This window comes from Poecilia reticulata, chromosome 7 (genome assembly GCF_904066995.2).
Source record: "Poecilia reticulata chromosome 7, P_reticulata-male-v2, whole genome shotgun sequence".
Lineage (NCBI taxonomy): Eukaryota > Metazoa > Chordata > Actinopteri > Cyprinodontiformes > Poeciliidae > Poecilia > Poecilia reticulata.
Genome location: NC_088836.1, coordinates 19,918,311 through 20,153,434, shown reverse-complemented (window position 1 = coordinate 20,153,434; position 235,124 = coordinate 19,918,311). Strand labels below are relative to the sequence as shown.

The 235,124-nt window shown below is 38.3% G+C and overlaps 5 protein-coding genes and 3 long non-coding RNA genes across 11 annotated transcripts; 5 read left to right on the top strand and 3 right to left on the bottom strand.

Annotated features, from left to right (window-relative positions):
- The first annotated feature begins 17,251 nt into the window (after positions 1-17,251).
- Positions 17,252-28,832, top strand: prpf6 (PRP6 pre-mRNA processing factor 6 homolog (S. cerevisiae)). Its single transcript, XM_008413905.3, has 21 exons — positions 17,252-17,489; positions 18,517-18,679; positions 18,818-18,936; positions 19,027-19,105; positions 19,879-20,055; positions 20,455-20,583; positions 20,685-20,779; positions 20,873-21,029; positions 21,262-21,424; positions 22,562-22,680; positions 22,962-23,180; positions 24,221-24,343; positions 25,297-25,418; positions 25,548-25,686; positions 25,788-25,907; positions 26,560-26,736; positions 26,838-26,971; positions 27,208-27,299; positions 27,779-27,893; positions 28,031-28,157; positions 28,333-28,832. Exons 1-21 carry the CDS (start codon positions 17,302-17,304, stop codon positions 28,483-28,485), a joined length of 2,910 nt encoding a protein of 969 aa, XP_008412127.1. The 5' UTR covers positions 17,252-17,301; the 3' UTR covers positions 28,486-28,832.
- Positions 28,833-29,825: 993 nt separating this feature from the next.
- Positions 29,826-33,616, top strand: LOC145552252 (uncharacterized). The gene is made up of 5 exons (XR_014088231.1): positions 29,826-30,764; positions 30,994-31,128; positions 31,356-31,412; positions 32,856-32,993; positions 33,100-33,616. It is a non-coding gene; the product is annotated as an uncharacterized LOC145552252 (long non-coding RNA).
- A 1,657-nt stretch (positions 33,617-35,273) lies between these two features.
- On the top strand, positions 35,274-38,869 carry aar2 (AAR2 splicing factor). Its single transcript, XM_008413904.3, has 3 exons — positions 35,274-36,333; positions 36,424-36,653; positions 37,684-38,869. Exons 1-3 carry the CDS (start codon positions 35,568-35,570, stop codon positions 37,849-37,851), a joined length of 1,164 nt encoding a protein of 387 aa, XP_008412126.2. The 5' UTR covers positions 35,274-35,567; the 3' UTR covers positions 37,852-38,869.
- Positions 38,870-96,376: 57,507 nt separating this feature from the next.
- LOC108166413 (uncharacterized) lies at positions 96,377-109,731 on the bottom strand. Its single transcript, XR_001776763.2, has 2 exons — positions 109,552-109,731; positions 96,377-96,559 (listed from the first exon to the last, which is right to left on the bottom strand). It is a non-coding gene; the product is annotated as an uncharacterized LOC108166413 (long non-coding RNA).
- emilin3b (elastin microfibril interfacer 3b) lies at positions 101,730-117,932 on the top strand. The gene is made up of 6 exons (XM_008413903.3): positions 101,730-102,885; positions 113,911-114,033; positions 114,876-115,126; positions 115,216-115,529; positions 115,639-115,989; positions 116,085-117,932. Exons 1-6 carry the CDS (start codon positions 102,701-102,703, stop codon positions 117,228-117,230), a joined length of 2,370 nt encoding a protein of 789 aa, XP_008412125.1. The 5' UTR covers positions 101,730-102,700; the 3' UTR covers positions 117,231-117,932.
- A 6,196-nt stretch (positions 117,933-124,128) lies between these two features.
- b4galt5 (UDP-Gal:betaGlcNAc beta 1,4- galactosyltransferase, polypeptide 5) lies at positions 124,129-168,297 on the bottom strand. Its single transcript, XM_081609078.1, has 9 exons — positions 167,752-168,297; positions 135,276-135,395; positions 134,533-134,646; positions 134,155-134,282; positions 132,350-132,466; positions 131,997-132,184; positions 131,776-131,898; positions 131,206-131,307; positions 124,129-129,808 (listed from the first exon to the last, which is right to left on the bottom strand). Exons 1-9 carry the CDS (start codon positions 167,858-167,860, stop codon positions 129,661-129,663), a joined length of 1,149 nt encoding a protein of 382 aa, XP_081465204.1. The 5' UTR covers positions 167,861-168,297; the 3' UTR covers positions 124,129-129,660.
- Positions 168,298-168,365: 68 nt separating this feature from the next.
- On the top strand, positions 168,366-202,390 carry slc9a8 (solute carrier family 9 member 8). Of its 4 annotated transcripts, none has more exons than XM_008413901.3 (17): positions 168,366-168,483; positions 171,365-171,555; positions 171,886-172,070; positions 174,182-174,262; positions 177,389-177,447; positions 185,983-186,066; positions 187,807-187,908; positions 188,121-188,155; positions 188,994-189,137; positions 194,702-194,843; positions 194,936-195,041; positions 195,108-195,254; positions 195,342-195,424; positions 195,514-195,625; positions 196,599-196,819; positions 197,422-197,568; positions 201,112-202,390. In XM_008413901.3, the coding sequence occupies exons 1-17, from the start codon at positions 168,466-168,468 to the stop codon at positions 201,223-201,225; spliced, it is 1,971 nt and encodes a 656-aa protein (XP_008412123.2). In that variant the 5' UTR covers positions 168,366-168,465; the 3' UTR covers positions 201,226-202,390. The 4 variants fall into 4 exon arrangements, with proteins under 4 accessions (XP_008412123.2, XP_081465203.1, XP_008412121.2 ...); XM_081609077.1 differs by lacking the exon at positions 168,366-168,483 and adding an exon at positions 168,746-169,095; XM_008413899.3 differs by lacking the exon at positions 168,366-168,483 and having other exon boundaries at positions 170,990-171,555.
- A 15,947-nt stretch (positions 202,391-218,337) lies between these two features.
- On the bottom strand, positions 218,338-220,732 carry LOC145552251 (uncharacterized). Its single transcript, XR_014088230.1, has 2 exons — positions 220,126-220,732; positions 218,338-219,084 (listed from the first exon to the last, which is right to left on the bottom strand). It is a non-coding gene; the product is annotated as an uncharacterized LOC145552251 (long non-coding RNA).
- Between the last annotated feature and the right edge of the window lie 14,392 nt (positions 220,733-235,124).

The window sequence follows — 235,124 nt, the reverse complement described above, 5'->3', positions numbered from 1 at the left end:
TTCAAATTCCTGCGACCAGCTGTCTACAGAATAATCAAATAACTGGTTTCTTTTTCTTCTTTCCCCTCAAGAGAAACTGAATATAAACTGTCATGATTCCTTGTTTCCTGCTATGGTTTATTCTGGTCCTCTGCTTACAGTCTCTCCTTTACCTGCTGTCGCTGATCAGCTTATTGCTCTTGCCTGCCCTGCGCCTTTGTTCCTCCTCCTCCTGAGTGCTGGCTCTCACCTGTGCTGCTGGCTATGAAAACTCCTGCTCTGCTCTCCTGATTTTGTACCTGACCTGTTTTCTGCCTCCTGACCACTGCCTCTGCTTCACCGAGTTACTCTGATTTTGGCTCTAAGCCTCGATTTAAGTACTTGGATCTTGATTACTGCTTCTGGATCTGTTTCGCTTTTGCGCCCAACCCCATTCCTGCTTGCACGTTCATAGAATTTCTGTGAATAAAATCTGTTCGGCTCTTTGTGTAATGTGGTTTGTGTTTTGGGTCCAGACCTACTGAAGCCATTGCAACATACAATACAAGCTGGCAAATGTATCAGATGTAGACATTCAAACAACTTTCTACAATTTGAACTTTAACGGCCATTTTAAGCTGTTTCGTTGCCTATGCTTGGTCTGAAAAACATTTTCAGGAAACTATTTTAAATCAATGAACAACCTTTTTTTTTATAGTTGCTTGTAAATCGTATGAAATCTGATGTTCTTTTTTCTGTGAGAATTGTTATTTTTTATGCAGATCGACAATCTCACCCAACTACAGCATCCGTGCGCCTAGGAATGGATCTGATTGAGCTGCAAACCAGAGTGATGCATGACCTTGTTTTGTTATTGCATTTTTGCTTGTGTGCAGAAAATGAAGGCATCCACTACTATACATCTAAATCGCTGAAAATTTCAGCCTGAAATTTTGTTTTAACTCCTTTAACGTCCAAAACACCGGTGGTTCTTTGAAATACATTTTTGAGAAATTGTTGTAGACACTTCTGGTTTACAGAAATTCAGCACATATATCTACCTCCACACTCTTTCCATTATTGGATGATGGATTTAACAGAGCTCTGAGATGTTCATGTTCTCTATAACCAAACAATGCATTAAACATTTAGGAGGTTAGTGTGTTAGTTTAGTGAGTTTCGTCAGGTCTTCAGGTTTCTGTTTGTTAAATAATGTACTCTAACAAGTGTCTGAGGTTTTTACAGAACAGTCGTATATATACTGGGAGTAAATTACACAGAGGTGAACTCCATTTACTGTTTGGGTGACTTCTGCAAACACTTGGTTCCACTGCGGTCTCTCACATAAAATCCAAACAAAAAAATTGTTTGTGGATTTAATTTAAAAAAATGTATCTTTTACAATAATTTGCAACATAGACTTCCATGGAAAAATAATAACAGCAATAATAAAAACCCAGAGATTACTTTTGAAACATCATATAGACTTTGTATTTCTACCTTTGGGACTAAAGTTAAGGCAGGTGCTTTATGCAACCAAAATGTACTTTCTATGAAAGACTGAGGGATTTGTTTTAGTGATTATGGAAAACGATGAGCGCCACCTAATGGATCAATGTGACTCTAAGTCAATGTGATTTAGTGATTTTTTTTTTCTTTACATTTTTAAAAGTAAAAATAAAGACTCAGAGGAAATCCACTAGCAGATAAACCTAAAAAAATTAGCCGTGTCTCAATGGAAACTCAAGACAGCTGCTATTTGCCCATCAAAAGGCCTGGCTTCACATCAAAGAAAAGACTGCCATAGAGCTGTGAATGTGGCTTTGTCAGAATAATCTCAAATCATCGCAGCTAATTCAGTATGCATTTGCACGGTTGGATGTATCCTCCTCTGCACCGATGGTTTCCTTCTTCTTCTTCTTTTTTTTTTTTTTTTTGCAGAACACCGAAGCGACTCTGAAGGACTACGTAAAAAGATGCGCACCCTCCCCAAAGCCCTGGAACTTGATCATCAAAGGGGAACAAAGCACCGGCTGGTCTATCAGGGCTTCACTAGAGAGCCTGCTGATTGGGAGGAAAGAGGACTGCGTACTCACAAGTGCACACTCATACACATTTATACATGACGTTAAAAATGCACATGTTAAGACCGGCACACATTTGCATGCCCTCCCTTGTCGTCACAGACAAAGCTTAATTTAGAAGTCTGATTCTGGGTGCCTGTAAAGACATTTTGTCGTGTAAAAAATTGAGGAGCAAAAGCCTGAATCTTTAATTTAGACGGTGGTCACTGTGGTGAATAATGAATAGACTGGGACCTGTAGAGATAAAGGGACTTGCCAAGCTCTGGCTTATAGTTTCAAGTTACACAGAAGTGGCGGTCTTAGTACAAGCAAGTCCTGTGAAAAGAAATGTACAATGGTGTATTTTGCTAAAGATAAAAAATAAATGGATCGTGGAGAACAGGGCATGAAAAATGTTACTGTTGCACTCATTATTTGCTAGAGAAATATTTATTTCTGCTGTAAGTTTTCATTGTATGATAAGCATAATGGATGAAGAGTATTACACATTGTTGATCTCTAGCCACATTACATTTTGTATAAAGTTTTCAATTAAAAACATTGTTAGAATTAATTAACAAACTTGGTCTGTTGCCATAGGGTTAGTAAATAGCCATAAAATAAAAAGGTGCAAAACAATTAAGATAATGATGAATAGAAAATCTAGTTCACAATAACATCTTGCAATCCTCTCAGAATCTGATTTAAGACATGAAATGCTGATCCAGAGAAGGTCCTATGGGCTCGCCCCATCCTCCTCGAGTCTATGGATCGTAGATTTGTAAGACTCAGACTCCACCATGGTGTCTGTCCATTCCTTCGTGTTCAGGGGGCAGAGCTGATTTCTACCATTTTAAATTAATCCTGGAAACTGGAATAAGACTGACCATAATAAGAAGTGTTCTTTTGTATATATTCATCATTTGGGCTCTGCGCTGTAAGAAACATGTGCCCGATGAGCAACTCAAGAAATTTACGTTTTGTCTTTAATAGGAATATGAAAATATCTGAGCATGATGTTGTGTAAACCCCCCTTTTGCATTTCTAACATGTTTTCCATTGTGCCAAGATCCCCAGCCCCGTTTGTTGTCTACTTAGTCTTTTCTCCATAACATTACATTTTTTAAATATCTTCATTTGAACTGGTTTACATACATTCAACATACATTTTGCCCTCAGTGGAGTTTGAATAAGTTCCTTTTTTTCCCCCTTCAACCATATCTCTGATCAGTCATTACATGGACAAAAAGCAGGCTCTCTAGTCCCCTTAGGTGTCTAATAATTGGATTTTTGCAGTAAAACTATTTAACGTGACTACTCTTCTCCTGAAAACTTGGTGACATGAATTTTGTCATCTGTACTTGCGTCTTAAGCTCTGCTAGGAAAAACCTCCACATTGGCTGTGTGCACCTGCAGGGATAATGGTAGTCCCAGTCAGTGGGTGGGCAGCACCAAATTTTGCCAGAGCAGAAGAAAAAGGGAAACTCCAAACTGTTTTTTGTTTATATAAAATACAGTTAGCAGAGCTCTGTTTTCATCTCAGTGACAATAATGTATCTCTCGGGTGAAACATATTTGCAAAAACTGCATTGGATTGCTTATTGTTCCCATGTCTCTTTTTTTTTTCTTCTGAGTAAATGTAAACGCCCTGAAGAAGGGGAATATTTTAATAAAAGAGCCGGACACGGCGCTTCTGCTCCAGAGTATATTATCATCTTAGTTAGCTTACAAACATACACACAGTGATATCAACGTTGAAAAAAGCAGTATGTTAGCAAGGACGCTAACAATGGACCTAACAACGGAATTTGTTAACATTCGGAGCTCAAAAAAACTCACAAGCTTTCTGAAAGTTAATAAACTCATTTACAACTTACAGGTGTCTTTATATATAAGAAGGGGAATATTTTAATAAAAGAGCCAGGCACAGTGCTTCTGCTCCAGTGTATATTATTATTTAAGGAGGACGTTCCGGTGCTCTACAATATACGTAGCTAGCGCAAGCGCTAGACTCCCACTGCTGGTTACATCTGACCATTACATCAGCCAGACATTAACATCTTCAGCCCAAACTGCTGGTACAGCATTACAACTTCTTAACATCAAAAGAATAAATGTATCTCTGAAATATCCAAATTTCAGTCCATCACACAAATATCTTAGAAATCTGAGCAACATCACCTGCCAACAGACTTTAGTAGAAATGGATATCTCTGAGTGAGACACAGTGGTTCAGCTGACCATAAAATAGAATGAATGGAGCCACAAATTCGTCCCTGAAGTCCAGCCATTTTCCAAACGTCACACATACAGACACAGATCTTTTTGATATTGTTTTCCTGTTGCTTTGTATTTATGCATTTTCTTGTTAGACTTTTTGCCACGTAACACGTTTCTCTCTGCTTTTACAGAAAAGACACACCTGAGCCAGCTGGTCTACATTTATCTGTGTCTCTCTTGTTTAGAAAGAGTCAATGATGGAGCTAATGCTGCTGTTAACTTTTTGTACTCTCTTTCTTTTTTTTTCACATAGAAAGTATCCCTGGCTCAGTGATTCTGTGTTTAGTCATTTCCTCAATGAATCTAGAGATGAAGCTTCCGCTGTCATTAACTGCGTTCTCTGTTCATTGCTCTTTCTCACAGAATATACTGCTGGCTCATTACATCATCGTACAATTGTGCCACACTCCTAAATGGAAAAAATTAAAAGAGCTGTTGCTGCTCTCAGTATTTTTTTCCTCAAAATGTTTTTTTAGAATAGAAAGTACTTGGCTATGCTTCTGTGTTTATTTAGCTATTTATTACAGGGTGGTATTATTTATTTTCAAGGCACAGAGAGCAAAGTCAATGTAACTATTCTACCCTCTGTTGTTATAAGAATGCTGTATGTGTCATTAAAAGAAATTTTGCTTTGTAATTTGACGCCTTGAAACTAGGCTCTTCTAGAAGCTCCTGCTCTTTTCATCACTTTGCCTTCAGCATGTCCTCACAACAATGCTTCTCATTCAAACATGCATGAAAGAATCAAAGAAACACTCCAAATATCTTTTTGAAGACAGAATAACATTATAATATGAATTAATTTTCAAAAAAGTCCATTTTCCATAATACTGACCCCTTTCCCCCCCCCTGCCTTTAATTGTGTGTAGTCCTAGAAACCTCCCTAAACTTACAGTTTCTGTGTTTAGCTTTGTCTCTAAAACAAAAAAATAGGTTCTCTTTTTATCCTTGAGATAGTAAGTAGTCCGATTTATAAAACTGGCAGATCCATCATAACCTCATATTATGGTGGAATCCATGTGACTAGACTAGAGACTAGAGACACCTACTGGAAAGGTGGGGATCGTCACACATGTGTCACCACTCACTCACATTTACTTAAGTGGTTTTGTTGGAGGAAAAATACAGACCAATGAAAAGGTATATTTGTGGTGTTCAACAGACTGGAAGAGGCTGCAAACATGGTGAAAAAACTTGGGCTCCCATCAAAGCTCTCTTCAAAGGGAAAGGAGGAAAAAGAGCTCTTCCTTGAGATAAACAGAGAATGTATTGATTCTTAAGTGGAAAGTACCATCAGCTGTGCCAAAGCTGGCTTCTTTTGGTGAATGGCTGTCCTTGAATTGACACTGAGAAAGTACGCTTTCAAACAGAATGGAAAATAGCGAAACACAGAAATGGTTGAGGAAGGAGCGAATAAAGCTTTTGGAGCATCAAAATGTTCAGCTAAGGTTCATTGAGGCTGTATTTCAATAAAACATAAGAGTAGCCCTCTGCCTGTCCTAATCTGATCTGAAAGGGAATGCTCCTTCGGGTGGAAGTGAAAGCAATCTAATGAATTCCCAGAGGAAGCCTTTTACTCCAAAGAGATGAGTGCAAATGATAGAGAGGAACCCATTTCATAGTGATAAGTTGTCTCCCTGAGCCTTTTTCCTAATGAGAGACCCCAAGGAGTTTTTTGGCAATTCTGTGAGCATATTGTTAAATCGAAGCCCCTATTGGAAAACCTGGATTTAGATTCAGAGCATGTTTGAGAGATATTTTCCCTTTACTACTCGCCGATTGTCTCCTCTTGTCTTCGGCTGTGCAATGTGCCCGTGCGCATGTGTTATGTGCAAATGTGTGTGCACAGAGGAAGAGACAAGACAGCAACGTAATTGTCATTCCACTCAGTCTATGATGGTGACCTCACTCTTATGCAAATGAGCAGAGTGCAAACTGAGCAGCTGAGCAGCAGAAACACACACACAGCTCCATCCATCCATCCATCCATCCATCCATCCATCCATCCATCCATCCATCCATCCATCCATCCATCCATCCATCCATCCATCCATCCATCCATCCATCCATCCATCCATCCATCCATCCATCCATGCATGCATGCATGCATGCATGCATGCATACATACATACATACATACATACATACATACATACATACATACATACATACATACATACATACATACATACGAATGCTATTTTTTCTACTTGCAAAGCAGTTAAAAACAGGATCCTCTGGCTGATCCTCAATGTCAGTGATTCCTTTGATATTTATGGAAATAAAATCTATTTCACTGGAACATTTAGAGAGACAAATAGAACAAAGACAGATCTCACCAAAAGACTACAGAGAATTAAATAAAATGCATGTGATACAGCTAATAATCTGTATCACAGTTTATTAACAGTTAACAGTGTGATACAGTTAATTGTATGACAGTTCAACAGCATTCTTGTCTGTGAAGCAGTAGGTTTGGTTTGGCTATTAATAACTCTAAATAATAACTTAGGGCAATTATTTTGCTAATAATTCAAATTATTTTGCACCAGAACATTCTGTGGATTAACCACCCAGCAACACCAAAAATATGTAGGAATAAAACATGAAATAACTTGTAGAATGATAAATACAAATATCACAGTCCAGTATGAATATGTATATTTAAATACCAAGATTAACACTGAAAAGTTTTGGTGGGGAGGCCAAATTAGTTAGAAGGTTAGAGAGCTCTAAATAATTTAGAATTAGTTAGACTAATTGACAAATTGTCGGTATTATAACATTTTTTTTATTGATATGATGTAATATTTAAATTTTAAATGTAATATTTTTATATTTTCTATAAGTGGAAAATCATCACAACTAACAGAAATAAAGACGTTTAAAAATCCATCTCTATGTTGTTAATCTATATAAAGTGCTCCATAAAGTTACACAAATAAAAAGGCTTTTCAGTAATATTAAATTTTTCAAATGGGTCTGTAACTAAATATTTCTCACAAATATCCAGACAAGTGAAGAACAGACTAAAAATCAGACATATTGAGGTTCTTAAGGATTCAGTGCAAAATGAAAACCAATAAATAACCAAAAATGTCTCAAAAGGACAAAGCAGTTTTATCAACCTTTCTTAAAGAAATAAAAGTACAAGGTGCCACATTTACTAAAAAGGAACAATATTATAGCTTTTAAATGATTTATGATCCAAAACCTCCACTAATATTCTTAAAATACATGGAGGACTTTCACACAGGATTCATTTTGCATAAGGATGAACTATTTCAACTTTTTCACTTATGAAGTAGAAATATGTATGCCTTTAACTGAGGGATATAGATTCGGCTTCAACATAATCAATTTGGGTGCACAGTCGATTGTAAACATCTCAAAAAGCAGCAGAAGAAAGCAAAGAAGATGCTGCAAAAATGCTATCCTCATTTGAAATGCTAAATATTTGGTTATTTTATATATTTATCTTTTGGGATTTGTTCAGGTTGTTCCAAAGCTTGATTTTAATCTGACTCTAAACAATTATAAATTAAACTTTAGTGCTCATATGCTGAGTATAAACTGTGTCATTAAGGTTTTCAGTTTTACTGTTATATAATTTTTCTTAGAAAATCCAGCAGTGGTTAATTTATGTCCTTAATTTAGTTGCTAAAACTGTAGGAAATTATATTTAGTAATAGAATGCAAATTACTGAGTCAGATTTTCTGTTGTTAAATAAATATACTTGTGTTGTTTATGCTAAGGCATTTTCTGATAGTATCGTCTCAGATTATTCAAACTTCGTACTTCCGAGAAATGGCTTGGTGCGTTTTTATTTTCTGCTTATCTCACCCTGTCTCTTTGAGTTTTTGTAAACAGCGTTTTTGAGTTCATACCTGTCAAAACCCAGGAAACATCAGAGTCTGCTCTCTTCTCATCTCGGCTGTGGAAAGACGGGGTCATGGAAAACAGAAAGCAGCATAATTTGATTTACTCTGCCCAAATAACACACAGCTGTCTTAGTCTCAATACAGGTCAGGGAAACAGCTTCAGTCAATAATCTCATTTATCTAGTCTCCCACCAGAGGAATAAATCAGCTCTGCTTTGGATTACACTAGGCGACATGCTTTTCCTAAGGACAAACAGAAAAACAAAATCATGTATGAAACCAAGATTTGTGAAAACCTCAAGCTTCTTTTATTCTCTTAAATTGAGCAAACTATAAAAACATATTTAGCACAGTAAGAGAGAGGTGCCATGAACGCAGGTGGAAACACTGCAGCGGAAGAGAGAGCTTTATTATGGCTGTTTTGAGGTATATTTTGAAACACACTATTGCTTTGGACAAGACAAAACAAAAGACAAGATAAAATCTATTTCTTGAAGCAGCTTCAACAGAAATCTAACAAACACTTAATACAGACCTGCAGACTCCTTTTACCTCACAACGAGAATTTTATATAATTAAACTTAATAGGCATCTAAATTACCTTTAAAAGTGTCTATTTACAAAGGAGATTTGGACAACTAAAAGACAATCAAAATATGGATGAGAAAGGGTTATTTTTGATGATTTGTTTAAAGAGACCAGTCATATTTCAAAACGTACTAACACACTTAGAATGTCAAAACTCTGCCTTTTGCTCTAGTTTACCTTTTCTACCTTGCTCTTCATGTTTACTCTTCTTCTGTTGACAGAAAATCTAGCACAGTGTGCCACTTTAAGTTTCATGTGCTGCACTTCTAAGCCATCTCCTCACAGGCTCCACCTTAGTACATGCAGCATTCACCTGGGAGGATTGCATTTACTCAGTACTTCTAACAGAGTTTGAAAAAAACACAACTGACAGATTATGACAACTGCTTCAACCATTTTGCATGTTTTAACTTTGGGGTGGGGCGATGGGGGAGCACAGGAAGACAGCTCAGCTGAAGATCGGTGTAATGCTGTTTGATCAAACATGACAGAAAATCTTAATGATGTATGAAACAGCAGACTATTTTTCATCACAGGATAAAAAAACATTCTGCGGAGCATTAGTAAGTCATTCCCATACAGTTGTTTTTAAAAGTCATTTCGAGAAGAAGAAATATTTTTTTCACTCCGGAGTTAACCTCGTGCAGAAAGTGATCCAAAAAATGGAAGATGGAAACCACTGACGGATTTTCAGTATTGATTTAATGCAAGTCAGCCCAAGGCATAAGAAAACTAAGACGTTGCCCGTAGGCCAGTGTTTCTCAGTCCTGGTCCTTGGGGAATACTGTCCTGCATGTTTTCAGCGTTTCCCTTCTGACACACACCTGACCTGAATAAATAGGTGATTAACAGGCTTCTCCAGCACTTGGTGGAATTCAGAAGCTAATGCTATGATTTGAATCAAGTGTGCTGGAGCAGAGAATCATCTGAAATATGCGGGACAGTGGTCCCTGAGGAGCAGGATTGAGAAACACTGCTTTAGACCCAAGAACGGCAGGAGATCCACACACGTGCTTTAGATTTCAAAACTCCAGATTTACATTTATTAGAAATGAACAACATATCTTTACTTTTACTCTAAAGCAGTGGTTCTTAACCTTTTAATAGCGTTTTTGAGTTCATAACCTTTCGCATTCACCGAACCCTTCTTATTCCAACAGAATAAGAAGGGTATTCTGATTTAGTAATGTAATTATATTAGCTGTGTTACCACCCCCACGCCGCTAGAGGCAGTAACAACCCCGAAAAGATGCGACTAAGGAGCAGATTTGGACTACAGAATTTGGTAAAAACTGAGCTTTGCTGAAGTAAATAAAGACACAAGTTCAAATCCATGCTGAGAGTCGAACTCCTTAAATCAGGGCTCCTCCGCAGCACTGATTGGCTAAGCAATGTAACGTGATCCTCTGATTGGCTAAGCAATGGAACGTGATCCCTGATTGGCTAAACAATGTAACGTGATCCTCTGCAGGAAGTGATGGCAAAGCGGCGCGTCATCACGACTTTACACAAGTGTGTCTTTACCTCTGTGGCAGAGGCTCCACCGAACCCCTGAGACCGACTCACCGAACCCCTGGGGTTCGATCGAACCCAGGTTAAGAACCACTGATCTAAAGACTTCAAAATATCACATTCCGTTTTTTTTATTTTTTTTATTTAAAAACATAAATCTATTTAGAATGAAAAAAATGACAGTGTTATGACCCACTTGTGTCTGCATTTTCTTTTGGATTTGCTTTATGTTTTTTCTGGGTTGTTATTGCTTGTATAATCTTTCCATATTAGTTCATTCCATAGCACTGAGTCTCTTTGTTAATTCTTGAGTTCTGCTTTCTTTGCATTTTGATTTATTCTCTTAGATCAGTCGTTTTCCCTTTCCCCTTGGTTTGGACATCCTTTTGTGTACATCTGATTTACATTTGTATCCATTACCACCCCATTAAAATGAACTTGTCGATTCCTATAATAATGGGAAGTAATCACTGTGAGGCTTTGTTGTCTCCCCCAGCTTTCTGGGTGGCTTTCTAGTCCCCTTGAATATCTGCAACTCAAAATAAATCTGGATGGGCACTACTAATGGACGGTCCGAATGGCAATTAACTGTTATCTTTGCACAAGGACACTTCTCTTTCAATAAGAACATAACAGCCTGTAATCAGCACTAACTTAATCATTAATTCTCCCAGGACTGTGGTGTGTGTATGAAGTCAGGCATTCAGCAAGAAGACTGCTTTCATTCAAGGGCTATAATTGAGTTTAGCATGGGTGTGTAATTAAAAAATAAAAACAACAAAAAAACTATGTCCCTGTCCTATTTTCTGCCCTTATACCCACGCTGTATTGTTTAATGTAATCACCTCCCGATTCAGCGTGAACTGCATGAAAGTTTGTATTTCTTTGTGTTTGTAGGTGAATGTTGTGGGCAGCTTTCTCTCAGAAGCTGTCCACAACTTCTGAGCTTACTCTCAGAAAGCTGACAGACAACAGGACACAACGCTTCTTACTGGCATGTAGAATAAATGGGATATGTGTCTCTTTCCAATTGACATCTGCAGCAGCGGCTCGTCCACTGGTGCTCCCCTCTGACCACTGTCACAGCCCCTATGCAGTCACGCAAAGCTCCACACACATGAATGGACATGCACCCACACTCAGTACAGGTCCTTCTCAAAAAATTAGCATATTGTGATAAGGTACATTATTTTCCATAATGTAATGATAAAAATTAAACTGTCATACATTTTAGATTCATTGCACACCAACTGAAATATTTCAGGTCTTTTATTGTTTTAATAATGATGATTTTGGCATACAGCTCATGAAAACCCAAAATCCCTGTCTAAAAAAATTAGCATATCATGAAAAGGTTCTCTGAACGAGCAGTTAACCTGATCATCTGAATCAACAAAGTAACTCTAAACACCTGCAAAAGATTCCTGAGGCTTTTAAAAACTCCCAGCCTGGTTCATTACTCAAAACCGCAATCATGGGTAAGACTGCGGACCTGACTGCTGTCCAGAAGGCCATCATTGACGCCCTCAAGCAAGAGGTGAGACACAGAAATAAATTTATGAACAAATAGACTGTTCCCAGAGTGTTGTATCAAGGCACCTCAGTGGGAAGTCTGTGGGAAGGAAAAAGTGTGGCAGAAAACGCTGCACAACGAGAAGAGGTGAGCGGACCCTAAAGAAGATTGTGGAGAAGGGCCGATTGCAGACCTTGGGGGACCTACGGAAGCAGTGGACTGAGTCTGGAGTAGAAACATCCAGAGACACCGTGCACAGGCGTGTGCAGGAAATGGGCTATAGGTGCCGCATTCCCCAGGTCAAAGGTCAAGCCACTTTTGAACCAGAAACAGCGGCAGAAGCGCCTGACCTGGGCTACAGAGAAGCAGCACTGGACTGTTGCTCAGTGGTCCAAAGTACTTTTTTCGGATGAAAGCAAATTTTGCATGTCATTCGGAAACCAAGGTGCCAGAGACTGGGGAGAAGGAAATGCCAAAATGCCAGAAGTCCAGTGTCAAGTACCCACAGTCAGTGATGGTCTGGGGAGCCATGTCAGCTGCTGGCGTTGGTCCACTGTGTTTTATCAAGGGCAGGGTCAATGCAGCAGCTATCAGGAGGTTTTGGAGCACTTCATGCTTCCATCTGCTGAAAAGCTTTATGGAGATGAAGATTTCATTTTTCAGCACAACATGGCACCTGCTCACAGGGCCAAAATCACTGGTATTACTGACCATGGTATTACTGTGCTCAGTTGGTCTGCCAACTCTACTGACCTGAACCCCATAGAGAATCTGTGGGATATTGTGAAGAGAAAGTTAAGAGATGCAAGACCCAAAACTCTGGATGAGCTTAAGGCCGCCATCGAAGCATCCTGGGCCTCCATAACACCTCAGCAGTGCCACAGGATGATTACCTCCATGCCACGCCACCTTGAAGGCTGCAAAAGGATTCCTGACCAAGAACTGAGTGCATAACTGAACATAATTATTTGAAGGTTGACTTTTTTGGTATTAAAACACATTTCTTTTATTGGTCGGATGAAATATGCAAATTTTTTGAGACAGGGATTTTGGGTTTTCATGAGCTGTATGCCAAAATCATCAGTATTAAAACAATAAAAGACCTGAAATATTTCAGTTGGTGTGTAATGAATCTAAAATATAAGACAGTTTAATTTTTATCATTACATTATGGAAAATAATGAACTTTATCACAATATGCAAATTTTTTGAGAAGGACCTGTATTGTCTTACATTCAATCAGATATGTCATTAGCTGTGACGTTGCTATAGTATTATTTTATGTACCCATTTACACAGCTTCTCATGCATCAACACATGATTCTAGCACAAATTAAAAGAGATTTTTATCAATTCAGAGGTGTCATTGTGTAAGTCTTGATCATCTGAAATGCTTTTCTGTACAATTTAACGGATTGGCTTTGTTAAAAAAATAAAGTAGGTCAGGCCACTTAACGACTGTCGTCTGCTTTTTTGCATGGATAAATCACACTAATTGCTCGCTCTGACGATGAGTTTACTCTCTGGTATGTACCAAGAACCAGACTACATGAAAATTAGACAATTTTCCTCCATATGCTATTTAATCTCATTATAATCCAGCTGTGCTGTGAAGAGCTCAGATCTTTGTTGGAGAGCAGTATTAAAAACAATATTATCTCAAAGACACAGGAACACACAGTCAGGTTGTGCCTTAAGGTAAGGTGGAAGGTACAGCAGTGTAAAGAAAATATCCCAATATTTGAAGGTGTTTTAGAGCCCTGTTTAGTCTATTATCTAAGAATGAAAGAGAGTATGGCACAACTGCAAAATCACGAATACACTGTAAACTAACAAGACAGAAATGGAGAGCATTAATACAGAAGCAGCAATACGTCCTTTGTAACTCTTGAGAAGCTACAGAGATCCTCACCTGAAGTGGAGAATTTCACAGCAGCTATTTATTGTGCAGTCCGCATATCTAGCCTTAATGGAAAACTGGCACCAAGACAGCCCTTGATGAAAGAAATCCATCAAAATCCCATTTAAGGTTTGAGTCATGCAGGGGACACAGTAAACACATGGATGAACTTTTTCTGGTAAAATACAAGTAAGTCAAAATTAAAGCTTGTGGCCTACATGCAAACTGCTAAGTGTGGAGCAAAAACTCACCAAACAGTCCCCTCTGAACAAACTAAAGCAATTTACTGGAAGCATCTTTGGGGAAGTTTTTCTTTAGTACGAACAGGAAAGCTGGTCTGATCAAGTCATCCTGGAATAAAACCTGTAAGATTCTGCAAAACAATTGAGCTTGTTGCCTCAACATCGCCAGAAAAACAATGGAGTAGTGAGGCCAGATTAAAATAACCTTTTAAAAACAACAACCTTTAAACAGCTATGAAACATATTTTTCATTAGTTAAACATTTCTCTTTTAAAAAAATAGTTTTCGTTTTTTCCCCTCTACTTCATTATTATGTACTACTTTGTGATGGTCTATTTACATAAGATCCAATCGGAAAATACATTGAGATTTGTGGCTGTAATGCAGAAACGGGTGTGAGTTTTGGTCGAGAGCATTGTAAACCAAATATCCATGCCAACTAGATTCAGAGGTCACATTAGTGTATTTTATTCATCTTTTTGGATTATGGCAAACAGCGAGCCAAAAAAAAAAAGTTTATTTTTTTCCAAGGTTTATTAACTCCAGACAATTTCCAGCTCACTGCTACATTTTCCAGAAGCACTGCCAAATGTTTTATGGTAGCGCGTTGGCGGAAACGATGATAGTATGATATCTGGCAAAGACTACCATAATTCAGAACGACTTCACATCCATAGCTGACGTCTGCTTTCTTCTGCTGCCATAGAAATTCAATCTGGAAAAAAAGGCAGATGAATGTGTGTGAAAGAGAGACTGTGTGTGCTGGAGGCTGCATGCTCCTGGTGCCCATGGAAACACATTTGTTACCAAAACACTGCCCCACTTGTGCAAAACACCTATTAGGAACCACCTGACTGTTTTATAGCAAGGTAGACATGAGAATGATTGTTATTGAGCAAATTAATTATTATATGTGGTCGAAAACCTGTGCTTGAAAAACCGTTATTTTTATTTACAATCTGGTCTTTTAACCTCAGGGAAATATATGTAACTACAGTATGGTGAAAGCCCAACTTGGGTTAACCTTCATGTTAAATAAATCAATCCATGGCTGTGTGAACTATACATCATCTGATCCACGTGACAATTCTCTGAAATCATAACTTCTCCTCCCTCTGGTAAAATATAGTCGGCTCTTCAGCCCATGCAAATTAAGAAAAATGTGCAGGCCAGAGACCAGGTTAGGACTGTGGGTGGGTGAAGGTAATGTGACAAAAACTAATTGATGTATGGCTACACTTCATCTCATGGGATAGGAGCCAGAAATGTCATGTTAAATTGTAATTACTTTGTGCAATCTCATGTCTACTGTTTTACTATGGCACAAATCATTTGGATAAGCTTACTTCAAAACGTTAATTCAGTAGCTGTAATGCACTGATGTATATCTTATAGGACCGTATTGACTGGGAATGTAAGACTATCCATGGTCTGAGGTCAGCATGCGATGACAAGATAAAGCTTACCAAAAGAGAGGGCATTTACCATGTATATATCTATATCTATATCTATACACATATATGGCATGTTTTGAAAAATTCCAGCAAAGTGGGCGGAGCCAAGAGACATGCCAAATGTAGGTGTTACAGATTTTGATGTAAAAGCTGCAGTGATGAAGTTGTGCCAAGCTGTACTGCTGCAACAAATAGAAAAATTAAACTATTTAAGAACCGTTTGACCGAAGAGGCTAGTAGTGAAATGGTTTAAGGCAAAATAATGCAAAACTAAAAAAATTGCACAAAAATGCCAAACTTTCCACCATAAATATAGAACCTCAAATAACCCATTTAGACAGTTTATCAAGAAAAAAAAAAAAAAAAATGAGGAAGCAGAAATTAGCATGGTACTGGCGCATTTAACAAAGGAGCTTGATTCCAAAAGCTAATACAATTTCTGTTTTTTAATAAGCTGTCCATTAAATTCTGTCTAAGTTATCTACAATTCAATCCTCTTGAAAATCATTTTCAGGTGAAAACAGTTAGCTGTGATTTGGAAAGCCATTTGTTGAACATGACAGCTTATTGTTTGGGCTCACTTTGGACGTCATTCAAGCAATATTTAAAAGCTGTGACAGGGTTTTCTTATCCATTTGTATTCCACTTATTTTATCAGTTTATTAAAAGAAATACATTTATTCTTTGAGAAAAGATTGTGGTCTGTAATTTCACTAAAATTACAGACCACATTATAGTCACATAAATTCAAACTAGGCTTTTCCTAGGAAAAAATAAAAATTGGGTGCTGCATATGTCTAAAGGACTCTATGTGACATGTCACTTCCAATAATAGTTACCCATTTGATGTGCTCTAATGCATCCATATAGCACTGTAGGTGCTCGCTCTTGGTCTTTGTACTCTTGAAAGACGGGATGAATGGACCACATCTTATTCAGACAAAGTGGGAAGTGTGTGTGGATTCCACTCGCTACCATTTTTTTATTAATCAGGATACAGAAATTTCTTTTATTTTCTGTCACTGCATCTTGAATGAGCAGAGGACCAGAAGATAACATTCTACGCTGTACAAATTCTATTTCTTCTTAAAGTTACATTTTGAGCAATAGTGATCAATGTCTTTAGCTGAGAACTGGGTTTTCTGCCTTTCAAAGCAGAAATTTCTCAAAACCCGCCCCCCCAAAAATACATGACTGATACTAATACAACATAGCGCTCGCTGGAGAACCCATTTCAATTCCCAATCATTTTCTTGTTGTGTCAGTCGGTTTACATACAATTTCCTGATGTCATATATGATATCGAATTCATAATAATTTATTTACAATTCTTAATATATTCAACTTTTGCCAATGTTCTCTTTAAAAAAAAGCAGTGGCCTCTTTATTCCTCAATGACTCAAGTGCAACTTTTTAAGTTATGTAAGAAAACTCTCCTATATTATAAGTGAAAAAAATGGAACATGCATGTATAAAAAAAAAATGTTTTCTTTCACTTTGTTCTTCCTTTCTTCCTTACTTTCTTTCCTTTCTTTATTTTTGTGACTAACACATTGACTAAAGTATAAGTAAAGTACATCCTTTTTGCTTTATGGATGTGGCGCCCTTTTGTGGCCACTTTAAAACACGGTTGACGTACATGTGTGAATAAATTGTTTTACAGTCTAAAATCAGTCAGTCACCGAACCACAGAACCAAGTTTGTAGAAAATTACACACATTTTTCACGCTTAAAGTTTTAAGGACGAGATAACGTAGATTGAATTAAAATGAGATACAATCAGCTTGACCTGTTGGGGCGCTGTTTTAACTTAGACAGTCTTCTAGAAGGGCAGACTCGTTGCCGTTTCTTTGGAGCGGAAGTTAAGCTGTTGTTCATCCGCCAGTGGAGGTTCGTCGTTAGAGGAACGATGGCTAGCAATGCTGCAAAGCAAGGCACTAAAATTGTCTCCAAAACAGCAGCAGCGGGCACTGCCGCTGCGGGGGCCAGCGGAGGAACCCCCATAATGCCCCTTGCCTCTCCGCTCATGGGGAAAAAGAAGAAACCATTTTTGGGGATGCCTGCTCCGCTGGGCTACGTTCCCGGTCTAGGCAGAGGGTAAGCTAAATTAATGCTAAGGAGCTAGCCTAGCTACAAGACCAATGTTGTTGTTATATGAAATAAAACGTTTAAGATTATGTTTGAGTCATGCAAGTGCACTTGTAATCTAAGCTTGCTCATCATAAAAAAGCGAACTTGCTTTAATTTAATAATATGTAATACAATTGTCAACCGTTATTTTGACATCCCAATTTCTTCTCAATGAGGTCAAAAGTTTATTTCGAACTTAAAGTCAAAAGCTCTCGAGCTCATCGTGCTTACTTATCTTATTTTCTTTAAAACGCGCTAATTTACGACAAAAGTCTTCTCAAGACACTTTACAAGACAAACAGACCTAGTTTATATTTAGCTTTATATATGACCTAGTTATGTATAAATTCTAATTATTTACAATCCAACTCGACCCAAATTATAATCCAAAACAAATTGATCATTCAAAACTATTTGCGGAAAAGTCATTACAAGTTACATGGTTATAAGTTGTAATTTGGCAAACAATTTAAGAACAGTAGATTTCTAATGGTAGATATTTAATGTAAAGGACAGAAAATCACCGTTTTTTCCAATCACCTACGGTGAATCAATTCCAATCACCGTAGGTTTCAGGTATTTTTTACCTTCAGTCAAGTTTAACCTAAGTTTAACAAGGGTTTAGCTAAGTGTTAGGTCACCAAAAAATAATAATGATAGCCCTTTTATTCAGGGAAAGATCATGTTATTTTTTTAATTTATTGTGAAATAAAAAACTTTCTGCTTACATAGTCTTTAAAGTAACCATTTTGTTACTTAAGTGAAAATTATGTATTTTAGGGATACACCACGGTCGTGTAAAACACGACCGAAAAATAAGGCAGGGGTTAAACAGGCAGCTAGGATCTTAATACTTCCATGTACTAAATATATGGCTCCAAACAGAACAGCCAACTTGTTAAAGACAAAATGTTCTCAACACTCATCTTATTTTAGTCTTGATTCTCAAGCCACCATAGTTTCTGTGATCTGAAGGACAGTGTTTGTGTCGTAGCGCTACTGGTTTCACCACACGGTCGGATATCGGTCCTGCTCGTGATGCCAACGATCCCGTGGATGACCGTCACGCGCCTCCGGGGAAAAGGACGGTTGGGGACCAGATGAAAAAGAATCAGGACGATGATGATGAAGACCTGAATGACACCAACTACGATGAGGTTTCTACGAATAAATTATTTAACATTTAGACTTCATGGTTCAGTTCAAATTTTTAAATTGTTCACTCAAAAATGTAAGGTGACAAAACTGTGGCAAACTATTCCCCTAACAGTTTTTTGTCTCATTCATCCCTAAAGTTTAATGGGTATGCAGGGAGCTTGTTCTCCAGCGGGCCTTATGAGAAAGATGACGAAGAAGCAGACGCTATATATGCAGCTCTGGACAAGAGGATGGACGAAAGACGCAAAGAAAGAAGGTCACTAGAGGAACTTGGAAATAAAATACTCGCCTTTAGGTAAGGTGCTGCATGTGTCTCTAACATTGATTGCTTGACGTGCTTTTATAGGGAACTGAGAGAAAAGGAAGAAATTGAAAAATATCGTATGGAGCGACCAAAGATCCAGCAGCAGTTCTCAGATCTGAAGGTGGGACATTTTCTTATGTTTTCTTATGTCTCTAAACTTTTGACATGCTGTACTTCTGTTGTATTTTACATAAAAAATATCAACCACCTTGTAGTTTGTATTAATTCAACTGTTTCAATGTGCAAAATGACAGATGACACAGTAGATTGGTGCATTTATTTTTGCTGTATTTGTCTAACTGCTTTGCAAAATTGTGAAATACACAAGCTAGCAAAAACTTTATTAAGAAAGTTATTCTGATTCTTGTCGAAAATAAAACTTCTGAAACTTATGATTGGTCATTATGGAGCCCATTTACTCTAAAATTGACAGCCTTTGCATTATTGTTTGGAATGTCATAATAAACTTGAGGTGTTTGACTACAAGTTTGTTTAAAGAAAAAAATGACTCAACCAAAACAGAGATTTATCCTTTCAAACCTGAATTTTCACAAGTTAGATTTATAAATCCAAATTTAGTTTGCCTCCTTTGTTACTTTAGGATTGTTTATATTCCTTTGTGACAACATGTCTCTGGATATTTGCTTTGTCTTGGGTCACAGAAAAAATATTTTCTCAGCTTTGATGTTTTTCCTGTTATTATTTTCTTTATTCTTGCAGCAAGAAAGTTGTTGTTTTTTTTTTTACTTCATTGGTTACATTTCAGTGTTAGTTTGAAAAAAAAATATCAGCTGATCTACTGTTGTAGTTGTTTGGGTGATTTTTTTTCCTTCAGTGACAGAGAAGATGAGTTTCCAGGAGGCACCTTTATTAATTCTTCCTAATCATTTATAGAGGAAGCTGGCAGAGGTGTCAGAGGAGGAGTGGCTGAGCATCCCTGAAGTCGGAGATGCACGGAACAAGCGTCAGAGGAATCCCCGGCATGAGAAGCTGACCCCCGTCCCTGACAGCTTCTTCTCTAAACACCTGCAGAGCGGAGAGAATCACACCTCTGTTGATCCGTTGCAGGGGGTCAGTATTTATGCAAATATGCATAAGTTGTAATAAAAGCCTGGCACTGAACATTATATGTTGTAGTTACAATCAGCTCCAGCAGGAGTCAGGATGTCTCAGTGAGAGCTGCACTCAGTGTTGTCTGCCTTATGTTCTCTTGACGAGGGATAACTGCAGAAGGTATCGACAGTCACATAAGCCGTAGTAGAAATTTTTAATAAAACATAAAAAGGCAATTTGCTTATACACCATGGATGTGCATGTTGCAGAATAGTCTACCATAAAGAACTGCAAACATAGTTTATTCAGTAAAAACTTTCTGCAATACATTATTTTAACATTGAAATCTATGTTTTATAGATATTGGTATGCTAAAATGCTGCATTTTATTCTATTATTGCTTCCCGTCTTTGCTAGCTGGGAGGCCTGAACACACCGTATCCAGGAAGCATGACCCCGGGTCTGATGACTCCTGGGACAGGAGAGCTGGATATGAGGAAGATTGGCCAGGCCAGGAACACGCTTATGGATATGAGGCTCAGTCAGGTGACCTTTAATCCATTCTGAAATATGGAACGTCAGTTCACGCCATGTTGGCTTTAGATCTAAAGTGTCATTTTTATTTTCTCTCCTTGTTTACCTTCCAGGTTTCTGATTCAGTCAGTGGACAGACTGTTGTTGATCCCAAGGGTTACCTTACAGACCTCAACTCCATGATTCCCACCTATGGAGGAGACATCAGGTAGGAACAAGCTTCTCTTAAAGATAACGAAGAAGATGCAACCCTTTGTTTTCATCTTCTTGTTTGATGATTACTTTTTGGCTGTCTGTCCAGCGACATTAAAAAGGCTCGGCTGCTGCTGAAGTCAGTGAGAGAGACCAACCCCCACCATCCACCTGCTTGGATTGCTTCTGCCAGGCTAGAGGAGGTGACAGGCAAGCTGCAGGTGGCTAGAAACCTGATCATGAAAGGCACAGAGATGTGTCCAAAGGTAAAGACAACAAATAGATTGAAAACAAACTCCGTTTAGGCTTTAAAAGGTTTCACACGTATGGTATAGTATAGTCAAAATAAATTATATTTCACTGGTTGCATCATTTTAGTTCTCAGTGACTAATCGAGACAAGTTAAAACTTGATATTCTTGCTGGAGAAAAATACATTTGGTGAAAGAGTCTCTACATTTCTGCCGAGAAGAACATTTCTGATCTGATTTTCATCCAGAGCGAAGACGTGTGGCTGGAGGCTGCAAGGCTCCAACCCGGTGACACAGCTAAAGCCGTGGTTGCTCAGGCTGTCCGCCACCTACCGCAGTCTGTCCGCATCTACATCAGAGCAGCTGAGCTCGAGACAGACATCAGAGCCAAGAAACGAGTCCTCAGGAAGGGTAAGGTCTTAGTTCTGAAGAAAAAAAACAAAACAACATCAACAAACTCGTGTTTATTGTGCTTTTCCTCTTTTTGCACTCGCCGTCTAATGAAGCAGTTGTTTTGGAAATAGACGTTGCTGTGAGCTTCGTGTGCCTTGAGTTTGGCTCTGCTGCCAAAAGGAAGACGCTAATTTCTGTCAGACTAGAATTCAAGGCCAGTCCCAATCTGTTGATTGTCTCATAAAAGAGCCCACACAAAGCTATCAGAGTAACATTTGGCAGCTGTGCTGCTGGCTTGTCTTCAAGGCCGGGCCCTGCATTTAACCATGGTGTCAATGCCCCAACACACATGCACGCACAGGCACACATGCGCCAGTGTTTCCCAGCAGCATACTCCACTGACAGAGATGGATGGAAGCAGTCTCTAAGGAGGATCTTTCTCCGCCTCTACATGTTTGAACGTCTCTGCTTTGCCTTCCCTGACTACGTACATAATACTTCTTTTTCTGCTTCCCACCCAACTCGACTACGAATGCGCTACTTGAACCGCTTTCACACATGAAGTGATTTCCATGGTAATTTGACAGCTAATCAGTGTGTCAGTTTCATGTCTGATGTCTTTTCATGAAAAGACATCAGGTATACATTAGTACAACTTTAGTACAACTTTAAGTCTCACTTGAATGCAGGCACAACTCCACATCTAAAAAAAGATTTGATTTATAGGTTCTCACATCAGACTTGTTCCTGTTTTTCAACTTTTGGGTCAAGTTGCATTCACTTAATAAGCCGTGTGTCTGAATCAAAGCACATAAAAACATTTGTAGTAAAACTGTTAAAGGAAACAAACGCATACTGTTTTTATTGCATTCGGTGAATGACCACAAGTAACGGCTTACTTTGTTTAGCTGTGTTGCTGTGCTGAATTGGCAGACCCATTGCTCTGATTCATTTTCCGCATTTTCAGCTTCCAGGTCTGCATTCCAACCCGGCTTAGTGTTTGGTCCAGGTTGAGAGCTTTCTAGTGGCCTTTCTCCAAAAATGGCTCTTATCTGGCTGCCTGAATGTTTGTCTCTTTAACAGAGTGATTAAGCCATTACATTTGTGAAATGTTTTACATGCTGCCATCACATAGTGTGTATTTATCTTCTTCAGCTTTGGAGAACGTGTCAAAGTCAGTTCGACTGTGGAAGGCAGCTGTTGAGCTTGAGGAGCCAGAAGATGCCAGGATTATGCTCAGCAGAGCTGTTGAGTGTTGCCCTACAAGCGTAGAGGTAAGCTTCAAACATCCTCGCATTCACATGATGCTTGGTTTCAAATAATCAGAGAATATATATATGGTGGGGGTCCACTATATATATAGAAGTTCTTATTTCTTTTTATGTTACAAACAAATCATTGTCAACAGGCCAAAGCTCTACCAAAACTGGAAATTGTTTGCAGAATTCTGATCACTGCACCCCTAATATTAACATTTCATTTTGAACTAGATTTTGTGCAGCAGTTAGGCACACAGGAAGGTTTTTGCAAAGGTTAACATTTTGGTTTTCATCAGCTGTGGCTGGCTCTGGCCCGACTAGAAACCTATGAGAACGCCCGCCGTGTCTTGAATAAAGCCAGAGAGAATATCCCCACCGATCGCCACATCTGGATCACTGCTGCCAAGCTGGAAGAGGCCAACGGCAACACTCAGATGGTGGAAAAGATCATTGACAGAGCCATCACTTCTCTGCGGGCCAACGGTGTGGAAATCAACAGAGAGCAATGGATACAGGTCTGTCGGTCGTTATAGAGCAAATAAAAATCAGATTTCAAATGACTTGGTAGATTCAAAATGCCTGAGTCTGCAGAGTCAGTGGGATTTTTATGCTGTAAAAATCCCGCTGACTTTGCAGATTTTTTATTTTTTTTTATTGTTTACATGTTTTTATATTCCCAACTTTTACAAACTTGACCTTGTTTAGGATGTTTTCATTTATTTGGTCCATACCAAAATAACTAGTGTGGACCAAACAAACAGACCAAAAGACTTTCCTGGTGTGAATTTGCTCTCAGACAGAGCACACATCAGGTTTAAACGGCCTCAATAAACTTTTGTTCTGTTCTAATGCATTAACATCGCATGTACAAAAAACATCCTTGTTGATCTTTTCCATTTTTCTTTTCCTTCTGAATCACAGACTACCATATCAAAATAAGGTGGAAAATATGACTGCACCTTTAAACTGTGGCATGCTTGGATTCATTCTGATTTGACAGAATGCCAGGATATTGGCTAAGTGCTCCAGTGTTACTTCAACTGAATGAAACTAAACATGCCAGCACACTGACTGACATTTATGTCTAGTGTTCAGTTATTTTGCAATAACCGACCGTCGAATAATTTTTCTTTTCCTTATGCTACCTATGCTTTGAGTTAAGTGTAAATGATGGAAAAAAACACCCATTATAGCTTGCAAGAAAGTTTAAGGTTTTAGGTTAATCAGTGCCTTACCTCATGTTATCCTCAGGTAGTCGGCTTTCCTTAGAGCAGAATGCTCTCTGTAAAAGACAGTTTATGTACATATAAAACTGTAAGTCATCTACATGGATGTTAATCAGTAACCAGGGTTTATCCAAGGATCTCCGGTATCTGTCGTGAAACACTTTTTCCTCTAACACCAGGTGTGTAAATACTCCCTTCTACGTTTCCTCATAATCCCAGTCTGATTGCTAGACTAAAATGGGTGCAAACAGTTCATGCCTTCAGTACTTTTGCATTCTTCCTCTTCGCCCAGAGACGTTTCTGTCTAAATGTTTCTGTTTGTCACGCAGGATGCAGAGGAGTGTGACAAAGCAGGCAGTGTGGCCACCTGCCAAGCGGTGATCAGGGCTGTCATAGGGATTGGCATCGAGGAGGAGGACCGCAAGCATACTTGGATGGAGGATGCAGACAGTGTGGGTTTCAGAGAAACATATGTTTTAGCATTTTCTTTACACCGGTCGTCTCTTAGAACGATGACACAACACCAACTCATCATCAGTATTAAGCACGAGTTTTTAATGATGCGTCGGGTGTGATTATTCAACAAATAGCTTGGATTTATTGTTGGTTTTCTTTGATTCTCACAGGCTCAAAATTATTCATACAGGCGTCTGGACCCCACAAATAATCACGTGCTTTTTGTAGCCATCATTAATCCTGGGTTTAAGTTTAACCACCCAGCTTTTCAGACTTGGCAGAGCTCCTTTAAATCATAGACTTTCAATTGTACACCATACTCTTCAGCAGGGTTGAGGTCATTGCCAGTCCAGAAACTTGATTTCTTTCTTTATCTAAAAAACAGTTTCAATATGTGGTTGGGATCATTAACCAATTTTCAAACATCTTGTTTGAAAGTTAAAGAGCATGCTATCACCACCATTCTTGACACGTAGGGTTAAGTTTGAAAGCCTCACTTTGACTCCTCCAGACATATAAACACACATCAAAACTATGATTAAACTAAAATGCCGGGCATCTGACAGGAAAGCCACCAGTTTAACTGTGCTCTTCCATTCCTGATAAAAGCAATGGTCAAATATCCTGGCAGAATAATGCCAGAACCTTATTGATGTTTACAAAATGTGGGCTGTTTGTCTGTACCTGGCTGAGGGACTGAGGGATCATATATCTGAGTCTGTGTATCATTTTGAATGTGTACTGCTGCGTTAAATTCAAGCTTGTGCCTTAACACATTTAACTTATTCGTATTGTCAGTCCACTTTGGAAAAATTGTTCAAATGCATCATTAAAACTGTCAATAATTATCCCGTGATGAATGTTAGTGAACTCCGGACTTGTGCAGCAGATGTTTTTTTTGTACACGAGTTTCCTGTTGGAAGTGTAACAGCTGCTCTTTGTGTTTCAGTGTGTGGCCCACGGAGCATTGGAGTGTGCCAGGGCCATTTATGCCCACGCCCTGCAAGTGTTTCCCAGTAAGAAAAGCGTTTGGCTACGAGCCGCCTACTTTGAGAAGAACCACGGCACCAGGTGAGCAGCTTTATTTACTACTCTTCTTTTCTTCTGTTGACTGATTGCCAGTGTCTAATTTTCTCTTGCTTTTTTTCCTCATGGATCACATCAACTGCGTCTGTTCCTCCTTCCGTCCGTCCGTCTCAGGGAGTCTTTGGAAGCCCTTCTGCAGAGAGCAGTAGCTCACTGTCCCAAAGCGGAGGTGCTGTGGCTTATGGGCGCCAAGTCCAAGTGGCTGGCCAATGACGTTCCAGCTGCAAGAAGTATCCTTGCTCTTGCTTTTCAGGTGAAAACAAAAATCATGCAGAAGTTGACTCGTCACACTTTGTTGCTTGTCCTGTGCTACACTCAGCCCCTCTCTGTGTTGCTCGTTACTGTTTATTCCAGGCGAATCCCAACAGCGAAGAGATCTGGCTGGCTGCCGTCAAACTGGAGTCTGAAAACAATGAATACGAAAGAGCCCGTCGACTGCTGGCCAAGGCTCGCAGCAGCGCACCAACAGCCCGGGTGGGTGAAAAGGGGGTGGTGAAATTACTAAAAGATGTTGGGAGGATTTTTTTTTTTTTTTAACAAGCCTTATGATTTGTTTTTTTTATCTGAAAGATAAAAGGTTTTTTAAGAGGGTTCCCTGTTTCACCATAACCGCTCCTGTATGACCCCCGTGTGTTGCCATCAGTAGAGCTTTTCAGTGACCCTTGGTTCACCATTGTAATCTAATTGTAATGATCTCTTTTGTAGAAAGCCGTGTTTAAAAGCAAGTTATTAGTGATTCATCTTTCATCTGGCCTCTTCAAACATTCTGGTCTCTTCAGGTTCAGGCTTGCAGTTCTTCTTCACCTACAAACAGGAACACTCAGTCTGACAGATGCTGCTAGTTGAGCTCATTAACGATCACATCTGTTTAACCTGGCTACTTTCCCTTTTCATCCCTGCATTATAGGCTCACAGAGCCTTACTTTTAATGTCTGATGAGACACATTTATGGGGTAATGACTCAGTTAAGCTCCTAGCAAGGATGCCAGATTATTTTACAATGTGTGTGTGTGTGTTTTTTTTTTTTTTTCTATTTTATGTCTTTGTTGATGGGAGGGCAGTCCATTGGAATTCATTCGTCCTCGTTTTCTGACCGAGGCAAATCTTTTCTCCGTCATGTTCACAGGTATTCATGAAATCAGTGAAACTAGAATGGGTGTTGGGAAACATAGAAGCTGCGCAGGAGTTGTGCACCGAAGCTCTGAAACATTATGAAGATTTCCCCAAGCTGTGGATGATGCGAGGCCAGATAGAGGAGCAGTGTGAAAACATGGACAAGGCCAGAGAGGCTTATAATCAAGGGGTAAGGCAGAGTAAAAGATATGCTTACGATTGGTACTTCTCAAGGTGTGTGTCCGAATAAGTGGAACGAGTTGTTTGTTTATGTTTATTTTGCTGCTGCAGTTGAAAAAATGTCCCCACTCGGTGCCTCTGTGGCTGCTGCTGTCTCGTCTCGAGGAAAGAGTCGGCCAGCTGACCAGAGCCAGAGCGATCCTGGAGAAAGCACGGCTGAAGAACCCGCAGTCCCCTGACCTGTGGTGAGAAAACACAAGTGAACGTATTTTATCTGAGGTCAAGGTTCAAAGGATGTCCTTTGACATTTTTTTACATTATGTTTTATAATTTTTGGACCAAGTATTGCATTATATCAGTTATTGGATTTTCTCCATAATGCGCAATATTTTCACTGTAACACTGAAAGACAAATTTAGCCAAATATGAACACATGTTTACCCAGGAATTTTTTGAAATAATTGAAGCGTTTGTTTACCAGGCTTGAGTCTGTCAGGTTGGAGTACAGGGCTGGATTGAAAAACATATCCAACACATTAATGGCCAAAGCCCTGCAGGAGTGCCCAAATTCAGGTAAGAATACATATATATATATATATAAAACAGCCTTTTATTCAATAAATAAATGTTTTTTTCCTTATATATCTGAAGAACATTGGTAATTCTTCATTGGTGAATAAAGATAATAAAATTATTTAAACTAGTTTGGGTTTTGAGCTAATTTTTGTCCAAAAGCCATAAGAAAAATTCAATCACACACTAATTTTGAGCTTTTATTTCCTTGGTCAAAAACCACATTGGATCTTTAAGTGAGTTGAAAAAGAAAATGAACAAATCTAAACTAGATGTTAAAAAAAACTACATTTTTAAATGTTTCCACTGAAATAAAACTAAACTAAAATAATCACAATGTATTCTATGCTTTTGGCAGCACTTTCAAATTTTTTCCACTTTTTATTTATTCTTGACAACAGAATAGGCTTATACATTGCAGCTCACTTTTTGTACATTTTTAGAAAGTCACTTTTTCTTTCCCAACTGTTCTTTGTTAGGCATCCTGTGGGCTGAGGCCGTGTTCTTGGAAGCCAGACCCCAGAGGAAGACAAAGAGTGTGGACGCTTTGAAGAAGTGTGAACATGATCCCCATGTCTTGCTCGCTGTGGCAAAGTATGGCTACAACATTTTACTGCTCTGTCCTTTTGTCACAAATAACATGCCTTTAATAATCAAATGACTAAAATTAGATTTTTGTTAATGTTTTTTTATATATATATTTTTTTTAATTTAAACTCATGCATTATTAGGTTGTTCTGGAGTGAGCGTAAAATCACCAAATCCAGAGAGTGGTTCCTCAGGACAGTAAAGATTGAGCCCGACCTGGGAGACGCTTGGGCTCTCTTCTACAAGTTTGAGCTGCAGCACGGCACAGAGGTACTGATCTCCAACTTATTTTTGTGCTACCTCGTGAATCATTAACTCTACATTTCAGTTTCTCTTTTTAGCGCCATACAGTTTAAAGTATTATGAGCGTTTTTCTCAAAAGCTTCGTGACTTCTTCCTGCGTTTTTAATCGTAAGCATTAACGCTAATGGTCTGCATCCATCAGGAGCAACAGGAAGAGGTGCGGAAACGGTGTGAGAATGCAGAGCCCCGCCATGGAGAGCTGTGGTGTGCCGAGTCCAAACACGTCCTGAACTGGCAGAGGAAGACGGGAGAGATTTTAGCACTGGTCGCCAGCAAGATTAAGAATACATTCTGAAACTTTCAAGAATTCCCTGCAGGACTCTGGCAGTCACCAGGAGCAGCTATGGACACACTTATTCTCTACCTGGACTTTCCCAGCTCACACAAAGTACATTTTTTTTAGGTTTATCATTTTACAAACATGGATTTTTTTTGCAGAAAATAATGACGATCTAAAAGTGACAAATGTTATGCTGTTAGCCATATGGATATGACTGTAGTAACAACATTCAGTAAAACCAGCAGTTTTTGTGAACTAGCCATTGGGTGACTCAGCAGCGCCACATGGAATAAGGTTGTTAATTTTTAGGCTTTTCTCATGTTTGTTTGTCTTGTTGCAAAGTAAACCCCCTCTGCAATGTACTTAACAGAATAATGATGTTCTCTGTTTCTTTTTTTCTTCTTCAGTTATTTAATTATCTTCCTGGAAAACACTTCAAGGTTCGATCCACATCATAATGCTCCTACCTATTTTATATAGTGATATTTTATATATCGGAATTCAAAAAAGATTTTTAAATGGTGGGGCATTGTTTATATATTTTAAAATCTAACCACTTATCGATAAATGACTTTTTCTAATCAGTCTCAATCTACCCGATCACTTCCGATTAAATAAATCCTTTTACTTAAATCTTCCTCTTTCCGTAGATATTTTATGGAAAGGAATATAATCTATGTTACAAAGATAGATTCCAAAATTACAATATTTCCGCTTCGGTCAAAATAGATTTCATTGGTCTTGGTCAGAAAACCAATAACTAACAATCACCCCTGTATCTTAACTAGGTAAAGGAGCAAACACAAAATCTCATGAAGATTTGACTTTATCAAAGCATAATCAACGTCTCCAAGTTGAATTTAAAAGTCTTGATGTTTAACCTAAATATCTAAATATCTGTCTTAACTTGAAGGAAAGCTTTGGAGTGTAAACGGGAATAAATTCCCAAATGAGACACCATGATCCTTCACAATTCCCCGGCTTCTGTCGAATCCATAACCATAAGAAATAAAAATAGACATTAACCACAGGAATGTGTAACAAAATGAAGAAAGTCTGATTTAACAGTAACATTGTGCAACTTCAGAGAAGGACATAAGCACGTGTTTTTCAGGTGTCATTGTTTCTGTTTGCTTTGACGACGTGCTCACTTTTCACCTATTTAAACAGCAAGCAGGTGAGTCAAGTCATGAACAGCTTCAGGCAGTTTTGACTGCTGAACTGACATTTTTACGTCACCATAAATATTTGGGGTTTTCATTAAAATCAATGAACTGATATTTAAATTACTTTCTATTAAATGCAAATAGAAACGCTTAAATTCACAGTAAGGTCTGCTTTTCTTGCACTTAGTATCTAACTTAATTTTAAATCTCTAAAATGTAAATGAGGGAAAGATAAATGGACATATTTTACAGATTTAGGTGATGAACCAGGTGTTTTTCAATGTTCCGTGTATTTCTCTAGCCATCTCGCACACGTGGATGATTTATATTGCTTTTTAAAATTCGTTTTTCTCTGTGGTCTTGTACCTTGCATTTTCCAATGAAAACAAAAAAGTATTGTGGTAAAGGCAGTTCTTTCCAAACAAATTCTATTACTTGATATTTGTTGAGATTTAAATGTCAAATTGTGTTTGAGAGAGCACAATGGCTTTATTGAGTAGAAATCTTTCCCAGACCTTTTGAATCCATGTCTAACTCCCCCCATGCAGTTCCCAGACTTGTTCTTTGTTGTCACACTGGATATTTTTGATTTGGCTGAAAGTCTGATTCATTATGTGACGTTTATTTTATCATAGGCATATACAAAAGGAAATCATTTCCAGAGGAGAAGTGCTCCATCAAACTTTAAAACAAACCTCTATATTTAGTTAAACGCGGTACCAAATCAACCCTTATTTTGGGGTCAAATCTTTCAAACGAAACTGAAAGGATAAATCCGAGTGATTTATTGCAAAAGTTTTCCTCGACTTGATCGGACAGGAGTTTGGTGCAACCCAAAGCCCATCGGCAACCATCCATGACGGGGAAGGAAATAGGAGCAGCTGTTACGTTGGTGATGTTGGAAACCACGGAGCACCGCGCTGAACCGCTCACAGCGACAACATTAACCTCTGCATTGGAGGAAGTACAAAAGAACTGAAGAAGAGGAAGGAGAGAGAGAGAGAAAAAAAAGAAGCAGGTTTGGTTACAATGAGCCCTGCAGAATCCAAAGAAATTCTTCGGATCTCCCAGCCACCAACAGAGATGGGTTTGCTCGTCTGAGGATCCTGCAGAAAATCATGATAAATGGTAAGTGCGTTGGCGCGTATTTACGCAGCGCTAAGGCGAGATGTTTGAAGGTCGCCCCGTTCGTGGTGAAGTTTTATTTTTTTTTTTTTTGCGGAACTATTTGTCTTTAGTCACATTAATAAAGCACAAGGAGCAAGATGAGCTGTGAATATTTATTTCTACTCTGATCTAAAGAACATATATATCGTTTGAATTGTCTCTTTTTCACACGCTTCTCTCTTTCTTTCAGTGTCTGACCGGATCTTTGCTCCGTAGTGTCCTGGTGGTTCTTATTTTGGCCAACTGTTGCGGTAAACGTGGATGTAACTATAAAGAAATACTGGACTCCTACCGAGAGGTCATCTTTGTTGAGCTGCAAAATTTGGTAGGATCAAATAGCACATCGCGAGGTTTTGCTTGTTTGAAACTATTTTATCAGCTTTTTGTCAACGTTTAGCTGTCATGTACAACAGATCATGATTGATTTTTAATGATACGCTGCCCTCCAGTGATCTTCAAGTAGAACTTGGGGATCTGTTTTCTTTTCTTTTAAGACGGAACAAATGCACAGTAATTACTTTAGGAAAACACTAATTGTGATTCTTCCTTCAGAATTTGACTGGCTCAGCCACTACATTCAAGGAGAGAGACCCTTGTCCCTCAGGAAAAGTAAGTGGCATCACACCAAGAAAACTAGAGAAGCAAGTGTATGGGAAATAATCAATTTGGACTGAGTTGATTTTAAAATGCTTTTACTTATTTGCGAAGCATTTAACCCTTTATAGCCTCATACAGGAAATTGTATAGATGCTTATGGTAAAATATCTACATTTAGCGAGTGTTTCGTAATCACTTACAGCAGACAAAATAAAGTTTTAATTAAAGTATTTGTATTGGATTGGTTCTAAATATAATACATATTTTTTTTGTTTTTGAGATAAACTGTTCAAATAACCATAACGTTTACTCACAGGCTGTGCCAAAAACTGGGTTTTGAAAAATGGGGATTTTTGTTTTTTAATCAATAGATGCACCACAAACATTGTAATTTGTACATTTTTTGTGTGGGTATAGTCAACATGTAACTATTTGGAAACGATAATGTCAGGGGTTCTATTCTCAGCAACCCACTGACCCCAGGCATTCTAGCTGTAGGCTTACAGCAGCTGATCTCAAGCAATCTTTTGGTGAGCAACACCCAAAGATTGGTTGAAATTTCTAATAAAAGTTAAAATAAAGATGAAAAAAATTAGTTATCATAAAATCTTAGAGGTAAAAACACATTTGTTTTGTTCTTTCTAAAATTATGTTTTCAACATCCAGCAAACATGAACGTGATACTTTTTTAAAAAATGTTTTCAAAGTTAAAAGGCAAAAATTCATACTTATCCATTACATCATGTTTACATTGATGTACTTAAGATCAAGTGAACATCTATTTTATATTTTCATATAAAATTTTTTTTGTTTGGGTTAAATTTCAGCAATAAAATGCAGACAGTCCACCAGACCCACAAACAGTAACCAAAATATGAACATCTTACAAGATTTAGGTCAGCATTTAGCTGAATTATGTGCATTTACTTATGTATATGTGCATTTAGAATTATTTGTATTTATAATGTATTTTGATTTTTTTTTTATTTGTCACCCAATGATTTTATTCTTTCCTATCATTTGATATTGTTTCAGTACAAATTTTTTAACATCATATTTAAATATAAAATTTTTTATTTCCAACTTTTTGTTTCCTCCTCTGCAGCTTACTTCCTGTTTGAAATGATTGATCCAATACATGTTTAGTAAAATGAATAATTTGAGTCCTTCTTCACTTTCATGTTAATAATATATCCTGCAAAACTGTCCATCATAAGATGTTCTGATTTCTTCAGTTTTGTTGTGTTTGCAACTTAGTCATTCCTAGTTGCTTTCAGCACCATGGACAGGGTAAATAATCTACCACATTTTGTCTCATAATTCTCATGTTGGCCAATGTTGAGAAATATTTTTCTGAAAATCTCCTACAGTTTGACTATAATCTGTCAGGCGTGATAAACTAATTCAAACATTGTCCCTGTGTTGTTTCATTTTTGGGATGTTGTGTCTCGACAGGAACGCCGCATCCTGATGTCCATCTATGGTATGACGCAGCAGATACTGTGTCAGAGGAGTGGCAAGCAGTCTGACCTGGAAAAGCCAGTCGGGAGCATGGAGCGACTCATCATTCAAAACTGCAGTCCTAATTACATGGTAAAAAAAAAACTACAACAAAAAACATCTTTAAAGTTATCACCAATATTCACTGAGTTAAATATAATTCAAATAAATCTGCTGTATTTTCTTGTTCTTTGTACAGGAAAAGAAAACCTCATGTTCAGCTGTCAAAAAAATACAAGGAAAAAAAAGGAGGAGACTGAGGTTGATCAGAGTTATAAAGCTGATGATCACTTGTTGGAAGAAACTTCAGAGCGTCCATGTTCTCTCCAAGTAGGACAAACTGTGCCACCTTTTCATGAAGATACCAGATGACCTGCAAGAATGTTCACAGCACCGCTACAGAACTCAATGACCTATTTTTTTTATGCACAGCTCTCTTTCTAATGCAATATAACAAATGATTGCTGCTGTTAAGTTCTCAGTGTTTTGTGTATAAAATCTGCCTGTCTTTTGTATCTCACCACTGCGCCTCGTTATATGTTTCATCATAACCACAGATAAGCTAAGAGTATCATAAGTGCATGCAAATACTTTAATAATATGCACGTTGTCAAGGTCTCTCCTGATGTAACATTTATGTATCATGTTTGTAAGCCACATGTCACTATAACCATAAAATACTCATACCACATAATAAAAATGCAAAAGACTTGCCACTAGAAGTTCTCTTTGATTGTCAAATTTGACAATTTAATTAAGTCTGTGGGAGACAGTTGCTTTTGACACAAAAAGCAGCTTTAGGGTAATAAACAATAAACTTTGCACATTTTAAAAAGCACTATTTTGTCCACCAACTTAGGAAGAGTATACCACACTATTCAACAGTTAGCTATTCAACACTAGCTCTATCACAAAATATTCCCCAAAACCTTTGAAGTTAATCGCAAAGTGAAAAAATCTTAGACAGTACATTCACCTAACCTTCCAAAATGTCTCTTAATCACTTTGGTTGAAATGACAGTCATCTAATGTTTTTATAAATTGTGATACAGATTAGCATCTTTTATGGAATAATTGAATTATCATAATAGATTGACACTAAAAATACCTGTATTATTTCTCAATGGATTTTTCTTGTCATTAGGTTGAAACTATGTGGTTTTTTTTTTCTTTTTACACTATTTTTCTCAGTTGTCAACATCTCAGATAACATACCTCAGTGATTCTTGAGAATAGAGATAAAATGGGTTTCCCTTTTTTTATTATTATTATTTCTCAACCTTATGTATACAAATATGACAAATAATGTTTTGGAAATGTAAAGATGCTAAGGTACAGGCTCCCAGTTGCAACATTTTTCAAAAAATTACATTTTTAATCGACCTGACCCAGAACTTTGTCATCACCATCTGACAAAAATAAATATAAAATGATTCTTAAAATACCCTATTAGTGATATTTTTATCATTTTCATTTTACAGACAAATGCTTCTCAAGAAACAAAATAAATATTATTTAAAATAAAAAACAACAAAAAGTCCATCTGACAGAGTTGACAGTTCATGATGGAGTTGACACAGAGCTGAAGGTGGTGACAAACTAGTGAGTAAAATGAAAAACTTGATACATGTGAAGTAATGCAATTTATGTAAAATACATTAAAATGAATAAATTGCACATTTAAGTGAGATTTGACAACAATTTCACTGAAAGAGTCACAAAAACTCTGATGGAGTTGACATCTGACGGAGTTGACAAAAAGCCAAACTACCTCAATTTATATGATGTTACTCTGAAGGAGGCCATATTGTAGCTCATCAGATCTGTCAAATATTTACATTGAACCAAAATTAAGCTTTTATTTCACAAAATTTCATCAGAGTTTTGTAAATTGTCAGTTATGGTGTTGACACATCATGGTTGTGACAAACAACTTAGGAATAAAAAGAAGAAAAAAACTAAATAATAACATAAGCTAACCAGAGCTAACTAGCCCTCCTAACAAAGGAAGAGAAAGGAAGAGGTCATGGGGTCCTCAGAAGTTCTGGTGTCCCCCAATAATGCCAGATTTTTTTTACATTCTTTTCATGTCTGACGGTGTTGACAAAAACTAGGGACAATGGAGTTGGAAAATATATAAAAATTAAAAATCCCTATTCTCAAGAATCACTGACCTATATCCTTTCTCATATAGAAATTAGCTGGTAGTTTGGATCAGTAAAGTCCCTTACAAACGTGAAAATCCTTACAGAATGTGAAAAAATGGAAACTTTTGTTTGTTTGTTTTTCAACTATTACAATGTTTTTTTCTTAACTTTAATTCTACGACACTAGATGAGCGGAACTCTTCAACAACGACGCAGTTTCCGCCCGGACCAATGAAAATGTGACACAAGTGTTACCGCAAACGAATTCCCAACGTTTGGGGGAAAAACGGCCAACTTTAAGGTGGTTTATGGATAACATAAAAGTTGTTATGAAAATATTTCTTTTAGAGTACATGAGTGAACAGCTATTTTTCTAACTGTGTAGCTGAACAGCATCGGTGTGTGTTTTCATATTTAGAGGCGAAGCGCTCCGGACATGAACAGCTCATTTAACAGGTGAGAACACACCTCAGTTTTTTGAGTTGTCCTGCTGGACCCGGCGTGCAGTTCTCAGTCAAACATGGCGGGCAGCAGTTGTGTGGACATGGATCCAGATGTTGCTCTGAGATTGTTTGAGGAAGGAGCCACCCTGGTCTTGCTGGGTGTTCCTCAGGGCACTGAACTGGGGATAGACTGCAAGAGCTGGCAGGTGGGTCCTCGCTTTAGAGGAGTGAAGATGATCCCTCCGGGTCTCCACTTCCTCCATTTCTGCTCCGTTAACTCTCCAAGCTGTGGTGGAGAAATTGGTCCTAAATCAGGCCTCTTCCTCACTCTTAAACCCAGAGAGATTCTGTTGGCTCACTGGGACCCCAAAGAAGAGGATCTGGACTTCTCGGCCTCAAAGAATGATGAGGAGGTGAACCGAATCCGGAGCACATTGCGAGAGCTGGATCCCTACTTGGGTCCCTATCCATATGAGGTGATGAGGAAGTGGGTTTCCCTCACTGACCAGATCAGTCAGGAGCTAGCTGTTAACCTGCAGCCTCTCTCAGGTCGAGTGTGTGCTTTCAGTGATATCATCCCTGAGCTGCAGTTCAGACACACGAAAGACCGGGCAGAGCAGCCAAGGAATGACACAGCCTGTCAAAGCATGAGGGAGGGACTGGATAGGCTTCCAAAGATGAAGCAGAGGGAGGGCACAGAGTTGCGCTTCTCAGATATTCCCAAGAAGTCCTACCCTCCTGGAGCTTCACCCGCAGAGATCACCCGATGCAGCATGGACCTGAGTTACTCCCTGGAGACTGTGCTGGAGCAGAACTACCCGGACCAACCCCTCAACCTGCTTGGTAGCCTAAGTGTTTAATTCTTAGTCATAGCCATTCTGTTACATTTCTTTTGGGAAAAAAAAATAAACTCCTTCATCTGACCCTTTCTAGGTGAGCTGCAGTTTGCCTTTGTGTGTTTCCTGGTCGGAAACGTGTACGAGGGCTTCGAGCACTGGAAGAGTCTGCTGGCTCTGCTGTGCCGCTCAGAGGACGCCATGAGGAAGCGGAAGGAACTCTATCTGGGCCTCATCACTGTGCTCTACCACCAGCTTGGAGAAGTACCCCCGGACTTCTTCGTTGACATCGTTTCGCAGAATAATTTCCTCACCAGCACACTCCAGGTAAAGGGGCAGCGCTTAGAAAAGTTTCTAAATCTGAAACCTCAGGAGGTGAATGGTATACTAGCTTTGTTTTCTGAGTAATGATTGTCAAAAAACTGCATTACCATTTCCTGGAGCATCAAAAGTCAAATTTATTAACTCACTGAAACACATTGTAGCTTTAATTTTGCACTCACGGTTTCACTATGAATCTTATCTGAACTTAATTTTTTTGTTAACCAATAAAATATTTGTATTTCTACTGAAGACTTCAATCCAGTTTCAGGTTAATTTATACAGCATCCAATTAACAACATGTAATAGATAAAAGCCAGGCAAAAATTTATTTCATTACACGTTAATCATACAGTCAGATACAAATACAATCAACACAATCAAGAACCAGCAGGTCTCCTGCAGACTCCAGGCGGCCTGGAGGGCATTCAATCTATTTGAACTACTTTTACTCTGAAAATGCTTACGTGTTATCCAATGGGCTAAAACTGGAGTATGTAACTGTTACAAAAATTTGTGACTGTATGGTATGAGACAAATATCTGTGAAAATATCAGCTCCTCCACCTCTTCACAGTGCTACTGTTGCTGTCTACAAAAATGTCCCACTCCCAGTCAAAGCAACCAATCAGAACCAGGAGAAAGGTCTCAGTGCTGTCAATCAACCTCGTGTACAATGTGCTAATGTTGGAGAAACGGCTTACAACAACAGCATTCTTGGCAGGCTCTGTTGTGGTAAATTAGCCGTTTAGCAGCAGAGAAAAAGGGGGAGGGTGTGAGTAGCACATTCACCAGTGTTATTGACAGCAGTAAGACCCTCCTCCTGGCTCTGATTGGTTGTTTCTGACTGAACGGCATATTTCTGTAGATGACAGCAGGACCGTAGGAGAAGGCAGAGTTTTTTTAGCAGGTTTCACAGTATACTAGTACAACATGGTGATAGTGTCAATAAGTATATACAAAATTTTTTATATATTTAAAAGTTACATACTGCAGCTTTAATGACAAACTCCAATACTGTTGGACTTATTTTGCAGGACTTTTTCCAGTTTGCCACCGGACCTGGTGTGGACAGCACTCTGCGAAAGAAAGCAGAGAAGTTCAAAGCCCACCTGACCAAGAAGTTTTGTTGGGATTTTGATGCAGACTTGGATGACTGTGCTCCGGTGGTGGTGGAGCTACCTGAAGGTGTCACAGTGGACTGAAACAGCTCTGTCTCAAACATTCATCATATCATTGGTATTTTTTTTAGTATGATGTGTGGTGTGTACAAAAAAAAAGTACAATGTGACTACCTAATGTAAAAAAAGTAATTAAACCACCTGTATGGTTACAGTCTTGTTATAGGTAAAAGAAGATGCCTTCTGAACATGTTTATCAGTACTTTGAAGATTGCAAGTTGAATACAGGAATTCAAAACAAATGTTATATTTTATGAATATTAAAAATAAAGACTTTTAGATGAATAGTTACAGAAAAAAATAATTTCAGTAACCAATATATAGGTTCATCACTGACAGGATTTGATCATCCTTATGGTTATAGCTTACAACTAAAAATAACCTAAAATTCAGTTTGTCTGAGAATTAAATTACATCAGATCAACAAAATTATTCTATGGTTGATGCAATCATGGGAGATTTCACAGTAGAAAGTTGCAGACACCTGACACAAGAGGTCATTGCTAATGGGTTTTTCAAACAAGGCTGTATCAGAACCTTATTGGAAGGACAAATGGTTGAAAAAGGCACACTAGCAACAGGGATTACAAAAGCCTTGAAGATTGCGAATCATTGACCATTCAAGTATTTGGAGGAAATTCAGAAAGTTTGAACTGTGCTCCGGTGGAGTCAGAGCTCCAGGGAAAAACACCCAGACGTGTCTGGGAAAAAGGTTAAAACATTCCTAGTGTTAAGCAATCCTGAACCAAGGATGTCCTAAGCTTCTAATAAGAATCTAGGCTGTTGTCTTTTTTTTTTTTTTTCTCCAGATGAAAGTAAGTTTTGCAACTTATTTGGAAATCAAGGTTCCAGTGTCTTGAGGAAAAGTGGAATCCAAGCTATTTAAGCTCTTTTTGAGGTTTCCAAAGTCGGCGATGATTTTATGATGCCACCTGCTGGTGTTGATGTAGTGTCATATCTTAGTTATCTGGCAAACTGTGCTTGAATGTTTTTAACCTATAAAATGGTGAAAATAAACAGAATAAACAGTTCAAATATTTCACTCTCCTAATTAATCTCTACAAAACTTGCTTTTTGAATTCAATTTCTGAAATAAATCCTATTTCTAATAATACTGTAATTTTATGCACCGGCATATGATTAATTTCATTTCATTACAAAGCACTTTCATGGACTAATTATATTTAGTAAACATCTGTTTACGTTGGCGATTACGGGGTGTTATTACTTTCCTGTCCACTAGATGGCGACCCTCGCCACAGAACGCGGGTTTCTATGGCTCCTTGTTGTCGATGCTCAGCTATCTTCTCAAGTCCTGGAGAGACCTTGCAGTTATTTAACAACTTTTACCTGTTTCAGATGGTAAGAGGCATTAGGTCATTGCAATTAAATTGGATTATTTTGTAATTTTCTCAGATTTAAGCCACAAACAAACAATAAAAACACATGTGGAGCGCACCGACAACATCTTGGTGATAAACATAATAATGTGGCGTTAATGAGGTGTGTGTGCATCTGTGCACGTTTCCCTTCAGTGGCCATGATTGATGGGGCAGATATTGTATTTTCCTGTTGGCTCGTTAAGCTCGTGAAACATTAATTCTGTTCATAATGAACCACTTTCTTCCACAGCTGGACCTCTCCTCTTTGACACACAACCCCAGGAGCAACATTTATAGTTGTAAAGCTGCCACAAACAGGACAAAAAGAAGAAATATAATCGCTTAATGCAATTATGTGAATTAATAGACTCTGTGGCTGTTGATGAATATCCAAAATGTCAATACAACGAACGCATTCTCTTCCCTGAAGACAGATGGTATTGTGACATAGATGGTAATGCTAGGCTTGGTGAATAAAATCCCTCCCCCCCTGGAAATTTATGCCCAACTTAAAAGAAGATCAGTGGAGTATTTGTGGTCTACTGTGGGCCCACTGAACCCCTTTGCTGGTTGTAATTTTTCCTTTTGAAAACAATTAGATGGAGAAAACAGCTTGGAACACATGGCGGATTGATATAAGCACAACACAGAGGGGAATGCAAGCCAAGCATTTGTACATAGATTTTCCTCTCTGAGGATGAAATTATGTACATTGCACAATGAGGCAGTCACACAAACGACTCTGTTGGGATGTCCGTGGCATTCCGGTCCCTCCATTAGTGTAGGAATTACATACAGTCAGCAGACAACTAAAGTGTCCCACTTTTCTGTGCTGCGTGCACCCACTGACCTTCAGAGGACAGGCATATTCCTGGTAGGGCAGCGTCTTCCCTGCTGATCGCTCAGATATGTTTTGCTTGGTGAGGCTGGGAAGTAAAGCAGGCTGGAAAACATGCTGCGTTGATTGTGCTGAACCTCAAAGCCTCACTGACCCCTTCAGTCACGGTGGAGCTTTTTTTTATTTTCTTTTTCCAAACTAGATGCGAGTTTGCCATTCCCATGGAGCCTTCTGGCTGCTCATCCCGCCAGCGTCAACACGTGTCTCTGTTTACTCCCTCAGTAACTGGACTGATCTCCTCTTTGCTATCTGCGGGAAGAGAAGGTGGTTACTCCTTGCTGCTTTCAGTCCAACTCGCAGAAGAAATTCATATTTTATCACGTCATTCATGCTGTAATTTCTTGATTTTGATTCAAAGTGTGTTTGGAATCTGACAAATCTTGGTGTCTAAACACTTCTCCCTCAAGTTTTTCCTCACTCGATTGCAACATGTACATCCATCCATCTCTCCATCAACTCTGACTATCTTTTCAGTGCTGAAGAAAAGCATCATCGCAGCATGACCCTGTTAAAACTATGGGCAGAGTATTTCATTGGTGATTGGCTACAGCTTGTCCTTTTCGATGTTGGCTGAAAAAGTTCAATTTTGGTCTAATTGGATCTGAGCAAACTATGTGACATCTAAACAAACAAACTCTGCAGCCCCTACATAGTTGTCATGGTCTTGGCTGCTTCTCTGTGGTTTTCTGATTTTTATTTGTAAGAACTATTTCTAAACAATGCAATATTTTCCATCCATTTTCCAATTATTCTCAACTCAATGAAGGTCTGTCTGTCATATGATAATAATAATCATTTACTGTATTTGTCATGCACTCTACTTTTTAAAATGTCAGTGGTACATTTTCATGTAAAACCATCATGATTAAAAGTATATTTAAATTTTGTAGATATGAATGTTTTTAGTTCTTTCTTAATGTGTTCAGTGGTGTGTGGCAACCTCAGATCGTTGGGAAGAGAGTACTATAGCCATGGTACCTCAGAGCAGAAGGCCCTGTCACCAATGATGTGTAGTTTAGTCTGGGGGGAAGGAAGATTGAACATGTTTGTAGAGCAATTAAATCCCATTATTACAGATTTTAGCTGTGACATCACAGTTATGAAACTGCTTAAGGTGTATGAACACTTTTGTGAGGCACTGTGCTGTAGAGTCTTTTATTAAAAGGTTATGTTTATTCTTGAGTCTTTGATTCCAGTGAAATCTGGACACCAAGTGAAAAGCAAAGTTTTGAATCGTTTCTCTTTCAGATATTCTGGTTTTTATTTGTTTCTGTCACTGAGATAATCATCAGGTTGCATTACACAGATTATCCGACCGAGTGGGTTACAGCCCGAGAAGGTCGCCAGTCAATCAAAGGGCCAATACAAAGACACAAACACACATGCTACTTCTCACATTTGAGGCCAGTTTTACAATCAACACTTAACCAAACATGTATTCTTCTTGGCTATGAGAGGAAACAGGCCTACTCCAAAGGCCTATCGGCCTCCGCAGCTGAGATTTAAACCAAAGGCCTCTTTGATGTCAGACAACTGTACAAACCACCACCATGTAACCTTGGACAAAAGTTGTATTGCCACAAATCAAGACAGAATGTGTGCTGCCATGTTGGGGTCAAAAACGTCTTTCTCCTGCCAACTCCTCCAAACCAGCCATACTCGGCCTTTTGATTTTATTCTAACTCCAGCCTGTAGAGTCTGCACTTTCTTCACTGAACGTTCAAACTTTGAGAGGGACGTACTGGGGATATTACCTTTGTGCTCCTTTTTGGACTGTAGAATGATGGACTCCATATTGTTTGGGGATTGTCTTATGACTCCTCAAAGATTGATGGACTTTATAAATTCCTTCTCTTTGATCCTTGATGATCTCACTTCTCCTTGGCATTGACTGAAATGCTCCAGACTTTCGCTTTAGTAGAAGTGCTTACGTTGACTGATTCATCTGGTGATCAGACTCATGTAATTAGCAACATCATTGTGCTACTTCCTTCTCTTAATTTGTTTTTATTTATTTAGCTTTTCTTTTCTTTTCTTTTTTTTTTTACCATTGTGAGCTGTTTTCTTGATTTTATCTTATATGAGTAACAATGTTCAATTCCAGATGAGGGCTAAAAGATCTGCCCTCTCAACGTAAATATTATGTCACAAGAGTTTGTGCCTGCACATCTGCACTGTGAATTCTGCGTGCTACACACACACACAAGCACACGTGCACACACACACTTAGTCCTTTCCAGCTGCTGGTTTCTCCCACATTGCTATTGTGAAACAGTTTGTCTCCTAAAAACTTTGCATTGATGACCAGGGTGTGAATATTCTGTAATCCCTCCTCTGCACTAGTAATGGCAGGACTTCACATGTTTGACTCTCATGACCTTAATGTGAGTCAGGCACGTGTGGTTTTCTCCCAGGATGCACGGAGTGACTCTGGTGCCCAGACATGTGGAAGTGGGGGTGATGTAGGCGGGTGCCGAAGGCTTGAGGCAGGGGGGGAGGATGGATGGGGTCAAAAATTCCTCCTGGAAACTGTGGAAAGCGAGCACAAAGTGAGTGCACACACAGTATGTTCTGCTATGGTGATCTGCTGAAGGGATTAAAGCCTGCTGCTAAAAACAAGGCGGCAGACCTTTGAGGTGGCGGCAGGCAGGCATGTGTGTCTTTCGGATCATGTACTACATGCGCACACAACAGCTGGTCGGTCATTTTCTGAGCGCAAGCTGCTAAATTTGTGGAGGTGAAACAAGTGCGGACTTTGATTAGCAGGCACAGATCCTGCTGAGCAACAGAGGCACAGATCACCTTTTGTGTTGATTGTAGTTCGAGAGTTCATAAAAGTGTTTACATCTGCGTTGGAGGAGTCAAGGGAAGCAATGGATGTTCACTTTAATTCAGGACCGGTTTGAATTACAAAAGGGAAAATGTTTCACGATCCAATTTATCGTGTTTGGCTCATCGGATAGAGTCCCTTTCAAATGTATTCACCCTCCTTAGAGTTACCAAATTTTGTCACATGACAGCCACAAAAGTTTTGTATATTTGACACAAATAAGTGCAGAGTCGTGCTAAAACAGTGAACTGTAGCTCTGGCTGCATGCTTAGTAGGGTCTTTGTCTTTCTATTTTCAGATGATGGATTGAGCTGTGACAAAAATCCCAGTAAAATACGTTCAAGTTTATGGAGGGAATATTGCAAAATATGGAAAAAGTCTTTTTCAAGGCACGTATAAAAGTAAAACTATTCCTTGGTACTTATTCCCCAAACTCAGCACATCCGATATCTTTCATCCTCCACCAACTGACCATCAAATGACTGATCTCTGACTTCCTTTTTTAGGGAAGCCATGTTGTCTTTGGCTGTGGCACTCAGAGCCAAAACACTGGCAGAGGTTGTCAAAGCACATTTTAAATACCCATGCACCCTGAGCACGCACGCACGCACGCACGCACGCACGCACGCACGCACCTTCTCTATTTTTTTATGTTAGTGTGTCAGAGGACTCACTGGTTGAAAATCACCCCTTCTAGTAGCCCCACACCTATGGGAGAGAACACCCCTCTTTGGTGTGAGCTATAGGAAAGGAAGGGCAAGAGGAAAGCCCTGCAGCGGTGCAGCGCTTTCAGAAAATGAACACATTCATTACCTTTTGTTTTCCACTGGGTATTAAAAGAAATCCATGCTTTCTTCTCTTTTTATGCTTCGTCTCAACTTTCAGTGCTTTCCCTTTGCCTTGCTCCTCTTCACCTTCTGCCGGCTGCACTCTACCCTGTGAATAATTCACGAATTTCTGATGAATTATTGAAACTTTTTTTTTTTGTCTGCTTTGAATTTGTAGCCATCAGAGTTGAGACGTAGAAAGATGTTTTCTTTGTAGCTTTCGTGGATTTCTCCCTCTGCATTTCCACCAAATATGGAACGTGTGACATTGATTGGGATGAATATTTTCAGCATTGATCAAAAAAAAAGAAAAAAAACGGAAAATATTTATAAGGGCATTTCACTAAATTGTAAAAGTCTAATCTTTTTAAAAAGCAAGGTTCTACATTTTTTCTCTTCTTACAACAACGAAATGCTATGTGGTTAAATGGGAATTTATTTGATTGATTGATTGATTGATTGATTGATTGATTGATTGATTGATTGATTGATTGATTGATTGATTGATTGATTGATTGATTGATTGATTGATTGACACAAAATAAATTCAAAGGAAACTGATATGATTTAAGGGTGGGGGGATTTTATATAGGACTGACTTTTTTGAGCTTTACATCATGGTATAATCTCATTCCCTCATCAAACACATTCTTAAAGTGTTGTTTTGATTCTTTCATACATGTTTGAGAAATCCTGGAATCTCCCATGGCAACCATTCGAGGTGGCTTAACACTTTCTCCCACAAAGTACCACCTAATTCCACTAAGCTCCTTGTTGGAGCTGCAGTTTCACAGAGCATCCCTCTCCCACACCTTCTCCAAAGAGCTCCTCCAGACTAGCAGCAGCAATTAGCAAACACCTGGTGGAACTGTGCATCTGTTGAGCTGATTACGTGAGTTACTTCGCAGTTCAACATTCCAAAGAGCAATTGTTGATGGCATAACGAGAAACATTGTTGTGACGACGTGCTGAAGGCGAAGTCTCGGGAAGAGTGCAAGCATCTTAAGGAGACAGAGGCCAATTTCAAGGTGTTAAATAACGAAGCCAGACAAGAAGCCCTTAATAACTCTGGAGGAGCTCCAGACATCCATAGCTCAAGTGGGAGAATGTGTTTGGATGACAGCTATTAGTTATGCACTGTGCAAATCAGGATTTGTGTAAGAGTGGGAAGAATAAAGAGTTTGTTGAAAGAATGTCCTGACATTTGCAGTCTGTGTCAAATCATGTTTGAGATACGGCAACAGTGTGGGAGAAGCACTATGCACGATAGGAAACTAACATTGCACGTAGCCATAAACAGGCCATCTGCACTGTTGAAGCACGGGGCTGACAGCATCATGCAATAGGAATGCTTCTCTTCAGCAGGGAGAGGCTAGTCAGAGTTGATGGGAAGATTGAGGGAGCTAAATACAGGGCGATCCTGAAAAAACAAACATAAAAGCAAAAACTCGTTTGAGGCAATGAAACGGTTTAGGTTGGAGTAAAGGTTTCCTGTTCATGCCAATAAGAATATAGAGCGAGAGTTACAATGAAGTGGTTTGGATCAAAGCACATTCATGTCTTAAAACCTCTCAGTCAAAGCCCCAACCATAAACCAATGAAGAATCTGTAGCAGCACTTGAAAATGTATGTTCCTGGTGGCTCTTTAGTTGATCTGAGTGACCTTGAGCCAGTTGGCAAAACAATAACAGAAAAAAAATGTATTCTCTAGATGTATAAACTTGAGTCAAACTTTTCAGATTGTTTGTAAAACATATTAAAATCCATGAGTAATTTTCCTTCCATTCAGAAACATGGGACTACTTTGTTTTGCCTTTTAATCCTAATAAACTCACTGAACTTTGCAAAATGTAAAAAGAAAAGCTGTAGTTGTATAAATACTTTTGCATAGTGCTGAGTGGCTGAATGATATTTTTCTTTACTGTACATGGGAATGTGGAATGATTCATCATTTCAAACTGTTAGTTTTGTGATAAAATGTCTTATTTTAAATCTTAAAATATACCTTGAAACACATTAAACTCTCAAAAAGCTAACTCTGCACGATAAAGTTAATATGCAACCAAGGAGACCCTTACTATGGCTTTTCCAGTTATTATATGTGACAAGATTTACAGAAATTATGGTCAAGAAATAGAAGGGTTTGGAAAGCAACATTCTGCATTCCTTCATTAATCCACATTTTACGACATGGAACTTCGTTTGTTATCCAGAGTTTTTCTTTTAAAGACAGCATAATAAAATCCCCAGATCCCTTCATTCACTTATCACATCTTCTTTGTCTCCTTTGCAAGCTTTTTTCCCCTGCTACTCTTTCCATACTACTTTCCATTTCACCACCCCCCACCCCAACGGACCTCTCAGCCACCACCACCACCACCACCCTTTTCCTCTCAGTGTTCAAATTGAGAGTAATCGAGCAAGAAGTGGAAGACAACGGAGTGCACAGTTCGACTTTTTTAAAAAGTTGGCTTTAGAAAATATCCTCTTCCCAAAATGTACTCCTAATCAATCACAGATCAAACAGAAACTTCACCTCTCATCAGTATGTTTGTTAAATAAATAAATAATTCACAATAAACATCCTCTTTAAAGCCTTTCCATTTGTCTCTCCAGCTCTGACTCTCCTTCGGTTTTACTGGCCGTGATCCTAGACCCATCTCGGCTCATTGTCCCTAATCTTAGCTCCGACTGTCTCCTGTCAGATCCAGTTGCTGTCACCGCTATTATTAAGTCTGTCTGATTGAACCAAGTTCTCTTTCAGTGTGTGAATGTGTGTGTGTCCATGCTGTGGCTAGGCTCGCCGGAGCCAGGTGGCCACATGTTTGGCTTGAGCTCAGGAGACTTTTATTCTATCCGTGTTAAACCACAAGCAATTCACAGTGCCATCTGATGAGCGCAGAGAGCGAGAAACGATATCAAGTCAAAGACTCGGCAATACATGAATGGGGAGACATTGGATCTAACTGGTGGGAATGAGATGTTTGGACAAAACTTTTAAGTTTGGCAGTTGTGACTCGAGTTGTTTGAACGCTCTCCAAATGGTAATGTAACTGAAAAAAAAAAAAAATGCGTGTGGCTCTAATTTGTTTTGCACAGCAACTAAAGCATTGATAGGTCATCGAGGAGAATTCGATGGATCCACAAATATCAGGTTGGGACTTGAAAAATTTGAGATTACAAACAAATCTGCAAGAAATGTTGAAACAAAGCTCCTTTTAGTCGATCGACAGCCCAGCAATGTTTTAGGTGTGGTATAATTGCGGTATGTCAGCTAATTAGGCAGCTTTGGTTACTCAACCCATGCTGCAAACAACTTGCAGAAGCTGCTGCATTGCCATGATGTCATTTAAAGCTGCAGGGCAGATTTTTGTCTTTTGCACATCACAACATCAAGACTTCTTTTACACAGCGGATTACTTTGTCTGCTGCTGGTGTTTAGTTCTTTGACCCTTGCTGCTTGACCGATAAACACCTACTGGCAGTGAACATACTCTGGACCAGCTCCTAGTTTTTTGCTCTGGGCCGTCTCCGTGTCCCAGTTACTATTGATCAACAGCTGGCTAATGAAAGTCAGGCCCCTAATTCCCGCTCACAGAGTAAAATGTCATAAGAGGATCTGGTTTTGTGCATTCATACAAAAAAGTCCAGTAAATTATGTATAATTTGTTTTCTGTTTTATTGGAGTGATTTGGCTTCAGACCAGTTTCAGTATTACGTGGTCAGCATGAAGTGCTTTATTGTATGTTCTAATTTTATATGCATGGGTGTACAGACTCATGCAAGAAGGAAAGAGAGTTCATCCTGTATAGTCTAAAAAACACTGGAAAAGTGCAAAATTTGATTTAAGTATTAAACAGATTCGTAAAAAGGAAAATGGAAAATGTTTGAATTTGTAAACTTTTTGATTAGTCTCATTTTCCTAATGTTTTATCCATCCATCCATTTATTATCTGCTTGTCTAAGGTTGGTGTAAGGTGATGAGTAAATGCTTGTGTCATCCATAAAAATATTGTAAGAGATCAAAATGGTTAAGTTTCAATTTCTTTTTGACTTCAGTGATTAATTATGGAGAAATGAAGCAATAATAAACCATCTCCGGATGCTTTATGCTTACATTTATAGTTACAATTCAATGGGAAACCAGGGGCATTCCTCACTCCATGGACAGTTTCCAAACCATTAATTCCAGTAATTTCATAAAAACAAAAGTGAAACTGATCGATTATGCTGATTAAAGCTGAGTAACGACTTTAATTAGTGTGATGCCACTCATTACACAAATTAAGCTATGTCGAGCTTTTGATGGTTTCAGCTTTGAGCTAATAAAAATTCACAATTATTTTTTGCAACACCGTGTAAGAGTGTTAATAATCTAAATAATATATATAATTTTGTAATACCCAATGTATGTTGTGGTTACACAATCATTTTGTAGACTGATGACTAGGGATGCGATGATATAAAAATTTGAGTTCTATATTAGCGGTTCTCAATGTGGGCGGTACCACCCCCCTGAGGGGCGTTCAGAGGACGGCAGGGGGCGCTGGCGGAAATTTTTACAAAAGTGGGGCGCTGGGATTCCTCTGGGGGGCGTTTGGTCGAAGGTAAACTTTACACCTAATATGCACAACAATATCAGTTTAGACTTTGAGCAACTTGGTAAAACTGTATTGTGTAACATTAAATCATGCTTGGCTGCAACAGTATTGATGGCAGCTCTCCTTCTATTCAGTGTTTGTTAGCTTCTTGGCGCAGCTTCATTCTACTTGTAGCTTCACCGCATCAGTTCAGCGTTACACCGGCTGATGACGTTGCTGTGATTCACTTTGTCTGGTATTTTTGTACATATGTTTTGGCAGTTCTGTGATCATGTCAAAGCAGCAACTTATATTAAAAGGTGTTTTATTTCCGTTTGAAGGCTGAACACTTCCATGGAAGGCTAACAGAAAATTGCTGTTATAAACATGTAATTACTAAAATGACGGTACCCTCACTATTTGTGTCCCCCTGAAAAATGAACCCATTTAAATAAAGAAATCCCTCCAAGGGTGATACCACCAGAGAGCGTTCATTTTATAGCGTTAACACCGGGGCTGTAAGTGGTCCGGTATGAAACGGGTGTGATGGAACAACGGTACCACAGCACTTTTATATTTCAATAATTGGAATACCGCAATTGTTTCCGTTGTTTTAAAAGGTTTATGTGAGTCTGCCTTTCCCCCGTCGATACAACCTGCACCATAGGGGGTTAAAAAGGAAAAAAACAAGGCGCAAATTGCGCAAAACTCTGAAACAGGAGAAGTGGGACATAAAACGGAGTGACAAACTAGATGTGAATTATGGCATAAAAACAGAGAATAGTAAAAAATTAACACATGATGTGAAACACATGACGATTAGGCGGCGCAGCAGGTGATGAGTGACGATTACTGATGGTCAATAAACGATCAAATAAATCTAGCAACAGGAAAGAAACTAAAGTGGACCTAGCAATAAACCAAGAGAGGATAATACTAATCAAAGGAAACTAAATGGAAATGAAAGAAGAAGAAAATGCAAGAATAAACTAAGAAACTAAAGTAAATACAGAGGAATAAACTGGCATGCAAAACCTTTTGAGCAATACTTAATACAGAGGACTGTATGGCAAGAATAAACACACTATTTCCAGATAAAAGGCAAAATAATATTGTTGAAGTGCCATGGGTTTGTTGAGACCACATCTAATACTGAGAATAAATATATCTTACAGACCATAACAGTAAAAAACTGATCACTTATTTGTGTTTTTAATTAGATTTGATATATTTATTTCTTCAATATTATTTTTCATGTCAATGTTATTGTCATGAGGCTCCATGACACTTTCAGTTTGACTCATTAGGATTTGATTAAGAACCAGATTCTTTGTTCTTTGTAATTTCTGTCCAGTAAAACTATTAATCTATAAATCAATAGAGAAGTCTATATAAAGATATAATCCATGTTTCTGTCTCATATTTGTATGGCATTAAAAGGACCTGGAACTTTAGTTTTTCCACTGAAAGCTCTGGTTTGCACATTAAATGCCATGTGGGTGAAATTTTATGGATGATACTCTGATGTCCCATTCTCCTGAAGGCAGCACAGAGCTGCACCACCAACAAACACTGAAGAGAAGAAAAGTTATGATTAATGTAGTTACAGTTCTATCCATGTTTTAATGTTGCAGAGCTCAGTCGTTTGCAAATAGATCAAAGTTTAAACTGACATGTTTTAAATCTTTTATCTGGTCGTTTTGTGGAATATTTAACAACTAGAAAATGGAAAAGAATAAGAATATTTTTTCCACTCTGATTGGCTGCTGTTAGGCCTACCAATTTTAACTTGAATGTTCATTGCATTTTTCTTAGACACCTGTGCAAATAATTTCTATTCCTATGGCTTTTTTGTTTTCTGGGAAGTTATTTTTGATGATAAATACAGAAACAAGCATAAAAATCAAAACATCTACAATAGTGATAGTAATATTAATAATAAAATAATACTCAGTGCAAAGTAGCCTACAAATTATTTGGTGGGGGGCGGTGAGGGACCTGGATAAAGGCTAGGTGGGTGCTGGCCCATAAAAGGTTGAGAAACACTGATCTATATCAATATCCAATACTAATATTAGAGCTTTGGCCAATAACAAATATTTACCAATATTATGCATATCATATATTGGAGGGGTGGCTTATGCATTCAAAACAAAACAAAAATAGAAGTAAACAAAAGAAAGCAAATATCATAAGAGTATTTGTGCGGAAAACAATTTAGACAAATGATTCGATGTGTAGAGGTGAATTAATTGGATCCCTTTCTTGATAGCTTGGTTTTAATTAAATAAAAAAAACTTGCACATTTTCACACAGCCTTTGCCACCTCTAAAGAAAACCTTTCCAGGATGTCAGAATAAAATCTGTCGTGACTCTCTTTCAGTCCCTGCACATGCATGTGTTTGTTTCTTTGCTCTGTCGTGAAAAGCAAGCTCCCCACTCCCCCTTCCCTTTCTGACGGTCTTGTCATTCTCTTGAAAGCAATGAAATGATTGGCAAATCAGTGGCCGTCACACCCAAACCATTTAGAGTCCAGCTTTTCACACAGTTATTTCACACGCCCGGGAGGGACCTTGAGGCTCAGACAAGGAGATTGAAAATGGGTTTGTTTTAAGGGTAAGAAGAAAAGAACAACACTATGATGAGTCAAAGGGGCTGGTGACTGGGATTTGTATGCCGTGGGGAAATACATTAACATAATACCATACAAAGTAATTCAGTCGGAGTGAGGCCTGCATGCTTTTGTCACAACGAAGATTTATCTTTAAGGTTTAAGGTTGACTGGTTTCAGAAGGAATTCTTTTGCTACAACTCTGGCTGTGCCTTTTTACAATAAGACTGAGTAGCCATGTAACTAATTATGCTGGTGGTGGTGACACTGATTAACTATAAACCATGCATAACCAATTATTAACAGAACTTATGTGCACTGGTAACAACCCAGAGCTCAGTTTTACCCTAATTGTCATGTCTTAAATAAATAACGCCCCACTGATGGTTTATACAGCATTTGATGTTTCATTAGTTTAATAGCTCTATGTGAGTGATTTACTAACTAATTTTATTCTTGTGTCTTGCTAAGTGAAGAACCACACAAATACACACCTTTACAAATTTGTTTAACCTGGTTTTGTTGCATTAGGTGTCCCTCTCTACCTGTCTATTAAAATGTGATCTGTTGAGATCTAAGCACATTGGATTAAATCCATTCTGTAAATTGTTGGAAAAATCATCCCCCAGGCAAGGAAAGTGTTTCTTGTCAAGAATGAATCAGTAACCCAAAACAAATACCTGTAATTAAAATCCTCTGTGTGTCTGAGATTAATTGAAAAAGAAACAGGATGTTCTTACTTTTTCCTCTGAACACAAAATCAAATACTTTGGCTTGAAATATGTTTGGCTCTGGGATTAATTTGACAAAACAGCATGAGGAAAAATCTGAACGGAATTAAATGAAAAAGGAAAATTATCAGAAAAAAAAAAGCTTGGTCCTCCTCTGGTGTGAAGACTTTCCTATGATTAATGTGCTGGTTAGCTACAGGGAGTTTGGGGTTATGAGGTCAGGGCTAAGGTCAAGGACACAGCCATGGGAATTAAGCGGTTTCTGCATTTAGTTTGTAGTGAACTGCTCTGTTTTTTAACAATTGTTGATGCAAAAATTGCATTCTGGTTGACAAAGTTCTGTGTCCCAACATTTTTAGCCAACACATTGTATTTTTGTAGTATTTTAGTGGACATGTCAACTGATGATGCAAACATAATACCAAAATAAACTACTTCCTACTTTGACAGAATTATTATCTGAAAGGTGTTTTTTTATCCCTCTTCTAACCAAATGCAAAAGTAAGGAAAGAAGAGTTGAACTACCAAAGAAATCCATCAAAATCCCAGAGGAAAGTTATTGAAAATGCTCGTGAGTTGAACTTGAATCACATTTTGACAAGCATAATATTCAAAATAATTTGCCAGCTACTATATGTATTTTCTGCATAAAGAAAAATGCCAGCATTTTCAAATTAATGAACACCAAGCACAGCAGAATGTTGCATTTATTTAAAACAAATAAATCTATGATATTCAAATTTTATATTACATCCAGAGAAAATGGGAAACTGATGTTACAGATGTCAGTGCATGAAAATAGATAGAAGCAACTATTTCCAGACAGATGTCACCAGTTGCGTCACAGCAAATGAGCTTATTATACAGAATCACCAGCTGAAATTCCTGTAATGTAACAAGCCCACAAACATGCAGATTATTTCTCAATCTTGAACACAGCAAACCTTTTTGATCATCATTTTTGTCTGTTTTTATGCTGCTACGTGCCATGAAATATGACTTTGTTTGCCCTTTTTATGGAGTTTTAGACCACAGTCTGTTTTCTCTGTGTTTCAAATTACTTTGCCTTCCTGTTGACGTTCTCTTCGTCACTGAGGTTATCATGTTTTTGTCTTTCTTTTGAGTTATTTCTTTTTGAGTTATCATAGCAAATTGGTATTCATGATGTAATTTTTTTCAGCCAAACGGGTGCTAATCGATCTTTTTTTAAATCATTTTAGTAAACATTTAATCTTGTTAAATGTTACTCAACATTGATAATATCAGTTAGAAATCTTTTAAATTTCCAGAAAATGCAAGGCTTGCTATTAAGAATAGAATGATTCACAAAATAAAGTTCTCTTTGTTTTTCAAAGAGACCTAGCCAGCTACTTTTTTCCAAAGAGACCTTTGAAAAACAAGTTCTTCAATTCAGTGCTTTCTATAATACACCTCAAATCATCCTTCTGTATGGCCACTGTGTTTCAGACATACAGTATTTACTCTCACACCACATAGTCTTATATCCTGCTTTATTTCAATGGGTCCAAAAATAATACAAATAAAATCTGGAAATTGTTTAACATGCTAAAACAATTAAATGAGGTGTGCTAAAGAAGGGAAATATCTAAAACACACAGGAAATAACAAACATGATAACAGGGAGAATTTTCTATAAATCTAGTCCAAAGCATATGGGAGGTTCTGAAGGCAAAAGGTGGCCAACCCTGCCCTCGTACTTTCTGCTGAATATTTGTGCAAATGCCTAAATAACCAATGCTAACTTCCCTCACGAAATGTCACTAGAAATATTCTGTCTACTTCAAATCAATACAGCAGGTTTTCACGCCCCCAGGGAAAAAAACAATGTACACTAATTCCTCCAGACAGCTGAAAAAATGTCCAACTTGTTCACTGTGTAGGAGAATTCCTGTCTTTATTAAAATGAGATTTGTTTGGCTTATGCTCTGCCATGAGGAGGATTACCATGTCAGACAGGAGAGTCAGTCTAAAAACCTCTCTGGGCCTGTCTTGTAGCTCCTCTAGCTAACACGCCTCAGCTCGCAACGCTTAATCCGAACAGTTCAATATTGATTTATTGACACTGAGCCACCAATCAAGTATAATTACATTCCAAACTGTATTATGGCAACAGTCTCTCTCTGCTGTGTGTGAAACCCAAGAGTGAGACTTGTGGGCTCCGCTGAAAGTAATATACGCACAGAGATGCGTGCTTTGGATTTTTCAAGGCTTTGATAAAGTGCAGTACAATGGGGTGAGTGGAGCGGAGGGACCAGCAGCAGCTGCTGTGTGTTTGGTATGTGTACTATCCATTACAATAGTTTGTATAGATTTTACTGTACCATTTCAACAATCTTTCTGGAGCGACAACAGGAGGTTAAACTGTATAATTATTCAATCTGTACTTTTATGAACACAGCAACAATCACATTCCGATTGGTTTACGTGTAATCAGTGTTGTCAAGTTTTCAAACAAACTTGTGATTCCTACAAATTGGCTAGCACAAAGGTATACTTCAGTGAGAAGATTTGATTTTCATATTTCTGACTGAACCTTAATGAGGAACTGACCCACATACAAAGGCACATTTGCCAGCTGTTGTGTTAGCTATCGTTTCACATGTACAGTTTGATTAATAACTCGCAGTTGGCCTGTGCTAAATAGAAAGAACATAATAAATATTCTTGATAAAATTTCAAATCTCTACCATTAAAGAGTTTTCAGACTTATCTCTATTAATTGCTCCAGGTTCCAGGTTAAAACAGTCTGGACATGTGTTGTCCTTAATCTAAACCCAAACAGAAAGTACTGGATATGTCATGAACAAGAGAGACAAATCAACACCTAAGTCCCTTTGCTACCTTACTGGTCCCAGTGTTAAACTGGTGCTAGGGCTTGCTTAGCACCAGTTCTTTGTGTTTCCACCTTTGTAAGCTGTGGTTCTGGCCTGGACAACTTGACTCTTTTTAGTGTTATTTTGAAACTGGGCCCGAGGAAAGAACTGCGTAGGGAGTGACGTGTTCAAAATGCTGATAGTGCCATGTTTTAATTTTGTTTTTGATCTGCATAATTTAAGGCAGAAAACAGTAAAGAAACTGGACTTTATCACCATAAAAAAAAGGTCAAATTAGCATTAAAATAACCCAAGCTGGTCTCTAATCTTCCCACTGTTTGTTTTAATATCACATTATGGAATACGTTAAGCAGGATTGGGATATTTAGATAAGATTCATTACATGGAATAATTTAAATAAAATTATTACTCCACTTTCATTCTTAGATCCCTGTAGGGCGTTTGCCAAATACCTTTACAACCCATCGATTCGCATTAACACACACAGACTGACTTTATGGTTTTGACTGTTTTTGACAATCTCATTCCAGTGAGAGCTACATTTCTCATAACCTAAGCAGCACAGAGACTCTTATCACACATGGACACACACAGCGGCATGTGACTTAGATCTGCCCATGCTTCTCCTGTGTTCTGACTCGGTGCCAGACGCCGTGAAATTAGATTATTATCTGTGAAATGATAAGCCCTCTTCCTTCTCCTTGTGATCCAGACAGGAAAGATTTGGGTCAAATGCAGACGCTGAGAAAGTGCTGGAGGCCAAAGCGGCACCTCTAAGGGGGGGAAACTAAAGTCTTCAACCTCATTAGGTAAATCTTTATTTGTTTCCTGAAGCCTGCGTCTGAGATGGAGAGCAGTGAACCCAGGGATCCCTCTTCCTGCTTGAAATACTTTCATAAATGATCCCAGGCTAAACAAACATTCAGGGTGTGAATTGTCATCTTTGCCCCCTGGCTGCTGATTTCTCTTGCTCTGAGCACTCAGCAGCAGATGCCTGGCTGTGCTAATGGTGGGATTCCCTGCATACTTTTGCTCTCAACAGTTGAGGTGCATGCAGAGGTCACAGGGACACACCAGGAACGTAATGTACGCCTGTTCCTGAAAATCATAAACACTAATACATCTCAAACAGTTGGAATATTGTGTAAAAGTGCAACATTTCTTGCTGGTTAACTCAGAAAGTCAAATTTGTATCTTTATTGGAATCATCACAAGTAGATTCCAAGCCTTTGTTTCTTGTAATTTTGAAGATTATGGCTTACAGATAATGAAAACTCTAAATTCAGTGTCTCAGAATATTAGGATTCTTTGAAACAAAAGTTATTATTGGAAACTTATGGAGTTTTGACGAAAGTCCAGTCTGGAAGACTCTAGTCGCACCTGCCTCATCAATCTCCCTCTCTGCAACCTGCACCTAACAGTGCCGGTCCAAGCCTCGCTCCAGCCAATCATCCTTTGGGCTCCAGTTCAAAAGGACCTTCACCCATGGCCTCCTCTGCTCACCAGCTGCGATTGACCCACATCTGCCCCATCTCCACCTTCTGCTCCAGGTGCTCAGGCCTCATCCTCCTCCGACCGCCGCCACCAGTACAGGCCCCGGGGGGTCTACATTCCTATGCTGCTTCAGGAATGTTCATCGAGCTTATCAAAGTCCAGCTCAACATCCCCGGCCGAGGCCTGAACGCCAAAGGACTTTTATTTTCATGTTAATTTTGTCATTCAACTCTTTTAATTGCTTTTTTTCTCCATTTGAGTCTCTCCAGATTGAAATGGGGTTACACACTAATCAGCTAATTAACTCTAAACACCTGCCAAGGTTTAAACGGTCTCTCGCTCTGTAGTCTGTGGCCTACACAATCATGTGGAAGAGCATATGAACAGAAAATTAAGTTGAAGGAAAACGTGCAGAAGGAAAAGGTGTTAAAAACAACAGTGAAAACGTTGAGAGGATCGTCAAATAAAATCTATTCAGAAGAGCCACTGCACACAGATGAATGCTACATGTGAGGTACAAACATTGCAATCCCTGCGATCCACTTTGCTTGAAGTCCAGTGTGAAGTTTGGGGTGCCATGTCATCCGCTGGTGAGGTTTCACTGTGTTTTCTGAATCTCAGTCAGCCGTTTAACATTGAAATCTGGAGCTCTTTATGCTTCTCTCGGCTGCATAGATGTATAAGTGATGATTTTATTTTGCAGCAGGACTTGGCACCTGCCCACATTGTCAAAGAAACCAGAAGCTGGTTCAGTGATCGTGATGTTCCTTTTCTTGATTGACCAGGAAACTCACCTGACCTGAACCCCACAGAAAACCTATGAGCTCTTCTCAAGAGGAAGATGAGAGACACCAGAACCAACAAGGCAGCTACCAAAGAAATCTGGGCTTCCATTACACATCAGCAAAACGACAGGGTGATCACCCCCATGGCACTGAAGCAGTGATTCATGCAAGAGGAGGCCCGACCAGGTATCGAGTGCAAAGAAATGTAGATGCTGTACTATTCAGGCGCCTCATTTGGTTTTTCTAATTGTCATATTAAATTTTTCTGACACACTGAAGTTTGGGTTTTCTTTGCAAGCCGCAATCATTAAAACTGCAAACAGAAGCATGAAATATTTTACTTAGTGTAACTTAATCTCTATAAAATGATCATTTTTATTTCTGAATTAAGAGGCAAGAAATACTGCACAATATTCTCAATTTTTTGAGATGTACTAGTAACAGTACTTTGCCTGTTTGTACTGGTAGGGTAATCTTTTGTGGGTGAGATTGATAAGGTGACTATGTGCAACAAAGTGGACCAAAGGTTCTTTGTCCTTATTTGTTTCAACCCTGGTCAGATGTGACCTCTGGGCACCCTCTTCTTGGATCTTGAAGTGAGCTCAGTGGAGGTGGGGGGCATGCATTCATTAGCGTGAACAATAGCACACAATTGGTTACAGTTAAATTAGCTGAAACTCTTCTAATAAAGCAGGGAAGGCACCAAGTGGCTCAGTGAAGCGCTCAGTTTGGGTAATGATACACATGCTTTGATGTTTAATGAAAGGCATCTCTGGCTGTTCAGTCTGCTCAGTTCACTGCCTGCTTGATGGCCGTACGCGTAACACATAATGATAGACATGGGCAAGGCGTGCGCATAGAAAACAAGCACAAATATTACACAAATTATATAAAATAGGCCACAACACGAAAATTAATCTTAAATTAAATTGTCTTGTATATTAGCAGAACAGAGTCAAAGTAGATCAACGCAATCTCATAAACACTAATTTGGGATATTTTAATGCTTTTTACGAAACAGATATCAGCATGGCTGGAAGACCCAGAACAACAACAATAACAAGAGACCCCCTTTCTCGTCGCTTCATTCAGTACAGGAACTATCTTTCCCCAAAATCCCTGTAAAAAAATGTTGATCTTCTTTTGGATGTATTTTTGTCTCTACAATAATCTGCACCATATTATAGTTTACCAACTTCGTGCACTGTTGCCTCACTCAATGTTTCCTTTTGGACACAGTCAAACAGCTCAGCGGCACCCGTTTAAGTAGTGACCTAGATGCAATGGGGATGTGATCACATTGAATCTGGCCTGACAATCATTTCCACTCAACCCTCTGAGGCTGTTTGGTCGGGTGTACTCCCTGAAGTGCTGATTGATTGCAGCTCTGTCTGTATTTACTGTTGCGGAGCTGATTCCAGCATTATTAAAAGAAGCAAACGGTCTCCAGGCCTCTGCACAGCAGCCTCCAGTGAGCACTTATTTTGTTGCTGCTCTCAGCTCCTCGGCATTTTCCAACCGGCTCAGTCTTCTTTCCATTAGGTTTCTATTCTCTTTTTTACTCAATCCATTAGATACAAGATGAAATGTCTGAACAGAAAGCACTCGGTTGCATTAAGCTGTTTTATATTACCGTTTATGTGTTTCTAAAAGTTGTTCTCGCCTCTGAATGCAGGACATGCTAACAATAAAACAAAGTACCTCGTCTTGGCAAAGTTTGTTGGCGCTAACCTAATGGCTCAGCCCCCCGCAGCCCTATGTCTGAGGGGCTCGGTTAGACTTTGCTTTCCAGTACTTCTTTGAATTCCTTAGACTCAGAGATTATGGCAATTGCATTAGAGCTTTTCTCATTTACAAGTTAAATCATTTCCTCTGTTAAGTGAGGCATTTTAATGCTCAAATACTGCATGCGCGCTGGAATTTTGTGTGGTGCAAGACAAAGGCAAGTCAAAGACAAAAGTCTCACTCACAACAAAAATAGTCAACCAGGAATTTCTATCTTATTTCAGCAGCAATCTTCAATTAGAACAAGGGTGTCAGGGGAGGACTGGCCTCTATGACTTCTGATTGGTGAAGTTGAAATGATTTCCATTCCTGACACATCTGTTTGTGGTTACAGTGCCTGGCACCAAAACTATTTTCTACCCTCGGTTATTCTTTTACTTTGGTGCTGAAGGGGCTTTGTTATAAAATGGGCTGTAAAACAGCATTCAGTATTGTAAGCAACTATTGCTTTATGAGTCAACGAGTCAATAGCAAGCAAACTGAGTCTGAGCGTGTATTTATAACCTACAATGACCTGCACCATATTCACAGTATATGACCAGAATCAGATTCAGAAACGCTGCACATTCTTATCAGTGGTTAGGATGTTTACCATGTCGGGGTTTAAAACTGTACAAATTACACATTTAAACATTCAACCTATCTTGTAAATCATGTTTATAATATTAGGAATATTTTTAACAACCTTACCTCATTATGGGGAAATATGAGTGAAGTTTGTTAGAGGGAGGGGGGGGGCTGCTGAATGTTAGTGTGCTTGGCTGAGTAATGAAAGAACATAAAGTTGTTCAGCTGTTTGGAAAAATAGAAACACTTTTTAAAAGTGAAATCTAGAAGCAGCATATTTTAGACAGTAAACGTTTGACTCGGTTCTGCTTCTGCAGATATGACAACACTATAAAGGTGCAAAGCTCATTAAGAAAACAATTTGTGGAACAGGGTCTTTTTCTCCTTAAAGCTTTTGTTTTTGAACTGAGTACAATGGCTATTTGTGAAGCTCTTCTTATAGAGCATTTGGTCTAAATTTATAGAAAAATGGGTAATTATAATCGCAGGTCGTGTACCTGTAACTGCATCAATGGGTCATTGATGCTGGTCAATTTGTCCCTTTGCCAATTCCTACTGACATTTTGTTTTACCCATAATCAATTTGTTCTCTTTAAATGTAGTTCTTCATTATGTAATATGTCAAATCTTGGGATCCGGAAACAACGAATGTGTGTAGCATTAAGTTTTTTTCCATTTTAGATCAGTAAGTAGAACCACATTTCTTCATAGTCAGAATTTACCTCCACAGACTTTTCACAATAGTTTAAAAATGTTAGTCCATTCTTCCTAACAAGTTGCTTTTCCAACTGGCTCACAAATGCTTTCAGCTCTGCCTGCAAAATTTCTTCAGTATTGAAGAAAGAACTTTGCTGTCTTTCTGATCTGATTTAATCTGATTTGATGCTAGAAAAAGGCTTTGTCTTTTTTTTCTTTGTGAACGTGGCCCTCTGAAGCACTTTGCATCTGGACATATTGTGTTGCTTTCTTCCTAATGAAGATGCTTACTGAAGAAGAAAATAAACTGTTTATGAGCTTAATATTGTTTGTGCAATGACAAGTTAGTTTTTTTTTTCCTCTCAGGAAAATTCACATGATAAAACATTTTATATGTTGCTTTCGGAAGTTCCTTATTCCATTAAAACATCATATGGGTGCTTATCTCTCCTAACATATTGAAAGAAAGAGGAAAACATTGTGTTTGGTCAGTGGTCTGTGTAAGGTGGAGTTTTTGTACATCTGAAAACAAGACCAGAGAGACTTTTATAAAATTTTGTTCCAAATATGTGCTTGTGAAGTTTATGTAACGGCCTGGCCAGCAGATGTACTTAGATCAGCATAAGCAGGGCAGCAATGTCCAAGGAGTTGCAAGCACAGCTGAAGTCACACAGCCCACAACAAATTATGGCCTTACACAGACTAAATGGTGCTTGACAGCTTTTTAGGATCATACTATTAAGAGGGGGATTCTTTCATTGGGCTTCCTTGTACATCAGATGAGCCAAGAGACTCACAATGCAGGAATCATGTGTTGGTTGTGATGGTGGTGATGATCTGATCGAGGTTGTTCTGAACTAAACACGCAGATGTGAAGTAAATTATCTGGAAATCCTTGGCATAGACATTGAGTGAGGTTAAGAAATGATGTGGGAAGAAAAAAAAATCGTCAGAAAAGCATGTGACTAAAGTTTGACCACAAGTTAGCCACTGTCTCCGACTTCAACCATGGCCATTTATCTATTCAAAAACTGAACTTTCAAATGCGATCTGCTACAGTGCTCAGTTATGTAAGTTAAACAACTTAATGCCCAGAGATAATTGAGCAAAAGCAAAATTGAACCAAACTGCATTTGTTCAGTGGCCATAATTGCCCAGTATCAAGCTCTGTTATGTACTTCTGATCATGCATTTCACTTTTAACCAATGACACCAACATCCTGACTATGTAATGTTGTTTACACAGACTCGCAGACTTTTATGTTGTTCATTTCTCTATTTAATTAAATAATGAATCTGTTGCTTTATTAGTCTTATATTTATTTCATTTAATTGGCTGTTGTTCCAGCTTCTGCTAGCTATTTAGGTTGCGTATGTCTTCAGTTTTTATTTTTTTTATTTTTTTTATGCCACACAGAAATTGGTAAAAGCAAAACATGTGATCGGAAGGATAACATTCTGATATACGCTGGAGCCCTCGCTTTATGTCTCTTCTCTTGTACCATAGGCCAAAGTTTTACATCCAAGAAATAATGATAATTTTTTCATTAACATATCACTTCATGATATGTCGAGTCCACATGAACTCATATTTAAGTGCTGGAGCTGTGCTGTAAATTTCATCTGTGACGGTTTTGTGATGAGACAATGGGTGGTGGCTTTGTCACATACGTACACGCCCTGTTAAGACATCTACACTATGAGGGATTGTTTCGACACACAAAGGCCTAGTGTTTTAACCTCTGGACAGAGTGAAGTTCAACCAAAATGCAGTCCCTTGGAGAGCGGGGCTGGTTGCCAACAAAACTAAGGTCATGTCACCTCTCCTCTAAAACATAACAGAGCACATCTCAGTTTATTTGAACTTTGCTTCAAGCAATGCTACCAATGGAAATTCATCATTCTATGTGGAATCTATAGGGCCTAGCATAATATGAATTTATAGCTGTGAATAGATGAAGCCTCCCCACATTTTTAAGATGTCCCTTATTGCAGTTTTATCTTTAATAGGTCATTCACAGGTCATTGTAGTGAAGAAAGTTATAGTATTTGCTGGCAGAAACTAGACTTTAATATCTTACTTGAATATTTTGATATGGTTCAATTTTACTGAAGAAATGTAAAGGTGTCTTAAAGGAAAATTTCGAGATGACTCCGTGACTACCTTCCTTCTGTGATTTTGGTCCATCTACTTTTGCTCTTCATTTAAAACTGCATTATTTGGGAAACTTTTTCAACAAAAAGTATACTGATGTTATCCAGCATTAAACAAGATCCACAATTTAGAGTTACTCTGAGTCCCTCCTGGATGGCTGAGCTTCTCACCCAATCTCTAAAGGAGAACCCAAACACCTTGAGCAGAAAACTCATTTTGGCCACGTGTATTCGTGATCTTGCTCTTTGTGTCATTCCCCAAAGCCTGTTGCCAAAGACATTTTACGCCAATTGCCCAGACTATCAGCTCTCTTTTTACCACGACAGATCCATACAGTGCCCGCTCCACTGCAGACGCAGCGCCAATCCGCCTGTCAATCACCAGCTCCATTTTTCTGTAATTCGTAAGCAAAACCCCAAGACATTTAAGCTCCTCTACTTGGCGCAGGACCTCTTCCCCGACCCGAACAAGGCATGCTACCCTTTCTCTGGCTCAAGACCGTACTGCAGTCTTGGATTTGGAGACGTTGATCCTCATCCGGGCTGCTCCGCACCACGCTGGAAACTGCATGTTTGAAGGGAGCAACTGTGTTGGTTTATGACACCAAGAGACCTTGACAAAACATCGGAATGTGTTCATACTTACGGTGCTTCCGCACTTAGATATTTCCTCACATTGAGAAGCCTTGCTAGAGTGCAGAAAGTGCATTTTTATATGTTGTATCATGGGTTTGTGCAAACCCAGGAAGTTAATACTCCTTCAAAGCATTATGGAAACCAAAAGCCCTTGTAATTGTTGCCTTTTTTGTTATAGATGCTGGTTTATTTAAATCCCAAAGCGGAAAAAAAAAACAAGTAAATCAAGCAAAACAATAAAATACTAATTTTAGACATGTATTGAAACCTGCAGGTGTGAACCAAAGAAAGGCTAAACTCACACAAAACAATTAGGCCAGAAGTCAAACTGACTTTGGAAACTTGGTGGTCCAGCAGGCAGGCTGGGAGTTTCTCATGTCTTAAAGGTCAGCTCTATTTGCTTAGGAATCCAACTTGCCAAATTGCATTTGTGGGTCATAGAAAATGGTTTTATATGTGCACAATTAAAAAAACAAACAAACACCTGAGCATGTCATAGGTTGTTTGTGAGTCACTGAGTTGTGTGTCTTTGAGACTAACAACAGCCCCACAGGACACATCTTAACATGTGACTTTGATATTTCAGCAACGATGAATTGGATGCCGTCAAGAAGAGTCATCTGACCTATGACACACAAAGTCAAGAGCAGAGTGAAAACACTGGAAGCAAAAGGAACCCATTTGGAATTCCTGCATTCCAGGATTCCTGGGCTCCCTGCAGTGACTGCGAAGTTGCAGGAAACAGATTGGCTCAAAGTGACCGGATGGAGCAAAGTTGACTTCCTCAGAGGATGTGCATCTATGCAAATGAGGGAGCGTGAAATCTTTCTGAAAAGTTCAATGAATAAGTTCCACAATTCGCAGTTATGCTAGGGTCAACTGAGAACATATTTGTTGAAAATTGTTTCGGTTTTAAACATCTGCTTGGGTGTTTCCCATGGCAGCAGTTCAGTTCTTGGGAGCTTTTCCTGGCAAAACTTAGAAATAACTGCGTAACCATTGGAGATGAATATGTATGTTAAGCACTCAGATCAAAACAAATACCAATAACACATTTTTGTAACATGAAAAATGAATGCTTAGCAGAATTACAAAATACATGTGAGTTTAGGTGTTTGTCTCTTTTACCCTTTATATCTAAACAAAGTTTGAAGTTTTGTTTCAGTCACTCCATCTTCTTTTAGAGGCACTCACTTTATGCTGTTGTGATAGTATTGTACACAAAGTGTCATTATTCAGCCGCCCCTGATGTAACTCCACCCTGGGTGGTGAACCACTCCCATGTCTCCCTTGTTAAAACTGCACTAGACTTTAATCACAAAACAAATCATCAGGCATAAAACAATAGTCTGCTAACAGACTAACAGCACAGTCTGTTTAGCAAATTTCAGAGGTTGCCCTACAGCTTTAATTGTGCTGATATTTCCTTTTATTTGAGGAATCTACCAAGCATATGGGGGCATTATGTGAGTAAAGGTATTTCTGAGTGTTGGCGAGACATGAAACGCAGTACAGTATGAGGGATGAAATGAGAAACACTAAACTAGCTGTAAATTCAGAGCAGGGATTGAATCCAACATGAAAGATCACGGAGTTTAGCACAGTCACGTTTGTCTGGGATTACTGTGTCATCTTTCATACACCCTAGAAGGGTGCACTTTGAAAAATTACATTTGTGAAATATTGCGTTTGAAATTAAGTGTGAAAAATGTTTAGTAAATAGCAGAAATCTGTTCCAGTTAGGGAGAGGTTGTCCTTTCTAGCGAGCATTAAGATCACAAGTTTTTGAATCATCACTCCTGGGTGGATCCCGATAACATTGTTACTGCAAAAGCACTGAAAATCATTAAACACATTTCTTACTGCCTTTATTTCCTCAAAATATTATTGTAAGGGTTGCTGATGTCTCAGAAAGTTTTTTCAGAATCATTATAATTATGTTAACCTTTGTGTTCAGACATGTGTTGTAACAATCACCAATTTTAGCCAAGGGGAAGATGTCTCTCCAAACCTAAATAAAAACTTGCCAATTTTTTTTTCTCTCACTAATTTAATTTTTCATCTAAAAAGGTCACTCAAAAAGGGCTAAAAAGGGCACAGACATGTCCAAATACCACCATCATCACTTGAGGCTCCAGGTGTCAGGCCATGTTAGTGTCAGCGACCTGCACTGCACACATCTGTCCCCTTGCATTAGGCTCCACAGCTAACCCAGGGCTTCCCAGGCCTCAGACAGGCCACACCTGGTTTAACCTGTCCACAGATGTTGAGTCTGTTTGGGTGAAGCTTGGGAGGAAAGCTGCTGGGATTAGACTAATTGACTGGCTGAATTCCAATGTTTAATTTTCACAGTCTAGTATCCTTCAGCTGATTGCTGAGAGAATTAACACACTTTTATCACCCCTCCTCTCCCCCCCTATAAAAAGAGAAAGAAAACCATGCCTTTAATATAACTACCTCTGGTCTTTTAATAATGTTGCCTGTGCATTTATGAATAAAACCGTTTTTTATGCTGAAAAATGAAATGAATCCTTCTCTTTGTATGTAAGTCTAAGACAAATGGGACTGAATGTTTCTAAATGAACAGGGACGTGCAAGAGTGTTTAAATCCCGTCTAGCTTTTTTAGCATTTTGTCACATTACATCCACACGTTTTGATATGTTTTATTGGAGTTTAACGTATTAACAAGCACAGGGCAGTGCAAAAGGGCAAAGTATAACATTTTTAATTTTGCATCTAGTCATCTTCAGAGGTCTCTTATATTACTGAGAAGGTTAAATGAAGGCCTCAGATTATCGGAGAGCATTAATCAACAAGCAGCATCCAAAAAACCAAGAACCTGAGCAGACAGGTCAGGCATAAAGTGGAAAAGTTCGAAGCAGGAAATATGGACAAGATCTGATGGATTTGGAAAACTTTTCCAAGGTAAATACAGACTGAATAATCAAACTAACAGCACAAAGATCGTTACACCAGAGCCTCATAATCATAAGGAGAATGGTTGGTAGTTTGGTGTGAGCGTCTAACATGGTGGGATGAAGCTTTCAGCTTGCAGGACAACTACGCTGTGATAGTTTCAACCATAGCCAAGTCAGAATGTGGGAGTGAATGCTAAAATTAACATGCTTCAGTAAAGTATTAGTTTAAGGGTGTGTAAACTTATGAAAGTATGTTACACCCCCTACCCACCCCCCATTTTTTCATTTGAACTGAACAGGATAACGAGAAACGTTTTGAAGCATTTTATCATCGGATTTTAACAGAGGAGGTGAACACTTTTGAGGTCCCCTGTACGGTTAGATGAAGTTCTCTGCCTCTTCGCCGCGACCCCTCATTACCTGCTCTTCGCTGTACAGATTAGCGTGGAGCTCAGGACAGGTCAGACATCATCCAAACAGAGCAGATCTGTTGATCTCCCTGGCTCTAATGGGTTCCAGCTGCCCCTTCCCTCATTTTCTCACGAGAGCTACACATCCCAGATGTCTCACGCTGGCTGGCCAGGCAAGCTCTCAGCTGGCTTAAAGCAAAGGACGAGAGAGTAGTGAAAAAAAAAGAAGAAAAAAGAATGGAGCTGAAATAAAAGCGGAGGTGCCAGTAAAACTTTATGCGTTCTGCCGGTCTGTCACACAATAGAGATCTGGTTGATCCGCTTCAACTGGGAACAAATTAAACACAGAACACGCAAATACAGCAAATAAGCTGTATTTGTTACAATATCTGCCAAGCGTCTTTTAGAAATGGAGAACATATTGCAGTGCACACACTGTGTTTACATAACTGTACAGTGTTTTTGAGACAGCGCTTTGCACTGGTCATTACCAAATGGTTCCATCTAATTCTGCAATAACCACAAACCAGCTATTGTTCCTTCACCTGTCCAAGTCGTATTCTTTCCTGTTTCTGCAAACTACCTTTGCAGTCATTTTCTATTTGCTATTGGCAGAAAGTAGAGCTTGAAAGTCTTTTGATGTTTGCTGTGTTTTATCGGGTACTGTAGCCACAGCGTCTGTAGCAGCCCCAGAGAAAACGAGACCACCTGCCGACACGACTCCCCTCCCTCACTGTCACTCCTCCTTATCCAGATCTCCCCTCTGAGGTGCAAAACTCCTGCAAACACGCTGACATACACACACAGGCAACCTCTGTCCCAAGTGCCTTTGTCTGGAACCATATATCACGACGCTGAACACACCTTCACATTGTTCCTTTGGGGATGATTTCTAATGCACATTTCATTAAATGTTTTGACATGATGTTATTTTATTTCTTACTGCTGTCCTACAAAAGTCCCTGTCTGACAGCTTTTTTCCATCAGAGTAGCACACATGTAGGTCCTGAAGGCGAAAGAAGTGCGTGATGTCAAAAAGCATTGACGTAGTTGTAAAGCATTCCCGTTTTGTCCGTTTATTTTTATTTTTTTAAAGCTCCGCTGTTGTAAATAACTGCTCACAAAGGATCGGGAGGCACGACTTTTCCTGGCATGCAAAAAGACGCCGTGGAAAGGAAAAGATTAATAAGAGATGTCTTCTTTACCTAGATTTCTTCTGTTTTTACAAAAAAGAAGAACTTGAGTTTCCAACGGAACTGAGATTGGATGGGTGACAAAGTTGCAGGGCTTGTTTATACTGTGATACTTTCTTGCCAAAGGAAACAGCAAAAGAATACCTGCTTATTGCAATTTATGCTATGGCTTTTAAGTTTCCTCTGTGGATTTTCTGATCGGTGCAATTTTACAGCAATGCATACCTCACCCCCTGAATCATGGCGTTGGCTCCAGTCAGCTATGACTGTATTCATGTCAGTTTGGCCATGATAGTTTTCCCTGGGAATTTTTGAGGCCTTTAAACATGAGAAATTGTCTTAGTCCTTTACAAACCAGATGGCCCTGCTATTACTTTTCACGTTTCAGCTTCAGACCCAGAGAGGGCAACACAGGCGAGCTGCTAATGACATGCGAATGTACATCTGAAAAGGGAGGAATGCATGTTTTCCGCCATTATTTATATGTAAAGCAGACCTGTTTAAAGCCACATCCTCTAGTGTTTCCGTAACTTCTGGCTTAGTAAGTATGTTTTGCTTCAGTTTTTAATATGAGATGACACAAAGCTAAATGTGTTTGAATGTATTAGACACTGAGATAAACATGTGCAACCTGCTGACGCTTCATTCTGTTCCAACAGCTTAAAACTTGTAAAACTTAAAACCATCAGTGTGCATGGCAAGTTGTGACACAAGAGTATTTCAGTCATTTTATTTACATTTGAAGAATAAGAAGAACTAATGTTATAGGATGAAGTAAAAGTCAATGTACTGAAAGACATCGACATTTCTTTGCACTGAAATAAACCCAAAGTTGTAGTTCTTTGCCAAATCGGGGTCAGGAATCAGCCTTTGTCCTTATTGACAGTTGAATGGCTGTTTAATGGTGATTGATGAAAGTATGTGAATAATAATTAAATTAGTATCTTAACAGTAGCTAGTTTTATGCAATGCTTTTTAGTGCTCCATAAATTGAGTGTGTTTTAAGTAATGCTTAAAGTTTTTTTATTATTTTAATGTTTGCCTTTGATTTTCTGTAAACCACTTTAGATTTCCTTCGGTATGAATAGCTGCTTTGCTCTTAACCAGTTAGTGTTTACTCACTATTATTTTTGTTATTAGATGTTTTAATGTCTTTTAATATTTTAATGGTGATATTTAATTAGTCATTCTCTGTAAAGGAATTAGTAGAACTTTGTTCTTACATTTTCTTTTTCGATTTGAAAAGCTTACAGTCAGTTCAGCCATTTGAACGTACTCTGGAAAGATGATGATGATGATGATGATGATGATGATGATGATGTGGCATTTCCTGATACATTTGCACTCATTTCTGCCTCTGCTAGTTTTCAGCAGCCACTTGTGAGGCGCAGCTGCAGCTGCTGGGTCTGGAAGTGGCAGGTGAAGATGTGAATTGATGTGGTGAATGTGCAAACTTTAGCTGCTGCCTTGCTTTCAGCCTGAGCTGCCATGTCCAGCTGTTATTATTTGAACCTGTTGTGCTTCTGTAAAACACTTTTTTTGGCTGCAGACCTCAAATGCTTGGAATAAAGTAGCTCCGGTTCAGTTAGCCAACACAGCTGACTGTATAGTCAGAGCTGCACACACTGATAGGTTCACTACATAAATACCTAATGGGAAAAATCCAGAGCTGCAAGGACAAAACGGTGGAATCAAGATATTAATACTTATTAAAGGCAAAATCAACAAACGCTATATTGCCAGAGTTATTCACTCACCTCTAAAATCATTAAAATCAGGCATTCCAATCACTTCCGTGACCACAGATGTATAAAGTCCAACACCCCAGTGTGTGGACTGCTTTTACCAAACATTTGTTTCTCTCAGCAAATTCCAGCTTGCCGCCATGATAAGAGGCCATCTGTGCAATTAGTCCAGTCATAAAACGTCATCACTACTAAAATATTTCACAATCAACTTTTAGTTGTTTTAAAACAAAATAGAAGAAACATTTGAAGTGGTAAGTCATGTAAAATCACAGAGCATGGTCAGCAGATGTTTGCTTTGTGCACAGAGGTCGTCTACTTCCTGATGAGTCAATAGCTACAGACCACCAAGCCTTATGTGACCTTCAGGTTAGCTGAAGATCAGTGCACAGACAGTTTAATGCAACTGGTCTCCATGACCGAGCAGCTGCGTCCAAGCCTTACATTACAAGTGTGGAAAGCAGCTTTGTGAAGCATGTCACCACTGGACATTTGAGCAGTACTGATGTGTTTTCTGGGGAGATTAATAATGCTTCTCTGTCTGACAATCCAGCGGATAGCTCTGGGCTTCGCAGTTGCCAGCAGACAGACGCTTGCCTAGCTGCTGCATCTTGTCAACTGTTTGGTGCAGAATGGATTGCAGTGCAGGTCTGTTTGTCAGGAGTTGGTTTCATCTCTGGCAGCATTGGCATTTCGACAGTTCAATGCTCCCATCTTTGTAGGAACACAGTGTGGAGACAACCCCTTCAGGTCAAACACGGCTGTGCATCGGTGCACAATGCGTGGTCCATGGCAACATTGATGACCAAATTTTGTGTAGAACAACTTTGCTTTCAGTACTGAGTTGTGATCTGAACCTGACAGAATACCTTTGGAATGAATTGGAGACTGGAAGGGCAGGTTGTTTAGTCCAAACTCAGTGTCTGAAGTCACAAATTTGGCTCTGGAAAAATGTTTAAGCTAAATTTTGTTCAATCAGTTCCCAGAAGAGGTAAAGCGAATATAGTCAACTTTTCTAACTCTGCCTTTTTTTCCTAAAGGGTTAGACAATGCACACTTGCAAATTGTTTAAAAAAACAGACAATAGGTAATAATAAAGCTCTCCTTGTGTTCATCATATTGATTTCAAAGCCAGTTTTCAGTTTTAAATTTGCTTAACGTGTCACAACCTTTTCATGCGATTTTTGTCATGCAGCTGGTGGAGAACTTTCAAACCCTAAGAGACCACTAATATTTTTTAAACATTTGTATCTTACTGAATATCTTAAATAAGCAAAGGTAATCCTCATTGTGTTTAAAGCACAATAAAGTAACACTGGCTTGATTGTGGGTTTTCTGTCTGAAAATTCCTCGCTGGAATATTCCCGTTGAGAAGAAAATTAAACAATCACATATTTTATGAGGTCTCTGGGCAGAATCCCCCCACCCAGGCCATTAAAATACCTTGTAAAAAATTCCCCACACTCTATATAATGTATGATAGAGTAAGGGTTGAAAGTTTAAAGCATGTTGCAGCGTGCATACTGCTTGCTGTAGTTACAATCTGCTGTTAAAAATAAATACATACCTTTATTTTTGTTAAAAATAAATACATACCTTTATTTTTAGCAGACTTAGGTGTGTATGCTATAGAGCTGAATGTTTATGGATAAACGATAAAAGAATTGGAAGCAGCGTCCAATTCTTTTGAATGGATTTGATCTGAATTATTTTGGAAATGGATGACTTGAGAACTAATAATACTTATATAAGTAAAATACAAATGTAAAATAACAATCTTATAAAGTTGTTGACTTTATTTCAACATAGTGACGACGAACTGAGCTATAGCTTGCAGAATGTTTGACGCTTGTAATTTGACTGAAATTATTTCATTCTTAAAGTTGCCGTAAATTATATTATATATCAATTTGTACCTTTTAGTGCATTTTTAAGGTTCTTTAAAGACTAAACCTTTACAATTGACTGTAATTTTATCATTCTGTTTGAGTTGTAGCAAATTTTAATACACCACAATGTTTGTTTGGGGTGCTGTGGTGGCGTAGGGGCAAAGCACCACCCACACATTGAGGCCTTAGTCCCCGGGGCGGTGGTCACAGGTTTGATTCCTGGCCTGGTGACATTTGCTGCATGTCTTCCCCCTCTCTCATTAACTCTTTCCTGTCTAACTACTTTCAAATAAAGACCACAAGAGCCAACAAAACCTTTAAAAAAATGCAATGTTTGTTTGTGCAGATTTGCAGCAAGATGTGCCGATTGTGGAAAATGTGTTTTCTAGCATAAATCTAAACATCTTAAAGTGTTGGTTTCCATCAGAAACTTTAGCTAGATAAAGTAGTTTATTATGAAATTGTTTAATAATGTAGTACAGATCAGACTTCAATAGTTTTGATGATGGTACCTTGGTAAAAGATGTGTAAATGTTTGCTACTTTGCTTCTGGACTGCCAGAGTATTCAGTGTCATAGTTACAAGGACCAGATAACATGTGGTTTGGAGATTTGACAAATTAATTCTTTACAGTCCACCCTAAATTCCAAAGTATTTTTTTTTTCTTTTTTGGAAACACAAAGCCTGTCGCTCTACACTGTAAGCCATACAGTTTTCTTTTGCTCTTTTCTCTTCAGTTATTTGGCCTCCTGCAATCACCTTAAAAGTCTTGGGAGTTGTTTTAAACTGGTTAACAATGTAAAATATGTCTGTCGCAGAATCCTGACAACAGGTTTTGAGTCCATGCATGTCACTGAAACTACCAGGTTTCTCATGCATTATTATTCGAGAGCAAAGGAAGCCGAGAGGTGGCAGTCAGAGAAAGTTTTGTGATGTAAGGATTCCTGAGATCACATGGAGCTGTAATCAGGAGTTACATGTGTGAAAGAGCTCTTTGTCTGGACTCCAGGTTCTTGGGTTCAGCATATCAAATGGATTGGAGACGGCTTTGAAAATCCGCCCATTGGAACCAGGCCGTCCGCACAAAAACAAACACGCTGCAGTGATTGCAGCTGTCCACTTTAAAGATGGTGTCTGTTTGTGTTTTTGCCTGTTCTGATGTGGGTCTGCATACCAGCCCGCTGGACAGTCAAATGCTTGCTCCCTGGTTCCAGAGTGAGAGCCACGGTTGTGGTTCTGCACACCTCAGGTGTTGATTAGCGGCTGTATGATTAGTTCTCACGAGAAAGAAGGCAGGACTCTCTGACAATCACGTTGGGATGCTCTTTCTTTGACCCAACAGAGCGGTGTGTGTGGTCCTCATTCAATTTCTTACACTCTTTTAGAGGAAGGACCTAATGCTATCATCTCTCTGTGATTTAAATGGCACTACTTTGTTTTGTGATGTCAAACCCAATCAGATAGATAACTGTGCAACTTAATACGTTTCAGATTGCTTTTTGAGAAATCCCACCCCTTTTCATTGAACACTTACCAAAGACCACAACAGCAAGACAACTTTAGTCTTGTGAGTTTTTTGAGTGCGTGTGTATGTGTGTGTGTGTGTGTGTGTGTGTGTGTGTGTGTGTGTGTGCGTGCGTGCGTGTGTGTGATAACATAGTTATCACAAAGTTTTGTTTTGTGAGAGCAATGCAAAGTGCAATAAGATATGACTTGCTGCATGTGCACGTTTTTATTGCTAGTAAATGTAGTTTTTCAATAGAAAACTTAAATTTGTGGAAAACCTATTTTGAAGTGTAAGCATTCCGACATGAACTCTTTGCTAATGCCAATAGCTTTGGTTGAAGTATAAGTCTAACTACTTTAGCCATATTCAGGATCTTTTTCCTTTGCATTTTGCTGCAGATGATGCTGGCATAATGGCCACCTGCTGGTGTACAAGAGATATTACAAGGCTTTTGACTGCAGATTCAGAGGGGTCAAGTAGACACCATTTTAAAAAATGGAGTTGGACATAAAGTTGTGTCATTATTTCAGTAACATTTTCAAAATGTACTTTTGAGGGGGAAAAAAGCTTTTGAAAAGATAAGGTAACAATTTTGGACAGTAATCTATATTCTTTTTGGTTACCACGTAAAATTTTAGTGCTGTGCATTTTTTTTTTTTTTTTGGGCAGTAACTTGATCACAGAGAATATAAAATGTTGTAATTTGGAGACCCAGCAAAGATCTACAAGCAGTCTATGGTGTGTACATAATACCAGCTATTCCCCACAGTGGGGAATGTCCACTTGGGACAAAAACTATGATTCATAACACTAAAGATCTGGCAGCACTGAGACAGATGTGATAATTTCTGCTCCATTTCGGATCAGCATTTTATATTCTGATGCACACAGGCATGCCTCCACACATTCCTTTCAGCAAATGTTACTAGAATAGTTGACTTTATTCTGGTGAGCCATACAGTGGTCGGGTTTTACTCGTGATAGTTTAATTGCACCACAGTGAAACTGTAAAAACATTATTATGAGGACGGGATGTATCCCAGCCAGCACAAAGAGGTTTACAGAAATGTTGAGCTTAACAGGAAACTTATCAAAGAATATTTTTAAAGTGTTACGTTTGGGCACTTTAAATTTTTCACTTCATTTTCTGATGCAAAAGTTCAGATTCAGAAAACAGGCCACTGAATTCTGCTGGCATTTTGTGAAACCTTGTAAGGGTTAGGATCAGAGTATGACAGGAGTGGACCTGAGGCTTATCTGTGAGGATACAGATTCTTTTGTACCGCTCCTGATCCCCCGGAATGATTACTCTGCTCTTCCAAGAACTGTGAAACCCTAGGACTTTCCATTTGATCTGAGCCTTGTTAATGTGAAATTGTGTTTGTATTTTCCTCGAACTGACTTGAGAAATTTTTACTAAATGTTTGTTTAGGGGAAGAAAAGGTCAAGCAGAGCGGGACTCAGCTTACATTTGTCTTTCAGTCATGGAATGACAGATGTCTTTCTGCTGCTGCAGTAAACGTTTGTGCCTTTAACAGAAACAGACCTCGTCCATCATATTCGATTTCACATGAATTTGATCACTATATAAAGCTAACGGAGCACAAGAGGCAGAGAGTTTAGAAAAAGAAAAAACATTTTTTTCAACCAAAAAATTTGACAGTTTTATACAATGGCTGGGAATTACTCGGACACAAATCCCTGAATCAAAAACCAATGCCAAGCTAGTAATGAAGCTAAACAGATTTGACAAAAATAAAGGCAAAAACACAAAAGAGTGAGCAAAGTATTAGCAGTGTGATGATTTAATAGAATTAGGTCATCATCAGTGCTGTTTTTGGAAGTTTTTTTTTTTTTTAATTATAAGAGAAACCAACTGGTGCCTGTAATTAAACTCCGTGTTGTTGCTGAATTTTTTTCATCTGACTCGACATCGGTGTTTTTACCATGTTTATTTCAATTACCAGAGTGTGATAATGAATCCCAGTAGATAGAACAAGATAACAGTTTACACATGTGTGTTCCTCCTTTTAAGTTCTTCCTCAGTATCTTCACTGGGTTAGGAAATGTAAACGTGTCTGCCTCCCTTTCTTTGTGATATCATTTTTTAGTTTTTTTTTTCTTTTTTTTGCTGGTCTCTGGTCTACAGATGTGGACATTTATTTTTGAGTGTTGACAACAATATCAAAGCCAACTGTCTTCAAATTGGACACAAGACTACTTTCTATTTTATTACCATGTAAATCTACTGAGACCTTGTTACCTTTATTGAACCCTCGTTGGCAACTTGGTGCATCAGAAGTCGACAGTGCAGCCAAATCATTTTGACACCTCGCTTCATACTTTGCAGATGTACCCACAAAAGCACATTGTTAAGTATCACCCATATTATATGAACAGTGTTCTAAGTGATAATATTGAAAATTTCAGGCTCTTGCATTTCTAATTTAATTGTAAGACATTCTACCTAAATGCTCTTAAAAATATAATAAATCACCAACCTCCCCTCTGCTTTAAATCCCAGAAATACCTCAGCTTTGATTGCTTTGACGATAACGGTGATGTAAAGTTTATTTGGACTTCTGTGGCTTAGATCTATTTCAGATAAATCATGTTTTTATTTTTTTCAAAGACAGAAAGATGTACGATTTGAGGGCCTTTTGCATTCCAAATAGGGACAGTGAGGTGCCGGCGTTGGATCCAGTCTTGAAGACCTGGATTTGACTTCAAAGTGATTCGTGATTCATCAGAGGACCTGTCGCGATGGAGTACGTTCACTTTGTATCCACCGTGACTTCATTTGAGTCACACATTCGCCTCATTTTCCCTTCTCCTTCATTTCACACATTTTCCCCCTCTCTGCACAAAAAGTACAGCGCCAAAGTCTTCGATCACAATGGGCTTTGTCCTTGGCTACTTCTATCAAAGATTTTCCTAATCCAGCAGATGTTCTGAAACATGACGCTTTTGTCACATATTAGGCCAGTTGCGCCAGAAGCTCTGCTCTCCGACCGCTTGGCTCAGATGTCTTTTGTCCCATCGGCTCCAAGGGCTCAGCAGCATCCAGCTGGCATCGCTGAAAGAGAGCGAACCGCTGGGATCCTTGACCGCCTGGATACCACCTAACCATCAGCAGCAGCATAAGTGAATTAGATGTTGAAATCTCTCTAGTTTGATATTGACATGCTGACCTTTTCTTAAAAACGTGATAAAAAAAAAACAACTTTATATTTTTCTCAGGTTTTGAGTTTCGGTAATAATTATCACACTCCCATTATCACACACTCTGGTGGTGCAAAACTGAGCTTTCCTATAACCCAAATATCAGTTTAGCTGAAGCATATTTATATTTTATTAATCCAAAGCACTATCTAACTTTACACTACTGAATGTTGTTTCTCAACTGTGCACTGGTTAGTTAAGCTTTTTTTTAGTGAAAAAATGAAAAGTAAACTAACTGTCTTCACTCAGTAACGTGAGCAATCTCTATTTTGACGAGGTGCGTCGTTTGAAGAACTTTTCCAACTCAAACTATCATCTTTTCTAAATGGCCGTAATTTATCTGTCTTCAGCTATTTTACAAATGCTGCTGACATAAGACAGTGGAGCTAAAAAAGCAGAAGAAAACCTGAATGGAAGCCAAGAAGTCCAACCAGGCAGTTGGGGGAAGGAATGTATTTCATTTAGGGATGAGGAGTTCAGCGTGTCATGCCACGATACGAAAAACATAAGTGGCTGAGTGTTTAGATGGTATAATTTAGTCCGACTGCTTTTCTGCCTCATTTACTGCTGAATATGAGCACAGCCAAGCTCTTATCAACAGACTCTTTTGTTGAATTTTGATAAGGCATCATTGTATAAACACCTATTTTATTATTATCATTAATAATATTGGAGCTTTCCATTAACAAACTGGAAAAAAGTGGGTGGGGTTTTAAAGCAGTGTCTACATTTGTTCTACAGCCCCCAAGAAGCAAGCATGCCTGGTCCATAATTTGAAATAAAATTAGGAGTTACTACCAGAGATGAAGAAAATGTAGAACTTTTAGCAGAGAAGATTTGTCTCAAAGAGAAAATCAATGTTTAGTGATTCAGACCTCCATCTACGCCACTCGTGATGCTCTGCAAACATTACGTCTTTTCCAGCTTTAGTAAATATCTGTAAAAAGCTTTAACATACAATGAAGCTTTTAAGTCAATACTAAAAAAAAAATAATGTATGAAAAAATAACTTTTGGTGAAGAAATCAATGGGAGTGCAATTCTTTGCGCCCTCAGTAATAACTTTAAAATAATATAATACAGTTAACGTTTCTAAGATGATCTCAAAAACCTCTGAATGGAATGACATAATGTTTTTAGCCTGAACTCATATTTATCTTGCCAACAGTGTGGAAGATTATAGGAGAGAGGGGGAAATTAAAGTTCAGCTGCAGTGCAGCATCTTGGGATCATCAAGACTCCGTAACAACCACTAGACTCTGTCTGCATGCATAAAACTGTTTCTTAAGATGAGAATTTTTTTTTTATATTAATGTTCTTAAATTAAAGGTTGGGCTTCAATTGGACTGGGGGAAAAAGTGTGAAATTATACTGCAGTAACATATAAATATGCCAACAAATGTTTGTTCATTACTCAACAAAGACATGTAAATGTGGGAGCAGTGACAAGTTCAAGGACATCTTTTGAAATGATAAAATTCTAACACAGATATTAGAAAAAAAAAACAACAACAAAAAACATACTTAAATCAAAAGTCAATCTGCACCAGAAACCCTTTGGATTTAAAATATTTTTTAAAATGATAATTAAAAATCTGGAATTTCAGTTACCCTTCATTCATCGCTACATTTCTGTTTCCATGCGACATGTAGGATGATTATTAAATGTGGACCTTTGCCCACTTTTGTCCTGCTCGTCACACATGGCCAGAGGGCAGATTAATTGACCCCAGGGCCCCAGTTTGGCATTGCTTTGCAACCTCCATGTGCAGACTAGCAGACTCCTGGTTTTGTTGTGCGTTCTGCTGTGAGAAAAGTCTCACAGTCGGGGTCTGAATGTTGACCCTCTACGCTAATAGTAAACACCAACCAAATGCCCTAACAAGTAAAAGAAAAATAAGCAGAGAGCATCCATCTGTCTTTGTAATGAGCCTCTTTTACTCTCTCTTCCTTCTTTACTTCCCCTTCTTGCATTCTCCTCTGGAAAACTTCAATGGTTAGTGTAATAATTTAACATCGGAACATGAAGCAGAAGGCCAGGACGAGCAGCAGCTCAGAGTTCATTCAAATGTTTGGTGGAAACTTAGCTCAGGATTGATCGTAGTCATTCAGTCAGCCACAGGGCTAAAAAAAAAACACAAGATTTTTTTGTCCACGTTGCGGATTGCTTCCACTTTCATTTGCTGTATTTGTGAATTTGAGCCCAAGCATTTTCTTTTTTTTTTCTCCCCCCACCCCTGCATGCTCTCCGATATATAGAGTCAGAACCAAATAAATAGGAGGGTCATTTAAAGCAGCCAAAGCACTAATACAGCTGCTTTGGCTCGGCCTTGTATCCATTTTCTTTTTCTCTCTTATGCATGCATGCAAACACAGAATTAGCCAAGTGCCAGCGTTACTAAGCCAAAGCCCGGTTATGAGGTAGTGCATGGCAGCGCTCCACTAGCCCTGGTCCAAACAGAGCCACTGCATTTTCAGCTCCGACCGCTACCGGTGACTCACCAGCCTCTGGATCTGTTAGCAGATTAATGCCTTGTGGACTTGCACTGATTGACTAGAGTAACCACACTCTCTCCGCATTCCAGAGTTCGCTTGTAACCGAGACTAATCCTGTAAACCCTAATAGATATTATCACTTCACTCTGAAACCCACATGCTGTTTAATTAAACCCGGCTGCTCTTGTTCGTAGCCAGGCAGTGGTGGGGTTTTCGACAGCGCTGCCAGTCAGATTCCATTGACCAATCAGCACTTGTTTACTATTCAGTGTTTCATAATCAACGCAGCCTAAAAACCAATCCCTCTCAATATTTGCCCATAATGTTAGTATTCCCTGATTTTTATTATTATTTTTCTTCTTCTTGCAGTATTTATTTTTGGGTGACTATGCCTGTTGTTTCAGAGGTCTGCTTTTCATTGAGTTTATGAGAGCAACTGTAAATTCCTGAGTGCATTGTGTCTCTCAGTGGTCTACAGTCTTTTTATTTTTTCTCTTTTATTCCTTAGAATTGGACCTCCTTTGGTTTAACTGACTGCCAAACACTTGCCTTGGCACTTCCTTTACACTTTGGAGAAACCTCGTCAGACCTCTGAGCAACAATAAAAGGTGATAATTATCAGCTGCAGCTGATGGTGGCTCTGAAGGTTGCGGGTGCCATTACCGTCGAAGGTTTCTACCTCGATGGTCACAAGCGAGTTTAACTTGTTCAACAGATGCAATGAAGAGACAAAAACCTCACTGTAGACTTTATGCATTTTTTCTTTTCTTGTGCTTTCATTCCCTGTTATTTTCAGTTAATAGATAAAATATTTCCCCTAATAAAGTGCTTTAAAAAGGCTAGAAACAAGAGAGTAGTTACACAGTGCCTTTCATGCTTCTTGAACGTTTCCACATTTTGTCCTGTTACACACACAAACCTCATTAACACTGAGATTACATGCAACAAGTAGTGTATGATTTAGAAACAAAACAGAAACTTTTTTGATTTTTACAAATATCTTAAAAGTGTGGCATGTATATGTATTTGTAGTCTCCTTTACTCTGACAACCCAAAATAAAATCTAGTGCAATCTCTTGATGTTAGTCTGTGGTGATGGGATTTCACAATAGATAAAGAAAGTGAAGGAATGGTTTGACCCAAGTTCGAAACACAATGAACCCTGATACTGGCAGAATGTGTGTAAACTTCTGAATTTGAAGAAAATTACAAATTCTCTAAGAAAAAAGTTCTCAATAGGGTTTCTAACATTCAGCAAATTTAGATAATCTTAGTAATTCTGACTAATGTAAAACAAGAGATGTTTGGTCTGATTTAACTTCAGAAAGTGAGAAAAAAAAGTGTAAATGTCTTTTTACTTGCACTTCTATCTTCAAATGTACCCCCAAAAGGCTTGTGGGAGTTTATGGTTCTTCAAGGTTTTGTCTTGAAGGGAGGAATAAAAAAAAAACATAAAACACAACACTCTCCAGATTTTTATTTGTAAAACAAAAACAAACATGTTCTGACATTCCTTCAGCTCTACAAAACGTGAAACGAATGCTTCTTCAATACACTGTATGTGCTTATAGTAAATATTGCTTTGAAAAAGGATGAATCTCTAACAGAAGCAAGAACCAGATGACAGTAGTAAGAATAAATGAGTGAGCAAGTTTCCTTCTAAAGCTCATGTTTTTTGTTTTTTTTTTCTCGTGTGTGCAGGTTTGTGGCCTGCAGTCTTCAGCACATGAGCGGAGAGGAATGGCAGGGCATGAGGACTACGGAAACTACATCATATTATGAGGTAGAGTGTGTGCCTGTGATAAATTGGCTGAAGAACCCTTTTTAGACATCTGTTAATGATTTTGCCAAAGTGTACTGGGGACAGCGATGGGGTAAGTTTCACTGTAACAACAGAAGCTGCATTGTGCTTCACCTAAATTAAGTTCATTATATTCTTTTTTTTTTTTTTGTAAGGCAGGAGAACTTCTGGCTCTTGGAGATGTGTGTATGGTTACCATCACGCAGAGTGAAATGTCAGGGCACCATGTCACCATGTGAGCTAGTGTTCGTGACATTTTCCCTTTTGTGTTGTGAACACACAATTTGAAAGGGAGAAAATACACATTTTACCAGTCATTCCTCATGGAAGAAAAATAGCACTCAAAATAATGTCTGCCCAGCAACAGCTGTCTAAGAGATACAAGTCAAAGGTCGGAGCAGCCCAGAGAGGATATGACATTTGAACTTTAAATCTGTCCTGCAGACACCACGCTTATTGGTTGGACCTTGAAAAGTCGAGTCATATCTATATATCAAGTCTGATTTTAGTTTTTAAAAGGATTTATTATCATTTTTGGAAATAAGATATGCAATATTGCTGATAAACTTACAGATGGAGACGGTTAAACACTAAGTTATGCATCTAAAATGAAAGCTTAGATTTATTTTTGATGTGAATGCAATGGATTGTCAAAGTCCTGAGAGCAAAAGTGAGGAGTTGTGCGTCCAACAGTCGGTCAAAACCGCAAGATGCTTCACAGACTCAATAGCATAAACATCTCAGGGCTACTTATGGATCAGAGTAAGATTTTGGGTTTGCATGAGGCCAGATTTTTGTATTTACAACTGCGACACTTTGCACCATTGAGGAAATGTTAACCAACAAATTATTACCCAAATTATACAGACAAAACAAAGATGATGCTTTCTAAAATGTTTTGATGTACTGAATCAATCAACAGGTTGGGTAATAAATCACTTAGTTTCATGTTAGCCTGTGCATCAAGTTGGAGAAACCTTTCCACAGCATAAGAATTAAAACAAAACCCTGTACAGGCTGCCAAAGATTTACACAGATTAAGAAGCTAAATTAACCTTGGAGATATTTTTGTTTGCTTGTTTTGTTTTCCACAGGCACTCAAGTTCTGCATAGACATTTTCACTTTTACACATAAAGAAAAACTAAACAAAGCTTTTTTAACCCTAACTTGAAGAAAAGGCTATAAATGGCATTCCCTGGAAATCAGTCACTTTCCCTGACATATGATCCAGAGTGGAGGAGAAAGAGAAAGCATGAATGGCAGATTTATTGAAAGAGAGGGGTTGGAGGTGAAAGAAGGTTGAAATAGAGGCAGGAGGGAACATAAGGCTGTGGAGAGCAATGGTATGGAGCAGAATGAGAATTTGGGTCCTGATAGCTTGAAGTGCATCACTAATCTCACCTTTCTCTCAACCCATACAAACTCACTCCTTCATCCTAATTTGCATTAAAAAAAACTTTTCCACTGGAAATCCAAGGCCCCATTAGGAGAAATGGTCCAACCGCTTTCTGAATATTACAGAAAAAAAAAACTTTCATAAAAGAGAAATAATTTCCTTATGCTTTTATTCCCAGCAGATCTAAATCCTAAACATTGTTCCTAAACATTGAAGTCTAAGCTGCAAAGATCAGGTTTAGTAACTATAAGATGTTTGATCTGATAAGCCAAATAATCCAAATAAAAATGCTCAAGAACTCTGATGTATTTTACCTGAGTGTGTTTTGTATTAGTGTGAAACTCTATTGGCATGCAGTGGTTAAATCTGTGCAAGTTTAACATGCTTCAATATTAATTGGTGCACATGATGCTGCTGTGTTTTCTGTGACTTTGAACTTCCTAGAAAAATAACATTTTCTCTGCATAACAGTGGGTAAGATGTATAGGATTGTTTCTGTGTTGATGGTTTGGTTGGTAAAACCAAACACACTGGGATAATTGTGGAATGTAATCGATATCGCAGTTGGGTTCGTTTTGGGGTTAAGATGATATTTAGGCTAGAGCAGGGTAAGACTTTTTCTGGTTCTCAAGGTCTCTACCTGTACATGTTTATATGTATTCCTACTTGAAAACACCAGATTTACAGGGAGGATTGTTTAGCAAACATAGTCAAAGTCTGAGAAGAAAAAAGACCCAACCCTTTAAATCAGGCTTATTGGAACACATACTATACTTGTCAGGCACCCACTGTTGGAAACTGGACTTGGTCATCTCTGGCCTACACTCAGGTTCAGGAATGCAATTTCTTACCTGGTTTTCAAATTTCAAATACCTGGTTTTTGCAAATAAAAATCCAAAAACTCTGACATGTATGTAGCCCCAAAACTTTGATACCTGACTATACAAGTGTAAATATAGCTGGTCTGTAATTGCCTCAGAGGTTCTTTAGAAAATATTAGTGTTCAAAACGCACAATGGAGACCAAGGAGCACATCAGAAAAGGGTCCGTCATGAAGTTGTAAGGAAGTGTAAGCAAAGAGAAGTTAACAAAGAAATATCCAAGCTTTGTACTGAGAGCATGAGTTGTTATCTAAAAATAAGACCCCCATGTAACTGCAAACCCGCAAAGACATAACTGTTCACCTTAAATACTGGGCAAAGAGGGTCCATGTGATTTGTTCTGAACTTGAAACAAATGTTTCAAAAATAGGCTTGGTGAAAGAAAACTATAAGAAACCTCATTTGCAATTTGCAACAATCTAAGTAAGAAATCAAGGAGGAGGGTTCTCTTGTCAGATGAAACCAGAATAAATGTTTTCTGGCCAACATGTAAAATGATGTATGTGGCAGAATTATGCTGTGGGCATGGTTTGCTGGTAAAAGTTGACAAGAAGATGGTTGGAGCCACAAGCAGAAATTCAGTTAGAAAGTAAAGAAAAAAAAAACTTTCACATATGAGAGGATCACCTTCCAGCAGGACAACTCTAAACATGGTAAGAAATAAAATAGTTTGATTTGAAACGTACTGCATCTATGTGCTAGAATGGTTGAGTCAAATCTAGATCTAAGTCCAGCATACAAGACTTGCAAATGCCTGGCCACAAATATTCAAATGTAGGTAAATATATATTTTGATATTATATATCCGTTTCATTCTACAATAACTTCATTCTTCACTAAGAAAAAAAGGAAAATGAAATAGTGAAAGACTTTAAAAACTTTATTTTGCTTTTTTTTTGCATACTGATTGCCCTCAGGAAGAGACGTGGTTTTACATGGATGGAAATTAATACTTTTTTTTGTTTTTTTGTGCTGAATAGTGTAATGATTATGAGATTAGCATGGTTGAACAAGCACAGAGAAAAACTACAACTTCTGAGAAGCCAAGTCAGGAAACGCTCCACAATGATGCAATAAATTAGCCCTTTAATCTACTGTTCAGCTTCATGCTAACATGTTAATGCTCTCCTTCTGTGTGAGGGTTTATGCTGTTTGAGCTGTGACTTACAGCATGCTGCTGTTTGTTTGGAGGTTCAAAACCACAGAAAACATCCCCAGATTGCAGCAGCTATATAGGACTTCTGATTGCAATCTGAAGTTAAACCTGAAACGCTTGTATGCTTCTTCTTGTCCGATGTAAACAGAATCTCTTTCGCTAAAGCCACATACAGTGACATCATTTTAAAAAGAGCCACATTTGAGTCTTTTTTTTTTTGTCATGCTTTTTCATGCTTTCTCTCACCACCCATCTGTAACGAGGCCTCTTTGTGGGAAAGTTTAACATAGCTATGGTTGGAGGCACCAGCCAGCGTGGCCTCAACTGGGTTTCCTGATTTTCTTTTATACCTAATTGCTCACCGCATATGTGACAAATGATGCCAGATGCCACAACGAAGAGAAATCCAGCGCTCTGAGATTTATGAGCTGCAGTTTGCTTTATTTATAGAAGGCTTTTTGCTAGACCTGGCCCCAGGGAGTCAAGAGTGACTGGAGCAAGTTGCAAATTAGACTGTGGCACGTGTGATCCATTAAATACTCTAGGTAGTGTGATGGGAAGGACAGCGCTCTTCAAAGATTCAACTCGCTTGGCTTGGATCTCTTAGAAGAACCGGTCCTCACGGGTCTCAGATGATTTTGCATTAAGTCTCAATTAGAGCCTTTAATTCTACCTTGATTTAACAGTTATATACAGTTTTGTGTTCACTGTAAAAATAGGTTTACTGTTTAACAATTTATTCAGACTTTTAAAACTCAAAATATGCTAAGGTTTAAATCCAGCTTCCTATGTTTAAGTCACTCCATATCATTGGGGTGTACCGCAGACTTTATTTTGATCTGCACATTAAAATTAAGTCCCACCCTTTGCCTGGGTGGATCGCCAACAGCAATATTATTAGGGGCATGCCATAGCAATGCATAGGGAGAGCAGGAGTAACTGACGCTCCTTCCCAGTGTTTTATATAGATTTCTGAATAATTACTGAGCTCAGCGCACACCATATTTCTCTCATCAGTGCAATTACTGTGAATGACCTACAGATATGAATCATGGGACTATCGGAGACGATAAATAGCCCTCTCATATGCTTCAAACGGTTTTTGCATCGGCCTTACGGATCCTGACCGGGAAGGGGTCGTTCGGACTGCTTTTTTCATTAAAACTGACTGGATGTCTCATAAAGTTAGATAAAGTCTCTCACACACAGCAGTTGGCAGAGGCTTAATTGCTATGGTACAGAATACATAGAAAGCAGAGTTGCTGGTTTGGACTACAGAGTCTCTGTAGTTCTAAACATGGCGGAACACTTTAATACAGAGGCCTGAGCAGAAGGTCAGAACTACAACATGGTGGAACACTCCAATTATTACATAGGAGGGCTGACTTGGCAGTTAAGAACTACATAATGGTTGAAGTCTGAGTTACTACAGAAGGAGGGTGAACAGAATGTTATCACTACAGACAGGGCAGAATTTTCTGTACATTATATAGCAGGTTAAACACAACCACTGTTACACATTGGATTAGTGTGGCCAATTAAAATGAAGCTTAATGAAAATTTCAAAATAAAAGCCTTGACATTTTTTACATCAGGTAATTGCTCTTTTGGGCTTTATGTGACGGGTTTAAACAAACCCCAGTTACACATTGAACTAGTAGGCTCATTAAAATAAAGCTTACTAAAACTTTCAAAATAAAAGCCTGCCTATACCTCTTACATCAGTGCAATAATATTTAGCTTTTTTGATGGGGTTTTTCCTCAGGATAATGAACTGCCTTGCACAGGAAGGGAGTTGATTAACATTAGCACAAACATTAGCAATTCACTGCCCTTGACTTAGCATTAGCCTTTTACCTAAAATAACCTATTAGCTAATTTTCACACTTATTAGCGATGTTAAGTATACTAAATGTTGAAAGTCAATGACAGACAACATGCTAGTGATGTCCCACATGCTACCAAGAGCCTTCGCGCCAACATTAGCATATTTGCTAATTTTAGGTTATGCATTAATTTTAACATAATGAATGGTACAAGTACAGCTTAATCAACAGCTTTTCACTGTTTTGCTTTTCACAAAACAGTGAAAAGCATAGCTGCTGGATTGGAGTACAAAGACTGTAGTTCTAAACAAAGCGGAACATTTTAATACAGAGGCCAGAGCAGAAGGTCAGAACTACAATATGGTGGAACACTCAAATATTACAGAGGAGGGCTGAGTTGGCAGTTAAGAACTACATAATGGTGGACGTCTGAGTTACTACAGAAGGAGGGTGAACAGAATGTTATAACTACAGACAGGGCAGAATTTTCTGGGCGTTATATCTGGGCGTTATATAACTGGTTTAACCCATTGGATTAGTGTGGCCATTTAAAATTAAGCTTACTGAAAATTTCAAAATAAAAGCCTTGACATTTTTCACATCAGGTAATTGCTCTTTTGGGCTTTATGTGACTGGTTTAAACAAACTACTGTAACACATTGAATTGGTGTGGTAGTTAAAATGAAGTTTACTGAAAGTTTCAAAATAAAAGTCTGCATATTCCCCTCAGGTTAGTGCACCGCCATGGGCGGTGCAATAATATCAGCATTTTTTATGTTTTTTTTCCTCAGGATAGTGAACATTATTAACATCATTAACATTAGCACAAACGTTAGCATTTCACTGCCCTTGACTAGGGCAGTGAAATGATACCTTGCTATGCAAGGCAGTGCATTAGCACTAGCCTTTTATCTAAATTTAGCTATTAGCTAATTTTCTCATTAATTAGACATGTTTAGTATACTGAATGAAGCAAGTAAAATTAAAACATGGTCCTGTTGCTCCACATGCTACTGCCAGTATTTATGCTAACATTAGCATATTGACTAATTTTAGCTAATGCATTAATTTTAACATAATTACTGGTACAAGTACAGCTTAGTCAACATGCTTCTGCCTCTCTACAGGTTATTGACTACGTTGCAGTTTTCTTTAGCATTAATGCAAATTTTTAGCATCATAACGCTGGGTCAAAGCCCACGGGCGCACTTTGGCATGCCCCTTAAAATTTCTGCAGGAATTTTCTAGTTAGTCTATGTTATTCTTAAAATAGTAGAAAATAGTAGTTTAGATGAGTCTCTATATTGCCTATGAATAGGTATCGGATAGAGCAGTCACAGTTTTGAAAGTGAAAGAGAAATAAACATTTTTGAAAGTATTACTTTTGCATGATGCGTTTTTTTGTTTGCTTGTTAACTAAAAGCCTATAACTGACTAAAAGCCTCTCAGAATATGATGCATTCGAGAGCGAATTTACACTATCTAACAAAAGGGAATAACACACTGCTGTTTGATGTAATTTTGTTCTGCTAGCTCATAACGGGTAGCATGAGAATTGGTCCAAGTGTATTTTGGTATTAATGAATGGAATTCATGAATTCAACTTAGTGACTCTTCTTCAATCTCATACATCAAGAACTTAACATGGAGAAAGGATAATTCTCCACAACGACCAGATTGATCATGTTTTAGATAAAGGTTCATTTGTTAATCATATTAGCTTCCCAGGATTGATTGTAGTACCTAGTTTCTATTTAATTCATGATACTGTCAAATGGTAACATTCTGTTTGATGCTGCAGTTTTCTGCCATTTTTTTTTCTTTACCATTCCTCTTTTCACAAAGGTATTCAGGCCAGAGGTTATTGGCATTCATCGCATTCGACTGCTGCCCAGATGAGTCCTGTAATACTATGTCCGCTCTGCTCAGCTCACAGGAAATTAACTCAAGTTTAAACTCAAAAGCTCTGTTGACTGAGCTCAACTCCAGGTTAAATAATGCTGGAGACGGATATGTGATGAGATATTCACGCTGAAGCCTGAAGTTGACAAGGGAAAAAAAAACACATTAAAAAATATTGGCAGTAAAAACTCTGTCTGCACGTAAAAAGAGATTGATAAAATGTATGAATATTGAAAGCATCATCTAACAAATGCTTGCATGTGTGTGTTTCTGGGGCAAATAACCCAGAACATTTTGTCAATTGAGCCAAACTAATAAAAGCCTTCATCACTGTACTTATAGCAAAATAAAAGGTCCTTCTTGGCGCGCATTTGCTCCCAAAAGCTCCTGTTTTCTTCAGTGATTTTCACCCCAAAGAGCTGTTTATTAATCACAAACTCAACACACGTTCACAAAAAACAATGATTTACAGAGTTGATACAAGAGACCTCCCCTTTAAGTTTTGAAGTAAATCTTTTCATGCATGCATGTTAACAGCTGTAGTGAAAATTGTTTAATACATGTAGTTGTTTCAATGTTTTTGGTTTATTAATCTAAACTTACCGAAAGGTTACAGAACATAGCCAGGGTCTGTTTTATTAATCAGGGTTGTCAGCAACAAAAACCTAATGATAGTGGAAAGGAGAAGAAGAAAACCAGCACAGAAAAATGAGGTTGTGGTTAGGACCCTTAGGTGAATAGTGTGCTATAGGCTTTATTTCCAAGATGCAACTTTCCATCTAAGGTCTTCATAGACCACAAACCTGCATTAAGCAGTTCAGAGAATCCTGAAGCATAAAAATATCCTCTATTGAGCCTCCTCTCTTCCCCTGCAAGGAAATATTACAGGAGCTTCAGCGGCCAGAGGCAGGATGGAGTGTTGGCCGACAATTCCTTGCGAAGGTATTCATACCCTTTCATTCTTTCACATTTTATTTTGTTGCAGTCAAAAAAATCCAGTTGGTAGACCAACACAAAGAAGTGCAAATTATGGAACAGGAGGAACCTGACGGATGGTTTACAAAATGTTTCACAAAAAACTTAAAAATGCTCCCGAGTCAAATGCTGTATAGAAACACCATTTGTTGCTTTTGTAGCTTTGTAGTTTGTAGTTTCTGCAAAATATTTAGAATGACATGTTGTGTCCCCTACACACTTGACAAAATTGACTTGTTTTGGCTTTCTTTTAGTAATAATTTTCCATTTTTCTGAGTTACCACTTCTCCCAAAAAAAAAAAAAAGCCATACTTGTTAGGTGTGTCTTATGCGTTTCCTTTTTCTGCTGACGGATGAACAGTGCTCTATTTGATGCTCGTAGGTTGGGGTATCATTTATTACTTAACCCTGCATCAAACATCTCCTCTGTGGTTCTTGTTCATCACGATGCTGTTTGTTCCTTAATGTTTTCCAGAAAACACCAGAGAGCCTTCACAGGACAGCTGAGTTTACAATGCCTAAAATCTACTCTCTCTACCTACATGAATGTTTTTATTGCTTTTAAACATAAATCATGACCATGAGCAAATGGCAGTTTGTTTGACGTTTCATGACAAAGTGAAGACTGGTTTCTACAAAATAAGGACAATTTAATAAAAACGTATAAAGTAAGTGATTGCATAAATATTCGCCCTCTCCAAGTCAGTATTTCTCAGATGAACTATTGCTGCAAGTCAATGACCCAATGCAATTAAATAAAATTGAATAGAAGCTTTTTAATCTATTTGGAATAAGTAATTGAGTATAACGTGTGCAATGTATTTCTGTTTGTAAAGTAACTTGACTTCTGAAGGCAAATAGTTGCACTTCATTTCTTTAGGTGGGGGTATAAATACAAGTAATTTCCACACTTATATTATTATTGAGGCTATTACTCTTAAAAATAATAATTTAATCCTTCTTTCATTTTCCTTTCATTTCACATCCATGCACTATCTTTGCCTGTGCCCTGAGTTTAAAGGTTATAAATATGAAAGGTTATGTCATATGACAAGAATTCATGTATAAAAAACATGAGCTAATGCTCTCGGGCTCCAATTTCACTCTAAGTTACTTGTATTAGGACATGTGCTGGATATTGACATGACCAGCAGCTACCTACCTTCTGGTCAAAGATACCTGGAATGGTCTCAGATCGTCATGTGAGCTTCAAGTGAGCTAAGGGAAATAGAAAACGACTGACTGAGAGAGTTATTAAATCATTTTAATTTGCAGCAGTTGCTTTCCCTTTAGTTGGTATTGACTTTGGATAGAGGGGAAAATCTCCCACAGAATTTAGGACTGTTTGTGATACTAGGAAAACAGATGATTCACATTACAAATCTATTATGCAAATCTTGCACATGAGCATTGTCAAAACACTAAAAAGGTCAAGACGACAGCTCTCAACAGGCTTCTTTTTTTAACTACATAACAGCATCTGAAATAATATCTCTGACAGGAACAAGTCCAAACTCTTTAAGATCCCGTTCCCTTCATCCATTCGAGAGGAGACCTTTGACAGAAAAACTACAAGTCAAACAGCTGGGCCTCAGTCAGTTTGACCTTCAAATCTAAATTTTGGAGCATTGTAAGCCAAAGTAACATGTATAAAACTTCCTCATTAGTGGGGTGGATAGCTGGATCTACTCACCCAAGCATAAGAAAAAAACAGGACAGATTCAGTACGAACACATAATTGGGAATGATGTAAAACATACAGGAGTTTTGCAAATCACCTGGAAAAGGGGAAAAACAAAAGGTTCATGTAAAGGGGATGAACATACCGAGTCCAACATACATGACTGTGTTTGGTTGTACTTTTGAGTTGGTCAAACTTGTTAAGAAGAATTTAAGATGCTTGAAGGGATTTGTAGATTATTCTTTGGATAATGTGCAGGAAGAACAACAACAGGCAACAATAAAACAGTCAAGATTTATACATTTTTATCATTCAGCCACGAAAAGCTTCTTTTGTTCAGCTAAGATTTCCTCCATATGTCAGATGTTGCTTGCAATGAGTTGCAAAAACAACAAAATATGAGGTATAGGCATTATCTAAGAGACAGAAAAAAACCCCCAGCAAACTTGCGATACACTCAGTGAACCATTGCGAAGCTCTGGTCTGATCAGCTCTCTGGAAGAGCAGAGCAACTAATCACAAACAAACACACACCGGGTGTAAAGTCACTGTGCTTTCTTAAACATATCTGACTAATTACAAAGAAATAATGTGAGGTGGAGAACAGAGGCGGGTAAGAGCTTTCATTATCACACTGTAATGTTTTCAGGTCACCCACCGTCTAAAAGTGATGCATTTTAATGAACAAATCTCTTCTCAGGAGTGGTGTTGTGTAAAACCGGCTGATTTTTTGTATAACCAAGAAAATCGGCCTGGATTTTGAAATAGTTTTATAGTCTCGATCTTCTTCACACTAAATTTAGGTGCAGAGTTAAAACCTGACAGCAGCAATAGCCTGCGGTGGGTCAGTCAAAAGTTAAACTCATGCAGACTCTGCAGGCCCAAAATTGATTACATTTTGTGGCATTTGGAGACTTTTTTTGCCGTTTGCTTTTATGGTGAACTTGAACAGCCATACATGGGAATGTTGGTGATTGTTTTGAATTGGTCTCCACTTGCAGATTCTTTTCCATATGGAACAATATCTGATTAAAGTTTTCTCTCTTTTTTGGTTTGTTTTAATGCTTTTGAGACCTCTGGTATTTATTTTTTTTTAATGTTTGGAGATTGGTTTATTTTCCTGACATTTCTTTCCACAAAAAGATTACAAATCAATCATAACGAAGCCATCTGACAATCTGTTGAAAAGTTCAAAGTTGTTTTCCATCTTTTACTGACTGATTATTAGTTGTGGTTTTTTGGGGGTGATTCCATCTGAACAGCTACTAATGTTACACCAAGTGAGTTAAGCTGAAATCCCATAGCGTCTTTGCTCTTCTGCAAGAAATAAATTCCTGCATTATGATGGGGTGCTGAAGCAAGAAAGGGAGGGGAATCGGCTGGAAAATGTGGAAACAAACAAACTGAAACTCTATATGTATAGAAAGCACTTCAGGACTCAATATTGAGACTGAGCTTTGCTTTACAGACGGATAAGTAATAGTCAGAAAATTTGAAAAATGAAAGGGAGATTTATTATTCTGAGTTTATGGCCCCATTAGGAGTTGACACTATTCAAACATCCCAGTGTGAATTTGGTGAACATACAAAAGCCAGCTGACAAAAGGACAGCACGTATAGTATCTCTACAACTTTTTAAGATAGAGTGGCCCATTACTGTTGTTTTTAACCCCAAACTGCGGGAAAGAGAACCGACAAATCGCGAAGCAGCTTCCACCACCAAAAGGGAAAGGGGAACAGGAAGTGGGGCCAATTTATTTGATTGATTTATTTTAGTGGGACCGTTTAAAGTGATGGACCAACACTAGTCCTCATTCCACACTGTTCCCACTCCAGCACCCCACTCAAACCACAGTAAGAATCCCAAACCCACTGACCCTGAGTGAGAGGAACCTTGTTTAAATAACAGTAATCCTTCCTCATCATCTCTGTTTTGCAGTTGGAAAGATTTCAGAAGGAGCGAGGCGGATAAAAAAAAACAAAAGATAAAGATCGTATCTGACACACATGGAGAAAGTTATGACGGCTCCCATTCATATGCAGTGCCAACACGAGACACACCAGACGGGTGTCGTGGTTCCTCTGTGAAAACACACAACGTGTCCAGCTCATACCAGTGTGAGCTGTGGAAAACGCCTGACTGAGCAGCAATAATATTTGACCACACAATACGCTGACGCTCAACAATTTGCCTCACCGGTTTATTCTTCAGGGACGGAGAATAATAAATACATTCAAATTATATTTAATCTCAGAAAAAAAAAGAAATAAATTTTTATCATAGATTCAAGTTCCAGAACAAAGAACTGATGTTTTTTTTTTTGTTAAATGTCACAAATGATGTGATTCAGAAACCGTCCATCCATTTTTTGTTTTTTTTTTACATTTGACCAATTCATGCTGGACTGCTTGGCGGTCGGTGGTCAATAACCTACAGGCAGGGTACATTCTGTACCCATGACAGGGCAACACAACCAGGAACGCAGTCGTAATTGAGGGCAGTTAATCTAACCAGCATGTTTTTGGACAGAAGCAGGAAGCCAGAGAACCCAAATGAACCAATGCACTCAGGGTTATAAAATGTTATGTTATGCTATGAAAACCTCAAAAAAAGCGTTGTTCAATCTATCATCTGAATACAAAGGGAAAGCTGCAAAATTTTATAAATAAAGAAATACACAATAAAAGGACAAGACGTCACATAAAAAGAAAGCAATGTTGAAGCTCAGGTTGATCTGCATCAAAAAATAATACTTAGCAGCAGTTTCTGCAGAGGTTTCTGTGAGTCTTAGGTTTTCAGGGAGTTAGTTTCAGAGCTGAAGATCTTAGAAACTAGAAGCTGCCTCCGCTTGTTCAGCTCTGAACCCGGGAACACTGAGTGTTTCCAGACGACCCGACGGGTCTGCATGGTTCATAAAGGACCAGCAACCGCAAACTTTATAAGACATGACGATCCACCACCTAAAGCAACAGGATGAGGAAGGAGAGGATTAAGAACACATGAAGCCAAGAGGTCCTTGGTATGTTTGGAGGAGCTGCAGAGATCCACAACTCAGGTGTGAGAACATGTCACAAAGAGAGAAGTTAGCTCTGCAATATGTTGTCTGTGAGAGACAGGCAAAAAAGGAAACCATTAGAAATCTTGTTAGCTGTGTGCAAACAAGATTTCGGTCGTTACATCGAAACACGATGGTGGCAGCATCATACTGTGGGGATGTTTTTGTTAAGGGACAGGGAACTACCCAGAGTTAACTAGAAGATGTATAGGGCAAAATACGGCTCTCAAAAACCTACAAAATGTTTCTACAGGTTTCCAGTAGACACGTATCCAGAGCTGCAGTGAAGCGTACCATGTGTGATTCCCTCCATCAAATTTAACTCACGTCGGGGAATTTCGCAAAGTAGACAGGGAAAACATTTTTATCTCTAGATGTGCATAGCCAAGAGAGACATAAAATTGAAACATAAAATTGCATTAAATTAAATTAAAGTTTATGGTTACAATTTAACAAAATGAGCAAAAGTTCAAGGAGTTCATAAAGTTTCGAAATACACTGGATTCACGCTGTCAAGAGGAAAAAAGTCAGGGCGTTCGGACAGATTGCGGGCTGTGTGATTTTTTTTTTTAAGCGAATAATATATTTAGCACTTTTTAAAATGTTTTTCACTTGCAAATCACGTGTGTTTACATATTCTGGAAAAGTTGTAGAAAACTAACTGAAAGTTCATTATAATTTTTTTATTTGCAAAATAGCCAATACTATCAGCAAACAACTCCAAAGGCTCATTAGGCTTAAATACTTTAACATCTGTGTTTTGCTAAGCCAACATGCTAATGACCGTAAGTTCAACATGATGTTTCTGTCACTCATCTGAATTCATTGTAATGTTGCTGAAGGGAGAACGTCATACAGTGTATCCCTTGTGTTGCTGCTGATGTGAAGTGTTTTCCTTCTGGCAACTCTGGTTGAGAGCTAACCGATGTGTGTGTGTTCACATGTGCACACATGCACACTCCACACACGTGAATGTGCTAGTGTGTGTGTGTGCCATCAGTCAATGTACAGCTGGGCAAACCCGGAGGATTGCGTCACGCGCACGGAGCAAAGAGCAGCCCTTGCCAGTAAACTAGTCTTTAATTGCTTTACAACTGAGAACACATTGCAGTGGAAACAAGGGGCTCATTGTGAGTCTGCGTTCATCTCAACACACCTCATATTTTCTGCAGACCACTGACCCCCGCTACCATTTATAATAAAACACAAAGCCAGCAATTAAAATGTTTGTATGCTCACTCACATGCAGACACCACCGAAACGCCTGCTTGCATCTCCATATGCATCCCCCCCCCCCCCGAACAGTAGAATTGTGTGTTTTTGTTTTCAAGCTATGCAGGGATTACAGTGAATTTTGTTTTGCTTGTTTAGTGATGTACAAATTTATGCTTCTGTGATTTATCCCGAAAGAAAGCTCTGCACGATGCATTTGATGTCGTCATTTGAAAACAGCGATAGAGAAAATTGTGTCGCATGACAGATTCAGGTTCTGGTGGTCTGGCTGTGATGTAAACCAGATGTGGTCTAAATGCAGACTTTCATACCAGCCTGAGGGTAAAAGAACCATGTGTTATATATATATATATATATATATATATATATATATATATATATATATATATATATATATATATATATATATATATATATATATATATATATATATATATAAATAAAATACCAGGCTGGACCTTTTAAAGAAAACATGTAATTGCCATACTCTTTCTGAAAATCTTTCACAATTAACTCATATTTATGTGACGCTTCATTTTCTTCTCTGCCTTATTGCATCTCTGTATGGTTTTCCAGATGCACCATGGCACACAAAAAGGAACTACAGAGGGTTATTAACGCTGCTCAGGAGATCACTGGCCACCCTCTACCCTCCCTCAAGGACCTCTACAGCACCTGCTGTAGGAGGGTACACAGCCTTCAGAGAGACAGGACACATACACACACACACGCACACAGGACATCGTGTGTTTCAGCTGCTGCCCTCTGGTAAACGTTTCAGGGTGCTTAAAACACAAACAGGCTGAGGGACAGTTTTTTCAACAGGTCATGTTGAATGCAGATATTTGGCACTATCAGGTGTTGTTTCAGGGACGGGCCAGGCGCAGCAAATGTTTGATAGGTTTTTTTCTTAGAATATATGTGTAGTGTTGCACCAATGAGATATTTCACACATCTCTGTTTATAGTCCGGTTGTGCCTTCATTTGTATATTACTGCATTGTAAAATTTAATATTTAGTAATTTACCAACTCTTATGAGTTTTAGAATCTCATCTACCAATAAAGCATAAATTATATTATTCAATTTGGATGTATCACACTTGAAATTTAATAGCACACCAAATATTACTTCCAAAAAGTCCTGTAAGATTGCAGTGTTGCATGCATTCATATTCAACCCCTTCGCTCTTTCATTCCAAAATAACAGCAAATGCAAACAACCAGAAGCCACTTAATTAGTTAAACACGTCCACATTTGAGAAATGAAATCTCAGAATTGTTAGAGAGCATTGATCAACAAACCGCAAGCAGAGCCAGGAACACATGAGACAGATCAGAGATTAAGTTGTAAAGAGGTTTGAAGTAAGATGAGTTTATGAAAAAAAATACACATTGGACAAAGCACTGCTAGATTCATCGCTATGTCCAGCTGTACGACACAACTGTCCAGCTAAACCAGAAGGAAGGCAATAAACACAGAAACAGCCGTCAGGGGTCATGGGAACTCTGGGGAACCTGCAGAGATTGACACCTCATGTAGGAAGAAATGTAGACAGGACAGCCATTAACCATTCACACCACAAACATTGCATGGAGAAGAAAACATTTGTGCAAGACAGCCATTAGAAATTCTGTTCATAGCTTGCCACACAGTAGACACAGCAACAAACACGTGGCAAAAGGTCCTGTGGTCAGACGAGATTAAAACTGAACATTTTGGCCAATGTGTAAAATGTTATGTATGGCCCCCATCCATCTCCCTTCCCTCAGCCTAACCAGTGAAATGTGGTGGTAGAAGAACTGTGCTTTGCTATTTGGCAAAGACAAGAAAACTTGTCAAATATAATAGGAAGATGGAAGAAGATCAACTCTGGATTAATGAAAGAAAAGCTGTTAGAGTCCGCAAAAGACTTGAGAGTCGCTGGGCAGAAGTTTGACTCCAGCTAGAACAATATCCCTAAACAATCAGGCAGAGCATCATTATTCTGGTTTAGATAAAATAGTTTTGTGTTATGGTCCATTTAAGTACAGGCTTAAATCCAATGAGGAAGTTCTAGAAGTCCTGGAAAATCAATCTTTGAAGATGTTACCCATCAGACTGACTGACTTGAGCTGTTTTGCAGAGACAAATGACAAAAAATATTTTGCTTTCTAGATGAACCAAGCTGCTGGAGAGGTTACTGGAAAGATGTAACCCAAATAAATGCAGCTAAGTGTGATGCAGCAAAGAACTGACTGATGGAAACTGGGTACAAACACAATTTATTTTCGATTTTGTGTTGGTCTATTATCTAATAAACCTATGTAATACTTTGGCATTTATGGTTATAACATGACATAATTAGTTTAAAGAACAGGTTTTTCCAAGAAAAGGCCACCTGACAAATACCACTAAAAGACCTAATGTCACGAAGAAAAAAAATCCTTCATGACGCAAAAAATTATCTTAATTTAATAAAGCATTTCTGCTTGATTGAGAACACTGCATTCATCTGATGAGCGTTTTTACAGCACAGATATTTTTGTGCACAATGCTCGCTGTGTTTGCAGCAGTCTAGATGCCATTCCTTTCCAAACTGATGTTTCCTCTTCCAGTGAGACTGCAGGAAACTCTGTTGAAGAGAAAGAAAAGAGTCATTCAGGCAGTCAGATGTTTCCATCTGATGAAAACAGGCAAGGATGAAATGAATGAATTGGCATTGCGAGAGTCTGCTCAGTGGATCTGCAGCTCGTACTTTGAGTCGGTGCTCTGATCTCGTTGCTCTCAGCTGCAACGAGCCAACTAAATCTTTCTTATTGAACTAGACATTAAGATGGCTATTTCCTCTTCTAGTGAAGAAGAATTTATACGTACAAATCACCAACCAACTGTTAATTATAAGCTGATGCATCGGGCCTGATGAGGAGCTTTCTGTATTTATATTATGTGTCGCTTTGCTTTATTTGCAAGCCAAAATTCTTGGCCACAGGTACAGTGTTTGAAGAAAAATAATCCCTTGATTTTTGTACGTTAATTTGAAATTAAGCATATGAGAGCTTGATTGCGCAACACAAAGCGATATTGATTGGGCTGCTGCGAGTTACAGTTGTGTTTACGTTGTAATTTTCTGGTGCACAACATTAGTTTATACTGGAAGCGAGAGCAGCAGACCACCCGACATCATTATGTTGAAGCTTACACAGGATCTACTTTGCCAGCTAGCATAAATATTAGTATTCAAATCTCACCACATCATAAATAACAAGCATAGAAATGTTACAATGCATCACGAGGCACTTGTCAAACAAGCTACAGGAGAAAAAAAAGAAGCTTCATCTGCTACCAGAGATTCATTGAAAGTGAAAAATAACCTGGACTTTTGGCAGAAAACTGCAGATTGTCCTACTTTATTTTATTTATTTTTTCTGTAATTATCAGTGAATTACCTTTATTGTAAATTATCTATTTTTAACCAATGCAAAATGTAAGATTGATGGAGGATGAGGGCTTCATCATACAGCAATTAAACTGCTCTGACATTGAGCATGCTGCAGCAATGGGTTGTTAATGAATATGTAATGGAAAAATCAGAAAAAAAAAACTTTGACGCAACATGTCTCTGAATTGTTTTATAAATGAGTGGCGTGCAATAGGTTGCTGAAGTAGTGAGACATTACAGTGGTACCTGTGGGTCCCAAACCTGGTCCTCAAGTCCCTGCACCCTGCATGTTAGACGTGTCTCTGTCCCAGCACATCTGATTCAAATGATTGTATGACTTCCTCTGCAGTCACCAAATGTTAATCACCCATTAAGTTAAGTCAGGATGTTGGAAGCACCTAAAACATGCAGAACCAGGGCACCTGAGGACCACGTTTGGGAACAATTGACCTTTAGCTTTCTGGTAGTAAAAGATGAGCAACAACTGGCTTATTCATCATTTGGTTGAGGACGTTTCAAATTCTGTAATCCAATTTCACTCTGACAAGATTGTTCGTCCGATGCTTATTAACTTCTAACTGGGGTGTTGTTGCTCTTTTTCCAAGAACAGATGGCCTCTTCTTGTTTGAAGACCTTCCCTGGCAGTAAATATCAGTACATACCTAAGAAGAACAAGAGCGGTGACACAGAGGGGGGATAAGTGTGTGTGTGTGTCTGTGCGAACATTGTGAAATGTCGTTCCATTCCCACACCTGCCTCTTTATGACTTCATATCCTCAAGGTCCTATTGTGGAAACAGAAACGGTTTCCATCACAGGAAGACCTGTTTGACCCTGTGAAAACAGTGAAAATGTCCCCTGTATTTGACAATCCGAAATGATTACAGTCATTTAGGGTTGGAATGTCACTATTGGAAGTCGCACTGTAAGGTCTAGGTTACGTTCCCTAGGCTATTTGTTTGTGCTCTTCAGTCTGAACCGCAAACAACCTAAAATGTGCAGTAGCGTGCTCAGTGAAAATAAACATGGGTGATAATGGTAGAGCACGTATTAAAGCTGTTGTCTAACTGGATTCAGCAAATTAGCAACTTAGTCCTCATGATCGTCAGCTACGGTTGTTGCGTTTCTTCCTGTTTTCACGTTTCAGGATGCAGAATAATGCACATCTAGAGACAATTTAGAGAGACCAAATAACTTATCGGTCATGTTTTTGGACTCTAGGATGAGACTGGAGTACCCTCAGAGAAGCCACACATGTATGAGGAAAACAAGCAAGCTCTATGCAGAACCCCAGGTCAGGATTCAAACCCAGGACCTTCTCGCTGCAAGGTGACAGAGCTACCAACTGTATCACTGCAGATATGCTTTGGTTAATTGCCATGTTGCAGGCTCTAGTTCTACTTCAGCTTCCATCTTTTCTTTTTTTTTTTTTTTATACAGATCTTATATTTTCTTCAAGCTCCCTCAGATATATTATTGAATTCATAGTGGATTTTATGATGTTGAGCTGTTCAGCTCCTGCCATGGCAGCTTTGGCTCCATATGTCACAGCTGGTACAAAGTTCTGTTTCTGGGTTGTTGTATTTGATTCATGCCAAGCATGTCCTCTGTTCTAATGTGCAAACAAGATGCTCTTATTTTCATTTACCCAAAGAAAATAGTTCTTGAATTGTAGTCTGCCTACAGGTGTAGCGATGGCAGTGGAGAAAGTGAGCAGAGCCTCTGAGTCCATGTTGGCCACAATTTCAAATATCAAATTGACATGAACAGCTGCCTCTTTCAGCCTGGCACTTCTCTCTTTGCAGTGGAAGATGGCATTTTCAGGTAATCTTCATATTGTCAAACTGGAGCATTACATATATCACAGGCAAACTTTTGCGATTGGGTAAAATTAAAAATTTAAATAGAGTCCACACCTCCAGGAAATAATTGTTTCTCAATAGCTGAGAGAAACGATTGTACACAAAACAAAAAGCGTAGGACAAGAGGCTGGTTTTTAACCGCTCAACCCCTTTCCAGACTCATGAATGCATTTGGACAGATCACATGATTTGAACAGTGTTGAGTTTTAGGCCACATCCCCTTGGTTACAGAATACCTGTTTCAGGTTTAGGTCTGAAAACACACTCTGCTCAACTATTATTTTGCCATTTCAACTTGTATTAAAAGAAGAAAAAAAACTGACAAATATTTAAAGAACAATCACTTTCTGTTTATCATGGAACTATGATCTCAAAGGGTTGAACTGTTCTAGATGAAAGTCTGTTTTATTGTCACTTTTTCTTTAGCATTTTTTTTGTTATAAAAAAGACTGAGAGTGACATTAATTCACAAATATGGCCAAATAGCAGAACAACTTACATTTACTTCACTTAGATTAGTTAAGGTTGGGATTGCTCACCTGAACTGAGTTGGACTCCTTATGAAACAAAGTTGCTTTTCGAGTCTGAACATTGTTTAAAAATCTACCAATTGGTGAGTAAAAACACTAGTTTCCCTTCATATACGTCTTCTTCACCGCTGCTCAAATGTTCTCTATTTGTACAAATCTAACATTTGCGCTGTAAAAGTTGGCAAATGTTGGGAACAGTTCATTTAAAGGCCAGACGAATGAAACTAATTGCGTTGTGTCCTGTTTTGCCAAATTTGACTCATTAAATTTGTCTCTCATCACTGCAGAACTGTGTGCAAAGACTGCAGAACAGGATGCCAGTCTCATTGAGAAACACCGTGCGACAAAGATAATAAAATACCACAACCTGTGACGAATAAAGCACAATCTGTTGTCACTGTTTAACTGATACTCGAATATGTCCTCCATTAACAAATGTTCAAAGCCTCCAGAAAGGTTTGATGCATCTGTTCTGATATTTAAAATCAGGTTATGTAGAGCAGATGAGGATACTTTACTAAAACTACTCACAGATGTCGCACACAGGATACTCATTAGGTACTGGGATACAAAACAAAAAAGAAAACCATTGTTGAAAAAAAAATCCAGATGTATAGTTACCAACTCTGTTTTAGTTCTAAGCTTAACAATTTTGCATGTTCAGAGTACAGGATATTTGCATGCACTTTCAGTTCTGCCAAATAAAGCAATAATCACCTTAATCACCTTTGTATTGATTTAAACTTAAACTAAATGTAACATCTGATAAACAGACACTGCACCTTTAGATAAATTACAGCCTTCTCTCACCCATCTGGACTGTCTGTTTGCTCAGACCTCTGTAAAATACCTTCCCTCCTTTTCTTTGAAAAGCAGTACTTCGGTGCACCACTGCTTGCCAAACCGGCCAGGTTTTGAACAGCTTCCTTTAGAGCTGATAAAAGAAACCAGGACATGATTTCACACTGCAAGGCATGCCTTGGAATAGCACAAAGGAATCTGAAAGGGACTATCAATCAAACCTTCTGTTTGAGGCTCTGATTTCATTTTTATTCGACCTTCTAGCAGTTATGAAACCTGAGTCCTCAATCCCTGGTTCAGTTTGAGTGGCTTTTGTTCAGTGGTCAGGAAGTTGACCACTTGTGTGATGTCTCTTGCAAACTAGAACTGCGGTTTTCTCTTTCACATCAACCTGCAAATGCAGAGTAAATAGACGAAGTTCAATGATGGACAGTCAGCACGAAGGTGAGAAGGATGTCGCCAAGCAGCCGTTTAACGAGAAGATTAGACGGTCGCTTCTTCCATGCCTGTCCTCTCTATATGGCTTTGACTGTATTTTTCATCTGAACATCCTTTCATAATTCAGTTGTGAGAATTAAAATGTTGCTTCACCTCTGATCTGAGTATTAGCTTCTTTGAATGTCTTGAAATTACAACAAAAATCACAAAGTATTGTTTGGGATTGTAAGTGATAGACCGACAAAAAGTATCGAATAATTGTGAAACACAAGGAAAAGGAAATGTATGGATATTAAATTAAGATGGTGTGAATATGGAGGCCACCCTTTCACATTTTCCTTTGTAACAAATTACGGAACCATGTAAAAGACCAGAGCTGTATCGTGAGAAAAAGTGAAACAGTTAAAGGAGATTTCATATTTTTTCAAGGCAGTGTACAGCATTCGGTTTTAAATCCTCTGTTGATTTAAGTTAAAGTTTCAGGTTTAGCTTCAATTTCCGCATCAAAACCCCTCGTCGAGGGATGTAAAGAACCCTTGTCTTTTTTACCACTTTGCTTGGATTGCAGAAATTTTATCCTGGGTCGTTTTTCTAAAATTTATAGAGCAACAAAGCCTCTTTGATCAAACATTAGCACCTAAAATTTAAGAAGTTTCCCCTGAAAACCAAGAGGCACAGAGGGCAGTAAAGCCTGAATTTGAAAATCAAACAGAAAGGCAGTATAGCACAAGCAGGTGGCCGGGTGTGCAAGTTGACCGAAGATCTTGTTAGGATATTTAATGACTGACTGCAGTGAAGCAAGGAGGAAGTCTATTGTGTCCAGCTCTGCAGCGTCTCGGCAACACACATGGTGTTGCACATTGGGATATATTTCATGCACAGCTGCTACTGTAGGAGATGAAGAAGGAGGGGACAAAATGGGCAAAGGCACAAAATCTTTAAGAAATTAAGGAGGGGAAAAATATACAAGAAAGAAAAACAGGGCAACAAAAAAATACAATCAAAATAAAATAAAATCTTTTAATCTGAACTTTCTCTGTGTTGATGAGGGAAAACAAATAATAAAAGCAGTGACCAAATGACGCTGCCACTCTGTTCCCTCAGCACACAGAGTGAGTTAGGGTGGGATATGCAAATACCGGCTGTCTGCCTGCCCCTTTCGAGGCTGCAGAGCAGCACGCTGCTTCTTGTACTCACACACACACCCTCACTCGTGCAGAGAGCCGATTGCCGGGAGGGTCGAGCCATGTTGGCAGGTCTTGAACAATCTTGCACGTGTGTATATGGAGCTTGAACTTTAGATGCTTTCTTCCCTTATCTTCTTCTTTCTTCTGCTCTCCTCTTCCTCCTCTCCCCTCCTCCTGATCACCTTTGGGTTGTTTTCCTTGCCTTTTTTCCCTTCCCTCCCCTCTTCATCCTCTACGCCTTTCTGACTTGCATGTTCGGTGTGCTCAGACCTTCTTTTTGCATTACTTGGAAAATTGAAAGTGCACACGGGACAGGATGCTATAGCAGTTTGGGCTCCATGTCTCCTTCAGGGTCCACTAAAGAAAACAAGACTCCAACTTGTGGCAAGAGATGACTTTAAATACAGTGATGTGGAACTAAAGCTGACACTTTTTTAACCTGTCTGCATCACCAGGCACTTGCTTTTTTGAGACTCTGGGACTGATCAGGCATTTTTTTTTTTTTTAAACCACAACAATGTGGAGCAAACTGTGCCAGCTTTCAGCACATATCTTTCTCTTGGGAGTGATGCTGTCTGTGGTGAACAGCAAAGGGACTTTGTATGGAGGCCACATCAACCCGTTCTATGGAAGCAGATACAACCTCTACAAAGCCGGACTCAACCCTCAGTACTCACCAAACAAGCCTATGACCCGCCACAAGTAAGTGTCCATTACAGCTAATAATGTTTTCCCCTACCAGATGTTTAAACATGAGCCTAGACTACAAGCTGGAGCCAGCCCATGCTGAACATCCACCGACAGAGCCGTGCCACCAGAGAGTTGCAGAAACATTGGCTCCAGTTAGGGTTTAATTGACATTTCTGCGGCTCAAACCTAAACACAATCCGCGGCAGGGGGTAAAAAGCAGCAACATGCTCGCCGTGCCACAGAAACAAAGTCATCATTATGGTCGTTATGATGCAGCAGAGTGAACGATGGGATCCCTTGCAGTGAACAGGAACTGTAAGAGGAAGGCGTCGGTGGCAGAGACTGACAGCGCAGCTGGATGCTTGCTGCCAGAAGGGAGTGGCACAAAGGATTTCCAGTCAATACTAAAACAATAACACTGTGGGCTTATGTTTGTTTCCTCTGATGAATTCTCTCCCTATCCACACAAATACGTGAGGTGCTATTACTCAGTCGTATCTAATGAATAGAAAACAATCTGAATGAACACAGCCGGCTATGAGATGATATTAAATAGACATCACCTGTGAGGTTAATTAAAGTTTGCACATATGTTTGTGTAGATAGAGGTGACTGCCTGACCTGCAGATTTTTTTTTCTAATTTTCTTCTTCCCTTTTTCTCCTCCCCCTTTTCCTTGTGTGCTTGGCTTCCCACCATTACTGTTATGTCTTTGGACAGCTCCCCAGCTACCTGCTGCTCCACTCAAAATGCCCCAGGAGACTGCTGATAGTCCAACCTTAGTTTATTGGCTCTCCTACATTAAATATGCCTCTCCTCATCCTGTACCAGTAAAGGGAAAGCTCAGGATTTTGGAAGCGATCTCCTGTATAAAAGGTCAAAGCAGTTAATATCATACCTGCAGAAGATAACTCTCTTGGGTTTTTCATTTGGTGTAAATCCAGACTGATTGGTCCCCGAGGTTGAAGCCAACAGCTTGATTGAAAAAGAATCAAAACCGAGAAGGACTTAAAACAACTATCTTAAAACCACTTCAGTTTGGTGAGATGCTGTTTCGAAGCTCGCAGTACAGAACTTTGTTGGGATAATAACCTCATAAGCAGCCAAGTTAATGTTGATGTGAACACGGTTGTTCTGTTTTCCTCTTTTGGGATGTGCACTATACAAATGTGCAAAATGAGAAGTGAGCCGAATTTTGATGTTACATAAAAAAATAAATAAAGGGGGACAGTTCAACCTGCATTAAAAGGTTAGTTAAGGATTTTTAAAGGGGTGTTCGGCTTAAAGGTTATAAAGCTCATTAACATTCTTTTAAAATGCATTAGATCATTTTCCTTGTGCCTGCTGCTAGTATAAATCTCCATTAGTTGTTGCTGGGGGCTGAAGCTAACAAGTTCTGTGAGAGAAGCCAAGACCAAAACAAACTTCTACCATCTTAAAACAATTTTTACCCAACCTTACTTTATTGGCTCTCCTACATTAAATATGCCTCTCCTTATATGCAAGTACTATTTTATGAGCCTTGAAACATATCAACACATGTATTGTGTGGTTATTTAGAACCTGGCAACCTGCACCCCACTTTTTGCCCAATGACTGCCAGAGATTGGCACCGGCCGTCACTGCCCCTCCCCCACAACCTCAACCCAACTCCGCTAGATTAAGCACGTACAGACAATGGACGGATGGACGGGCGGAACATGTAAAGCATTTTCAAGCAGTAGTAACTAAATAATATGAATAATCACAGTAAACATACGTAAAGACGGTTTTAAGGTTCACAAAATAGTGTCTCTATGAACTGTTCCTGGAAACACCAACTCTGCTTTGGTTTTGGCCTCTCTCACACAACCCATTAGCTTCAGCTGCCAGCATCGACTAGATTTATACTAATGTACAGAGAATATGATCAACTGCAGGTAAGTTATTGAAACAGAACCTTATTTCGTTGCTCCGTTTATTTTGTCCTTGCAAAAGCAAAACTGGATTAGCTCCTCCCATTAACTTGAAATTTAACGTATATAAAACCCTATAAATTAGTATAATGCATGTTTCAAAAGAACAAAAACATACATCATGTTCGTATTATTATTAATTGGGAAAAGTAAGTGACCACATTGCTGATGGAGTTATCCAAACAAAAGCTCTGTCACGGGAGCTTTTAAACAGCATCACACCAGCATGCTCCAAATTACTAACACGTGCAAGCATTCAGCTTTTTATTTAGGTGGGGACCAACCTTCAGCCCCTCAGCATTGAGTGCATGCTTTTATAAAGTGACAGGGCTCACACAGCTCTGAATATAACCTGTTATTATTAGAGCTGCCAAAGCTCCAGTGACAACTTGCAAAACAGCAAACGGGTAGATTTTTAACAAACGTATAAAGAAAGCAAGATTCTTGCTTCACTCTGACCGTTCTCAGGTCTTTACTGTGAGCTCTGCATCTCGCCTTTCATCAGCTCGTAGGAAGCTGCCATTCAGTACGAGTTTCCAACGTAAATAGCAAGCGCTGAGTTTTGACATTGACTCAATAAAAGCTGAATTGACATTAAAAAATCATTGATTTTTTTTAATTGGTGTTACATCAGCGTTTATTAATCAAAAATTAAAATGTAACAGTCCGTAGAGTTTTGACCCTCAGACCTTTGGGTGTTTTTAGCATCACTCCACACATCTGCAGCATGCCAGTGTCATAAGACAGAAGCATCCATTAAGGAGCTCATCATCATTGTGCCAAATCTATTTCTATCTTGGAAACTATTTCATGCCTGATTCTGCGTATTAACTCATTTACCAGCACTTTGAATTGCCTTGTTGCTGAAAATGTACTATATAAATTAAATTACCTATTTACCTATCACATGCTTGTGTGTTCTGTAGGCAACTCTCTATACATTTTTGAGCATCAGTAGGCATTGTTTCTCAACATTCATGCCCGTGAGTTTAACAATGATGTTTATCGAGAGCTGATGTCCTTGTTGGAGCAACAGTGCCCAAGGACGTGTAAGTGTCCGACAGACACTTGTGTTACGAGAGCTCAGATGTTGTCGACCTGACTGCTCAGTGGCTTAATAATAACACTTGTTCTGCAACTCGTACGCAACATTATCTCCAACTGCGTAAATATTTAATAATGTCTGTAGATTTGAGATGCGTTGAGGAAATCTCCAAGGTCAAACCTTTTCTGTTTCTTGCTGAGCACACAGTCACATTTTACGACACACATTCCTGCTGCTGAAATATTTGGGAGTCCTCAGCTTGGTTTGTCGTCACTTTCAATTATCATCTATGTTTTGGCAGCAAAGCGAGTGATTTGATTTCACAGTCATTTCTTTCATTCAATGCGACCACTTGCTGCTGTGAGACAATTTATGGTCCTGAAAGCCTCTGACAGTGACATCTTAGACGGCTTAGACACTGTATCTCTCCCTGACTCTACAGCAAATGTTAGGATATTCTTCTCCTTCTGTTTTAAAGTTTCGTTTTATTAAAACAGAGACACAATAAAGTAATTGCATGTGAAGATTCTCATCCTCTCTACTGTAAAACAGTGGAAGAATAACTGAATACAGAAGCAACAAACAAGTCATTTGAAAAAAAAAAAAAAAGAAGGGTTTTCCCTATATCATCTCGAATCCTGGCAGTTGTTGGGTGTCACGTGTAACCACCGATCGGATTTGAGTTATATCTGTGGGTTTTTGGGTGATGTATAGGACAGAGATCAAGGGGCAAAGGTCAGGAAGCTGATAGAGGTTAGAGGTTGTGGGTTGCTCTTGTAAGTTTGGGTTGAGTGCCCAGTGGAGGACGGGAATGGAGCCAGTCTCCTGCTAAGAATTACAAAGACTGGGCAGTAAAGTCCCAAGCTCCCTTTAACCAAGTTATTAATCAAACTTCAGGCTTTTTCTGGTGCAACTTAAAGGCTTTCGGCGCACCAAAGAAACGGAGGCAATTTCTAATTCTGTGTTTTACCTCTCAATGAACGTAAGATGATTCAAATGTTCCGGATAGCTTTGATTTTATCACGGAAGAAATAACTCTACTTCCCCTGTTGCTCTAATTGAGGCTTTTGTGTGGTTTCGGCAGCTGCATCTGGTATTTAGTCAGGTTTACACTCAGGAGGTCCCATCTGGATTGCAAGTTTTGTGTAAGAGTTGGTTTTTGATTTTCTGTTATTGCGGCACAACGGATGAAAGGCAGGAAAAAACACGGATGACGCCCATTACCTTTTCTATGACGTATCACATCATATTGCCACATTGAGACCAGTTGTTTAGGACACTTCTGTTTGATGAAGAAAACTGCAGCAGAGAGCCACTCAGAACCAGTTCTTACCTGTCAATAGGAGTCGTTCATTTCAGACGAGGAATCGGAGTAAAGTGAATGCAATTGGCTGGACTTCCTATTGCCATCATTTGATCAACTGGATTTAATTATGTAGCACTATAAAAGGATCAAATTTGAACTACGTTTTAACCTGACAAAGGTGCAAATAATTCAGGTAAGGTGTGATGCTGAATTTGTTTGGAGTTTAGAGGACAGGTACTTTGAGATGAGCTGTTTAGGAATAGAAAGGTGTCCCTCTGTTCAAACAAAAAAATAGTAAATCTCCAAAAAAGTGAACAAATGAATCATGCTATGAATCTTAACATCTTGTTTACTAAACATCCTTCAGGATTTAAACAACTTTATTCTCTAAATTTTTCCGTCCATTTCCCATTCTTGACAGCCCGTTCTTCTTTCCAACGTATAAGCTGCAAATACGCCAAAGGATATTGTTTCTGAAGATTTAGCTGATTATCCTGGATATTAAGATGTAATTATTTTTGGCATCAGGTTGAGGTCTTTGGTTACTGTGAGCACTTCTGCGCACATGGTGTCCACATTAAGTAAATAGCCAGAGGACTACTGTCAAAAACCCAAAGAAATGAGTAAAAATCTGTTTTATAAACAAGGAAAAACTAAATGATTCCCCCCCCCCCCTTTTAAGGGATTGCGTTTTAGTTCTGTTTATCTATTTTAATTACAGCAACAAGAAAACTGAGCTCTGTCTCTTAAAATGTCAAAGTCTGTGCAGAGTTGGTGAATGAAAAGGTAAAAATCAATTGAGATTCACATTGTGCTTTCAATGAAAGGCTCAGTTCTGTCCTACAGCTACGATGTGTACCCTGCTCTTGTTTTCAAGCATTTTTATTCAGTGACTGAGAAGCTTATATCCCACACAGTAGCTGCAGTGAGTCTAACTAATCTAATAATACTGTTTAAACACATTTTTCTTCCACAGACATAAAACGTAAAGCAGATTATGTGCTCTGGGAAATGCCTAGGGATAAAGTGAAGCAGATTTTTTTTTTCTAACTTGGGCATCTTTGCCTCTTCCTGCTCAAAAAAAAAAAACCTGCCTAAAAGAAGTAGAGAAGGACTACGCTGTTCAACAAATCCATGAGCTAATAGATAACATGTAATACCTCTATTAGCAATTACAAAAGTTGGGAATTGAAATAAAAAGCACATATTTTTGAGGTGTAATAATGGAAGGTGACTTGGCTGACATTTTCCTCCGAATGTCAGACGGATCCCCCAAGGTTTTAGAGCTGGGAGTATCTTTGACCTCCATCATTAGCCAGGAGAAGCCTCAGTCAACCAGACCGTAGAGCTTGAAGATACGCCAGCTGGCGTCATTAAAAGCATTTATGAAAAGAGATGGGCCCTGGAGGAGATTTGTTAGCCTATAGACACAGCTGCTGAAGGCCTTATAAAAGATTGCATGGGTTCCTATCAGCCCCCAACCAGTCGTAAATCTGTCCGAGCCGACAGCGGTGGCCCGGGTTCAAACAGTCGGGGACCCCTGCAGGTGAGAGCGTGGAAGATGAGCCACCGAGTGTCACAGTATCAAAACAAACAGAGGCTGATGATGGGGTAACACATGGACGCCAAGCGGAATCTCAATCAGAAAGATAAATAATCCAATATCAGTGACAGAGGCCAGCAAACGACTGATATGCAGTCATGCTTGAACAGTTTTTAGATTTTACAAGGAAAAAGGAAGCAATGTGAAATGGAAGGTTGAACATTGAGTTAGGTTGAGCCTAAGAAGCGTAGAGGTGTAATATTTTTCTGACAGTCTTTGACGGCAATTCTGCTTTTTCCCCTATGATGCTGTAAAACTGTTATTTGCTGGACCTTTTGACTAAGGGAGAAGAAGGGAGGTTAAAAAATTCAGTCAGTCGGCGGAAGTGAAACGAAAATGTGCGGTGTGACAGTGAGAACATTTCTGAAGAATAAAGTCAGGTGAGCAGGTATACAGCAGAGGTTACAGAGTTTGGCTCAGTTGCAGAGGTTACAACTGGGTGGTATGTCAACGGTATACACCCACAGTGGACATCTGTTTTTTCTTACCTTTTGGTTGTGTTTTCTTCCAAATTTCAAGAAGACAGCAAGGGAGTTTCTAATAACACATGCTCTTAAAAACTGCTGGGTTAAAAAACAACCCAAACTGGACTATTATGTCAGTCCAATCTTCGGTCAAACATGAATTATATTGGACCATATTTAACAAAACAGACACCAAACAACATACAGTTGGATTAATGTGTTTAAACAGTTTACTATGTCAGGATTTCTAAAATCTAACCTTAACCTATAAAAGGAACCAAACGTTAGAGCAAAGCGAGTTCTCACCAGAATCTTGCAGTTTTTGTGTCTTATTATCCACAAGAAATCAATTATTCATAGTTGGAAAACAGCAGGTCTCCCCTCGCAGTTTTTAGAGTCATTTAGTTTTTTCTCCTGTTTGTGATCCGTTTATGATCAGTGGAAGACATGGTTTGGACTTCCTCTTTCTCTCTCTGCTCTTTGGTCCTGTTCTGCAAGCATGAAGAAAATCACCTAATTAGTAAACAGTTTCCTCCTGCGTGTAATGTCATTTCAATGTGCGTTGTTCTGTGAACGCATGATGTTTTTTGTTAGAGAACATTAGTGAACAAACAACATCGTGACGCCCAACAAACACAGCAGACAGATCAAGGAAACAGCTCTGAAGAGATTTAAAGTTTAAGTGAGGAATATTCTGACAGGGCAATTACCAAGATAAATAACATTAGTGGTTGCACATTGGGTAAATCTAATTGTTAAAACAGGTCACTAAACTCTAAAGGAAGTGGTAAGAAATTAAGCACAAAATAGGTTCTAGAAATGTTTATAATTAAATATAACAGTATGATACAAATACATGTATACAAGTATGCAGATGTAGGGGCACAGAAAAAAATAGTATGAAAACAAGTGCTGTGGTAAAATGAGAACAAATTTGAACTTTTTTGAATGAAAACTTGACACTGAATATTAACCGGAACACAATCACCCCACCATCAAACAAGCTGGTGTATAGCAACATATTGAGGGGACATTTCTCCTCAGCAAGAATGTCCTTTTTTCCCAAAGTAGATTTGATTAAAATCTTGTTTATGTGCAAAGCTGGCAAAGACATTCCCCTCCAAAACTCACAGATTTTATTTTAGAAAACAGTGAGTCCAGGATTCCACTGCATTAGTCACGTCCAATTCAAATATATGACATCCATGTTTCGAGTTGCAATGAGTGAAAACATGGTAGTTGTACGTTTGAGGGGTTTGAACACCTTTGCTAGGTAATTTATACAAACTCACAATCCACTGCACTTGATCAAGTTGTAACAATTTTGAGACACAATTACCTTTTTTTATTTTTTACCTCTGCTCACCTTGTGTGAACAATATTTTTATAAATTTGTTCCTAAATTCTCCCAACACTTGGATCCAGATGAAGACCCCTCAAAATGGAAAAAAAACATTATAGAGCTTGCTCACAAACGGTGCTTGGTCATGTCTCTTATCCCCTAAAAACACACATGAAAAGGTTAAAGGCAAGGGAGAAACTCTGGGACTATTTTTGTATCTGTTATATTTGATCATGCAGTTGAAGAGGGGTGCTTTATTTTGCAAAATTGTTCTTTCGGGACAATCTAGGAATAGATTTTCTGATCTATGTTTTCACCATTGATCTTCACATACTTCTCAGATCACATGGATCTGAATTTTCTTATTATTTTTTCCAAAGTTCCCAGATTAGGGCTTTTCCCAGCTGCAGAACACACAGAGAGCCAAAACAAATGTCTCCCCACCCTGGAGCAGACATGGCAGAAAAAATAAAGTCTAAAGACAGCTCTCAACTTTTATATCCAGGGCTCATATTTTTGAAATCGGGTTTGTGTAGACTGTGCAGGTTTTAGCATATTATTGTTGTCCTTCAAGTAAGAACCCAAATATTGTTTGATACAACAGAGGAGTTGATCTACTGTGCCCAACACTGCAGTGTGGAACAACAAGATTTTTATTGCAACTGATTTTCTTCTTTTTCTCCCATTTTGTCACATAATAATCTCAAACTTGGATGTATTTCATTCTGAAAATATGGGATAAAAATTACAAAAATTCAATACTTTTTTGAAGTGGAAGAAAAATTAAACATGCTATTAAAACAATTCTTACCCCACACACACACAAAAATGGTGATATGCAAATTTAGAGCTAGAGTTTCACTTATTTTTGTTTCTGGAATATCTCAAGTATGGCCAATCTGGGTGGAGCAAGTCAGTAATTTGTAAGTCCCACCATTGATTCTCAATTTTTTATATTAATGTTGATTTTAATTGGCCCATTGTAATCCAGGAATCAGTTTCATTGTCGCTCTGGCCATACATTTATGATTCTTGTCCTGAAGGAAAGTAAACCGCTGCTTTAGTTTCAGACCTATCACAAATTTTATTCCAGGAGTTCCTGGCACTTAACTCCATCTATCTTTTCATCATTTCTGACCAGCTTCTCTCTTCCTGCTGAAGAAAAGCATCCCCAGATCAGATGCCACCAGCAAGTGTCACCATGGCGACAGAGTGCAGAGCTGGATTTCCGCCATGCACAGCAATCTCAGCCAAACTGTTTCCCAGCACTTTACTCGCCTTGGTGTCATTCTTTGGAGTATTGAGGATTAAATATTATACAGAAATGCATCCAAATGACACTGACAACCTCAAACTGTGAAAACAGAGACAGTGATGAGGAATGTGAGAGTCCAGTTTTTCCCTTTCTTCTTCTGGGCTTATGTCTTCTTTGCTGATTGTCAGTTTCAAGGGCTCTACCCTCCAGATGTGCACCTGACAAACAACTCGGCAAACATGCTCACTTTTCACTTCACTCAGCAGCACTCCATACATGAGTGTAAGAACAGGGTCACACACCTCCTGTGATTTATTTACATTACACTAAGCTGCTTTCTGTCAGCTGCTACAAGTACACATGCAAATTTTGCTCAACATTCACACTCTCAAATACAAACTGCAAATGCTCTAGATAAACCTCAGATGTCAAATCTGATTTAGATTATATAACATTTTGCATCGCTGTAAAACGCCCCGAAGCAAGTAGATAAAGGAAAAGAAGAAAAATGGCTGTGTGTGTGTTTCCTCTGAGGCGTACAGAGCAACAGATGACAGCGGAGGGAGAGATCAGTGTCAAAATTTCTCAGAGATCGTAAAAAAAGAGCCTCCAAGTGTGGTCCTGGGTGAAAACAACATGAAATCAGTCTATTAGCGGTGCAGTCACATTCGTTGTACATGTGTCAAGTTGTTTCTTGGAGGATCTGAAGCGAAACCAAACATGTTATCACATTTGTTGTGCAATTTCCATCCACCATACCTACAGTAAACCCCATCTAATAAATCGTTCCAGCCAAATAAATCTGCCTGATTTCTGTTTGTCTGCAGCAACCAGCTGCAGCTGCACATGCGTGAGTCTGAATGCCGCCATCGTACCACATTGGCGCAGGTTGTCAGGGTCGTATGAAAGGAGCTCTCTCATTCCGGCGCCTGCCCTTTCCCATCTGATCCCATTAGCATATGTCAACACTTTCAGAGTGGTGGCACTGAGAAACATTCTGCCCATGCAGTCAGAAAGATTCCAAACTGGTTCTGCTCCCTGAACCTTCCTCAGATCCTCCCTGCTGCATCCAACATGACTATTTATGCCAAAGCAGCTGGGAGGCGATGTTAAGTACCGCATGTGCTGTTAAATAGTCCCCTCTGAATGCAAAAAAAAAAAAAAAAAACACAATTCTTCACATGTGAGCCTGAAGAGTTTGGATCTTCACTTCCCGAGTTGCAGCGAGTCCAAGTGAAAAATTTAACAGTTGCTATAGCTGCACTGGCTGGAAAGAGAGAGTGAGGGGACAGAGGAGGCCCAACTCCAGCATGATGCAACAAGTAGCTGTAGTCAAGTTATTATGTGTTATGTGGATTCTGAGTCCATCTGAAGGACTCTTATCAACCACTCTTTGATGTGTAACTTAATGCAGTGTTACCAACTCATACAATGTTGTCTTTAAACCACTGCTTTAGTTATGGATGATTACATATACAGACTTACAATTACCCAGTTGAAATATTTACATGAAGCAGAACCCCAGCAGATAATTGGATCTAGAGGAACACAATCAGATTTGTCTTTATCAAATATCTTTTTTCTAGCAGAAACATTTACAGTCCTCTGCTATGGGCAGAGTAAAAGTTTCACATAATGTAAACAAGGATCTATGTGCTTGTTTAAAGTGAAACTGACTATTTTGAGAAAGAAAACATTTTGTATGGTGTCCCTCAGGGCTGTTCAGTATGCCAGCACAGTTTTGTTTTTTTGAGCAGGCCTGGAAAAGACTCAGGCACTATAGATAACGGCTAAAATGAATTCTGATCATTATATTGAATATTCCACAAGGTGAACATCAAAAAACAGTCCCATCTTCTGAACTGGTAGTGAAACACTAATTTGAGAGCTTTTTCAATTAGTGGATTTGCTAAAGTGATTTCAGCTGCCGATGCACCTGAGTCTGGTCTACAATTACAATTTGGAGAACAAAGCTTGTGGGATCTAAGTAAAAGCGATTTACGTCTAACTTGCCTTTGTTCTTCACTACGCCTGATTTCAATCTGACATAATTCTTTTATGCCTGCAGAAACCACTGTGCTTACATGGTCCAGAAGAACATCACCTGCATCCTCCAGGATGGAGTGGAAACCTATGTGAAGGCCGAATACACCACCAAGTGCATCTGGGGTCAGAAATGCCCTGTCGTCATGTATGTCAATCAACCTGATCAACAAAATCCAAGCATTTCAAAATGATCTTAAACTAGTGAATTGCCCATCTTAATTCACAATCCTTGGATGTAATGGTTAAAGTGTGCAATTGTGACTTCATGGTTTTAGAAAAACTGCATTAGACAACTGACAGCTCCCTGATATAACCCATGCAAGTGCTGCCCTCCAGTGACCAAATCACATATTGTTTTACAGCTGGAGGTTTTATGCATCTGTGCCAGTTTTTTTGTTTTTTTTTGTTACTATTTTTGACAGCTTACAGGAAAATGTGGAAAATCAGTCCTTAATTTTCAAATTATTTCCCAGTTAAGATGTGGATTACACATTCCCAAACTATAGATCATGTGTCAGTTAACAGATATAATTGAGCTATAACCAAATGGTTTAGTAACCAATGTTGAAAATGGTACTGTATTCGCTCTGATATTATGCAATATGTATTTAAAACACACTGACAGAAACATTTTACTGAACTCTGTCTTCAAAAATGAAAGTTCAATCTGTGAGTGAGTCCGTTAAAGTAGGAGAGTGAGTTTGACTTTAAACAAGATAATGTTAAAGTTGAGCGTTGACCTGAGCTCAATCCTCTGATGCCACACCATTTACACCACAATTTATCTTAATCTCCTAATCTTCCTTTAATCCACGTTTAATCCTATACGAAACAACTTCCTGCATTTTTTTTTTCTCTGTGCCATCTATCCATCTGGAATCTGTGTTCCAAGTTGAATTATTTAACAAACAAAAGCATATTTATACAGCTGAATCATCTCTATGTGCACTGACAGAAAGCATTCTATTTGTATCTCGATTCATTCAGGTACAGAACATTTCACAGGCCAACATATAAGGTGGGGTATAAGACTGTGACTGAACTCGAATGGAGATGCTGCCCTGGTTACTCTGGTGAAGCTTGCCATGATGGGCCCACATCACTACCTGACATCATAGGTCCCCATCGCCCCGGTATTAAGGGATTTCCTCATGGACCAAGACCTCCAGTGGATCAGAAGCCTGGAGGAGCTCCATTGGATCCAGGCAAATTCTTCCCCGGAGGAAAACCTAACTATGGTAAGAAATTAGCCATGGCTGTCTTGTCCAGATACATCTTGTGTATCAAGCTTTTTCTTGAAATTCCAAGTAACAATGCGACTTTTTAGGAGTGACAGGTGAACGTTTGGACCGCATGGAGCTGGACCTACGTCGCCTCACCCAGGCTCTAGAAACCCTCAATGGTATGGTGACTGGCCTCGAGGAGCGACTTCGAACATCCCTCCGAGAAGAAACCAACAAATTACTGGTGTCCCTGCTGCCCAACCCTCCGAGAACACCGGACTCAACGGTGGGATTCGGGGTGATCCCAGATGGATTGGATGGAGGAGGAACCATAACTGGATTTGGAGACTTAGCAGGAAGAGTGACTGAAGTGAGGGATGAGCTGCGAGCCAAGTCTCACATTTTGGAAGAAATCCAGGTATTCTGTCTTGATATGGTATAAAGATTGCAACTATCACAGTTCTTCTAAGATTTTTATTTTTTAAAAAAATGGTATACCTTTTTTGAATATATATGTATTTCTTTAGGGTATGGTCATAGGTCATGATGGCCAGCTGAAGAAACTGTTGGACGGAGCCACAGGCGAACCCATCCCTGGTCCAGGCTCAACCTCTTATCTGGACGAGATCTTGGATGTTAAGTTAGCTGGTGTGAGAGCTGAGATCCTTGATGGCTTTGAACGCCGTCTTACCGGCATGGAGAACCACTGTGAGGAGAAAATTGGGGAGGTGCAGCGGCAGTGCCAAAGGGAGCACTTGGATGGCCAGGAGCAGATGCAGCAATCTCTGGACGGCAGAGAGACTGGCCTTAGGGAGGAGTTGGGCACCTTGCAAGCTCAGATTCAGGGTCTAACTCTGACTGAGAGCTGTTGTGGACAGGTATGGGTGATTTCAGTAAGGTCCGCAATTTCCCAAATTTTGTAATAATAAAAACCTTGATAATTGATTCTAAAAATATATGTTGATAATTACAGGTGAACAGCTTGTCTGAGCGCATGTTGCGGCTAGAAGAATCTGTAAAAGATATAACCGAATCTCAGAGGCAGCTGCAGACGGCCCTCTCTGAACAAACCATTCACATAGAGACCCTAGTCGAGACGCGCCTGGTGGACATGGAAGGAAGACTCAATGCCACCAATGGTGAACTCGATGGGGTTGAAGGGTTTCACAGTGGTCTGGATGGCTTCAAAACCTTGCTTGAAGACAAGTTGAAGACTCTAGAGGAGAGGCTGTTTGTGGCAGTGGAAGAAATAAGCAATGCTACAACTCCTGCTCTACTGGAGGGTCAGGTGGTTCCCGCACTGGAGACAGAGATTGACTCAGTCAGGAGTAGAGTAGAAGGAGACCTGAGTGGAATTCAGAAACAGCTATTAGACCTGGAGCTCCTTTGCACTTCCAATTGTGCCCAGTCCACCCCACAAGGTGAAGCTATCACAGACACCTTAACAGGTGAGGAATGTAAAGGAATGGATAAGAAGATGACAGACCGTTTGGACTCCCATTCTAACCAGCTGAACCACCTAAACAACACCTTGAATAACCTGCTACTTCGCATTGCTCAGGAGGAATCAGAGGGCTCCGTTCAAGGAGAGATCACCCTGCTAAAGGTCAACATAAACTCTGTGAACCGCACCCTCAAGGGCCTGAAGGACTCCATTAGCTTCATTACAACAGAAGTGGGCCACGCTAACTCGTCGTGGGAGCAGAGGGAGCATCAAATTGTCAACCAAGTGCAAGGAATCACCAAACTCATGGGCCATCAGGCTTCCCTACTTGGAGCAAGTGAGAGGCGATTGGCAGAGCTTCGGGGTGAGCTAGCAGCTCTGAAGAGACAGTTGTCAGGGGGGCTACAAGGCTGCCGCAGCACAGCAATGGAGGTGCAGAAAGAGGTAAAGGTCGTTGACAGCAGAGTAAGCCAGGTGGAGAGCCAGTGTAGCAGCCTCGGGGAACTTGCAGAGAGCCTGGAAAGAATCAGGGCAGAGCTGGAGAAACACTCTGTTGCCATTCTGAGCCAGGTGAACGGTACAATGACCTCTCATTCAGAGCAGCAGGATGATCCGAAAGGTGAAGTCCAAGACTTTGCATCCAAGGATGCCACCAAACAAAACAATGACCAGTAGCATTTAGGCTACAGTTTTTATAAGAAAGACTCACTGTATGTGTGCTTCTGACTAGGCCCAAGTGCCTTATTTTTATTTTTTTGCTCCTGCCTCTCCTGTTCAAATAGCATTTGCACAGATGCAAATTATTGCAAGTGGTGAAGGTTATCTCACATAAGCTTCTTTTATCCAGTGGCTCCAGATCAGCTAAACAAGAAAAACTTCTCTCTGATTCTGTAACAAGGCAAAAAATGTTTCCATAGCTGATATATATATATATTTTTTTTTTTGCAGGGCATTTGTTTGTATTTCTCTTGAGTATTATGATTGTGTATGTGCTATCATTTTAACTTATATGAAGTGACTACATAATAATGATGTTAAACTGTTTTTATGGAGAAATGCTAACAAAAGAGAAAAATGCTGCTACAGGTTTCTGCTGACAAGCATACCTGACACCCTCCATATGGATACTAGCCTTGTCTTTAAAAAAAACAAAAAACAAATACTGTATGTCAACTTGGTGCTATGTACATTTCTTTTCATTTTTGTTTTAAATGTGTTTTAAAATTGCTTGCATACATATCTGCTTAAAGAGTTGTCCACATTTCCAGACCCATTGCTCTAAAGTACAAAGATGTTCCACGATTGACCATAAGGGGACAGTGAGAGCACATTTCATGATATTGAAATCAAAATGAAATAAAATCTGAATGTTCAAGACTGGTGCTTTTAGGGTCACTTTTATTCAAAAGATTATGTCAATACTTGAAGACAGTCTACTACGATGAGCTCAGTGTAATTGTTTGGCCTAAGATAACGCATCCATATTGTTGTGTTTGTTAAGAAAAAAGTAAAGTATATATATATATATATATATATATATATATATATATATATATATAAAATAAAACTCTTGTAAGTGGTGATCTGGTGTGAACTCCAAGTGGCTTTTAATCCTCCATTTGATGCATATTCATTTTAACCACTGAAGCAGCATCATGCAAATATATTTCATGATGGAGGTAGATATGAAATGGAAGAAAAACCAATATAACAAAACAGTTATTCTTTTGACTCAGGCAAACTACGTCAGAGGGAAAATTTCCCTTGGCTTAAAAAAAAGCAAATGGTTTTACTTTCACTGAGAAACTGAACAACACAGAGGGATAAGGATAAACACTTCTTTTAAGATCCTGCAAAGAACAGACAGGAATAAGATACTCTTAGTAAAAAAAAAAAAAAAAAAAAAGTGTTGAGGAATATATCTCTAAGCCAGCCAGGTAGTAAAAGACAGTCAAAGGTTTCCATATGAAATTCCACCCCCAGGTTTTCACCAAAAAATAGTTCAGCGTATGGCTAAACAGCAGTGTCAATTCCTCTCAGTGTCTGTTACCACAGAATTAGGCTGTAAATATGGTGGGAATTACAGCAAAGCCAGTTGTCAGGTTGCACTTACTGCAGGTTTCACATAATATCATTGTACAGTTTGAGAATGCAGCATCTTTTATTAATTAACTGCCTGTCAGAATGTAATATGGACCAGAAATATGTCACTAATATACACTGTACGACATGTGGGCCAGAAGAATCTTAGGAACGGCTGCACAGCTGTCACAGACTTAAATAAATTAAAACACGCAAGAAGCTGTGCTCATTTAATGTTTCTCAAACAGTTAGGGAGCATCTCGCAAAAAAAACCCAACAAACTGTCACCGCATGTCACATCAGGCAGACTCAGCCCAAATAAGGGCATGAGGTGAAAATGTGAGAGGTATTACAATGTGTGCCACATCAACAGTTGAGATTCTATATCAATGAGTGAAGCAAGCAAGGAAGTGAGACATGGAATTTAGTTGCTCTTGCAGGCCAAAAGCTCCGTCAGCAGGTCTTCTGTGGGCCGTCAGCACATAGCTTTAAAAGACAACATTTCACAGAAACCAGAACAGGATAAAGTTATTCAGCATAATGGAAGCCAGAGGCTGTACATAAAAAAAAAAAAAAAAAAAAAGACAGTGCTGGAAGCAAAACACGGAGCGGATGCAGGAGGCTGAGGTCAATGGAAAAAGAAAATATAGATATACAGAAAGGGGACAGAGACCTGTTGTGTGGATAAGCCACAGCACTTCTGTCATGATTTATATATCTCAACATGTGCAGGAATGTTTTCGTCTTCTTACAGGATCTACTTGGATGTTTGTCTTTCAGCAACGTTCCCATGCTGCCTGAAATTAGCATCAGAAGTTTAGGATTTAGCCACATTGAGACGTCAAACTTTCTCTGCATTCACTCTTGTTGGGGCAACATTTATTCAGACTCAGTTGGTCTGGTTAGAGTACTCTGCAACATCTTTCCACTCCTTTAATTTTCAGAATCAAACAAGAACGTATTTTAATGTAAATTTATGTGACAAAGCCAAATAAAAAAAATTCTAACTGAAGGCTAGAGCAAAACATTTGCCTTTATTATTTTTAAGTTGTCGTCAGACGCTACCTAATTTGTTGCTGGAGTCCACCTGTGTATGTAATTTTCCTCTGTGTCAAAAAGCGGAGAGTCTGTTACCTTCAGCAGTCATAATCAAGACTAGATTTGATTTCTGGAATCTGGTTAAGGTTCTAGTCCATTGAGTAAATGTAAATATCCTCTGTTAGTAATTGTGACAGTTGCATCGTCTTCACTTGCTTTAGTCATGCTTGGTTTTCGCCCAGTGGGTTTTTTTTTTCTTTTTTTTTTTTTGCAATATCACAATCACCACTTACTGTGGAAAAAACTGTGCTTCCAAATAAAAGAGAGCCCTTCTGTTAATTGATGCTTTAGCAAGAAAGAATTGCTTTTGAAGTAGTGGAGCACTTTAACAGGGGGTTGAAGACAGAAGATTGTATGTCCTGTAGGAACGCCACGAGGAGATGCAGTCAGAAGGACACAGAACAGAGTGAGCCGGCATGTCACAGTCAGCTGAGAAAGAGGCAAGCTGAGAGAACAAGGCAGACTCACTGACGAGGAATACTCCCGCTGATAGACAGGGATGGGACAAGAGCGGGCCAGACAGGGGAGCCAAAGGACGGACACCAAGACAGAAAGCACAACAGTGTGAAGCACGATGAACGACGTGGGAGGTGGAAGTATAGATGTGTTTACAGCCTCCTCGTTTCTCAGCTGTACGCCTCGTGTCCTGACAGGAGAGCCACAACACAGGCTTCAGGAAAGATAACGCTTTCCCGCTAAAGTCTCAGAAACAAGCGAGCTAAAGCAGGGCTAGCAGCAGCTGTGAGGGTTTAAACCCCCGGGGGCTGAAAGCAGATGGATTCCCTGCCAACCATGGCAAGCGGCATAATGCAAAGGATTGTCCTGTTTGCGACCTGGAGAAGATGCAGCAGGAAGAGGGAGAGGGGGTGATGAAAAGGAAGTGCATATGGGGAAAGGTGGGGGCAGCAGATTTTTTTTTTCTAATGCTAAATAATGATAAATGGTTATGTAATGCCAAACTCATGTGGCTTACACTGGTTTTGTTGCATTCTCTCCTTTCCTGTTTGTGTTTACACACAGAGTGCCACGAGGCATTGTTGCTCTGTGCTAATGAAACGTGATTTAATCCAACATGAGAGCAAGGGTCTTTGAATTTATGTCAGCTGCAACATTCAAGCCCAGCAAATTCTAGATGTTTCCACGTTCTGTGAAAGATAAAATAGTAATGAGACAACAAGACAACCAAAGTTTAATTTTGGGGTTTTGGGGGATTTATTTAGGTGTCTAAAGTAGCTTCCAAATGAAAGTCTTTAAAAAACAAACAAACAAAAAACCATCTCTGTGGGTTTTATTAGAAATGACTTCCTGCAGAGAGCATTTCAGATTTGCAGGCAGATTTCTGAGTTACATTTCATGTTCGGTGCAGAATTATTTAGCTTCCCCCATCTTTATCTCTCCACAACATCAACTTCACATCATGATACATTCACAGCTTCTAAGAAGCAGGAAGTCAAGAGCTTTTTCACTTTTTTTTTTTTGTTTTCGCTTTTTGAATAAAAGTGTATTTTTAATGTACCTTCAGAAAGAAATACATTTCACTGGAGTTGGACCAACCAGAATTCTGGATGCCAGAAAGGCCCTCTAACCTCAGAAACTTGTAGTTTATTGCCAGTGATGAACCAACACACCACCACTGGAAAAGATCATTCCATTAATTATTGAGGCCTTTTGAATTTTGACAAACCATTTTTGTTAAAGATATATTTTTTTAATTGATAAACCTTTTACATTGTTCCTGTTGTTTAAAAGGGTGTGTATTTTGCTTTTATTCTGTTTAAACAATCTTTTATTGGGCTTGGTCATCATAAATAACAGTTCTTGAAGATAGCCTTCTCCTGAGATCTGCAGAAGAGTGGGTGGGTTTAGTGAGTCTTTCAAATCATTCAGAAATAAATTATTTCCTAATTCTTTATGTCATGTTTGACATACATACGTACGCTTTGGTTTTACCAGATAGAAATTCATATGTTCCATTTTGTTTATAAATCTAATTTAGACTTTCCGTCAAGTCTCTCTGAAGAAATAGAGCAGTGAATCAGTGCAATTGTTATGTCTAACCTACCTGCTTGACAACTTTAACAAAAGGTATGCATCATTACTCACGGAAAAAGATTGGGGAATTCCCACGCTCCACGGCTGTTGACCTGTGTGTTTTAGAAAGTCGCCAGTTTTAAAACGCTTGCTTTAAATGGACAGGTCACCAAAACATGCAGGGAATCCCCATGTCAAAGACAAAATTTGCTAACTTTTGATCCAAGTGTGGCGCTTAAGATGATGACTTTAGGAGCCGTGGTGCCGGTCCACTTTGTTTTAGAAAGTTTAAAATCGGCGTCTACCACAATGCTTTATACTTCCTTCTACTGAAGGCTTCATGGAGATGTTGATTTAATTTTGGAACCTGTCCACACTGTAAAAGGTACTAAAAGCTGGTTCAATAGCAACTGCATCGCTCTGCTTTACTGCCTGGTCTGACCACAACCCCATAGAGAACCGACTAGTCACTGTGGGGAGGAAGATGTGAGTCACCAAACATAAACATTCAGATGAGCTGAAAAATCCTAAACGATTAAGTTTAGGGAAACCCTCCTAGGTCCTGCAGAGTACATGTTAACCTGGAGGACCGATGCCGGCTGCTGATCGGCAATATATAATTTTCTTTTCCAGCCAAGCAACCAAATGCTGCATCTTCTACTCAAACTTGAAACTTTATTGCAGATTGTAAACAGAAAGCCTTAAATTGTGGGAAACTCGAAGACGTGTCTGGTTCTTTTTTTTTGTGCGGCCTGTGTTTAGATGAACACAAATACACAAGGGAAGGAGCACAGAGGAAGCGGAGATAAAAGGAGGGATAATTATTCTGCACAACTGAAAGCTACAAATTCTGTAGATCCTGACGCGGATTTCAGTCTGAGACATCCTGTAGGGAGAATTGGACTGAAACAGATACGCAAGCGGTGCACAAAGGCTGAGGCGCCACAGATCATATCAAAGCCTCTGAGTGGCACAACACTCAAGGGATGTGCGTGGATGATTCATAACTGTTATGCATATGTGTGTGTGTGTGCGTGTGTATGCGTGTGCGTGCGTGCGTCCTTGCTTGTTTCTACACACATGCCAAGGAAACTCTTGAGATCTTAAGAGCTGCCCTCTGTGTGTGGCTGACAGCTAAGTGATACTGCTGCAAGCATGCCACAGCCTTATGTTTCCCAGATTCCATTAAGATGTAGCTGCACTGGGCTTCTTCGTCTTCATCAAGTTGGGTTTTTTTTTGTCGTTGTAAATACACCCACGTGTTTCTTAACATGTCTCGTTTATAGATGAGTAGCCTTTTCCATGTTTTAGTTTTAAACTTATCGTGGGGAAGGACGCACAGCTCCTGCAAATATTCTCAAATCCGCATCATTGTGTCCCAATCCCTGCCACACAGCATTTTCTTTTCCAAGAGCATAATTAAATCATTAGCTGTCACTTCCGCTAACCAGCAGAGATGCGCATCTAATGTGCTAAACGCCACAGGGCCGGAGCTGCTCCGATTCAATGAATCTTAAGTGAACTCTAGTGAAAGCATTTCGTTTTGCGTTTTATTTTACTCACTGGGTGACGGGCTGCAGGACAAGAACAAGCGTCACCTCTGTTCCTGGATCCGGATGTGTGTGCCTGGTGAGGGGGTGGTGCCTCTCAGGGGTGTGATGAGGCGACACGGGTGTTGAATAGGACAGTTATAGAGAGTTTGCAAAGTCGAGAGCAATCTGTTCCCAAGAAGGGGGGACATTTTATTATAAAATGGATTAAAAAGAGCTGTGTCTCTGAGCCAAAAGAACAGAGACAAGCAAGCCTTTGTTAGGGCGTCTAAGAGGGGACGTGATGCTGTTTATATCTCTGCTGCGGTGCAAAGCTCCTCAGTGATTGCACTCCTCTTAACTAAGTCAAACGGGGATCCTGACATAGATCATTGTAGTCTATTCAAATTAGCTTTATGTTATGGAACATTTAAGTTTTGCATCTACCCCACCATAATCATCCCCCCCCCATTATCCAACCAGGCTTCAGTGGAGAGCATGGTTCAAATGAGATTTTAATACTCCTATTTTGGCTATTACCGGCAGCTTATGTCCCCCAATTGTGGTCAGTCAACGTTCAGTTCCTCGTTTGAGCAATGAAGTGCAACTAAATGTCACTTTAACAGGAAGCTGCACATATGTGCGTGTGTATATATATATATATGCGAAAACTCTGCACAGTGCAAGTTAAAACCGCATCATTTTTTCACAGCTTTTAGAATAAATGAATCTACACCACAGTGCGAGTTCTAGGGAAGTCTACACACCAACGGACAGCAAGCAAGCAAATGGAAAAACACCCACTCTAAAAAGAAAAATAAGATGTGCAGAAAGACTTTACAAGTTTCCATTTTATTGGTGTACTTCTGACAATAACAATGATGGTATAAAAGAAAATCTCCATCATACAAATTTCAATAATCAAATGATAATATGCCAATACACAAACAGATCCACATAAGGCTGACATCAAGTTTTGACAAGTGGCTTCGAATGGCTTCAATTCAAGGAGACGGGTCTCTCCTTACAATCAAAGAATAAATATTTTGAAGATATTTTAGTTATCTTGTCTCCTTTTCTTCTTAAATAGTTGATACAAAAAAGAAAATATTTGTGATTATTTTTACGTGGTTGTGTCGCTGGTTTGGGTGCCTTTGTTACTTTGCGATGTAAGACTCTTTTTTTTTTATTATTTATTTATTTTTTTGGCTTAAATAAATAAAAAACAAACAAACCATCTTGCAGTGCTTTCCTGTGACCTCCACCTAAACTCAGACGCTGTCACACCCAGAGACGTCCCGCGGACATTCTCGTGCGAGCATCCGTGCCGATTTCCAACACGAAACGCTTCTTTCTCCCGTTTGCCACAGCAAGCTAAGAAGCATGGTGGAGACACTGGAAGTGCAAAACTCTGCGATTATGAGAGGAATTTTAAATCTTATGGAATTTTTTATTTATTTATTTTTCTCAAAGAGAAGAAAAGAAACAGCTTGTGCTTGGAAGCAGTGATGTAAAAACATTGATGTGTAAGCTCCACTAGCACTTAAATGGCACCAGATAAACCCCGAGCCAACCCCCCGTCCCTCCCCCACCCACCTGAAGCCTTGTTCTTTATGCTAGCATCTGTAGTGATTTAAGACCTTAATAGAATTTCTAAAACACTACACACAACAACGATATTTACAATGATCATTTTCTTGATATGCACTTCTTTTTCAATTTAAATATTCTTGCTTATAAAAAAAAAATAAAAACTCAAGTGAAAAAACAAAAACCAGAACAAAAAACAAAACAAAACAAAAAAGAACAACTGCAATAAATTAAAAAGCTTTAAGGCTGCCAGTCTTGTCAGATGCCCAAAGAATGGTCCCTTCATTTAAACTGGCACAAAACGGATTAGGACAGGTGAGATTAAGATATGAAGAAGCCTCTTTGGAGAGAGTCTCTGCCTGCTCTCCTCACACTGGAATCAAATATTTACCATTCCAAACACAAGTCCCTGGTGAGTAAACTAGTGGCCAAAGCTGTTCAGTAGTTTCCAAAGAAAATAAGTGTTGAAAGTGTAGAGCTGATGCGGCTGCTCATCATGTAAGGTGAACATAGAGCCTAATACTGACTCTGAAAACGCAGCGGGCCTCTTTAGATCGAGGGTGTCACTCACAGTCTGAATCTTCACCTGAACACACACACTGAAAACCATTTGGCTTTTGCTATATGTCCATTTAGCTTTTAATTTTAATTTAAAGCAATGAAAGTTTTAGATATACATCTATATATCTATAGATATATAGCTGTGTTTAGAGATAATATACAGCGTATCATGTAAATGTGAGGAACTACACGGAGAACTTGCCAGCTGTTCACTACCAGGAAAAAACAAAACAAAAAACAACTGTTCATATTAGTGCTGGTAAACAAAATCCAAAACATAAAAATACAAAAGAAAAACAAACAAAAAACAACAAAACAAAAGAAAATTTGAAAAGAAGGTTCATATGGAGGATGGTTGCACCTCTGAAAGGTTTAGCCATTTCACTCAAACACACATGGAAAAGAAAACTTAACACAACTGCTTGCTACTGTCCCTGACTTCCACTGGGCACCTCCGTAATCTGGAGTGAGGAGGGTTGCATGATTCGTTTCTGAGAATGAGCCACGGCTCGTTCTAAACACACAGATCGTCTCTGAAGTGTAAACACCACTGTTAGAATTCCAGGCTGCGGTGAATTCAGGAAACAAAACCGATTTTACTTAACTTTGCATCCTTAATTCAATACTTTGATGGAGCATACTTTTGATTCGGTTTCAGCATTCTTTCTTTTTAGGTTCAAATCTGCCATTGGTTATTGTGATTCTGATTTATGTGAAAACAGAGGTCAGACGTCCTGATGGGATTGTTTCACATCTGTGGGATTTAATTTAAAAAGAGCAATGGCTTCTCAATGTCTTGTGAAGAAGTTGGAAAGAACCAAAACTCAGTCAGAAGGAGGGTGAAAGACTTCCAGATTATATGTACTCTCGTGAAAAAAGTCTTCACTGATTGGCGAAAATAAAGGGGCACCATAGACGTAACAAAATCTGGATATTTCTCCAAAACCAAAGACATACAAGATGGTAACTTGTCACTGTGGTTACCAATAACCTGACAGCAACACTGAAGGAGCTGCAGGAATTTCTGTCTGGTACTGCTTGTTTTCCATATGTGCAATGTTTTTTTTTTTTTTTAATGCTAATGTCTCCTAAAATGTTTCATGATTCAAAATTTCGACTGTTGTGCTAAAGCTAAAGATATTTAGAACAACCACAAACTACACACCTTCACACTGAAGCACAGTGTGGCAAGGGTGGATGAAAACATGATTCTGATCCATAGTTTGGGTTGATTTTGTCTGCAATAAAGCAGAAGATGAGGAAAGATTTAATTTTCCCAACAGCGTACTTCAAAACCAATAGGAAAAATACCTTACGAGAAGTTTTTGAATGGCCAAATCCTCAACTACTGTAAGGAGGACAGAAAATATAAGGGATCACCAGAACATGGATAAGAAATGTCCTCACAATCTGACTAATTTATAGATTTGGAGCAAATTAAGATGCGACATCCTCCTCATCCAGACTTTTTTTTTTTTTTTAGTAAAGAAATTTACAATGCCTCATTGTCTTAATCAACAGAAACCTGGTATTTGAACAGCGGTGTAAGCACTACTGAGATCTGCTAGCATAACAATTCACACATGGGTTCGTTTAACGTGGCAGGATGAATAAATTCACTGAATGATACAATAGTATCTAGCCCACATGATGGATAGACTAAATGAAAGAGCCAAGAGTCTCGATAATGTTTTTTTGCCTCACATCACGTCCCGGTAAAATTGGCTCCAGAAAGTATGTCCTCCAAAGGGAGCTGTGGCAGGTCAGTACCATTGATTATCATCAGTGTAATGGAGGTGATCAGTGAAAGAAAGTGGCCACTAGCATTTTATTTAAAATGCTGTCTTGCTCTTCCTGTGGTTATCACACAAAATGGCCTCCTCCAACGCCTCTGCTCAGAAGAGTAATAACACCAAGCTACAGTATGGGTGCCATTCCATTTCATTTCATCTCTTTAGCGACGGCGCAAATGGCGGCGCCGCCATTTGCGCCAAAGAGAAATAAGATCTGTGTCTGAATGAAACGGAATTGCCCCCATTTACACAGAACCGAACCTCAGAATCCCACACTACTACACACAGCTATGATTCAGTGCATCTAACACAGTCTGTCACTTCCTAAGTCATCACGTCAACCCGCAAGAAAAATAAAAACGTAAGAATTAAAAGTAAGTAATTCGTCAAATAAATAGTCAAGAGGACCAGCCCCTTTTAGTTTGTATTTTATCGTTGAAATCCAACTTTTTTTTTTTTTTCTCGATTACGTACATGCCTCCTAGAAGAGACATGTTTAGAAATGTATACAAGGCGATTTGTGTGAAATGATGTAGCTGCATGACAAGAAGACAGTGAGGAATATATGTCTGTGTGATGTCTTAAAAAATGGAACTACATTGGTTTGGGGATGTTTGACCCCAAAAACGAACACTGTTAAACAGAGGAGCTGCTGTGTATCTTGAGAGGACTGTCAGTGTGTGTCATAGCACAGTGTCAGGCAGCATGCCTCTCCAAAATAAAAATAAAAAATCTACATAGGTCAACACTTCAAAGTTTGATTTAGACAAAGAAAAGCTTGGACACGAAGCCAATCAGTAGTAATCACACGACACCGTCATTCAGATCGTCTTTTTTTTTTTCCCCAATCAGATAATCTTTTTTTTTTTTTCTTTCTCCAATGCGAGAAAATAACGGTCAATTTCAGCAAAAAAAAAAAAGGCAGCCGCAAAAGGGTTGCTGAACAGATTAAGATGTTTGCAGCACCCTGTGTGGAGGAAGGCTGGCTACAAACACTAGACAAGCTCGAGATTCTGTAAACACCAGTGATGGTGACACAAGTCAAGTATCTGCAACCTCCAGTTTTATGTTGTAAAAAAAAAAAAAAAATTGAAGGTGAGTAAACATTAAGAACGTAGGGGGTCTAAAAATAAACCTGCACCTATTTCTTTCTGACCTAGATTTACTCGCTGCACGCAGAGTGAGGTCTAAAGTCGGCCAGACAAGAGTTGGGAGACAACGTCTCCTCCTTCCCTGGCGACTAGATGCATGCAGGCCATTTGCATAGCTTGCCCTCACTTGCACACAGATGTAGACACAAGGCAGACGTGAGTTCTGGGAAAAAGAGGGAAAAAAACAAAAAAAAACAAAAAAAAACAAGGGGGCGCCACGTTTTGCTTAAGCAAAGCTGAGCTCAATTTAAGGTTTGCATACGCAGTCACACCTTTTCTTTAGTCCAACGAGGGAATGCTAGCACCCATGCTATTGCATCTGTACAATAAGGAAGTCAGGGCTAAGTTCTGCTGTCTGATATTACAGCTTATTGCTAACAGGATGAGCATTGCACTCCAACATACAGCCACTAGCAGGCAGCCAGAACATTCAATGAAACAATGCAAACACAAACATCACAGTCTTTAAATGGTATGTTCACAAGACGGAATACGAATGATTAAGGAAATAATTGTTTTTTTGTTTTTTTTAAACTTGGAATAAACTATTTCTCGCACAATATATCATCTTCTCTATCTATCTTTACTTGTAGATTTGGCATTCCTATTGCAGAACCAGCTGCATGAATCCACTCAACTGAAGTTGCTGTGTGGCGCTGTAAGGGTTGTGTGCACATGCAAATGTTTTCACAGGCTTACTGCATTTATGAAATCAGAAGAGCAAAACTAAAATCAAAGATCTAAGCTCCAGCGCCCCCCCCCCACTCCCATGTCAGCACATGCAAGTACATAATCCTGTGTGCGTACATGTGTGACCAGTGTGTTTGAGTATGTGTGTGTGCGTGCTTGAATGTGTAACCTAATTCCGTAGTCAAGCACAACAGCTCAGGGCGGAGCTAATCAAAAGAGAAAATAAGGAACAAACTTGACAAATGGGATGCTGAAGGCCAAAATGGTGCAAAAGGCATGTGGAGACTGACGTGTACACAAGCCCAGATGAAGAGTAATGAACTGTGGCACGAATAAGTGCAGCATTTATCCCTACTTCTTTTTTTTTTTTTAGATGATTTATCAAATCTGCTAATTTGAGTCTCCATTTCAGTTTTTTCTGTTTTTGCATACAAACAAACACAAAGCAAAACAAAACAAAAACAACAACAAAAAAAAACAACTAAATAAGTCCTAAGCAGTGCTGCGACTGGTGAGATATGGCTGATGTCCTAAAGGACTTTTGATTCCCAGGTGTTTTTGCAGTCCAGCTCTGCCTACGTCAGTAGTCAGCCACAGGTGCAAGCTTTCTGCTCAAGCTGACTGTGATATTGGTGAAGAGTCGACTTCTTGAAATTAGGGGTGAATAGTTTAGGTTATTAAGACCATCCACTTTCTGTCTCTCCTTTGAGTGACGTAGTAGACTGTACCTGTGAGTAAAAACAAAACAAAAACAGAAGCAAAATAAATTAATCATCTGAACAGCAGAAAACCACAACAGTACATGTACCAATTAGACAGAGGCAATATATGGTGAAATACAACAGAGAACTGGGAAACAGTGTGGAGAAACAAACTGTTATAGATTAGCTGAAATAGTTAAAGATCCAATGTGAGAAAGACCTCAAGGATTTGTTCACATTTTGTCACGCTTCAATTGCAAACTTTAAGGTATTTTAGAGGGATTTAATGTGACAAACCAACGTTGGTCAAGCATAACTGTGAAGGGAAGAACAGAGGACAAACGAGCAGAGATAAGTCTGGAGGAACTACAGGAGAGCTACATTTTTGTCATCTTTGAGGAGGTCAGTGGTCAATCAGTAAGGTGAAAGTGGTTAAGTGGTTAAGGTGAAAACATATTCAAATGCTATATTAGACTAGTCAAGGTCAAAACAACAAATCGTAATGAGAATCTGTTTTAAGACTGGAGAGCGAGAGAGATAGAAATATTCACAGACAATCTCCATCCAGTCTGACTGCAAAGAAGAATAAGAAAAAAGAAATTCACTCTCTAGATGTAAAAAGTGGGACGACATACAATTTTTGTATTCCCGGAGTTAGGAACCACGGTCAGGCCCAAATATAAATCCATGAATACGTGAAACTGCCTCTATAAAAGCTTATTAACTCCCTAATTAAATAGTTAAAACACCAAACGTACCTTAATGTTTATTAATGCATTCAGTGTAAACTGTCTTAGCACTACTGCAGAAGCTAGGTATTGCAACGTTCATTTCCAAGCTGCATATTCTTTTGAATATTGCAGAAAAAAATGCGGAAATAATTATGTCTTATGTTGAACATAAAAATTCACTAGTACTGAGCCTTTAATAGGTGGGGATCCACTGTTCCCCAAAAGGCTGGTGGCTGTAATTGTAGTGAAAGGTGGGTCAGAACACAAATACAAACTGCTGTCATGGATTATGGGTTTTACGTTTTGGAAACCGTGCATCGTTTTAAATATATATATATATATATATATATATATATATATATATATATATATATATATATACATATACATTTTGTTTTCAAAAGAATAAAAATTTGTAATCAACTCTTCTCAAACCTTCTCAAAGCAACAATGTTTCCTCTGCTCGTTTCATGTCACATAGGAATCCAGCCCCACAGATTTCAAACAACGTCACATGAAAAGTCTTTAAGTGAGTTGAAATTCACTCAAAGTCACCACTTTGCCTTCTCATGTGACTGGCTTACATCACATGAGTGTAGTAAGCCTCGCCGGAGTTATCGACTCCTTCTTCAACCAAACGCTGTTTGGTGGGTTGTGCCTTTGGAAATGAGCCATGTGTATTTGAACACCCACCTTCCTAGGAACTGGGCTTCTCCACGATGGTGATGCGGGATAGACATGTAGCGTCCCAGGTCTCCATGCGGTCTGCTTACACTGTAATTGGCAAACTGCACCCTGTGCAAACAAATTTAATGATTTTAAACCAGTAGTGTACACAGTTAAATACAAGCTTTTCAATATTAGCACTCACTGAGACATTTCTATAAACCACTGTGCTATCGTGTTGCAGTTTTCAATAACATGATATTGACGTTTGTTTGTCCAGTCATTGCATGCAAAAGAGGCTCTCTTGACAGGGGAAGAAAAAAAAAGAAAAAAAAGCACAAGTCGATCAGTTGAAGTCAGCAGATTATACTGGAAGCCCAGTACAGCTGCCTGTGTGCTGTGTGGGCGGTGGGAAATGCTGTGCGGCAAAGAGCCACATGGAGGGAAAAAAAAAAACAGCTAACACAAAGGCCTGCTATGACCGACCTACCTAACTTATCTAGTAAGAACGTCCAAAGCTAACAATGCAGCAAGCCTGGTGCTGCAGCAGCATGCAGTAAGCTGGAGTCTGTGTGTTTCATGTACCGTTTTCCCTACCTGTTCCAGAGGTCATCGTCCTCGCCTCCCCAGCCCCAGAACGCATTGGGAAATCCATTAATTCTTTTGAACTGCTTCACCATCAGGCCACTGACACCACCAAAGAACTCATTATATGGAAGCCTTGGGGGAGATAACACCACATATTTGAAAGATTCAGTATAATATATATATTATTTTATTATTTTTTTTTCAAGACAAGGAACAGGGTGGACACTCACATGTAGGAGTACTTGTCAAGTTTGACCGCCAAATGTCGGGGCATGTCCGTGCAGCCGTAGTAGTTCCGGTCGTTCTCCATGAGGTGGTCCACGTCATGGAAGATCAGGCAGTCCCAGTCCAGGTCCTTTATGGCCTCCTTAAAGCCCACGTTGAACAACATGGCTCGGTTAAATGGTTCTGTTCCTCCCTGAAGAAAAAAAAGGGAATAAAAACAAAAAATATTCAGCCATTTCTGACAGAAAAACACAGACGGAATTTTTCCAAGCGTGGTTTTACAGAGACTTCTCTTTATGCATGTGTGTGTGTGTGCGTGTGTGTGTGTGTGTGTGAGAGAGAGAGAGAGTGTGTATACCTGCTCAATGACATATAAGGCAAACTGGAGTCTCTGCTTCTGCAGCACAGGCACCAGGTGTCTCAGTAGGATGGGCAAGTGTTCGTGACGATTCCTGAATGGAACGAGGATTGCCACCTGGGGATGGAAAACAGCAGATAATACAACAGATATCAACTGAGAAAAAAGACAACTAGAGCAAGCTGAATGTAAAAATACACAGGGCTGCTGTATATTTAAATGAGAGAGCCGTTGAGTTTGTTCTACTGAGTTTGTTAAGTTTGTTAGAGCCTGGAAGTCTTGTATCCTAGAAGGAAAATATGAAAGTCTGACAACAAACAGCACAAAAAAAATATTGCAAACATAGAATCTAATCTACACAATTAGATCTGACATTTCTGACTTATAATGAGCACATGCAAGTGGGATTTTTTCCAAATTCAGTGGAATGGTCAAAAATAAAAGGGCTCATAGGTAGTTCATAAAAAAATGACAAAGTGGCTCTTGCCTACTAACAAATTACTGATTGCTTATCTGATAGTTTGCAGAATTACATGCAAAAGGAAGAGGGCATGATTTCTCTGTTGAAAAAAAAATAGCAAAGAAGGCTTGCTTAAAAACAAACAGTAATGTGTGTTTTGCATTTAGAGCCAAGTATAATGGCTTTGCTCGCTTCTTGTATTGTGTGTAAGTTGTTCCTTTTTAATGGCAAACTGATTGGCCACATAATTTTCCATCAAATCATAAACAGCAAAGTGCACAGACCATATAAAAAATGTCGAGCTGGCTAATTAGGCTACTTAATAATTCCAGTGAAACACAGGCTAGATGGATCCTTCTCTGGAAAGATGTAGCTGTGTTGTGCTATCAGAGATTGAAAAAAAAAAAAAAACAACAGGGCAAGTAGAAAACCAAATGCAGTTCAGCAGTTCAACTGATTCACATCCCCTTTACAAAATGCTAATAGTTAAGTTGGAATCTTAAAGCAGAACCATCACATGAGTGTAAGCCTCGCCGGAGTTATCAACTCCTTTAACCAAACGCTGTTTGGTGAGTTTGGTTTTGAAATCTTTTCTTTTCTTTTCAAGCTCTGCTTCTGCCTGTTGGCTCCAGTATACTGCAGAGGAAACAATTCAAGTTCCGATTGTTTTTTTTGTTTTTTTGTATTTAGGATTTTCAGTTTTGTTTTGCACATCTAAAACTTTGAGTATTGGCGTTAGCAACAGCTTAAGGCTAAACAATGCATACAATCAGATCTAGTTAATCAACCAGCCATGATTTTGGTCTGTATAGCATTTATTTGGTGTAATACCCTTACAAAAAATACCACTGTTGTGCACATCTGATAGATTTAATTGCAGTTCTCAACAGGTTATTCTGCAAAATTTCACAGTTTTTACCATTCTGACATGTACACCGACTGAATACAAGCATAACATGTTGATTTTAGTTAGCAAATGGATTGTGCTATCTTCTGTGGTAATTATCCTGAGGTTGGCTGTAGAGACATGCTCCCTATAGCTTGCCCATATTAGGCAACCCGCATACAGGTGATGGGTGGCGTTTACTTTTGACTCATGATGAGAAATATTTCCAAATTGCTTAGGAAGGCAATGGCCGGCCAGCACAGTAAATATTCGATCTGGACCTTCCAGAAAGGATGAACAGCAATTCTGTAACAAGTCCAACAATTTGTAAGATGCTTTTAGTAACCTTTTGTGCCCCAAAAAGGAGCAGTTGTGCATTTGCCAACCCCACTGGCCAGTCGGTTTATGCTCGTCAACCTGCTCTGCTTTTGAGAGTGCCACACACACAAGCACACTTACCTTCCAGCGAGGTAAACAGTCTTTGGGCTTCCAGAAGCCTCCCAGAGCCATGGTGGGCTCTCGCTCCAGCAAGGACCTCTCCACCTCCTCCAGAGATATTTCACTCATGTTCACCTCCAGCCTGCCCTCTGAGAGAGGAAGGAGGAAGGGAAATGAGCAATAAAAGTCAGAGATTATAGGAGGCAAAAAAACGTCATAACAGTTGGAGAAAAGAGGAGAGCACGAAGTCAGCAGAAAGACAAGAAGTGAAAAACGATCAAAGTAACATAATGAAGTTGAGCAATGCTGGACATACGTTTCTAAGTGATTATGTAATAATTGTGTACTCAGTTTGTAAGCAAAAGGAAGTCTAATCCAAAATGTCAACAGTGCGCTTACTCATAGAGGGCAGCTTCTCAGGGCAAACCTGCGAAGGGAGGTATGTGAAACCCTCAGGGAGGTAAGTGGTGGGAGGAGCATCGCTCTCGCTCTCGTTGAAGTCATAGGAATAATCTGGGGCCACAAATGAACAAGTTTCAAAAAGACATCAAAGGAAACCTAGTCTTTCTACTGAATAACTGTTATGTTATCATTCTTCCACACGACTGTGTGAGACATAAGATAACATTTCTGTATTAAACATGGTTTGGTGAAATTAAGCATTCTTATTTTCTGGGACTTGAATTTTGGTTCTTCATTAGCTGTAAGTCACAATAATCCATAAACACCTAAGCATCAAAGATCCACTTATTCAAATGACGTAATAAAATAAAATATATTTTCAATGATGTACAAATGCATCTGTATTCTTGGTTAGTTCAATATCCTTTCACTTTACTAAATATTTACATCTCATATAGATTTTAGTGACAAAAATGCTGAAGCTCAGAGAGGATGTTGAGGAGAAAAAGAGGAAAGTTGAAGCTGTCGATTAACCACAACTGATATCATCATTGCAACACTGAAAAATAATCTTGAAAGTGATCACAATAAAAACGAATAGAAATGAAAACTTGAAATAGGCCACTCTGTGCCTAGTGACTCTTGCAGAGTATCACTGTTTGAAATAAATTATTGATATTGAATAACATTTGATGAAAATCTATCTGCGTTAAGATATTGCTGTATGCGCTTGTATTTACCTGTGCCATTGATGCTGTAGGCCCCTCTCACAACTTGCTCCAGGACCTGAGCCCCTATGTTCCTCACGTTTTCTCTAATCTGGATGCCTCTGGCTTGGACCATGAACACATACTCATTCACTGTAAGCAGGAGAGAGACAATGAAGTCGAGTGAAATTATTACACTCAGACAGGGTCATAATACAAGAAAAATGCTAAACACCCATACCCAGGGGTGAAAGTAAGGGGGTACGGCAGGGTACTGCGTACCCCTAAAAAGATTAGCGGGGGTACGCAGTACCTGCAAGAGAGGGGAGTGGCTGTCTGCTGTAAAACATGAATGGGTTCACTCTGCAGCCGTGAGTGATTAGTTTTTCAAGAACAATCTAAAACAAGACTTAAGCAGTTAATACATAGTTTTTTTCTCATTTCATATTGTTTCTGAACTGTTCGTGCTTTGCTAGAGCAGCGGTGCAATACGTCGATCGCGGAAGGTTTTGAGTCGATCTTGGCTTTAGGTGACAAACTGAACGCCGCCAGGAGGCTGAGACCCGCACGTCCTCCTGACTCTATATCAAAACGTTCGTAACTTTATTAAATAACAACAAAAAATCAATAAAACGTGTTCAAATTAATGACCCAACAACAATACTAATCTCAGTGATTATTGTTTCAACAAGGTGTTGCGCAATTCTGTGCGTTTTGGTTCCATTATCAAAATAACTAGCAGAACAGGAATTTAAAATTAACTAATCAACCACCGCTGTGTTCATAAGAGCACTTATTAATGATCGCAAAATAAATATCAAGCCTGAAAACCTGATATCGTAATGGACTGAATGTTATGTTTTTAACATAATCTCTGGTCAGCTTGAGGAGCACAGGCGGTTGCCATGGCAACGGGTGTGCTTAAATGACAGAGAGAGACGGAGAATAAAAAGGTGCGAGTGGTTTTGAGTTGATCACCTGTTCAGCTTGTTTTGCCTTTGTTTACCTTTGCTGTGGCGCATCACAGCCGCTGTAATTTCTGAACGTTCAATAAACCACAAACTTGGACTAATTACCTTGTTCTTTGTGAGTATTCGTCATTTACAACAAACATCAAACACGGTAAATATGTTTCATTAAGTATTTAACAAACAAATGGCTTCTACTGCGATAATTATGTGACATAGTGAAATTGTCTATAAAAAATTGTTTGGTGCTGTCGGGCTCAGATTCTGAGAGGCTTTTCCTTTATCAAACAATTTTTTTTGTCTCTTATTTAGTGGAAATATTGATGTTGATGAGATTTTCTCCAAAATAATAATCTTTTTTAACCTTTATAGCTCCACTGTTGAAAATGAGGAACTAATATTCACAAATGACAGTGAAATAAAATCCAGTCCAACATCTGGTTTGAGGTGATTCCTCTGGAACCTGTTGGAGGAAAAATATTCCAACTTCAGAAAATGAGCTTTAACCTAACATAGCTCTGTGGTTCCTCCCATCAGTATGAGAGTCAGGATGAGGAGGCGCCATGTTAGGAAGAGAAGTGGAAGCTGCAGGATCTTCAGAACAAACAGGTCAGGATGCTGGGCTACTGATTATCCCTCTGTCTGGACACAGGATCAATAACCAGTTTAGAAGCTAAAATGAATGGTTATATGTCAGACATGGAAAACTGAGATGACTCCATGCCATGATGTTCAGGATTTAGGTCTCATGGCATCTCAAGGTGTCAACATTGCAGCCAGTGGGCTGAATGAAATACAGCTTTATTTAGTAGTAATTCAAGAGCTACCCAGCTTTTTTTGCTTCTCAAAAAAATCATCAGCACAGAAACTTCAAAGCACACAAAGAAGCAATTTATATATATTTATATATATATTTATTTATTTAATTTTATTTTTGTCATAGTACCCCCAAGAATTTAAAACTACTTTCACCCCTGCCTATACCCTTTTTACTATCCTGTGCAAGACCTTCCTCATTTTAGTTAGTCACATACTGTTGAACAATAAAGGCCAATACTCATATTTAAGGAAGATCATGTGTGCTTTGCGCAAGTAAAATGTTATTTATATTAAGCACAAACATGTTGTGTGTAGAGATGATTCAATAATGAGAACTTCCTAAGCATATATCAAGGAGGAAAAGGGAACAACTGAATGGTTAATTTTAAAAAAGGGATAAAGTAGGAATAAAAGAGATTGATTGCTTACTGCTTTCAGTGCTCGATAATAGGAGCGCTTCATCTTATGATGCACCACTTTTTCCATTCAACACTTACTGCACTGTCAATAGTTGAGTATATTTTTACTGGTAATAGGAAAATATAAAAGGGGACAAAAATGATAAGGGCACAAAAAAATTGCAAGTGAAAGAGGCAGAATTAATATGGAAGGCAATAAAAGTTTTTAGGAGTCATTTTCGTATGGTTTTTTTTAAATGATGCCTTTAAAAGCATGTTTAAGCCTCATGTTTCCAGGTTAGAAATTGTCTTTTAGGAGAGCATTTGTCATAGACCATATTTTATCAAAGAAGCAGCTTCAACTTGATGAGAGTGGGCTGACCTACATAACACCACCGCAAAGGTTAGCCTCCAGAAATAAAAAAAAAAAAAAGCAGCAAAGTGGAACACTGGGGGGGTTTGTGGTTTAATGAGTCAACGATTTAACTGAAAATAAAAACACACTGGCAAACCACTTAGACCTTCGCAAACCTTGCATGAAAATATATATGCATAGTGAAATTCTTCAATTTTTGTTCACTTAATCAGTTTGAGGAAGAAAAGCAAAAAAAAAAAAAAAAGCAAAAGAAAAAAACCCACATACATTAAGTTCCTCCATTGACTTATGCAGTTGAGAAGCAGATGTCGAGTGGTGCGCTGCTTAAAAAATGCAGAAAACCAAAGTGCTGCCACACTAAAGAATGCTGGTCCTTTTGAAACTAATTCCAGATGCACAATCACCAGCCAAAAAAACAAACAAAAAAAAACAATTAGCATTCAATGTTAAATCAATCCCAATATGATCTACACGCTTCAGTACAATAGTTGTCCGTGCAAGTGCAGTGTGTGCACACACAAGTGAAGCACTGCTGAGCCAGAAATCCTTGGGATGTGATTTGTCATTAGTAATTGTATTACAGTTTCCATCACATTCATCTTATTTTATACAAACTGCCAGGCTTGCAAGAGTCAAGACTAGTAGCTAAGCGCTCACTAAAATCAATGTTCCTGTTTTACCTCCGCAGCATGCAAAGGCTACAGTGCAGCTAGAGCAAAGAATCTGTGATAGATGGTGATAAAAATAAGGGAACCACACAAACAATCCGGTGCACTGCTCGTTAGAAACCAGTGAGGGGAGAAAAAAAGAACTGCATTTAATAACTCGCAGATAACCTTCTGAGACAGCATATGATGGAAAAACGCTGAGAGACTTCTTCGCCTGGGGCAGGCGCAGACATACTCTGACATGTTTCGTTCTCATGCCTTCCAAGCATATGGAGATTTATATATTAGCCTATCAGGGCAAACCTGACCTACATACATCCTGGACACTCAGATGGAACACATTGCCAAAACGCTTTGACATTTGCAGAGTCAAGTATAACTGAAGCTGTGTGTTTTTTTTTTTTTTGTGTGTGTTTTTTTAAACACTATTAAAAACATCTGAAGGTCAGTGATAGTCTTTTCTGGTGGCAGAATAGTGGGGTAGACTTTCTGAAGTGGTTCTAGACATGTTATCTACACTTGATCTTGTACTCACACTGTGGTACAAGGGTAAATAGAAAGCTACCCAACTGTGTGGTAGTGCCATTAAGCCACAACCAAAAACTACTAATCATTTGTTTCAAATTGAAAATACTCAAAAGATAAGGTCAGAGCAAAACTGTTTCAAGACCTCAAACACTGCAAAACTAAAACGTTTGCTACTTATTCATCACTGCAGTCAGAGTATGGTTGTGGGAATGAGTCCTAAATACCTTAAAGTTAAAACTTTAAGGTGTGCTGATTCCTCCACTAAGTGATAAGCGAACTGCACTGTTAATTTGGATTTTATATAATCAAATTAGAGCTAGGCTAGCTCTAATTTGATTAGAGCTAGCCTAGCTCTAGACTAGCTCTATTATCTCCTTTCACTTAGGCAAAGGAGATAATAGAGTCTCCTTTGCCTAAGTGAAGCAATATTCTATTAAATGGAGAGATGGAGCTCTATTTGTGAAGCTAGGTCAAAGTAAGACAAAGTCTGTAGTGTGTGAGGAATCAATGCTTTGAGACTCTTCATAGATTTTCTAAGACTGGACAAACTGTGAACAAGTAAAGAAAAATATAGTTGACAAAAGCCAACAATTGCTAGCCACATTCTGTTTAGCAAAAGGCATTTGTAATGTTCCTCTGATTATAGATCTCTAGTGTCTCCAGGCAATTAAAATAAACATGCAAAGCCTTTACCCAGTTAATCTGTCTGTATAAGTATATGTCCCCAAAGACAGACGTTCTTCTTTTCAGTAAGTTCAATTTATTGAAGAACTTTTGAGACCATTATGACTCAAAATTAAGATCTACATGAATTATGAAAAATAACTAATATTTAATTTAATTTACAGAATCAAACTCCTGGCATGAATCTCAAACTTTTACATCTATGTTTCCAAACTTATTGATGATGGCTTTAGCTACAGACATCCTGTTATACCCCCCAAAAAAAAGACAGAAAAAGAAGACGGAATGAATAAACAAACAAACAAAGGAGTTCAACAAATGTAAGATAGATCTAAAAGTATTTGAAGACCTAGTAGAGAAACCTTGATCATATTTAAGTCTTCATAACTTACATTAAGATAAAATTGGTAATTTGAAAACTTCATGATGTTTTAAAAACCTAATAGTTCTGTATAAGTATACACATCCTACTGTTATTGGAAAAAATAAAAGACTGACTCCAACAGTACTCATTGGAAACTAATTGCTGGTATAGTTCTTGGAGAGCTTTACAATTTGAAAGTTTTATAGACATACAACCCATCAAAAGTGCAAATAAATACCGTATTTCTGTAGCAAGTGTTACTTTTTTTCCTAAGGAGACACCCATATTAGATTTAAACCAGTTCAATTTCCATTACAAATCAAGGGGAACTGGAGTAACTTCTTTATTCAGAAGTTACTCCTTTAACTTCTGAGTAAAAATGTTAAAGTACATCAATTTAAAAGCAGAAGTTCTGTTTTCTTACCATTTTTAAATGTCAGTGCTTGAAAAGCTAAGTATATGCTTAGATGGCACAAAATAAGACTTCTATAAACAAAACTTGAGAACTGGTGATCTACGCTATTCAAGGCAGTGGGCTTGCAATTTCTCGCACATTAAACATGTTCCCTCCAGACTCTGAAGAAATGGTTCTTGCTGACGTACTAAAGGCAAGAAACTGTGACAGATGCAATGAGACATGGGAGACCTGGACCTTGGAGGAAACTAACATAATAGGCTACAACACAAGGCCATTAGCACTCGACATATAACACACACATACACGCGCAGCACTTTAATGCATTGCAGTCAGCAAAAACAATATGAAGACCTATAGATTGAAAGGACTAGCCAACCGCTAGTGTGTTTTATCCCATCGGGCTCCCACACCCTCTGTAACCCATCAAGCATGGCAGTAGACCTTGAACAACCTTGTCTTCCAACAGCTCACAGAGCGTGGTGTGCACGCATCTCGTTTTGTCGTCTCTCTCTCTACATGACGTCCTCGTACCACTTATCTGTCCATCCCCCCATATCGCTCTTCTTCTCTCAGTGCTGCTTTGTGTCACTTTATGTCAAACTTGGTTGTTCTTATCGCTTAAGTGAATAATCTGAAGAGTGGGTTTGCAGGCTCATGGGGACAACTCTAAGCAAAGACCAAGTCCAAATGCTGTACTACACAGTTAAAAAAGACATAGGAAAAAAAATGTCGGCAAACAATGAAAAAGACAAGATACACAGCATCTTCCTGTTTTTCTCTGCAAGGCAATTAACTCTACATTGATAGCTCAGCAGTGGGAGGTGATCTGTCCCGTTCTGCTGGCGCCCTGATAAGAGCTGAAAGGCAGTTCTTCTTTACTCCAGGCTGAATTGGATTCTGTGGGCACACATGCCACGCTCACTCTCATAGCTTTGAGGGTTTAAAGCTGTCACTCTGAGAGAGGGTCAGTTTAATGCCGCGGCCTATCAGTGACACCCACAGATCCACACATTCGCAGAGATAATAACAGGAGGAGGACTCCATACAGTACAGGCACACGCTCTTCATATTTGAGTGAATCCTGAGAGTACATTATGGCGGTGTAATTAATTCAGCTGTCATCTACACTATCAGAAATGTAAACCACTACATAACCTATCAATGACTAAGCAGGTCAATTTCAGTGCCTCATTGGAAAGTAAACAGGCTATTACTCAAAGCATTAAGAGCAAATCCCTCACAATTAGGTCCTACTGATGCAAGCCGAGTATACTGATCCACCTGTGATGTTGGGATAGGCATATGACGGTTAAAGTTCTTTATTTTTTTTAATAACACAATAAATGTGTTTTAGCTGGGGGAATTATGCATATCATTGCCGCTCTTGATAAACTAAGTGAGGCACAGAAAGCTTGTGTCCTTATTGGTTCAATAATTGCATCCTGCAGCCCCCCTCTGACTCAGTTCTATTAAAAATGCTTTATTATTCCAAGAGGGATATTAAATGTTGTTGCAACTCATATATTACACAATTATCTTCAATGAACTATTGTAGATGCAGAATGATCAGATTCTCAATAAATGCAAAACCATTGCTCTGAGTTTTTAAGTATATATAGAGATGAAATTGTTCCTAGAGGTTACTAAATTTCCCATCATTGGAATTATTGTTTTAAATGAAATTACCATTAAAACATGCATGATTAAAGTGCAATCAAACTTTTTTTTTGTAAGTGTCCATCAAACCCAGCGTCGCCAGAACTTTATTACATTCACAATCAGAAGGTAGTGAAATCACACCAATTACATCGACTCTTTTGGCATTTTATGACTGTATTACATCAAAAGGGAATTATGCTAGTCACCTGCTTTGACCTGCCACTGGTGGTTTAGTGGTAAATGCAAAGGACATAAATCGCATCAGGATTTATGACGTCTTTCAAAAAGTCTTGCTTGTTTATTTAACTTGTTACCGACTTCACAATGGATGGAGTCTGCTTATAATACATCAGATGATCTGAGACATACCTTTCTTTAATCTATAAAATAAAAGCCCCAAATACATATTCAGTTTTTTTTAATTTCAAAAACAAAATGAACTAGAACTTATAAAGCTACATATTTAACATTTGAATATATACACTAGGTCTTCGACTCCTTATTTCCCACAAAAATGTCATTTTGCTCAAATCCTACATCCGATGGTCCCCGGTTTAAAATTTGTTCAAATCTGGAGCATTGACATTTACCTCATATGTGTCATCTTTGTTCAATCTTACAACTAGTAATCACAAGCCCCTTTTTATACAGCCAAGCCAAAACTATGCAACCTTCTAGCCACGGTATGTTTTGAAAGGACGTTATGATGAAAATTCAGACTTCTGTGGAGGAATATTTTACTACGCAGGGTTAGGGTTCTTATAGATCAAAGTTATTTTTGCAACAAACTTCAAATGGTCTTTATCCTTTAGAAAGCAAAATGTTCAACACAAATTTGATGCATAATTTTCTAGATCCAAACCAATAATTTCCAGTCCACGCCTTCTGTAGTTCCACAATGTTGGTTTCAATTATAAAAGCTCAATGGGTCTTCACCATCAAAAACTGACCGTCAACTCAGAATGCCAAAACAATGCTTTGGACTGTCTGATCTTGGGTGGGTTATGTTCAAAATGATAATTATGGGACAGTATCTCTATGGATTGAGTTTTGTTTCAGCAAATGCCATCAAAACACCCCAAGAATGGGAATAGACGACGCGTTATAAAAGGCTGTGTTATAACTCCCTGCAGCGTTCTGAAAAACTTTGTTGTTTAGTTTTTACAGACCCAACTGCTGCCCTGTAGTGGAGGTTGACACATGCAGCATAAATAATTGATTTTTAAAAAGCGGTCTTCATTACTGACCAAAGCAAAATAACAACCTTAGCTTTTTTTAGAAGTAGTACGGGGTACTGCGATTTTTATCCCATCCATCCTGTCAAAATCTTATAGTTCAAAGGTCAAATAAAAACCATGAAGACAGGATGTTTTGTTTGTGCTTCTGGTTGTCCAGTTTCCTGTGACTGGCGGTGTCTACGTCAGTGTGTCCCACAGACAAACACAGAGGTAAGTCTACATCCTGTTTGCCACCTTCAACCATTTGAAGCTACCCTCCTCCCTTTTACAGACAAAGTCACATTTTGCAAAGCCTTTAAGATTCATTTTACGAGATTCACTGTTGACCATCACCAGAGACTCTCTGGGTTCTGTAAGCAATTCTGAGAAGTACAAGGATATGTTTAGCCAAGATATCCTACAGGGTGGAGCCTGCATGAAAACCTTCTGAAAAGCATTCCTAATCCAAGCACAGCCTTTGTGCCAAAAGACATTTACTTCTGCTTGTAGGTTTGTCTGATGGCAGCTCTGGTATTTCTAAATGTTTGACTCCCTGATTAGATGTTGTTTGTACAGTATTATTGGTAACAGTGGTGCTCATATGGTCAGGGGGTAGCTACAGGTTATGTAAACAGGCGTGTGTGGCATCTGTAATTCTTTCCCAAAGGACCATTTGGTGCCATTTGAGAGGCACACATACCGATCCATCACAACACTGAAAACACTAACATGCAATTGTGTTGTAGTGTGGTGCTGTGCAGAAAAACCTTGGGTCTAAGTGTTCTTGGTAGTTACTTTTTTTTAATAGTACCTGCTGTAGGCAACAACCCCCAGATGACACTTCTATTGTTACTGGGCAAGGGAGCACTACTGGTATCAAGAAATATTAAGGTTTTAAAGTTAAGGTAAAAGTTGCAAGAAAAAATATCTTTATGGTTTTAATTATTTTATTGAAATACAAGGAAAAGAGTCTTAGAGACCGTTTTTTTCTGGCTTCTGGAAGAAATCGTAGCAAGACGGTGTCTCCTGTTTCAAACTTCTTTACAGCTTATATGAAGAAGGCTATTACATTCTACCATGGTTATAAGAAGGGGAAATTTATGTGATTAGTAGAAAAGATTTAATATTGCAGTTTGTAGAAAACCTAACACTTCTTCAGAGCAGTAGAAGGCTTAGAGCTAACGTGATGAATCTCTGTTTTAGCTGATTTTAGCAAAGTAAAAAAAAAAAAAAAAAAACACCAAACTAAAACGATATTCATATTCACTGCCCATCTACACTATCACAAGAGACAGTTAATAAGGTTATTTCTATTTTCTTAGCAGAACAACGTCTGTGTTGCTAATTACATGTTATTTTGGCAGAGGTTGCCAGCCGTTTTCAATCCCCCCCTATGCTACATGCTATCTGTCAGTTCTAAGTTCACCAACAGTGGATTTTTGGATTTTGAAATATGTTGTTCTATGTGTAACAGAAATGGTATGTTCTTGTGCTTTTATCCAGCTTCACAATCAGCTGATTAGATGGACTGATGCGAACAGCAGTATCTACCAGCATAACTTCACTTTTGTACGGCAGAAGTTAGAATCAAACTTAAGTCTTGTGAAAGTGTAGAGCTGATTAAAACCAGCAAAACTAGCTCAAACAATGAGTCATACTTGCTGCTAGTTTTTCAATGCTCTGACGATCTTGATTTTCTAGGAACTCAAAGTGATACTATATCCCTATAGATAAGGGACCTAATATTCAAAAGTGTTTTGAATAAACTCCTTCAAAAAATAGATGTTTCTTTAAGTGTATGTAATGACAGCCATAACAACAAATAATGTAGAACATCAAAACTACTATAATCAATATGCTATAAAATGTCAGAGGATATAGGAATATTTGTTGCTAAAAATCAGTTAATATTTTACTTATTTACATTTCTGAGTAAACTCTAAAAATATAAAACAGTGGCCTTTTTACTCAAAGTTCTCACACAGAAAGAATATCAGTTCCATTCCTTATCATTACTGTAAAATGTAGCTAGTGTAACATTGGATTAGCACTGATGTACTGACGGGGCCAGAGGAGATTTATGACAGAGACTTTATGAGCAAATTAGTTTAACCTTGATCCGTTTCCTGAAACCTACACAAATAAAACACAAGCAGTAGCAGCTATGACTGGCAATACAAGTCCTGTGAAAGTTGTGGTCACATGACATTCAGTCATGCGTGAATCATGAGGATTCCTCCAAACCCACCACTTTTCAGCACACACAGGCCGGCTGGCATGCACCCATTTCAGATCCTGTCTGAATTGACTGAAAAGAAAAGCATGTGTGTATGGCTACAACAGCAACTGCAAATAAAGTCATGTCTACATTCATAAGAATCCTCATGTGCATGGCAATCCAAAAAATGTTCTCAGCAAAGCTCCATTACTGAAATGGACAAGATAAGAAAACTGAGTGGCAAGAGATAAAGAGCCAGGACCAATGGCAGTCTGACAAAAGAGACAAGGTTCTGAGAGAGCAGATGTCTTCTTGACATGCAGAGTGCTCATTTATCTCCACAGAAATGACAGAATTATGGCAGACTGCCCACTTCCTGTGCTTTCAAACTAGCACACCAGTTCTCTCACCCTCTTCCTACTTCCTTTTTGGAAACACAATGTTTTTTTTTTTTTGAGTTGCACATCGACATCGACTCAAGTGAGTCAAAAGTCCATCATATTTGTGCTTGCGTGGGGTGAGTCAAGTATGCTTAAATAACCCCATTGAGTCAACTGAGGGGGGAAAACAGCTGAAGCATCCGGGAGAACTGAAGCTACTTCCCTAAATTAGTTTTATATTACACACTGGGAGCTGCCGGTTAACACCACATTGCTTTTAGCTGCCTCCACCCACAAACCTCACAAAGTAAAGCTACGCACAAACACAGTTATAGTACTCGCAGGACTCCATAAATTGTGAACCCAACACTCCCAAAGCCATGTTGCCCAAATACATTTAGTCAGCTACTTTTTTCTCATTTTTAAATTTTTTTTCTACCAGGGTGAGATTGCAGACAGCAATTACATAACCAAGGGTTACATTCTTCCACTATGTCTGCCACCGCAGGTCGACTTAATTCTGCTGAAGTAACAAAGAGGGAAGTCCAATTGTGTGGGCAAGAAAACCCTCAAGTTAAAACACAACATGCCATCAGCAAAAAAAAAAAAAAAACAGCAATCAGAAGCTTTCTTCTGCTCATCTGTAAAAAACATAACTGCATTTTAAAAAGTAAAAAAAAAGAGCATTTCTCTTTCTTATATTGATATTTTTTCTTTCAAAAAAGTATCAACATGATTCATTATGTATCATATACAGTAATTCATCATGATGGAGCACATCAGCTGTGCAAAGTAAATCACGCTTTGCACAGCTAATTTTTAATAACCACTGTGTCTTTACTTGTGCTTGGCTTGCAAAACTGTAAATAATTAACACCACATATGCTGTCAATTATATCCAGAAGTTTAGCTTAAAGTATCATCTCATTTTCACTTTCAGCAGTAAGGTTTACAGAGCGAGGGAGAGAGGAGAAAGAGAGGGAGAGAGTGGGTTTTTGTCCAAGTCATGTGACCTTTTCAGCAGCTGCAACAATACATGTTCCTTTTTTATGATGCTGAAAACAGAGTGATTTTCTGGAACAGAAATATGTTTTGAGCAGAGTAATTAACGAGTCAAAATAAAGACTCAACATCCTAATGTTAGCCTAGCATTGAAGCACATGAACATGAGAAAGACGAGTTAATTGTGGAGTCTGGCTGACCAGAAGATGTAGTTTCATGTTTAAAATCCAATGATCAAACTATTAAATCTTAAGTGATGCTTTGACTGAGAGATATAGAGGCCCTCTTAAATTAGTTGAGAAAAGAAGAAGAATGATGATGAGCTGCAAGAACTCCAGTCAGTAAAAAATACGTCACTGACAAGAAAAGTTGAGGAAGTTGTATTACTGGACAAATGTAGTGAGTATTTTCTTTTGAGCCACTGAAAAGCGGAAGGCACATCAGGAACAGTGGTACATGTCTATTAATAAATGTGCAGCTTTTACTCTTTGGATTTGTCTTGCAGCAAAATAAACCTGATTAGTCTCGAACGATATTAGCAAAAACTGTTTTAATCCAAGACTGTAACAATCTATAGAATGATTAGAAAACCTTGATTTTTAAAATTCCTTGACGCAAATCATCTGCCCCGATAAATTATGTTTTAGTACTTAGCACTCAAATAATCAGCAGATTATTATTTGTGGTGCACAACACTCTTACTTCCGCCAATGAGCTGTTGATGGATGCTAAGTGCTAATTGCTGCTATGGCTTGAGTCGGAAAGAAATGCCACCAAATGTGTAAAAAGTGTGGTATCACTTTAAACTCAGTTTCTAAAATAGTCGTTTACACACAGCCCTAAATATATCATTAGTGGTAACCCTTTACAAATGATAACAGTCCAAAATTGTCTGAAATTCTTTCCAGACAAACTGTGGTGTAGTCAACACAAAGACGCAACTTCCTTTATTGGAAACCTAGAAAATACTAACCAAATTGTTGCAATATTTGATCAAAAAAAATCTCTGTTAGATCCCTTTGAAAAGACATATTACTACAGTCAGTGCAGACTGATTCCATGTGATCAGTGGAATCAGTCAGTGTTCATGTGAAAAATTTTAAAACGTAAAATACAACAAAACCATTAAAAGTAATCTAATTGGTTAGGTTGTAAGAATCATGAAACTAGGGCGCTGCGGTGGGGCAGAGGGTAGAGCACCACCCAAATACCGAGGCCTCAGTCCTCGACGTGGCCATTGTGAGTTCAAGTCCCAGCCTGATGACCTTTGCCACATGTCCTTCCTCTCTCTCACAGCCCGCTTTCCTGTTTGACCACTCTCAAATGAATGCCCCTAAAGCCAATAAGACCTTTTAAAAAAAAAAAAAAAAAGGAGCCTTAAACCTATACCAGAAATAAGCTCACTAGAATAGTGGTTAAATAAACTACTAACTTTACAGTTATTTACTGAGCAAAACACATCTGTGGAGCTTAAATAATTATTTTTGACCATTCCATAAAAAAAATGTCCAGGACTCAATGGACTCATCTCTCTTTGAAAAGGTTTCATTCTTTCTTTGCCTTGGAATTCTTTTAAGGCTGTACTGAATGACTCAGGGTTAATCAGTGACACTATCTGAGTAAGTTTCCATATAAAGAACTCCTAAGCAAATGAATAATTCGTTATATATTAACATCTGGGTGTAACTCAATTGAAGCGTCCATTTCTTCCCACTGATAATGTTGTACGCCAAAGGAAGGACAAACGGATTAGCCTGATAACCTCCAATAATCTGGTATTTCGCAACTTGAAATGTGTCATGGAAAGTTTATAGTAAGGAGGCTCTCATCACTGTTAAATCAGAGCTCCATTCACAATCCACTGCAAGGAAACAAAATCAGAAAATGACACTTTGTTACACTGCAGTCATGTCAAAAAGCATGTTATGTTCTCACAACATAAAAATGCATAAAATGCTTTCTCGCAAACTGAATTAAGAGTTGTGTGAAAAGGGTTACTGCTTTTAAGCCATTTCAGCAACGTTGCATGTGCTAGCTAGCTGTGTCTTCTGCTTTGTTGTGCATTCCTCCAATGACACACATTGAAAGACAGTTTCCCACTATTACATAATGAGACAGGTATGCATTCAGAGACGTAAAAAACAAAAGCGTAGGAATGTAAATGATTTGCATATTAAACAAAAAAAACAACAGTAAAAAGAGGAAAAATAGCAATATGCTTGAATTAACATAAGTAAAATTGAAGAAAAAAAATGAAAGTACATTAAAAAAAAATCACTTTATTTGACATGGTCACTCTTGATCCTATAACTTTCAGACCTCCAAATGTGCACGAGCTTAAAAATATGCCATATTCTCCCCTCCATCTGCCGCTCTGCTGTCCTAAATGTGTGTTTGCTCATATCAGTTTGTGCATGTGTGATGCTCCCATGATGGCCACTGAGCAACTGCATGGCAGAGAAACACAAGGTCCAGACATGGTGAAGAGAATTACATAAATGGCACAGTGGTGCCAGAGCCCCCTGTTTTCACTCTGCTGCAAGCAAATACTGGGAAACAGATCTGAGGGGAAGAAAGTGAAAGATGAAGAGACAGGGACAGAAAGACTGTGGGAACATATGTATGTGTAAGCCTGGGAGAATTGGAAAAAGCTTTCTACTCCTGACAAAAACTATTATCCATTAACATAGCATGGAAAAGACTGCAGAGAGAAATGCGGGGAGTTGTTTGTGTAAATGTTAACTCATTCGTGCCCGTGTTTATGGCAGGTTTGAACCATGGTTGAACAGTAACTTCTTCCACCAAAACATGCAATTCAGATGTGGATAATATTTGAAAAACAAAAAAAGAAGAAAAAAAACTAAAAGAACCGACCATCTCTTAATAAAAGATGCACATGTAAATATGTTGTCAAAGTAGCCTTTTTTTTTTTAGTTCGATTGCCCCAGATTAATGAGCAGCAAATCGGAATTTTAAAAACTTGTTTTTCCCAATCAGCGTGAAGCCCACTAAGTTATATGTATGTGTATAAAATGAAGCCAGAGGAGAAGGAGGTATATAACACAATTTCAAATTAGAAAATCATATTTTCCATGTGACGCAATCAAGACTGCATTTGCTCTGTTTTATCCTTTTGACCTTTAAGCCTCTACCCCTTTTCATATCATAGTTCCACAATAAACTCACAACCAGGAAATTCTCTGATATGTGTCGTGTTGTAATTTCAAATTACACCAATCAATTCACAGAAATCGAGGGCCATGTGTGCTTTAAAATCATGTTGCCGGGATTACTGAACCAAACATGCATGGCTTAGAAGTCTTCATTTGCCATTATGACACAGATTTAACCTCTGTGTCATAATTGTCATCCATACATTTTATGTGCATCAGATTATGTTCAATATATTTTTCATATCAGGTGAAGTGGTGCCTCTCTGCTCTGGTTGCAGCAGATCATTCCTTTGTTTAATATCTCTTAGACACAATTGTTTAGCAATACCGAATTACCCCTTACATTTATGGCTGAGGGTTTGTTACATCCTCCTGAGGTGAATCAGGTGCATACTATAAGTGGGTCGACTTTAACCTACATTCTATGTTGTGAACTTGATTGTGAAATGTAAAAAAAATGTGTGTGTATCACAGAGGTCTTATTATTGCTAGCTATGATATCGGCAAATAAACTGCAAAAAACTGTTCACCATGTGAACTAATCTTGTCTTAAGTTTCAAAATACTGCTCCAAATTCACTACAGTGAGGATTAAAAAATAGTGAGGAAAAAATAAAATAAAATAAAATATTAGTTCTTAAAGAAAAATTGAAATAGCCGAAGTGGGTTTCAGAGGATTGTAGCTTTACATAACCTACCAAGTATTTCAAAAATGTTCTATGCAATTTCTCTCCTAAGCTTCTGTATTGAATACTGACACCTAATTTGAACAATCCACATGTGTAAAAAGGAACTGCTACTTGTATAAAAGTGACTAAAAAAAAATAAAAAATTAATACATAAGGCACTTTTCCACTAGAGTGCCTCTAACCGGTTTGGTTACCTGGATTTATTTGAGTTCCACAGAACTCAAATAAATCTGAGGATTTATTAATTAATTAATAATTAATTAACAAATTAATAATTAATTAACACTCTTAATTGCTGAGTGTTGCAAACATCAGCAGAGTTGACCGCAGCTGCTGCATGTTCACGACCCGCCCACAATAAGAAGGAATAGAGCGTATAATGTAGAAGTTCACTGCATGGAGTAGAACCAAACCACAGATTAACCGGTTAGTGTGGAACTTCTCAGTGGAAAAGCGCTATTGTAGCAATTATATACTGACATTAGGAAAGTGGACGTTACTTGTTCATCTTTTATATTTTTGTATCCAGTAAATGTTTTACTTACTTGCTTGTCTTTTTTATGTGCAATTAGCTTCCTTACTATTTACCTTATTTAAGTCTCATATTTTTGCTCCATTTAATTGATGTCTGGAACTATGATATGCATCCATTACTGAAAAGTGCTCTATAAAAAGGCTGAGGCAGCAGTCCAATTTAATTTCCTTTGTGTAACAGGAAGTTGGCCACTGTTGATCTGGTGGGCCAACTACTGTACTGTTCTGGTTCAAAGTTATTGCTATGAAGCTGTTATTTGTAAACTTTAGGAAACAGATTTTTGTCTTTTAACTACCACAACTTCAAATGTCCCACAGGGACAGCTTTGTGACAAAATCACAGCGACTCTGTAATGAACCAAACAATTTATTTAAGGGATTATTTTGTACCACCCCTCCATAACTGGACATTTATAGAGTGATAAGACTTAATATTCACATTTTACTGCACTGGAAGGACTGACTCCTGGACTCTGCTAGGTAATGTCAGTCAAGTATATTTAAATTTTCACACATATCAAAAACAAAATTGAGAGAATCTAATCAAAACAGGCTGGATAGTTTTCCACAGCCTCACATTTTTCAGCTTCACCTGCATGGTTCCCTCAAATGCAGGTAGAAGGAACTTCCAACAATCAGCAGCAGTATGCTACGACATGTCAATAACTCTACTTATGATTCATACAAACCCTTCGTTAACTTCTTCTGCAGATGTCTCATCTCATCTCAAATTCCCACATCTCTTTTCAAAAATTGTATCTACCAGCCCAGCCCTTTAAACGTTGCTCAGCTTGTTCATTCATTATCTCTATTGCAAAACATGGCCTTAAAACAGTTGGTGAAACCAGTTTGTCCACATGATCTCAAATTGTTTAATAAGTTTCCAAAGCTTCACTGCTTTAAGAAACCCAGGTAACCAGGAAGGTATTAACACCTGGAAATTAGGGGTTGTTTGCACAAATCTTTTCCTGGGTTATGCCGCACCCTTCTGCCCAGTTCTGTCTGATTTTGCATTTGGCTGCACTCCAGGACTTTCTTGTAATATTGCAGCAGCTCAGCCCGCAGAGTGCCAACAGGACATGCGTCAGGTACACTCAAAAGCCACACAAGTCAGACAACTGCCACATGATGAACCACCCCACCCCCCCTTCTTGTACTCGGTTCCTCCCAATCCCATTCCCAACCACACATACCATACTGCCCATTTTCCCCTGGTTCCTTTATATTCCTATCCCCCTGGCAGAAAGATGAGGTCTTTTCACAGCTGGAGGTTACTCCTGCTGACTGAACAAATGGGCCAGAGCAGACAGCTAGTATACCGCACTGCCACAGAAGCTACACTCAGTGGAGCGAGCCCTTCCCAATGGATTATTAAATTTAACCCTTTGCAAAATAACCCTATAGCATCTGTGCCTAAGTGCTTCTGGTCAACTTAATACATCTTGCAAAAAGCAATGTGGTTGAGCCAAACACCTCATCTCTTTGAAATACTATTATATAGTGGAACTGATACCAAGGCAGATCTCCATTTGAATTTGAAATGTCATGAGAGATACCATCAAGTTAAGACTGCATACAGCATGTCTTGTACCAAATATTTTCATTTAATTCCAGGAATCAGTGAAATCCAAACAGGTAAGATAACAGAAGAACGAGGGAGTATGAAGTCACAGAGCAACAAACAATGCAGGATGACTGTCTTTCTAAGGAATGCATCTGTGTTTGCAGTTTCAGCGATTCTCTCATTGCCTTAATTTTTTTTTTAAGGTGAGGAGAGGTGGCTGTTTTTCTCATCACACCCTAGTTCTATATAGTGCAGGTCATTAGCACCAATTCAATCTGTACTGTTGAGTGGTGTTACATCTACTGTTTCCACGGCTACGCTCTGCCCTCCTGAGGTTTAGTCAGAGAAGCCCTCCAATCAAGACCTTACGTAGGTTGTTTTTGTGCAGATTTGTTTGCATTTGTCGCCACAGGAAATTCACAGAGCATTACAGGGCATGTCAGGATCCGGGAAAAGATTGGAAACTAAGATATTGAAGGAAAACTCAAGCAAAACAAGTTTGTCCACATAAAACTGTTATAGTTGAAAGTCTCACAATATTCATAATGAAATATTATGAGATTTTTCACAGTAGGATGAGTAAAATACCACGATATCACAGTATTTAAACACAGGTTTAATATATATTCATCACTTTTATTTAAAACAAAAGTGCAATTAGTCCTGCAGCTACTAAAATAATACCGATTGATTGTTGATAAGATTGATTATTAGAGGTCTGTAACATCTGTATCTGTAAAATGCTTTTTAAATACGGACTTGTGGAAATATTGAATAAACCCACAAATTTTAGCCATAGTATGCAAGTGTGTTTTATGCATAATATTGCACATTTTTGACATTTTGCTCCTAAAACGTAACACAAGTATAATAACTAATGTTAGCTAATTCATTCCCTATCAGATAGCATTTTTCAGTTTCACCTGCTGAAACTTCACCAGCTTCAGCAGGTGAAGCTGCGATGTGCTCCTGCAATGTGCTCCTTAACAGACATGTTGCTCAGATTTCTTTTGTTTGATATTTTCAGGAATCTTGTTTTATAATGTTTTGGTTGTACTGTTATCTCTTCGGTTTATTTAAACGGGTTTCTCTTGGAAATTAGAAAATCTTTCTCAAGGAGAATTACCTGGAAAATAAAAATCATGAGCGTTTGGGTGGTGATCTCAGCATGGGACCAAAAAGCCAAATGTCTCTGTTGGATAGTAGTTTCTTTCAGCTGGTTGACCAACAACATGCAGAACCAGTTGGGGGATGGGAAAGGAGTGCATTACTTAATGCTCCATACAGCCAGAGAAAACACATTTCAGCACTCTCTCAGGCGTCTCAATAAAAGAACTTTACACATAAAAGCGCGATATGACTCTAAATTTGTAGCCGTTTTAAAACAGATATTTTTAAAAACTTGAACCAGTAACCTGCCCATGGCCAGTTAAAGATTCAGTGAAAAAGATTGTTTAGAGAATACGTTAGTAAAAAAACTAGTCTTTCATTTTGACAATTCTAGGTTGGAAAAAAAGCAGAACAATGCAGTGCAAATTCTCATTTTCTAAATCTACTGGGATGCATAAATTCAAAGCGTGTTCTTGCAACTTAGCCATGTACATGAAACACAAAAGGGAGCATAAAGTTATCAAAAACTAAGGCTTGCCTAAACTTGTCTGTCAGACTGCTCAAGCTTCACATTGTTTGTGGACCAGTTTTTATTTCATTTGCCCCATGCTCAGAGAGTAACCCTGGCTATCATTCCAAAGGCATTGATTTCAATTATAAGGAGGAGTGCTGCTTCAATGCAGAGATGAAAAACGCGGATAATGGACAAAGTGTTTGTGTTTTCTTCAAACGAAGTAAACTGCCATTTTTAAAGGAGCTCAAATAGTGCTTCAAAAGTAACCTATACTTTCAGCAGATTTGCAAACATCAGGCTTCCCGTGCTTGTTCAGAGCACAGGAAGCTAAGTAAGGATTAGACAGATTGTTCAGTGAACATTTATTGAGGGCTAGGTGTAAAACCTCACAATAAAGATTCCTGACTGTCAGCAGTTCTCCATCGTCTCACTGTGTTTGGATTCTGCTTCACCAGCAACATCAGTGACGTTCACCAGTTTATCACAAGCCGCAGTTGTAGACACCCCTCAAACGCATGACTAAAAAGTAACCACGGTAACCATCTCAATAACAAAGGAAGGCTTAGTATGGGTTAACAAAGAGCGGGAATCTCCTCAGGATGATTAGGTTACATAAATGATTAGAGCCTCCACACGAGACCCCACATCCACCTCTAAAATGACTCACCCCTCTCTGTCTAAGCAGTGATACACCTCCACCCCCTCAGCTCTTCCACACTCGGCTCAGCCATCTGTCTACGGTCAAATATCAAGACTACAGCGGCTGGATAGGGGTCATCTTACAGACAGCAGTTTAAAACATAAAAGCACGATTGCTATGTGTGTGAGGATAGCCTCTGAATCAGCAGTGTTTGCTGTATCGGTTCAATGATATTTATTACAGGAACATGCAGTCAGTATGATGGAAGCTGGAGCTATATGTACAGTACACAATGTAAAACCTTAGGACGTCATACGGAACATATGCAGAGCAGGATACCTTAGTGAAATGCACATCAATCAGTGAAGGAAAGTGCTGTTGATATTTTCGCAATACATGCTTCTGATTTATTGCAATTGCAGGAAATATTCAGAGAAATGGGGAAAATGACAATGACAAACCTGTCTTTGATGTGATAAATATATAACTGAACGCAAGCCAAAGACGTAACTTTATTTTAAGTCTGAAACAGTTCAACGACACAAAAACTTTATGGGAAGTGAATCACCTTTTCAGAATGTCTGCATGCCTGAGATTTATCACTTGGTTGAGTCATGAAACAATGGAGTAATGTATTTAGACTTCATCATGCCAACTACTGACCCAGTAATCTGACAAACTTTGAGATTGGCCACTTTTCCTTTAATCAACTCAAGACAGCAATGCACTGAAAAATCTGACAAGTTTTCTGTTCTCCAAATGAAATGGAGATTTGTATTGTCTGTAAAAAAAAAAACGGTATCTTATTCAATGCAATTTCTGATTTTTGTAAAGTAAGAACAAAGTTAAGGGAAAATGCGTTGGTGTTTGTAACGGCATTTCCATCATCGACTAAGAATGGGAAAGCAACAATAAGTAAACAAGGATTCTGTCACATCAACGTGATTTAAAAAGAGATGCTAAAAACTACAGGAAAAGGTGTAACTAAAAAAAAAACTTTACAGGGATTTCACAAAGATTTTTGTGTTCACTTCTAAGGAGAAAGAACAGGATACACAGCTCTGGTCAGGAAGAAATTCTGCTACTCTAACAACAAATGTGCGATACTTTTGACAGTGTTTCCTCTGTAAAACTGTATTTTAACATTTATTTTAAAAAGACAGATCATTTCTACCTTTCACAGATATTCCATAAGTAAATGCAGAAGTTTGGTCAGAATGTGATTTGGTTTGTTAAATGTGATTTGGTAAAGTAAATCTAAGATTTTCATATGAACCTGCAATGTAAAAGGTTTGCGCTTTAAGCTGAACACATTTTCTATCTTTGAGACTCTTATTTTGAATTTCAAAAACAGGACATTGTTATCAAGACTCCCAGTTGCGCTGTCAAATGACTTTTACATTGTAAATTTGGGGTCGTATTAGGTGTACAGTAGAAAAAAGACACTGCAGTGATGTGACATCTTTCTCAAAAATCCCAGATCAATTAGTTCTCAAAATAAGACAAGGCTGCATCAAAAAATAATGCTCCTAATACAGCTATTTGGATATTCGAGAGTCGAACAACAGGGCAGTGGACTCTTGCTCTATTGATGTTTAACCAAATTCCTTTGTGAATAGAATGCTCAGGGTCACATGACTGTGTACTATGTTCATGCATTTGGGAAAGCTTGGCTGCAGCATCACAGCAGAGCGGCGCACAAAACCAGAAAGGGCCTAGACGGAAGCAGAAGTAACCATTTTGATGTGTTTATTTAAATAATGGAGGCAAGGGCTGTCTGGAGCCGTCACTGGTAGAACACAGAGCAAATCTAGCACTGCTTAAAGCTATTTATACATGCTGTTATGACGTTTACGGGGGACTGTTGTGTGACAAAAAGAAATGCCCCTGTCCGAAATGACTGTATCCTTGGCGGATCTGCTGCCAACCAAATCAACATGAGAACGAGGATGGCATGTTTCTGTGGTTGCATAAAAAAAGGAGTCAGTCCTCATTGGGAACAGGTCCTGAGGGAACCATGGCAACTGCAGAGAAAATGTCAAACAGCAGACCTTAAGCAGTCGAGCAGTGACAGTCGACATTCAGGTTTGTACGTTCTCTCATTTTTATCCCTCTTTATTGCACATTATTTTGCTGATTTTCTCGTCCTGATGGAATACATCTGAACCAGCATGAGCAACACCAGTAAAACCTCTCATCTATTGAAATCAATTCAAGGAAGCGACTGAACCAAGCTCGAGGGAGGGATTTAATCAGCAGTAGGAAGGAAGAAGAAGCAGTAGTTTTATCACACTGGACCTTCAGAGCTCGAGATGGATATGCACAACAGACACAAAGACAGGGAAGTGGAAAAACCACAAAGCAGAGAAGTAGGGCTACAGACAACAGCATGTCATTCCCTGGCTGGCACACACGTTTGCACATTAAAGCAGACACTCTCTCTCACCACAGTGCAGTGCACAGAGGCGCACACTGCTATTACCACAAACATGTGGATCTGACTCTGATCTCTACTTAGCTCTATGGCAACTGCCAACAATGCAATAAATTTTGATTCCAGCAAACTTCTGAGGAGCACCGAGTTTACTCCACTCTGAACCCGCAGTAAACCACGTTTAGTAATGTTTATGGAGTAGTGCAGTCACCGTAGACAGATTTATTTCAATATCTAGCAAGTGACATATACACAGGCTGTTTCATTCCTAAAAAAAATAAAACAATTAACAGATCTGCCACTTGAATATGCCAGGAACTGCCCTTTGATAAACACTACCACTTCCTCTTAAACTGCACACAACCTCAACCATTTTTTTTCTGATCTTTACAAGACTCTCTTGCTTTGCTTTCACTTCCAAACAATACTTTTTAAACAAATTAGGATTCAAATTGTCCTGAGGTCAGGCATCCATACTCGCGATTTCACCGGAAAAGGAACAGGAAGTGGCTGAAGCATCATGTATGTGGGCTCAGGGACAGCACAGAGGGGCATGTCTACTGTAAAAGAACCTCTGGGAAAACGGAGTTCTACGAAACATTGAGGAAATAAAACTTCACTGAGTTAGCATTAAAAGTGGTGTCAGAGCAGAGGCCTGAGCACATGAAAAACAGGCTTCTACTGCTACACTCTGCTGATTAATCCACTTATGTAGACGAGAGAATGAGGTATGAAAAAAAACATTCAACTTTCAATTATTAGTTAACTCTATTAAACTGAATTTGAGTGAAAACTAATTAAAATGAGCAGAACTAGCAGTCTTGAGTCTACTTTTGGAAATACAGAGCAAGACTGTACACTAAAAGTGATACTTTTTGTATTAGCTTTATATATCTCCATCGCCATATGATGCCGTCTTAACTGCAAACGATATCATCAGCTCGACTGCTGCCAGGCTACAAGCACAATAACCGAACTGGGCCTCTAGAGATTTCAACCTGCCTCTCTGCTACAGTTGTAACTTTCCAACAGTTTGTCAGCTGCTTTTAAAGATAAAAATAAATACTTGGATTCATGTATTTTAGGTTTTTTTTTTTTGTTTGTTTTTTAGAACTTCAATAAGAACTCAATTAGACTTACCCACTGGAACAGTTACATATAATGACTCCTATTTTATATTTTAAATTGATCCTTTTTGTGTTATCTGTATATGTTGGGATAATAAAATTATGCTTTGGGGATTAATTAAGCACCATTCCATCAAATTAGAATAAATTACTGTGTGGTCTTTACTATGTTGTGATGTTTTTAAAATGTTTCAATGTGCAAAATATATTACAAATTTATCAGCACAACAACATCAGTGCCACAAAGAATTGCTTGGACTGCAAAACATGCTATCTAGGTATGTTTACAATGCAATACATTTGTGCCATGCACATCAGTAACAAATTTACCACAAATGAAATTTGTGGTTGATTTATTTTTTGTTGTTTTGATAAAAGTACCTTATGACAAAAACACTTGTTCCACTGGAAAGCTTGTATTTTTCAAATTAAAATGTATTTGTTTATTGAGCAGGAGAGCCAAGTATGTGGATTGTATCCAAGAAAAAAATAAATAAAAAAATTGTCAAATTCCTTCTTCCAATACCGAACAACTTTTGGTGGAGGTAGTATGACGGTGAGGGGTAACTTTCCCCTCACTGAAAAAAAAGTTACCATCTTTGGAGACAATCTTATTGCTGATTGATATCGAAATGAGATTCTGCAACCTGGAGGCAGTCCCATATCCCCACTACTCTCCAAGATGTTAGTGTGTGCCCACACAGAGCAGGATCTGTCATAGACTAAATTCTGATTTTCGGAGCAGACAGGATGAAATGAACCTGCCTGCCTGCCTGCCCTCAACCTCACTGAACACTTGAGGGATCAGCTTGAGCATCCTGCCCATACCAAAGGGACCAACATACCCACTTCGGCTGACTTATGAAGAAACCGGCTGAAGAATGGAATGCCATCCCGCAGCCATTTGTGACCAAGCTGGTGACCAGGGCAGAGTGTTTGTGGCATTTCATTACACTTTTGTGTCCCATGTTTATTAAATCAATAACTGTCTCGTTTCAGTTAATTTGAGAAACCAAACCAAAACTATCAAGAGTCATTAGCAGAATAACCTGTCTGGCCTTGGTTAATAGAGTTTGTTCAGTTTTTTGGGCACAACTCACACACTCAAATCTACTGCTCAATCCAAAAAGCATTTTCATTACAGATGTGGAAAAATTTAAAAGAGAGAGGGGAAAAAAACATGCTTTCCATCAATAAAAGATTTATTGCCAAGAAGCATTATGACAACAAAGAAATAATCCAGCAAATACAAATCTCCTTATGTTTTGTTTTTAAACCAGTGGAACTACTTTTGAGAGGTCACGAAGATGTGGTGGAGAGCAGACGGAAACCGTATTTCTGTGCAACCAAGTTGTTTTATATTCAATTCAGCAGCTGTAGCAAGAGGCAAGTTTTTCATATAAATATTTGTCAGTGTAGTTCTCTATAATCATCTTGCTATTGTGAAAATGAATACTTTTTCTAGCACCCATCACAAAAAAAGACATGAACACTGTAGAGTTAGGTATTTATTTATTTACTGTAAGTCATCTGGTCATCACAACATTCACTAACATAATAGTTTAATTTCCTGACATTGTGAGACCCTCTTCTTTTAGGAGAAGGAGGTGGAGGTATAATACAAAATTAAACTTTTCCGGGCTATCACGCTATGATTTAATATCCTTATCAAACATATCCAGAGTGTTGTTTTGACTCATAAATGTTTGAGAAATCATTTAACCTCCTATGGATGGGTTTGCATAAACAATACAGTGTGCCGCCTTAGGTCACCTGGTGGAATTTACTGAGCTTATCATACAAACTACAACACTCAAAAGAACGATTGTAAACAGCATCAGTGGATCAAGTAGAGATGCATTGTTGTGATGACAGAGAAGGGAAGTTTTGGAAAAGGTAGCAGGTTCTTAAGGAGATTAAAGCATCAGTTTCAAGGCCTCATATACGACTTTGACGCAAAATCTAATTTATTTTGTTGCTTTTGATATGTGCAGTATTTTTACACCTACTGATGGTAAAATATTTACTTGGCTGTGGCATAAAATGACACTATGCACCTGGAAAATACATAATACTCCTCCTTTAAATACATGCAACAAGACAAAACTTAATGCCAAATCCAGGAAAATACAAAGAAAATGTTTTGCGAGACATGTAGCTTAAAAGAACACCACGTTTATTAAAAGTCAAAGATCTTCCATAGAAAGGAAAACATTTGCATTGAGGTTGACACAACTTTCCACCTAATTTGCCCCTGCCTTCTATTTGCATATTTTCAATCCTGAGAAGACATTGTTTCTCATCTGGCAGACTTGTGAGACATTTAATCAGCTGACCTAGTCACAGTCACCGGTTCTTAGGAAAGGATGAGTAGGTGTGATTACACTAGGTATCATTGCAATGATGATAGGCTGCTAAGGTTCTACACACCATCCACACACACTCTCTCACACCCAGTCAGTCCATCACACATATAAAAACAAAGCTTACACTACTGCTGACATAGAGTGTTGTTACATGTCGAGTAGAGGCGACAGCTTTGTCTGAGGATTTGTTTGCGTACCTCGCCACAGTGAGACAGCTATGCACAATTCTCTGTAGCAACTTTAAAGCCGCGGTGGATCTCTATTATGCTTGGTAACTTTGTGCAGCCGTAGATTCATTTGAAATGAAGCAACACCTAAAACACGGTCTACACTGCACAGAGCAGTAGCCGCATCTACAGAGGAATCGGTGATACGTACACGCCGAGATATCTTTCAGTATCAAAGACAGATACAAACCACCACACAGCAGCCATTAAGGCAAGGGGATAAGGCCGGTCTCTTGTGACAAAGCAGAAGCACCTGCTCTCCTGTCTTTGTTGTACTCTCTGGATCTGCCATTGTCTGTCTGTGTGTGTGTGTGTGTGTGTTTATCTGCATTCAAACCTATAAATAGAGGAAACGTCTTCCCTAGCGCTCACTCCAGTGGGATCCTCTCATGTTTTAATTAAATAAACTGCAGCAATAAGGCCCAGCTGTGCCCTGCATCCCCAGCCTGCATCAGTCAGCATCCGTGCTCAGGGGCGACATACGCTGTAGAGGCCGGGGCGACGGTGCATTTGAATACGTAAGGACGGAGGCAGATGGCGAAGAAGAACAGCGAGATGGACCATGCCGTAAAACTGGGGCATTCTGCACAGAGGCCACCTGGGTATCAAAGGATGCCCTGTTCAGGTGTTTTGGATGGGTTCCCCGATGTGCAAACCAGTAGCTTGATACATTCCTTTCATCGTTCTCCCCATATCATCTTTTCTTTTAGTGGTGTTTACGTTTTTTTTATTTAGTCTAAACTACTATTTAAAAAGCTGTTTGCAATGTATTGTTGTCTTGCAGTGAGGAGAAAAAAATATATAATAGTATAAGCACAGCCAGAAGTCAAGCTCACCCCGTTCATTTAAAACAGTCACGGTTTATTTTTCCTAACGTTTATGCATGGTAAACCAAATGAACCTTCTGTTCAGACCTGATGCTAACGCATATCGTGGCTGAATGGCTCCCTTTTTCTGAGCGAAAGTGAACAAAGCAGATGTGAGTGAAGCCCCAAAGCTTTTCAAACAGGCCTTGCCCCACATGCTTTGCTGCCAAGCCACACATTTCTGCTCTTCAGAACTGGAGTCTAAATGCAGCAAAAATGAATTTACCTTTTAACACAGGAAACGGGCAGTGTGTGTTGTTCTGAATTTAAAAGTGCAGAGTGCCTACATGTTACATGCGGTGAAGTTGTCGTTTTCTATTAGCAAAGGTTGCTTTTCCGGCTTGTCTGCAGAGGCTGGTTTGAAATCAAGACGGGTTAAAATAGTTCCGTTCGTGAGTGTAGCAAACCGTCTGTATGAAGAGTCATACAGACACAAACCATGTGTTACCGCTTTAAAATGTCTCGTATTACAAGTTACTGGCCACATTTCACTTTAAGAATCAAACTCTTGTAACGTTTAGTTTGTCCTGAAAAAATACCACCGCCAGCATTTGGACTACAAGATAAAATATAATCTTCAAACAAACCAACGTCACTTTCTACGTATGGCTAGTACAGTACACCAGCAGCGTCTGTGTTTTCCACCGAAGAAGGTCATAAATAGGACCAGGACAAACTGAAATAACCAACTTATCATGGATCCAGTCGAACCAGTTAGAGCCACCAAGCCTCTGTTGCAGGACAGATACCAATTAAAACAAACGCCAATAAAAACAACAAACACGATTCAAGGTACATTATTAATTGCAACGTAGTAAGGTGTGCTGTTGGGAGGTAATGATCAAATATTTAGAGCAGAGTTCCTTTTTATTTTCACGGATGAAGTCATCAAATCTGTTTAGGTAATTTGTAGAGCTCTAAATTTGCATTTCATGATATTTATATAGCTGCTTTATGGGCCTTCTGCGCTGTACTAGCAATACCAGCCTCAGCTGGTATCAATTAAAAACATTTATTGCAGTTTGCGTCATGAACAAATTTATTATGCTTATCACAAATTGTATCAGTGTGATTATTCATGTTTCCATTCTTACATTATGGCTTGCGTATGGTCAGAGACATATTCTGGCTAATCTTTAGTCCTCTGTCTTATCTAATTCATCCAAGTTGTATTCCTCAGTTAGAAAGTCAAAGACCAGATCAAAATGCTTCATAACCCAGCTGGCATCTGTCTAAAATCTCTTGCTAAGCGTAGTGTTTACAAAAAACAACAAATCATTCACTCTCAGTGATCTTCAGTGTTGAGTACAGTTCTTGTGATCTGGATGTTCTCTTTTCAGAAATAGCTTTGCTGCCATTTTTTATGATGTTTGTAAGTTGCCCAGTTACTGGAAGGAAAATACAAATACTTTAGATAGTTGAATTAATTTTCTGACCACTTGTGAGATGGTCATTTCCCCTGTACTTTGTGTCAGTTTTGAAGAGAATAGCACCCAAATGTTGCATTGAATATGAATTTTACAAAGCATGACTGGGTTGCACAAATCAACATCAAGCTGGCTTTACTAAACACTGTATAATTACTCAGGAAGACTCAGATGTGTCACAGATTGTTTCCTACATGTGAGAAAACTTGCTAGTCAGAGGCAATTGTAGCAGAGATGCTACTTATGACTGAATTAAACCATTAAAAATATTCGTACAGTTCAAAAGAATCAACACTTCACTCCAGCTCCTTTAGTGTTATACCAGTTCTGGATAGTTACCTTCTTCAATCTGAGTTTCAAGAGAAAATATAGAACAAAGACAAGAAAATGCTGTGCTAATGCTTTACTGGCATCCATAGCATTTCAGTTAACATTCCCATTTAGCACTGTAAATTCTGGTTTTGCAAAATACTTGCTCAAAGACTCATATCTGACCACAAGTTCAGAAACCTCATCTAATGCTTGTGAATCAATATCTCTGGCTGGGTCCTTTTTCTGTTAAGCTTCCTCTCCAAACCCTCACATGATTTCTTAGCTAGGCCCTGCTGTAAGGAAAACACACACTTAAATGGCAGTATTTAGTAACAGCAGCAAAAAAAACCTGCTTGGTTCCCGGTTAGCATGTATAATTAATGGACTGGTGCTGCTGGTCCTTGTACTCTTTTTAAGCTAATCCCCAAAAGGCCATGTGTCCATTAAAGCCCTGCAACAGTCAACACCCTGGAGGGTGAATATGGCCAAGTACAGCTCCCAGACACAGTCAATGCCCAAGCTAAAAAAAAAAAAAATAAAAATGAAATGACGGTATGATTATATGTCAATTATTTCATGATTTGTTTGTTTCTGTCGTATTTAGCAGAATGGCCACTTTCGGTAACTCTGGTTTACTGTCAGACGTGTTCTGCATTTAAGACTAAATTATCCTCAGCTGGTAAGAAGTAGAAATCAGTCAATACTCATTCTGATGAGTATCAGTGATGACCTTTCTCATTGTTCATTTTAAAAGAGCTAAGTGTTCAATACCTATAACCCTGCATAGAGATGCACCAATCAAGCTTTCAGTGGACAATACCGATTTTCTTTAAGGTATGACCATTCGTTATTTTTGTTTTCAACTGAGGACTTTACCACAGTAGAAAGCATCAACATACATGGTGTTGGACATGTTAAGGAGGAGTTCCTAATTTTGATTATTCCAATACTTTTAGTTACAATGATAGAGAATAGTCATTCTGGTTGCTGATGCTCAACTTCACATTAATCTGCCTACTTGACAGTAGTAAGATAACACTTTTAAAATGTGGTTGGCTAAGACTCAAAGACAGAAGCTAATGCATTTCCCATCTTTAAGAGACATGCATTTAAAGTCGAGCTACATGCTTTAGACATAAATAACAATAGTTATAGTTGTGGTCAGAAGCCCCCTAAACAGGGGACCAGTAAATGCAAAGTGAATTGCATTGCATGTCACGCTCCCTCATGTGGTTATCCAATGGGAGAGGAGTGTTAGAAATGGCAGAATGAGGATGATAGGTCAGCACCATTTGATGATAGCAGTACTTGACTAAAGCACAAGTGATGCCAGAACTGTAAATAAGTGTAACCAAAGCAAGAAGAGAAAAATTTTAGTTGTGAGTGATTTAGATTGGTAATAAGGAGTAGCATTTCAGAGCTTAAGCTAGAAAATACTGGTGGTGACAGAAAAATTACCCACACATTTAAAGGGTGGAGTTGCAAACAGTAACTTCAACTATTTATGTGACCACATAAAGTGAGCCTCATTTTTTAAAAACAGAATATTTGAATAATATCTACATTTAAAATGAGTGGTGAGACATTTTAGAAAATACTGTGTTTTATAGCCGGATTTCAAGGCACGATACCTCAATGTTTCATTACTGTAAATTCTTTCACTACCTCAACAAGTTTTATTTTCTCTGGACCAAGTCGTAAAGATATAGAAGATGGGAGAGGAGAATATTAGCACTGAAAGATCTCAAAGTATTTGGGATTCTTTTCTTTGGAAAAAAAACATTTAACTGTAGGGTTGGATTGAATTTCTGTCCGGTAGTGGAGGACAGATGTTTACCATTTTTCTATGCAGAACCACATGGCAGTAATGTCTTTCTACAAAATATGACATGTTATGAAACTGCGCCTATTTACATGTTTTACTAACTTGGATTCAGTAAAACATGCTGAATCCAATATCATCTGGATTTGTATAAGTGGGTATAAAACAGGAAACAACAACCCAACTTTGCAGCTATAACTTGGCACAAATGTATGTTTCATGATGCTAAATCCAAGCAACACACCTGCTGCCTCGTTAGAGTTTAGCTACTAACTTGTGTCTAAAATCACTACAGGCCACTGCCCTGCTCTTGTGGTTTTAGCTTCAGAATACTGCCTTTAATATGGTCAGTCACCAATTGGTGTAGGGTTAAAGTACAGGAAAACATTGTCTTTGTTCCAAAGATTTAGCTGTCTCTAGGATGGCTGTTACATTGACATTGAGTATATATATTATATTGTATATTTTAGTTTGCTATGTTCCAAGTTATGTACTTGTAGTTGGTTTCATCTGTGGTGTAAGTGTTTAATATTGCATGTGGATGAGTGTTCCAACTATTATAGGTTTGAGCTAATGTCCACCTTGGCCAGGACACCCTCACAAGTAATTTTGTGCACAAATAATAAAGTACAGTAATAATTAATAAAAAAAATAAATAAATCACTAATTCAAGAACTCAACTCTTACAACAACGAATTCAAGGAGTCAAGTTAAGCAGGGACACTGAAGCTAGAGTTGTACCGTTCACACACTCTTTCCTTGATTTGCGATCGCCAGCTAAATGACCAAAAAGTAAGTGCTACTTTCAATTTAAGTTAATGACAATAAAATAATCCTTCAAAAATAAAGAAAATCAAATTTGGTTCAGAATACTTCAAGAAAAACATACAGGACATGAGAAAAACTCAATTAAATATTTAAACTTTTTCACTGATCACCCAGCAACACTAGTTGTACAACTGTATGTCGATGAAGTCTACATCTCTGCATTTTTTCCCCCCTCCAAAGGCTCTATAGTACTTTGAGACCTAATTATTGTTTCTAATGGCATACCATGCAGCATATTCCTGAATAAACAATGAAAGAAGTACCCATCACAATATCTCAAATCTTGCTACTTACAATGATTCAGTCTCTTACATATGATAAGTTGGGTACAGTTGTTTTTAGTTATCTCTATGAGTCATTCACATTTACCGCTCATTTTCACTATTTCTATTCCAGTTGTGTTCCACCCGCCCCACAAATACATTTCTTGACCCACCCCTGATAAAAGGATATAAAATAGAAACATGACTGCTCTAATGTATCTGGGCTGATAAGATATGTGGACATTCCCGTACACTGGAATGCTTCAAAAACGGAAGATGGTTAATTGACTGAAGAGGTGCGATGTGACTGGTGTTCCAACAAATAACGAGAGGAACAAAGAAGCAGAGGAGAAGAAAAGACACATTAATGAATTAATAATAGGCAAATTGTGGACATGTGATATTACACAACTACATGTGACTAACAGCCAGCTTATGATGTAAGGAATGCATTACTAGGTTGAAACTCACTTTGGCCTCAAGAATGTACACTCTTAATCAGATCTTTGCCCTGCCAATCACAATCAGAGAACGACTGAGGCTGATGACTTAAATGGCTCCCAAACGTACATCAAAGGCTATTAATACCAAGGCCAAAATACTGCATTTTGGTCTGTGTCTCCAGACATCGGGCCACTGTAAGTACTGTGATCACAGCCAAAAGGCCTAGTAACATCAGCCAGATTATAATAGCCACGCTCATCAGTCGCACTGTTATTATCACGGCCAGGTACATGGATATTATGGGATCAGCATCCAGCCGAGTCTCATCATCAACTGGGTGATACCTAAGCTAAGCAGAGACGCATGGTCGAGCTGTCACACATGACCTAACGGCCCATGCAAACCTCACATCCTCATCATCCTCCTTCGGTCGGCCAATTCAGAACAAACCTCCCATTTCATGTTACTTACCGATTCCGGGGGCGGAGTAGATGAAATATAGTACCGAGGTGGAGAGCGAAAAAAGGAATAAAAGCCCAAGGAATGACCTTCTCCGGAAACGCAAATGTGTCGGCATCATACAGGCAGCAAAAGCACACACAGGCACGTTTTGCTTTTTTCCAACGACGACTGACCAGCCCCGATGTGTCCAGATGCCTGAGCCAGCGAGTCCGTGGACGGTCTGGGCTAAAAATGAGTCGAATCGAGCGCTAGGTCTGCGGCTGCAGCAGATGAACAGGCGACGAGGAAGTCAGTCTATTTCCGCGGCAGGTTGCAAAAAACAAGGATGGGAACGCCAGCATTCAGCCGAGACACTTGAGTCCCATTCCTGAAGAGAAGGTGTCGGTTTAAATTCGGGGTATGTCCTAATGGGAGGGAAAATGGCCAGCGAAGATTTCGCGGATTAAGGGGGCCTGGTGGGCTCAACGCGAGACCATCCTTTCGGTTCCACCGATGGTGTTTCTTCCACTCTTCGTTTTCTGCTGCCTGCCTGCCCAACCCTATGAATGGAGCGGTCTCTCCGCAGAGAGAAAAAAAGAGCAATACCTCAAGTGGGCGTTAACGCGGTAGCTCCTACTCAGCGCAAAGTACGTACGGCGTAGACGACGTAACCTGGCAACCAACGTTGGAATAATAAAAAAAAAAAGCCTTCTTGATAACCTTCTCAACGTTACTGGAAAACTAATGGCGCATTGTATAACCGTAAGCAATTTGTCTTAGCCAAGATTATAAGACATGGATTCACTGACTGATTAGTCATTTCATTTCAGTTATATCAAATTTTTCGATTCTTAAAACTAATTTGTCATTCACAGGATTAATTATTGGCCGAGAGTACTTATTTATTCTTAATTCAGTAAGTAAAAACGGAATTTTAACACAAAGTGCCACAATGCAACACATACGAAGAAAATAAGTGTATATTTAAATAAGGGATCATTTTAAAAAAAAGAAGAAAAAAAAGGCTACTATCAGAAATCCAAGTTTCCATTTCTGATGTGATTAGAGTGTGATTATTTCACAAAAATATATTTTGTTTTAAAATGCAATGATAAGAAAAACTGAGTAACTTGGGGGAGGAGAGCCGTAAAGGCAGTTTCGACACTATGTGCTCCAGGGTATGAATCGTATAAAACCCCTACTCCTGCCTCCCAAAAGATCTCCCACCGTATGAGAATCACCAGCAAAGCACTGTACTTAGAGTTCCTTTGTTGCTTTCAGTGGCGCCACCATAGGAGGGATGGGTCGGGGTCAATTTACATAAGAAATTATTTCAGAGAGCTTTCTATCTACAAAACCTAAGCAGCAGATATGGTGAGTTATGTGGGGTTCAGAATGAAATTTAAGAGTTTATTTTAAGTGAATATTATAAAACTCAATTTTCTTTTAATATGCAAATGAACTAAGTCACCCCGTCTTACATACATGATGTATAGTTTAAATTACTAATTTAAGAAACGACACTTAATTGCATTTATTTATTTATTTGTCTGAAATTATTTAATAGTTTTTTGTTTCACTGTATGCCACCTCAAGATTATAAACGCTCCCCCAGTTGCTATGTTCCATGCTTTGCTACTGAATTTATTTTTGCATATTATTTACATTTGTTTATGTTTGTTTTGCATCTGTTTTATATATATGAAATGAGCTAAAAAACTCAAACAAAAAAGGACAACTTTTTTCAGTGTTTTAGGGGAGTGGGAGTACTGGAATGTGCATTTGGGAACCGATGTACTTTTCTGAAACCCACTAGCCCGGCCGAAACCCACTAGCCCGGAGTATGGGGCTTTAAATAAATAGGAATATAAAAATCTATCGATACAACCGTTCTCTCATAGTACCCATAATTTGTTAGACCAGTGATTCTTGAGAATAGGGACAAAATGGGTTTTAATTTTCCCATAATTTTTTTTTGTTATTTCTCAACCTTATGTGACAAATAATGTTTTGGAAATGTAAAGATGCTAAGGTACAGGCTCCCAGTTGGAACATTTTTTTTTAAATTACATTTTTAATCGACCTGACCTAGAACGTTGTCATCACCATCTGACAAAAATAAATAAAAAATCTTTTTTAATTACTCTAATAGTGATATTTTTACTCATTTTACAGACAAATGCTTCTCAAGAAACAAAATAAATATTATTTAAAACAAAAAAAAAACAAAAGGCCATCTGACGGAGTTGACACTGCATGACGGAGTTGACACAGAACTGAAGGTGGTGACAAACTAGTGAGTAAAATGAAAAACTTGGTACATGTGAAGTAATGCAATTTATGTAAAATATGAAATGAATTAATTGCACATTTAAGTGAGATTTGACAACAATTTCACTGAAAGAGTCAGAAAAACTCTGATGGAGTTGACAAAAAGCCAAACTACCTCAATTTATATGACGTTATTCTGAAGGAGGCCATGTTGTAGCTCAACAGGTCCATGAAATCTTTATAATATACCAACATTAAGCTTTTATTTCACAAAATTTCATCAAAGTTTTGTAAATTGTCAGTTATGGTGTTGACACATCATGGTTGTGACGAGCAACTTAGCAACTTAGAAGAAAAAACTAAAGAATAACTTAAGCTAACCAGAGCTAACTAGCCCTCTTAGCAAAGAAAGAGAAAGGAAGTGGTCATGGGGTCCTCAGAAGTTTTGGTGCCCCCCAATAAATGCCTGATTTTTTTTTACATTCTTTTCATTTCTGACGGTGTTGACAAAAACTAGGGAAAAATTTCAATGGAGTGGGAAAATATATAAAAATGCTTTTTAATTCAATTTATTGATACCTTTAATATTATTTATATGGCTACTTATACTTAATTGTCATAATATATCATTTTAGTATTTCTTTAATTATTTTAAACTATTATAATGTATTGAGTTCTGCTCCTGGACAAGGGCTTTTACAGGCATCATCCACCGACAACAATGTTTAAAATAAAAACATATTCAGCAAATACCTGGAAAATATACATTGTTGTGCTCACATGACCCATGTTAGTTCAGTCAGATATTTGAAAAAAATATATTTTGTGTATATTTTATTCAAATTTTGTGCTTAATCCATAGGACCTGTTTTGTCCCTATTCTCAAGAATCACTGAAAACACTGTATAATTACACAAAAACAAACTTATCTTTTCAGTTTTCTGCATGGCGTGTGAAGCAAGCAGAGGGTTGACGGTACAGTGCAATGCCACATGGGAAATGGAGTCAATAAAAATATAATCAGCGTTCACATGACATTTTACATACATTTTTGGGGGGGCTTAACATTGACTACAACATAAAAGCATGTGCACATTTCCTACACAAAACATGCACTCAACTGCGTCTGATTTGTTTTACTTAGGTCGTTTTAATTTGATCTGTACAGCTCTTGTTGTCGACTACAACTCCCATCAAACATTTCTGTAGGAAGTAAGGCCATGATGTCAACAGATACACGAAGCTGAAGATATGAATCCGTCTGTCTTTTTTAATGCAATATATTGTCTTTAGGCCTAAAAACACTTAACTGAGGATGAGAGACGTTAGGGTTAAACTTTTTTCGTGGTTCTTGTTATTGTTTTTCGTAAAGCTGTGCGTGTCAGACAGGCTCGAAAAGCCCAACTCTGTGGACCTTTACAAGAGAAATGACAACGGAGAGGAGAATGTGCTACATAAGGATAATACTCAACTTCAAGACAAGCAGATACCTCATGGTCTAAAAGAGACACGACAAAATAAACTTGGCTCAACCAACTTGCAGAGCGACGGAAAGCTTTTCAGGTTGTTCGTCTTTTTCTATTTTATCTACTGTAACTACGCTAGCAAGACTTTTATTCTTTCTTGTCTTGTCACTTTCTCGACTATAACACTTAAATCCCACCCTCAATAACAATCTTTTCTGCCCTATAAAGAAAATGTGTGCATTTTATATAAAATAGCGGCGACTGTTTATTTCAGGTCAAAGTTTCCCTGAATGTGGCAACACCTAAAACGGTATAATATTCAGTCTAAGACGTGTTTACCTTATGGCTGTTTATTGTATCACGTGGTCAGTTTTGTCTGACAAAAAGCATAAAGCCGCCATTATACCTGTAATCTTCGCTCTTCCAGAAAGTCCAATGAAACTACTGAGAATTACAGCAATGAGACCCATCACTCCACAGCAGCTGCTGCCAAGCCAACCACACCAGCACCCCCAACTCCGAAGCCCATCCTGCCTGTGCAGACCGGGGTGAAGGCCCAGGAGGAAGAACAGTCCAGTGGACTGAGTATTTTTTTCAGTCTGCTTGTCATTGGTGGGTTGCTATTCATTCATTTTATTGGCTAATCTGACTTTGGCATTTCCATATATCTGCAGAAGCAATAAGCTATTACAGTTGTTGCAATGTTATCTATATCATTTATTTAGTTAGATTTTTGGGATGGACTGAAGCAAAAAATAAAAAACTTCTTAAAGTAATAGTGGAAGTTGAACAGGCTAACAATAGGTGGGTATTTGTCTGGCTGCTTACGTTCGCCTATTTAACAAATGTTCCACATGTTATCCATGTTACTTTGAAAAGTATGATGTCTGAGGGCCACCCTGCTATGATGACCCCACCCACTGGAGCTGTTTGTCAATTGTAATGGAAAACCACCCAAACCGTACAGAGTTGAGCTGAGTTTAACCATGCTGTGAACATGTAGTGAAAAAGGGGCTTGACGAGAAAAAAAAAAAGTCTTGCTAGCGTTTGTGAGGGAACATTTTTAGCAGTTTTCTTTCAGGTAGCCAATCAGCGGTCAGCAGCGACAAGTGAGGAAGGGTCAGTGCTGCCTCAGTCTTGCCTACAGGTAGCAAGAGACAAAACTGGTCATTTAGGGTCTTTCTCTGACATTTGACTTAAATTATAAGGAATGCTTTTACATAACATTTTGACTTAACATGTTTATTCTGTTGGCTAGCCTGTTGCTACTCTGAATTTAGTTTTGTGTATTAAATGGAGATTAGCTGTTGACTTTGCTTCTTGTACTCTGAGAACTGCTTACCAGGGAAATATAGTTGTCTCTAAAAAGATCAAGGTAGTACTCTTAATCTTTATTAAAATGTAGATATTTTTCCCTTTTACTCTGTTTTGATCACTACATTATTATTCTTTAACAAACTCTGGTGTAGAGAAGCAGCGTTGTTTGTGTTCTGAAGGTATAGTAGCTGCAGATTAGTGCATGAGAAACCATTTCAGAGTTCAGTCTTACAAACCACACATTAGGCCCAAGTGGCATTTTCTGCTGTTAAAATAACATGTCGTTTGCTGCCACAACTTTGCCTTTTGCTTTCAGTTGAACAAAGTTAACATCTCTGATAACAGAAGATCGCACATACCCTTTAGTCGAGTTTATTTACTGGTCTGCTAATATGTCTAAATTTGGGCGTTTTTATTTCATCTGTTGAATTCAGTGCAGATGATATTACTATTCTTGCATTTATTATATATATATATATATATATATATATATGACAAAAAGCTTTGTTGGTATGACTAGAGATTTGTCTCTGATGTTTGTTTGTTTGTTCTGCCTGTGAAATAGAAAGAATTTAATTTGCTTTTGAGATTGTTGCAACTGTTTCTTACCATGCAGTCAAATACATTATTGCTTGTGTGAAATAGTGCACCAGTATCTTCGAGAGCAACCCTTAGCAAATAAATATGGGATCACTATATTGCAGGATGTTAACATATTGCATAACATAATTAACATATTGCAGGATGTTAATTAAACATACTGCAATATGTTAATTGCAGGATGTTTAACACTTAATTAAACATCCTGCACTATATTGCAGGATGTTTAATTAAGTTTTTTAGTCTTTCAAAATATCCCTCAGTAAAAGTAAATGTCTTTTTTTATCAGATTATGTTGTAAAATTTAATAATTCAGTTCAGAGAATAAAAGACAAAATCTATCTTGATTTTTACTTTTTTCCTTATTCAAGTAATTGTAATGGTTAATTAAAAAAATGCATCTTGTCTCTGACCAAAACATGTTATAACTTCAAGATTATTCTCACTGAAAATCTGTTGTGGAAAATCACAAAACAGTACACGACAGTCATTAATTTTGTATAGCTTGTCTAATTTCTGGGTTGTTTAATATTTTGCCTAATAAATTAGCTCTTTCTATGTTCTACTTTTATATTCGCCTTTGAAAATGATTTAAATGTCATTACGTACCAATGCTATTTCTTCATTCCAACAGATTCTACTCACTGCAGTTATCTAAATCAAACATCTAGAAAAGCCTGTGTAGCGGCATATTAGGTGGTAGCTTTTTTAGGCCTGATGTGAGCAAGTGTGACATCATCTTCTGAACAAAGATGTATTTGTCCTAAATATTCATTCAGTTGTCTCCTACATCTTCTCTCCCTCAGGTATCTGCATCATATTGGTGCACCTGCTTATCAAGTTCAAGCTGCATTTTCTTCCTGAGAGTGTGGCTGTTGTGTCTCTTGGTGAGTGTTGCTCTTGTAACTTGCTGCTTTGTGCACACATATGTTCTTGATTAAACAGTTTGAGTAATTGACGACAATTCTGTGCAAATATTAAGAGCAGGATAACGAACGGAAAGCAGAATGGGTGAGGCTAGATTATATTGTCAGAATCAGCTGATTCATTTGTATAGCACATTTCAGCACCTACTCAATTGAAGGTACTTTTACATGATGTAAATAAGAAACAAGCAAGAAACGTTTTTTTTTTTTTTCTTCGAAAAAAAAAAATCATCAGCATAAATTATAGCTGTAGCTGCCTGATTGAGTTTTTAGGCAATGTAATCCATTGGAGAAAACTTTATTGCAAGCAAAATAAGTGACTTTGCTCTTTTTCACTCTGTCGATTAGCCCTGCTTTAGATTGTTGATCTAAAGCAGGGCTTTTCAGCATGTGGCTCCATAGCCAGATGTTGCTAATAAATCCCTACAAAGTGGTTCCTTGTGACTTTAAACCAAAATTATATAGAGACAAACAACGTTGTAAATTGTAAAGGCGAACTAAAAAAAAGGTTTGTTTTAGACCCATGCATGTTGTTACTTGACACCTTCTTAAAATTCCTACATGACTAAAGAAATCATGAAGCAATTTTTTTTCACCTTTTTCTGTAAATTTTCTGTGTACGTTGGTGTTTATTTGTTTTTTTTTTTGTTTTTTTTAAGTGTGCTGCCTATCTAACATAAATATGAGAAGGACTCAGCTGGCTTCATTCAATCAATCGATCAAGTTTACTTGTTTAGCACATTTCAGCACTAAGGCAGTTCAAAGTGCTGTTTTCATCATAAAAACACAAAAATACAAAGTTATAAAAACACCATGCAGTCAACAATTGGGAAAACCAGTAACAAACATAAAATTTTTATGAGTGCCATCACCAAAATCATCAATACACATCAAATATGTTGCTCATTGTTCTATTCACTACTAATCAAAAGCAACTGTAAACAACTGGGTTTTTAGCCTTGCTTTAAAGGAACTCAGTGTTTCAGCTGTTTCGCAGTTTTCTGGAGGTTTGTTCCAGATTTGTGGTGCATAGAAGCTGAATGCTGCTTCTCCATGTTTGGTTATGGTTCTGCATATTTTAAACTCTATTCTTTGAGCTACAGGGAACTCAGAGTATTTTTCCTGTAATAAATGGGTAAATGTTTCTTATATTGGAAATAATTTGCATATATTTTTCCTGATCAAACTGGTTTTGGGGTTCAGACTAATCTTGTTTTGTTGAAGTAAAGGTAAACATGACTGCTAGAATCCAAAAGGTTGCTGGATCCCTGACCAAGAGATAAATATTTTCTCTTCTCACCTTCTGCTCTTTGTCAGTCAAAAAATACACTCATTATTAGTTCTGGAGTTTTAGCATTGAAATGAAAAATCTGGTATAACAGGTTCTGAAATGGCTTAAAACTAGATGCACAGATCTTTGGTATTTGTGCTAACATGGATACCATTTCACTGTTTTTCAAGGAAAGACAAAGTCAAAATGTAAAGGTTTATGATTAGCTAAGTATGCCACACAAACCTGAGATTTTCACAGTACACAAAAAATCTGGAATCTAAGGGTGTGTTCTTGTTTTACATCATTACAGAAAGTTAAGACTATTTATGTCACCTTTCAGCAGTGGTCCAGTTCTGGGTTTTGTTTTTTTATTTAAAGGAGCGGTATTATGTAAAATCAAAATTTCTGAGCTTTATATCATGCTATAATGTTATTCCCTCATTGAAGGCATACCTGAAATGTGGCTTGATTATTTTCATATTTGAGAAATCTTTGAATCTCCCCGTGGCAGCCATCCGAGGTGCCAAATGCTTGGTCTTATAAAGCGCCGTCTATTTCCACAAAGCTAACTGGAATTGCAGTCACCAGCCAACCTTCCACCCCACAAAGCTCAAAAATGGCTAGAGGCAGCAGCAATTGGCAAACACCTGGCAGAAAAGTGTTTGCTACTGCTACACTTATGCAAACTTTTTAACCTGGTGAAGTAAGAACGTTTGTAAATGTCAAACCACAGTTGTTGTAATGTATTGAAGGAGTGTCAGAAAGGGTAAGAGCTTTTTAAAAGAGACAGAGGCCAGTTTCAAGGCATCACATACAAACCACCTCTTGATAAATGCGGTTAAAACTAAGGAACTGGTTGTGGATTTCCACAGGCACAGACCAACCATACTGACACCAGTAAACATTCAGCGAAAGGACATTGAGATGGTGAACTCTTAGAATGACCTGAGTGTTCACCTGAACAATGAACTGGACTGGACATTCAACACTGATGCGCTTTACAGGAATGGTCAGAGCAGACTCTACCTGATGAGGAGGCTGAGGTCATTTTGAGTGCAGGACGGACTTCTTAAGACCTTATTTGATTCTGTGGTGGCATCATCCATCTTTTATGTTATAGTTGTTACGTACAGCTGGTAGGATAAGCTCGTCAGGTTAGCCAGCTTTAGGCCAGAATGTCCCCGGCATCCCATCATGCAGCCTAACTTAACAATCAAGTGTGTTGTGTTGTGTAACAAAAGAGATAGGGCTCCACACATTTTGAAAAGATCACTTGAGGTGAATTCTCCTCCTTGTAACTGTACTCTCTCTTCACATGCTCGCGCACGTGTTTTCTCTACACCTCAGTGACACACATGCATCTTGACCCTGAAGGGATTTTCCCTTTTTATGGCCTGCATACTGCACAGGGTCAGAGCTTCTGTTTGAGTGCTCGGAGCAGCCAGGGAGTCTGCAGTGGAGAGATAACACAGTGTTAACAAATCAGAAGAAAGGCTGCCTTTCATCATTTCCTCTCTCCCATCTGCGTATTGTCTGCCTTGGTCTACGTTATCTCTTAACATCTCACCATAAACCAGCATCCAAAGATGTTTTTTTTTTTGTCTTTCCGTTTCCTTTGCTCTACTTCTTTCTTACGCAGTGCTGTTTCCTTCTTAATTAATGCACCTGCAAACCCTAAGAAAACACTAGCTTAATAAATGTTCTATTGTGCTTTTTTTTTTTTAGGTGTGTTCTTTTTAAATAAAGGAGGAAATATTTCAGGATTTTTTTTTCTTAAAGGGCGATGTCATTTTTCTTGTTCTTACCTTTTCCAGGAATCCTAATGGGAGGGTTCATTAAGATCATCGAGTTCCAGGAACTGGCCAACTGGAAGGTAAAGTTTGCATCAACTGGATCCATAATTCATTTTGTTTTATTTTTTTCCACACTGGAAGCTTTTTCTATGCATTGAAACAATCGCACACCAGACAAAGATATACACCATCTATGCACTGCAAAATATTTGAAAGGTACGGAGTGATCTAAACTGGCATAGTATATTCTAGGATAAAATAGCACTTCTTTTTGTATAATGCACTTACAGTAGGGAACATTTTGGTCCATTTACTTATTACTTAGAAAATAATCTCATTCTACCATCTCGATCACATGTCATTCTCTGGTGGCTGTCTCTTCCTCTTTATCACTTCTCATTTTTTGCGCCTTTCATTAACATTCCTTTTTCGCTGCCAACCAGTGAGAAAGTGGACAATCAAGGGGTGGAGAGAAAGAGTTGTCGAGTGAAAGAGGAGGGAGGAGAAGAGGGCAGGTTGTCAATGTTTTTTACACACAGGGGCCCATTGTTTTTTTTGTTTTTTTTTTCCTAGTTGTGGGCCCTGGGGTGTTGATGAGTCATTGGCAGAAGTAATTAGAGCCCCGAAGGCCCCTCGGCCCATGTTGTCCCATCCGGTAAATCTGCAGGTGACCGTCACTGTGATTATAGTTGATTTTCAACAATCAGGCTGTGTATGTAGGCCTGAGGCTTCATGTTGGGTTAATACTAAGAAGCATAAACAATTAAAACAGAACAATCTTTTCATGTTACAATCACAAACTTTAATCATCTCATTTGACCATTTGTGGCAGGACTAGAACACACCTAATTCCAAGATGACTTCTTAAGTCTTTCTGTCAACATTGTCTTTTTTTTCGTCGATCTTCCATGAAGGGAAAATTTGTGGAGTGCATAGCTAATAGTTGTCATGTCAACAGATTCTTCCACCTGAGGTGTGGAAGACATGCAAGGGCCTCCTGGCTGCTCCTTTTTCTTCCTTATGGAAAGTCATGTTTTAGTAGTTTGTAACTGTGCTGTACTCATTTTCTTTTGGATTATGGATTGAACAGTTCTCGTTGAGATGTTAACAGTTTTATACATTGATTAATAACTTAATACTACTTTAATACTTCTCTACATCTTTATCCCTGACATGTCTGGTGTTGGTCTTCACTATTCTGTTCTCTAATAATCTGAAGTCTTCGCAGAACAGTTACATTTAGACTCACTCCTAATTCACTGATAAAACTTGTGTGATTGCACTGAATTGTATTTGGAATGTAAATGAGGATGGTGTCATATGCACTCAACAATTATGTTATCTTTTTCAAAGTTTTAAAACCATGCATTTCCTTCTACTTCACATTTCTGCGCTTCTTTGGATGACACAAAATCCCAAGAAAGTACATTACAGGTTGCCGTCATAATGTACCAAAGATGTAAAAATAAAGGAAATAGTTCAAGGTTATAAAAATGTTTTGCAAGTTTTTGTAGGTGTGGGCGATATGAGAGAAATGTATTTTTATTTTTTTTACAGTATAATCCCAATCTCAATTTCTGCATGTATAGTGAGAGCTCTTACAGAAATAATCAGTCCACCATCATTTAGGACAAAGAGCATTTCTGACTACATTGAGCTTGCACTATTATCTGTCAAGTAAAATTGACATTTAAGAAATATATTGCTGTTTTTAGGACACTGTCTCCAGTTGTTCTGTATGACATTATAAAACATAAAACATTATTTTTAAATAGAAGAAACTTCATACAGGTAAAGTTTGCTTTTGTTAAATAATATGTAATAGTCTAAAAGTGTCGTATCACGTTTTATATGGGAAAATTAACAAATTTACCAATTTAATATTATAATTCATGTTAGCATTATTCTTGGTAGCAGTAGTATTTGTAAGATTTTTCATAATTTCATCAGCCTCTCACCAACACACTCAGAATGTTTTCTGGATTAAGTGAAATCAGCCAGGGATAAATTACACCCTGTAGCCTGAAAACATAATAAACTCCGCATTTAGGCTGTGGAGTTTTTATGAGCAGAAAAGCTGCTGTTTGCATGTTTTGTTGACTTTATGCTCTTTGGAGTTCAAATAGCTTTATGATGTATGTAGATAAGGTTTTTATCTTGAAGTTTTCTCGTATCAGCTGTATGAATAAAACCATAAAATGTGGTATAATTGCGTTAGCTGCTCTGCCAAGTGTATTTAGACTTTGATATCGGGTGCTTCTTGTCCAGTAAAGTTGACAAGCTGGTTAAGCAAATAAACCACCAATCTGAAGTGTGTAAACATTCAGCTACATGCTTATTTACTCACCATTAGCATTTAGGAGGGTTTGGGAAGAGGACAGCTCCCTTAGTGAGGACAAGAGCACTCCTTATTTTGTTATACACACAAAAACTCAGATTTTGTTTTATAAAATGTCATTACTATAAGCTATACTATAAACCTTAAATATAGTTTTATTTTTAATATTATATTCAGCTAATTATATTAATGCTACCACATTTTTTTTTATTTGAGGGAATAAGTGGAATACTAGTGTTACTCTTTCCTGGTCATGAATAATCCAAATGCCTGTTGCATTTTCTGCGTAGACTGCCTATTACATTTCTGCTGACACTATCCTACTTGGTCCTGTTAAGTTTTAAAAACATGTTTTGCAAAGACATGAAATCAAAATTACAACGATTGATTGGAAAACATGATGAGAAAACCTTTGCTCTGCCCCCATCTCCACTCCAAATAGTTATTGATGCCCTTTACTGAAATATTTTGAGAAAAACACTGGGATTCCCACAGTTCTTAATGTGTGTGTGCGTTTGTGGGTGTCTGATAAGTTTCTTCAGAGAGCTTATCAGATTTGTCCATGCCATGTCACAAACTGTGTCACACACTGACTTCAGCCTTCTTGAACAATACCTAAATAATATTCATACTTTACTAAAAGTGTCTGTAATTTCTTCCTTTAAGGACAGTTTGGTTCCGCCCTTACAGTCTGTGTTACAAACCTTCAGGCTCTCCACAAGCCACCAAAAGTGTCATGCGGAAACAAACTGCTGTTGCTGTGGCTACATGAAGTTGTGCATGAGCAATTTCTTTAAAAGTTAGATCTGAAAGTGAATTCTTGTTTTATTTTCCTTTGATGTAGCAGCAATGTCTTGTGCAGAAGTACGATATAAGAATGGCACAAGTCTCTAAATTGCTCAAAAGAAAAAGCTTTCAGAAATCACCTCTTCTCATTTTGTTGCTACACATTGAAGCATGAGCTAAAATATCAGCTTAGGTATGTAGCTTTTTTCTTTCACGATCAACCTGATCAACTTCCTGATCAACCAAGATCAACACATTACATTCATCGTCGTGTTCTATTGTTTCAGAATTTTGACGCCATCCTCAATTACTAATTAAAACGTTGCTTGTCATTCTCCTCACCTTAAAGAATTAAAGGAGAAAAAATAAACACAACATTTAAGTTAGGATTATTTTTAAAGGAAATATGTGGCCTCTTGTCTTTGTGGCAGCTTTTTATTCCTAATATAAATTTTGCAGCTTGCACTCAAACTAGTAGTTGGATTTATCTCCAGTTTTCAGTGTAAAATTCTACTACCACAAGAAAACATTAATTTAGCTGAATATGTTTTTATATATCTGTGCAACGGCTCCTGATTGTAAATGGTGATATGTTCATGTAAGCTGATTTCCCCGACAACGTGTCACAGCTGCTGGTCTGTTCTAATAGTTTAGTTGATAAGTGCTACAAGACGGAGGTGGAAGAACATCACATCAGCTTCCATCTCCATTTTATGAACTGTTGCTCCAAATTAAAGATACTTATATTTTAAATGGTGGCCGATCAATGACCCCTTTGGATTTACTGCTGTTGATCATCTGTGCGCAGGTGCATTTGTACCATAGCCATTTTAAACAAAGTTAGTTTTAGTCATCCATACGTCTTGTCTTTTTTTGTTCATTTTCTCTTTTACTTGTTTTCATTTCTTACTTCTTTTTGTAATTTTGTTTGACTTAAATAAATATTATATCATTCAGTTACATGAAAACTGCAAAAAACTTTGCAATTATTGCAATAAAGTCCTGCTGAAATGAACAACCAACTTTCTTTTACCAATTCTCTCGCTCATCAGATGAACAAACGTTTGCCTGTGTGCTTCTCATTCTTTTTACTCCTTTCTTTTATTCCTCTCATCTGCCGATTTCTCCCTTGTGCTCTGACACAGATTGAAGAAGAAATAGCGCTCTGATACAAAGTAACCTTCTAGCAGCAATATGTCTCCTAGGCAGAGCACTGACAGAGAAAAGCAGATGAATATATTTACAACCTGGCTAATAATTTTGCATTCCCCCCATTATAGTGTTGTATTGACTTTACTGAAATAAACAGGCTCATCGTTTTTTGTCAGTGGCTACAGTGGTGGGTTTTAACCCCCAAAGGGAAGCACATACTTTTAATAGATGGCTCCCACGTGAGAGAAAAAGAAAGAGAGAGAGAGAGAGAGAGAGAGAGAGAGAGAGAGAGAGAGAGAGAGAGAGAGAGAGAGAGAGAGAGAGAGAGAGAGAGAGAGAGAGAGAGAGAGAGAGAGAGAGAGAGAGAGAGAGAGAGAGAGAGAGAGAGAGAGAGAGAGAGAAACTGACGCATAGAGACAAGTTTTAATTGTGGTTTCAGGGGCCTTTTTCCCTTGTGGTGATGTCACTGGTTGTCAAAGCCAAGCCTCCAGGGACACTCCGCTCTGAACAATGTTCTCGCCTATGGACCCTCTCATATTTTTTTTTTCCTGGTGTCTCTCGGCTCACTTTTAACTGCATTTCCTTCATCTTTAGGCATTCATCTTTTTTCATTAACTTTGCATTCAGACTCAGCACATGTAAATACCATACCAACCCTCTGCTTTCTGGGTTTATCTATTTCATCTTTTTTTTTTCCCTAAAGTGTATACTTTTCTGCTATCTTTTCTGCTTATTATACTGTGCCTTATGGAAGCATTCGTACCCAAATTTTGCCTCTTTCACAAACCTCAATGGATTTTATTAGAATTTAACATGAAAGATCAGCACAATTTAAGACAGTAAAATAAGAGGGAAAAGATACATGAGTTTTAGATACATCGTACAAATAACAAATCTGAAATGTGTATCATTTATATGTGATTAGATCCTTTTATTCTAATATCCTTGAAGAAAACCCAGTGGAACCAATTGTAAAGATCTTAGTGGTTTGTTGGAGAAAGTCAGTGAATAATCACCATCATGAAGACCAAGAACCAGAACAGATGGATAAAGGACAAACTTGTAAAGAAGTTGTAATCAACATGAAGCCAGAATTACAAAGAAATGCTTAAATGGCCTAGTCAAAGTAAAAATGGAACTCCATTTGTAAATTTGTTATAGAGCCTGTAGCTCAAAGACTCACCACAGAATAGTCAAATATTTCACGCTCTAGTAAGCAGAGCTGGTACAGATAAACCCCCCAAAATCTGCAGCTGTTCTTGCATCAAGATGGCAAAATTAAAATGTATTTCACAAATAAAATGTATGCTTTTCTTTCTATTTCACATACATGTACTACTTTTTCTTGCCCAGTCACACACACTAGTTGTTAAGTGACAAAATTATAAACAGCCAGAGGACTATGCCTGTTTCTACTAGACACTATATCCCCTATGACAGGCGTGTCCAAAGTCACTCCTCAAGGGCCGGTGTCATACATGTTTTAGTTTTCCCCTTGGCGGTAGTTACTACCTCCTCAGCATGTCAGTGTTCTGGAGATGTCTGCTAATGCGTCCTTATTTTATCCATGTGTGTTGACTAAGGAAATAACCAAAACATGCAGGATATCGACCTTTGAGGACTGACTTTGGACGCCTCTGCCCTATGCTGTTTGGTCTCATTTTTTGTTGTAATTCTGACAGAACCGGACCCAGTGTCTAAGCATTCCTTCTTGTGGCGTGGAAATAAATAACTATTTTCTGTTTTCTCAATCAACTGTTATTCCAAGGAAAGGTGAAATGTCCAAACCCCAATTAGGAAAGATTAGTCCATTTCTGCTCAAGTTCTTCTCTGTTTTGGTGCTTGTGTGAAGATATGTTTTATATGCTTGATCTATCACTCCAGTCGACAATCCTGTATGTGCCAGTGAAACATCTGAACGCGTGCATGCGGCAAGAGTGCAGCTGTAGATGTCAAGTTGCAGTTAATGCGTGGCATGCCTTGCTGTGTCCGTGGCTGCAAGCTGGACTGAAAGGTGGAGCTGTACTGGAGATAAATGTCAAGTCACTAACATCAACTTTGCCAACCTGGGAGCAATGGTTGGCCTACTTTTCCTGAAATTTGAATGTATTATTAGTAGACAAACTAAGTCAAACCTTACCCTTTCACCTGAGTTGCACGTTCTCTTATGCTGAGTGTTTTTTTTGTTTGTTTGTTTGTTTTTTTAACTGGAAAATTAGTAATTCAAAATTAGTTTTGTACATCATGTCCTGTGGCGTCCTCCCTCTGTTTCTGTTTTTATTAACATGTCATATTCTTGTTACTGTTGAACAGGACTGATTGGCTATAAAAGTTACTTAGATAACAGTGGCAGGTTGTACATTTGGAACCTGGGCTTTCAGAGGGACCCCTATTACATTGCAATTATACAAGCAGTCAATACTAATAAATCCAAAAAGCACAATATAGGACGGGGTATTTCCAGAGATCTTGTTAAAACCTTGAATCAACATCAGTATTGAGTGATCAGATTTCAAGCATGCGTCATTCAGAGCAGGAATTTTAATGTGTCATCCTGAGTGGACACATGAACCAGATCTCACTAACTGTGCTGTGTGCAAATAAACAGAGAGAAGACAGCTAGGATTTTCTTATGAAGGTTTCCTTCAGATGTTTTTTTTTATATAATCATTATATATATATAATGGTAGGATGTTTATAAGGCACACAGAGTATAGAGCGAGATGGAGAGTGATGTTTATTCAGCAGCCTGGCTGACATACATCAGGTAAGACCCCACTCTCTTTTAGATGTCCTGTTCTTTCAGGAAAGTCTGCCTTTCTTGAAAATGCATTTTTAATCATTCCTGAGAAGGAGAAGCCAATTTCTCCTTCTCTATCAGCCATTGTGGGCATGAAATAAAAAACCCCAAACAATTACAAGTATTAATGTCCACAGCACAGATTGCTGAACACAACCTTTACTAGCAAAATTTGTGGCTGATACAGTTGCTCTGATCATCCAATCAAAGCTTGGAAAATGTCTGACATCATGTGGGCCTTCAACCAGGCGCTGTGAGGTGAATCTTTAAGCTCGTTAAAAGAGCAGTTCCCCTGCTATATCGATTACAGATTATAGGCTTGCTCTCTGGATTGTGAAGACCCTGGACAGATTAGATTAACCTTGGCAACACAGAGAGACTGAAATCTGATTGAAAGCGCACTAAATTTAATTGAACAAACATTAGAATTTAAGTTATAGATATATTTGTTAGGGTTTCCTGGAGAGAAGGTTTTTCAGGCCCTGACAGCCCACCACTGGTAGATCATTAGGTAACGTTTGAAACTGCTTATGTCAGTGTTTTTGTACTGACCACAAAGCTCTCTGAGCCCCTTCTCGTAAACCTTAATTTTGTGATATTTTCATAGCAGTTTTAAGATACTCATAAGTCTAAAATTAGATTTGTGACTGGCCAATGCAAAGCTTCTGATTCAGATCTTAGAAGTATTTTTGTGAATGTGCCCCTCTACTTTTTTGTTAATATTAAAGCGATTGTTGTCATCGCCAACTGCTTGTGGACTTATTGAGGTGGAGAGTCAGGCTCTACCAGCTGTCAAAACTGACTTCCATTAAACAAAGAGGGAGATTGTTTAGCAGCTGCAGCAAACACTCGGCCCTTTTCTGTTCCTCTGATAGAAAACAATGCTGGCGTCTACCTGGAATAAGAAGATGAAAAACTCTTGCATGCATAATGTCTTTTGATTTTTGTTTTACAAACATAAATTATGCACAGAATAGGTACACACACCTACACACATGTCGCTACTACAAAAAACACATGTGCATCATGCACAGCCAGAGAGTAGCGCATGGGCACATGATGCCAAAGCCTTATCTGGGCGGCTGGCCCATTTTGCTGGGAAGCAACAATGACTTCATTATACTGCAGAAATAATCACGGAGCTAAGGTCACTGGGATACTGTGTGTGCATGCGTGGGCTTGTTTGTGTGTTTGTGAATGAACAAGAGACTTGGAGATTAAAAATAGAATTGTTAGAAATTTACAGCTGTTTTTATGGGATGTGTTGCTAATGGAGGTTGAAGGCATGTGTTGGCAGGCAGGTATGCCTCCTGACCAGCAGCTGATGTCTGCATGTGGTCATCCTGGAGTCAGCTTTCTAAGATGAAAAGGTGTTAGTAGTTGCTCATTGCATTATTTAAATTGTTGGTTTATTAGCTGCTGTTTCTGAATGTCATGCGTTTCCTAATTCTTGCTCTATAGCCAAAGTTGATGTTGCGGATTGTTTCATGCATATTTTTAATGTGCTTCTTCTTTTGCCTTTCTCTCTTTCTTCTCAAGGAGGAAGAAATGTTTCGACCCAACATGTTTTTCCTCCTGCTTCTTCCACCCATCATATTTGAATCTGGATACTCTTTACACAAGGTATGGTTACATTTTTAACTAAACCTGTATTTCCAGCACACCCCCGCCCCTTGATGAGTTAAAAGTGGCAATTCCAGTTTCAGCATGTGGCATTTTCTCTGACAGAGTAGAGAAAATGCAGATAAAAAGTGCAGTTTATGTAGGTGGCACAACAATAATTACTGTAAAAAGTAATGACTCCAGGAAAAAAATGAAGCAACAATGTGCTAAATGAGCATGCAACTCACAAAGAATGATATATCATATGGTTTTGGGTTGGGCCGCCTTGTGACTGAAAAGTCAATACAGTTGGGTGTGCTTAGTTTCTGTGGGCTATTATTCATGTTCTCGTCCTCCTCTGGCCCTCCTGTTTGAAAAGGCTGCTCGACCACTGTCTACAAACAGTGGCCCAGTTTATATATCCAGCACCTTTCAATCTTATTGGGATCTTGTGTGAATGCTTTTAGAACATTAATTCAGTGGGGCAAACACCACCTCAAAGGACAGCTGTGTTTTACAAAATGTCTGCACTTTTTACCACATTTCTTTTAATACTTTGTAAAGCCTAATTTTCTAAAACAATAGCATTTAATCTTTTCCTGTTACATTTTACAAGGTTAGAACAAACAGGGATATATATTTTTTTGACTATTTCTCCACTTTCTTTTGAATATCTAAAATTCTCGATCCTCTATTTTACATTCGTCATTGTTTTTTTAAATGGGATGTAAATTTAGTCCAGGGATATTTAAATCCAGGCCTTGAGGTTCTGTGTCCTGAAGCATGTAGATCTGCCTCTGGTTGAACATTCATGAATCAAATGACTGAACCACCTCCTCAGTATGCACTCAAGTTCCCCAGAGTCCAGCCAATTCCCTCAGCATTTGACTGAGGTGTGTTTAAGCAAAGACGTGTCTTCAAGTTGCAGAACCCCGGACCTAAAGTCCTGGAGTTGAAGGCCACATCTAGAGCCAATAAATACCACGGAAGAAAGGTTTAGTGTGTTTGCACTGAGCCATTTCTGGGTTAAACTTTCACATGTATTTTGAATCATTCTTCTGCACAACTGAAAATTGGTCACACTAAATTGTCTAACGTCAGAGTGACCAATCAACTTGACAGTCTGTTTGTTGGGCAGTGGGAGGAATGCAGAACCTGGAAAGAACCCAAGAATTTAAACTCTTTGCAGAAACGCTACAGGTCGGATTTCAAACACAGAACCTTCTTTCTGTAATTCAACAATGTAGCCTGTGTCTTATTTATGTTGCAGGAACAGGAAGTTGTGGAATTATATTTAAGCATTTCCAGACACAAACTGAATTCATAAACTGAAACATAAATAACAGGAAATATTGCATTTCCATGTATTTTAGATGATTTGGGTGCCAATCAGTGTGGCAGTGGGGATTCTATAATTAGAATATTTCTTAATGTGGGATTTTCTTTGCCCACTGGAAACATGTACTTAAATTCATGTTATATATTTTTTATTTCCTATGTATGAATATACTACCGTGATTCAATAAAAAACATTCTAATGTTTTTGTGTGCATATCTGTAATTTAGGAGTGGCTGTGAATTATTGCCAGGCAAAAACCATTTCATATGCCCACAGTTGTTTTTGTTTTTTTAAACATATCTATGTACCTGTACTGTGGCCTACCTCTTATTATAATGCTGGACACGTGATATATAATGGTGCTATTTGACATTGCATACTGTCCATGGAGATCTGAGCTGTGTATTTGTGTGTGTATTCAGGGTAACTTCTTCCAGAACATTGGCTCCATCACCCTCTTTGCTGTGATTGGTACGGCTATCTCTGCCTTCATAGTGGGCGGAGGTATCTACTTCCTAGGCCAGGTGAGACAACCAGCTATCAACAAGTCTGGTATTTAGAGAAACATCATATTTTTAAAATTGCTTTTCCATAAATGAAATGTTCAGGGGAAAAAAACTGTGATTTTTTTTTACTAATAGAAAGCCAGATGTTAATGAATATGAAACTAGTGTCTGGATTATCATGTCTAGAATCTCTCAGTTTACCTTTGTCTTTTCTTATTTTTTTCTGACAGGCAGATGTGATTTATAAGATGACCATGACTGATAGGTAAGGTTTGAATAAAACCTTTTGCAATTTTGTTTATGTAAAAGAAAATATTTCACCTATAAACATTGCCTCTTTCCGTAATTACAGTAAAGGATGATGTCCTTTGCTGACACAAACTGCTTCCTATGAACATGGTTCGTTCTGACTGAATGGTTCTAGAAAGTAATATGATATATCATCAGTCAGACGTGGCTCACAAACAGAAACTACGTACCCGTGTGTTATTGGGGTAGAACTTTGTGTTGTTCAAATTTTTTCTTGGTCCACAATCAAAGGTGTGTAACTTGGCATTAGGCACAGTGTTTGCTATTCATATTCTTGCCAGTAAGGAGGATATGTTTTTCAGCCTTCCTGCTTGCCTGTTTTTTTTTTTTTACGATTTGTCACAAACTCCATAAAATACTTTTTGATATAATTTGGAGAATAAATCCTTACATCACCAACAAACAAACTAATGAACGTGCCTGAACACCTTTTACTCGACACACTCTTTTCTGCTCCCAAAGATCTGTAGCATTTTCAGTCGTGGTAAATTATTTGAACTTCTCCTCTTTGTACAATATGAAGCCTGAGTGTCTGAAAATGTCTTCTGTTATTTCAACAGTCAAATTTGTTTTCCCATGTCAACCCAACTTCCTCTTTTAGGTCACAAATGTTTTTTTGTTTTTGTTTTTTCATGTGCACTGTAGAGTTCTTAAAAGTTGGAAAACTTGTTTTGCACGTGGCTGTTTTATGCTCATGTTTTGCTCCTTTGCTGCACAGATACCATTACGTTAAAGTTATTTTCATTTGTTATAGCACAACCTTCTCTTTCTAATTCTTTTCAATCACACTGCAGCTTTGCCTTTGGATCTTTGATCTCGGCTGTGGACCCTGTAGCCACTATTGCCATTTTCAATGCTCTCAACGTGGACCCAGTCCTTAACATGCTGGTGTTTGGGGAGAGTATCCTGAACGACGCCGTCTCCATTGTCCTCACCAAGTAAGACTCTTACTGTAGTTGCTTTAAGCTCGTCCACACCTTATGGTGACACAGGTTTCCGTTACCAACTGCCTTCATGATGACACACAAAGAGCATATTTATCCAAAACAGAAGTTCATAACACTCAGATGTTACATAAAGTTATAGGTAGTGCAACTTGCAAATATTTTCATATTCTAAAACTGTTTATTACATTTAGTGACATTATAGCTGGAAACTTCTGGAATTGTATGTGATAAATTAACATTATTAGAAAATGGGACTATTAATATTATATATCTTTTTTAAATTTTCAATTGGACTTGGGTCTGAACTCTTTCCTAGTGGATGCTTCTCTGCACTTCTTTCTTTTTAGTGCCACCCGTCTTACTTTACAGGTCTGACTAACTTTCCAGCCAACACCACCATGCTGCACTTTGTATGCTTGTAAAGAAATGTACTGTTACTTTTATTCCTCACGTAGCGTTTGCATGTTACTCATGTGTATTGCATGGACCGTTGACATTTGCAAATATAAACATGGTAGATACAATTTTTGTAGACACAATAAAAGATACAACTGTAGCCCTTTATCACTTTTATTACTTGCACCTTACTTCACATTACAGTTAAAACTATGGGAAGTTACAGTAAAGCATCATTCAAAAGAGACATATTAACAAGTCAGAAGCATGAACAGCCTTCATCTTTTTGCTGTTGGACTCAAAGTCCCGTTCAACAAAACTCTTATAGCCTTTCTTATCACCAGATTCATTGATGTTAGATATATCACTGTCCTCGTCCGAAGCTTTAACCGTAACAGCAGCAGCTGGAACATCTACAGCTTCTGGCTTCACTTCTTCCTTATCTTCCGTTTCCTTTTCACTCACTTTTTAATTCTTGCCCTTGTAGTTTGACTTTCAACAACAGTTTGCTTACTTTATATTAGAAATAATGCTCTTAATGCCTAAACCAATCAAAATGCTCAAAAGAATGCATTTTGTCAGCCAGCCAATCATTGACGATCTGTATGATTGAAAAAGTGGTTGTCGGAAATTATCAATAAACCGAGGTTTTGTGGTTTCAAGTTTTTTTTTAAATGGTGTTACATTTGCATTATTAGACGCAACTCGGTCAAAATGTCAGTCTATTTAAAATGTTTTCATTGAACCGTCCTGCAGCTTTTTTTTTATAGTCTTCAACATAACATCTCTGATAAGCAGATGTATTCATCTTGTACTTTTATTTAATTTCTGAATACAATAGCTTTCACCATATATTTCCTTTTGGGATTTCAGAATAAAAGAGTCCTGGATGCTGACTAGAGTTGTCACATTTATGTTTATTTTATAGTAAATTTTCTAAATCCTTCCACTTTGCTACTATGCACTACTTTATGTTGGTCTATCATATGAAATCCAAATAAAATAAATCAGTTTGTGGCTGTAATGTGATAAATTGTGAGAAGGTTCAAGGGGTGTAAATACTGCTACAAATCACTGAATATATAAAAACAGCAGGTTGTTTTTACAGAATCCAACTGATGCATAAATCATGTACTTTTAGTCTTGTAACTGAATGTTTTGCCCTCGCCTTGTGTAAACTCACATTTAGTTGGGTTCAGTGGAATAAGGTGGAGTTTTAATTTCTATTGAAGCAGAAAAGAACCCAGAAATCGTCCCAACAGTTTTAAGAAATATTTTATTATAATTCATAATTTACAAAAAGAGATACTCGTCTTAAAAGGGGTTGGCAGCGTGTAACTTTAACCTGAATTTCCAAACACTGTTGCTATGCTGATTAGACAATACTTATAGATCGTGCAACATTTTTTTTAACCTAACTGGTGACAATATTGCTGTATGTTTCATTAGCATGAAGTCAAAGGCATAGTTTTTGAAAGTGCTAAAATAAATGACCACAGCAGGTGATCTTAGAAATATCTCACCTCCACAGGTGAAGCAGAGCTTGTCAAAAAGGGCCTTTAGATATTAATTGATTAAAGAAGGCTAAAAGGAATCTCCATGGTAACTGCCATAGTTATCGACACAGTGTTCACACAAGGCTTTTCTCAGCAGTTTCTTATATTGACAGGGAGTCATAGAGTGTGAATAGTTAGGGAAGTGGTTTTTTGCAGAATTGTTCACACTTCTTGAACTTTGCTACAGTTTTGTGTACTATTACAGCTGAGAAATTTTATATGTTTCATTCGGACATTTTAATTCTTTAAATGGGCAGTATCATGTAAAATCAACTTTTTTGAGCTTTACGTTATGTTGTAACGTTATACCCTGGTCAAAAACATATGTGGAGTGTTGCATTGATTCTTTCATGCATGTTTTATTAAAATTATTTGATCACCTGTGGCAACCGTTCTGCTGTGCAAAATGCCTGGGTGGACCTAGTACCCAGAGTTCGAGACGCAGCTCTTCCTTAGCGCTTCAGTTTCTAAGCTTCTGAGTTTTCGCCTCACAGAGCGCCCCCACTCAGTTCCTGCAGACTAGCCAGCAGCAATTTGCAACTATCTGGTGGAACTGTGCAGCTGCTAAGCTCGTTACACGAGCTACTTCTTAGTGCAGCGCTGGTTAAAACATTGTTAAAGGTCTAATGGAGAAGTTAACATAGCAGTTACTTGGTATATAAAATGCTATAAAATGGTCTGCCTGGAGAACAATACTGGACATTTCAAAGTAGTAAGGTCAATGTAGCATTCAAAAGTAAAAATAGGCGGACGCATCAGCACAGCAATCAAGACATCACCACCCATCTAAATTGACAGGCTGTTCATGCAGAGCATTAATCACAGCAGCCAATCAGCACATGGTATCTCAAGAGGCGCTGCAGAGATCCACAATTCTGTTTGGAGAATCTGTTGACAGGTCAGCTAGGCATGCAGTCTAGTCAGTTTTGAGAGAGCCACAAGAAGAAAGCCAATGGTAAACTTATTTGCACTTTACCACAAACCATTCAAAAACATAGACAGAAAACGCGTTGGTTAGGGGAGACAAAAAAAAATCTCCTGCATGAGGTCTAGCACTGCGTTTTACCCTAAAGTTTGCTTTGGAATATCACATTAAAAAACCCCAACAAAGTCCGTGCAGGTATGGCTATAACAAGACAAATTGAAGAATTTTAAGGGATATAAATATGTTTGCAAAGCACAGTATTTATTTATTCTTAGTTGTTTTCTTATTTATAGAGCCTAGCTTTTTTTTTAAGTCTTTCTGCTTAAGGCGCTGAAGCTAAATTTCACAGGTTTTCATTTGGGAAGGTGTTAATTGCGGCTGTGTGCACATGGTTCAGGTTTCAGATGTCACTCTTCTCATTTACTTTAAATGAGGCGACATCTTGCTCGCTTTTTCCTGACCCTGCTTGTATTTGTAGGGTGAGACACAGTCTAATATTTAATTAATTCCATGAATCAGCTCAAATGGAAGTGTGAATGATCTACAGTATGTAATTTTTATTTTTATTTTCTTTAATTTACTGTTTTTTAAATGACAATCTCGAGCCAAGAGAAGCTTGGCGATGATATTTAACAATCATCACGTAAATCTTTCCTTCTGCCTTGTCAGTAGCATAATTAAATAAGGTCAAAGGTCCTTTTTCCGATCACAACACCACGCCCTCCTTTAAAAGTTGTATTATCTATTTGAGTCCGGTAAACTGTAAATTGTTCAGTTTTTCTTTTACAGATTAAACTAGTGAGATTGTCTCACTCCATCTGGTTCTTGAGAGTTACACAATAAACTGTCACAGGTGAGAAGGATGAGAATAGAAACAGTGGCCTTTGTTATCTATCAACAGGAAAAAAAAAAAAACATGTCGTCATCAAAATCTCCCTGCCCTACTTTTAGACACATCCACATTGTCACCTGCTGAGGATTCATTTGCTTGAAACCTGACGTGTTGAATGTAAAGTAGAGTGGCTTACACAGCATTCAGCTTTTCAGTGTTTTTTATTTGTATTTATTTATTTTTTAGATATTGAGAGATGTGTTGATTTAAATGTCTTTGACACCAGACACTACTCTCCGTTTTTAGTTTCCACTCAGAGCAGAAGGACTGTTTACACTTAATCAGCAAACATACTGAGCCGCAGACAGAAACTAGCTAGACGAGTTTCGTGGAAACTAGGAATTTACAGTTTGTTTGGAATCATCGTTGACATTTTATCCTCTGCCTTCGTGCTCACTCTACACCCACCTTATCTCACGGTTAGTTAATAGTGTAAAGTGATCTGAGGTGTCAGGGTGCCCCTGCAGAGTAAATGAAACCATTAATAATAGAAGGACTAAACAGACCTGGCCGTTTGCTTGCCGTTAACACCTCGCTGGGTGACTTTCTTAGAAAGCTACTTTACGATTGAACCAGGTTGTTTACAGCAGCAGCGCAGCTGGTGTCTTCACTTGGCAAGCTGAAGATAAACGATGCAAAGAGATTAATAGTTATAGAGTATTTTACTGCTGTTGGTTACACAATTATATTTATTAGTAATTACTAAACCTCTGGTATCTTGTAGGTTTTAGGAGGGAAAAAAAAGGACATCTACTACCACCGCTTCAAAATGTATACGTTACGTGGACATTGTTATTCTAAATATTCTTTAAAAATGTAATCATACTGCGTGAAAAAGTTTCTCTGGTTTGTTTTTCTTTAGGTTCCAGTGTCTAAGGGTTTACTATTATCTTTTTAAACAGCAATAGTCCTGCTGACTTTGTGTTGGCATTTCATTTTCCTTTTAAACTTTGAATTTGTTTCAATTGTTCGGTTTCAGTACCTGACCAGGAACACATATTCATTTATCTTGTTGTTCTGAACTGGGCCAACTCCCAGGTGCATAAAAACACATGTGCATCAGAAGAATAGTTCTGGTCTCATTTAAATTTGAAAAACCTCCAACAAAGATCTGACCAGTTTCCAGCTAGCAGCTTTTTCAAACTCACCAAGTTGGCAGAAAAATGTGCTGCTTTATTTGTGACTCTTTATGATCTGTTCAGGTTGTACAACAGGAACCTCTTGCCTGGCTGCTGGTTACAACGTTTGTACAGTCAATCTGAAACTGTTAACTTTTTTATTTATTTTTTTTTAATGTCATGTATTATGTGTAACCTCTCATCCTTTAAGTTTAAAAGCTTTTTTCCTAATTCATTGGCCACTGTTTAGTGGCTTAGTAAACCAACAAATTCTTTTTTTCTTTTTTTCAAAAGACCTCAAAATGAAAAAGGTCTTCATAGCCATTTTCAAGGACTACAGGAAGCAAATATAAACTGACTCTTGACTTTTGCAGTGCTGATCATGTAAAAATAAATGATTGTGGTTTCGATAGCATCCCGTTTTATTTTGAATGGGTAATTTCTCATGTCATGAAATGTACGAAAGGGTTATGCAAAGTAATCTTTTTTTGTTTACCCAACAAGATTTTGATGATAGGATTACAAGCATATTTTAATCCGCTCATGGACTCCACCAGTTATCAGTGGTGGAGTTTTACTGACCTCTCATGTCAGACTGAGGTATTGCAACACAGAAGGTACAGGGATTTTGCCATCATCAATCATTCTCCCATTTTCTTGCCTTTCAGCACAGCAGAAGGCTTTTTTTCTCGCTCCGATAACGCCATGGTAACAGGATGGGATACTTTTGTGCAAGCGCTGGGGTATTTCCTCAAAATGTTCTTCGGTTCTGCTGCTCTAGGAACTCTGACTGGACTCATTTCAGCTCTTGTATCCTGACTGGTTTGCTGAGTGTGGCTCTTTGTGCCTTACACATTTGTGTTTCTCTGCTTTAGTTTAAATTTCTTAACTCAGCTGTTTAGTTTCTAAAGCACTTCGACTTGAGGAAGACGCCGTCACTTGAGTTTGGCATGATGATCATCTTTGCATATCTTCCCTATGGCCTAGCAGAAGGAATCAAACTATCAGGTGGGCAGACGTGTTAAAAGGATGTACACTTATACACACAGTTGCAAGTTTTCAATTTATCTGCAGTTTTTGCTGAGGTCCTTCTCCCACCCACAGGCATAATGTCTATCCTGTTTGCGGGGATTGTGATGTCTCATTACACCCATCACAACCTTTCACCAATTACACAGATCCTCATGCAGCAGACGCTGCGCACAGTCGCCTTTATGTGTGGTGAGTAATTTCCTGCTTAGCTTCCTAGTTCCTCTTATTTCATTTCATTTGACATTTTCAGTGACTATTTTTAACTTCTGTCCACAGAGACTTGTGTGTTTGCTTTTCTTGGCCTCTCCATCTTCAGCTTCCCACATAACTTTGAAATATCCTTTGTCATTTGGTGCATCGTAAGTAGTTTTTTATGCAAAGGCCAGCGTAAAATGTTGGTGTGAGTTGAGTTGGATTCAAAGTGTTTGATTTCTGTGCTTCTCTGTAGGTCCTGGTTCTTCTTGGCCGAGCAATCAACATTTTCCCTCTGTCCTTCTTGCTGAACTTTTTCAGAGATCACAAGATTACGCCAAAGATGATGTTCATCATGTGGTTTAGTGGTGAGATAATAATTCTGCAAGTTAATGTATTTTAAAATTCCTGCTCAGCCCACATCCTGTTAAAATTCTTAGGCAACAAACTTAAGTCAACAGGAAATGGTGGTCAATTATTTCACGTCACTGTTTGGCAAAAACCAGTTTGCAAAGAGTGCACACTAAAGCAAGCTGAATTTCTGATACACATACATGTATTTTTTTTTAAACTAAATTCACAATATCACTGTCACAGACATATGTTTGAAGACTCCAGAGATTTGGAAGGGACACTCCATTTATTCCTTGCCTTACAGTTTCATGTGATTGGAATGTGGAAAATTTAGATGTGGATAAAATCAGTAATCGGTCCTTGATCACGTTTCAGAACAGTCCAAAGTATCTGGAGGTTCTTTGTCCAGTTGTTTATTATTAGTCAACACTGCCACCGGTCTGTGTCAGGCGGACGGACAGTGGCTGCAGCTGTGTTGTTTTATATTATTATTATTATTATTATTATTATTATTATTTGTGTACAGATATAAATAGTTGTGCTTCTTTATTATTGCAGTGATTGCCAGTGCAGGTGTTAGATTGAACTACAACTCTTTACATGTGTCAATTACCATTTGTTCTGTTGCTGAGTGTAAAAACCTCACTGTACTACAGCCAGAAAAAAACTGTGAAAATAAGAAATAGTGACTCAGCCTTTGTGTTACATAATTTATTCAGATATAGGGAGGCTATTATGTAAAAGTGGCTTTTTTGAGCTTTATATCATGTTATGATATTATTCCCTCATCAAAAACATACCTGGAGTGTTTGATTGTTTCATGCATATAGAATTTTCGTAACTTCTAAAGAGAAAATGTCATTCTTTGTCTTCAGCTTCTCTTTTATTCACAGCCACATGATTATAGTAATAAGACAAAAAAAATCGATTGAGTTCATGGGGCTTAGCGGCTTTTTAAATAACCCTTCATATCTTTCTTTTTGCTAGGGTTACGAGGTGCCATTCCTTATGCCTTGAGCCTCCATTTGGGTTTGGAGCCCATCGAAAAGCGTCAGCTAATCGGCACCACCACCATCATCATTGTGTTATTTACTATCCTCTTCCTTGGGGGCGGGACAATGCCACTCATCCGCATTATGGACATTGAAGAGAGCCAGTCGCGGCGAAAAAACAAGAAGGACGTTAATCTCAGCAAGACACAGAAAATGGTAATGAAATCAAACCAGCACTTTGGTTGGACGCATTGTTAGTTTGCCGTCTCCATCGATGCTAGCTGGGCCGTCTTTTCATCTGCAATCTGGCCTTTTCGGCTCACCACAGAGTGAGAAACATCAAAGAGGTTGAATGCGGCTTTGTGATGAGGACACTGAGTCGGCAGGGAGCAAAGCTCTCTCCCCACACAGATGCACTCCGTGGCATCGATGCAATTTCCTAGGAGCAAGAAGACCAGCCATTGTGTTAAATATTTCAGTTGCCTCTGAAGGATCTAACTCTAGATAATGGATCATTTATTGGATGTACATTCCACTGTTGGGCAGTCACTGTCAGCCTTGGGTAGTGTGTCTGCCTTATGTCTTGACTATTTCCAAAGCTAACTATCTGCTGCCTGATGAAGTAAATTCTCATTTTCTCTCATTACTCTTGTTCCATGTTGAAAAGAAATCTTTGTTTGCATGCATCATTTCCAGAACTCTCTTTTCAGTTTTTTTTCTTTTCTTTTTTTACCCAGTGCTCATTCTTAGGGCCTCTTTCCTTTTTATTTTATTCTATTTGCCTGACTGCCTTCTTTCTCCTTGGCTTTTGTCTCCAGGGTAACACCATTGATACAGAGCACCTATCAGAACTGACAGAGGAAGAGTACGAGGCTCAGATTTACCAGAGACAAGATCTAAAGGGCTTCATGTGGCTTGATGCAAAGTATCTTAACCCCTTCTTCACTCGCAGACTTACACAAGAGGTAAGAAAAACATGTGTAGGATCTATCTATCTATCTATCTATCTATCTATCTATCTATCTAATCTATCTATCTATCTATCTATCTATCTATCTATCTATCTATCTATCTATCTATCTATCTATCTATCTATCTATCTATCTATCTATCTATCTATCTATCTATCTATCTATCTATCTATCTATCTATCTATCTATCTATCTATCTATCTATCTATCTATCTATCTATCTATCTATCTATTTATCTATCTATCTATCTATTCTATCTATCTATCTATCTATCTATCTATCTATCTATCTATCTATCTATCTATCTATCTATCTATCTATCTATCTATCTATCTATCTATCTATCTATCTATCTATCTATCTATCTATCTATCTATCTATCTATCTATCTATCTATCTATCTATCTATCTATCTATCTATCTATCTATCTATCTATCTATCTATCTATCTATCTATCTATCTATCTATCTATCTATCTATCTATCTATCTATCTATCTATCTATCTATCTATCTATCTATCTATCTATCTATCTATCTATCTATCTATCTATCTATCTATCTATCTATCTATCTATCTGTTCAACACAGTTTGTAGTTTTCCCACTTGTACGACGCTCATACAATTGATATGTTGTCAGTTTTCCTGCTTAAGTTTGTCGTGATTAAACCAGCACTGTCAGCGGTGATTAGTGTAAGACATGCAGAGATGAAATTTGGCTGCTCGGCTTTATGCAGTCTGTCCATTTGTCTTGAAGTTCTGGTTTGATGCACAATCTAGGAGTGAATACAAGTCTCCAGTAGAAGTCTTTTTGCACAATGGGACGACTGTGGGTCAGTCGGAAAAGGATTCATCTTGAACTCTGAAGTTATGGTTTTGATTTCCTCTTGCCGCGTGCTGATGTGCCGCTGGCCAATGCATTTATCTTGCCTCTAGATCAGCTTGTCAGTGTATGAATGCGTGCTCGTTTGTGAGTGCAAATTAGGTGAATATGCCTCCAGTGTAAAGTGATTCAAGTCAACAGTGTGACTAGAAAAGTACCATTTGAATTGAGTCCATTTGTGGACAAAGTATTTATTGTCAAAGCACTTAAACGCGTTTGTTTTTGCATTACAGCCATAAATGTCACTGTATTGAATTGTGCTTATTTTAGAACCATTCCTTCTCCAGCACACCCAGATCAAACACTTCTCACATTTGTAAAAACATAAAAATGCTGCAGAAGTATCTATGCTTTAACAGTGAAGGTTTCAAATGCACAACTATCATTATCTAAACAGGACATGTGAAACAAAAAAAACTGGAGTTGTACTTGGTGCTTGGTCTCCCCCTGTGGGCTGAACTACTGTAGCACAGATGAAATCAAACTATCTAACTAACTATCCTTATACATAACGTTTGGTGATTAGTTGAGGTTCGTTCTGAGGACCTCACCTCTCTTTGCTACTCCACCTGGGTCTGCTATAGCAGGAAACCCTTAAAAGATTAAAGATTGGGGAAGTTTGGTGTTGAGATCAGCAAGTATGCTGTGAAGAGAATCACATTTCATCATCTCACTCCTTCAGATGTATTCTGTGTGCAAAATGGAAGAAGATTCTGTATTTGCCTGTGAGTGTGATGCACTGATGTTGCCGTCAAAACTTTACAAAGCTTCAGTGGAATCAAAGAGGCACCTAAGCATTAAAAATGCAGACGCATCACACAGAGCTTGACAGCTTGTCTCTGGGTGGCTGTTGAACATTGATGCTACGAAGTACATGATGTAAAGGTACATCATTCCTCTGCTCTAATCTTTGAAAAGTGCCTTTTTTTTAATTTTATAATTCTCTCTGGACATGTTGTGACAGAAGGCAAGAGACACTTCAAGATAAAATTCTGTTTAGTGCTGCAACCACAGATCATTGCTGCAAAGGGAGCACAGTAAGCTAATTAAGATGAGAAAATCATTTAGCAGTATTCCAGAAGACGGAATGAGCTGCCCTGGTTGTTTAACTGTAATATTAAAATCATTAGTCTAATTATTTTTGTTTAAAGAAGGCTGCGATTGGCATGTAACTAGAGTTTTTGGTTATTCCTTTTGGTCTTTTGCACTAAGACACACTGACAAATCTTGTTTCTCATATGCTTTACCGCTTTAGGTTTTGTGATGGCAATCATCGTTGCAATGAAGAAAGCTAATATAATTAATTGCAAAGTGCATGAAGTTCAACTTAATCACAAAAACCTTATTTGTGTCGTGTCTTAGCCCTGCAACAAAATGACTAATCAATAGCTGGGGGGGAGCGTTACTGAGCAGAGTTCATTTTGATGGCACATTTTCATTAAATTTAGTCAAAAAGTCTTTGCGGTTCAAATGCAATTTAGTTTCACAATTTCATCCTAACTCCACACATAAAAAAAAAAACTAAAAATAAAGCTTATGATAAATAAAAAGTTACATTTTTGTCCATCTTAAAGAGTAAAGTCATTTAGTTACTGTACTCATTATTACATTAATTGCATCTTCATCCTATCGAAAGCTACATTTTATGCATAGATTGTCTCATATTTACAAAGATAAATATCAATTTTTTTTATTTTTTACTTTTCTTAAAAGCCTCTTAAAGCAGAAGAAACAACACAGTCACATTTTGTGCTTACTTGTGGACTTTCTGCTCCTGTTTCATTCTCCCTTCTGTTTTCCATGTGGAGTTTTATCAGGTGACAGTCAGTCTTTGCATTAGTCAGTCAGTCAACTCCTTCTATTTGACACACACGTTAGCTGAAAATGTGCTAACTGCAGATAAAGCGCTTTTATCTACCAAAATTATCTGTGTTGACCTGGTGTAAGGCAAAAAAAAGAGCAAACTTTAAAGTTTCAGCAGAAGCTGCAACAAGCTGAATTTCTGCAGCGTGTTCCAGCTCTGATCATGTCAGTCATGTTGCTGCAGGCTCGTCAGTCGAGCTCCAACCTTCATTGATATTTTCCTCCATTAATCCCAAACCACCTCATCGTGGTGTGGACCATATCTTTCTTATCCACTTTCCTTTCCCTTTGTGGTTCAAGCCTGGATCAGTATATGACATTAGTAACAGCTCAGAAGGCAACATTTTAGGAAAAGGACAAAACATAGAAAATTATGCAAAGCACAAGTAGGTAATGTGACGTCTCTAGTAGCTCATAAATTATTTCTTCTGTTTACAAAAAAAATTCAGTCACTTAATGTCTCCCAGTCCTGCACACGCCATCTGCAGTGGGTATCACTTACAGTTTTAGTCACACCATGATAATGTGTTGCTGAACTGAACATTCTGCTAAATAAAAAGCAAACATTGGCAGTGCTGAAGTTCTAAGTTTAGTCAAACTTGCAGGTTTTAATATTTTATGAAGATTTCTCACACCATTGACAAAAAAATAAAAACATTGGGCGCTTTAGTCAATGTAGTTTTAGTACTGAACTGCTATATTGAAGCTTCTGTCTTTTCGTCACTTCCTCTATTTATTAGCTCGTATTCTGTGTACCTGCTTGCTGATGTGCGCAACGTGTGTCTCACAGGACTTGTTACACGGACGGATCCAGATGAAGACGCTGACCAACAAGTGGTACGAAGAGGTCCGCCAGGGACCGTCCGGATCTGAAGACGATGACGACGAAGCAGAGCTCCTGTGAACTATTTAACTTCTATAAAAACAACAAACAGATATCATCTGTCCTTGGCTGTGGGTTTGTCTATCAGTGAAGACGTGATTTGTTTTCACTGTTAGTCAAAGGAAGCTGTTATTTCTTCGCCTGCTACCAAATTCATGTTGGTGAAACATCTTTAGGCAGTGAAGGTAGAGAATTGTTTCTCTGCGATTGAACTGGAAGAATTTATCTTCCCAGTAAATGAAGGGAAATTATAACACTGGATAAAAAAGAAAAAAAATATTCTATCATTAGTTTCTTAAGATTATTGAATAGATGGGCTGTTTCACTGGGTTTGCACACAGGGATGTGTTTTGATTATTATTATTTTTATTTTTACTTTCATGAAGGTTTTGTCCAAAGGGAAATCGGCAAAGAAACTGTGACGGGACGTTTTTCTTATGTAAATCAACGCTGCGACACATTTTTCCTCTGTGTCTGTGAATTTTGTGTCACCAATATTTGGTTAAGTTCCACTTAGAGTAAAAGTTTCAATTGGGATCAGGAAGGAGAAATAAAAATAAGTCTCGCTTCAAGCAAGATTTCAAAATTGGAATTTGTATTTTTAATTGGCTACATGTTTGTGCATCTCCTTGTTTACCAGCATTAATTCTCTCTGTGCCTCTTCATTTGTAAGCTGTAAGGTGTCTGAGTTAATTTGTTTTTATAAACATATAGGTAAACCATATGCCATGAAGCTGAAATGCAATGATGAGTGGGCTCCCCCTCCCTCAGCAACGAAGCAGCCGAGATAAATTCAAAAGGAAGGTGGAACAAGTGAGAGTTGTCGAGGAAAAGTAGCCATTTTAATTAGAAAGCATAGTTACGACAGCATGATTATGCCCCAGAAAATTGGAAATTGCTTTCCTTTCGGAGTACGATATCTGCACTTATTTTCATTTTTTGGTGCATTTTCTGAATCTACACTGTGTCTGAACCTGGCCTTGGAGGCTTCCTTATGCATTTTGCTAACAGATGCATACATGTGAATGTGGGGTAAAGGGTATTGTTGCCATGTCCATTTGCTGCTCTTTTCTTTATTTATGAGAGGTTTATTTACTTTCTGTTTGATTTTGTACAAATTCTGTGACCATCACAGGATTACTGGAAAAGAAAGAAGCTATAATAAATTATATCTTATATGCACTAAGTTCTGCGCACTTTTTCTTCAGGAATGCCTGAGAAGGATCATGGATCTCAAATTAAAATATCAAAAGTTGATTTTTGCTAATTCAGTTTAAAAGATAAATAAATCAGAGGCCCATTTAGATTCTTGGCACACAGAGGGATATATTGAAAGCACTTACTTATTTTAATGGAGATGATTATGGCTTTTAAATTATGAAAATCCAAAATTGAGTTTTTCCCCATTTAATCACAGTATTACTTATGACCAAGAAAAGAAAGAAAAACATTCTTATTTTTCTGTGGAGGAATTAAAAGCCTTTCTGCAATAAGTCTTTAATTTACTTTTCCAGGTCACAGATTTCATGGAGGTCCCAGCTGCTAGTTTCAGCTAACGGATATCTTGGGACATTTACAGAATTGCAGAAGTTTATAGAAGTTCAGTGTGTTCCCTTAATACTGTCCTTTTGAATGAATCAATGCAATGTACAGCCAATGTAAGCCTGTGATTGCTGAGAAGCCCATGTTGCTTTAACAACGGCAGCTATTGATGAGTCTGGTGTCTCTCATCTTCCTCTTAGTGATACTCTGTAGATTCTCTGTGGGGATTTAGGTAACCAGAGCTGACTGACCAATCAGTCAAAGTCAAACCATGGTCATTAAAGCAGGTACTGCTACTTTTGGCAAGTGGCAGGACCTGCTGGAAAATGGAATCAGCATACCCATAAAGCATAGCTGCAGAGGAAAGCATAAGACGTTCTGACATTTCCTGGCAGGCCGCTACGCTGCCTCTGGACTTGATGAAGCACCATGGACCGACGCCAACAGATGACGTGGCGGCTGCCAAAGTCATCGCTGACTGTCAAGGCTTCACTTTGGACTACATATATTACGTGCTTTTTTCCGTTGTTGAGCTTGACTTCCAAATGAAAGGCAGAAATGTGTAACATCTGATAAGAGACTCTGGAGCACAGATCCTCAAATCCAGGCCTCCAGGGCCGGCGTCCTGCAGGTTTTATACGTGACTCCGCTTCACTACGCCTGAGTCAAATGATCCGGTCGTAAGCAGCACTCTGGAGGATTTGAGTGGAGGTCATTCAGCCATGTGATTGAGATGTGTCTGTGCCTTGTGGGTTGCCTCCAAAGTTCAGATGGGTTGTACTTTACAATCCTCTCCAGAATGCAGGATGTCAGTGACTCTGCTGGTATCGGAGTCTGAAGACTTCCCTCATGAGATAACCTTTGTGTATCAAACAATAGTTGTACTTATTATTTAAATAGAGAAACAGAATTTTAGGTTCTAAATTAGCTGTGAGTTGAAAGTGTATATACCTTTAAAGAGATTTGAATAAATTAAGGTTGTACTGAAAACCTTCAGCTGCACCCGCTAACTGATCATTATTCTGATGGTTTTCCATTTCACTTTCCATTTTCTTTTCATATGATGTCTGAGCTAATTAGCTGATAGGTTATATGAAGCGGGAGATTACAAGGAGTCTGGACCGGACCAGCGCACTACTCTGTAATTAAAAAACATAAAGAAGGTTAATGCATAATCCTGCTGAAGGAAAAATACCCTGTGACTGACGGTCAAAGGCTTTTATGTTCAACCCAAGTGCAAACACCATACTGTCACAGTCTGAAAAACCTCTCCTGAGATCTCATTAGGATATTGATGAGGGGGCGCTGATGGTAGACAGCACAGAAATAAATAAATAAAAAGTCATATTGCATTCTTCAAGTCTGTAGTGTAATTGATGTCAACAGCAGGTTCAAGAGCCTCTCAAGGAAGAGCTCATAGTTTGTTTAAAGTCGGAGGAGAGCACACTTCACTGTTTGACTTTTTAAAAAAATGTACCCATCAAATTTCAAGTGTGAAAAATGTGCCTGAGTAGATTAAACAACAGCAACCCTGAAATTTGACGATTGAAGATTTGCAATAACAATTTAGAGCCAGCAGGGGGCGTCTTAAGCCACCACATTGGTCCACAAAAAAAATAATGACAGCAGATAAGAGTGGATGATAATGCTTTATAACTGGCGGTCCGTCAGCCACTTATATCCAATAAATTACAGTGACTATAAACCATTGGGAGAGGATTAAATGACTATCACTGAATATGTGATTTATTTATTTTTTTAAAGAATTATCACAACATATTAAAACAGACTGACTGCACCAGGACTGATCACAGACCTTCAGCTGTGTTCCCTTTGTCAGAATGTTTTACTCTCACAAACCACATAAGCTCGACCATCCCCTCATATGTGCAACTGCTCTGTTCTGTTTGCTGCAGCGGTCGTCTAACACAGAAACCAGAGAGCATCAGTAACCACATTCTATCATGTTGCTTTGATTCTTCCACTCCACTGTTTCTTCTGATCTGGGATTTATTCATCTACCCTTTGCTGGAGCCAAATGCTCTGCCTGAAGGGAGAGCAGATCATGACTCATGTTATCCTACAACTTTTTTTTTTCTTTTTTTTTTAATGAAAGATTTAATGAAAGATTAATAATTACTTGGTATATTAATCATGCCACAGCCTCAGCCAGATACAAAATATCACCACGTCAGTTAGGAAAACATAGAGGAGCAGCAGCAGCAGCGATATTTTACTTCAGTTTCCACACTGCATGATTCACAGTCACACATGGATGGTTTCTGATTAATGCATGTTATTTATGTGTGTCCCCTCCCCCACCTGCCCTCCCCTTTGGACAGGAGAATATGTGATGGATTCTTATTTGTCTCCAAGTCTCTCGTGGGAATTTCTGAAATCCAAATTTCCTGACAGCATTTATTCACCGTAGAAGTGTGGAATCCTATTTTCTCCTTGCGCTGTTCCCTGTTCTCTTCCTTGAGGTTGTGATTGGTGTTGACTGGAGTCACAAAAAGTGCTGAATCACTTTGTCTTTAAAACTCACTTATTGGCATCTTTAATATTGCTTGTATGAAGTGATTCCCTCATATTTTCTTAATGCAAACTTTTATTTCTCCCCCTGTAAAAAAAAAAAAAAAAGAGCAAATGACATTTTCAAAATGAACATTGAATATCAAAGCATATGTCCATGGTTAATTAAGAACAATTAATTAAACAGTTGATGAAACATTTTAACAGAAAATGTTATACATCCATTTAAACTGACAGTGTTTTAGAGTTTATATATATGTTATTTACTGAATTTCTAGGGGTTACTATGACGACGTTTTATTGTAATGTTGTCAGACAGGGGCACTTGTCACAGGTGCAGGAATAAGAGAACGAGATCAGAATAAGCTGCACAGCCAGGGAGCTGAGATGACCGAAACTGGACCCCGCTGCGGCGCTCAGGAGATTTTGAACCTGGGTCAGATTTAAACAAACACATTACGCCTCTTACAATACAAAATGGAAACAATATGCTGGCAGAAAATGGGAAGGTTAACATTTCTCTGTGGTGGTGCTCACAAAGTTTATAGTTCACAGAAAACACGTTTTTAGAGGAAAGCCAAAACAGAAAAAAACTGGGCTAAAATTTAAAATGCACTTCATGTCAATGTTTGACAGAATCAACCAGTGAATATTACACATCATTAATGTATTAAGAGGATAAAGTTGCAAAAATGATTATTTATACCACTTAAAAAATATGTTTCATTGTTTCAAGTTTTTTTAAATATTAACAGCACGTAATAGTTGTTGTAATTTCACCTATTTTAAACTAACAATTCTGCTCTTTGTCTTGAGGTTTTGAATAATCTTTTAAAATATAATAATAACCAAAAAAAAATCCTCTATTCGCAATCTCTACTGCTTATTGTCTCTGTCTCTCTCTCTCTCAGCTATGTATTTAGATGTCAGCGGAAAAATATTGAGTGCAGCTCTTTTCTCCTTTTATGTCTGTTACAAAGAGAGTTACAGATGGATACAGATGCTGGTCCAACTGGACTGGCGTCATTTGGCTGTCATCAGTGAGGAAGAGAAATTTTACACAAACTGAGAGGCTCTGTAGTTGTCCTGGCACTCAAGGTGATATGTGACGTGGGAATTTGCAATCATCTCTTAACAGCTTTCCGACACATGAAACACGGTCTTTTATGTGAACAACAATGAGTGTGTGATCTGTGGACGGTTGAGTGTGCGCCGACTTGACACTGGTGTAAATGAGAGAGAACGCAGAGTGTATGTTTGCAGGTTGAATTGGCCATTCAGCAAAAGGAGACATAAAGTCAATGGTGGCAATGAGAGCAATCAATGATGTGCAGAACGGACTAATGAATAGCATTTTGATTTGAATCACATGATCAGGCCAATAAGTTTGCGTTAGCTGCACACACCATTGGCATCTAATCAGTCTCCCTTTTCTTTCAAATGGAGGATCATTGGTTGCAGTTTTAAATCGGACTTTAGCTCAAGGGTGATGCCTTCATTTTCTGTGAATTGTACTTTCTTTGATTTAGTCTAAATGATTGGAAATTGACTGCTTAACGGGAAGGTAATCTTCTAGGAAGCACCTCGGCTCAGTTCCAGTGGCGTCATTGTAGCAGCACCAACAAAAGGAAAGTTTTGCTACATTAAAGTGTGCAACAGAGAAACGGAAACTGTTGCACTTCCTCAACCAGGTGCGTGGCAGATTGCTACACGAGTGTTCCTAAAATTCTTCCAGTGAATATTTCCCTGTGACCGATGTCGTAATGCATCTAAGATATGCATACTCCACACAGCATAATTGAATCACTTTCACTGATCTCATTTAAATGACAATAATTAGGAAATGCTGTTGAGGCTGCAGAGTCATTTCTCAGTCATTCTTCATTTGGTTAATGTCAGAATAACGCAGCGAATGGAAGAAGAGCCATGAATGCAACGAGGAGCAGGATAGTTAGATGTGTTTTGGGCAATTCAGATGGCTTAACCGCATAAGATCTAACTGGGGTTTCACTGAATGTCTTAAAGTCAAAGTAATTTAAATCCAGAAAAATCTGAAAACAAGCTGTCTGTGGTAGAGGTTGTTAATAGATTCAAATAAACCTTTTTGTATGCAGTCCTAGCTCTGTACTTATTTAAGTTGTTTTGGAATCGTTTTGCTGCAGCATGAAAGCAAAACCCATTTGACCTTGAAGCTGACTTCTTTGGTTCTCCTTTGAATAATAAGTATGTTAATTAATTGCCTGGATTTTTATTATTATTATTATTATTATTATTATTATTATTATTATTATTATTATTATTATTATTACACTCCTATTTACACTCCAGAAAGGTTAAACTGGAGTAAATCCAAACAATAATCAAGAAAAATGAAGTAACTCTTACACAAGGAACAGTGTCCCTGGTATTAATACAGTTTTGTGGTCTTCCCTCATCAGGAAGTTAAGGTTTTCCTCTGGGTACTGCAGTTTTCTTTTAAAATCCCAAAACATGCTTGGTAGTTTGGCTTTAGGTATGTTTTTGTGTCTGTATACTTGTTTGTTTCATTTGTGTTACCTCTATGTTTACCTCTGTGTTACCTCTATGTTACAGTTTACCTCTCTGGCAAACTGTCCAGAGTGAACACAAACTGGCCTCCTGGTTACAAAGATGAACTAAAATCAACGACCAGAACTTAAACCATGGTTATTTCAAGCTACTGCAGATAATGATCCAACATGATAAATGAATAAAGACGGGTTATTTAGAATTATGTAAAATTATTGTATTGATTATTGAAATTTAGCTGTGCGTGTGTCGAAAACCGACATTTTTCTAATTGTAGTGCAGATTTCCAGCATGTCAGCAGAGTCCAGCGTTGGAAGTTTTTCATATTTCACATGCCCTTAATAGTTGTTAATTTGCAGTGTCAAAATAAATGAACAGATAAAAACGCACCACTGGTTACAAATAAATATGCATGAACACTTAGCTTCATTGCTCAGGGTATTTATCTCTATCATATTCGTAGTGCTTTCCTCAAAACCATTAATAATACATTTTGGGCTGTTTCTCATCAATATCTTGCATTGAATCTAAAATTAATGCTAGATACTAGGCAACTGACTCATTTTGTTTTTTATCTTCTTCTGTGAACTTGTGGAAGCTGCTGGGAAAACGCAGCAGAGGACAAGATGGAGCCGTGTATCAGAGCCCTAAGCCGGCTGTCTGGGTGTGATGCAGGAACTTCCAGGCTTCCTGATTACATTTCAGCTGTTTTATAATGATAGTCTTCGTGATTAGGATCTGAGCAGGAGACCAAGTCATATCAGTTAAGCTGACCATGAAAAAAATAACACACAATAAGGGAAAAAGCTCTGTGAGAAGACAGATTTATACATGAAGTAAGATTTTATGTAATTGTGTTTTTGTTCCCAAATTTGCTGGAACTGTTAAGATGTATTATATTATCTCATTGGAGGTCCTCTCTTGGTACTTCAATTTCCTTCCACAGTAAAAAAAAAAAATAGAATGACTGGTTATTGGTCTATTTAAGTTACCTTCATATCTCTTTTGATTGACTAGTAACCGTTTGTTTCCTCCTCCTCAACCAAAGGTTACAAAAGATTGTTACCAGAGTGAAGGGATTCTCATCTCTAAGCTCATTTAAGTTACCCTGCTACTCCTGTCTTTTAAGCATCATAATTATGGCTACATTTTTTTTTTTGTCTAAATAAACCATCCTGCAGTCTTCAGTCCTCAAACAGGTTCGTCACAGCCCTCCATCTCTGAAACTGACCCTCAACATCAATAAGAGTTAGCATAGTGCTGTCCAACACAACTTTTCAAAAGTAGTTTTAAACATATGTTCCTTTTAAGTTTTAGCATTTACCCATTTCTGTGTTTGTATGTAAAGCATCTGACTATAACGTGGACATAAACAAGTCATGTTATAAAGAGGTGAAATAAGACACCATTCAAGTTAATTATGAAGTCCTTCAATTAGTTGGAAAAAATGTAACATTCACAAAGTCAGCCAATCAGACAGCTGCTTTAGAATAATTGACTTCTATTGAACCTGAAAGTCACACAGTCTTCACATTTTATTACATAATGTGCCAATTTTCCCAAGGACAGATAACTGCCACGCCGTGGTGTAAAACGGGGACAAAAATGTAAAAAGCCTGGCACTGTCAACTCTAGAGCAATGGCTCTCAAACTGTTCAGGCTTTGGCCCCTTTATTTGGAAATAAAGTATATTTTAATTTTAATAAGTCACAGGAAGAAAGATCAAAGCTATCTACTAAATTTGTTTTAATATATATATATATATTTAGTCATTTGGACATTTTTTAGATTTAGCTTTCTTGTTAATGTGGAAGGTGAACTCATTTTTTGTTACATTTAGTTTTTTTCTACCTGTACTTTATCAAATGAAAGAACAATCAATCAGCACATTCACTTTGCTAATTTAACGAGGAAGTTGGCTGCTACATTAACTGCTTCTTATTCAGAAATCGAAATTAAAACTGTCTAACTTGATTTTCAAAACCAAAAATATTAAACTACATCTGTGCCTGTCAACTCAACAAATTCTCAAATCTCAATGTTTTACAGTGTGTGTGGCTTCTGTACGTCTATTTCTATTGTAAATCATTGTTTCACTTATGAATGCGACTGCTGGATGCTCTAATCAGTTGTACTTCTATCTTTCTAGTTGTCACTTTTAATCTTTTAGAGACGCATCGTGTCTATTTAGCCATTTTGGTTTCCTTTCCTTAATCTCTTCTTCTTCCACCTAATAACTCAAAGCTGAGAGAAAAAAAAACATATTTGTAAGGATAGAAAACTATTCAGGAGGAAATGATGCTACTTTTGAGATTAACCGTAGATCTCACACGTAGTAGCATCTGTGGCTCTATTTTTTGGTTCCATGATCTACTCCTTGTCCTGTTCCCCTTATTCTCAGCTGCATCTCTCCACATACCAACAACTTTGTTGATGAAAAATCTTATGCAGTTAATTTTCTCACATGACCTTTGACTTTGCAAAGCTGGCCTCAGAGATGATCTAAACTCTTTGCATGGGTTGCCTCTTTCCAAAACTCTCTGGGTTGCCTCATTAATCCTTTAGCTCCTCCTTCTTGTCTCTTGCCTCAATATCTTCTTTTTTCCTCCTCTGTTGCTGCCTCATCTCTCTCCAGAATATTTTTTTCTGCAATAAATTGATGGCTCTCTCTGACGGGTTCTGCCATTTCCGTCCCTTGCAGTAATAAGTGCAGCAGGCAAGAAACATTAACGAGTAAGATTATTACCACTGGAAGGCAAAGTGAGCACACGTCATTATGCCTCCCACCTGCTCCAGACCGATGGCTAATTATCAGAAATCAAACAAACATTTATCTCTTGAGATCAGCTAATCCATGACGTATACCAATCAATTTTTCATTAAATGGCACTTTGCTTGTCTTTAGTTAGGCTTATTCACCCAGTGATGTGGATTAACAGTTCTTTAAAGCCTGCCCTATTTGAGCAATTTTAGTTTTACAAAGCTGATGAGGACCAGATGACCAGACTCAGTGGTCTATTTACGTGATTTAAAAGAAGCACAGAAACTTGAAGGCTGGCTTTTTAGACTGATGTTGTAACTCTACTCTATTCAAAGTCTTCAGATAAAGCAGCCATACCCATTGATGTAATTATTTTCTAAAACACTTTTATGCTTTCTGAATAACATTGTAAAACGCTACATCTGGACTGCTTAAACAGATGCTGTACTTTAGCAATCAGCTTCGCAAAAATCTTGCCAGCAAAACTGCTTGTTATATATGTATTCATTTATGTTCATCCTTTTTATTCTCTCAATCTTTTGCCAGCCAAAAAAAAAAAAAAAAAAAAGAAAAAAGAAAGTTTGCAAGGCAGCAAAGGCTGAAGATTTTTTGGCATTAAAAAGACTAAAAAGTGGAGCTGCCCTGGGTCTTTGTGTTCACAAAATCGTTTCCAAACTGCCTGACAGAATGAGAAGAGCTTGGACAGGATTGCATCTCCCTAAAAAGAAACAAAAAAACATAAAAAACGAGATTAAGATGAGACTTTGTTCAGATTCACACAGTCTGAGTAAACACAGAAGTTAGGGCTGCAAGATAAAAACTTTGAGATATTCTGTGATGCACCTGCATAAATAAATGAGTAGATGATCCTTTTTGACATTTCCTCAACCTATAAACCAACTGAACTGTGGAGGAAAAAAGAGATGATTTATAGTCTATTAGTAACATCATCACAAGTAATATAATTAAAAAAAACAAAACATAAAGTGCACTAAACCCTGCTGGTAACATTAGCTAATGTGCATTTGTAAGACCAATTTCTTTGCAATGAGGGACAAAATTGGTTCTGTTATTAGATTTTATGCTTTTCTATTCATTTCACTGACAGAAACAGTAACTCACTATAGAAGGAAACAAAATAACAGCAATAACCTCTTATAAGAGTTGAGAGGGCTTTAAGGCAGCGCTAACTCAAGTTACTTTTGTTCAAATGTCTGTCTTGTACTGAGTGTGAACTTTAGCTGGCCCTTTAATTGAACACATTGAAGCCTTTTGAGCTTTGTTCACTGCCATGAAGTCATTGAGAATTCTCTCCTTCCACTGAATTTATGCAACATTTTCAACTAAAGACCCTGTTTCCTGCCACAAATGAGCTCCAGGGGCCTACGGTTCAGTTTCATTATCTCATATGTTACGCTGTCATATTACACAGCATGTCTTCTTGTACTCTGCAGGAGTTCTGGCAGAAAAAATGATCAGTCGTGACACAGAAGAGAAACTGGTGGCTAAGTCTTCATGGATAAAGGGATTAAGAATATACCTGCTTTCTCAGTAGGAGGATACATCATTAAGATACACCAGATGCACGGTGGAACCTCTTTTTTTAAGTCATTTAAATTTACAAAGACATCCAAGTATGAAGTAAAAAGTTTGACAGAACACCTTCCTTAATATCTGCATTACGTAACAGATTTGGTACAAGATAAGAGAGCTGATTTTGTGGTTAGGTTTCAGCCCATGCAGGGATGTTTTTTTTCCTCGTAACCGCATACTGCTGAACACATTGAAGGAGGTTTATGGTGCAGCAAAATATACTTTGACAGCGTGTGAGGGTGAACAGGGGGGTTTGGAGAATGATGGTGTTGAGGAACCTTGAGGTGAAGACTTTAATCCAGAGTGTTATTGCACTGAGGAACTGAAGCAGAGTCTGATTAGCAGTACCTGGATCCTGTTCCATCAGGCAAATCATTCGGTAGCAAAAATGACTGTTCCCATATATCTCTCATTTGGGCTTCATTGTTTAATACATTTTGGCAGCCAGAAGTGATTTGTGTGTGCTTGGAAACTTGAGGTTAGTGGGTCATAGACAACATTTCTCAATTCCAGTCTTCAGGGACCACAGACCTGCGTGCTTTAGTTGCTTTCATTTTGACAGCATTCTGCAGATCTTGTTGGCATGCAGAGAAAATCATGCAATCATTTGAATCAGGTGTTCTGGAACAGCAGGCGTCCTGAGGACCAGAACTGAGAAACGCTGTTCTGGAACCAAATAAAGAGGAGATCAGTTGCATTTTTTTTCCGGATATAAAACCTTGAAAGTGTATTTGATCATTAGTACGTCTGCATGGTCTCTCATTTTGACTTTGGTCCTAAATCTGAATTAAGCGAGTTATTTATAAACAATAGGCCACTACATTATGTGCGTTCAATGAAACACAACCCGACACTATTGCATTAAAGTTAAATAGCTGAGGGTTATTATTTGGAGTAAATATAATACACATGACGCAAAAGTAAAACTACAATAAGACAACACCATGCTCAGCTCATGCAACAAGAAGCACCGCATGTTTCATAAAAATCACTTTGATTGGTTCTTTGCATAATCCTGCTGAGAGTCAGAATTAGAAAAACATGCAGAGATTTCTCTAGCTGAGGTGACTATCCATTTCTGTTTTGAGTCGCTGTCACTCCAAATCAGGTGACCTCCCTCATGTAATCCCAACCCTGGACTTGAGATTCTCTTGTTTATAAATTTCCAGCTTTTGATGCATCAAAATGCAAACAAAGCTTGAAATGTGTCACTTTCAGTGTGCCTTTTTGGTTTCGAATGGAGCTAACTTGCTCTGCCAGCCAGAGCGTACACAACCACCCTATGGGTGGATCGTTGTTTTAACAAACAGAGCATGCAGAGTGGGGAATGTTTTGGAAGCTTCAACCATTTCTAGTTAGCATAGACTCGGGTTGAGCAATGTGGAGAAGAGTCCGAATATCTATTCACAGTTTTTGGCAAGCGAAACTATTCAACTGTTTTGTCTTTTGTGTTTATCCTTTAGCACAAAGACCAACAGATGAGACGTGGATTTCTTCCCTTTTTTCCCCAGTGAATAATATGTATTAGCATATTATTATTAAAAAGCCAGGTAAAAATATTCAGACCCTTTAAACTTTCACATTTTGTCACGTTTTAACCGCAAACCTCAATGCATTTTGTAAACAAATATGCAGTTTTACGATGGTGTTTGTTGATGAGGGAGAGAAGAATCCAAACCTACGTGGCACTGTGTGAAACATTTCCCACCTCTGTTAAAATATAACTTAATTACGGTTTGTCACACCTGAGTTCACTGTCTCTAGCTGCACCCAGACCTGATTACTGTCACACCTGATCTCAATCAAGGTATCACTTTAATAGGACCTGCCTGACAACATGGCGCACACGAAAAGATCCCCCAAAGTTGGGCAATAAAAAAATTTAAAGATAAAAATAAAAATGAAAGTGATTGAGATCTATCAATCTGGAAAGGGTTACAAGGTAACATCTAAAATTTTGGGAATCCTGCGACCCACATAGAGAGCCGTTAAAGAGGTTAAAAACAAACAAAAACAGTCAGCAATTGCAGTGTTAGGTGCCAGTAAGACCACTTTAAAACACCAAATAGACCAAATTTTATGTACCACTGAAAAATGGTGTACTGTCCCTGGGAACTAACTTAATACCATGAAGAAAGACTCTGCTGCACTATGGAAATGTAAATAAATTAAAAGGAAAAGGCATTTCATAGCTCTGTTTCACCACACTGACCCTATTCAGCTGCATGTATTTAAATATCTTCTGACAAGGATCCACAGAGGTGAGGTATCCTTGGACTTCGCATCATCGACAAATTTCTCTGACCTGAAGTGATGACAAAGTGCCACAGAGAGCACCGCAGCAGAGCCGTGCGAGTCAGTGAGAGGCCGAGGTGTTAACAAGAGGAATATGAAGGCTGACAGAACGAGCAGCGGAGAAAAAACACGTCCAGAGCGAGGGACGGAAAGGAGGACGAGAGAGATCACCAGCGACACGTTCCCTCTCTCAAGGCCGTGGCGCTGCATGGCCTCATGGTCACGTTCCCCCAGTTGACATCACCAAGATGAAGCTGTTCTTTTTTTATGAGCGGGACTTTAACTTTGCAGCTGTTGTATTGCCTCACTGTCATGTGGAAGATGCTGGAGTAATAAATCACAGCCCCATCATCTTGATGCTAAATAAAACGACATTTTCAGGCCGAATTGAGGTCATTGCTCCGGCAGTTTATCATTCACCTTAGCACCGTACTGAGTGTTGTCATGTGAAAAGAGATGGATGGAAAAGCTTCCTGATTGCAGAAAACAAAAAAAGCATTTAAAAAAAAAAAAGCTTCTGTTTTACTTTGCAGGTATTATTAATCAGTGAAGAAAAGACACAAGAGCCTGCTTTAAGAGAACCAAGGGAGAGAACTCTATTAAGACAAATGACATTTTATTAGATTGTCTTGCAGCATTAAAATGAATAGTATTTATGTGATCTTAATTCTCGTCTCTGTAAACCTGTAAATAATTATATCTCCAGAGAAAAAAAATGTGATGTGTAGTCTTTCTTTTACATCATTAGCATCATTTAGAAGAAACAAAGTGAGCTCATGTAGCATTGCTCATTATATGAGCTAATGGGAATTTGTTATTGAGGAGTGATAGAGATGTTTTATTATCAGATCTAATTAATTTGCATCCATTTGCTTTGAAGGAAGGTTGAATAACTTACTGTAGAATGAAGCTCGGTTGTTGAAATGATCTACTCTGATTGATGGTGAGAAGCTAAATCAGTTTTGCCATTTGATCTTTCTACTCCAACTTAATGTCACTGCAACATAACATTACAGCCAATTGTACAAAGACATTACCATTTGTAGTTAGGTGACATAATACCCAACCAGTTCTTATAAATGACATTCTTTTAGTTCACTAGGAGGATAAAGTCTCAACAGAGTAACTCAGTCTGATGGGAATTCGTTGTATTGTCACATGCAAATGTTTTTTAAATAAGTAAACACAGGCAGAAAGATTATTTCTAGGCATTGCTAATGTTAAAAAATGTAGCAGAAAAATCTGATATCACAGTTTAATAATTCAGAAGTGCAGAAACAAATGAAAGACCCTTTGGGATCTCTGAAAGCGTCTGACCTGGCATATTTACGCAGGTCTGTGGGAGATTTCATTGTAGAGCAGTGGCAGCTGCAATCTCATTGAAAAAATGAAACAATGAAACAGATTAATAAATGTAAAATATAAAAATAAAAAAAATGGTGACAACAAAATACAATTTAGATTTTACATATATATATATATGGAGAGCCATTTCAGCCAAAATTAAATAAATAAATAAATGGGTGAAATAAATAAAAAATGAGTAAAATAAATCAAAAAATGAAGAAAATGAGTGAAATAAATAAATAATTTGTTAAATAAATAATTTAGCTTTTTCATTAACCCATTTTTTCATTTATTTATTTTTCATATTATCAATTTCTCAATTTCCCTTTTTTCATTAATCTATTTTTCATTTACCCACTTTTCATTAATCTATTTTTCATTTAACCATTTTTTAATTTAGCTTTTTCATTAACCCCATTTTTCATTTCTTTATTTTTCACATTATCAATTTCCCAATTTCTCTTTTTCATTTATCTATTTTTTATTTATCCCTTTATCCATTTACCCATTTTTCATTAATTTATTTTTCAATTAACCACTTTTCAATTTCCCTTTTTTATTAACCCAATTTTTTCATTTATTTATTTTTCCGATTATCAATTTCTCTATTTCTCTTTTTCATTAATCTATTTTTCATTAATCTATTTTTCATTTGTCCATTTTTTCATTTATCCCTTTATCTATTTACCCATTTTTCATTAATCTATTTTTTAATTTAAACATTTTTTGATTTCCTTTTCCATTAACCCGATTTTCTATTTCCCAGTTTCATTAATCAATTTCTCATATTCCTTTTTTATTTACCCAATTTTCTTTTATCTATTTTTCATTCAACATTTGTTTGAAAAATCTTTACTTTTCCCATTTTCCAATTCCCCTTATTTATTTAGTATTTCCTTATTTTCTTATTTATCACATTCTATTTCCCCGCAAAACTTAGGGAAAAAATAAATGCAAATGAGGAGAGGCACGTCATCAGGCTACAACTTCCCCAATTGGTTGGTTAGCGTCACACCCATACTTTGCTTCAAGAAAGATGGCGACCTACTAACGGGTTATCAATAAGCTGAAGCTCATTAACTTCATTAGAAAATAGTGTTATTACTCCTGACTTTAGTTCTCGTGTGGCCGCTCAGACAGAACGTGTTTCAGTTGGCGGCTCTCATGGACTCAGAGCTTCACCGTCGGGAGTTTTTATAGTTTGAACGAAGCGGCCGCTGAAGTTTGCTTACGATTGAAGGTTCGGGACACCTTCGTAGCTACCAGCTGTGATCCAACTATAAGGAGCAACTTTACTGTACATCGTAAGTGAACTGCAATATCCAGAGGCAGCTCTACGGAGCATCGAGCTGAAAGAATGAGAGTGGAGAGCCTTGGAGATCTGCATCGGAGGCCATCTTTCAGACATGCACCGCTGCTGTCCGTCCAGGATCCTCCGGTTGCCCAGACGTTGCACGGTAAGCTACTACCGCTGATGTTTGTTTTCCAACTACAGTCATATTTAATCAATAGGGCTCAATTACGATCGCGGGAGTTTTTGAGTTGATCTCGGCAGTAGGTGACAAGCTGAACGTCTCCAGGATGTTGAGACCAGCACGTCCTCTGACCCAATACATCTTATTAAGGATAAAATCAACAAAACGTGTTCAAATTAATGGCCCAACAGGTTGATTAAAGACAGTAAAAAGGTAGGAGTGGTTTCGAGTCGATCGCCTTGTTTTACCTTTGTAAACAGACAACCTGAATACAGTGACCTTTAGTGAGGGTACAGAATGGAGAATGGATAAAAGCTGAACTCCTGCTACAATCTTTGCCTCTCTTGGTTACATCCCTGAGGTGTGCCAAGTGTGGCCCACATGCATATGCACTGTTGAAAATGAGAAGCTGACATTCACAAATGACATTGAAATAAATTCTAGTCCAACTTCTGGTTTGTTGCTATTCCTCTGGATCCTGTTGGAGGAAAAATATCCCAACTTCACAAGATGTGGCTTTAACCTAAATCCTGTCCGTCTGAAGCTTCTCATATTTAGGTCATCAAACCAAAGTTCAGATCTACCATAACTGGTACCATCGCCACCAGGTCAAAAGTACAGCTTTTTGGTGCAGTACATTCATTAATGTTTCCATCATGTATGTTTTCAGATGCAGACCATCCTGCAGGCCTCTGGTCTCAGTGTTTCCCTTCAGACTCCCACTGGGCTCACAGCTTCAGGATGACCAGAGACCTTCAGCTTTCTGGAGCAGGAACACTCGGCCACATGCACTGGTGACACATTCATTTAAAAAAAATTGGCTGTTCTTATACCATTGATATGCATGAACCATCTGTATTTTACCGTTTTGAATAAATAAACTGATTATTATGAAATCTGTGTTCCTTCTAATATGTGAAGTTCTAATTTAATCAAATCTCATGTTTTCACGTCCCAGAGACAATAAAATGATCGTTTGTTTGTGGCTTAAAATAAAGGAAGCGATCTTAATAGAACAAAGCTACAAAAATAGAATACAGATTGAAAGTTTTGGACCTGTTTTATTTTTTGGTTTCATTACACTGAAGATTCTTCAACATGAAGCTAAACAGTGAGTGGAGTACCTTGTATGTATGACAACGTAGAAATGAACAAACATGACATATTGGGTTCTTAATAGCAACCCTAGCAGTTATTTTACACAGCTTGATTTATTGAATAATGATTGTGTTCATTTACAGACGCCTTCAATTGGAAATCTGCAATCTGAAGTGTCAGTGAAATAGTTTAACCAGTCAGTCCTCAGGTCGTCTGCCCTGCATGTTTCAGGCCTCAGTAAATGTCTGATGGATGAGCTAATGCTATCGTTGTATCAGGGGCTCTGGAACAAACACTTTAAAATGTTAATGTCCTGTATAACAGAGTGATATAGACAAATGTTTTCATCTCACTGTGTCATTTCCACTCTACAGCTGAAGTTCATCACATTTCTGGATGTTCTGTGTTTCAGTTAAATTGAAGTTAGCAGGTTTTTAATCAGGGCCACAACACCCTGTGTGTGTTGGGTTTAAGAAAAGAGGCTGTTCTGTTTGAGCACCAGCATTAATATTTCCTCTGATGTTTGGGTGAACTCTTCTCTGTGGAGGTCGGCCGTCTCTCTGGTTCTTCCTGAAGGAGACCCATCAGGAGTTCTGGTGCTGCTCACAGTGCAGACGGTTCTCCTCAGTGTTCGCCATGTCAGCCCTGGTCCCTCTCAGCCAGGATCTCCAGTCATTCTGTTCCTTCACCCTTGAATAAACATAACAGAATATGTTCTGGGTGTTATGATTCATTTGTTAATTGAAACAATGTTTAGTATCAAAATAAGATTAATTTATTTCCTTAACAGTTCCTTCTCCTGTTCCCTCAGAAGGGCAGAGTTTAGGAGTGACTAATTACATTTACTTAAATATAGTTGAGTAACTTTTTGAAACTCAAATGAACTTTTAGGAATACTCTTACTATGCTGAACTTTTTACTTTTACTCAAGTCATTTTATTATGAAGCATCACTATTATTTAAACTAATTTTTCATTTTGTCTTTAAAATACCAAAATTTCCACTGAACTTAATATTTTGGGCCTTCTAATTGTGTAATTTTTTTTAGATATGAAATAATTGATAACTTGATCAGTTACTCAGTACTGATCAACTTTTTACCAAATGCTTCTTTACTCTTGTGTAATTTCTTATTCAGCTACGATTTACTTTGAGTAAAAACATGTTGAAGTGCTACTGTTATTCCTGGAGGATAAATTGTGGGTCCTCTGTCCACCTCTAAGGAACAGTAACCAAATGTTGAGGCACATATGTTGACCAAAAACAGGCAAACTAAGGTGGTCAAGTTATACATACAAAGAAATACTTAAATTAATAGTCATATTTACTTTATATGCATGTGGGCCACACTTGGCACACCTCAGGGATGTAACCAAGAGAGGCAAAGATTGTAGCAGGAGTTCAGCTTTTATCCATTCTGAACCCTCACTAAAGGTCACTGTATTCCGGTTGTCTGTTTACAAGGGTAAAACAAGGCGATCGACTCGAAACCACTCCTACCTTTTTACTGTCTTTAATCAACCTGTTGGGCCATTAATTTGAACACGTTTTGTTGATTTTATCCTTAATAAGATGTATTGGATCAGAGGACGTGCTGGTCTCAACATCCTGGAGACGTTCAGCTTGTCACCTACTGCCGAGATCAACTCAAAAACTCCCGCGATCGTAATTGAGCCCTATTGATTAAATATGACTGTAGTTGGAAAACAAACATCAGCGTTAGTAGCTTACCGTGCAACGTCTGGGCAACCGGAGGATCCTGGACGGACAGCAGCGGTGCATGTCTGAAAGATGGCCTCCGATGCAGATCTCCAAGGCTCTCCACTCTCATTCTTTCAGCTCGATGCTCCGTAGAGCTGCCTCTGGATATTGCAGTTCACTTACGATGTACAGTAAAGTTGCTCCTTATAGTTGGATCACAGCTGGTAGCTACGAAGGTGTCCCGAACCTTCAATCGTAAGCCAACTTCAGCGGCCGCTTCGTTCAAACTATAAAAACTCCCGACGGTGAAGCTCTGAGTCCATGAGAGCCGCCAACTGAAACACGTTCTGTCTGAGCGGCCACACGAGAACTAAAGTCAGGAGTAATAACACTATTTCTAATGAAGTTAATGAGCTTCAGCTTATTGATAACCCGTTAGTAGGTCGCCATCTTTCTTGAAGCAAAGTATGGGTGTGACGCTAACCAACCAATTGGGGAAGTTGTAGCCTGATGACGTGCCTCTCCTCATTTGCATTTATTTTTTCCCTAAGTTTTGCGGGGAAATAGAATGTGATAAATAAGAAAATAAGGAAATACTAAATAAATAAGGGGAATTGGAAAATGGGAAAAGTAAAGATTTTTCAAACGAATGTTAAATAAAAAATAGATAAAATAAATACAGGTAAATAAAAAATGAACAGATGAGAAGTTGATTAATGAGACTGGGAAATAGAAAATCGGGTTAATGGAAAAAGGAAATCAAAAAATGTTTAAATTAAAAAATAGATTAATGAAAAATGGGTAAATAGATAAAGGGATAAATGAAAAAATGGACAAATGAAAAATAGATTAATGAAAAATAGATTAATGAAAAGAGAAATAGAGAAATTGATAATCGGAAAAATAAATAAATGAAAAATTGGGTTAATAAAAAGGGAAATTGAAAAGTGGTTAATTGAAAAATAAATTAATGAAAAATGGGTAAATGGATAAAGGGATAAATAAAAAATAGATAAATGAAAAAGAGAAATTGGGAAATTGATAATGTGAAAAATAAAGAAATGAAAAATGGGGTTAATGAAAAAGCTAAATTAAAAAATGGTTAAATGAAAAATAGATTAATGAAAAGTGGGTAAATGAAAAATAAATTAATGAAAAAAGGGAAATTGAGAAATTGATAATATGAAAAATAAATAAATGAAAAAATGGGTTAATGAAAAAGCTAAATTATTTATTTAACAAATTATTTATTTATTTCACTCATTTTCTTCATTTTTTGATTTATTTTACTCATTTTTTATTTATTTCACCCATTTATTTATTTATTTAATTTTGGCTGAAATGGCTCTCCATATATATAAAGGTTAATTCTGCAAGCATTTAATACAAATTGCATAATTAGTGGCTGTTTGTTGTTTCAAGTCATGCTTTCTTCAACTACCCTCTGTTCTGAAAAGGTAGCAGCCAATTTTTATCAGTTTTGTTTTATTACCTGATTTTTCAGAGCCTTTGGAGGTTTCATACCAACCTTGCATCAGTTTTTAAAATCCAGGTGTAAGAGGGGATATTCTCTGCTCTCATTATTAATTAATAATAATAATAATAATAATAATAATAATAATAATAATAATAATAATATTATTATTATTATTATTATTGTATTTTTTGCAGTTATTTTTTGTAACCAAAATTAATACCCCTGTATATATAGTAATTACTTGTTTACATATGTAAACAAAAAAAAAGTTTAAGTGCACGTAAACAGAAAACTATCTGTTTTCTGTTTACGTGCACTTTTATTTAGAAACTCTGCTAGTTATAGTTTGGCATAAAGGGAAATATATTTTTTAATACCTAAAATAAAATGTCACCAAATGTTTTGAATTAAAAAAAAAGATCAATGTTTTTATATGGAGTATTTTTTTTTATCACATAAGGTCAGAAAAGCAAAGTGGAAATAAAATATGTGAGAAACAAACCAGATCGGCCCTCTTTTACAACTAGATGTTGACTCGCCATGATCAGCAGCGTCAGCAGAACAGAAATCCAACCGAGAGACTTCCATCACTGGCTGTGATCTGACTTTAAGCCCAAGGTCAGGTTCAACGTCCGGATGCAGCCTGGCTGTCCCACTGCGGGTCATGAGCAAGTGTGGTCATTTATCTGCTGTGGTCATTTATCTGAGTAAAATATGAGCTGCTTCTTGATCCTGAAATCTGTGGGTTTCCTAATCGCATCACTAAGATCTATCCTTCAACGTCAGATCACAGTATGAATAATAATAAATAAAGAAACCCACATGTTCTCATCAAAAGCTTTTAAAAACAACCATTGCATCAAAACTGCTTTAATTCAAATAAAACGTTTCTTTTAGCTGGATATCATCAAACTAAGCAGACGAGTTGAGTAATATTTAGTAAACAGGTGAGTAAAATTAGATTTTTATAGCACCTTTCACAGATGAAATCACGACAAGTTCACAAAACACAAAAGAAGATCAAATATGAACATCAAATTAATTAAAAGCCTGTCTGCACAAATATGTTTTTGGCTGCATTGTGACATAATGAGTGAAATCGACACGATGTAAGAAAACAATGGGAGAGAATTCCACAATCAGGGTGCAACGGCCTGAAATGACCGATCCCTGCGGGTTTTAAACCGAGCACGTTGGGCTGACAATAGACTTTGATCACTGAACCTCAGAGCTCTGGCAGTAGTCTGAGGCTTAGGCATGTCAGAAATATATTGGCAGAGTCTGACCATGCAGAGCCCAAAAAGTTAGAAGAAGTAATTTAACCAAAAAATTAACAGGGAACCAGTGAAGAGAAAATAAGGCAGGAGTAATATGAGCTCCCCTGCTTGTTCATGTCCTGCTGCAACATTCTGCACAGTCTGAATTCAATGCGCTGCAGCACAACAATATATATAAAAAAAAAAGATTATCACTATAAATTTATTTCATATTAGGTCAAATGATGTGTGTAATATTTGATATTAAAAGATTAGGACTTGGATTTGACTCAGAACTTGTAATGTTTTGACTTTGGACTTTCATGCAGTTGCTTGGGACTCGACTCGAAACTTAAGTGGAAAAAACTGAGACTCGCTTGTGACTTACAAAACTATGACTTGTTCCCACATCTGGTGTAAGGCCTATAATACGATACAGCAAGTACAGTGAGGTCACAGGTCTTGCAGGTTGACATTCCCACCTGAGATAAACACACAGAGCATGAATAACATGGATGTACAGTGAAATTCTGAGAGTGAGCAATCATAACTAGACCAAGACATCCCTGATTTCAAATAATGACTGATTGTTTGCTAAACTGGCTGAAGTACTGGGCTGAAGACATCACAAAAGAAGTTTGAGTGCAGTCTTGTTATAATTCATTTGGCTTTGGTTTCAGTTGTGTTTGCCTCCTTTCCACTTCCTCAGTGTTTATATCCTATTTGGCTTAGCTATATTATACTTGACATTATTGCCAGAAAAGTCTTGCCATATCAGTTCCTTCCTTTGGGTTCAGTTTTTGTATTTATACAATATTTTGTTCTGTTTACTTTGATCAGTTTTGCTCTTTTTCCTTATTTGGATATTTCTCCTCGTCTCAGTCCATCTCAAGTGTTAATCATTTTTCCTCAGTCTACCAGTTTTCCTCCTCCACAAGCTGCTTATGCGCCACGAGAGTTTTCTTTTGTTCTTGTTGTTAATTATGAAATATTTCCAGTTTCCCTCCATCCATCTCTGCACTCGGGTTTTTTCTACAACCTACAAATTTCTTAATCATTTTTTAAAACATACCGTGCTCACATCTGTGTGTACAGGGCCTGAATCTCAATGACTTTGGTCAGACTCTTCCCTTTATAAAGCGTGTAAGTCATAGATTTTTTTTTATGTAGAAATTTCAATTTACCCAACAGGTGACAGTGCAGCTGCTTATGGTCATATTTTCAAGGATTAGCCAATAAAATGCGTCTGATTTTCTGCTCGGAGGAAGTTGGATGTTTTTTATGGGATTTGTTCTTCAACGCTGTGTAAGGAAATCAGTGGAGGTTTTCACAGGCTTTGGTGTGGATACATTTATTTGTGAGGATAAAGAGAGGGTTCTGCTGTCATTCACTCAACAGTAGTATGTCCTTGAACATAAGCATCCCACCAAACAACCCCCTATAAAGCGGAAAACATATTGTAGTTGACCATAAGTAGTGGGTGTTGGCTTCTATGTTAAGGTGACATGACTCACAATGAGCTGCAGGAGTCGGTTGTCAGGGTTGTAAGTTAGCATAGCACCTCCTGAAGGTTGAAACTTCACTTCACCTGCAGCTCATTTGACCATATGAGTTAATAAAGAGACACTCAGAGAAAATGAATGAGGGAAATGAGCCTTTATTCCCACATTTCAGGCTTGACTCTTTATAATCATCTAGATCAGTCTCCCACCCAAACTACAGTAGCAGAAGCACTTCTTGAAATGTTCCACATTTTTGACATGACAAACTCAAGGTAGCACATCATAATGACGTAGAAGCAAAATAATACATGTTATTTTTTTTTAAGTGCAAAGTGTGAGTTTGTATTCAGTTGGGGCTTCAGTTGAGGTAAAGCAACAAAGTCATAGTTTAGATCAAAGCATAGTCATCTGCTTGATTGGCCCAGTTAAAGTCCAGACCCTAAACCTGATTAAGAACCTGTGGCAAGACTTGATAATCTATCCAGAATGAGCAATAATTTTAGTCTGCAGCTGTGCAGCAAAAGGTAACACTACACAATACTGACTCAGGGTCTTACAAATCTACACCACACCCTTTAGACTCCTGCATTCAAAGGAACTCAAAGACGCTGTAGATTAAAGAGAGGGCTTTTGAAATTCAGAGTTGAAATTTGTAACAAATTTAACTAAAGCTGCTTAAGCCGCAGGATAGACAGTGTGGTGTTTACCTGATGGATTTAATGGGATCATCTGATTTTTTAATTTTTTTTTATGTCTTTGCAAGCAATGGATTAGATTGTACGATGTTATGAGGCATGGACAGTTTTTGTCCTCATGGTGTAGGTTCTGAGGTGCATCAATTATTGGCTGAAAATGCTCCCACCGGAGTTTCCTTTGGTCAGCTTTCCCAGCATCATTGTGGACAGATGTGTAGGCAGGGCACTAATAATACCCACACAATGCAACGAACAGAGAGTTCTTTGCGCTACTTGAAATAGGACAGTTGTAATTAATGTGATGTGCTTTGAAATGCAAGCCATTCTACACCAGATAAAGGATGAGAGAAACTTTACAGAGCGATAAGACGGTGACTGCAGTGTAGACTCCCAATCCAGCTCTGAGAAACCCAAACACCAGCAGCACAGAGAGTTACATTATGTGTCAAAGATTAGTGACGTCATGATAGATGGTGTTTTTGGTTTTCACTTGTTTTTGTTTGGGTGGCTCATTATTGCCATTAAAGTCTTTTTGTATCTTTTTTTTTACATATAGCTTGAGTTTTTACCAACTTTGCTTTTCGACCTTGTTCTCCACTGTTTTGTAAAAAGCATAATTTGTAATCAGTTTAAAATTAATTTCTAAATTTTTCACTTTTGTGTGGTACATACATTTTACAATCAAGGACTCCATAAACCTAACCAATCTGGCAAAGGTGGCTAGTTAAATGATGGGCATCCTACATCCTTTATCTCACTAATGGCTGTATGAAGAGCTGGTGGTAAAAGAAGCGAAACACATGAAGATTTTAAACTGCTTCCCTCAGGCCATAGATACAGAGGCACTCGAGTGAGGAGAAATCTGTTAAACACTCCTTTTCCTTGCTATATTATTGTATTTTGTTTTTTCTGAGGACCTGATTGCAAACCGTTTCCCAACAAGAACAATAAAACTGATTGATTAATTTATCGACTCATTGACTGGGTGAGAGACAGCCTCATACATGAATGATCTCAGAATGCATTTCCACTGGCATTTCAATCTGTAGAGACTCATACAGAGAGAGAAAAAGCAGTTCGACAATTTTATTGGACCGAGAATTTGGCGCTCGGACACCGGCGGAAGACGAGCGTGCTGAGAATCGCAGCGAGCTTGAATGATCGCCTCGAACGAAGCTCAGTCTTCCCCCGGGCCCAGTCACTGGTGGTGGAGCGGACCTTGGAGAGAGGAGTCTTGAGGGGACCTGGAGGCGTCTGTGAGGTTGGTGGTGGAAATGGGGAGGAGGTGAGTTGAAGCACAGCTGAAGCGGGTGGATCTGTGGTTGCTTCGCCTTTTGAAGGAGCTCTTGCCAGGTGATTTGATCGATGTAGAGAGGTGGTGCGTCCTGATTGGCTGGGGTGAAAGCGTGGTGATTGGTGATTGGATCGAGGTAGAGAGGTGGTGCGTCCTGATTGGCTGGGGTGAAAGCGTGGTGATGGGTGATGCCGGAATAGTCTTACAGGTTGAATTTCCGCCTAGGGCTTCATGACAAAGGAGTCATGGTGAACATCAACTTCTCCTCTCTGGCTAGTCTTTTTCCATATGCCCTAAACAGCATGAAGAGGGTTTTAATGAACAAAAATAAAAATAAATAAAGACAAACTTTACTCTGGTCTTTCCCTTCATGCCCTCACAAGGCCAGTGTCCAATAATTTCTGCACAGCAACTGGTTTATTTGGCTGGACTCTTCCAGGTCCTGCTAAACACATTTTCTTCACTCCGTTTTAAAGCAGACTTCTGCTCTTCTAATTCAGGCAGAGTAACAGAGTAGTATAATATTAGCTGTACTGTCCTCATCAACACTTTCTTTCATCTAACATAATTGAAATTACACTAGCAAGGCTAACAGTCAGTGCAATGTAAGATTTTTTTGTGTGATTAAGTTTATTTTCATTAACTTTGCATTTCAAAGAAACTCTATTGACAACGCTCCATTGTCAATGCAAACTTACATCATAAAAACGGAACCTGTAAAACTATAAAATAAGACGTCAACACTGTTAAACCAAAACCGCGGAGACATATCAATGGCTTAATGTCTTAGGAGGTTTATCAGTTAGAAAGAGTACGAACAAAAAAAAAAATCACCAACGCAAATATTGTGGTATTTTAAAAGCACAGATATTAAATTTGCAAGACTTAAAGCATATTATATAAATAAATTATAGAAAAACAAACAACTTTGTACATTTAGGTGAAAAAAAACAAAACTCCAGTTGCAAAAGTTATAAAATGTTTACAGAAATGTGGAAGAGAAAGTCAGTTGAAGCATTTAATATTAGTAGAAATTAAAATAATTTGAAACAGTCTATTATGAAGCGTTCTGACCATGATAGAACCTTAATTTTAATTCAAGCTCGTAAATACTTTACTTTTAAGATGATGGGTTTAAACAAACAAAAAAAAAATTATATATAGTACTGTAAATATATGTACTATATATATATATATATATATATATATATATATATACTAAAAGCTCACTACTGCCCGATTACTTCTGTTTCTGTACTATATATATAGTACAGAAACAGAAGTAAGTAGTGAGCTTTTTCCTCATTCGGCTCAAAATGAAAATATAAAATGTATTTTTAACTTAGTAAAAAATTCTGATAATTTTTTACTATGTGTTCATTTTATTTGTTCTTGTTCATTTCAGTTTGTGTGTGTTGTGGTAAAAGCAAAAAAAGAAGTGAGCAAAAAAACATTCAATCATCATCACTGCTAATTATATTTCTCTGCTCTGGAGTAAATCAATTCTCTCTGGTTCTCAGCTCAGGCTAATAGGCATCTGAAACACCCGGAAGACACAAAATGACCCGTGACGCTCGGCTCCCCCCTTGGACGCCGAAACATCTGCTCCCTCCAGATGTTTCTCAGAAAATACATTCAGGGACGAGCCTTGCATTGTTGGAGATCTAAATGTTGTGGTGTGCATGCATGTGAGCAGAATACAAAAGCATGGAAATAAAATTAATCAGAGAAGGTAAATATTCTTCTGTAAAGATAGGAATCACTTTGCAGATTGTATTTTTAGAAAGACTTTGCCAAGAAACCTGAATTCCAATTATATGATAAAAAAAAACAGATGGTGGCAAGTCTGATGGAAAATCAGTCCAATTCCATTAAGCCCAATTCTGAACAGTATTGTGTCACAAAGTTATCCATTAATTTTCTCCACCCTGGGAAATGTGGAAAGAAACTTTGAAAAGCTTATAGAGGGAAAGCCACATGATTTTCTGGATCGAAAATAAGGGACAATTTGAAATTAAATATTGTTTTTCCTGGCAGATAAGGACAATGAATGGTGGGTCTGATTACCTTATGGTGTCAGAGGCAGATTTTCTACACCAGGCTGAAAAAAAAAAGAAATTCTCCCTGCTGCACTATTGACTTTATTAGATTAATGGCACAGCAGGCCATGTCTGACTTAAGTAGCAGAGAGGAAGTGTAGGGGGACAGGAAAGTATGCATCTAGGTGTCTTTGCCATTAAGTAGTTTGCCACTATTTAAAGAACAAGTGTGAAAAGACATTAATTAATCAGATTAGCATTTCTTGAGGAAATGCAAAATAAATTATAAGACCAGGGGAAGAGTAAAAAAAAAGGTCCAATCAAACCAACAAAGAACACGAGAGGAAACAACCGACTTGGAAGAAAAAAAACAAAAAATTATCTGACAAGGAAAAAACTGGAGTCTTAAATCCTAGGGAGATGATTACTGGAAACTGAATTGGGTAAATCGAGTTAACTTGAATTTTTCAGCTGAATTAGATATTGTGAATAACACACGTACAAACAATATAATAACTTTGAATAAATATTTCCATGACTAAAAATTATAAAAGGAAATAAGACACAGGGACACAAATCCTGGGTGACAGTTTATGCAAATTAAAAGTATTTGTCCAGTATTTCCAAGTGTGTAAAAATCAACATGTCAGATTTGTTTACTTGAAGGGAACCAAAGAAGTCAGTTTTCTGTACTTGACTGAATACAAACCTGTTTTAGGAGCAGAACTAATCTGGGCTCGTTCCGAATCCACAATGCTGGTGCACCTGATAATATCTGAGTTGACAATTAACTCCTGCTTATTCTATATTATTACGGAGTCAAATTTAAAGGCATCTTTAGCACATGATTGCACGATTACTTGTCCTAGACAGCAGCAAAAAAGAAAACGCTGGAAAAAAGTAATCAAGGTGCCGCGATGGCCCTGTAAAAAGTGCAATCGGGAGATCAATTTGATTTCTTCGGGAAACTGTTTGGTCTGCAGAGTTTTAGTGCAGGACAGTGGGTTTGTTTATGTGTTTCCTCCTACCTTCCACAGCGCCGGATTGGCTCCAGCTGGTTCCAATTTACTTCCAATCAGAAACAGTTAAGAGGAGCAGTTCCTTAAAGCAGATGGTTTTCTCGCCTACTGTGGTAAAAAAAAAACAAAAACAAAAAAAAAAAGCAGCCCACCTTAGCACTTTAAATATTCCAATGACTATTCTCCTGCCTCACGTAAAGCCTGCTGGTTTCCCTTCACCGAACCTCTGACTGCTCTGAACTTACCTGCAATCTCCCAGCTACCTGTCCACCCTCCAACCCACCTTCCACCGCTGCTTACCCTGGAAAAGAAACAATTACCAACTGTGCCAACTCCCTGCCAGACACTTCAACTGCACACCTACATCCATCTGCCTGTCTCCTGCTCTCATCAAATCCATAACACTGCATCCTTAAAATGTAATCCTTTTTCAAATTCCAAGAAATGATCCACTCGCCTGCTTCCTCTGCGCCAAACTGGAACCTATTCAATTATTTCTCTGCTCAATAAACAAGGTTTAGCCATTATTATGACAGAAACCTGGATATAAGACGAAACCGATGAACCAAAATAAAGTAAAGTTAAAGCCGAACTTCTTTTCCAGATTGGGGTGTTAAGGGAGTGCTTTGTAAAGGAATGTGCATTTCTTCCCCAGATCTGTCCTCCCACCTGGATTGTATGGATAAAACAAACTTGTTGTCTTGCCATCAAACAAATGTGTGTTGCCAGCTGAATATGATTATCTCCAGGCAGTCAATGCTGAATTAATTGAACTGTATATCTCTGTGTCTGAAATTGTCTGGTTTGTATGTTTTTATGTAGGCCCATGAGAACGTTGTTTAGAAACAACTCAAATTTCCCTGAATTTTTTCACTTTCTACGTGACAGCATTATCTCTGCTTTTCTTTCTGTTACTACCCGTCACCCACCAGGGAGCTGGAGCACCGGCTGCAAAACAGGGGCTTCTGCTTAAGCATGAATGGAAAACAGTTGGAAAACAAAACAGTCTCATGAGGGTGAGCATGTACAGCGAAGTTCAAAATTTGTCAATATTTTTAGATTCTTTAAAAAAAAAAAAACAACTAAACTTACAATACTTACAATAAAGTACAACAAAAATTATTACTTAAATTCAGCATTAATGGTCTATAATAACGATTTCTCCCCCATGATCTCTAAGGAGAAGAACAATAGCTACTTTTTAAACACCTCAGCTTTTCTTCTCACAGAAACCCCTTTGACATTAATCCGTGTCTCACCATTAGCTGTGGTGCCAATAGTGTCATGCGCTGCAAGTGTCAGATGTCATGTCCTCAATGGGCACACATGCAAAGTGTTTGTTCATGTGTGATGCTGAAGGGCCTCCCACGTGATGTGCTGGACAGAAATAACCTCCCTTCAAATGAACCATGAACAAAGCCCGGCTCAACAGTATGAAGATAAATCTTCATATGAGAGTCGACATCATATGAAACCGCTCATACATGCAGGTCATTAGATTAAAAAAGGCTTATTATACTCTTGATCTCAGTTTTTTTTTTTTCTTCAATCCAAGTTTTCTTTTCTGCTGGAAAAAACACAACCATATTGGATCAGTGCTGAAAGGGTATAGGCATCAACTAAATCCTCCACAGCAGTTTTGTCATCACACACCTGCCTGGTGCACACGCTCCTTTAGCTGGGACCTGAGCTGGGGTCTTACTGAGTGTGTGCGCATGTGTGCATGTGTTGCAAACCCTGATAAGAGTTGCTTCGACATGTCCTTTGGATTTCACAATACCCGGAGGAAGAAGGTGTCACTGAGGAGGATTATCAGCCCAACACTGAACCGCTCTGCACCTGTCGTGTGGCCTCACCTAAAGCCCACTTTCTCAATTCCTTTCTTACCATTATTCCAATGAATATGATGTATTTTTAAAGAAAATACATGGGTATGAAATGCTAACTTATGTCTGGATGCGGTTTGAAATTTCTCACTCCCATGCAATAGCCAGCAAAGAAGGGAGGCCAACAAATTTTGTTTCATATTTTTGCTTTAAAAATACAACCTGAGAGACAAATACAAGAATATCCAACACTCAAATGGACATTTGTATTCCTTTTAAATCTGATACCTATTTCAATCAAAGTATTGAAAGAGAGATCCTGAGGTTTTCTAAGACATTCGTTTTTTTTCCTGAAGTGGTAGAGCCGACTGATCTCTCCATCAAGGTCGAGACCCATTAATTCTAGTGGTGATGGTCAGTGTGCTCATCTCCGCCGCAGTTTTAATGAGACTGTGTGAAAGAAGCTAGATAAACTAATGCAGAAAGCTGGCGGTGCCTGACAGGAGGCTGACCTTGTTAAGGATTATTGCTGATATGCACATTAAAAACCAGGTTGCACAATAAGAAGACACTCCACAACATCAGGTTGGCGATATGGAAAAAAAAAAAAAAAAGGAGCCACAGTGACTGAACATTTCAAGAGTTTGTCTTTACAGTTGTCAGACTGTACACAATATCCACTGGTAAATATTCAACAGCCATTTGCAGATGAAACGCTGGTTGTGTCTGCCACACGCGTTCAGCAGGAATTCAAAGCTGTTCAGATGTAAGACTCCAGATCAGCACACCCAGGTAGTCGCGTACAGCAGTCCAGCCAGCCATGCTGTCGACAATTTCATCAAACCCCCGTTAGGCAAACATTAGGCAGCTGATTTATTTCTCCTTATCTTTGACTTTAGCGCACAGTGGATTGTTGGCTCTCTGAGCAACACAAGGGGGCTATTTTGAGGCTCTTGTCTCGGGTCTGAGCCACAGGGAGAAAGATCTCATCTCCTACTGTCTACTATTTCCCCCCTGTTTTGTTTCTCTCTGCTCGGTTTATGATTATGTAACTTTGCTCACGGGAGCAGAGACACAGATGTGAATCAAACTGACGAACACAGATTTGCAAGGACTTCTTATCGGAACACACACAGAAAGCTTAAGACTTGATCAAGACAAAGGATTTTACTGACGGTGGGCTGCAGTGCCAAGAAAGCCCTACTTTCTGTCAGAGTCCCCAAAATATAGCTTCAACCTAAATTATAATGTTTGTCCAATTAAATTGTATCAACAGTCCGTTATCTTTTGTTTTAGCTTGCCTGCGCCACTTCCCTGTACATGTTTGTGGATTATCCTTGTTACGTCCAATCAGATTTCATTCATGGTCTTCAGAACTGCCCTGCATAAATTTAAATGTTTTTTTCTAATCAGTCAGCTTTCAAATTTGCCTCTCCAGCTTGAAGGCCCACAATGGTTTCGTCAGTTTCCCTCCTTCTAATTGGATGGTCGGAGCACAGCTCTCACTGCCACGTTTTGCTAACAAAGCAAAATCTGAGCGATCTGCCCTGCACAAATTAACACTTGAGAATTTGTTTTAATTTTATGGCCACAATGCGTGAAGGAGGAGGAAAGAGAAAGAGATTTGGTTTCAGAAGTTATTAAAAATCAGTTTGAAGGTGAACTTTTTCAAAAGAATTGAACCTCGACAAGATGCTCCCATGGAGAAGCTAGAAACATATTAGGCAGCCACTAGGAGAGGAATAGACAGCAAAAGAAAAAGGTGGTTTATTTTCAAAGGTAAAAAGAGAGACTTGACACGACTGTAAGATCAACAGCCAGTCCAGCTCTCTTGTGCCTGTGGTGTCACTTTGATTTCCCAGCACAGTAAATGTTTTTCCCCTCTTCTCTACTTTTCATATCAAACTTTTCATTTCTCCGTCTTCTCCTCCAAGTAAATGTGTTGATCTGCAAGAAGCTGGAAACAGCATTATTGAAATAAGGTTGTTTTGCGGCTCTTTGCAACAGCATGTTTGTCAAATAATTTTGACAAACATGCCGTCAAAAACTGAAAGAAGATATCACGATAGACAACTTCAACTGTTGGTTTCATCTGGTGTAACCCTTTAATTTATGGGTACGAATGTAAACTAAATATCAGGCTGTCTGAGCATTCGAATGAAGGGAACACATTACCGTTAATCGAGGGAATGCTAATAAAATGAATCTTGCAGGCCTTTCTACAGATTGTTGGCTCAATCGCCTCCTGGCATAAGGTTTTTGTTGCTAAACACTAAAAAGTGAAGGCTTTTGTAAACCCAGAGAGAGCTGAAGAAAAAAGAAACAGCGCTGGTAAGCGCAGCATTATCTTCCAGCTGATCGGATTAAGAAATTCTACATAATTTTTCTAATATATCTTACTTTCTATTCTCCATGTGTTTTGCTTCCTGCAATGTTGTCAGATTTCTAATTAATATAAACAGCTACAATATTTTTGGGAAACTTGTGTGTTCACTTTTTCTTGCTACCTGCATTCAGGTATTTTTTTTCACGATGAATCTTGTGATAGTTTGTTTTTCTTCCCTATAGTTTTTAATGATGAATGTTTTGAAAAGTGTCTTTATTGTAGATCAGATGCTGCGTTCCTGCAGTCAGGATATTCCAGTCTAAGCCTGTTGCCCCGAGATACCCATGCTACGTCTAAGATGCATCAAAGCTACTTTGGCTATCAAAAAAAAAAGAAGCTCCACAGGTGGGCATTTTGAGTCTGGCATTAAAAAGATCAGGTGCTTTAAGAAACTGTGTGTCTATTCCCTTCAATTTTATATCACTCACTCTCTCATGATGCACTTATGCATACATAAGAAAACTGAATATGAAACACTTTCTGCACACTCAAAGTACTCTAGCAGGAAAGAAAACAACATCTGAGGGATGTTATTTTCTTCAACGTCATTGTAGTTTGAGGTTTAAAAACAATGTTGAATTGTTTCTCAAGCGTAGAAGCGACAAAGCTGGGAATAGAAAAATATAATGCAACCAGGTTAGCAAAAAAATGTCTTTGAAGAATTCAAAACATTTATGTAAATACCTATCCCTCTACCAGCATACTTATCTTTTTATGCTACCACAACAATGTATTTTATAATGTTTGTGTGACAAAAAAAAACCAGAAAGTAATTTATGATAGAGATGTGAAAAGAAAAGGATGCGTGATTTCTTTTTTTAATATATATTTTATTGGATTGTGTGTAATCGGCTTGCGTACTAAGAATTGTGAATCACCTAAAAAGCTACTCAACAGCATGATGCTGCCTTTGCATAACTCCCTGCATCAATCTATTTCTCCCACACAATGTGATATAAGTAGTTTGAACCAAACAATAGTTAACATGTTTTAGGTTGAGAAAACGTTGTCACTTAAAAATTTATCTTGCTCGTTGGTCTTAGTGATGTTTAGGGACTGCCTAAATTTAATATGTTAAAATTAATCAACACTGAATCAAAACCCACAATTTCCCTGTTTTTAATGAATTCCCACAACAACACAACCTGGTGTCTTTTCAGAGAAATATGCAGTGTAACGATGACTCTCTGTGCTTGTTTATGATGAGACTGAATGAAGGACTGTTTGATAAAATGTGTTTTTGTCTTGTTTTGTAAATCCTTGCTCTCTGGTTTTGAGCCATTCAACACTCCTACCTGTAAAGCTCAGAGTCTAACTGGAGCAGAGTGAGAAACACATTAAACCATTCAAAAATGCCAAGATACGGTTATTCTTGCTCGTATTTTTTTCTGTGTGTATTCTTTCACTTACTCTGTTTTGAGCTTAACCAGGGCTAATACTCTTCATTTAGTAAGGAATAAACTAAATTTGTCATTGTTCTCGCTCATTTTCCGATGGTGAACACCTCAGAGGTGCAGACCATACCATACCAACTT

Coding starts and splice junctions, on each gene's coding strand:
- emilin3b (XM_008413903.3), top strand. CDS start 102,701: ATGTGGAGCAAACTGTGCCAGCTTTCAGCACATATCTTTCTCTTGGGA. Junction 102,886..113,910: donor AAGCCTATGACCCGCCACAA/GTAAGTGTCCAT, acceptor TTATGCCTGCAG/AAACCACTGTGCTTACATGG. Junction 115,530..115,638: donor ACATTTTGGAAGAAATCCAG/GTATTCTGTCTT, acceptor GTATTTCTTTAG/GGTATGGTCATAGGTCATGA.
- aar2 (XM_008413904.3), top strand. CDS start 35,568: ATGGCGGGCAGCAGTTGTGTGGACATGGATCCAGATGTTGCTCTGAGA. Junction 36,334..36,423: donor CCAACCCCTCAACCTGCTTG/GTAGCCTAAGTG, acceptor GACCCTTTCTAG/GTGAGCTGCAGTTTGCCTTT. Junction 36,654..37,683: donor TCCTCACCAGCACACTCCAG/GTAAAGGGGCAG, acceptor CTTATTTTGCAG/GACTTTTTCCAGTTTGCCAC.
- b4galt5 (XM_081609078.1), bottom strand. CDS start 167,860: ATGATGCCGACACATTTGCGTTTCCGGAGAAGGTCATTCCTTGGGCTT. Junction 134,283..134,532: donor TGAGAAGCTGCCCTCTATGA/GTAAGCGCACTG, acceptor TTCCTCTCTCAG/AGGGCAGGCTGGAGGTGAAC. Junction 132,185..132,349: donor CCTTATATGTCATTGAGCAG/GTATACACACTC, acceptor TTTTTTCTTCAG/GGAGGAACAGAACCATTTAA.
- prpf6 (XM_008413905.3), top strand. CDS start 17,302: ATGGCTAGCAATGCTGCAAAGCAAGGCACTAAAATTGTCTCCAAAACA. Junction 18,937..19,026: donor GAAAGACGCAAAGAAAGAAG/GTCACTAGAGGA, acceptor GTGCTTTTATAG/GGAACTGAGAGAAAAGGAAG. Junction 26,972..27,207: donor CCGCAGTCCCCTGACCTGTG/GTGAGAAAACAC, acceptor TTTGTTTACCAG/GCTTGAGTCTGTCAGGTTGG.
- slc9a8 (XM_008413899.3), top strand. CDS start 171,308: ATGAGAGACGTTAGGGTTAAACTTTTTTCGTGGTTCTTGTTATTGTTT. Junction 187,909..188,120: donor GTATCTACTTCCTAGGCCAG/GTGAGACAACCA, acceptor TTTTTCTGACAG/GCAGATGTGATTTATAAGAT. Junction 195,255..195,341: donor CACAGTCGCCTTTATGTGTG/GTGAGTAATTTC, acceptor TTCTGTCCACAG/AGACTTGTGTGTTTGCTTTT.